Source organism: Lepisma saccharinum, chromosome 14 (assembly GCF_977018435.1).
Source record: "Lepisma saccharinum chromosome 14, izLepSacc3.1, whole genome shotgun sequence".
NCBI classification, from domain to species: Eukaryota; Metazoa; Arthropoda; class Insecta; order Zygentoma; family Lepismatidae; genus Lepisma; species Lepisma saccharinum.
In genome coordinates this window covers 76,488,272-76,776,629 of record NC_139242.1, presented here as the reverse complement: position 1 = coordinate 76,776,629, position 288,358 = coordinate 76,488,272, and the positions used below count along the sequence as shown (strand labels likewise).

Sequence of the window (288,358 nt, the reverse complement as noted above, 5' to 3'; positions counted from 1 at the left end):
TGAATGTATCTTATAGTTCCAAATTGTTAATAAACAAATGCACTTGTCATAAACTAGGAATTAACAATGAAAGCTGTTTATCTGATTGAATTTAGAACCGGTATTAATAATTTACATTTCTCACTACCAACGTAGTACAGGAGCAGCATTATACTGTGATAATTCTGCAGAATTCAAAAATTTTCCTTTGTCATCGTATCTGTCCATTTACACTGCAGAAGCTTTCGCAATACGACAGGCATTGCTTTATGTACAAGAGAAGAAGTTTAATTCAGTTACAATTGCATTGCAACCGATTCAGCCTCTGTGCTAAATTCTTTACAGTTTGCATCAGGATCATGTCATACGGAATGGTACATTATTAACATTAGAATACTCACACTGAAATTAACGAGATTGGGATATGATATCAACTTTATTTGGACACCTGGACATTCTTTAACAGAAGGGAACAATATAGCAGATACTTTGACAAAATATGCAGCGAATCAAACAATCCAACGGCCGCTTTCAATAAAGTTTCCATCCGTCATTTTGGAATCACACAATAAAAAAAAATACTATTTACTGACTGGCAAAGCTTGTGGAATAGCACTCAATGCGGTAAGGCCTACTATACAAGAAAGAATTCCGAAGGAATGCTGGTTTAAACAGATTCAACTCTCCTGAAGTTCCCTCACAACTATAATGCGCTGCAGGTTAAATCACACTATCGCCGCAGCTCACCTTTACGAGAAGAATTTAGTGACTTCACCAGTTTGTTTGTGCAATGAATATACTGCAACTCCGAACCACATTATATGTCAATGCAAACTTTATGAAACTTACAGAGAACCATTTTTACAGGAGTGGACATCAAGCGCCACTGACACTCCCTTGTTCTCTGATTTCACCTTCATCCTCGGTAATCTATATTCTTACAAAATGTCTTAATTAATCGAATATAATTCTGTAAAAGTGTAATGAAATTTGATAACTATTTATTATGAAAGGAATAATTGTGAGTAAATATTATGTGCATACATGTATATAATACCAATTAATAAATTGTTAACTGGTGCATGGATTTTGTCCACAACCAATAAATATTTTATATAGGTATATACCAACGTAGTAACATAGCTGTAGGATTTAGTGGGGTCCTAGTTTTGTTATCCAGTTGCTCGGCAAATTGTCCATGACTATTTTCATTATTTTTTCTCTTGCATCCTATGTGTTTTTAAGCGATGGATTTTTTGTATGCTGATGCAGAAGTTGTTAACAGCTTGTTTTGAGTTTTCTTTTAATTCTCGAAGCTCTTATTGGGTCAAATACAATGCACGAACACGGTGATGGAAAACTTGCATGTTAATACTCATGGATCCCACTGTACCTTACCTCCCCCATTGAGGTAACATAAAGGGAGAAAAGTACGTATTCTTACCACAGCACTGCACAACAAATTTAAAGACATTTTCTGTCCTTTAAATGAAATCATGTGATTTGGACTAAACAAAGGATACAGAATTGAAGTGTGAAAACCGTATGCTTCTATCACGCATCATTTTCATTGGACAGCCACCTGATGCATTGCTACAAGTGATAGGCATTACAATGTACTGTACCGTAAGAAAACACAGTAACAATACCTACGAACTTGACGTTGTGGAGCATGTACATACCTGTAGGGGTTTCCCTGATGATAGACCAAGAATAGTCAGCAAGCATACTGCCACTCTAACCACTTTTCAAACACAGCAATGTCCTGGTGGAACCTTTTCCCATGTTCATCACTGACTGCTCCCAGGTTTTTCGGGAAAAAGCTCACACGTGAGTCCAGAAAGTGTAATTTGAGGTACATGTGGCATCCCATGATATGGAATCAGTGCACCATGTCACGAACAGTGATTCATATTTGTGTGCTTTGACATTACCCAGGAAACTAGAATACACCAACTTGAATGCCTGCCATGCTGCATTTGCTGGGTCAGAAAGTGTAGAATCAAACGGCTCTAATCTGTGTGCCAACAAACACACCTTCCTTAACCTTTGCCTCACTTAAATGTGGGAATTTCGTCCAGAGGTACCTGAAAGCTTGGCCTTCTCGGCCTAGTGCTTTGACGAAGATTCTCATCAAACCAATCTTGATGTGTAATGGGGCAGAAATACATTTTGATTGATTGATTATATTAAAATAGCTTCTTCCTCGTTGCCGCATCCCACATTTTGGGGCTTGTCAATTGGATCCCGTGATAAGTTCTTCGCGTCTGTCGTGGCGGCCAGTGTTTACGAACATAATGATTATATATGTCCCGACTGTCCCAATCACAGAGGAAGCAACAGTATTTCGTGTAACCTTGTTGCATACGTCTTATCCTGTCATACCAATGTATAATTTCAAGCATTCATTCTTTGTAACACAGGACAAACACACTTTCGGCTATTGTACCATACGTTTCTTATGTAACTTTCAAATTCAAATTTTGTGTTTTTGGCTAAATTACACGTGATACACGGAAACAAATCGCAGATTCGTTTTTGTCATGCACAAATACATTACAATCACACATTTTCATCTAAAGGACAAATTTCGTGTTGTGCAGTGTTATCTTACCATTGAAACCAGAGATTGAAGTGATTACACTTTCCAAAAGCCTCGATAGGGCGTTGGTGAACATCAGCGCCACTCGTGGCAGTGCCGTGCATGTCTCGACAACTTGCCCCGTACTGCAAATAGAAAGCGGCCGAGTAGGGCCGAGGGAAGGGACGGAGATTGAAGCGGTCTCTCGCAGCCAGGAACGCTATTTCCGGGATTTTTGTGCTAGCGAATGCATGGGTATAATCCTCGCGTGCTTCTCTGTAATGGCGATCCGAGCAGGGTCTTAAGGGGGGCTGTCACGCGAGTTCCAATCTCGTCGAGATTTTTTTTTTTTTCAAACTGGGAGAGCTCCGGTCACGAAAGCGGCTTACTCGATTAGCGGCGCACGGATTTACAAGCGGGAAGCCAGGGAGAGAAGAGAACTTTGTTAACAGAGGAGAAGCCAGAAGTCCTGTTCGTTTTTGTTCGGCTTGATTTGGGCACATCAGCACAAAGACTGTTTCAAGTTGTCACATAAAGGATGATATCCGAGACCAGACGTGACTTACCAGGGTCTCGGTCTCGTCTCGATTTACTAGGGTTACTTTTTAAGTAAGGTCCGTTTTGCAATAAAAACGAAGTAAATGTGAGGTGAGGTGGAAGAGGTGGTAGTCGCTTGGTGCAAGGTCTGGACTGTATGGCGGATGATCGAATGCCTCCCAGCCAAAAGTTTCGATCAGATCTTGAGTGTGAACCGCAGCATGTGGCCTTGCATTGTCATGAATCAGTACGACACCGGCTGACAGCATTGCACGCCGTTTGTTCTGGATTCCTATACGAAATTTTCTTAGGGTCTCACAGTAGGAAGCTGAGTTAATTGTTGTTCCTTGCGGCAAAAAGTCCACTAACAAAACACCCTGCCTGTCCCAAAACACAGTTGCCATTCTCTTGCGCTTTGAAAGTGTCTGTTTTGCTTTCACTTTGACCGGCGATGATGTGCGTCGCCACTCCATCGATTGTTGTTTTAACTGAGAAGTCACGTGGGACACCCATGTCTCATCTCCTTTGACGATATGATTTAAAAAACTCATCACCTTCCTCGTTGTAGAGGGTCAAAAATGTTAAAGCACTTGGCAATCTTTTCTTTTTGTGTTCATCACTCAGCAGTTTAGGAACCCATCGACAGCACAATTTCTTGAACTGTAAGTTCTCAGACACAATTTTAAATAAAACTGACCTTGAAATTTGTGGGAATTCCGTCCTGTCTGCGTGAAAGTGGGTGTCAACTGCCTGCACCAACTCGTCAGTTATTACAGATGGCCGACCAGCGCGCGATTCGTCATGGACGTTTTCCCGACCTTCCTTGAACAATCTCACCCATTTTCGCACTTTACTGTCACTCATTGCAATGTCTCCGTAAACTTCACATATCTGGCGATGAATATCCGCAGGTTTCACGTTTCTTCCTGTTAAGAATCAGATGACTGACCGTATTTTACAGTTGGCGGGGCGCTCGATTTTCTTAAACATTTTAACGAAGCGTACAGACTGACGCCGTGAATGCAAATGGCGTCGGATGCTGCTCAACGAATGCCGGGAGCCTGCGCGCACTCATTCCCACGCGCAATTTCAAACAGTATTCACAAACAGACCTTGCGCCTAGCGACTACTAGAGTGCTCGTGAAATCTCCTGCATATGGCCTTGAACGGCTGAACAGCACCACCGAATCACAGACGTGCGGCGTTTCCTAGTTCCGTGACAAGGCGTTTCGCTCAACCACACTGTATCTTTTCCGTGTGAGATTTCGACATGGCACCGCTGCAGTGCGCTGTTATTGGCTCTCGCCATATGCAGGAGATTTGACGCGCACTCTAACTGGCTATCATCACAGGCGGCAGAGTTCTATGAGGAGGTTATTAAAAAACTCGTAGTTCTTTACGATAAATGTTTAAACTATAGTGGAACCACAAGCAAAAAAACCTGCGCAGAAGCACATCGCGCCGGCGGATGTGGGAAAGGGCAGGGGGAAGGAACATTCAGCTGGCTCACGTCAGCGTTGCCAGGGCTATTAATTTCTCGGGAGAAATCCTTAATAAACTATTGCTATGGAACCTCCAACGGGCAGCTCAAAAACACGTTTCCTGCTCATCTTACTTGAACATGGAGGGAGATGTGGAGTGGAACTCCACTCAGCCGTGAAAAGTGCTGTTTGAACTGTGGAATTATGTCAAACGCTACTCAATTGTACTAGGACCATTATTTTATTACTTTTACTACATTACTCTTTTTAGATGGCTGTATTTTATCCCACCCTAAACTCTATTTCTATTTTAGTTATTTTACGTCGCTTTTGTGCCTCTACGGGTAAGTACGACAATATGGATCAATGGAAAACTGATGAAATGGATGATGTGACACAAACACAGTGAAACGTCCTTGCCTTACGAGGTAGAAACACTGACTTCGTAGCGTGGGCAAATTATGTTATACATGTATGTGTTTGTGGGTGTGTGCGTGTGTGTATTTCTAGTAGATGGGGAGGATGGGTGGAACCCTAGCATAAGCGTTGCTATCTTGAATTATTGAGGAAGACATGCTGTATAATTCACCAAATATATTTCACATACGTGCATTTTCTCATTATGGTGCAAGACGCGTACCCACCCCTATCGATAGCTGTACACCGAACACCAGCAGAAGGCAAATTGATTTGTTTTTGTTAGCATTCGACTTGAAAGATTGTGGAAAATCGCCGACAACGAAAGGCGAACACAACTTTCTACCATTTCCTGTCATAAAAATTCCTCGCGATAATAGAGGCATCAAAAACCCCTTGTATCGGTGCTGAGAAAGGGCAAATTTGAGGGTGTTTTCCACGCACCCTCTAACCGGAAAATGAGGAAGAGATGAAAGATGTTGGTCGGTTCCCTCGGGCGGTTTACTTTCTTCTTTTTGAAACATGTCCACTCCTGAAATTGAGATCTTCGGAATATTTTCGCCAAACACAGGGTGCTGGGTTTAGCACCATTGTTACAAAAGTATCTGTGACGTTTTCACCGTAAACAATGAGCGCCACTCCCCTTGCCCCCCCCCCCCACCCCGTGAGCACGACTATGCCGCCCCTCAAGAACGTCGTTCATCCGCTACTATTAGATCATCGGATTTTGTAGCAGATCTTCTGGTTTCCCAAGGAACGATCTCCCGAATTTTTCAAATCTGACCTGGCAACACTGCCCCGAACACCGATAACGGCACGGAAGTTGCGTGAACGCTTTGGACGGAAGAGAGTCACAGAGCAATTCTAGAAGATTTCTGCATATTGCACAAGTTGAGCCTGGTGTATAATTAAACTTAAACCGGAAGTAAATATGTGTGTGTGTGTGTGTGTGTGTGTGTGTGTGTGTGTGTGTGTGTGTGTGTGTGTGTGTGTATGTGAGAGGGGTGTGTGTGGGTGTGTATGTGGGTGGGTGTGGGTGAGGGTGGCTTAGTTTTAGGCGTGGGCAAAAAAATATCAAGAGGGGCATATTTTTAACAAATTTATGGACAACAATCTGACAGAAGTGCCTTTTGTAAGTGTGGACAAATCAATCTGAGGGGGCTCATCATTTCACAGGAACTTCCCGAGGGCATTTTTACAATAATCTTGGATTAGACGGAGTACCACACTTGAGCAAAAAGCTCATATGGGCATGTTGAGCAAGTTTTAAGTGTAGCCAAATCTGCCTGAGGGGGTTCATCATTTATCGCGCCAATAGTATATACTTTTATACTACTGTCGTGGAAATTGAATTTTGTACAGAAGTTTAATTTAATAGGCCGCGGTGGCTCAGTCGGTAACGCGTCTGACAACCATGCTAAAGGTCCCGGGTTCGATCCCCGGGAAACGTTTCTAACGTTGGAAGCGGCCCCGGCGCACACCCAGCGTCGAATGAAATGGGTACCTGGGGGAAACCCTGGGGGGTAAAGGCGATCAGGGGCGTGATGCTGATCACATCACCCTCACTCACGACCGGATCAAGAACGTTTGGGGCGTTACCCCCACCCCCACCCCATACGCCTTCATGGCGTGGTGCTAAGCACGGGGAGCACTTTACTTTTTCTTTTAGCTTTACAGAAGTTTAAGGAGTTAGATTCGATTAACCGAGAAGATAATTTTGGTAAGAAACAGTTTCCATTAAACTAATTTCCCTTCCATTACACTTTCAATGATTTTTCATCTCTTTTGGAGCCTATGTATTACGTCGTTCGGAAAGTAAGTTCCATCATGCCATAAAATGAAAAATATAAATAGTAATATCATGATCTTTATAGGGGTGAAAATATATACATGGTACAACATTCACACATAATCGCTATAAGAATTCAAGCACGCATCACAGCGAGATACCAAGTTCGTTATACCCCTATCATAGAACGTTTCCGCCTGAATGGAGAACCACTGGGAAACAACTCCAACAACTCTTCCCCCTCCTCACTATACCGTTTCAAAAACTAATGCACTTCCCATTGTTTCCTTTTTGGCATTTTCGGAGAGCTGGTGAGGGACCCAACGGTTACACAATTTGCGAAATTTCAAATTTACTATTACAATTTCATACAGCACAGTTCTGGAGATTTGTGGAAACTCTAATGACAGCTCAGACAAAGTGAATCGTCTGTTCTCCCTAATCTGCTCTTCCACTAAACGAACCAAATTGGGATTCACAACAGACGGTCGACCACTTCGTTCTTCATCATGAACACTAACCCGTCCACCTCGAAACCGTCTCACCCATCTTCTTACTATTGAAGCACTCATTATTCCTTCTCCATACACCTCACAAATCTGACGGTGGATATCCGTAGCTGGAACATTACGTGCATCCAGAAAACGGATCACGGACCGCACCTCACACGTGGCGGGAGTTTGGATTGTCCGAAACACAACAACAACGCACTACGCACTACTCTCCTGACCAACTTGCCTCAGACTGACGTCTGGACTTCATCAAGGTTGTGGCTACACAAGGCGCATGCGCATTCACACTGCCCCGCTTGCAGCGCCACGGTATTCATCAGTGGAACTTACTTTCCGAACGACGTAATATTAAACTGCACATATGTCGCACGGATGTCATGTTTGAAGTGCCAATTTAATGATTTGTATGGATTTCTTAAGACCACAAAGGGTTTAGAAATATATGATTTATTCCTAAAGTTAAAAATATGAAAAGTAAAGTTCTCCCCTGTGCTTAGCACCACTCCACGAAGACGTATAGGGGGTGTGGGGGTAAAGCCTCACACTTTCTTTATCCGGTCGTGAGTGGGGGTGATGTGATCAGCATCACGCCCCTGACCTCCTTTACCCCCCAGCGTTTCCACCAGGTACCCATGTCATTCGACGCTGGGTGGGCGCCGGGGCCGCTTCCAACGTTAGAAAAGTTCCTGGATTTGAACCGGCCGGAGATTTAGATGATATTATTTTAATAATATAATTTTTGCAGAAGTAATATTGTAACATACTAAACTTTGTCAAAGTTTGTTTTTAGTTCCCTTTGGGTTCAGTAGGGTAATTGGGGATGGAATCGAACAAGGCATCTCTTGATTACAAGGTGAGAGCTTTACTGCTACGCTCCTGCTTCTCCAAATACTTTAATTGCTCGTTTCGTATTGGAAGTGCAGATTTTTTGGACTTTTTAGATTTTTCGGTGATGTGCCCAATTCACACGCTAAAGAGGGGCCAAGGTGGGCTACAGCTTCTAAAAAAAATGCTCTTCTCTAAGCTCCCAGTTTCTGGAACAAAATATTTTGATCATCTCAATATGTGATGACTCGTTATTACAGTACCACATGTAGAAACTTCTTAGAATTTTTGTGTACCCCAAACCTGTGTTTCCCTTTCAATTTTCTCCAGTGTCTTCCAATTTTCTCTGCTAATACAGAAGATGGCAGGGTGGAAGGATGCATTCACGTCCCCCTCACGAAATTTCTGGACAGGCCCTCTTCCCCTCGCATCTTTATGAAGAAAATACACACACACACCCAACCTACTCTACAGCAAGGCTTATAAATATAAACAGACTCCCCTGGGAAAAAGAATCACGTCAAACAGGTTGGCGTCGTCACGTGTCTTTCACATACGTATCGCTGAAAATGACGTCACATCAACCAGTCACGTGTTCCATCCGTTGCCTTGACAATAGCAAAGAGACGAATTACCCAAGCGCTGCTTACGGCTTCTGAGTAGCTTATCGAGTTCGTTAGTTCCATTTGAATGCACAGTCTTAAGACCAGGCCTTCCTTCATCTTCTTTGTTTTCTCTGTCAAATGCAGTGTACAAAACATATTTACACGGTCGGTAGTTTTGATTGGCCATTACAATATGGGAAACTAATGTGCAGGCAGTGGCGGGGATTAGGAAGGTGTGCACTTTTCCCCCGCACTGTAGCTTCTTATGCTAATCCTCTACCAAGAGAAAGTACTCTGTAATCCCCCCTCATTAGCTTATTGGCAGCAACATTTTAAATCAGGTCCTGGTCTTGGGTAAAAAGTAGAAAAAGGTGTGGACTATTCCTACCACAGATTACACAGTGCCTTTCAACGCCGAGGTGGCCGTGGAGCGGCGGCTAGCGCTGCGGGAAATAACAGCGCGTCTGCCCGCAAACTGGATGCAACATCCGCGTGACTGGAATCGCTAGCTATGTAATGAAATAATCTCGTACAATTACACGGACAGTTAAAATTCAAATGAGCACGTAATTTGTTACAAGAGGTGTTGAAATTTATGTCCTCCTGCATCCCCACATTTACAGCACTTTTATAGGAAATTTTCACTAAGACGTATCAGTTCCTCTTCCGAAATTGCTTCAATTTCTCTCCTGATATTTTCTTTGAATTCTTCTAACGTATGACTTCAGGTCTAAAAGTTTGGACGTCGTAGAAAATGTCTGTTTCTTGTGCAAGGCGTCGTCTAGTTTCTCCTCAGTAAGAACAGACCCTGTTTCCCTAAATTTGTTGACACTGCAGCGATCCTGGCGTGGAACAGGAATATCTCGGAATTCTGCTGCAAAACGCCTTGTAACTTCCCTACAAGAATTTGCAATGACGTAAGAGTCGTACATAAAAATTTGTTGTTTTAAATTATATGGATAGCGTGGCATTATTATGTTTGCAGAAAAGTACCAGTAATACGTAAACTAAAACACCTCTTAACACCTTAACACTTCACAAACACATTCACACTGGACACCATCTATCTGGATACTGAAGCACTGGCACGCCCAGTGCCAAGGTCAGCGTACAGCTGTGGGTCTAAATGCCGGCAGATGCGCTATTACTTCCCAGTGCGCTGGCCGCCGCTCCACGGCCAACTCGACCGTGAAAGGCACGGTTTAAATCTTCCCGTCAAGCAGCGATACAATTTTCACCCAGTCGCCAGCTAGAGCTTCTTCGATCGTGTTTACGCAAAGGAAGAGAATTGAACAATGAGACTGCAGCGATCCTTGTGTTTGGTTTTAGAAGCAGCGACTTCCGTTCTCAGGAGAGTACCGAATTAATTGCTTCATCTGGTCTTGCCCACATGTTTATCCACGAAAGCCACAAACACAGGAAGAGTCGATGCAGTAGTCGAGTTTGCTGGGAACTTACACCCAGAGTTTCATGTTGGCACAGGAGCATCCAATGATGATTAAGCCTCGGATTTTCATGAACCTAAAGATATAAATGAACATGTAAAAAATATGCAAATGTATATGTTCGCGCCCGCTTACCAATAGAAACACCTCCTCTATTTTGGGGTCTCAGTCTGTAGTCTTTCTAGAAATGATTGTGATGCTGTACACTAATACACATAATGAAAACTCAAAATATACATATTACAATGTATTTCCCTGCTTATAGCGTACATTATTTACAGGCAGCTGCGACATGGCTGCGATACGTCTCCCATAGCTTCGCTTCTCCCCGCTCACAGACTACTAACTCGTTTCATAGTAGGCACTCGAGTCCTGCGAGTCGTATGGCGGCCATCTTGGCTCCAAATGTAAAGCCAGTGAACAGTACTAAAATGCTTTATTCATTCCTGTCCTATTACTAAGTTTTCTGATGTTAAAACCCAGTGATGATTTTTGAAACGTGGCAGAAGTGGAGCACAAAGCACGCACAGAAAGTCTTGACTTTTGATGTGTGGTTTTTCATTACTTGAGGCATGATTAAGTAAACATTTGGTGACGGGTCTGGCAAATTCACATAAAAACTTTCGAATATTTGAAGAAATCACATTTTTAATGTTTTTATACAAAAATATAGCCTATATTCTTTACTCAATGAAAACTAGAGAAATGGTGCAAATGACGCATTTTATGCCCAAATATTTACTCTAAATGCAAAATATGTAAGTATATTTAAAAATATATAAAATGAACTTCAAGTATGTGCTTCATAACATCGTATTTTTTTACGCTTTTGCTTCGCTATGTAATTTCCATGGGCGCATCATTTATTTGAAGTTTCCCAGAAACAGAAAGCTTTTTCCTTTAATTTTTATACTTAACAAAAGAAAATTAAGTTCAGTTTGTTATTATTTCTATAGAATGACCAAAGTAGAAACTGTATTTGATTGAAAAAAAAATACTGCAAAATATAGGAAACTTTTTTTTTTCAAATCCTGCTATTTAATTCAAAGGTTAAAAATGGTTCCATAGTTTTCAAATTTCAAAAATGAGATTTTTATGTGAGCAGAGTAGACGCACAATAAATTTTATGCCGCGGCGGAGTGGTTAGCACAACCCGTTACTACGCCAGGCTTCGAATCCCGGCCTGTGCACCATAGGCGGAGTTTCGTCCGTCCACTTTTGGGGCTGACTGGAGCTGACAGTTAAAATGGGCTCTACTTTGAAAATCTTGCCCCTACTGATAAGATTGTTCGATATGCGTAATAACACTAATAATAATTCCTGCAGTTAAACGAAATTTGACTTCAAAATAAAATACGCTTCTCAATACGAGGGTGTTGTGTTCTTGATTGATCGATTCGCGCCGCTGATTGCGCCATCTGAGAGTGGATACACATAACACGGATGCTGTTAACTTGATTGCTTTGTCGAAACGTTAAGACCGAACTCAAGTAAATCTCTCTCGGCTCGTTTCTTTCATGACAATCTTGTTCGATGAGTTCTTGGCTTCAGGGGCGATAGGGTGTTCGCATATAGAAGGGAGAAACATCCATGCCTTGTATACTGTTGACAGGTCGAGTCGACGTTCCCTTGGTAGATAAAGTTTAGCATACTGCGGGAGCAAAAGTGGCAAAAAGTGGGGGGAAACTGTCCCCCTTGCTCCCCTTAATTACCGCCACTGTCTGATAATATATGTGTGGAACCACTGCAAAAATTGTGGCGCAAAAAAAAACACAAATGTCGATCTCAGAATAAATGAGAAATGGTGATACTCTTTGATTTGATTTATTTCACAATAAAATAAATACTACCAATTTCAAGAAAGATATACTTAATACTTCTAAAATTAAATCGCGAAGATGAGGATGTGTGATGATATGATGAAATTGATGAATGGACACTCACGAACACCTATGCCCAGGCCGGGATTCGAACCCAGGAAACCTGCTGTCGGAGCGCGCTGTGCTAACCACTCCGCCACAGAGGCCGGCAAATGGTGATAGTCGTAGGGTCATTCGATGAGAATTGTCACACCTACGAAACAATTGGCTGAAAAACCTACATTTTTTTAGGGTATTTGTATGGTTATATTTTTGACCCAGCTCTAATTTAGTCTTTTTCCATGGATCATTTTACAATTTCTGTAAATGAAAATCTGAAATTAGAGCCATTTCTTAAATGTATGCGTTTAGACATCTCTCATAAGAATTAATGGCGAGATTCTCCACATGATAAGCAAACGGAGATAATATAAAATATAGTTGCATTATCAAAAACATGTACATTATCAATCGTTTTGTTGAATAAAAATAAAAAAAAACAAATTTCAGTCATTACATGACATGTAAACAAGTCAAAAGTTGAAAAATTGTCGACAATTAGTTATTAAAAATAGAAAACCTTTCCCAAGTAGACTTATTCATATTCCTACCAGGCATATTCATTGTTCTTTATTTTCCCCTTTGGAATATACGAGTGCAAAAAGCTTAATTATAGCTCTTCCTACATTCGACAAAGTGACCATGTGGCCCATCGGCCATCATCAGAGTAGTTGCTCGGAATCCATGGTTTACATAAGGTTCAAAGGTAAAGGTTACTAATATGAATTACTTACAAGACTGCCATTGCTCATTTGATTGACGTCAGAAATAAATTTACAAATAGCCGAAAGTAGGCGATATATATTATTGGTAAAGTTTAGTATGCAGCCATGGTCTGAAACAGCCAAATTCAATTATATATATGTATATTGTTGTTGTCATAGTTAATTGTGTTATGGAGTTTAATATAGAGATGTTCGAACCCATGTGTTTAATTTGATATTATGCAAATTGTGTTAGTAATACACAATAATATTATTAAAAAAGCAAAGACCATGATAATAGGTTAGGGAATTTCTGATGGTAATATATGCAGTTGGGGTTTCATTTGAAACTAAGAAACTTTGGATGCATTTGTGTGTGGGCCCTAAGTTTACATCATCTATAGCACATTCTGAGCACGTATTGCCCATTGGGATGCTGCACTGCGTCTGTCCTGATCTCTCTCTCTCGTCTTCAGAAGGATGCTCCTCTGAGATTATCTTCCTCGCCAGAGACTCTTGCAATGCTTGTCGTCAGCGAACTGGAGCAACTGAATAGCACAATTTCGTGCTCTTCCACCCCTCGCCTCCACGCGAAGGAGAAATCGCTTCTTACCTCGCCCCCGTGGAGGGCGCAATATCTGCCTCTTGACCTCTTGTTCCAACAAAAGCCTCTACTCTTTGAAGCTGGGTGTGTCGACACGTTCCGTTTTCTTCTGCAGTATCCGTTATCTAGCCGTTAACTTCTAGCTTGTTTCAACTTGTGGATATGTAAAAGTTTATCAAATTTTGTTTCGTTCTATGCACAGAGAGGCTAATCGGGAATGTACCTACCGTTTAGAATGAGATCCTAACCACGATGTTCCCCATTGGGAACCGAATTCCGGTCCCTTGGTTAGTAGGATACAGCGTTACCCACTACGCTATGAGAAAGGCCATGGGACATGGGATTGCTGTCTCCTTTATTGTTATCGTCGTGATTTATCTATGTAAACTATTCTCTCTCTCTCTCTCTCTCTCTCTCTCTCTCTCTGTGTGTGTGTGTGTGTGTGTGTGTGTGTGTGTGCAGAGAGTAGTTCATAACAATGGGTTGTTTGAGTTGAGTTTTTAAGTCCACTTTATGCACAGAAAGGCTAATCGGGACTTGGCCTACAGTTTAAAGTGGGATCCGAACCACTATGTGCCTCCACCGGGTATCGAACCCGGGACCACTTGATTACAAGGCAACGACGCTACTGCTGCGCCATTGGGGAGGTCCCTTCATAACAATGCATCAGACAACAATTCAACAAAGGAACCACCACCAGAATCAGCGACTCATTGTAAGGATTTAAAAAAAATATTCTAGAAAAAAGCTTCATATACTAAATGCACTATTTGTTTGATATTATGACAGAAAATGCATTTTCTAAAATATTTTAATTTCAGATCTGTCTCTGTACTCTACATTGTAAACAAGTAGATGTGTTGAGAAATCCCTTCTAGAGGACATGGACAAACATAATGTTTCCTGGATACCTCGGAATAGAAAATTGTTCTACTCGTGACTTTTACAAAAAACCACCAATACGGCATGTTTTCCATCCTAAGGCAACTTAACAAGTCTGGAGAAATTTATAAATAGATCTAAGGCTTTGTGTAGCAATTCTTACCGGTGTGTGGCAGTAGCAGGATGTATTTTGTCAATTTCTCGCGCAGCACCTACCACAAAGATGGATTGGAGATGGATAAATTGCATGGCCAGCAAGGTCTCCTGACCTAACGCCATGTTATTTATCATACAGGGAACTGATAAATACACCGTCTATGGTCCTTCCCTATTACCGAGCTTAGAAATGCTCCCAAGAATTGAAAACCGGATTTACAGATGAAATTATGCAGGTCATCAAGGACATGGTAACCAAGACCTAGGCATAAATTGATTACATGTGGAATGTGTGCAGTAGAGTGGAGCGCCAAATAGTTCGAACGAACGTCGCCAGATAGCGTATGGCATTGAGAGCTTCTTCGCTCGAGCGATATAACGTATAACAGACCCATTAACACACGTTTAACCGTAATTTGTGTGTGGTAGGGCCCTTAAATATGGATCGTGATGTGATAGACGCAGTGAAATTGAAACTTAAGTGACCATAGTCATCATCTCCATGTTAAAATGTAGTTTAGGCTCTTTTACCAATACAGTGATGAAAATGAAACAGATGATTATGGGCTGAAACTACCAAGGCGGGTCTTTTACGTAGTGTTTCTTCGATTAAAATGATACTCGATTATACTCTAGTGTGCAATGGTCACACACACTTAACTATTGCGAATCTTCTTCTGAAGAAGGCCCTGTTAGAGGGTGGAAACGTCACGTTTATAGTGTCTTTTCTTAGAATGAATTTTACCTTGGTCTGCATTTTAGTGATGGCGTCGAAGTCGGGTCTAGGACATTTTGGTGCAACATATAACTTCATGTCCGACGGAGACCTTCGGCTGACGCCTTTCACCTCTTCGCTGCGGACGTCCTACGTAGTTGTCATTGAAGTAATCCAGGACTGGTTGAAGATCATGAAATACCAGTGCCAGTTTCCCTGGCACTGGTCTTCATTTCAATGTATAGTAATCCGGTGTTTAGTCCACAAACATCTGGTTCTTGTGTGTGTTCATTTACAAATTTCACAATTTCACCATTGACAGCGTTGACACGGGCCTTGCACTGCTTATTCAGAGAGCACTGCCAGTACACTTAATTATTTCTAACCTTTTCTTTTAAATACGAAAATCCATAATGGATTAGTTTCTTTCCACCGTGAGAACTATTCACTACAGAACACATTTTTGAAGTGATGAGGAAGTAACTAACATTCAGTATTTATAGTCACTGAAAAGTGAAAGTGAATGACAGAGGTCAGAGGTGAAAGGCTGTAAAAAGAAAGGCACCAAAATGTCCTAGCACCAAAATTACCTGGCACCAAAATGTCCGGCTCCCGTCCAAGTCACACAGAGCACCTGTATTTTTTTCGTGAAACTTGGAAAGGTCCTTAACTGTTGTTACACGCTACATGTCCATGTACCAATTCATAAAAACTTATGTAATCTTATAATCAGGATGCTAATGTGTAAAGAACCTGTACCTTTTAGTCGGCGCATTAACAGGAGGCAATTTTGAAGTATACCTTCCACTGCTGGAATCTCTAAGCGCAGGACATGAGAAAAAGGGGGTTGGGTGCTTATCAGATCGCTCAACCCAACGTCGGTGAACAACCTAACAACATCCACCCGGCCTCCTGACTGCACGGGCTCTTTTTTTTAATTAATTAGAAAGCGAGCGACTTGCTTTCTCATTACCTCAGCGGCGACGCAGCCTGCTGCCTAGGCAACACACCGTACGTATGGTGGGTTGCTTGTCCTCCAGGCGCTATGCTTGTTTCTCTACAATATTCTCATCAAGGCTACGTAGGAACGCACTTAATTTAAGGCTTTGCATTTTGAACATAATACGTCGCTCATCAGCCTCTTCAGGTTGATCGTGGCGATGAAGGATGAGTGGTAAATTCAACAAATATGACAAATAATGCCTCATCCAAAATTCAAATCAAGGACCCTTGAATTCCTAGCGCGCTATGAGAGCCACTACGCCACGGAGGTTAGCATTACCCTGATTTCACCATAATTCTATAAGTAGGAAATATATTTTCCTGCTGTACAAGATGAAAATATTTAAAAATTGTGCTCACCCCATTGTCGTATAGCAAGTTTCTTGCTTATTTTGGTTAATTTTCATGTCATACTTCTCTGCCCTTCCTTAGGTTGGTATCATTGATTAGATGTAAGCTGCTGTAGCTTAGTCGTTAGAGCGTCTGACTACCATGCGAGAGTCAGCATTGAGGTTGCATTTTCTGAGCGTTTGTTTATAAAGGCGTTTTTATATTGTCATCACATACGAAAGTCACCCTTATTTTATGCTCCACCAAATTTCTTGGAATCATGATGTTGCTGAACACATAATTGTTGTCTTCTGAAAGTATTGTTTACTTCTCCAGAAACTCTTCTGATACTCCAGTCCTTGCATAATTGTTACTTTATAGTTTTGAAACCCGAGATTTAAAAAGTAGTGCAAATAGAATTTTTGTTAAGATTGAACTGGTGATTCATAAATACAATATACAAAAAGATAGTAACACTTTTAGCCACTTAATTGATTCGTTTGGTTTATTTTACTTCTGCCACTGTTGGCTAATCGCGAAGATGAGGAAGAGTGAGGGATTATATGATAAAATTGATGAAGGGACCTCACAAAGAACAATCATGCCTTGGCCGCGATTCGAACCCGAGATCCTGGAGCCGTAGCATGCTGTGCTAACCACTCCGACACGAAGGTCGGTGCATGTGCGAGTGTGTCTGTCGCTTTGCAATCAATGGGTTTCGGGTTCGATCGCCGGTGGAGGTTCGGATTGCACTCTAAACTGTAGGCATAATCTGTAACCTGAGTAAAAAATGAACGAGTTTGGCAGATAAAGGATAAACAGTGAACAAATCGTTGTTCAAGCTATATATAAAGAACAACAACAACAAATAATCGTACTTTCCAAGATCCATGAATTATGAATAAAGTTCCCAACGGATTTCTGGAGACTATTTTTTCTGGCATGGCTTTACAGCCCCATCGGCTTGTTCCTTGCATACGCACTTGAATCTAGGGCAATTCCGAGAATAGCAGCGTCTCTCCCGTATGCACGTGGCTGCTGTTTTCTATTGCTCCAGGCAACTAATACGAATTACTCCCACATTCCTTACGTAAACAATACATCCAGGTCACGCCTGTGTGTTCCTGAAAGCGCGTCGGAACTTTGGGAGAAAAGACGGGTAACTGAAGTTGGCATCAGAAGAGAAAGGAGAGGTAGGGAGTTGTAACTGATGTTGACAGATGAGTCCCAATCACCTTAAAACTTCTTCAGAGTTTAGCGGACCACCAAGCCGGGTTCTTTTGTGAAGCTGTCTTCTTAAGTCCCCCCCAGCAGCTTCCTTCGTTTTCTTCTAAACGCCCGATTAAAAGTTGCCATAGCAACAAGATCTATAGGCACGCTCACTCGATTAACCGTCTCTATGGCAACGGGCGGAGAAATTTGTCGACGTGTTAGTCTCGCCTCTTACAATTGTGGGAGGGTCGCGGGTGACGATTGCAAGGTTTTGGAAGGGGGGCTTTTTTTGGGAGGGGGGCCTTGCCAAAGAGCGGAAGTAAAGGATTAGATCTCCTTCGTACGCATGACCTGGCAATATTGGGTTTCCGCTCAAGTGCTGGTTCTTGTACAGCGGGGCGCGGGGCGTGAGATTACCATAGACTTTGGCTGCGTCCGAAAGGTACGAAGTACAGCCTTGAAGTATGGTCTTGACGGAAGTGACGTCACGTACTGCGGTTCGAAAACGCCCTCGGAGTTCGCATCGTTGCAGACTTGGTCGGGCGATTTCCTCACTCGTTGTTCATTTGTTTGAAATCAAGGAGGTAGGAAGCCAGCAACACAAGTATAGGCCAGCGAGTTGAAGTTCTTCTAATGTGTAAAAATGTGTGTATAAGAACATTTGATGAGCGCCACGCTCCACCCACTTCTGCCTTCCATGATTGTCATAGATACCCATTGATTGAAGTATTGAAGTTACATAAAACAGAAATGACGAACAACAGTTACATGCTACGAGCACAATGACTACCACAAGCTACACTTTGGAGTCTAAATCTTCACTCTTAATAGTCTGTGATGATTTTTGCAGTCTGTTAGAATCTCACAAATGCTTCTCCATTTCAGCTTTTTGTCAAAGAGTTTGCTTTAAGTTCCCTTTACGTTCAGCTAGGCTAATCGGGACTGGGCCTACAGAACCCCTGACGAATCCTCCTCCACCCACATACGTTCAGTGGTATGCGCTCTTGTCCTGGTGCCGTAAGATATACCAGAACGCCAATTTCTCGCAATATCTGTTCCCCCGTTTCATGTGACAAACTTTATTATTTACATCCTTTTTAACAAAATTAATATAATTATAACAGCGAACTCTGGAAACCAGAACCAGTGCATTAACATCATGAGAAAGAGAAAACTGTGATTTACAACATTTAGAATTACAAGATTTAGATTGTAATTCAAAACCTAATGCAAAATTAGTACACGGAATACATAATACAAGGAATACAAATATATGACGTAAACGTTATATTAAATTAAACCAACCTCCTTGGTAGAGTGGTTAGCACAGCGCGTTACGACGATAGGCGTCCGGGTTCGAAACTCGACCTTGGCATGGGTGAGTATCCCTTCATGAATGCCATCATATCATCACTCACCTATACGATTAGATATTAGGTGGTAGAGCAGCCCAAGGCTGATCCTCGCTCTGTAGTACGAGGAGGGTTCAAGAAGTAATGCCCCACATTTTTTTCCTCGGCTAATATTTAATTGACTTTAATGATATTGCTACAGAATATTGTTGTATGTATCCTCTATACATGTTATTTTTCAACATAATCTCCCTTCACTGCTACGGCCTTACTCCACCTTGAAATAAGGGCTTGTATGCCATCCCTGTACCAGATTGCGGGCTGTTTCTTGAACCATGTTTTCGCAGCACGAACCAAACTCTCATTGTCCTCAAATTTCACACCGCGCAGTGCATCCTTCATTGGCCCGAAGAGATAGAAGTCGGAAGGAGAGAGATCAGGGCTGTAAGGAGGATGGGTGAGTACAGAGAACACCAATCTGTTGATTGCCTCGGTGGTTTTCAGGCTCGTGTGTGGCATGTCATTGTCATGCAAAAGCAACACATCCTTCACATTTCTGTCCGGTCTCACTCTCCTGTAGCATTTCTTCAGTTGCTCCAACGTGTTGATGTACCTGTTAGAATTTACTGTTTCACCTTGGGCCAAAACATCAACAAGAACGACCCCAAACATGTCCCAGAAGACTGTGATCATCATTTTACCGGCAGAGGCTGTTGTTTTGAACTTCTTGGTGATTGTGTGGTGCCACTCCATCGATTGCTTCTCTCTGGTTCGTAATGGTGTGCCCACAACCCGTTTGTGAATATCCACCACACTTTCGTACTCGGCCACCAAGAATTCAATTACCGCTCTCTGTTTGTAACGAGTGTCACACAGACCCGCCATCTTTACTCACCGCTACACTGCTACCGCCTATCGGTCGAACGTGAAACTCTGCACACAAACTAAGGAAGCATCACAGTCGGGCTGAGGAACAGGACACTTCGATATCTTGAACCAGTAGTGAGAGAAAAAATGTGGGGCATTACTTTTTGAGCGCTCCTCGTAAATAAAAATACTTTTCAATTCTATTCTATTCTAAGATCTGGCTAAACATAAAGAACATAAATTTGAAATTTGAAAATTAGCCAAAAGTGTCAGAAATGCGGAATAAAATATACCAATCATCATATTACTATACATTGTATGGTAAGCGTATTTATTTTTTTATGGTTAAATTAATTGAACCATTGAGAAATGTTCCACCAGGGGATGGAACACTTGATTACAAGGCGTCATCCTGCTGTCTAGCCAAGGGAGTCGATTTTCGATATGGTCAACGAAGTTTATCAAGTTCGAGTCCCGGGCCGTGCATGCGTGTTCTTTGTGATAGTACTTTCATCAATTTCATCCAGTCATCACTCATCCTTACCGTCGCGATTAGCTAAGTTGCAGAAATGCGACGTTTTAGGTTTTTGAACATGGAAAAATCATATAAACCATAGATCCACCATAGATGAACCTACAGTGCATATAAAAAAAGATGTGTCGAGTCACATTAGCCTGAATATAAAAACTATTGATGCAAAATTACTCTTCATCACGTAGTGGTTCTAGGATTAAAAAAAACGAACCAATTTCCGAAGCTGATTGTAAACATGCCCGTCGGTTCGGAAATTTCTCGTTATACATTACATTACCCTCGCGAATTTCCGCCAATCCTCGCTATTGATTCCCTGCCCTTCAGCTGAACTCTGACCTTTACCCACCCACTCCACCTGACCCACTTTTTTTATATATATAAAAGAGATTTTCCACTGTGTGCTTTCGGATAAGTACGCCCTATCACATGCCGCCGTCCAGGGAATAGCTTGAAACAAAAGCTCTTCGATTTCTCAATCTTTGTTTTCCTTCTTGTTATAACTTTCCCCATCCCTAGGTTCTTCCACTACTGTGCGGCAGAGTTGCCAAGTCATATTCTGCGATGTCCCTGCGGGTACGAAACTTTTTATTGAATTGGATATATGTCTCTCTCTCTCTCTCTCTCTCTCTCTGTCTTTCTTTTTCTGTCTGTTTGTCTGTCTCTCTATTTCTCTCTACCTCCTTCCTATCTCTTCTGCTTGCCTTGTATCTTTCTCCATCATCTCTCTCTCTCTCTCTCTTCCTCTATTTATTTCTTTATCTACCTTTCTTTCAACCCCTGTTCTCTATTAGTTCTTCTCTTCTCTCTTTATGTTTCTCAACATCATTCTTTCTCTATTTCCTTCTACATCTTTTTTTTCCTTTGGTTCTGTTTTCTCTGTTTCTCTTGCTATCACATTTGTCTCATTCTTTCTATTTATACTTCTTTCTCTCTCCCTTTATGCCTCAGTATGTGTGTGTGTGTGTGCATGGACGTCCAGAAGGGGGACCAAGGGGCCCACGCCCTCCCTTGGAAAATAAAAGTTAGCTATTTCATGTGAGCAATTTCATTTCAGTCGCAGCAATTGATCAATTATTTATCATAATGGTATTAAAGAAACATGATAGCTTCAAACCGAAGTAGTGTTTTTGAGAAAGCATTGCTATTATGGGGGAAATTGTGTCTCGTTTCTTGCATCTTTGAAAAATGCCTCCTTTCTCCATTCCATGAAAAAATCCTGCAGACGCCCATGTTGTGGGCATGTAATTACTCCTAACTATACCTAATGATCTTTAATATTTCCCACGTTTTATTCAGAACAATAATACTTCAGTGTCTGCATATAAATACACACACACACACACACACACACACACACACACACACACACACACACACACACACACACACATATTACTTGAATAAGTTCTATGCTTCTTTCAGGTACAAAACCCAATGCCCATTGCACAGTGGGATCCATGAGTATTACCGTGCAAATTGTCCATCACCATGTTCGTGCACTTTATTTGACACAATAAGAGCTTCAAGAATTAAAAGAAAACTCAAAACAAGCTGTTGACAACTTCTGCGTCAGCATACATAAAAATCTATCGCTTAAAAACACATATGATGTAAGAGAAAAATTAATGAAAATAGCCATGGACTTATTTGCAAGGTAATGCTCATGGATCCCACTGTACCTAACTGAAACTGACAGAAAACATAAAATACACTCATCAATTTCTCCTCGATACATTGCAGTTTATCCATCAGCTCTTCAATACGGTTTCTCAAACCAGCTTAATATCTTGCACAATGCCAGCAGGATTAACTTTTACCACAGGCCAAGTCTTCATATTTGACCTAAATTGGAAGTTGGCAAAACGTGGTCAGAATCGAAAATAAGGAACACGTATGCACAGTTGGCAACACTCCTGTTCAAACAGTGAAGCAGCGATCGTTGATTACACACCTAGATGGAGCCACGGTTGTTTCATTTGCAAATGAATACGAGCGTTACACTCCACTCCCCCGTTTGCGTCTGATATACGCGAGCGAATGCATCCTTCTCGGTGGAAACAAACAAAGCATTAATTGGATTAGAATTGGAGCGAGAAATGTTTCCTGGGTTTAATGTGTTGAAGATTTTATCGTGAATGTAGCCGTAGTAGATAAGGTGCGGGAGAGGGAGTCACGTTTCCCCTAGATCAAAGAGATTGTTTGCAGAAGATTGATCTCCCTTAACTTGTGGAATTCGCATTGCGGGAACAATGCATTTATGAAACTAAAAAGAAGTGTTTGATTGTGTCCACTTTCATGCACAGATAGGCTAATCGGGACGAGACTTAGAGTTTAAGGTGGGATCCGAACCACTAGATGCCTCTACCAGGTGTCGAACCCGGGATATCTTGATTACAAGTCGACCACAACGACATCCGGGAGGCCCTAGGCACTCATTGAATAAAGAAAAGGAAACAGAAAGATAATCATAAAATGTAAGTAAAGTAAAGTGCTCCCTTGTACTTTGCACCACGCCATGAAGGCGTACAGGGGGTGTGGAGTTAGGGCCCCACACTTTCATGAACACGGCCGAAGAAGGGGGTGGTGTGATCAGCACCACGTCCCTGGCCGCCTTTACCCCCCCCCCCAAGTTTCCTCCAGGTACCCACTTTATACGACACTTTGTGGGCGCCGAAGCAACCTGAACAGGGGGGAAAATCCCGGTTCTCCCCCGCCTGGGATTAATGTTGCCCACGAGACGAGACTTTGGCCTGTCTCGTCTCGTGGAAATGCTGTCTCGTCTCGAAAATATTTTTTTGTCTCGGGACACATGATCAATCTCGTCTCGTCTCGAATTCTTAAAAGCCTGTCCCGTCTCGTCCCGTGGGCAACACTAAAGTCCGCGCGTTCATTATATCCCCAGCGGTTAACAAAGGGAGCGGTACTCTTTGTTAAAAGAAACACCCAAGCTGGCGGTTTTCTTTTGAAGTAGAAGCAACAAACTGGAGTAGGAAAGCGATGTTGCCAAATTGAAGAGATAAATAGGAAAAGCAGAAGGAAATTGTAAGGAAAAAAGAAAAAGAAAGAGAAACAAGATTAAAGAATATGGAAAGAGAAAATAAATACAGATAATTAAAAAGGAAGTGTTTAAGGGTATTATCGAAAGGGGGGGGGATATCCAACTCTTACATATTGGGATTCTGAATTAAACGTGTTAAATACTCAAATTGAGTTTTATAAACCCACTCAAAAATACTATTTATATGCATATTCACATATTTTAATTTACTACATTTAACCAATCAATGTGCTAGCTTTAAGTTTTTTTGAAAATCGAACAATCAAAAAATATGGACAATGTAACATGGTATTTCATTCAAATAGACATCAACTATTACACATTCATCCAAACTATTTTCGGGGGTTTATGAACGATTTTAAGGGTGGTCTTGAGTGATGGGCACCCCTGTTTAGGGAATAAGGGCAGATCAAGTATAGTGTTCTGTAAAGCTAAGAGAAAGTTACTTTCGGTAGACACACTGTCGTAATTAAATACTTTGTGGGGATTACGGTATGGTTTGAGGGCGCGAATGATGTTTTTGGGGGGCACATGATATAATCTGGGGGGACGCATGACATGATATTTGGGGGGAATGCGCCATTGGCTTTGAGGGGGGTGGGCACCTGTGCTCTCCATGAAGGAAATAATATTCTGCAGTATTGTCTTCATACTTAGGATTTTCACTAGCAGCCGTGAGTGATAACTTGCATTATGCAAAGTCTAAGAAAAAAACTAAAAGCACAACACTATAACAAAACAACAAAACAGCACCATAACGCAACACAACTAGTTAAAAAGAATCAACCCCGCACGTGGTTATGGAGCAAAAATAATGAGAGGCGCCTTTCAACTACAAGAAATGTAAGTAAAGAAAATGTGGCAACAACGTCTGAGTGCACGCGCTTATCGGGAGCGGCTTGGCTATTGTTTGCTATTGTTGTCAGTGTTAAGTTTTATAAAAGGGTTGCCGATGGGGACATAATGAACGCGCGGACTTTACCTGGGATCGATCCGGGACTCTCGCATGGCAGTCAGACGCCCTAACGACTATATATCAAAGAATTTGATTTCATTGGTTTTCGTTATTTAGAATCGCTTTTCCGCCACTTTTGGCTAATCTCGACGTTGAGGATGAGTGATGATGAAGTTGATGAAGGGGCACTCACAAAGAACATCCATGCCCAGGCCGGGATTCAAACACGGGACCCCTGGCGTCGTATCACGATATGCTAACCACAAGGACTCCGGCTCAAAGAATTAAGGTTATACAATACACCGATACTGTTGTTGTTAGGACCACTAATGCTTTACACAAATAATTTCATTAGAAATATTTGTGATATATGGGGTGGCTTTTCCGTAAGTACTAAAATGTGAATCTTTCTTCCACGCAGCACATCCTGCCCTGCATTCTTGCTGACAAACGAAGCTCTGGCGTCTCGACTAACACTTTGTAGGGCTTGTGTTGTGTTATGTCCTGTCCATGTGTGTTTGTGACTGTCCTTTCATGAATTCCATGTTATCACCATCCATCCTTATAGTCGCGATTTGCCTAAAGTGTCAGAAAAGCAACATAATCAAATCAATCAACCATTCAATTAGCACTACTAAGCTAACTGTAAATTTCGAATTTCGATGTTCAGTGACATTCACGCAGGAGCCAATTTTCGAACGAATATTTATATCGCCCGTGACGTGAATGAATAGAAACATATCCAGTACCTAAGCTAACTGAATGGTACAATTGCAGCATCCTGCCCTACCGACATGCAGTACGAGGATGTGACAAGGGAACGATCGGATAGAAACACAATTTTTAATTCGAGACAAATTTATTTATCAATGATGAGAAACTTTGTATTGAAATATCCACTAAAGTAATTTGCTTTCGTAGGTGTTGAGGACCCTCCTCCTCCCCTCCCAAAACAAGCTCTACTAAAGTTGTGCATTGCGTAACTTACATTGAACTCGGATGCGAAATTATAAGTGGTCCTAATTTGGTACTGTTGAGGAAGAAATTTCAAACCTGAACTGAAATTCAAAAGTAACACATCTTTTGTGGTACCCTGTAGGGATAAGTTTTGATTCTCGGTCATCCTGAATGCTCCATCCTCCCAGAAGGATGTGGCACATCGAAGTGTCCACAGAGCATGCCCGTTCTCTTGGATTGAAGATATGGTGACGATTGCTAGCACAGATACAATGTTTGGAACCGGCCACGTGCACTGAAATTAGCGCCTCTCGGTTTTTCGCGGCGTTTTTGTGACGTGCCTGTACTTACAAGTATGGCAAACTATATACCGTTTTAAAGCTTAGGAAATAATCTACGACTTTCATTTGGACTATTTGGCCGAATACCGTCACTCGAAAGTTCTATTCAGCCCAGAATACAAAACGAGTCATAAAAAAAATTGAGTATTCTGCAACATTTACAGATTATCTATATAGCCATATATATATGGACAGTGGATGTTGGTGCACGATAACGCGTCTGCGCACTGTGCGATCCGTGTGCGCCAATTCTTGGCTCAACGCGGCGTACCTGTTCTCGATCATCCACCGTACTCCTCTGATCTGGCGCCTGCGGGCTTCTTTCTGTTTTCCCGCCTGAAGACCGTCGTGAAAGGACGTAGCAATCCAAGAACGTTTGACAGCGGTTCGATCGATTACTAAAGAGGCCTTTGCTGACAGTTTTTCTGAAGCGTTAAGAACGTTGCCAAGAGTGTGATGTGCCGGATGGTGATTATTTTGAAAGCCAATAAAGGTTACTTGTTTGTATCTCTTGTCTTGTTTGTTTTCTGATACCATTCATCGCAATTTTTAGACACAGGGTGTACCGTTGTGTTCAAAGAAGTGTTAGAAATCAAACAGAAAAAGATTTACTGAGAAACTCCTTTTCGTTCATCAGTTATAAACGAATCACTGAGAACGTACGATTTTTATCTCAGGAGGGGTGGAGACTTTTGTGAAAATGCTCCCTCAATGGGATCTAAACGTCAGACAACATTCAGCTTGCCCTAATTTGTTATTAGTTATCCTCTGTTTATGCCTTCATTGACTGGGCTATAAAGAACTCGACATTCCTTGACTGGAAACTCATCCTTTAATAAGAGAGAACTTAAAACATCTCTCATTAACAATTATCGTTAAACCGATAAAAATAAAAATAAGTTGTTTTTTTTTTAGTTTTGTGAGAATTTATGAGAAATGGTTGCTATGACGTCCACATGGCTACTAAGCCGGGACATAAAATAGAGCAATAGTCGGAGGACGGGCGTGATCAGGCATTTATTGTTACGGGTGCATTTGCGACAAAATACCGATATTCTTGTGCAATAATCACAGACATAAAATACCTATAGATATATAATTGTAGAATACAATGGAAAATAATGGGGAGAATAGTGATACCGGAATAATTACAGTGTATTTTTGTTATAATTCTGATTCAATCATTTTTTTTATATAGTTTGAATGGCAATGATAAATCTAAGGCCTGGTTATTCATTGAAAGCGTATTATACAAATCGCACATTCTACTTAATGGGCTGCTTTCATATTTCTCAGTTTTAGGAATTTTCGGAATCAGTAAGTTTCGCCCACGTAAATTACTTTTTCTGGTATTGAATTGTAGTTGACTGAGGAAATAACTATTGTCTAATATACCGTTTACAGTTTTATGTAAGTAAAAATCAGTATCGGCTCAGCCCTAAAAATAATTTATTCTGGCGCAATCCAGTGTTCAATGTGCCAATCATTTTGTCTGTATCCTTCTATTAAAGGCACCGGAGCATGTTGCTGATCGCATCATTTCCACAATTGTTCTTAACTCCACACCCTCTATGAGTCTTCGTGGCTATGCAATGTGCAGGGGAGTGCCCTACAGACAACACGGACAGACGTCAGCATTCAACTCAACGTCAGCTTCTCGTTTGTTTGCATTTTAGGCAACTTTCAGACCGAAGCGACAAGTGATATGTGACACAGGTCGTTTGGGAACGAGCCTCAAAAGACTGAGTTTGATTCGTGAATTTCAAGGGGATACGTGCGCGTGTCATCTCGGTATGAAATCTCCTTTCGGGAGCTTTCAGACCGCAGCGACACGACAAGCAACAAGCGTCTCTTAGTAAACGGACCTCAGAAATGAATGTAACCTTTAGAACCGAATCGACTGGACAGGCTGCACGAGTCACTTGTAGCCCGGACTGGACAGTTTCCTCAATACTGTGCAACTTGTTGCTTCGGTCTGTTGTTCGCGCATGCTCTGTGAATGTTTAACTTCAGACTGAAGGGGGCCTTGTCGCTTGTCGCCTGCTGCTTCGGTGTGAAATCTCCGTATCTATTGCTTCGGTCTGAAAGCACCGTTTAGTCTACTTTATGCACAGGCTAATCGGGACTGGATCTACAGTTTAAAGTGCGATCAGAAACACTATGTGTCTCCATCGCGTATCGAACCCGCTACCCTTTTAGTACAAGGCAACGGCGCTACATGTACTCACTCCATCGTCGAGGCCTCATCGTTTAAGTAAAACCACCATTTTTAATTTGCAAGAAAGCCGGTTTTGTTCCTGGCTATTTCTTAATGTCGGAATGTAAAGCATTATTTTACTTTGCTGATATTATTTCTGTAACGCCTTACTAACGCAATGGCCACGCTCTACGTTATTCTCACGTTACACTTCCTGCTGACTATGCAAGCGCTGCTGTTGTCTGCGATTCGTTCCAAATCCGATCGTGATTTATCCAGAGCAACCCACGCTCGGATCGGAATTCTAACGCCTTACAAAGGGATTTAATTGATTGGCGCCCGACGCCGTAGGATCTCTCACAAAACGGAAAAGCTTGTTCATTCGGTGTTCCATCACCCTTCAGGTCGAGGTCTGACCTTTCTCCCAGCCCCTCCACTCAACCGCCGATCGAGACGAGAGGGCATCAGCGTTCACTGGCGATTCACAACGAAAGAGCACGAATCGTATGCACTGAAGGTCGCGGTTTACTGTTAGGCTTTTGTCTTTAGGATGAGGAAACCACATTTCCTTCGTTCACTTCACATTCGCTATAAACAATCTGCCCGTAAATTTTCGCCACTCTCACATTTAACGCGTTAAAAATCTTGCCACCGGCTGCACTTCTACGGTGGGATTGTCAATTTTCACATCCATTGTAAACGTCCACATCAAAAGAGTAACTTTCATACAAGATTGCTAATCACAAATGTGTGTTCCACTCGATGTCAAGTAAACTAAAGTTAGCCTAACGGGCTAGCATCGCCTGCGCGGCCACTATGCGCAATCGATTTTTGTTTCGTACCTCTTATATACTACATATACAGTATATATTATATATAAAGGATTCATTTTTTAAAAAATGTATAAACTGATCGTAACTAATTTTGATGGAAGTTGTTTTTGAAATTTGAAATTCAAAAGCTCTTCAAAATTAGAATTTTCAACTGTTTTCACTAGGGATGTGACGAAGCTGAAAATTTACCGATGCCGATGTACTCACCGATAATTTTTGGAACCGATGCCGATATTTAACCGATTCCGATACATAAGATTATTAAACAGAAATGGGATGTTATTTTCAGCATGACAAAAATAAATTTGCTATGTACATTTCTATTGCATATCATATGTATATACATATATATTCTCAAGAGATGCGAATGTACATTTGCATCTACAAAATGTTATGTGAACCTTTAAGAAGAACATGGATTCTCAAGAGATTAAACATTAGTACACAAGCAGTTCTTTGAAATGCAAAATGAATTCCTGTTCTGCCAGATTCAACTTCAGAAACACGAGATTTGGAAGCACTTCAGGAAGTAACCTACTTCTTCTCTTATCGCAAATCTGTTCAGCAACACTGAACACTCAATCACTGAATACTGATTCAGTAGGTATGCAAGTATTTTCTCAGGACTTGCTTCAGGTTTGAATATTCATTTTTGAATTTCCAATACAACAGCAGATCTTGGTTCAGCAATGTACTGTTTTATTTCCGATTTATAGTTAGGTTGATCCTCTGAATGAGTTTGCAATAATTTTATTACAACAGCTCTACAATAATGACGAATCATAACAAAATTTTCAATAAATCTTACAAAACTAGAATATAAAACTTATTAGAAGGTAAAAACTCTAGTATAATCTGTACCGGTTTAAATATCGGATTTTTGCCGATTCCGATACCGATGCCGATGTGTCAATTTCGGTCGATTTTCGTACATCTGTAATCGGCTTCGGCACATCCCTAGTTTTCACTAAAATATGATATCCAGGGCACATCGTAACTCAATGATTTATCCAACACCCCCAAAAACCGTTCACAAAGGGCCTATTTATGATCATTTAGGTTTTAATGTACCCTTCCATCTCATGGATAGAAAATTCTGGATAAACCCCAGCTGAAACTACGCAAAGACGATGGCCAAAGCGAACAAGAAAAGAGAGACGCCAAAGTTGCAAGAAACACGGCATTGAGTGGCTGAAAAAATGTAAAAGAAAAGACCGTCTAAAGATTATTTGTTCTCCAAGTCCTCCCATTTGGAATCAACCAAGTACAAAATCCGCTTCCTCGTCCTCTGTTTAATGTAAGCGATGAGCAGAATTAATGTTTTCGCTTTCTTCTGCACAGAAAGGAGAACGCGACGCAGTAACTTTCTGCCCTCCATTTGAGCAACTGCGTTCCTTTCGGGTGCATTGGAAGCGACCCAAGTAGGTGGCGTGGCAGTCGCGTTACTTTCCATCGAATAGTTCTCGAGCTGGTCACGGTAGACTTTGACGCGTGGAATTCTGCAACGAAAGTAAAAAGAGGGCGCTGGAATCTGCGTCGCAGAAAGCGGCCATTCGGCGAGTGACGAATACTTCGAACGTACCTTCAGTCTTGTGTAGCGACAGCGGAAACGGGTCTCCCTTATCGCACAACACTTCTGCAACCTTACGTTCTGACGTCACTAGAGACTGCTTTTATTTTTAGGCTAAATGCCTAAGTTGTTAGGTTAGGCTAGCTAGGTTTAGTTCTCTTACCACAAATAATAAATTTTCAGTGTATTTATGCTAATAGAACCTAACATAACAACGTACGCATTACACGTCTGACGTCAGAACACAAGGTTGTAGAAATGTTGTGCGATAAGGGAGACTCCAGCGGAAAGCGCACATCGCGCTACGACGCCAGGGGTCCCGGCCTGGGCGTGGATGTTTATGAGTGTCCATTCATCAATTTAATCATATCATCCCTCATCCCCATCTTCGCAAATTAGCCAAAAGTGGCACAAAAAGCGAAGTAAAATAAAGCAAATCCAGCGGAAACAGTGCCCAGCTAACTGAACTGTTCTCACTTACCGCACCCTTCTGAAACACCTTTTTGGTCAAGCCCCGCCCTTCGCTTTCTGACGTGAGGTAAAATGCTTTTTTTCGTTGTTGGGTTTAGATATGTCAACACAAATAATACTTTTTTAGTCAAGTCCAGGTCAAACCCCGAAAAATTGCAGTGTATTGGAGGAACTAAGCGATGTGATTGGTCACTTTCGGGTTGCCTTTCCTACGCGTCACGCCAGGAGCTTGAAACAGCCAATCGAAAGAGCATGTTCTCGAAATTTGCCCACCCTCTTGTGCTATTGGAGGCTGGGAATAAGGCTGGCCGTACTTTAGTTCATCGTTCCTCCTCGTCGTCGCCATTATCTTGGGGAGGTAGAAAAGCGACGGAAAATAACCAGAATGCAAGAAGAAAGGCGAGATTCGATTAGCAAGAGCTTTTATTTATTTTCTTACAGAAAAGAATCCAATTGGGAATTGAATGTATGGCCTACGAAACAGTGCTAACTCCTCAGCTAATTGAGCCACGGTTGGAAATGTCGTTCTTCTACGGATAGGTGGCACCAAGATCATACTACTTTCATCTTTAATTCTTTGATTGATTGATTTATTTTGTTTATTTTCCTTCGCTTTTCTGCTACTTTGGCAAATCGCGAAGATGCGGAGTCATGATGTTATGAAACTTATGAAGGGACGCTTACAAATAACACCCATGCCCAGGCCAGGATTCGAACCCGGAAAGCTTTAATTCTCTAATACTGGAAGCACGTTTGAAATACGCATACACAGTTTTGAACACTGTACTGATTCATATTATGCAGGATTTATTGAGGATTTGACGCTCCATAGCGTCTGTTACCTGGAAGTCGATGAAGTGTTCAAATTCATTTTCACACTGAACTCTGCATGAGAGCTACCCAAGGGAAAGCCATTTTATGGGATTGCATCCCATGAAAGCAAGAGCGTAAAAGAAGGGAGCGTCGATGGGGCTGCAACCCCTCCCCCCCCAAATGCTCTAACGAAAAATTAGAGAGAAAAAAGATTTCCAATGTCTGTGATATACACTGCATTTCTCTCTATCCATTCACAATTAAAATTCATTAAGCGAATGTGGGGTGATAATCTTCCCCCTTGATGTACGGGGGACAGAAAATGCTTTGCCCTCAGTATGTCTTGCTTAGACATACTTCCAACTTCTTTGCACATCTCTGGGTTCATTATCACATTATTCCGCAAATTTAAAATTTCCACCATTCTGACTGAGCATCGCCACACATTACACGTCGTACTGACGAATGTAAACGTCCCCTACTTCCAGCGGTTATAGAGACAGCGATGCTAGCGCCACAGTAGTAATTTGAATTGCAAATCGTTTTCCTTCCTTCAAATCAAATGCACGCAGTGGCAGCAATTAGGAGGGGGCAGTTGCCCCCCCCCCCACACACACACACTTTTCGCCACTTTTGCCCCCGCACTATGCTAAACCTTATCTACAAAGGGAAATATACTGACTTTGCCCCCGTTTTGGCACCTCACCCCCCCCCCCCCGGATTCGGAACCCAATCGCCGCCACTGAGTGCATGTGTCCAAATTTCAGAATAAATAATAAGAGACAACAATGAAACACAATCCAACTTCATTTTCCCGTTAGGAAATGAACTTAAGAAGGAGGCATTTCGCGCAGAGCGCAAAAAGAAAATCCCTTCGCTTAAATTCGAATATTGGTCCCAAATTAACCAGAAAATGTTCAAGTTTAATGCATGTCAAACAGACCTCATAGCATTCCATTCTCCCTATTCTCTGAGATCTAACAATATCACTTGGAATTCATCGTTTCGTCTTCCTCGCATGCATTGGATCACATTTTTCAGACGTCCGAAGAATTCAAACGTTTTTATGGGCGATGCAATATTCCGTTTGCATATCTACAGAACGTCACGTGCCCTACAACCTTCTGTAGCGAGAATTGAACTTTTCGCATAGTTCAGTTTCCGTCCGCTGCATGAAGGAGGCGCTTCCATCTACAGCTTCCTTCCTCTGAGGCATTATCGATCGTTGCCATGGCAACGCGGGGAATCAGCTGAGAGCCAAAGTAGGTCAAACTATTTCCAATAATTCGTCGGGGATTGGGACGTAGAGCGCCCCCCGCCCCTTCCCCTTTCTCTCTCTGCGAGAGGTACTTGGGAAGGAATTCGAGAATTAAGCAGACACAGAACTTCCCAGTCGCCTGGCTTAAGCGACCTGATTGCTTTACTCTTCGGCGGAGAACAGTCGATGGCAGTTGTAAATCGCTCCACAGTGCATTTCCTGATGAGGGCTTTCAGCAAGTGTTTTTGTGCCGGAGGGGAAAAGCTGTGCACAGGCTACTGAACAACAACCCAAAGGCTTTCCAAACTTGTGCTCCTTTTCCCGTAAGCTTTTCTTGGTTCCTTCCGCTGCAAATTAAATTCGAACTTTTCAAACGAAATTTGATTGATCCGGCAGTAGAGACGAAAAACTTTTGTCAGCTGTTGTGCCCTGAAATAAAATCAAGGGGCGATCTCTACTTTTCGGAACGAAAACGGGCTTAAGATTTTTTTGTTGCCCAGCAGGGACCCCATAATATCTACGTGGGCCCTACGAAATTTTCAATAGTTTAATGCAATTTTACTGGGTGACATTTTGCTTTCAGTCTGAGACTGAATTTTCCACTGCGTTCTCATTTACAGATGATTTGAAACGTTGCTTACAATAGAAGAAAGAACAGCAGTCGTTTCGGTTTGTCTGCGATGAATGACGTATGCACAGATCCAAGAAGATTTCCATGGAGACGATTTGTTTTTGTTAGATACAGTCATGACAGTTCTGGGTTGTAACAACCCAATTGACTTCCAATGGGATGTGGCAAGCTTGAAGTGTCCATGACTGTACTGCATTGCCAAATTTAACAGCCACGACGGTTCAGCAACTTTTATGGAATGCCTCTGCTCTCCCCGGCCTCCTTAGTTTAACTGTTTTAACTGCTCATGGCAGCCAGGGGCGTGGCGAAGCACCCTCAGCAGGACGAGCAGCGCATTGGTGTAGCAACATATCGAGGAGCCTTGCGATTAGAATGCGAGGCTCTAATCCGTTCTTTACATTTGAAATGTCAATGTGAATCTATACAAAATCTTCAGACATGCATCAGCAAAAGTATTATCAAATTTAAATAATAATAATAATACAAATAAAAATTACTGATTAAAATTATATCTTAATAATTTCACTCACTATAAAAATGTATTTCTCAGCTTTTCCTGGAGTTGAGGCGATGTCATTCTCAATGGATAATGAAGAACCTGGCAACCTTGGCAAATGGATGGGTGATGTAGATACTGTGATCTGTAATTTATAGATTTTTAGTGAGTTATGCAACTATTCTAACGCATGGAGAACTGTAAGAACTATAGCACTGTGTAGAATATGAATTACTCTCCAAAATGCAATTTAGCTTGTTCCAGTGGCCTACGTGAAATGTAAACAATATTGCCAGCTACTACAAATGTGTGATTTTCAGCAAGTTGCTACATGTTCGACATAACACAAGCTCCTGCATGAAATGTTAAAAAGCCAAGGTAGTGAAAGTGCAGTGTTGCAAGTGCATTAAGTTATGCCATTTAAAATACGCACAGTTAAAAGAAATAGACATAGAGTATATGAAATTCACAGATGAAACATGGCTTTGTAAATATTGTTCCAAAGCGAGATGAAGTAGTCCACTAGAATCCACCATACCAGCAGAGGTGTCAAAAATTATTGATCTTTACAAAATAATCCAGGATCTAAAAGAATTTACGAATTTATATATATGAGGGGCATTCAAATGAAACCCGGTCACTAGTGTAATCAGTGTATTAAGTGAAAAATGTAGTTATACACATTACACGTACTCAAAAATGTAGATACACACAGTACACATACTCAAAAATAATCGCCAAAACTGTTTGCACATTTATCCCATTGCGACACAAGCTGGTCGATACCATCCTTGAAGAAGCTAGTAGGCTGCTCTCGGATCCAAGCCTGGACCCATTCACACACTTCATCGTCCGATGCGAATCGATGTCCGCGAATAGCTTGTTTGAGAGGTCCAAAAACATGGAAATCACACGGGGAAAGGTCTGGACTGTACGGTGGATGTTCCAGCGTTTCCCACCGAAACTGCTGCACTGTCGTCTTCACCGCATTGGCCATGTGTGGGCGGGCATTATCATGCAGGAGGTTAATGCCATTGGACAACATGCCTGGACGTTTGGACTTGATGGCTCGTCGAAGGTTCTGTAACGTGGCTTGATAACGCTGGGCATTGATGGTGGTTCCCCGTTCCAGGAACTCGACAAGCAGTGGGCCCTTGTGGTGGTATAAAATAATAATAATAATAATAATAAAAAAAAAAAAAGGACATCATGACCTTACCAGAACTGGTCTGCACGGCCTTTGCTTTCTTTGGAGGTGGTGAATTCGAATGTTTCCACTGCTTGCTCTGACGCTTGCTTTCCGGTTCAAAATGGTGACACCATGTTTCGTCACCTGTGACAATACGCGACAGAAAGCCGTATTCCTCCTCATGATAACGTTGCAGATGACTCAAATTGGGGCCCATTCTGTTTTTTCGCTGTTCGGCGGTCAGGTGATGGGGAACCCACTGCGCACAAATTTTGCGAAAGTTCAGGTGTTGATGCATGATGCTGTGCGCGGTGACCACGCTAATACCCAGTAACCGATGGATGTCGTCTACGGTGATTCTGCTGTTGTCCAAGACTAAAGCATTCACTTCTGCAATCATTTCCGGTGTGATGACACGATGAGCTTGTCCAGGACGAGCATCGTCTTCCAGTGACTCGCGCCCCTCAAGGTATCATTTGCGCCATTCCACAACACTTGAACGACTCAGACTGTACTCACCATACGCAGCCTTCATCTGTCGATACATTTCACGGCCTCCAACTCCTTCCGCCGCCAAAAAACGAATCACTCCTCGTTGTTCCTGCTTACTCGCCTGCATGTTCTGTACTGGACGATAACTTGTGTGACCACCTTCTCTTCGACATGATACCACACTGGCGCTATGCAACGTCAAATGGTGCGCACGCCAAAGTCTCTCGACCAATAGCTGGCACTACCATACCCGCAGTTACGTGGTGCCACCGTACATGTACGGCACATTTAGACGCACTGACCGGGTTTCATTTGAATGTCCCTCATATATTCTCCTCACAAAAAGTTTGGAATATTGTTATATTAGACAATATGTGGTAGACACGGCTTTGTAATGCAACAACACATGCTGTCTGTCTACTGGACATTCTCGTCTTTTCGCCGACATATGCCACAGTGCTATCACCTATTGCCTAATATAATAATATTCCAAACTCGTTGTGCCTAATATAACAATATTCCAAAATTTTTGTGAGGAGTGTTTACATTAAAACTGAACTTGAACCTGGTAAATCTCTGGACTTAGCTAATTTGACTTTTTAACATAGCCATTTTGATTTTGTTCATTAATTGTATTAGTTCATTTGCATTGGAGAACTTTGATAATAATTTTCTTGTATGCATCTCAAATGTTCTTGTAGTATTTGGACATATTTTGTTGTTGATTTGCTTTATTTTACTTCGCTTTTGTGCTACTTTTAGCTAATTGTGAAGATCGGGATGAGTGATATGATGAAATTGATGAATACACACTCACAAACATCCATGCCCAGGCTGGGACCCTTGGCGTCATAGTACAATCTGCTAATCACTCTGCCACGGGGGCCAGCTTGGACATATTTTGAAAGCAATTTCACCAAATGTACGAAATTTCGTGAATGTTCTGCTGTTGATAATGTTTCCCTAATGTCCTTGTACCGCCAAGTTATGAGAAGCAATTTTTTTCTTCTGAATATCCTAAAATCAGATGGATACCACCCCGTTTATTGAGAATACTAAATATTTGATATATTCATTGGAATTGTAACGTTTAACTGGAATTTGAAGGAATAAAAATAGATTATTTTAGTTTTATTGCCCACAAAAATTAGCCTTTTCCCTCTATTTAATATTTTTTTTTTTAAATAAGCCCATGAGACACAAGGCCCTGGGCAGTCCTCCACTTTGCCCATCCCTTACTACGCCTCAACAAGCGTCCCCAGTCCATGTGAAAGAACTCATGGTAAGTGACAAATTGACCATGACAGCTCTTCCCTAGATTAAAGGCTAACTAATCTGATGTAAAAAGAGATGAAAATATTTACTAGTTTGAGACTACATGGAAGTTCCTCTTCAGTCCCTGCTTTCACTGCTGATTTCAGTACAATCTTAACCGCACCTACATAAATAACTAAACCAATTTTCAATCTCTTATTTTGTTCTTCAAAGATCCTCTCTTCAAGGGCTGACAATTCCCCTCCCAGTCCCTCTCCCTACCTTTTAAAACACCTAACCAATAATTTTAAACAAATCATTGATTTGGTCAACATATAATATCTTACTATATACTAATCTTACTAACATTACTCACCCTTTAGCTATAACAATTTACAATATGTAAACGTCCTGTTTTGGAAACCAGAACAATCAGTGTACGTATAGCTATAAATCAAAATTAGTGTAATCTTAAACACCAATGTAAAGATATGAAAAATTTAAATCTTAAACTAAAACTTTAAATTAACACACAAACAGGGGAACGGAAATTCTGAGGAAATGGCTTTCTGGTTTATTGTTTAAAGGCACCAGGACATAAGCACATACCCCTGAATGTACTTTGGGTGGAGGCAGGCTTCATCAGGGGTGTCCCCCCCCCTTTTTTTTTGTATGTGGATGTAGCAAATTTTAACACCATGTTCTATATGAACAAGTTAACTTGCTATATATTACCAAATTTCAGTAATACATTATGAGAGAATAATTACAAAGATACAAAATGAAGGACCCACTTTGGAAAACCCTGAATTGAATCTCCTTAAGCCAGATGAAAATAGTTAACATTACATTGAAAATTTTTAGTTTTTAATGTTACAGAAGTTCAAATGAGTCTCGTGCAAATAAAACTGGATTTATTTGTGTATCACCAGAGAATACAAATGTTCTATGTCCAATTTGTCAGTTTCAGAAGTGTCCTTTAAACTGAATGTTTATAGCTACCGAATTTTGAAAAAAATGAGTCCTCAAAATAAGAATTTTAAGTGGGCATAGATGAAATAAATGAACAGAAAACAAATCTCAATTTGTTTACAATTTGCACATTTGGAGAAGCACCATGCCATAAAGGTGCATTTATTATTTGCAGTAATAGATTTTATAAAAATTCACAAATACTTCATTTTCAGCTATGTGCAGAATATTTTTATTTCGTGTATATCGTCCCAATTAGTCTGTGCATAAAGTGGACTTAGTCATGTTTATTGCATGTAAAAAAAAGTATTTTTAAATCAAATATAGTATTATTTTCACCATTTTAACACCAAAATGCCATTTAATATACCATTTTTGATCTGGAAATTGCCAGTTTTTGTATCCAATCTTTTTCCTTAATTTACACTTGAAATTGATGCTCGTGTAGGAAGTCTGCAGACATGCATAACCATGCCAACTGTTTTGTTAAGACTTGGGACCTGCAACAAATGCAGAAGACACCATTTGCAAGCAAGAGGGCAGGGGCTATGAAGTACTGTATTCGGATGTAGAGAAATGTCTAGAAGCTGGTAGTCAAGTGGTTCTGTAAAAAAAAAAAAAGGTAAAGTGCTCCCCTGTGCATAGCACCATGCCATGCAGGCGTATAGGGGGTGTGGGGGTAACGCCCCACACTTTCTTGATCCGGTCGTGAGTGGGGGTGATGTGATCAGCATCACGCCCCTGACCGCCTTTACCCCCCAGGGTTTCCCCCAGGTACCCATGTTATTCGACGCTGTGTGGGCGCCGGGGCCGCTTCCACCGTTAGAAAAGTTCCCGGATTTGAACCGGCCGGGGATCGAACCTGGGGCCTTGAGCATGGTAGTCCGACGCGTTACCGACTGAGCCACCGCGGTTCTGTGCTGTTGGTAATGTGACATGGTAATCTGTGGTAAGCAGGAAGTCTCCATGCAGAAATATGCCCAATATTTAGCCATTCATATACTTAGTTTTTGACGCACACACATCGTAATGTTAATTTTTCAAAATTCTGAAAGTTCTAAGGTGCATTTTTCTACCCTGTTTTGTCACTAAATTATGCAAAATAGACTAGTCAACACCAAATTTAATTTGTTAATTCTGCTGTAAATATTTGAGAAGCAAAATTTGGCTCCTTTATACCATTTTAAAACCAAAATTACATTTTATATGCTGCTTTTGATCAGATTTTTCACTGCTACAATAATGAAATTTCATTTTATTTACCACTTTTGAACCTCAAATTTATTTTTGGTACCAAAATTTTGCCTTTTTATTTACCAAAAATATGTGGCTACCAGTATTGAGTCTGGCCACCAAGATCCAATGGCAATGTAGACCCTTGAGGAGACAAAATCTTATGTTAACCATTTCATTATCTGGCTTTGAGTTCCAGGCTCTTTGTCCCATTCCTAACATGCAAGATCCCACGGTGGTAGTGCACAGACTGAGCTGGCCAGTTGAGAGTTTACAATCTTTTCTGGTGTTCCGACCTGCTTGAAGCAATGCCTCTGCCAACAAAGTGATTTTTAGAACATTGTGTACGAAGGGATATCCAGCTGGCCTTGATTTAAATGACAACCCACGTGTTTCTTCACTGGTACTTTACATCTGAGAGTTGTCCAAATTAACCCATGAACCCTGAATATCATTGTCAAAGAACTCCAAAATACTCCATCAGGAGGTACACTTCATGCATACAGCATACCAGCAACGATCTGGTTTTAACAGGCCTCTTAACAACTATGATAGACTACAGAGGTGGCAACTAAAATATGTTGCTTTTAGACCAGCTGAGACTGACAGCAAGGGCAGAAGTTACTAAAAAAAGCCCTAATCTGGTTGAAATAGGAAAACAAATTCATAGTAAAGTCCATTTTAGAAATGAAAAATCTAATTCATAAATTGCATTTTCATTTTTATTTTATACAAAAATATCTTAAAAAATTTGTACTGTACAAAATAAATTTACAACAATAGACTAAATCACAGCCTGGAAATGGCAACAACAATGCTAAAGGAAAGTGCATAGAGAGAAGGTAGAAACGAAGTAGCTGCTGCATGAACTTCATTTATTTTATCACAGTCTTTGCATTCTTTGTGAACACTGGGGTCATCTGCACCGAGTGATATGGTCACATTGGGCCTTTGCTCTAGAACCCTGTCTAGGGCTGCCTGCTGGGCTTCTGTTAGAATAGCTCTTTGGTCTTTGGACACAACGGCTGCTGCCAGGGGGGAAATTGAAGACAGTTGCTCCTCATCTAGGACCTGCAGAATAAAATTAAGTTAGTAATAGAACAGTTTCAATGCAGCACAGTTAAGAATTTTTAAAGACTAATTCCTCCTCAGGATCTGACTGGGAAGTTTTCGTGAGGAAATTTTAAATTTCACTGAATTGGCGCAAATAGGTTGCTAATATTTGTCTAATAACTAGAGCCACATATTTATGGTGAAAAAGATAAAGATTTCAGTACAAAAACTTTCACTTCAGTGTTAATTGTGAACAAAAAACCTAAATTTGATTTAAAAACTATACTTGTTACACAAAATTAACATTTCACTTCTAATAGTACATTTATATAGTTATCAAGAGTCAAGTTTATTCCTATGTAAAGGAGTCCATTTTTCAAGAATTAATCAATTGTCCGTGATCTGCATAACTCCTAGGATAATTTAGACCGAAGATGTTGCATTGGTAAATAAACCTTCAATTTCATGTTTTAAGTTTATTTCGCATTTTGCGGTTCATTTTGTGACAAAACATGATAGCAAAAAGGAACCTCACACTGATTCTGCATTATTATTTTTTTAGGGGAAGTTGCAGCCATAACTAACGAAATATATGGATATATATGCATACATCTTCTAAGGTCCTGGAGAATTCCTACAAAACTTCAATGCAACTTTGCAGTTACTGCTTTATTCAGTTCAGCCCAATGCTTAAATTTACGACAAATTCAAAAGGTTTTCATCCCTAAAGATGATAGAAGTTAGCTCTCAGAAGCTGAGAAACTGTTCCAGAACTGACCTGGTCCGTACTCAAGAGAATTTCATAATTTGTCGCCAGGAAAGCTTCAAGACTTACTTCAATGCAAAAGATTAGTACTTTCCAGGAACAAATTATTTTCCTTTTCTGTGCACATTAACAGACCATACTTATGAATACAATCATGTAATTACTTCATGAAAGAATTGGGACATTACAAAATGGGAGGAACAGTTTCATTGGTATGAATCTAGTTATCCAAGTTCACCAGTTCAGAAGAACTGGCAACTGAGGAAAAGCTTATCAGCTTTGAAATTTCCTATTGCATGCAAAATGCAAAATGTGGTTTTACAACTGTTTTTTCTCGCCAATGATAAACAGAATGGCATTAATGGTTTTTGAGAGATTCATGTTATGAATTCAAGAGGCAAAGATTGTTTCCTGAAATATTTACCTGAAGGAGTTCTGGAGGCATGCACTTGACTGCAGCAGGTGTCAATCCTGTCAAAGGGTTCTCCCCTCCTCTCCTCAGCCTTTTAAACCTATCAGATTCCAAACCTGGAAGGATAAAAAATCATTTAGACGTGGTTGAAATCCACTTACATAAATTATGTTAACATAACGAGACTTGCAGAAACTTAATTTAAAGCACTGTCCAATAAAGATCCAACCTGGGACTTTTTGATTACAAGGTGGCCCTTGGTCTTTGTCAGCTGACTGGCATTTTATTAATTTATCATTACATACAAAACCAGAATTTGCCACAGTTCTTAATTTTATGCTGGATATTTGGGTTCAAATTTCCTTATTTTCTTAAAAATGACTGGCTTGTTTGATATGAAAGATGCACTTTGGTAATATTTGGAGTCTCCAAATTCTTTGCCCTACCTCTAGGTAGGTAGGCCTCTGGTCACCATGAACCATACCTTTGTAAGGACCAGTAATTTATTTCATGTGTTATTTACTGAGGTTAGTATTATGGAGAAACATATGCAAGTGCATGTGTGGAATGCAATTGTCAACATTAAATTGATAGGACTATCAGATTGACAAGAGAGAATATACAAAGAGTTTTGATCCTACAGCAAGAGGTGCCTTGAAGAATATCAGTAGTACAGCAAATACTTATTTAGTTTTTGACGAAAAAACTAAATTTGAAAAAACACATTGTAGTGTTAATTTTTCATGTTTTTGAAAGGTGAGAGATGCATTTTGTGACCATGTTTTGTCACGAAATAATGCGAAATGAACTGCAAAAAGCGAAATTAACTCTTAAAACCCTAAATTTAGGGTTTATTCACAGACGCGACACCTTCTGAGGTCTGAATTATCCTGAGTGTTATGCAATTTCCAGAAAATTGAGTAATTCTGCATTTAATATTGGAGAAGCAAAAAAATGGACCCCTTTACACAAAAATAAACAATACTCTGATAACTACATAATGTTAATTCTGTGGAATAAGTAGTTTTTAAATCAAATTTAGGATTATATTCTCAATTTTAAAACCAAAATGTCTTTTTATACCACTTTTCATACAATTTTTCACCGCTATAACACATTTTATTTTATTTACCGCTTTTGAACCCAAAATTGACTGTTTTTGTACCGAAATTTTGCTTTTTTATTTACCAAAAATATGTGCCTCTATCTGTTATGCACGGAGGGAGAGGAGTTACTATTTACAGCTGCAACTCCGTTGTAAGTGCAGTTTAAGTGGGACATTGATCACGCACCTAAAAGGAGATAGCAAACTTCCAAATCTGGCATTTGGACAACACATAAGGCATCTAATCATCTTTTAAGCCAATTTTATTTTCTAATATTTTCAAAACTTACCATGTAAAATCAAAATACTGTGACAGTCTTAACCTGAAGATTCTTTGATACTAGATGCAAGTTATGAATTGAAAAGTAGCAAATTAGTCTGCTTTGAGTTAAAAATGTTAAGATAAAAAAAATCAGCATTTGATTCAACAATTCCACACATTTGTCTCATCTGTACTCAAACTTCCGCAAACCTTACTACACAAGAAAAGATTCAACTGGGAAGGTACTAACCTGCTACAATTGGTCCCAAAGTAAGAAAATCCTCTGCTATCCAATTTGTGGAGTCTCCATAGGCCTCTGGCTGAAGGGCAAACTTTGCCAAGTCCTCCAGACAGGCTGCATGGCAGCTCTCCAGGTGGCCTAGGACAGAGGATGCGTGGAGGAAGATAGACCCAGAATGAAGGATAGTTTTCCTTTCGGAAGAAGAGAGGCTGCAAACCAACTTTCCCACTGCGATAGCAACTTCTGCCGTAGGTTCCAATTCTGGATTGTCAGCTATTAATTTCTTCACAACCACGCCCATCTATAAGAATACAAAAGGAAGTTTGAAAATGCTTATGTTCACAATAGTCTCATTTCATGCTGAGAACCAAGCAACACTTACACCTTGTTTATTTTATGACTATTTTTTACTGTTATTGAATTTATGTTGTGACCGCCTACCTATTCTCGTGGCACTTCTGGCAACTGGAGAATCGCAGGGGACCAACTTCCTTACTGGGATTTTTATCTTTCAGGCTTAAACCACATACGCTAACTCATGCAAAATGTCAAACAAGTCTGGTGTAGTAAATTCAGATTTTTATTAATTTTTACATGCAAACATGCTTTAAATTTATTAGAAAACAATCCGAATTCACATGCATCGCAAAAACTTACAACCACAGCTTTTATTCCTCAATTTTATACAATGCGATTGCCATTTTTTTTTTTTTTTTTTACACATTGCTGGCAAAGTTGTAATTTGTACAGTGGGATCTATGAGTATTACAGTGCAAATTGTCCATGACTATTTTCATTAATATTTCTATTACATCCTATGAGTTTTTAAGCAATGGATTATGTATGCTGGTGCAGAAGTTGTCAACAGCTTGTTTTGAGTTTTCTTTTAATTCTTGAAGCTCTTATTGGGTCAAATAAAGTGCACGAACATGGTGATTGACAATTTGCACGGCAATACTCATGGATCCCGCTGTACAGCATGATTATTTTTATATACAACATTTTCGACTTGAAAACTTATGATCTGTCATAATGTTAATAATTTGCATTGCTAAATTTTATTTTTTAAATGCCTCAAGTTTCAGCAACATCTCACTACTGGTCAGCAAGATAGCCATTTACAGTTTTCGAATTTTATTTTGATAAGGACATTTTATCATTATTATTTTATAAGTTTAATAACAATGTCATATTTGACACAAATAAATAGAAATAGTGATATTGAACAATAATTTCAGCTCAATAATCTGAATCTGAACTAAAGATTAGTCTTTGTGAAAAGCATGTCAATAAAAATTGCATTGTGTTGGATCCAATGTACCGGCATTGGGCACAACCTATTTCCAGAAGTTTAGAAATATGCACAATCTAGCAAAAAGACTGATCTATCTATTTACATCCTCCAGCAAAATATTCCAAATTTGTCATTTCAACACATTTTGGGCTTAAAGTACAACAAAAATTAAACATTCCTGCATTTTAGGCTTAAAAAAATGTGCCACATTTTCACATTTATAACTCATTTCTACAAAATTTCATTGTTTGCAAAAAGTTCCAATGAGGATGGTGGTAGGGCCCACCAAAATAGAACAAACTAAAAACAGCGTGGAAAACTTTAGTATGAAGTTTCTCTCTAATTAGCTGCATGGAAGTGTGTACATGGAAGTTTTCCCATTTTTCACCTATGTGAATGTTTTGCGTAACCAAGCAAAGTGGCAGGTGCACACTTACAATCACAGGTTGCCTTAACATTGGTATGTCACATGAGAAGAGTTTTGAATTACTGAGCCAAGTCCTCAGATTTTGATTGAGATAGCACATACCTTCACATAGGAGCCATAACATTGGTATTTGTCGTGCAAGAAATAATGGAAAGCAACTTCCTCAAAAAAGCCTTTCTGACCTGTCACTCCACAACACATTTTGAAGCCACAACCCTATTGCAGTTTTCCTGCAGGTTCTGCAAAAACTTAATTTCTAACATAGACCTGTGTAAAATTTTGACCCTTCTAGCTGAAAGAAAGGTTTAGTTTATGTAAATGCCAATATATGGCACAGTGGAGGTTTTACGTCACCCACTTCACTGGTATTCTGAAGCACTTCACTCCCAGCTAGCACACTTTCAGCAACTTCTAACCGGACACTTGACGTGACTGTAGGTTCAACAAGTGATTGGATTTGGATGCATGTAGTGGTGACTGTTTAATTTACATTAGTTATTTTGCTTAACACTATTTTATTTACTTTTGTAGAAGTAACAGTAGTAGTATTTAATTTTACTTTAGCTCTGGTTAGAGTGATCATCAAATCAGACCAGGGTAGCTACGATTTTTTGCTTACGAAATTCCCTGACTTTTCCAGGTTTTCCAGACCAGAAATAAAATTTTTCCAGACATGTTTGTAGTCATGATTTTTGGTTTTGAACCTCGTGTTTTTCAATTAAATATGTAGGCACGTTAATTATTATGAATATGAATATACACAGTTATTAGCTGAAAATTTACCGAGTGATTAATATAATGCTATTCAATGAAAAAATAAATAACTATTGTACTTCCCAATTTTCACCACAGTCATTACAATTAAGGTGGTGTAAAAAAATCAATAAAAAATGTGGCATAGGTATATCAAAGCTTTACAATGTAACCTGTATACAACCTCAATTGGCCTATATCAATACAAATGAGAAACAAAAGAAAATTAGGTCATGTACCTTTAGAAAATATGCAATAAGTTTAATGATTATATTTTTTAATTTATTGAAAATAATAGACTACATATTACGGAAATTCAGAACTTGAATGGGGGCGGTGACCAACCATACACCTAAAAAAAAAATATATATGCGGGCCATACTTTGGAATCAAATATCTCCATTATTTGAGTTTTCCACATGCTGGAACCAATTTTATATTACGGAAAACATCGAAATCTGTCTTTTAAAAGGTAACAGTTCCGAATGTTTTATGATTTTTTTTTCCTAGCAGGAAGACTAATTATCATAGAATTTTGGCAAACATTGTGACACGAAATTTGAACCTTCCTTAAAATCATGAGCACTATTTGTATTCAAAAAAGTTATTTATGTTGAAAAAAAAACTTCAAAATGACCTTACTCAATCATATACGCTTCCCACGGACAAGGTATTCTCCGGTTGACAAGCTACAGTAAGTATCGTAAACTAGTGGGAATGAATGTAGAAATAAATCGGAACCTTAGTAGAGTGCATTCAGGGTCTTTATTTTAATTCTAAGACAACCAGACCTGACATTCCTAACCTAACCACAAAAGCATATATTCACAAAATCTTAAGTAATCGCTAAAACTCTGCAGTATGTGTTAACAGACATAAATCGAAATCAAACCATGTAAAAGTTGCATTTGTAGCATGATGAAATCGTAATATAACAAAAGGAACTTGGGCTCATTTTCACCACTTTTCAGCATAATTTCATTCTACACGCAAACAATACGTAAAATTACTATCGGCATAAAACCAACATTCCTAACCTAACAACGATGTGTGACCAGCGTGCGATTAATTCCTCTATTTCGCACCAATTTTTAAAAAATAAATTCGTTCTACATGCACAAAACACATGCATATTCGCATAATGACGTCACTCATAAAATCACTAATTTCTCGGGAGTAACACATCTCTGCAATGTAAAAACTACGACAACGAGCAAATGAACTAGTTGATCAGGTTGCTTCTGAACGGGTCGCAAATGAAGGACTCAAATTCACAGAACGGGTTCACGGGGGGAACGAAGTAGTGAGCAGTGGCGCAGGAACGGTAGGGGGGGGGGTACAGGGGTACATTGTACCTCCCCAAATTTTTGATGGGGGGTACTGTACCCCCTAAATCTGTAAATCGAGTTGTACCCCCTGTACCTCTCCTTTGGTAATTTGACAGCAGACGCAAGGTGCTACTGTTAAAAGAACATATTCAGTTCACCCAATAAAAAAATTTATATTGTTTATAACTTAGAAGCATTATCTTCCTTACCACAGAATTCAAACCATTATAAACTTATTCTACTACATTGCTCTTGCTACCAGTTAGTTCATTGACCTATGTTCTTGGAAACCTCTTTAAGGAGATGAAAATTGTTTAAAATGTGTGTGAAACGATGGAATCAGATTTGCTCTCAGAAAATCACGCTGCAGACGAATGCTAAATTGCGGAAGGGGGGCGGTACACTTTTCTAAAGAAGTGGTCAAGTCGATTCGAAGATAAGATACAAATCTTCATCGGAAGAGTATATGACTGACCCCATTTTCGTTTGCATATTTATAATGGAATTTTCCGAAACGAAGTACTTACACGAACGAGACGAGATGCGACAGACCAACTTGAACAATGTACTCCTGTATCTCACCCATATTTTTCATAACTTGGTAAGAGGGTGTTCGGAAAACTATTCTTAAACCTATATATTAAGATATTTTTTTGAAAATAGAGCCCCGATTAGCCTTTCTGAGCATCAAGTGAATCTAGATTAAGTTTTAAAAACTTCAGAGTGGAAACCGAAACAAAAATAAGCCCAAACAAAAACGAAAAGGGTCTCAACACACAGGAGACAAGATGACGCTGTGACAATTCTCGACTCATCCCATCGCGATATCATTCCTAGATGAAATTTTTTTTCTAGACATTTTAACAGGGTGCAATTGCTATTTTATTAGAGGGAGAATTATTTTTACCTTTGTATTAGGTATACTTATAATTGGACATTAATTGCTTAAAATCTAATTTTGATATCGAATACAACACAAACACAACGCTATTTTAAGTTAAACCCTAAAGTCAAACTGTAAGAAAATTACATTAGTCAGATGAATGCACGAGATAAATGAGACTCACTGCAGGTCCTATTGGTAGATTTTTGATTGGATTCACAAGGTCTTTCAGTGAGATGGGTATGTTTGAATGATTTATTTGGTTTATTTTACTTCGCATTTCTGCCTCTTTTGGCTAATCGCGAAGATGAGGATGAGTGATGGTATGATGAAATTGATGGACACTCACAAGTAACACCCATGCCCAGGCCCGGATTCGAACCCGGGACTTCTGCGTCATAGCACGGTATTCTAACCCCTCCGCCACGGAGAACGGCGAGGTGGGAATCTGTTTTGGATTTTCTTGGCAGATGCGAAAATCTTTGAGACGCGCACATGCTTTTGCTTACATTAAAGTTTACCTTTTCACAGCAATGAGAAATTGACATGTCACCCTAAAACACACGCATGTAGAATATCTGCATTCAATACTACTACATACGAAAAGAAAGCTTGGCCGGCTCTTCACATTGACCACCAAAGATTATATATAAAAAAAAAAAATTAAAAAATTGAGCGTATGGCTTTCCTTACTTTCTCTGAGATCTGAAGGATTTCGGTTTTGTATATGTAGTGACTAGTATTAATACTTTCAGTGCTTGAAGAGTGTCATTAGTTACAGCTAATTATGTAACAAATAAATGTTTTGTCAAATGTTTCACATATATTTCAAAGTTAGACATATTTCGAGTCGGGAACCATCGCAACTCAATTGTTTTTCCTTTTTTAATACAACGCCCTATATAGATATCTGAGAAAATACCAAATACATGGTTTCTAAGAGGCATTGGATGTGGTACACATCTGCCATAAATTGTTGAAAGATATTTTTATGCGTAGCTATGGGACTTTAAAATTAGAATGAACTGAACTGAAGTGGAACTCTATAAGTATGATATATTCAATAATGTGGTTTCTATATCCAGTGGGTGGGAGATGATTATTCCTGTGGGGTGGCTCAAGATCCTCCTCACCCCCTTTAATCTCAACATGCATTAAAATGAATAGACGTATCTTTCTTCGCAATTTTCACATTTCGAACTCCTAATTTTTTGTTCCGTTAAATCCAAATTAGGCCAGAATGAGGTCCAGAGCTTTATATGTTTCAGAAATGTTATCTGGTTTTAAAATCTGTTTTTTTAAAAAAAAATCTAAGAAAAACAAAGAAAAAATATTTATGCAAATTTCGCATTAAATAACAGGACATTCGTGTATGTTGTTCTAAAATAGAATATTTCACATTATACCTAAGTATCAAGGACGTATTTAGGGGGTCCTGATCCCCCTCCCCGAAAGACTTACCAAGTAGTAAAAGTAAATAATCAAAATATTGTTAGCATTTGTTATATAATCGATGGTTATTTCTGCTGAACTTACTGGAAGGCAAGGAATTTGGTTCATACGGCTTTGAAGGGTTCCAAAGGTTTATGCATACTGCTAATGATAATGTTCATAAAATATTAATCAGGAACTTTTCTTTTCGTTAATTGGATCTAACTCCTTTTTTGTTATTCAATAATATTCAATTATTTAATTTGCATATTTAATTAATATTTTAATTGAGATAAATACATACAATTATCCTAATTATTATTTATAATTTTATTATTATTATTATTGCGACACTTGGTTGGACTCCCGAAATGTATTTCTAGATCCGTGCCTGCTAGATATAGGTACCTGTGAAGTAGTATGTGTGAGATATATATATATATATAATGGGAGGCTGAATTTTGTACCCCCCCAAATGAAAAACGTTCCTGCGCCACTGGTAGAGAGTCCCTTTGTTTTTACTCGGCGTCCGCACCCATCCAGTGTGACGTCAACCACAGCCAGTTACGTGATATTTTGCTCTTCAAGCTTTATTGCAGATCCAAAACCAATGAACTGTCCGAACACCAACCTGCTCCGCTTCACGTATCAAAAGAGAACGGGTTCCGAACGGGTGTGTTTTTGAAGAAAGAAAATTTCCACACCACACACAGAGCTAAAGCAACATTTTTTGTGCAAGAAATTCTGAGGATGGCTGGTGCATAGGTTTCGTCTTAAGTAGCTTGTTCTCTAAGGAAAAATCTCACGCCTCTCCAAATTCCGGTCTTGAACAGGTTCACAAGAACGAGTCGCAAAATGATCGGATCCAAGAACCTAGATCCGAGAGTGAATAAATATAGAATTGAAATGCGAAAGAACCATAATTTTGTACGTAACAAACTAGAAGTCATAATGACGAGAGGAACAAGTTTCTGAACTGAATCTTTTGGGGGGACTGGAATCGCAAGAACCGAATTCGGAAGTGGAAATGAACCGTTCGTTCATTTTGTAACTGGTTCTCCTGCAACTCCAAAATGCGCGTAAATTCCAGAAAATATGCAAAATTCCCTGACTATTCCCTGACCAACCAAATTCCCTGACTTTTCCCTGTTTTCCAGGTTTTCCAGTCGCGTAGCAACCCTGCAGACAATTGGGGGGGGAGGGGAATAGACAAAAACATTATTAATAAATAATGCCCAATGTAATCAAGTTACAATTCGGATTATTTAAATTCACTGAACAAATCTGTGGAGAGTAAAGTGTTATTTGGAACAATTATAATATGATTGTTAAATGAGTGTTCATGTTACGTAAAAAATGCATTAATCTCATTATGGAAGTTATTGTAATTTATTCAGTGACAGTTTACATGTTTCATTTTTATTGTTCAAATGCAATTATTACGCTTGTTAATAAACTGTCCTAACTTATCCAGTGCATTTTCATGTTTTGATGAAAATAGTGCTGACTTAGTAACACAAACCTTTGGAATAAAAGTTACGCTGGTCAATAGCTATCGTTCATATCTACAAAATCCTTATGTTTATTATTCGATGAATTATTTATTTAGAGTAATATAAATCAATCTACCCTGGTTGGCAGAAAAGTATGCAAGTATGCTAAAATATAAATTAATTCCTGGAAAATAACACCACAAAGAAATATAAGAAATTATGTCCCTAATCATGACACTACTCATGTGGGACGTTTCATGAATCTCTCAAATTCATTGACATTAGTCATTTTGGATTACGGTGTGCTGCAGAATTTAATCCTAAATCTTAGTACAAGTAAGTACTTCCTAGACCCCCCCAACACACACCCACTTCTATAAAAGAAAATCAGCAGGTGGCACATCACATTTTGCACAAACTATGGGATACTTACTCCATTACTAAAGCAATGATAAAGCAGCTTTTTGCTATGAATTTTTAAAACTTTTAAAATAAAGTACAAACTCACCTTTTCTTCGTCATTCAACTCCTGAGAAAGAGCTGCCAAGATGTCCAATGAGGAAGGCAGACTCAGGTTAAGGCTTTTCAAGTACTCCATTGGCATTTTAGAAGCTAAATGACCAAGTTCCAATACTGTGGTGGTTATATTGTACTGAAACAAAAGTAAATGTTTAATTTTAACGAAGAACAAAACTAAAAAAACTTTACATAGAAAACACATGAAAGTATTTACGATTGGTTTTATTAGAATAATTAAATGTAAATGTGTTACTGGAGAAGCCAGCTTTTGCAATGCTCTACTATTTTGCTTGCCACATAGTTCCACCAAATACTGTATTACTGTTATAGACAGAAATCACCTTTGGACAAGACAAGTTGAAGGCACCAATTTAACTTTATGTTGGTTTGGTAGCTCAGCAGTGAATGTAAGAACATTAGGGGCCTTTGTTCAAAAGCCAAGTCTAGTCATAACTGGCTAATTCGCTAGCCTCTATAGCATTGAATTGTTGCAGAATCCTCAATATGGTGTCTGGAAAGTATAGGACTAACTACACTACGAAAAAATAATACAAGAAAATTTTACAATCTCCAGTGTTCAATTTTGTGTAATTTTGCATTGGGCAGTGTTTTGTCAGTCAAGTCTTCGAAACCCAAATTCATTGATATATAAATTAAATTTTAAATCCTTTTACATAGCTATAATCTAAACAATATACACATTGCCCCATTTAAAGATTTGAAGCACGATCAGTTACGCTGCCTTTATGGCATTTATCAAAAATCAAAGTATTTCATACAAAGTGTTAAAATCTAAACTGGCAAATACCCGTTTAATCAGAGTCCAGATCTTCTCCTTGAGGTTTTGGCTTAAATCTAAAGATCCCAAGGCTTCTATGCAGTTTGCGAGGTCATCCGAGGAAAGTGTCTCCAGGTCAAACTTTTCCAGGGCATCTGTGGCCGCAGAACCTGCAGCTCTGATACCATCACAGGTTTTCTGAAATATTTCAAAATTAAAATTAGTTACTGCCATTTTCATATTGATAGAGGCATGCATATTTAGTTTCAGACAAAAACACAAGAATGTGAAATAACATGTGTTTCTGAAAGGTGTGAGGTACATTTGCCACGAAATTTGAAAGGAACTGCAAAATGGAAAAATAAACTAACATGAAATTTAGAGTTTATTTACTGACGTGACACTATCTGAAGTCTGAATTATCCTGAGAGTTACGCAAATGGCTTAAATTTAATAAATTTTACTGTAAAAATTTACTCCTTGACACAGGAATAAACTTAATACTCTAATGTGCTATCAGAAGGGAAATATTGTGTAATAAGCTTTTAAATCAAATTTAAGGTTATATTCACCATTCTAACACTGAAATGTCATTTTATATATCACTTGATCCTAGTTTTTGTACTGAAAACTTGATCCTTTATTCACTATAAATGTGTGGCCCTATCTATTGCAGCTTTGATAATTCATGCCAACAGTTTGGAAATCCACTGGTGCTTACACCCCCTTATATGTAAAACCGTAAAAATCTACATTATCATCATCATCATTATTATAGCGTGTGGACTTTGTGTTGACTACACAGGTTAGCCACCTGGGTCTCATGCCATAAATGCTCTACTGACTGGGCAACCATATCCAAATTAAATGCATGTAAGTACACCATGAAAGCAATGTATCAAAGTTAAATATCTTATTTGTAAAACTTACCAGTAGATGTGGACGAGCAGGTAACTTCACGGTAGCCACAGCATCTCTAGAAGGTTTATGTAACATGTCGTCACCTTTAGGGGGAAAAAAAAAAATCAAATATGTTCCTACAATATACTTCATTACAAATGCCAGTACAGTAAAACTTAAAATTGAAGTTTTTCAGGGGTCCAAATTGAAACTTAAAACTGGAAAAACATAAAACCCAGGAAAATTTTATAGCATTACGCTCTATTGGGACCAATGATGAATGATTGTATAATGCAGGAAAATATAAAATTGAGGAATGTAAAATCGGGGTTACACTGTATATGAAATGTTTCAACAAGTTGAAGGATTAATTACAACATGGTAGAAGTGATTAGTGCTAATGTTTCAAAGATATTCATGGCACTATAATTTGGAAGAGCATATTACCTAGCAAATAACTACAAGTTTAAAGAATATTGTTTTAAAACGAGTACCAGGAAAAATATATTTGTAACAATTCTCCAATACTGAACTTTGAATAATGATGGCAATGTATGTGTGTTAAAGATGAAGTTTTTACATGCACACAGACGTGACCATTTCTAATACAGAGTGGTGCAAAAAAATAACCAAAATTAGTAACTTTCAGAAATTTGGTTACTTTTTTGCACCACCCTGTATATACTTCCTAAAAAACTACTATACTCTGTCCCAGGAATCTGTGGAGCATGGCTGCACATAATGCGAGAAGGGCAGAGCAAATCAGTGCATGCTGGTTCAAACTGCTCTCAGTTGAAGTAGTTATCTACTGCAGTAAGACCTGTATTTTTTTTACCCTCCATGCGGCAAAGCTTTTGTAAATACAGGGATCTAACTAATATTTTTTGTAAATGTTGTATGAAAGTATTTGACTGAGCAAACAAACTGAAACAGTTCTATTACAATTAATATATGAAGTCAAGTAAGAAGTTTACCTTCTGCATTCCTCAGCTTAACTACTTCCTCTGTTGGTTTGACAATAGCAACAGTTGAATGAACAGAATGGTTTGTTGTTCTATTGGAAGCTGCTTCGGTAACATGGATGGAACTTTCATTCAAATGGGTCACATTGCCCTCACTAGGACTCTTAGGTTGCACCGAAGTAGTAAAGTCTGTAGTACTGGTTTTCATCCCAGTTGTGTGGCTGCTAGATGTGGACACTGTAGCCACATGCTGAGTCTCGTTTTTCTCTACTTGTTTTCCACCTGCAATTTTGTCCTTCGCCAGCAAAGGATAGGGCATTCGTGCTGGAACCACCATGAGTTTGGAAGGTTGCGACAGGATGCGGCCTGTACGGTCTCCCTGTTCAGCTGCTGTGAAATTCTTCACATCCTTCAGCAACTCCCTTGCACCTTTCACTGCATCGACCTGCCTCTGCATGGATTCTAGGTATATCCTCATAAGGTGCTTGTACGAGAGGAAGTACTGCTCTTGCTCAGATTTTGGAAGTACTTCCATGCAAATCTGTTTAAAAAAGTTAGTTGCTTAAGTATGCACCAATCTAATCACTAATCGTTAGCAATACAAACCTTTTACCAATACAAAAGTAGCCAATAAAAAGTCAATGATAATGTTAGTGTAAATATTAACAATATGCATACCTTCTTGTCTACATTTCTAACAATTTAACTCCACAAAGAAAACTCACTGTGGGCATTATAGTTACAGATCAAAATTTCAAAAACATATTCAAATTAGGAACTAAGTGAGATTACATCTTGAAATCCTGTCTAAGGATTTCAGGTAACAAAAAAAGTCACTTGAGGCTGTGCATAATTGATAGACATGCAAATTTAGTTTTTGACGAAAACACGAAATAACATGCTGTAATGTTTTTTTGTCACGAAATAATGCGAAATGAACTGCAAAATGCGAAATTGACTCAAACACGAAATTTACTGTTTATATACAGACACTACACTTTCTGAAGTATCCTGTGAGTTATGCAATTCATAGAAAATTGATTAATTCTGCTGTAAATATTTGAGAAGCAAAAATGGACCCCTTTACACAGGAATATACTTAATACTCTGGTAACTACATAAATGTGCTATTAGAAGCGATAAGTTTATTTTGTGTAATAAGAGCAGTTTTTAAATCAAATTTAGGATTATATTCACAATTTTAAAACCAAAATGTCATTTTATATAGCACTTTTCATGTGATTATTCACCGCTATAACACCGAAATTTTATTTTATTTACTGCTTTTGAACCCGAAATAAGACTTTGTACAGAAATTTTGCTTTTTTTTACCAAAAATATGTGCCTCTAATAATTGAGGATTAGGTCTCTTCAATACATTCTTACTTATTAAACTTTAGATTAGGGATTTGACTAATCTGTACTCTTTATCGGTATCTGCTGATATCTGTAAAATTACCAATATATCTATAAATATGAGATAATTTATGCTGTTTTGTTGTAATTTTTATGGATAATCTCGATGTCCTACTTTTTAAAAAAGTAAATGTCTAAACATACAACCTCTTGCACTGCAAACAAACTTTATTAAGAATGTAAATGAACCATTCAGGTTCAAGGAGAATTTGGAATTTTATCTGATCTGTAGAATATCTTATCGGTAAATTTTACATCTGTGCTTTATCGGTATCGGCCCATCCCTACTTTAGATTAAAATGTAAATGGGATGATTCAACTGACCTGAACAGAAGAAACAGGAGAAGTGAATCCAGGCCATTCCCATGCTTTGCTCAGGTACAGTGTGTCTTCCACCAAAGTCTCCACAGCATCTACCCAGGACTCCACGGGGATCTGCAGCTTCTCTTCCTCGGGAACCACGAGCAACAGGTCTCCCAGCACTGCCAGGGTTCCTGCACTCCATGTAGATGGGTTTCTGAAGAGTAACGATGACAATGGTCTCCATCACTTCACAAATGCTACATTGCTTACATACAAGATATTTTCACAGGGAAAATAGGACTATTTGATAATGATTGTACACAACAGTAATTCATTCTGATGCCAACGTTAATTTTTTTCAAAATTTCAAATTAGTAATAGTAAAGTATTTCACAACAGCTGCACAATATACATCATCAGGAATTCAAGAAAAAACAATCTGACAAGGTAAAATCTATTGCACTACTACAACTGATTCAAGTTTAGTTTATCAATGTACAAAGGTAATATAGTGGTACCCCCTTTTTACATTCCCAGATTTTACACATTTTCTCGCATTATACATTCAATCATGATGGCCCAAACATACCAAAATGTTACGCAATTTTCCTCGATTTTACATTTTCCCACATCTTTAGTTTGCTCAGCTTGGTCTCCTGGGAAACTTCAAATATCGAGGTTTCACTGTAAATGCACGGATGTATCATTTACACAAACAAATTTTCTACTTTACAACATAATCTACAATTGATTCATTCTTGGATGTAAGATGTATGGACAGTATACAACACTAGTGACAACATTACTAGGGACTCCATGTGGAATGGTTCACATCTGGTCACTTGAGCACCTACAAATAGTTTTTCCACACTGTTACCTTGATATCTTCGTAGTTCAAAATAAGCCTAATTAGATTTTTATAATTTAGTTTACAAGCAGCAACAGAAGGCAGGAAAAACCATTGTGAACACTCAACTAGCTTACAGTTGGAATGGAAAGGGCTCATTAGAAGAAATGTCATGGGTATGGAGCAAGGTCTTTTACTGGCTGATCATTGAGGATGAATGTGACCAGTAAATTTTGTAAGGCACTCCAGCTGTTCCACTCATGTGCAACTTCACCTTTAGCCTCTCCGAACAGGAACTTTTAGATTGCAAGCTTTTCGAACTTGCTGCAATGCACAATAAATCTTAGCTTGAGAACTAATTATAGTAGAGAGGAAATTGTTCTTTTCCAGAATGGCAAGGCTTTTGAGAAAGGTGAAATTTATACATTGTACCTCCCAATAAGGAAAGAAAATTGAATTTTATGCAAGAATTCATTGTACAACAATGGAAAATCTAAATTTTTTACAATTGAATTTGTAAACAATAGTAACAAATAATATTGTTTTGTTATTCCAGTATGTCATACATATAAATGAACAAAAGACAGAACTTAATTATCTGTAGTGTTCAAGAAATGAGATGTTAATTGCTGCCATGTGGTGGTTTAGTTCGATTGAGTTGTGTTTAAAGTCCACTTTATGCACAGATAGGCTAATCGGGACTGAACTTACAGTTTAAAGGGGGATCTGAACCACCATGTGCCTCCCATCAAGTATTGAACCCAGGACTCCTTGATTACAAGGAGACAATGCTACTACTGCACCATCAGGGAGGCCTATGGTTTGTTTGAAACTAGCCATCTGCTAAAAGGTTAAATCAACTTGCCTTTCCTGTGCCAACCATTCATTTCATTACAAAACTTCACACTACAGACAAATGACCTTTTATAATGTTGTAATGGGTTTCCTGCCTAAGTTGAGTTTCAAAGTTCACAAAAAAGGTGAAATCAAAGATATGACAAATAGTCTATGCCTACCCAAAAGCAGCTTTCACTAATCCAAACCAGTTTTTCCTCCACACTTTGTCTCCACAAACAATTTTTGATCTCTGTTCTAGAGATTCCACATAAAACCTGAAGACTTTAGCTTCTGTCTTTGATAAAAGGTCATCACTTTGAAGGAAATACACCAAACTTCCCAGTGTGTCCAACTCTTGTAGGCCCAGTTTGCCACTCTCATTCTGGAAGAAATTTATGCATCAACATCTTTACAACATTCAGTTTCAAAATACAGTACATTAGTTTGTTTGAAATCATGCACACATTTTTAGAGCAACTTCTGTTATACACCAGCATGTGCAAGTCTACTCTTCATGCTAGTAACACCTTCTGCAACCTATGACGTGCCTAAATATTCTCCCTTACATTGGTTTGTCTATAGTTTATCCAATGTTTGCTATTCAATGTATAAAGAATTAAACTTGCTAGAATCTTGACAAGCATTTCCATTCTACTTAAACTAATTTTAGAGCAAATTTCTGGTTGATAACTAAGGGGGCTATGTTTCTTGAATGCATAAAAACATTAAACTGACTAAGCAGTTCAAAAAAGACAGTTTTGCAAATATAGTGGCATGAAGAAAAAACAGGCTAAAATAGGTTAAGATTGTAGTAGCTGTCCAAGAATCAATCCTCTCGGCTGATTCCTACAAACAGTGATGTCAAGTGTGAAAAGTCACTGAACCGAGATCAAACTGTTGTACAAAAAGCGATCGAGACCTGAACCTTGCACTGGGTATTTCCTTTGTCTACATGGATGTTCTTTAAACAATAAACAAGAAAAGTGAGTTCAGTATGGAGAAAAGTTTTTGTACCAGGTAAAAAAGAAAACAGCTATGCAATAATTTTCAATATGTATCGATGTACTGTGGGCCTCTGAGCAACTGAACTGATGAAAGGACTAAATTTTTATGCATTACAGACGATCTTTAGGGTTAATTATGGCATATTAATAAAAACTCATTTTTTCGAAATTATGAGGTATACTGGCAACATTGATCATGTCAGGCCAGTACCAGGTGTACGAGACATCTGGATATGCTATTCAATCAATGGGGAAAAAAAAAAAAAAAAAAAGTTAGTTTGCTGCATGATAAATTTCAAATCATCTGGGCATTGATTGAATAACACAGCCAGACGTCTGGCATACCTGGTACTGTTCTGAAATTGAGATGTACTAGAAATATTGCTCATTAAAAAAGTGCCATAATTAACCCCATAAATCATCTGTAATGCATAAAATGTAAAAAATTATCTTTTATCAATTTGAGAAATACCCAGAGAGACCATAGATAAACATCTAAAATTATTCCAAACCCATATTTTATCGGCGTTTTTACTTTGCACAAAAACTTTTTTTTTTCACCTAGTAACTTTTCCCTCCACACTGAATGTTCATGTAGAGAATCATTTTCTTGTTTACTTTTTCTATGTGGATATTTTTAAAACATTAAATATTCAGTGTAAGGTTTGTCTTTTTTCTTTTTTTTTGTACAAAAGTACATTCGTTCAAAATCTGTTGCATGACTTTTCGGGACACCCTGTGCAAGATGATCAAACTTACCAAGTATGCAGCTATGAGTTGCTTGTATTCTTTGTGCTTGTGATGAGTTGCTAGCAGGAGCTCTGGAAGGTCTAGTTTCCCAATTGTGCTTAAGATTCTGTGAAAACTATTTTCCTTCTGGATATCTTCTGAAGGGAAACTTGCCATGATGTATCCTGAAACAGAAGATTTTAAACTTTTAGAACAGGAATTTTTCCCATTCACGCTTCAACTGTCATGTACATAAAAAAACAGCTATGCGACAATTGGGGGTCCAGTGGGAGTTTTGTCGTCTCCAACTTAAAGTAATTGCCTTTCTTAATATGCAATTTTAATACTTATTGAGTGCAACGTCAGCAAAAACCTGCAGTTTAACCTCATGTGTTCAATCTCAATTTTGGGGATATATCGTACCAAAACTCCTTCATATGATATGGCTTAAGGTGAAATCATACAATTTGAGAGGAAATAAGAAATTGTGTCTTGATAAGAACTACAAAAATAACAATTATGTTCTGTATCTCAAACAGCTATAATTCGAATACTGTGAGATAGGTAGTGATAAAGTTGTTAAACCAATTTCAAATTCATATATAAGGATAATTATTTAAGAACTCCTAGTTGTATAGATGAAAACAATTTTATATTTTTTTATGCATTTTTAAAATTCTAGTAGTTTTAGGTTATGTTTTGCTAAATATTTTCAAATGCTCTTGTCTATATTGTGGTTTTGGATACATTGAAATATGTAACTTTGTAACCTGTAATACTGCTGTATTAAGGCTGTAAAGCTGTTCTCTGCAGTTTAAAAACACTTAAATAAATAAAATAAATGTTATCACAAAGTTGTTTTTCACAAAACTGGTAAAAAAAACAACTAAACTTCGATTTTTACATAATTTACAGGATATTTAAGACTGCACAAAAGTGTCTTGCACCATCTTAGAGACCATGAAAGACCAGAATGCCAGAAAAATATCAGCAGGCACAGGTAAGCAAATTTCAACAGATCCTTGGATATCAATGCCACTGGTATTATATCATTGCATTGCAATTATAAGTTTCGCGATAGTAAGTTTTTTCTCGTAAGTTGTTTTTTTTCTGGCGGTCACTGCCAATTCCTATAAAGCTACGTGCTATTATATTTCAGTTATACGATTTTCAGATATACAATTTTTCCAGTTACGTGTTTAGTACCAACAAGGAAAATACTTCAGTTATAAGTTTTAAACTCTGCTTACCAGAAAGAATGCTGCTCTTGGAGTTCAAGATTTCTGTGATAACATTTGCCACCCGTTCCCATACAGGTTGTCTTGTCAGCTGCAAACTTGGGACCAGACTACTTTGAATTCTATTTTTGTCCCTTCCATCGGAGAAAAGGGGAGGGGCTATGCACTCTAACAAGATTGGGCTGTGCTAAATAATCCTGCTTTTGTTCTTCGCATTGCCTTCCTCAAGTCTTATCTGCCTGAAGCAGATCAGAGATTGATATATTTCAAGCTGTCAGACAAGTCACTGGTGCCACATTTCCCAGCCTGTCTTAAACATTACAAACAAGCTGAAGGAAGGGAGGGGAAGTCAACAGCAGCCTGCAAAGGGGGGGGGGGGGGGAGTTCAGCTGGGTCTTATTAGTCATGTTTAAAGATAATAAGGTTGTTTAAGACTGACATTGCAGTACTTGATTATGTAAAACTAAATCGCAGATGAACGAATTACTGAACACAAGACTTATTTTTAAGTGTGAATATTTTTGAAGTAAAGCAGTGATCATACACTGTGCCCTTTTCTTTCTGCAAGCGCCATTTGAAATTAGCACTTTTTCCCCTTTTGTTACTATGGGATAAATTGAAGATCAAAGGCTATAACTGCTCAACCACTGCATCTTTTTTAAAAATTTAAATTCTAAATGTAAGAATGAACAAAAAACAACATTTTAAGTAACTTCCGATAATTAAGAGTCCAGGGGGGAAGTGAGGGCAAAATCCCAAAGTTAGAATTTCTGTAATTTTGCAAAATTTTTGAACGCCGTAATTTTAATCTTTTTTTAAAAAAAATTGCAGAGGAAGCATTACATATGCTCCTAGAGTGGTCTTTGTTGAGTTTCCCTCAGATTTTGGTCCATCCAGCATCCATAGAGCCGATGCTAGAAGCAAAATTCCGTAATTCCCCAAAATTTCCAAATGCCGTGATTTCAGTTTTATTATTTCTTTTTCAAAGTTGCGACACGTATACATATCCGCATACAGTGTTATTTTGCAGTGTTTCCCTCGAAATTCGGTTAACCCAAATTATTGAGAGGCACAATGTATAAATATTACCTTCGCTAAAAGCCAAGTGTTTAAGGAAACAAAATTTCCTTCTCTACGACAATTAGTTCTACAGCTAAGATTTTTTTTGTACTAGCAACAAGTTTGAAAGGCACAAAGGTGCCAGCTTCAATGGGAATACAGGCACGTGAGGCTCCGTCCACTAAAGGTTGGAAGTCCACTTTAAGCACCGAAGGCTACTCGCGACTGGACCTACAGTTTAAAGTGCCTCTGCCGGGTATCTAACTCAGAACCCCTTGATTACAGAACTATGACGTTACCATGACACCATCAGGGAGGCAAAAATAAATTTATGCGTAACCTGCCCCCTCGAAAATCCTGGGCATGCCACAGATTCTTAGTGTTCAAAATAATTAATCTTGTGTTACCCACCAGATAAGTGTTACAATTTTGTTTATCAGAAGGCAAGACAAGAACTAAAAATTGCATCCTTTATGTTGGATGAGTCATTGCTGCTGCTTTGGAAGAGCTAGACCTAACACTGGTGCCGGTAGCAGGCTCCCTCCAGACAGACTGGCACCAAGGCACATGTGGCGGAATAGAATGTTCTGCACATTTTCAAGATAAAGCACTTGAAGACAGAAAAGCTGGACTACCACTTTCATGTTTTTTTTTTTTAGTCTGCAGCTTGCTTATTCCTGAATCAAGTTACAGAAAGGGGGGAAGGATTATTGTATTGTAAGGGACACAGGAGCATTTCATATGCAGATAGCTGCAGTAAAAATCAGGCTGCTTCGTGAATACCCTTGCACATTGGTGTGCCCAAGAAAGGGGAGGGGGTTGGTCGGAATCTACTCCCCTCCCCATTGGCCCAGTATTCCTAAAAAAGAACGTTTTAGGAAGGAGAAGATTGCAAAATTAGGGCTGACTACTAAAGAGTATTTAAACCGCTCCCTTTCAAAAGTCATGGGCACGCCACTAGCCCTGCACAGCAGTTTCAGATTAATTAGCTCTTGTGAGAGGAGATTAGACTTTTTTCACTCTTTCCTAAACCAATATCTGACAACCAGGATTGGCAAATTATTCTTACTTTTCTCCCGGCAAACAAGAAAGGTAAGTTTTCCAAGCAAGTTCCCCCCCTGCTCCCTCTCCCCCTTCTACTAGGAATTAATACATAGGTAAGGAAATGTGAATAGCGATTGAGCCATGTTCTCAATTGTCGGCATAAGTTCTCGTGGGGTGAGGCACAACAAGACACCAGTCACACTTTTAGAATGTGTTAAAATGCTAGAGAAAGCAGCATTTAATCACTATCGTTTTGGCAATAGTTAGCTTGTTTACCGCTTCTAAGGCAAGAGTTCAAGGTCACATTGTGACTGAATAGGGTGTTACAAAAGCGAGGGAGATGTCTACTGGAATATGGGACAAGCTTCTGGCAAATTTTGTTATCGGCAGGGTTTGGAAAACTTATAAAGCAGGGAAACTATACTGCTTTTCCGGATTCTCTGGAGTAGCGAAACGCAGAGGGTAAAGCTTGTGGGCGGGGCCAGACTAGGTGGGGAAGGGTGCAGGATGACAGCAACGAAGTGCTGCGCTGTATAACTGCCGTAAAGCAAAACTCTTTCTGCTGTCAATTTCTTCTTTTATTCTTAACAATGGCCAGTGTATTGTTTTACACAAATAACAAATAATATTGCACGTTTATTTGTCTTTTGATGCTACGAAGAACAGAAAAGAACTAAAACAAATTTAAACATTTTCAAAAAACATGCAAATAACCACAAACTATGAAACATGTATCAAAATGTGTTTTAAACAAGTCTGAAAAACATGTTTCAAACACTTTGTTTTAAACATTTGTAAAAAAAAACAAAGCCATGTGTTTTAAACTTTTCCAACAAGTTGTTCTCAAACACATTCAACACTATGAGTCACTCTCCTGAATGCAGAGTTCCCGTAGACTTGCGAGCTGACATGTTTACTACGGAACTACTGGACTGCAAATAAGCCCCATCCCCATCATTCATTGGACGAGGCGCACACCCTTCAACATGCGCATAGAACGCGTTCGCGTTTTCTTACTCCAGAGAATCCGGGAAAGGAATATAGAGTTACAGTAAACACAAGATCGAGATAAACGTCCTAATGTTCAGCATAGTTTCTTGCAGGGAATTGACTGAATCGATCAAGCAGGTAAACCTTGCTTGTACCCCTTTCACCACCCAGCACCTTCGTGTCCATTTCTCTTGAATTTACAATAACGATTTAGAACAGATTAGTGCAATACAGCAAACTTTGATGAATATGTAGTACTCCTTTTCTTTCTTTATGTACTTAATTTTAGCATTTTAATTTCAATAATAGGTTTTTCTCAGTTATACATTTTTACCCTTCTGTCCCCCATAAAACATAACAGATTTCACTGTATCTGCCAATGCAGATATCGGCTTAGCCCTAATAAACGCCATTGATTTGTCAGAATTTTTGCTCTCATTAAACAATCAGTGGCTTGCTAACTTTTGTTTCAGGTGTACTACTGCAGACACCAATATATGGTGAAGTCTTCTGTGCACCATGCAGCAACATTGACCCCATAAGCTCCATGCTGGGGATCGCCAATAGTTAAGTCTGAAAATCTGTTGATTGAATCAATGACCAATGCAAACATACCTCCAACTGCTGCGATCTCCATAGGTTCCAGATATGAAAGTAAATCTGATTTGCCATCTCCCATCTTCATTAAGCTCTTCACTTTTAAATGCTTCAAGAGAGCTTTCTGTCCACAGTACTGCAATTCCTTTGGAAAAAACTGAATAAATAGTTTAGTTTTAGTTTTACAGCACATCATAGATCAGCAACAACTGAATATTATGGAACTTCTGATACATTCACCAAATTGATTAATCTAAAACTCATCACTAAAATTACGGATGGGACCGATTAATCTGTAGTCTATCTGTATCTGCCGATATAGGCATATCGGGGTATCTGTAAAATTACCGATTTTACAGATCCGATATATCAATAAATATCTGATAATTTAGTGCAAAATTTTGCCATTTCGTTGTAATTTTTATGGATTATCTCCATGCCCTACTTTCTAAAAAAAGTAAATGTCTAAATATGCAATTTCTTTTGCACTGCAGTCACCTTGAAACATTTATTAAGGAGGTCAATGAAACTTTCAGGTTCTTCAAGAACCATTTCTAATTTTTTATCGGATCGGTAGCATATCCGTTATCGGTGAATTTTATATTTGTACTTTATCGCTATCGGCCCATCCCTAAAATAAATAACTGCATACTCTGCAAATATCTACACACTAAGAAAAAAATACTTTAGATTTGGATTTCAACCTTTGGACTCTTTGGGGAGGATTGTAAGTTTAACCTGTTACCAACAGCTTGTAACGACCCTGCGAGGTCGCCACATTTAACAGCCCTGCGAAGTCGCAGTATTGTGTTTGTTGGGAAGGTATGGATGAATAATGCATGCTAAATGTTTAAAATGTGTTAACGGATCCACCTCTACGGTTATTACTTTCGCTTATTTTTATTTGACCCTACGTGGTCGCTGTATTCTGTGAATGTTAACGGGTCCACCTCTACGTGGAGGAACTTGGCTCATGGTTAGACCTTGCGTGGTCGTTGTTTTTGGTAAATGTTATCAAATATTGTGACAGGAGAATTAAAGGTTAAAAACCTGAAAAGTGGAATGTGAAATGAAAAAAAATTGTAAATTAGCTCAGCGAGAAGCACTCTTTGAAATCAGTAAGTACTAGGCAGAAAGGCCTGGAGTTCAAATTCTGAGTACAGTGTGAAGGTTTATGACATGAGATTGTTAGCCATTTTTATTGTCATTTATACTGTTCAATTTGTTGATGCAAGTGAGTGGTAAGGGTAAAGGTAAAGACACTTGAGTAAGTGTGCTAAAGGACATCTTTGTGATACGATTATAATAAACTGTTACATATATATGTATAAACCTGGTTTAGTCTTTCTTTGCACCTAGCAAGCCCTGCGATATTTCTGAGTCCTTGTACTACGACTGAATCAGTTAGCACATATGGGTAACTTTTGCCGACCCTCCAACTGCAGTGTTTAGCGTGTTGAACGCAGCCAGTACCAGTACTCCTGCGCCTTGGTGCTGAGCACTGCGTGGGTGGACGTTGCATAAAGTTTTGGCGTCTTAACGTGGGGCCCGAGAGATTGTAAAGACTGAAACCAGCAAGCCAGTGGGAGCCTTTTAGCTACAAGGACTAGAAAGGGCTCATAAGTGTCAGTGTTCTTCCAAAGAATTCACGAAGGTGAAGATATAGTGTCGGTAGTGGAAGAAACCATAGACGGTGTGCCAAAATGGAAAGGGATGCGTCAAGTATGAGCTTAAGAAGCAGAGGGAGGAAAACCGTAGATGAAGAAACTGGGTTCGGATGCTGTGAGGATACCGGAGGAGAGAGGGAGTCTTTCCAGTGTTGCCAATGTCTACAGAAGTTTCATTGGAAATGTGAGGGGCAAGAAGAGACCTCAGTCTCCACTGCAGAGTCCAGATGCAAGACTTGCTCATCGGTACCCTTGATGGTTTTAGGACAAGAACCAAGTGCTCCTAGTACGACCCCATCAGACCATTGGTTATTAGAATGGCTGATGAGAGATAAAGAAGAGAGAAAGAAAGAAAAAGCGGAGGAGGAGAAGCAGAGAAAGAAAGATATGGCTCAATTAGAGAAAGCTAGAAAGAAAGAGAAAGCAGAAGAAGAAGCTAAAAGAAAACTAGAGACACAAGAATTTAGGTCGCTAATAGAGTCTCTAGAAGAGAAGAGAGAAATGGAAAAACGTGAAGCAGAAGAGAAAAGAGAAATGGAAAAACGCGAAGCAGAAGAGAAAAGAGAAATGGAAAAACGAGAAGCAGAAGAGAAGAGAGAAAGAGAATTAGAGACTCTCCATGCCTTAGTTCAAGGTCAAGAAGAGAGGAGACAGCAAGAAGCTGAAAGAAGCAGAACAGAGATGCGAACACTGTTCTCCCAACATAAGACAGACCAGTTAGAAAGTCTTAGGGAGGAATTAGATAAAATTAGGATCTCTTGTCAGCTGGAAGTAGTGAAAGTAGTGGAAGAACAATTAGAACCTTTAGCTGTCTGGCGTGGTGAAATGGAGCAAGAGCAGGAACAAATGAAGAAAAATTTAGAGGTCTGTCTGCAATTGGTAGCTCAGTCTACGACGGAAAATGGAAGTGAAGAACCAGAGAGAGTTAAGCAGATAGAAGCATGTATAGAAACCATAAGTTCAGCAGTAAAGACTCTGAGTGAGCAGACCGTAGTTATGGAGAAGGCTGTCCAAGAACAGAAAGTAGCTGCAGAAACGATGGCTAAAGCAACCGGCGAAAAGGTGAACTCTCTTCGCGGAGAGACACAGAAATTGGAGGTATCTCTTCGGCAAGAAATACAGGAGCAGACTGGGTCTATGGTCAGAAGAGTAGGCGAACTGCAAGATAAAATTGAACGGTTGCAGCTACAACCGGGAGTGCCTTCTGATGTTCTCCCAGATTCCATTGAACGAAATAGAAGTCTGAATCCTGAAGCAGCCTCTTATGAACCTCCTAGAGTGGTGCAGAATCCTTTCTATATGGGAACCATTCAATCGGATAAGCGTAAGCGGCCTAGAGAAGCAGATAGTTCCGACGGGACATCTCCTCGGCGAAGAACCGAATTTAAGATGCCTAGAATGTCTGACATCGCACACATCCCCAAGTTCAAGGGTGATATCGAAGCTCAGTCAGCTGAGAAATATCTTCGTGAGCTCAATGTAAGCTTCGAGCTCATGCAAGTGCCTGACAATTACAGACTCGAATTGCTACCTAGAGTATTCACAGGTAAAGCTGAACATTGGCTGGCAGGTAACAGACAGTTTTGTTAGCTATGCTGATTTCTGCATTAAGTTTAAAGAAGAGTTTGCCTCCGAGAAGGCTAAGCAGAGACAATTAACAGCAGTAAGAAATAGAAGATATTCCCGTCCAGTACATGAAAATATGGAGAGCTTCGCTTGGAGCATTTACGCCGCCTATAGGAATCTAAGTGACAACTTCAGCGAGAGCGAGGTGCTGAATTTAATCATAGGTCAGTTACCTTATAGAACTCGAAATCTCTGCCTTGCGCACTCTCCCCGAACAGTTGACGAATTGACCAGTTTCCTCAAGGACTTTGAAATATATGATGATCCCGACTACTGGAGAAATAAAGAGGACTTCAAAGGTAAAGAACTTCCCCATAAGAATTTCAAAGTGCGAAGCATTGAGACCAAGGGTGACACTAAACCTGAAAACTCTTGGAGCACTCGGAATTTTAATAGATTTGGAGGTAACAGAGGACTGAACCGTAACCAGAATGGTCGATGGGAACCTTATCGACCAAGTCGAGGGCCAGATCGCAGATTTCCCAATTGGAGGAGGAACAATCAGGGACGCAGTAGTCCTAATTCTCCTAGGCGATCCTCACCTAGAGAATCGGGACCAAGGGGAAGACAGTCACCCTCCAGAGAAGTTATGACCTCTGAGCAGGAGGGAGCCCTAGAAACAACCCGGGACTTCTTGCATAATCAAAGGTCTCAATCCTGCCAAACAAACTAGATCCTTGTCTAGGTGCTTCGTTCCCATTTAGGCAAGGGGCCTCGGAGGAGCGACCTGATACAACTATCCATGAACTAAAGGTTAACTTTCAACTAACTGAAACAGAAGAAGTAAAATTACAGAGTGAACTGAAATCAGCAAGGGAATCGAGGATTAGATATAAATCACCAGCAGTGGCTGCAAAGTTAATAGATATACCAGTGACTTGTGTAATAGATACTGGGAGCGAATGCTCTATTTTAAGTTATGAAGTTTGGACTAAGTTAAAGGAACAAATTCCAGGTATTCAAGTGCAGAAGGTTCCAGAGATAAGATTGGTGGATTTTTCTGGGAGCCATAGGAAGCGTGTCTTTGGCAGCAGACGTGTGGAACTGGAGATTGAAGGTATGGTGTTCAGTACTGAAGTTTTTATATTGAGAGGGTTTGTTACAGATCTTCTTTTGGGCATGCCATTCTTGAAGCAGCACGAGGCCGAGATAAATTTCAGAAGAAACTCGGTAAAATTGTATTTTGGAAAAACTCCGGATCAAGATGTAGGGAATCCACTGGATGTTGAAATTGTGCGGTACATCCAAAAGGTCCATGAAAGAGACGAAGAGTGGATGTATAAACCGACAGACCTCAAGGAGAAGGTCGAAACTATAGACATTCTGAATGATTCCCAGAAACAGGAGTTGCTGCAAGTGCTGAATCAATATATAGCAGTGTTCTCAGAGAAGCCCGGTACCATGGAAAGTGCAGAATGTGAGATCCTTTTAAAAAGTACCGAACCAGTTCATCGCCCGCCATATCCAGTGCCGCTCTCGAAAAGGGCCGCTCTAGAAAAAGAACTCAGCTTGTGGAAAAGCTGGAACATTATTCAACCATCGGTATCACCATATCTAAATCCATTACTAGTGGTGGATAAGCCCGATGGTAGTGTAAGACCGTGCCTGGATTTTCGACTATTAAATGCTATTATGATTGTTCCTAAAAGCTCAGTGCCACCTATTGATGAGTCATTGCAGAGATTTAAACAAGCCCAGTATTTTTCGAGTTTAGATCTAGCTTCAGGCTATTTACAGATTCCTTTGAAACCAGAATGCCGAAAATACACTGCTTTTTCGTACAAAGGTCGCCAGTACGAATTCTTGAAGATGCCTTACGGCTTATCTAATGCTGTGTCTACCTTTGTGTCAGTTATGCATACAGTTTTTGGACCTGAAACTGAAAGTTATCTGACAGTGTACATAGACGATATTCTGATTTTTGATGTGGATTTCGATAGCCATATCCAACATATAGAAGAGGTGCTCCATAGGTTAGAAGAAGTTGGACTCAAGGTGAAACTTCGCAAATGTAACTTTGCTAAAGGTGAATTGGTTTATTTAGGCCATTTAATTTCGGGAGATAAGATTAAAATAGACCCGAAAAAGAACGAAGCCATCCTAAAGTTTCCACTACTTAAAACTAAGAAAGATGTCAGGAAATTTTTGGGGCTCGCAAATTGGAGACGGAAGTTCATAAAAGATTTTTCAATTAAGACAGAACCATTGCTTAAGTTACTCTCTAAGACCGCTAGATGGAACTCACAAATAGACAACTGGGATCAAAAGTTATTCATGGCAAGAGCTAGAGAACGCTCCAAAAGTGAGAAAAGGAAGTTTAAAGTAAAAGGAAATGCATTCCAGTTGCAAGAAGGTGACTTTGTTCTTGTCAGGAACCATAAGCTGAGTTCCAGAAGGAATAAGACAATCGCCAAGCTATTTGAGGTGTTTATTGGCCCCTATGTCGCTACGGATGTTCGAAGCAACACTGCCCTGCTGTTGAACCCGACGAACAAGAACCCAGTCGACAGAGTCAACTTCGACAACCTTCGTCTTTACAGATGTTCTCCGGAGCGAAGAAGAGAAGTAGTAGGGGAAGAAGAGGACCAAGTGACTTTAGTGTAGAAGAGACAGAGACTCTTACCTGGTTGATCTTTAATATTTCCAGTAAAATTTTTTTCAGAAATTGTAAGTTTTAAATTTCTACCAAAAATTTTTGGCCCGAGGAAGGGGCGTATGTAACGACCCTGCGAGGTCGCCACATTTAACAGCCCTGCGAAGTCGCAGTATTGTGTTTGTTGGGAAGGTATGGATGAATAATGCATGCTAAATGTTTAAAATGTGTTAACGGATCCACCTCTACGGTTATTACTTTCGCTTATTTTTATTTGACCCTACGTGGTCGCTGTATTCTGTGAATGTTAACGGGTCCACCTCTACGTGGAGGAACTTGGCTCATGGTTAGACCTTGCGTGGTCGTTGTTTTTGGTAAATGTTATCAAATATTGTGACAGGAGAATTAAAGGTTAAAAACCTGAAAAGTGGAATGTGAAATGAAAAAAAATTGTAAATTAGCTCAGCGAGAAGCACTCTTTGAAATCAGTAAGTACTAGGCAGAAAGGCCTGGAGTTCAAATTCTGAGTACAGTGTGAAGGTTTATGACATGAGATTGTTAGCCATTTTTATTGTCATTTATACTGTTCAATTTGTTGATGCAAGTGAGTGGTAAGGGTAAAGGTAAAGACACTTGAGTAAGTGTGCTAAAGGACATCTTTGTGATACGATTATAATAAACTGTTACATATATATGTATAAACCTGGTTTAGTCTTTCTTTGCACCTAGCAAGCCCTGCGATATTTCTGAGTCCTTGTACTACGACTGAATCAGTTAGCACATATGGGTAACTTTTGCCGACCCTCCAACTGCAGTGTTTAGCGTGTTGAACGCAGCCAGTACCAGTACTCCTGCGCCTTGGTGCTGAGCACTGCGTGGGTGGACGTTGCAAGCTCTAAAATTACTGGCTAAAAACCTTAAATGTGCAGATTTGGCAACCAACAACTTGCCTAGGTTCCAATCATATTTTCATATAGTGGGGAAATATTTGAATTACAGAGTATTTTACAAAGTAATTAAAACAAATTTCTTGTAAAACTAATTGTAAATATGCTGCGAGTTCAGATTTGATCACAATTTACTCCAAGCGAACCACTACCCTGTGCAATATTTTCAAACTAAAAAATATCCACTTACAATTTAAACAAGCTTAAATATTCTCCAGTGTCATTCCTCATAATTAGATGTAAGAGAGTTACTAACTTTTTCCACGAAATTTACATGTAGAGACTACCAAAGTGGATAGTGGCAGAGGCCACTGAAATAGAACCTCTACAAGCGAGTTCGTGGAAAAAGTAACTTACATCTATTATCAACAGTAGGGATGGGTCGATATGAAATTTTGGCCGATACCGATAAAGTACCGATATAAAATTTACCGATACCGATAACCGATCCAATATAAAATGAGAAAAGGTCCTTGAAGAACCTGAAAGGTTCACTGACCTCTTTAATAAATGTGTTTCAAGGTGACTGCAGTGCAAGATAAATTGCATATTTAGACATTTACTTTTTTTAGAAAGTAGGGCATGGAGATTATCCATAAAAATTACAACAAAATGGCAGAATTTTGCACTAAATTATGAGATAATAATCGATATATCGGATCGGTAAAATAATCTGTAATTTTACCGATAAACCAATACACCGATATGCCTATATCGGCCGATACCGATCGAGTACCGATTAATCGGTCCCATCCCTAATCAACAGTGTTATTCACCAAACAAAGTAATTCCTCATGTTTAAGTTTTTATTGTTTGTACATCATATCGTTGGTTGATAGTAACTTTAGAAGTGCACATAATTTATATGTTGAAAATTGAAGGTCCATTAACCTTTAGCGGGTGGATGGGAGATACCATATTTACTCCTGTATAATGCACATTTTTCTTTAGAAAATTTTTGCCACTGAAAACTGTAGTGTGCATTATGCACAGAATAATTCAGACAGCCACCATGAAATTATGAGTGTTTTCACTACGTCACTATCAAAAATATCAACAGGTGCAAATGCAAATTACCAGGTTTGATTTCTTTAGTATTAATTTTTTTTAAAAAAAACTAAAAGTGGCCATTTCCCATAATTTTTCAATTTGTAACTGAACATTTTGAAACAGAAAAACTGCACCATTCTAGCAGAAACAAAGTATGCACCTCCCTTCACATGTGATGTGTATCAGCAGTATTTGTCAGGTGAGAAGTAATAGAAAATATCTTAGAGTGCTGCAAATCCATAACTATTTGGATCTCTTCTGTAACCTTCATTCTGTAGAAGAAGTTAAAGCTTTGGGATGCTAAACACAGTGGAGGAAGATTGGAAGGTGGTGTGGGTTGGTGACTCCTGGTCTTGCTTTATGATCTACAACTAAGACAGCCATTTCTTGAACCTGCATTGCACTGCGCATTATATACGAGATATAATTGTTTGTTGCTTTCCCCCATCAAAACCAAGGTGCGCATTATACACGTAATTATGGTATTTCCGTTTAGGACTGATGGAGATTGAAGTTTCTTCCATCATGTGGCAGCATTTAATGGGTCATTTCTTGACAACTACAAAGAATATTTAAGGTTTTTTCATCCAATACAGAAGTATGACATACTCTAATCACAAAATATATCTATTGTTACTATTGAAATTGTTTCAGTATGCTGTCTGTACTGCCATTCTTATACATTACTTTTTCCACAAGAAGTATAACCCTGTTTTTCAATGAAACTTTGAATGGTTGTAGGAATACACCAGTGCTGCTTTTTTACATTCAGCTTCATCTATTGTGGAGACCTTTTTTTCTTCTTGAAATCAATTTTCTTATTCTAACTCATTATTGGAAGGCACAATGTGTAAATTTTACCTCCCCTAAAATCCCTGTCTAAGAAAAGACAACTTCTCATCTCTATGACAATTATTTCAAGCTACGATTTTTTGTACTTTGTGGAAAATTTGAAAAGTGCAACATTGAAAAGGTCCTGTCCACAGAGGCTTCATCTGCTAAAGATTAGCGACAAATATGGCACACAGTGATTGACAGAATTTTACATAAACTTATATGAATAACACTGAAGAAAAGCATAACTGTTTCCTACCTGTCCCTTTGCAATCCGCACTGTGTTGAAGATCCTCAAAGCAACAACTGAGTCTATGGGAGAAAAGGTCTCCAGGTCATTGCAGGAGAGCCCTGCAGCTGCAAATCCCAAGCTATTCTTTTGCTGCAATAAGTAGTTTGATGTCCATGGATCATCTTCAGCCAACACCTCGGACCTTTTGGTGGTTAGGAACACTGAAAGCTAAAGAAGAAAACAAGTGAAGATTCAAATCCTTAATATTTATGAAGTGGAACTGGGGGTGCAAATTACCGACATTTGAGAAACTGCCTGTGCACTATTGCATGCATTAACAAGGCATATTACCTTATGACCTGGCACATGCAGGAGATTTACTATAGAAATTTCAGGGAAAAATTCAGAACCAAAGCTGACTAGCTCAGCAGGCAGAGAAATTGCACAGTATGCTGGAAACCCAGGTTTCAGTTCTGGTTGAGCTGCTAATTTTTACTAAAATTTCTACATGGTACATTATGTTTTATGGCTATGTTAACTGAAGCTACTTGTCAAATTTATTTTGATCAATGCATGTTATCATTAACGAAATTCATGTCATGTTAGGTTATAAATTGACAGCAAAGTTTTTTTTTGTTTTTTTTAATATTTGTACAAGTCAAATTTGCATGTTGAAAAATTTTGATTGGTAAGCTGTGAAAGATGCAACTGAGCAATCAACCAAGTCTAAAACCTCAGACTAATCCAAAAAGCATACTTACCACCCTGCGAGGAAGGTTCTTCATCACTGACTCAAACTGGTTTTCCACTTCAGGGTTCATTGATTCTTGCAGTATCTGCAGTATTTTGGGCATGAGCCCAGACAGCTCCCTGGTTGACAGCAGTTCAAAGTACTGCGATGGGTTTCTGTTCAGAAGCATACTGCGGATTACAGAGTCACGATCTGCAAGGAAAAGTTCACAAAATAAGAATGAAGTAACTTTGTGCACTAGCAAGTACCAACCATGTATGCAAACAAAACAGGTTTTACAATAGCATCAATCTTAGCTGATTTTCTATTGTATCCAACTACCATGTTTGGTCTAAGCTATTTAGTGGCCAATATCTAACACGTACAGATAAAGTTTGCAGATACCAATAACTGATATTTTCCCAATCAGATATAAAATTCCAAACGGTTCTTGAAGAGCATAAATAGTTCACTATCCTCCTTAATAAATGTTTGTTTAGAGGTAACTGCGGTTCAAAAGAAGTTTCAGATATAGACATTTACTTTAAGAATTAGGGCATTGAGATTTATGTTCCCATGCTTGCACAACATTGACTTCTCTAGCAGAAACCAGATGGTGTTGCTGCCTACTATCTCTAAGGTGAGGTTAGGTCACTGGGTTAAGCTACACGAGAATGAACAAATGTAGACGTAGCACAGCAACGACTACCATGAAAACTAGGGAAAATAAGCTTTAAGACAAGGTAGCGTGGATTAACTACAAAATGGCAACAATCCATGGTTTCTGTCTCTTGCAGAGGACTTTCCTCTTTTCCAACTGGCACAGAAACTGTCAGGCATTCCTTTTTCTAAGTCTGACAGATCACATACTTGAAATTAACTTTTGAACTTACAAATAGGATCAATTTCTTTGTTATTGTTACATTCCATGAATATTTCTTTCCACTGATGTTCAGTTTAGGTATAAAAGGTGCAGCTTACTATTTTGAATGTCATTTGCTTGACAGGCCTGCAATTTTGAGGAACTTCTAGGATATTACTGAGGTACAAACTTTTCCACAATTTCCAGCTTTATGCTATTTTTGCAAGGCTTCTTTTCCCCTATAGTACACTAGGCACTTTACTACCTTATCGAGTGACCCAGTTGCAAGGCAAATGGAACTGGCCTGTAGGTCCTAGTTCTTTTTTCCCTTACCACTAATGCAATCAACTTTTGAAGCATCTTTAACGCAAGTTAAATGTAATATGACCCATGACAAACCATTAAAAAGTTACTGGTCCTGCACATCAGGATCGAGCAATGAGTATCTTTGGACTTAGATCATGGTGTTCACAGTACACCATTACTCATTTATAGACACACATTCTTGGTAAATAGAAAAGCAAAATTTCTATACAAAAACAGTCAATTTAGAGTTTAAAAGCGGTATATAAAGTGAATATATTGTGAATATAATCTTAAACTTGATTTAAAAACTGCAGTTACTACACAAAATAAACATATCCCTTCTAATAGCGCATTTATGTCATTACCAAAATACAGGAAAACCTCGTTAATACGAACTTCAACGGAGCAAAAAATGTCAACTTCGTATTAAACGACTTCGAGTTATCCAAACTTTTCAAGATGGCACCTGTTTTCAGGTGTAAATAAAGTAGAGTATAAATTACCCCCACAAAGAATGTTTTATACTTGGTGGTAGCTCAGAAAATAAGCTTTATATGTACTATATAATAACATTGTACGTTTTAAAGAAAGTAAAAAATGTTACACAAAATGAGAACACTGAGCTTAACGGGGACACAGATTCCAAGGAGACTTAACACCATTTATCCTGCCTAGTTATACAACTGGTTATGCACGGGATGAATGTTGTGGCAAAAAGTATTTTAAAAAACAGTATTTTCTTTTAATTGTGCAAAGTCGTTGCTCTTCCATGAAATTCTTACAATTTTAGTTAATAAGAAACCCGTTTGCAGAGACCTAAGGAAAGGAAAACAATCTCGTTTATTGCAAGAAGTGAACCTAAGAAGAATCTAACAAGAAAAAAATCTGGGCTGTCTAAAACACATCGTAAAAAAAGTCATTTGTTCTTTGCTTCAGTTAACTTCATATTCGCCCCCCCCCCTCCCCCTTTGCAGGGATCAGTTCAAACTCTTCAACTTGCATTGTAATCCACTCTGCGGTCTGGAGGTCAAACACTCGCTCCGCCAAAATTTTCCTCTTATTCCTACACTGAGCATTGAGTTGTTGTTTTTTTTGTTTTTTTTAACAGCAGCATGCTAATGGTTCTGACAAACACAATGAGACCGGCTGGAAGTTAGAGCAGCAGGTGGCAGAAGGGGAAATCATCGGCATTTTAAAGAGAAGGCAGTTGTCGAAGACCGAACTTTTATCAGCAGTGTGAAAAAAAATGATCCTTGAATTACCTTTTACCATGCAACACAATAATACGGGCAATATTTCCTATCCAGACAGCTGCATTCAAACAAGAAAGAGGGACCTGAATTCTGAAGGACCCCGTGTGCAATTAGCATGTCTACTCATTTACCAGTATGTATGCTGTAATGAAGACAACAGTATCCAAGTAAGCTACAAAGAACCCCTTCCACACACATGTAAATTTTATTTTGCACACTATTCACACAGTTGAAGTATGTGCCCCTATATGAACAGGAGTGTACAAGTTAAAAGCTAGTGGTTGGTCTTCAACTTTGCAAGCAGATAAGTAATTACCTGTTTCCCCTCGTGCTTTCTGCAGGAGCACAGCAGACCTTATTCTGCTGGTAGGTGGATTTGAGAAGAGCAAGTGGAAGAAAGTTTGGTCTGGGATGGATCCTGAGTGGAGTTCATAGATGCTTGATGTGGAGACAGCAGCCAGAAGGTTCCCACCAACGGATTCCAGGAAATCTTGATTGGCTGCCAGGCCATGGTTCAGGACAGATCGAGTCAAAATTCTTGCCTGTGGAAGAGAAGCAACATAATTAAATGAAGAAAGCATGAAAGTCACTTATAGTATTCAAGGACAAGACAACTAGACACTGCTCAGAGTTACCATTAATTGTCTTTTACAAGGTCTGCAAAAGTGCTGTGTGACACTTTTGCACTAATTATCCTAGAAATTATGCAAAATTTGAAGTTTCCATTTTGCATCAATAGTGTGGCAAAACATTTGCAATTACATAAGTATTTTAGTATTCTGATGCACTTCTTGCATATTTTCAAACAAAACTGATGCTTATAATTTGAATGCAATACTTGCACTAATATTATATAAATCAATATTTTGAACTTTTAATTACCATGTTCAAGTATCGTTCTTGGTAAGAATCTGTTAAAAGTGTGGGTATCTGTTCAAAGTGCTATTGGATTAGCCTTAATGAATACCCTATGCAATATTTAAGTATTTGTGTAAATAGGTAAGAGCATTGACATCTTGAAACTTTTAGCTGCTCTGCCCCACTTAAATTCCAATATTACTATTAAGCACACTAATTGAAACTACAGCTAGCAGTTACCTGCTCTGGTGTCAGATAATCAGAGGCCAAATCTCTCACTACAGCCGCACTAGTTATGTTGAGCATTTCCAGCTCGAGCTTGGCAAGAGTGAAAACAGACTTTCCCAGGTGGCTAATTTGTTCATCCCACAGCAAGACATTAAGACCTGGCAGGTCTCCTGACAACACATCTGTTGCTATCAAAGCCTGCGTGATCTGAAGAGAAGAAATAGTGTCAATATTAATTATAGGATAACTTATTATGAATTACATTGCAAATTATGTTGTACTGAGACTAGGAGGAAAAGTACATATAGAAACAAAATTGGTTCAAATGAATGTGGCAGTAAATTTTTTTTCCTAAGCTTGAGTCTTTCAGATTGTAACCTTGGAGGGGACACCGCAATTGGCAAATTTGTACTCAAAAATTTGTATATTCTAATCTACTTAGAATGGGCTCCTTTAGTTGCCAGCATATCTAGGCAGAACATATCTTGGTTTTTCAAGTCTAGAGAGACTACTGTATCAGATACTTCAGTTTAATGTTTAGAGCAACCACAAGCAAAATAACCTTTGACCAAAAAACCTTCCAAAATCTGTCCAACTCTGGCCATAAGGAAGCCTGCCTCACTCTGCCCCTCCCCTCCATGCAGGAGTATGATGCACAGGAGTCGTGGGTGTGCAGAGATTCTCTGAGTGTGGTTCCACTATATCCTTGACCAAAAAACAAGCAAAAATGAAATTTCATAAATGCAGGGGAGCAGGCCATAAGTATCACTAGAATTCATCTACTGTTGAAATACATATTCAACCACAAACACTAAGGTTTGCATTAACAGTAGCTTGAACAAGAATGGTCCAATGGCCTGCCATTCATGCTACACCTTCAGCTTTAAGATATAGTTTCCCAACTGGCACACCACATGCAGATTTTTGGATCTTTTGTCTAAAACTTTCTGGACAAGTGAAAAGTTCAGAAAGAAAGCAATACAATCTGGTACCATTTCAATCCTGCCAAACATATCTTGAATGAAGCTAAATTTATTTCACCTGCAGCTAAGGAGTTATTTTCTTACCTGTTTTGCAGCTGGGAAAGAAAACTTCATTCTGCGTGGAAGAAAATCTATTTCGTGGAAATCTGTAGAAGTAATATCAAATTTCTGATACTGTTTGGTAGACAGGAGTGGCAACAATGGGCGCAGCTCCTCCATATCTGATGTGTGGAGAGTTTTAGATCCATTGTAGAAGACATCAAATAACCTATGGGCCTGGAATGGGGAAAAAATTATGTAAGAACTTATATAAATGTTATACTATGCACATAAACAATTATGCTAGTTTATGTCAGTTTAATTGTTTCTTCCTTCACCTACACTCCCTTCAACCAAATTCAGACAATTCTAATGCCTGAAACCATTTTATATGGACCTACAGAAACACTTCTAACACTATTTGAACATTCCATTCACAGCTGCCCATCTGGAACAAGATAGTGGAAACCGCCACAAAGTAAGTGAACCTCCTAAAAATCAGTTTGCACTTAACCGAATACTTCACTTTAATATATTAGTTTGCTGCAGTCTTCCTTTCCCCTGCAGCATGAATACTCATTTCAGTTATCAATAATCCAATTTTTCAAGATTTCAGCCAAAATCACCATTCAAAATAAAAAAATACCCTGGGCTTAATTTTATCTTTAGGACCTAAACTTTCAGTTTGGTCACAAAAAAGTTCCTTCATATTTCCAATTTCTTACTGGTTTTTTTTTTTATCACAAATAGAAATTTATTTTGAAATTATGCATATCCATCTCCTGGAAAATCAGGATTGTGCAAGGTTGATAGTGGCACCGATCTTTCCCATTTTCACATTTAAATCTAGGTGATTATTCAAGAGCACAGTTTTTGAATTAAATATGGTATAAATACAGAGAAACTAGTACTCACTTTATCCAAAAACAGTTTCACGGGCAAAGTGAGTACCCTTTTTTCTTCTCTTGATTAGAAACAATACACTGAGGTACATGAAAAGTAACAAGGGATTAATCAGGCTAAAGCAATTTGAAATTAGATTCTGCAAAAATACAACACCATATATATTAAGGTGACAATTTTCAGGTTTCAAAACAAGCTTCAATTTTCAGCTGTTGCATGCTGTTACCTGCATGCGCGAGAAGTGAGTCCTGAACAGAATGTCCTTGCTCTCCTGAGGAAGACGTGGCAGAGATGCTATTTCATCCGGAGTTGCTCCAAGTAGAAGAAATCCAAGTCTGAAATGAAAATACAAAATTGTGCAATCTGGAAGTCCTACATAGTCAATGGTTAGAACTCTCAAATCATCTGATAGGTTGTAGATCCTGTGGAAGTTCTGGCATATTGACTGATTTGCTTTATTTTACTTCGCTTCTTGTGCTACTTTTGGCTAATTTGCGAAGATTGGGATGAGTGATTATATTGATGAATGGACACTCAAACAAATGCCCAGGCCAGGATTCGAAACCTGGAACCCTGGCATCATAGTACGATGTGCTAACCACTCTGCCATGGAGGCTGGCTTCTGGCATATTGAGAAACTAGCTTTGTGGTAAGTCAAAACTAACTTCCAAGCAAATGCCACTGCTTTTGGAACCATTTTAGATGAAAGAACATGGAATGACTATACGCTGTTTCAGTCTATCTGGGCAAGCGAACAAAAACAAGTAGTGATTCAAGATGGCTATACCAATGTACACATGATGGGGAACAGTATTGCATGGAAGCAGGGGGGGACTACAGTTACCAGCCTCCCAGCAGCGTGTACTGTGTAGCGATTTATTGCACGTGAATTCGCAAAAATCCTACAACTTCCAACTTTACGTTGAAAAAAATGCTCCGCTCAAAATACGAGATACATAATCGCTCATTATTTAATTCCCAAGATTTAAGACAGATGGCTCCACTAATTATTTGAGAGTTATCGAGTCTTAAATCACGCCAGCTGGATCTCCCGAAGGAACACGGAAGTGAAAGTGAGCAGACTTGTGTGTGTAGAGCGGCCAGTCGTGTATTGCGTTCGGTACCAGCAACAACTTTTTTTTTTCTCGCGCTCCACGTTGCAAAATGCTCCGGTAAAATGAAGTTTGAACTTTGACACGCTGACTTACTATTTGTAACGCACGATGAATTGGCGAGCTTGTTCGTGGAATATAGACCGAGAGCCTTTGTTATAAAATAGGCTACTATTTCTTAAATTTGGTACCAGTTGATAAATGGAAGCGTGGATTGAAAAAGGCCATTTGACAGTCAGCATTGGGAGTAATATTGGGAATCGATAAAACGGACTACATGTGATTCCAACCAAGACGTGCACGCATTTTCAGGGATTTGTCTGCCAATCAGTGAAGGAAGTCTTATCCTTTCCCAGGACTAAGAAAAGCGATCACGCACAAAACAAGGTAGGCAGAAGTGAATTTTTTGTAGTATTTTGTGGTGAATAGCAGTGCGACAAAAAAAATACGAACCTGATATTTTTTTCTTACGCGACGACGAACTATGTAAGTTTCGTACTGAGTGCGTCAAGTTGCAGAAATAAGCCTTGTTAATCAATTTGTAAATGTTCGTGAAATTGCAAATCTTAAAAAAAAAAAAAAAAACATAGTCGTAAAAACATTGGTTTACCACGTGGTTGTGATATGCGTCCCTCAATTTAAATGTGTGGACACAAAGAGTTTAAAATGACAAATTTAAATGTGCCTGCGTAAAACTGCTCCCTGCTTAATGTTCTGCAAAGCGTTTGCCTTTTTGAAGAAAGTTGGCATTTTTGCTAAATTCGTCGCAAAGTCATACTTGGAGTAATCGCAACGAAGACTTCGCCAACGTCATTTTTCCCTGCCCCACCTCCTTTTTGATCATTCTGGGATTGGGTTACTTTGCTGGCAAAAATTGTACGAGGCATAACAAATTATTTAATTTGAGAATGAGCATCTAGGGAGAGCTTCTCTTCTACGTTCAAAAAGGTTCTTTGTAAATTCTTTGCACATTTCTTTAATATGATTCTATTGTCACAATAATCGAAGGTTTATTGTAAAGGTGTAAGAACCATTTTTGATTAAGCCAATATAATTAAAAGGTGATTAAAACTTGTGCAGAAACGTGAGTTAAATATAAATTGTAGATTATTGGCGTAGACTTAACGCAGTGTCCTTTTGATATCATTGTTGTTGACTAATAGAATAAGACTTATTTCTAAAATGCAAGCGTTTTTTGATACACGCGATAAAAGAAAAATTATTGTTCAAAATGTATTGTAATTAATATGAGTTAACAATCGCACAAGTCGTCGTTTTACGTAAAATTGGGAATATTGCCCTATCAAATTAGGAGCTGGTTAATGACGTTATATACATGATCTTGTTGCTGTAACCGTAAAAACGGGGTTACGTCTAAATTGTTGTTGTTGTTGTTGTTGATCTTTTGGAATGCATGAATAAATTACGTTAATTGTTAAACTTTGACTTTTGCCTATTTGACATAATTCGCGTTCATTACCTTCCTAATTCACCCTTGGTCTTCGACAACATGCATGCACTATAAATGGAAGTGTTGGTAGTTAGTGTTTTTTGTGATTTATGGTAAAGGAGTAATTGATGCTAAGTAGCAAGATATTTGCTCTGGTGCGTTACGCATTTTTGGAAAAATTTGTAGCATTACTACTTTTGTTTTTCAGGACTGAGTTTTTTTTGCAAAACGTCATCGTGTTTGCCTTGTCTTTCCCAACCTTTATTTGAATTGCTGACAAGGATTGTGAAGTTCGGAGTAACTTTGAGGTGTTACGAACAACGTAACATTAACCTCCACCCACATGATTTTGTGACTTGTCCCAAGGTGCTTAAAATTTCAGATCCCGGCCTTTGAGGTAACGTTATAACAATAACGCCCCCAGTTTAACTAAAAATAAAAGCACCTTGTAAAATTGGACGTTACAACTGCTTCGCTCTACCCACTCAATTTCCCCCTTCTCTGCCGCTATACATGACCTTGCTCCAGAGAAAACTGGGACAGGGTATACCTCCTCTCAATATGTTCCTCCATAACTACAAACTAACCTAAACTTCTACTACTGGTATACAAGCAATATCAGTTTAACCACCCACAAATGGTAGTTAACATTTTCACCTCCAGTCTAACTTTGTATTAATAAACAGCATTATTTTTCCTCTATTTTGGTCCCTCATTCTACCAATTCTTTACTATTATTATTCATGTATTCCACAGAATTTATTATAACTAATTTGCACTTCATCTTACATAAAGGACAACCAAGCACAATCATGTTCATCCAGATTACCGTATTTACGTGTATAATGTGCACTCTGGTTTTTGATTGAGAAAAGCAACAAATAATTAGGTCTTTCATACCTAGTCGTCATACATTTGGTTACAAAGTTTAGACAGGGATGGCAACACTGGTTAGCAAGGTAACCCCGCAATGTTGGATCGAACAACAACCAGTATCATTGTGTGGGGCTGTGGTAGCGGAAAGGTAAATTTCACTGCAAGTCTAATGGAGTGGGGGTGTATACGAGAACAGTGTGACAGTAATCGCACTGCACAAAGTTGGCAAATCACCATCTGACATTTTCAACACCCTGAAAAAGCTGAATATTGGCAGGATGTTTGTGCATCGGGCCATCAACAGATAATGTGACACAGGGACAATTGAGAACCGCCCCTGGAAAGGTAGACCTCACAGTGTGGGGAGCCAGAAGCTTGACAAAATCCTGTCAGGAAATAAGCAAGTGATGGCTCAAGAGCTGAACATTTCGAAAATGTCGATGTCACTTGTGCTCCGAAGTGACCTAGGGCTCAGTGCTTATTGGCAAAGTAATGGTGACTTCTTCACTCCACAGCTTAAGGTTCAGAGGAAGCAGAAAAAAATACTCCTTCGCAGTTACGCAAATGGTGGCAACAGGAGGACCCTTTTCACGGACGAAAAAATCTTCACGATTGAAGTCTTACAATCATCAAAACTGCAGTGTTTATGCCTAGACATCCCAGGGACCTCATGAAAACATGCATTGGATCCTCAGAGGCAATAATCCTACCTCAGTGATTGTTTGGTGGGGGTTTCGTATGATGGCACAACTGACCTTCACTTCCGTAAACATGGTGTGAAAAATCTGCAAAAGTGTAGGAAGCAACAGTGTTGGAGCCACTTGTGAAATCGTTGACCCACACCATGTTCAAGAATGAGCAGTGGAGCTTCCAGCAGGACTCTGCACAGGCCCACAAGGCAAAGATCACACAGGAGTGGCTTCTGAGGAATGTGCCCGATTTCCTTGCTCTGGCTGATTGGCCCTCCAGTGGACCCAACCTCAGCCCATTAGACTATAGGTTAAGGTCACTTTTGGAGGGCATGGTCTGTAGAAAGAAGCATCCAAACCTTGCGAGTCAAGCTCTCTCGTGAAGGCAATGGCAGACTTTCCCCCAGAGACCATGCGTGCTGAGATCGATGACTGGCCTCAGACTTGGGGCAGTGTGAAGGCCAAGGGTAGCCATTTTGAACAGTGATTGGTGCTCTGTGTTGGCAAGACATGTACCTTTGTAACATCCAAATATTAATACATTAGCTTGCTCACTGTGCCTGTAGTTTATTAACTTTGTAACAGAATTTATGTTATGATTAGGTATGTGCAGTACAATTCAGGTTCAAGAAATGGTTTTTAGTTGTACGTCAAAGCTGTTGCTATGTGGATAAGAGGAGAATATCCTCTTGTTCATATGATGAATCACCAACCGATGCTTTAACTTCCATAACCAACTTGTTCATTCTGTAGTAGAAGCAAGATCAAAATTATGTTATGTATTTGCAGCACTCAAGTTATTTTCTATTATGGTATTTCTAGCCTGACAATACCGCTGACACACATTCTGTGCAATGGGAGGTGCACACATTCTGCCAGAACAGCACAATTTTTCTGTCTCAAAACATTGTTACGAAGTGAAAAATAGTGGAAAATGGCCATTTCACTATTGTTTTTAGTTTTTCTTGTACGTATGCAATGCTTGCATTGTAGAATTATTTTCCTGTAGTTTACGGTTATTACAAGCATAAGAACAGTTTTTCATTGTGACGTTTCAGAACACACGCTCCCTTCAGACATTTTCATTTTGACTAAATTTGACATCTTTAGTCAAAATGAAAAATGTCTGATAAGGGAGAGTTCTCCTGAAACGTCAAAACTCAAAACTGTTTTCTTATGCTTGTAATAACCATAAACTACAAGAAAATAATTCACTTTAATTGGTTTTATTTTTTAAATTATGTATTACGAAAGAAATCCAACCTGGTAATTTGTATTTGCACCTGTTGATAAATATGTATTATATGCAGTGACAATGAAAACATGTGTGGTTTCATGGTGGCTGTGAATTATTCTGTGTATAATATGCACCTCAACACTAATCCAGGGTCCCTCAATAAAATCTGCCTTCCCGCTATCAGGAATATGTACACCCACCCAACCTACTCCTCCCCTATGGCAAGAAACCAAGCACAGACCCCAAGCGTTCGCAAAGAAGCCTGCCTGCGGACACGAACAGTGCCAAAACCCCGATGAGCGGTAAAATAAGGAAGCACTACACCAACGTGAGAATGACAAAAAGTGAAAGGGCTGCGTCTACTAGCGCCGCCACTAGCACAAGCGGAAGAAGGAACCACACCACCTGCAGCAAGACTGTACATGCCTGACGAAGCCACCTGACGAGTGGCAAAATCAATCTCAAAAAAAAAAAAAAAACTTGTGGAAAAATGAATAGTAAACTTATCAGTTAAGCCCCCCTTTTTTATTTGGGGGGGATTGTAAAAACTGCACATTATACATCAGTAAATACAGTATATCCTTTTGTGTACATTCTCACTTCTCTGTAGGTTTCTTTTAGTAAATATTCAATAACAATTAGGTGGGAGAACAGAGAGGCTGAACCTCATTATGATAAAGACTAATTCATCTACAGAATTTGAGTTAAGTCAACTTTGACTAAGAGGTAACCAAACTGACCCTACAGTTTGAAGTGGGATCCAAACCACGATGTACCTCCAGAGGCATGAAGCCCAGGACCCCTTGATTACAAGCCAATGTACAGAATGTGTGTTCTAGGTATACAATACTCACAACAAAGCTACACAATGAAACAGGAGCCACTTACCCCTGAACATCTCCTGCATTCCAATGGGGCAACTTGTCTGGGAACTCCGACTTAATTGATAGATGCATCCACACTCTCTGGACACCTTCTGGCTTCTTGGCCCACTCTTCCTCATGTGGTGTATGCAGCTGCCAGTTCCGTAAATGGTAAACACTGTAGAGAAGTAATAGCCTGTTAGACAATTTGCTTTCTCCAAAGTTTCATATCTTGTTAATTTAGGAAAACATTACCTATTCTATATAAGCCGCCACAAATAAATCTGTGCTTGCAGAGGAGAGACAAACTTCAGCTCAGAAGTCACAAGTGGCACGCGCACGCGCGCACACACAATCTAAATTTACCTGAAGAAATAACTGCAAACTTGCCAGAGTGACATGCTGCATCCCAGAATGCCTTCGAGAGGTTATTGTGCTGCTAGAATACAGCTCTCTTAGTGGTTGGATGCATGCCACTTCAATAAGATATACATATAAAGGTAACAAAGAAAGTTTTGGTTTTCACCAGATATGATCAAATGCTGAAAAGTGACTTGAAATTGGCTTGCCAAGTCTAACAATAAATTCAGTAACAATGGCCTGTCTCGAATGTTCTGAAAGACTGGTAGAACTGCAGAATGAACCAAAGTAGTCAAGTGCAGTTTGCATCACACCTAAGTTTCAGAACTGTCTGCTATGGTGGCTGTGTAGTGAATGGAAGAAATCTTAATTGGTAGGAAATAAGGCAGATGCATCCGTGTTTTGCAGTTGCATTGATAGTGATGTTGCAATAGCTCTTGATGCACCATACTGTGAGCAGTCCAACAAACAGCACAATCTCTTGATTTAGTGGTGGTTTCGGTTTTGGAATAGGTTCGTGTGATGCTAACTAATGATGGCACTGGAGTATGCTAAATAACAGACTTTTCGCTGCATGTCAGTACTGTCCAGAAAAGGACCATTCTCCTGATATGACACAAAACCTGGCATTTGCTCATGTTGCCATGCAGTCAAGGCATGGGGAACCCATTCACCCATGTTACAGTATTCCAAGCTGATGAGAGTTTAATGGTTTCTGCACAGACATAGAATTCTTCTCTCAAGTTACCACAGTTGTTGGTCTTAAAGCACATGTTCATATTGAACTACTCTGACCATAACTTGCTGGTTCAACACACACACCCACCAACAACTGACTTTAGTCTTTGCTGTCTAACCTTGGAACTCAACATGTCAGAACCAACAGAAGTGACTTACCTTTATTAGTGATCATGTTATTGGTCAGAACCAACAGAAGTGACTTACCTTTATTAGTGATCATGTTATTGGTAACAGATCCTGTGCCTTCTGAATGCATGGCACCTCTGCTGCCTGACATTGATGTCAGCATTTGCTTTGATATGGGTGAATGTATTGTGTTTAATTTATATTCACTTCTGTGTAGTGTGGTACCTGGTAAACCAATACGAGTTTTTGTTCTAATTTTCAACATAAGTTACACTACAGCAGAATTTTTCTGAGTGATTCTTACGTGAAAAATTCCTGCAAAGGAATTGTGATTTTCAGAATTCCCAATGTCCCGGTTTCATATCTTGTTAATTTATAAAAACATTACCTATTCTATATAAGCCGCCACAAATAAATATGTGCTTGCAGAGGAGAGATTTGAAGACACCTTGGCTTGGAAACTACCTGGGGCTGAAAAATCTATGTAGTACATCTCCTGTGTAAGTTGAAGGAATCTTAGCATATTTTTCAATAAGGTCCTAACAACCACAATTCACTCCTGGCTTTTGAATTTTATTTTCAATATTTAGCATTGCTTTTTTGCCACTTTTGGGTAATCTCAATGAGGATGAAAAATTATGAAATTGATGAAGGGATACTCTCAAAGAATGTCAATGCCTAAGGTGGGATTTAAGCCGGGACCCCTGGCATCGTAGCATGGTGTGCTAACTACTCTGCCACATATGTCTGCCCACTCTTTAATACATATATTATTAATTAGGGAACTCAATACCACTTTGAACAAACAGTACTGACTCGCACCAACACAAACTTCCACAATCTACAGTAGTTCAGAATACAGAATCAGAACTTCACACTCCCGAATTTAGCCCCACACCCCTGAAGAATATTCAAGATTCCATACAGTGATAATACATGCAATACTTCACTGGAAGTATAACAATTCACCCGAGTGAAAAAAAAAAAAAAAAAAACTTACATGAAAATTCCGTAAAATTAATGCAAGAATAATTTAGCCACACTTACAATTTTTCTGCAGATTCCTCATTGAAATCGAAGAGGAAGGAGTTGGGTAAATAGACCAGCAGAGGGCTGCCAGCTTTCAAAGCCATCTGGAACTTCCTGTACTTCCACTGCTCTGTCATGTTTGGCCACCAAGCGATCACCGCCTTCCCCAGTTCAAACTGCACCTCATCAGACAGTGTCCTCCTTGCCAGCTGTAAGTGTGTTCGTTACAATACATGGGAATTGCAAGCAATACAGTAGCTATTATGGCTCCAATGCAAATTGATATTCGCTAGACCAAAATAATATTAAGAAATTTCAGAATAAGCCTCTCAAAATATTTCGATTTATAAATGAAGCAAGCTGAATAGACGTGAAGACCAGTGACAACTTTATTCTATCCAAGTGTGTGGAACTAGGATATGCATGTGAAAAGGAATCTATAGTGTACAATATAATAGTACTTAAAATTATTAAGGAGCCTGGGGTTGGACAACACAGAAGATGTAATTAAGGATTACAGTAGGCAACACCCAGGGAAAATATGGGATGAGGACATTGATAGTTTGGATAGTGCAATAGAATTTGGTCAGACAAAGACTTCATAAGTCATGCTATGAGGCACATAGGAGTGACAGTTATCAACTTTGCCTTTGTCATAGTAGAAGCAATGATCAATATGTCTGGTCACCTCACCCCTCCCCAGTTCTGAGACCAGGTGACCCTCAGCTTAATTATGCAGGAACATTTGACAAAACTTCCAGATCACCCACCCAAGGAATTAAACCCTGGATTTGCATGACAAGATTCCCTACCAAACTAACCACTGGGGACTAAATTAAGTCACAGGAGCAATTTGCAGTTTATATTTGCCTTACTTGTGTTGCGGTGGCTCAGTCGGTAACTTGTCTTGACTAGCATGCTAAAGGTCCCAGGTTCAATCCCCGGCCGGTTCATTTCCTGGAACTTTTCTAACGTTGGAAGTGGCCCTGGCACCCACCCAGCGTCGAATGACATTGGTACCTGGGGGAAACCCTGAGGGTTTAAGGCAGTCAGGGGCATGATGCTGATCACATCACCCCCACTCACGACCGGATCAAGAAAGTGTGGGGCGTTACCCCCACACCCCCTATACGCCTTCATAGCGTAGTGCTAAGCACAGGGGAGCACTTTACCTTTTTTACTTGTGTTGCTCTTAGGTTTTTGTTTAAATGCTATGATTATGGTGGTTAGTTGAAGGGACACTCAGAACAAGAAATTAGCTTCAACAATGTGTTGCCGAAAGAATCTCAGTAGCAAAAGGTTGTGGACTGGGAATAAGAAAAAATAGGCATTTACAGGCACTATAAAAATGTGTTAGGCTCAAGACAAACTAAGATGTTAAAGCCTATATCGTAATTAAAAGGATTGATTGATTGTCGTTTTAAGTCCACTTTATGCCCAGAAAGGGTAATCGGGACTGGACCTACAGTTTAAAGTGGAATCCGAACCACTGTGCCATGTGCCTCCACCACGTATCTAACGTAATTAAAAGGAATAAAGGCAATTAGGAAAACTGCACCCTACTAATGCAATTGATTCTAGTACATTTAACAAATTCTGAAATGAGTAAAGAAAAAGTTACAAAATTTAACATTCCAGATATCAATACTGTAAATTGCAAAGAGAATTACTTTGCAAGTCAAATTTTATGCAGAAAATATATTTACGAGGGCTTCCAATGTCACATTCAATAATCAACGGCTTCAGATTTTTGTGCATTAAAAAACCTGCACCAAGCCCTCAGATTACTGCATATAAAAATGGTCAGTGATAGAGTAGTCTGAATTGAGTTCTGGAAAATCTCCAGCTTGCAGATTAAGCTGAAAGTGCTGGCCATGGGGAATTCCAACTGGAGAGCAACTGCATAGCCTCCGCCCTGAAGGAGAATTACCCCAGAGCATCTCGGACCCAGTCCTCCCAGACAACATTTCTAGTACCCCACACTTCATTACAAGGTCTCATGGCTGAAGAGTCAGCGGCCCTTTCTCAGACCTTCCCGAGGTAGTGTTTGGTAACTACGTACCCTGTGCGTGAACCCCTGGTGCAAACTTATCACTGACCAAACAAATGCAGCATGAACTTTCATCACTGGGCATTTTATGTACCTTCATAGAATGGTTACATGTTACTGGTGACACTTTCACGAAGAACTTTCAACTATTTAGGATTTTCCAAAAATTAACAATAACAGCATACATTTGGTGTAACTTGTCAGTAAGATACCATTACAACATTTTCAAACTAATTTCTGGAACTGCTTACCATGATTTTATATTAAGGATGGGGCAGATAATCAGTACTCTATCTGCCAATATAGGCATATCTGTGTCTAAAATTGCAGATTTTACAGCTGGTATATATCTATAATTATCTTCTAATTTAGTGCAAAATTCTGCCATTTTGTTATAATTTATGGATAATCTTCATGGCTACCTTTACTTTTTAAAATGTAAATATGCAACTTTTGCACTGCAGTCACCTGGAAACATTAAGGAGGTCAATGAACTATTCGGTTCAAGGACCATTTGGAATTTATCTGTACTTTATTGGTATCACTCAAAATTTCACATTGTCCCATCACTATTTCATATACATGTTCCAAAATGACATTTCAGTCATTAATAACTCCTCAGCATAGCAATTTCTGGTGTTTTGTATTACAATTGTCAACTCAGTTTCTGTATATTCTGCTAGATGCATGTAGTCAATGCTGCAAAAGAATTCTGAAAAACTTTTGAAAACAAAAATTTCAGATTGATGTTAGCAGGAACCTCAATTTGAAAAGAGCATTAAGACTTGGTGCAACAAGTTTATCGAGTTTTGGACACAAAGTGGATGATCCAAGAAAAAAGTAAATTTGGAGAGCATCTAGAGTAAAACATTTCACCCAAGTACTTTAGGATTTCCCAAACCAATATAAGTTTTTGCAGCAACTTCTGCATCATAATGTGAAGCATTAGTGGATTGGTACAGTCCCAAGTAACTATCATTTGGGTGTGCGATATTTTATGAACATGCCAGCAATAACCGTTCAGTGTGGAGTGAAACTTTGGATCAATCCGTATGAACTCCACATGCTGCAACATCTCAGATTTGTTAACAAGCCAATGTAACTTAACTTCGATGTGGATATGATGGGTAGGATTCAAGAGGGGCCCAGTTACTTTGATTGCATTGCTTTGTTTGACGAGTTTGAAAGGTTCAGACAATGCATGGATATGGGTATCCCGAATATCAATATAGATATTCTACAAACCAGACAAAATCCCAAATGGTTCGTGAAGAACTTGAATGGTTCATTGACCTTAATGTGTATTTCGAAGTAACTGCAGTGCAAAAGAAGTTTCATATTTAGTGAAAAAGTATGGCATTGAAAATTATAACAAAATGGCAGAATTTTGCACTAAATAAGATATGTATATCTGATCCGTAAAATAATATAATTTTACTGATAAAGTGATATGCCTATATCTGCCGATACCAAGAGTACCAATTAAAAAAACCTACTACAAACACTGAATTTCCATTTCAACACTAGATATATTAATCATGGTTTTATATATACATATTACACAACCCAAAATTTCTTGTTTTGAACTAAATGTTGCAATATTAGATTTAATTGGTAGGATTATATAAGTTTAAAAAACATACATAGTGAGATCACTGTCTTGCATAGAGGTTACATATGTAAATTGGCACAGCTTATTGAGCTGAACCAAGGATACTCTCAGATTTTCACCAAAACCAATGCTTGAAAGTTTCCAAATTTTTACGAATAGCATTAAAGGGAAGAGTTAATTTTTGCACCAGTTGTGCATTTATTTTAGTTTAGTCTGAGTGGGCACTGTTACTGAAGAAACAGGGCATATGCAAGAGTGAATTTCTCTCCATGTTGCAAGTGGAAGCATTTTTTTATGTTTATTATTAAGCTAGATATGATATTTGAAAAATATGATAAGAATTTTCAGAATCCCATGTATTCCTTATGGGGAATACAAGTGAAGTTTCAACTTTTCCACCTATCAATTACATCTTCAAACTGTCCTTCTATTGATATACCTTTTCCTATGCCATCGGAAGTTTGATCTTCAAGAGATCAAAAATAATGCATTTATCCTTGCCTCCTATGGCCATCCTGGCAGAGTTTCTACTATAAAAAAGTAGCTGTGGAGGTAAGGGTAGGGGGACGATTCAGCCAATATAACATCTTGTGCAAAATGTGTGTGTATATGGCAACAGTTTGTCTGTCCGCTGGAGCCAGTGATTGCATCATAGTGGGGGTGCCCTAATTCATAGCCAAACTAGGGCACGGAAGAGCCAGATCTGGCTCTAATAAAAGAGCTAAGTTGGCAAGTGCTATGGAGGGAAGAGCCTCATTGAAACTATTCCTCATGCTCTTCAGAAATAGAAATTCAAATATTCCACTCCAATTTCATGCATCATTTACCAGAATTTTGCTTTACAGTATTCAAGAATTACACTGATTTTGCAAACCCTGCAAAAGATAAAAAATCAAAGGTATTACCTGGTATAGTAAATAAATTCCAATTGATACTAAAACCAATGGTATTTGCAAATAGAAATACATTGCCATATACTTGAACATAGTCTAAAAATTTTTAGATAAAAGCTGAAAATTTAATACTTTGAAGTTTTCAATTTGCAAAATTATTAAATTGACCACAATTACATATAGCAACCTTGAATGTTTCCAATAGAAACCACCCTCAGAATCTTTCATGTAAAAATGGTCAGTGATAGAGTAGTCTGAATTGAGTTCTGGAAAATCTCCAGCTTGCAGATTAAGCTGAAAGTGCTGGCCATGGGGAATTCCAACTGGAGAGCAACTGCATAGCCTCCGCCCTGAAGGAGAATTACCCCAGAGCATCTCAGACCCAGTCCTCCCAGACAACATTTCTAGTACCCCACACCTCATTACAAGGTCTCATGGCTGAAGAGTCAGCAGCCCTTTCTCAGACCTTCCCGAGGTAGTGTTGGGTAACTACGTACCCTGTGCGTGAACCCCTGGTGCAAACTTATCACTGACCAAACAAATGCAGCATGAACTTTCATCACTGGGCAGTTTCAAAATATTACTACAAAAAGTTACAAATCAAACTAGAATTTAAACAACAACAGTTAAATAACTGATTTAAACAATTTAGAATGAGTTTCCTTCATTTTAGATTCTTCTACTGTAATTTATTAATTGATTTAGCACACCTTTTCCATTTTAACTATAGCTGAGCCAATACCAATGGCATAATATCTACTGGAAAGTATGTCCAATTGTATTTACCAATACAAGCAGATTTGTTGAGGGTCCACAAAAATACCACATGACACTTTAATAGTAATTATCCTGAAAATTATGCAAAATTCAAACATTCACTTGAACCAATATAGTGTGAAAAATCTTATTTTGTGATCAGATATTTTATTCCAATGTAATTCTTGAAGCAAAACTCTGGTAAATTGAAGTTTATAAATCGACTGGAATACTCACCCACCAATATTAATATTTTGAACTTTTGTTGAATACTGAATTTTTTACTACCTGCTACTAACAGACACATTAAACAGTATTCTTAAGTGCATTGGCCAATAGAGGACTCTTGGACCTGTAAAATTGCCAATATTACCTTTCCTACATTCCTATACATAGCCTGTAATCATGAGTGTCTGGAGGTAGGGGGATCAAACTGGTCAATTTAAAATAAACACTCCACTTGGACAATTCAACATAGTTGTGTACTTTTCTACAAGTATGGGTAAAATTTGATCTAGTTTACAATATACAAATATTTCTTTTGCAAATTCTGAAATAACTTTGTAGCTTAAGATCTATTTCCACTTCTTATGGACAAATTTCATTCACGTGCGAACTTAAGTGGTTTGCTTCTAGATTCAACAATTCTGCAAGTGACATAGAACTTAAAGTAAGCACATACCAAAGTAAGAAATTCCTCACGTTTGTCTCCTGCATCTAAAGCTTCCACAACTTTCAAAGCAATTGGAGCATCATCTGGGTACGTTGCAACCATTTCAGCCAGTGCAGCTGGGCTGAGTGTTGACATCAAAGCAGCCTGGAAGGAAGAACAATCTCTGTAACTTGTGCTCTGCACTGGGTTTCAATCAGGGCTTTCAGATTTGTAGGTGCTGAAGTTCAGTTCATCAGTTTAAATGCACACAGTTTAAATGCACACAGTTTAATACAAATTTTGAGCACTCATCTTAGAATTAAGGATTTGGAACAGATGACCTGGAAACATCTGAACATTTCCAGTTTAAATAATCTCCATTTTTTATGTGGAGCTTATAACCTCACAATTCAATCTGAATTTTTTTTAAATTTAATATCTTTGAAATAGGAATTTCAAAATTTCATATTAACAAAAATGAAATAAATGCCAGATGTCCACATTTTCACCAGTATCTAGGGAAGACACTGAAAATCTGACTACATCAATTGTTTTTAACATGTGGTCGATGGACCAACACAGGGCGATTATGCCTACCAGGGGATCCAAAGAAACTATTGTAAAAAAAAATTAAATAGATTGTATACTTATTCTGAAGACTAGATTCAACATTAAATTCATTCCATGACTTTCTACAGAAAATCTTAACACTTACTAATTACTGTTTATAATAGGCAAATCATAATATAAAATTCTGTAATGTGATTTTGTCATTTGATTTGCTTTATTTTACTTTGCTTTTTGTGCCACTTTTGGCTAATTTGTGAAGATGGGGATGAGTGATATGATGAAATTGATGAATGGACACTCACAAATATCCATGCCCAGGTCAGGATTTGAACCTGGGACCCCTGGCAAAATTTCATAATGTAAAAACCACATGTTGTCAACAAGCCAAGCCAACAAATTTGCAATTACAGAATCTCAATTTTACACCTCTCCCACAAAAACATCTTCATATAAAGCAACACATTGTAAAATTTTCCCAGATTTTATATTTCCCCACATTCTAAAAGGGAATATAAAATGTATTTAGTTGTATTCAACTAACAATTGACTAAAAATATGGAACTTTCAGGATTTGATTGATTTGCTTTATTTTACTTTGCTTTGTGTGCCACTTTTGGCTAATTTGCCAATATTGGTATGAGTAATGAAATTTATGATTGGACACAAACATCCATGCCCAGCCTGGGATTTGAACCCAAGACCCCTTGCATCATAGCACAATGTGCTAACCACTCTGCTACAGGGCCCAGCTGGAACTTTCAGGAGTGACAATTTAGTGACAAGGTGAAGAATTGATAAAAAAAATCACTGGAACACTTACAGGAAAAAGGTAAATAAAAGCTGGTGGCAGTGACTGTACATCCGTTTCCACAAGCGAACTAAGGTTCTTCAGCACTATTGCCCTCCTTATGTTAACTTCCAACGTAGTAAATTCGTCCAGTAATCTCTTTGGTATAACTGTAAGTAAACAAGTTCATTAACTTCTGCTACATTACGAGTTATGATGCACATTAAATAAAATAAGTCCCATTTATCCAGGAAGAGACTGTAAAAGTCACTAACACTGATTGTCCTGCAAGTTTGTTAAATTCCTAAAGGGTGGGAAAAATTGACAACTGTCTCGGGAAATAAGCCAAATGATTGTTGAAATTTAATCAATCCCTGCAAATATTCACAGCTAACATATGATTGAAATCTTAAAATTTAGAATATTCAGAAACTCTGCACAAAAATTCTGACAGAAGTGAATTTTGTGATTGAATTTCAGTTTGGAATATTTCAATATTCCACAATTCTCTTTGCTTGCAAGTTAAGCAATATTTGTTAGGGATGGGACAGATTAAGCTATACTCTATCAGTATTGGCCAATATAGGCATATCTGTAAAATTACCGATGAATATAGTTTAGTACAACATTCTGCCATTTTGTTGTAATTTTTATGGATAAACATCTAATGTTCATGCACTACTTTTCAAAAAAAATAGTGTGAATTAAGGACCATTTGGAATATTATATTTGATCGGTAGGAGTATCTTATTGGTATCTAAATTTTATATCTGTATCTACCAAAATTTCATATCAGCCCATTCCTAATATTTTTAAAGTAAAATTGGACATTTGCAATAAAATGCTTTATTCTTTAGTCAAAAACTTAAGTGTTTGAAATGGTTACATGTCAGGAAAAATAGTGAAAAGATGACCTGAAACTACTGCATTTTTGCCTGTAGGTTGGCAACAATAATTAGAAAAACTGTCAGATGCACCTGAAGCAAGCATTGAATGTTTTCATTGGTGATGGCGAGAGCTTAAAATTTAACAATTTTTGCACTTGAGAAAACCAGAAGGCAGGGGGTTCGTTCAGACACCCATCGACTAAAATGCAGTTTGTAAAGCAAGTGCAAATTTTCAAATGAAATTAGAGAGAAGTCTTCTGCAGCAACTTTACTACAAATTTCAAGAGACTGGTAGTATTGGTAAAAGAAAAATAATGCTTCTCATAAGAGACAATATAGGATGTGAGATTTTACATGCACTGATAAGTCTTTACAATTATGTCAACTTTGAGGCAACAAATTGAGAAGTTTCAGGTCTGGATATATCTAGTTCTTTCCTGGACCCCTTATATCATCGGTCCGTTCAAAACACTGGCAAAGATAACTATTTAGATAATTGTTTCATTCAGCAAGATGATTCACACCCAGTATGAAACTACAAATCAAGAATTTTAAGACTAGGAGATTTAAAAATTAAAGGTTTAATAAGTTAAGACTGGCCAAAGTGAGGTTCTGTACTAAAGTGTCAACTCAAGTTTAGCTTTCTTTAATACAAGTACAGTAGCTTATGATAATGATACCTTAAAGTAGTCAATTTTCTTTCTGGAAATTTAATCACTTAGTAAATTCTGATGAAAATTTAAAAATGCATACATGAAACTAGTCAAATAAGAACTCACCAGTAATGTCAATATCTGGTGCATCAGAGCAAGTTTCTTTATCAACAGGACACTCAATGCTGTTTGATGCTCTCCTACTTCTGGACATTCCATCTGTGTGGCTGCTTTGAAGGGTGTCATCCTTTATCCCACTCAATACCACACCTGTAAAAAAATACCATTCAGAGTGATTTTATTAACAAATTCTTACTGTTCGGAAGATTCATTGACGAGGCAAAATAGACCACAGGTTTGGACATTTTAAAAGGATATGGAAGCATTTATATACCAAGTCTAGGTATTAACCTAAAAGCACCATTCCATCGAGTCCCACCAGGGGTGCCTTTGAGCATTGACATTCCTTTGAAAGTACAGTTTTAATATTAAAGCAACATTGCATGTCCTGCATGGCAAATAGCACAAAAATTTTACACAATTACCATGAAATGGGTCAAGAGATTGATATATTTGCATCTCCCATACATGAATCACAACCACAGATCCACTTTTGGAACCTGGACAAAACCAATAAATTATGCCTGCCTTGTGCTACATAATTGACAAAAATGTCTGGATCATTCTGTTGTGGCACCTGACATCACAGCATAAAACAGGAATGTGTCCAGAATGACTGCTGGAGGCTCAGTCTCAAATATGTCTGTCAGGAGACCAACCACTCCTGGGGCTATACACTGCACTGCAAGAATGAGGCAAACTTCCAGAAGCATTGCATGGGCCTCTAATTCACAATGTCAGTGGTGTTGAACTTACATTGCTGCCAGAGGCAATCTCACCCTGTTGAAATATGGTGTCAGCTGTGGTGTTGAGCATATATGACAGACTAGGGCTGTCACAGATATGCACTTTAGATCCTGTTTTGTTGCTTTGCATATGAAAATCTAATATCTGCTGAGTGTCCTGTATGTATCTTGTGCTTTATTGTGTGTGGATTTTATGTATCATGTATGGGAGCTTCTACCTGGGGGTAACATCCACAGCCTTCAAACTCTACCATCAACAATCACCACTCCTCCACCCACAACCTGGACTTCGGTCTTGCCCTTCACACCAACCACCATAATATTCCCTTCAATGACTGCTTCCAGGGTAGCAATCATCCACTACTCCCCCCAATCAACCAATGCCTCAGTACGTAAAAGATGGGAGAGGGCCTACGTATCAGCTATGAGTGCAACCACACACCCCTGGCCTGAACAGTAATGTCTCCCATACCCACCCCTCACCTTCCACAAAACCCTATGCCCCCCCCCCCACTTCACCACTCAGTTGCTCTAACCACTGAACCGGCCTGGCCTCGCCTGATTTTTCGCTGTCGCTGTTTTACCTGCATGGAATAGTCTCTGCCAGTGCTACCGCAAAGGGATCTGTTGCCGTTGAACACAGTAGACTTAGACATTGCCTGGTTCCTCCCAGCATCGAGATGTTAATGCATTTTTCGCTGAAAATTTCTACGTAGTACATTTCCTGTGTGGGCCTGATCTTCAGTAATTAACATCAATACGCTAGGAGGAACCAGACAACAGATCGCGTTGTGGTAGCACTGGCAGAGAAGATTCCATGCAGGTAAAACAGCGACAGCGAAAAATCATGCAAGGCCAGGCCGGTTCAGTGGTTAGAGAAATGGCACGGTTTATCAGAGACCCATGTTCGAGTCCTAGTCGAACCTGCACTTTTCGCTGAAAATTTCTACGTAGTACATCTGTATGTGCCTAAACTTCAATAATCATAACAACTTGTGGGAGCATTGGTTTGTGTTTGACTAGTCTTAAAACAGTTTAATTGTGAGGTACAGCAGAAGCAGGGGATTTTTCTTGGAAAACCTCTTTACACATGAGTAAGAATTAGTAAAATACTCTTCAGCAATGCACATGCACTGCTCCAAAGAATATGCCATGCTGAATCAAAAGAACAGTCATAGTAGCATCGTAAGTGAGCGAAGAGAATTCAGTGTAACCAGAGGCAGACTAGGATTCTCCAAAGAGTCCAATTTCATAACAAAATCTTTATTTTTCATGTAAATGTATAGCCAATACTTAGGCACATGTGGCATGCGTCTGTTGACAATATTTCGACCTGCTAGCATTGCCACATGTCCCAAAAATGGCACTTTTTCACTCAACCCATAAAATCGCCAATAAAACAATCCATCAAATGTTGCACATGACCAATATTTGTCGCAAATCAGAGATTGACATGGCATCAGTAATCAGACATCTAATTATGACCCTTCCATAATTTCGTATGTATTTTTATCGTTCAAAAGTTAATTTCTGGAAAAATTTTAAGGCTGCCTTCCGCCAGTTATTAATTTATCTAAATTTTCTGTATGGAGAAAACAGAATTTTAAGCATTAAAAAAAAACGTATCTCAATGGATGAGACTTTATAATGCAGAAAAGTCAGTATAAATATCTCTTGCAGTTTTCATGATATGCATTTTCAAAGCTTGGGTTGTGCAACACACTGTATAAGAAGCTGAGCATCGCGGTATTCAAAAAATCTCAAAATCATTCGAGTAAACAGGAAATGTGGTGTTGGGGGACAAAGAGTAAGAAATTATTACTGACTCTGGAATGTTCATAATGTTAATTTAAAAACAATCATTTGCTAACTTACGCTGTGCTGCAATTTGAACTTAGAATCATCAAAATTTCATACATATTACAGCATAAGATCACAGTCGCCAGGCTCAAATTTTTAGTCTCCAAAGTGACCTAGCGACCAGAATTTTTCGAGCCCTGCATATAACACTTATGTACGTAATAGTGTCATACATAAAAAAAAAATCTGTAGTTTGCGATCAGTTGCAGGTCTGCAAAATGTAAGGAAAAAGCATACATTTTCAATCATGAAAACATTGTGTGTGTGTACATATTTCCTGTTACTGATATTTCTGAATGGATGATATTCGGTGAAGAACTTATCCACAATTCATTGCACGAAAGTCTACCCACCACCATATTTCTGGTAAACTGATCATATCCTGTAGTGAAAACATGCTAGGCAAGTAGTGTGTGCATAGTTTTGGCAAAGTGGTTCTTTGTATGATTGTCATGATCATATGAGGAATTTACTCTGTACCTTTTCGAAGCCCTACAGCAACCACAAAAAGAGTAAAGTGGTTAAATGGATGTGGAGGGAAAGATTTACACAAGGCAGAATTACTAAACATTCTGTGCAGCAAGCATTTTGTAGATGAAAATGAACCTACACCTGAAAATTCAGATCCCATACCAGTTTGCTATTCAACAGAACAGGTAACTTAGGTAATATTCTTTCATTTTACTGTTATTTTACATTTAGTGTGTTTCTGATCTCTACATATTAGTTGCACAAATTCAGAAAAACTAAGTAATTTCTAATTGCAGTAAGCAATTTCTGTTATTCTAATTATGCATACCTGTTGCACCAAATAAATACTTAGATTTAATAAAGGTAAACTAACTGCTTGAATATTTTTTTTTTTTAGTTAGAATGCACTTTCATATGTATAATTAGTTTATTCATTCTTTGCCAGACTTCATGCATGTGTCACAGTTTCTTTTCTTCGCAAAGTGCAGTGCATGATTACCTTAACTTTAATATCATCGATATATCTTGAAAATGCTACTTAACCAATGTAAACAGAACCCTCAGAATATTGTCAAAATTAACATTCCTTGTAATAGGTCAGCAATAGAGTAGTCTGAATTGAGTTCTGGTTTTGCACCTTGCAGATTAAGCTGAAATAGCTGACCATGGGGAATTCCAACTGGTGAGCAACTGCATTATCTCCACTCTACAAAAAGGCTGCAGAGCTTCACAGATCCAGTCCACCCAGACAATATTTCTAGTTCCCCACACCCCATTAAAAGGTCACCTGGCTGAAGTGTTTGTGGTCCATTCTCAGACCTTCCCGGGGAGGTATGAGTAATGCTGTACCCTGTTTGTGATCCCCTGATGCAAGCTTATTGCTGACCAAAAGGCATAAAGAAAATGGTGACAATTTCATCATTGGGCTTACTTGCTTTAATAGTTGTTCTTGTATGTATGCATTGCTTGCATTGTATAATTATTTTCCTTTAGTTTACGGTTAACAGAAGGTGAACTGTTTTCTTATGCTTGTAATAACCGTAAACTACAGAAAAATAATTTTACTTGCTTTAGTTAGTCTGATTTTAAAAAGAAACTTAACAGTTAAAGAATTCTAAGCCAGAACCGTTCGACAATTATAGAACAATTTCACTCTTGAAATGTTGCCTCAACATAATTTTGCAAATTCTAAACCCTTAGAACCCTCACAATCTCTCTTCATTAATATGCCCTTTCTACCAGTGGCGAAGATTAGTACAAGCAACACAAGCACTATTAAAATATTACTTAATGTGCTTGCAAGCCACTCAAGTATCATATGGGAAAGGGTAGATGCTGGTGAAGGTATGGTCCACTAATACAAGCTCTGCTTTTCAGTTTCTCGGAAACTGCTGAGCAAAGCAGAAACTACTAGCAGAGGGCATATAAGTGTCAACACGATCTCTAATATGAATACTTGCTTTATTATAAACCCAGAATTGGTAACATTATAGTATAAGGGAAACTGATTTCTTCAAATTTGCAGGAGAAAGTTCTTATGGAAATAAGTTTCTGTAGCATTGTGGAAGTTCGTGAATCTAGTTTTGATCCATTTTAATGCGAAAACATCTGCAAAAATCTGTCCGACACTGTTTGTGCTGCTGCCATTTGCTTTCTGCACGAGAGTACAATGTTCCGTGTGTTAAGATGATGCAACCCCATAGTCAGTGTTTCAGCCTCGCAGTGTTTTCACTAGAACATGACTTATTGTATTTAATTTTATTTTTTAACTATGCTTTCCTAACCTAACTTAACCTTACGGAAAATGTTCTTTGGGACTAACGTCAATGGTTTGCGAGGTATTAGCCTAATTTCAAATCCAGGCACGAAAGTAGGTATTTTCCAGTGAACGAGGTTGCAACACTGCCTAAATCGACAAAACACTCACAACACACCCTGAACCAGTACACTATCACCAGTCAATGTGTTACAGAATCGAAATAACAAGTAACAGTAAGTACTCGTAAATGTAAGAAATAGACATTATCTTAGTTAGAAATTAGTTATTTCACCTTAGGAAATGTTCCGCATTCCAAAATAGTACGTTACAAACGTAAAAAATATGATTTATAGGTGTTTCCCTTATACTATAATAGTACCCCAGAATTATTTAAATAAATCATTCAGAGTGACTATTTTCTAACAGGTGGTGAAGCTGCTTTCGAGTTATTTTCATCAGATTTTAAACTCCATGTGCATGATCCACAACCTGGCCTGTCCTGCTACATGCATGTGTGTATTCTTAGTTGTTGATGTGTATGAAGCTTACATCTGTTTTTCTTTAATTATCCCAAAATCGTCCAAAATTCAAATTTGGTGATGTTATAGTGTAACCTTGTGTTAACAATATATTTCAGTTCCAAGGAAATCCCAGATATGCATCTTCAAAAGTTCAAGGTTCAAAGTCAAAGTGGATGACCTTGAAAAGATTTATTCTAAATATAGTCATGTGAAACCATTGGAAAGCTTATTTCACGTACTTTCAAGACTACAACCAGCTCTACATCAATTAGGGTAAGAGCAATTATCCCTGGAAGTCTGGCGCAGACTAAACATATACAATTTTTTGTATTTAAGGCCGCAAAACTCAATAACTACGCCACACAGGAAGCTACAATTTCCCAGGATTTCATATCTTCATGAAGACTACCAAATAGTAGTGTTTCAGAAAAATTCAAGATTGTCTGGTCAGAAATGACACTATTTTGTTGATTTGTTGTGTAATGACCCTATAGGGAAAACATTTCTTCACATTTACAGGAGAAACTACTGCTTTTCCGGAATCTCTGGAGAAGCAACACACAGAGGGGAAAGCTTGTGGGTGGGGCCAGACTATGTGGGGAAGGGTGCGGGATGAAAGCAATGAAGTGCTGCGCAGTGTAATGGCCGTAAAGCAAAATTCTTTCTTCTGCCAATTTCTTCTTTCATTTTGAACAATGGGTAGTGTATTGTTTTACACAAATAATATTGCACGTTTATTTGTCTTTTGATTCTACGAAGAACAAAAAAAATTAAAAATTTAAACATACATTTTCAAAAAACATTCGAATAACCACAAACAATGAAACATGTATAAAAATGTGTTTTAAACAAGTCTGAAAAACGTTTCAAACGCTGTTTTAAACATTTGTAAAAACAAAGCAATGTGTTTTAAACTTTTCAAACAAGTTGTTCTCGAAAACATTCAACACTGAGGCACTCTCCTGAATGCAGAGTTCCCCTAGACTTGCGAGCTAACATGTTTACTACAGAACTACTGGACCGCGAATGAGCCCCTTCCCATGGATGCCCCTCCCCTCCATGCATTCATTGGATCAGGTGCACACCCTTAAACATGCACACAGAATGCATTCGCGTTCTGTTACTCCAGAGAATCCAGGAAAGGAATATACAGAACTGTGTTTCTGTACTTTTGAAAGCTCATGGAAGTGTTTCTTCCTTTGTTCAACTTATTCGGCGGATAAATCTTGTATTTTTCGACATTAATGTTTCTCCAATGCACACACGCTCTTGCCTCCATTGCGTTAAGACTACGTGAACCAAATGTTCTGTGTGTTCTATGACCTAACCCCCAATCAGAGTTTCCAAACTTGCCAATGCTTTGCCAGAACGTGAAAATTTTAACTGTTTGCCTAAACTAACAACCTAACCTAGCATGCATGGTTCATGGGGCTATTTATGAATGGTTTGTGTATTTATGATTGGTTCGTGGGGTTTTCGAACCCGGTAAAAATACAAAATGAGTAACACGAAAGTAGGTATTTTTCGGTGAAGAAGGTTGCAACACTGCAAAACCACTGATCATCGACAATGCTAGTCAAGATTTCTCCGCCATATTGTGTGAGAGTAATGAACAATAATTACTATTAGTCTAAAATTAACACTATTTTCATGAAAGAAGCGAAAGCCCACCTTAAACAATGTTTCGCAATGCATAATTGGGTAAGACTACATCCTTTTCCTAAGGAATACGTGTCATATCGTTGGAAAGCTTATTGTATAAGGAATTCAACAACTTAAATCCCAAAGCAAGGAAAAATTACCTGGAGGAGGAAATCTATAAAAACCGATGTCTGGATATGCGTAATTGAACGTAGTGAGGAAATTTTTCGATGATGAAGCACATATTTAGGGGTGAAATGAGTGTTAATGGAACCTAACCTAACCTCGTAGGAATACCTTGTCCCCGCGCATGGTTTGTGGGGCTACCGTGAACAGAAGGTGTAAAAAGAAAAAGGTACTTACCCGAAGACATGCCAGCTTTCTGCAAGCACGGCTTTGAACGATGCACTAAATTATTACTGGGAATAAACTTATTTTACACTACAAGTTTTCAGAACATGTTCTTCATGCACCATACACACAATTCCGGGCTCTGCCCTGGGGTTAATTGACCTACCGCCCCCAACCGCTAACACAGCTTATGACAATATAAATAATACATTGTCATAACAACATTTGAAAATGGTTAGGCTAAGTTCAAAGTTCCACATTTGTGCAATATTTATAATAAGTTGGTCATAACAGTTATTTTTGACTGGCAATATGAAAAACAAATATCTTCAATCATATGTGTTCTTTCAGACAAGAAAGATATGATACATTCAAATTTATAATTAAATTTATTGAAATTGTGTACATTTGCATTGGCATCAAGGTTTATATACAAAGGTCAACTCTTTATAATTGTTCAATGTATAATATGATGTCATACTTGGTATTTTGTATCAACATTCAAAAAATGGTAATTGTAATCATTAGATAAGTATATTGTAATATACATAGTAAAATAGCTGTAACAGAGCAAAAAATATGTACATTTACAACACAAACATTCAAGTTGTTAAGCACTTATGGACAAAAATATAAAACAAAAACAATTGAAGATTGCACATACTAAAAGATCTGGCTTGAACTAGTTGCTCTGATACTAGTTGTCTGTGACTTGGTGGAGGGCTCAAGATGGAACAAAGATAAGTACAAATTTAGCATTATGGAATGGGGATATATTTGTACAATAATTGTTGCTTTTAAAGCATTAAACTTGGCAATGTGATAATAACTTGGATGCTTAAGTTATATAGAAGCCTTTTATGACTTGAATGAACTTTGATCATGATATAATCTTATAAAGATTCGAAAGTTATGGAATGACACTGATATGTATAAAAGATGCCATGTTGATTTTGAAGAAGTGAATCTGTTTTCATCTGGCTTAACGAGCATGCTTGTAAATGTTTCAGTTCCTCAAATGAGTGCTTGGAGGAAGGTTGCATAGAGTGACACTTATATGTTCTACGTTTGGATGTGGTTTGGTCAGATGATGAATCTTGAAAAAGGAAGCTCAGAATTGTGAATACAAAGACTTGCTTTATCCCGGAAGGAGATAACAAAGAGATATTTTCTTCTCAAGTATAGCATTGATATGTTATAAATGCTCTTGTAATTTTGTTGTTTCTAGTTTTCTTTTATCAATTTAATAATTATAAAGGTATTTATTATTGTTTGAACATAAACATTATTCATTAGTATATGCAAATTTAAATTTCCTTTTCAATATAGCACCATAGCTACTACCTATTGTGCTGATACTGAGTTTGAATTAAACTGACCAAAAATGGTTAAACTTAGATTATGAGGACTCAAATGGTACAATTATTGGATAGGAAGGAATAAGTTATTGAGTTGTGAATATTCTTGTTTCTGATATTAGTTTCAATACCTAACATTATGGAGAAGGAGATCACATTGGCTGACATTGTGATGATGCTCAAATCGCAGCAGGCAGAAATGAAAGAAGGTATCTCTGCAGTGCAAGGTAAAATGAAAGAAGGTATCTCTGCAGTGCAAGGTGAAATGAAAGAAAGTATCTCTGCAGTGCAAAGTGAAATGAAAGAAGGTATCTGTGCTGTGCAGAGTCAGATGAAAGAAAGCATTGAAGCCAGTAAAGCTCAAAGTAAGGAACTTAGAGAAATTAAGGTAGATATTTCACAGTTCCGTAAGGAGTGCTTAGATAGAACAGAAAAGTTAGAAAAGAAAGTTCAATTACTGGATCAAAGGATGAATGATGAGCTAGTTTATCTTGCTGCGGATATGGATAAAAAATTAGACTATACAGTTAGTAATTTATCCAAACAGTTTACTTCTCAACTGGACCAATGTCTTGAGGTTTGTGCTCAGTGTAGTGTATCACTTGGTACATTAAGTAATGATCTAATTAAGTTACGAAGTGAAACCAAGTATGCTAATTCAACTGAACCACAGGTTGATGTCAAATCTATTGGCATACAACATGATGAGGTTGATAAAGAAGTTATGTCTAGCAGTGCAAGGCATATTATTATCACTCGCGTTCCAGAGAATGATGCAATTAGGAGTGATGTTGATAGTGATAAGTCGGTGGATATTAGTACAAGGCACAAGTATTATAGAGATGATGAATTGCATAAGTTGCATGATGTAAATAATAAAGGCAATATCAACTCTTCTTTGGAATTAGGTGTTAAGAATGCACTTCTACAAATAGAAACCAATATCATGAGTGTAGTTAATAATGCATTAACACCATTATCAACCCATGATATAATAGCAGTTAAAAATACAGCTAAAGCACAGAGTGAATTTACACCTCGAATGAGTTCTCACACTGTAAATCAGAGACAACATACAGTTGGGAATAAAGATGAAGTTTGTCATGGTTCACCAAAAAGTAGTCTTGTTAGACATAATATAGGAGTGAATACTGAATCTGAGATGTATAATAGTACAGATTCAGATCATGATAGAGTAAGTATGCTTAGTGGTCCATACCGAAATACAAGATTAGCATCTAAGCGTCGAAAATTGAGGAAGAACAAATCAGTTGCTAATAATAATGTTGATGACAAAATTTCATATGCACAACATGATGCTGGTCATATGACTAATGTTAGTCATTCAGTAGATGTTCCATTGACTAATTGTAATAAGAGTCAAATTAAAGTTCTCATTAAACCACAGGACTTGAGGCATTTCCCTCATTTTGATGGGATATCTTTAGAGTTTGCACCATCGGAATTCTTAGAAAAAGTAGAGGAAAACCTAGATATTTATGACATCAAAGAAAGTCAATTCTTGAAGTACATACCAAAACTTCTAACTGATTGTGCTAGAACTTGGTACTTAGAAGTAAAGAATCAGTTTACCACTTATTCTGAATTTAAAAAGGCTTTTTTGGCACATTATCAGAATGACCGCTGGAAATCAGTAAAGTTGACTCAAACTTTGAATTCTCCTTTTACAAAAGAGAGTAATGTAAGCCTGTTACAATATGCGAATAAGAACTACAAAATTTTGAAGTCTACTCAGCCTCATGCTGAAGAACCTCATTTGATAGCACAATTAGCCTCATTATTACCACACAGGATTAGTGAACACATGGTGATCAATAACGTACGTACATTGCAGCAAACGTTGCAAGTAATTGAAAATTTTCAATCTTTAAGAAATAATCCTGCACGGTTCAATGACACGAACAGGAATAAATATAATCCAAAGAATAAGGCTAGAGTAGCATATGTTTCACGTGCTAAGGATCAAAATAGGAATTTGAATTTAAATGAAAGAAACAATAGAAATAATAGTATAAATAAGGATAGATATTCTAATAAATTCTATAGAAATTCTAGGACTTTTTCTAATAATAACGAACAAACATCTTCTGATGTTGGTAATGGAGTTCAACAGCAGCATGATAAACAATCATGTGATACAAGGGTGCAAAACACAGTATGCAGAGAGAGCAATAACAATGGTGATGGTTATGATAAAATAGAGTATTACCGATCAGATAGTGACGGTGGCCGTAGCAAAACTAGTGACGGTGGCCGTAGCAAAACTTATAGAAACTCTGCTCATACTCGGAGTTCAGCTTCTAATTGGAGACTCCAAAGCCAATAACAAAATTAAATTTAGGAATCAAATTAAATATTTAAGTAGGCATATACATGATACTTCTTTCTTTATTTTGTAATGTAAAATTAGTGATCTTGTGCAGAAGTTTCTTGCCCAAGTTAGACTAGTTGATGTTTCTTTAGCTTCTATATCTTACCTAGATGTAATAACTGCTTAACACATCAACTTATAAGGGTGGTTGGTTGGGAGTATCTTCTAGACTGTTGGTCTAGGGAGGTATATTTGGCCACAGTACTACTGTTCATCTTGATGGACAAAAATACAATATAATATTTTGAAGTACAAGTTTGTGATTTATTTTATGCACAATTTAGTTGCATGATCACTATATTTAAGTTTATTAGACTTAAATATAACTCCGCACGTTTGTGGGAAACTTGGCATTATTATGCACAACAAAAGCAAATTTTAAAACACTTTAATAGTTCATCTATATAACAAACTTGAATAGCTGGTGAAAGATGTTACCCAAGATGTTAGTTAAGCATTGGTAGTGTACCAAGAATGTAAGTGCATTTAAAATGCTTATATACGAGAATTATTTTATTTGCTATTAGGGAATTAAGTCAATAATTCCTGAAGATGAATTGTTTCCTCGTATATTTTATGAAGTTGACATGTAGCAGAGACATCCACTAGATGATCCAAGCTCGTCACTCATAATTCCATGCCACAGTTGCATGAAAGCATTGTGAAGTGTTCACGTAAAGGCAATAGTGAGTCCTATTGTGACACTAAATGTAGAAATATTTATTATATGAATATATATATTTATTTTTATGATGCACATGTATCTTTGGTGCTTTATCAAGTTTGGATTCTTCCAATAGTAATCAGGTAGTGCTGATAGGTTAGGTATTTATGATTTCAAATACACTTATCAAGCTAAGCCACACGATGATGCTATATATATATGATGATTGAAGGTTGACTATTTCCACATCTTAGGGGTATAAATTTATGAAGGAAAAATACATATTAAGACCAGTTACACTAGTTTTTTTCAGGGAATGTAATGTTCCATTTATGTTATAATATAAATGTACTTAATTAAATAAGTGATTACTCTGAGCCATGTGTCTTATATTGATAATCATCGTAAGTATCAAGTATCTTTTGTGATAACCATTCTTAACATGTTTTGGATTAAAACTATGTTAGATGTATTTTTGATGACTTCTGAAATCACACATGACTACGTTAAAAACGTTTTAGTCAATTAAGCCTCAGAGATATGTTATTTTATCAATGCACTTGATAGGATAAAATATTTATACAGACTAGGATGAAATTTTGTTGGTATGAGGTATATTTTAGTTGTTTTATTCTAAATGAATAACAACATTAATTTGTGATTTATTTTGACAGCTTATTAAAGGACTTTGACATGATCATATAATATATTTGCACTTGAAGATATTATAATAATGAGCTTTCACAAGGTAGTGTCAGTGTGATGTCATTCTGTATAAGTGTGATCTATATTAAGAGTAGACACAGATTGATTAATTATTTGACAATTTCAGATAGTATTTTCTCAATTGCAAACTCAAAGCTATTCTGATAATCGAAAATTGATTCATGGTTGTAAATTCTTTTTAATACACGCATGTATAGGTTTGACAGTGTTATGCATCTGAGATTATATATCCAATATTTATGTTCATACTTCATAAATGTATAATGCAATATTTTCAAACATATTACAAAACATGATAATGATATCTTAACTGATAACATATTGTTTATTTTGTTGGTTTGAAGGACAAAAGATACTGCTTTGTTTCACAAACATACCCATGTGGGTTGGTTGGTTGAGTACTTCTCTTAGACTGTTGCTTAAGAGAGGTACTGTGAGTCACAGTACTTTATGCATAATTTTTCATTTGTCAGATGTCAATGTCAAAATTTTTTCATTTTTCGTGCTTCTTTCCTTGAGTCTGAAACATTAGTTCAGGTATGAAGTATTCATCTGTAGAGTTTGCCTTAAGTTGATCTTCGTAATCCGACATTGGTCCTCATTCATATATCTTGATCCTTAGTTGTGATTAGCTGTGGAAAAATTCAATATAACAAATATTCTTTGTTATGTGTATTTTGGAGTGCAAAAAATGTATAATATAATGTGATAGCATGTGCATAATAGATTTTAATGCTAAGATTTAGCTGTGGCTTAAAAACATTTTATAGAGCCCTGAGATTCCAAGAGTTGAATTGTAGGCTCAAATAGAAATAAACTTGACAAGAAGCAAAGACGTTTTGATCTAAGCTTAAGTCAAGTAGTAGGTTCCTTTAAAATGCTAGAATGCATTATGGCTCCAAAATATGTTCACAAAGGGCAGAATAGAAAATTCGTGCCGTGACACTGTGAGTTCAGGAACAACAGTTATTTGAGATTTATAATTTTTGTGCGCACATCATAATTTATACATTTCTTGCATGAATTGATTTGTGATGTAAGAAATCTTAGTTTCGACACACTGTAAATCTGAGGATGTTTGCTTTTGATGCAGGGACTTAGATTTTTGTCGTGTTAGCTGATGTTACTAGACAAATGGATGAATTCCCAATGGGAAATTTAGTTGGATCATAGGTAACTTACTCTACATATAGAAAATTATAATTAATATATTTTTGGCTAAATAAAGATTAATATAGAAATTATGCTCTCAGATTAAGAATGAAGTTCTTAATGGTACTTCATTGGTTGATAATAAATAAAAATGTTATGTAGCTACATTGTTTTATGTAAAAATGGTTCATATGGAACTTCACTAGATAATAATTGTGGGTATGTAGAACTTGATTTTTTAAAATTTTGTTTTGCAACATTATTATGTACTAAAAACTCATTATGTGTAGTTGCACTGTATTGGTTCATGATGAACAAGTTCTGGTTGTATTGCTGGAAAACAAATATTCAGTTATACTCAGATGATTATAATGGTAAACATGAAAACAGTTTGTAAATATAGAGGCATTATATTAATTGTTATATGTTAAAATTCTCAGTAGTGCTCAGATCTGTTGTTGTGGGTTCGTCCCTTGTTGAGCGCCAGTATGACAATATAAATAATACATTGTCATAACAACATTTGAAAATGGTTAGGCTAAGTTCAAAGTTCCACATTTGTGCAATATTTATAATAAGTTGGTCATAACAGTTATTTTTGACTGGCAATATGAAAAACAAATATCTTCAATCATATGTGTTCTTTCAGACAAGAAAGATATGATACATTCAAATTTATAATTAAATTTATTGAAATTGTGTACATTTGCATTGGCATCAAGGTTTATATACAAAGGTCAACTCTTTATAATTGTTCAATGTATAATATGATGTCATACTTGGTATTTTGTATCAACATTCAAAAAATGGTAATTGTAATCATTAGATAAGTATATTGTAATATACATAGTAAAATAGCTGTAACAGAGCAAAAAATATGTACATTTACAACACAAACATTCAAGTTGTTAAGCACTTATGGACAAAAATATAAAACAAAAACAATTGAAGATTGCACATACTAAAAGATCTGGCTTGAACTAGTTGCTCTGATACTAGTTGTCTGTGACTTGGTGGAGGGCTCAAGATGGAACAAAGATAAGTACAAATTTAGCATTATGGAATGGGGATATATTTGTACAATAATTGTTGCTTTTAAAGCATTAAACTTGGCAATGTGATAATAACTTGGATGCTTAAGTTATATAGAAGCCTTTTATGACTTGAATGAACTTTGATCATGATATAATCTTATAAAGATTCGAAAGTTATGGAATGACACTGATATGTATAAAAGATGCCATGTTGATTTTGAAGAAGTGAATCTGTTTTCATCTGGCTTAACGAGCATGCTTGTAAATGTTTCAGTTCCTCAAATGAGTGCTTGGAGGAAGGTTGCATAGAGTGACACTTATATGTTCTACGTTTGGATGTGGTTTGGTCAGATGATGAATCTTGAAAAAGGAAGCTCAGAATTGTGAATACAAAGACTTGCTTTATCCCGGAAGGAGATAACAAAGAGATATTTTCTTCTCAAGTATAGCATTGATATGTTATAAATGCTCTTGTAATTTTGTTGTTTCTAGTTTTCTTTTATCAATTTAATAATTATAAAGGTATTTATTATTGTTTGAACATAAACATTATTCATTAGTATATGCAAATTTAAATTTCCTTTTCAATATAGCACCATAGCTACTACCTATTGTGCTGATACTGAGTTTGAATTAAACTGACCAAAAATGGTTAAAAGCTCAACCTCCGTTCCGGCTCCCTGGCTTTTTCAGCCTCGCAGTGTTTTCACTAGAACCACCTGTCGAGTTCGGAACAAGCTATTTTTCCCGAATGGGTGTCACTTATCGAACAACATTGTAGCAACAGTGTGTTCGGACGTCACAGGAGAGAGCTGTTTTTACAATTTTTGTTTGTATTTATGCTAATTGAACCTAACAGGCCTAACCTAACCACGTAGGCATTCCTCGTCTGACGTCAATATTCAAGGTTGCAAGAGTGTTGTGCGTAAAGGAAGAGCATTAACGAATTGCGAAAGAGAGATGGTTCCAAATTGCGAAAGAGAGATGGTTCCAAATTGCGAAAGAGAGATGGTTCCAAATTGCGAAAGAGAGATGGTTCCAAATTGCGAAAGAGAGATGGTTCCAAATTGCGAAAGAGAGATGGTTCCAAATTGCGAAAGAGAGATGGTTCCAAATTGCGAAAGAGAGATGGTTCCAAATTGCGAAAGAAAGATGGTTCCAAATTGCGAAAGAAAGATGGTTCCAAATTGCGAAAGAAAGATGGTTCCAAATTGCGAAAGAAAGATGGTTCCAAATTGCGAAAGAAAGATGGTTCCAAATTGCGAAAGAAAGATGGTTCCAAATTGCGAAAGAAAGATGGTTCCAAATTGCGAAAGAAAGATGGTTCCAAATTGCGAAAGAAAGATGGTTCCAAATTGCGAAAGAAAGATGGTTCCAAATTGCGAAAGAAAGATGGTTCCAAATTGCGAAAGAAAGATGGTTCCAAATTGCGAAAGAAAGATGGTTCCGAATTGCTGTGTATGGACAATGAACGTGGTAAATCGCAAGGTTATTTTACAAGTTCTACACGTAAATGCGACGTATTAGCATAATTTCAAATAGGGGCACGAAAGTAGATATTTTCCTGTGAACGAGGTTGCACCACTGCATAAATCGACAAAACACTCTCAGAACGCCCCCTAAACCAGTACAGTGTTGCCAGGTCTACTGATTTCGCAGGAGATTTCCTGATTTTCAGCACGATCTACTGATCTCCTGACAAGTTTCAGGAATTTGTGGAAATCTCCTGATTTTTTGCTTCCTTAAATATTTCTAATGAACAAATATTTTTAAAAATTGAAATTTGATTTAAAATTTACATATTCAGCTGATGGAATGCAAAGACCCATGAATATTCGGCAGAGAGAGAGAGATAGAGAGAGAGAGAGAGAGAGAGAGAGAGAGAGAGAGAGAGAGAGAGAGAGAGAGAGAGAGGTGTGGGGGGAGGATGGTCATACCAGGCTTGATGACACTGGGAAAGACCCCCGGCTTCTTGAGCCCTTTGTGCATTGGGAACTCCAAGGCGGGTGTCCTAACTTTCCCCATTGAGGTTTTTGTCAAAGGGGAGGAAACTGGTTACAACTAAATACCAATGTTGCCACCCAAGTATTCAGTTTTATGGTAGTGTTTATTGAAAATGCTAGATACAGGTTCAGGTTTTTAACTCTGATAAAAAAAGGGAGTCCACATTACGAATGCAGTCAAAGGTTATGGTTACAGAAGCTCTTAGCAAACTGTTGATTGATTGATTTGGTTTATTTTACTTCGCATTTCTGCCACTTTTGGCTGATCGCGAAGACAAGGATGAGTGATGATATTATGAAATTGATGAAGGGACAACCATGCCCAGGCCGAGATTCGATCCCGAGACGGAATCCCTGATGTCATAGCTCTCTGCTAACCACTCAGCCACGGAAGTCGGCTTAGTAGACTGCTGTTGCAGACTTATACGTCGCAGTTTTATTTTTCCTTAATCATCTCTTAGAAATAATAGTTCATGTTTTTATAGCGTTGTTTTTCTTAAGCTATTTCTGAGCGTAACTACTATTACAATTGGTCTTATGTCCCTTTATACTCAGTCAATACTGTGACGGTAGAAATTCTCTTTCCAGATTTTATACCAGGTAATCCTCGAATGCAAAAAGCTGATTTAATTAACATTTACATTGTCTGGAGTAACTGGGAAAAAAAGTTGAAGAAAAAATCTGCGACTTGTCTGATACTGGGCCCCGGGTTCGAATCCCGGACTGGGACTGGGATATTTCGGGGGTTCAGGCATGATAGCCCTTCTCCATTACCATGAATGCGAGTATGCTTTGAATGTGTTGTTAAAAAAAGTGTGATCTTTCTTATATCCTGTAACTTTGGCTAGTTTTAAAGAAAAGCAATCTAAGGTGTAATCAGGTAGAATATTTAAAAAATATATCCCCGAATGCGTAGTGGTTTAAGCTCTAGTCCTAGTTAATACAAAAATCACGAAATGTTTCCATAAACTTTTAAACGCCAAGTACATAAATCCACGCACAGTCACACCTTATTTTAGAATATTTGTGAGATGAACAGAAAATCGAGGTCGGATTTTTTCCAGTAATGTCACTGCCTTTTGCAATGTGTAGGGGCAGTGCCGGCGATTAGGTGGGGGCAATCCTTGCACCCCCTCAGTTTTGGCACACGATCATCGCCACTGGTTGGGGGAAACTGTACCTTTACCTTAGGTGAATTAAGGGGGTGGGGTTATCGTACTCCTTGAAGTGTAAATTCATAATAAAATTTTTATTTTAACATAGCAGTAATAAATTTATCTTTTGACTTCTAAAATTAATAATTAACGTTCAATAATGATAGTGGAAAGCTTTTCCCATTCTACACCCTCCCCCAGAACGTTGATAATCAGCTATTATTAGTTCTTCTGATTTTTTAAGCAAATCTCCTGATTTTTGAGGGGACGATCTCCCGATTTTTAAAAATCTGACCTGGCAACGCTGAACCAGTATGCTATCACGGCCATAATGTGTTACAGATTCGAAACAACAAGTAACAGTAAGTACTCGTAAATAGAGAAAATAAACATTATCTTAGTTAGAAATGCATTATTTCGCCTTAAGAAATGTTCCGCAACACGTTAGCAATATAAAGAAGTCCGAAATATATGATTCGTAGGCGTTTCACCCATACGATAATAGTACCAAACTATATTCGAAAACATGCCAAAAAAATAAATTCATGCGAGCGTCTCATTCATGAGCGCCACGCTCACACTTATACCAACAGTGTTACTCTGAAACACACACCAACGTAGGGTAAATTAACCATGCATCTTGTTGTCTATATTTGGATATAAATAATATCTTCCTATATACGTAAATCTTAAGCTATTCAAGAACGTTACGTACTTAACCTGTGGTATTTCGTCGATGAACCGGTCCACGTGTTTTCTGATGCAATGCTTCTGTGCGAGGCACGAAGACTTCATTGGGACTTATTTCTAAATACTTCAATTTGTCAACAAATCTTTAAAACTGAAATATTCTACAACAAAATAAAGTTCAAGCACTGCTTTCAAAATGAAATTGTACGTAAGATTCTATGAAACCATACATGTGTACTAACACAGCACAGATTACAAATACGTTAAACCGTAGTGATGGGTCGTTCAAGAGTAACGACTAGTGATGGGTCGTTCGTGAACGAGTCGTTCAAAAGTAACGACTCTCTCTTGTGAGCGGTGAACGACTCGTTCACCAGAATTGAACGACACGTTCAAAGAGTCGTATGTGTGCCACGACTCCTCCGCCCGCCAAGCAACTATTATTCCATTATTCCCTCTCCTTTCCACGAATTTTGCGAGGAAGGCGCATGCGCAAGTGTATACTCGCCTGGCGGCCGGAATTTTTGAAAGAAAGCAAGCCGATTCTGCGAGCAGCAAATGGGAACTGGAGAGGAGAGGGAGGGGGGGGGGTCCTCTCTGTTCCTTTTCCCGTAAAGCTGGCTGAAACGTGCCGTGTACGATGAGAGGGGAAGGAGCATGCTCGCGAGTCGACTCTTTCCTTCGTTCAAAGCGTCGTGGCACACCTTAGCGACTCTTTGAACGAAGGAAAGAGTCGACTCGCGAGTGTTGTTTGCAGAGAGAGAGCGCGCAACCTCAGCCCATGACGGGCAGCGAAGAACAGCCAACAAATTTGTCCTGTAGTTTCAAGTTCGGCCAAACCATTAGCGCTAAAATTACAAGAAATTAAATGTTAGTAAAAAATATTAGGGGAGTCTTGTAAAAATTTTGAGAAGGTGTTAGGCACAGACCTCTTGATTACAATATTCCGATTAGCCTTTATGTGCAGATAGGATAGTCGGGACTGGACCTACAGTTTAAAGGAGGATCCGAACCTCCACTTTGTATTGAACACGGTACCCTTTGATTACCGGCGACGTTATCACTACGCCATCGGGGAGACCCGATTAGCCTATTGGAGCATAAAAGTGGACTTTAAACATTGTCTGACAAAATCGTTTTCATATGACGTGAAATATTTCATTAACATTAACGTGTAAATATTTTACTAATGAAAACAGCATTAAAGAATAAATATAGAAGTTTAATCATAAATCTCATCGTACATGATACTGCAAAAAAGCTTTTATTGAATGACTGCAGAATTAGGAACAACTACGTAAGATGGACATGGGTCATGTTCACGAGTGATATAAACAGCTGTTGGCCATCTGCGGTGAGCCTACGTGTTAAGGTGTTTTACTAGTAGAAAGCAACATTAAAAAAAAATACATACGTATAATTTGGCCCGCTTTATAGAAATTCGATCATACATTATGATATTGGCAGAAACTTATATTGAATGACTGTAGAACAACAAAAAGCTATGGATATGGGATGGACATGGATAATGTTCAAGAGCGATATATATTTCTTAAACACAGCTGTTAGCCATCCGCGGAGAGCGAGCGGGTGGATCCTACTTTAAACTGTAGATCCAGTCTGCTGGCGAGACTGCCGCCGCCGCGCCTTGTGTAAGAGAGCTCGCGACTCGCGAGCGAACGATGAGTGAGCAGAAGAGTCGCTAAGGCGAGCGAGTCGTTAAGGTGCTCCACGACTCTTCGTGCCGTCTCGAGAGTCGTGAACGATGAGTGAGCAGAAGAGTCGCTAAGGCGAGCGAGTCGTTAAGGTGCTTAATGACTCTTCGTGCCGTCTCGAGAGTCGTGAACGAATGATGGGGAAAGAGTCGTGGGACTGTGCTGTGACTCTTCGTGCTGTTTCAAGAGTCGTGAACGAGCGATGATGTGTCGCAGCGCAGATCTGGAGTGCATTTTGTTGACTCGCCTTCTCACATTTGTTGCGATATTAAAACCAGTGATCGAATGAAAAAAAGGAAGAATATGTAAATGCACGTTATTACTAATAAAAGGTTGATATAATTATATAGCATTTCTGTGTATGCTATCGTACTGCATAATTTGCATTATCCGCAGCATGAAATGTAAACTGAAATGTAAACTGAAACAAGATACAAATATAGAAAATCTCACTCATGAGGCAGAGTAATGAAAACAAGTATGTGCAATAAATTTTGTTTGTGTGTGTGTGTGTTTACTGTTTACACATATATGTATATCCATACACATACAGAATCGTATTTGTATTTTTCTTATTTTATGCCGCTTTTCTTCAAATTTTAAGTAATCGCGACGATGAGGATGATGCGTGATGATACAGATGAAGGGACACTCGTAAAGAATATCCTTGACCAGACCGGGACTAGAACCCGGGAACTTCTGTGGCAAGATCAAATGTCGATTACTTCAGAATCTTGGCCATCTAGTCGGCTACACGCACACACATATACACAAAAATGCAATACAATTTATTAATCTTGAAGGACGTACGTTGTGTTCGTTTACTTAAATACAATCATCTGCTTCAACACCTCCTACCCCCTTCCCCCTCTTCAGGCATGTGTTTCGAGAAAAATAAGCTTGGCGACTCTTTTGAACGACTCATTTGAACGACTCTTCTCAGTGAGCGAGCGCTCATGAGTCGACTCGCACAAATGAACGGCTTGAACCCATCACTAGTAACGACTCTTGTGAGCGGTGAACGACTCGTTCACCAGAATTGAACGACACGTTCAAAGAGTCGTATGTGTGCCACGACTCCTCCGCCCGCCAAGCAACTATTATTCCATTATTCCCTCTCCTTTACACGAATTTTGCGAGGAAGGCGCATGCGCAAGTGTATACTCGCCTGGCGGCCGGAATTTTTTAAAGAAAGCAAGTCGATTCTGCGGGTAGCAAATGGGGAATAGAGAGGAGAGGGAGGGGGGGGTCCTCTCTGTTCCTTTTCCCTACCCCTAGTTGAGTAAACCTGGCTGAAACGTGCCGTGTACGATGAGAGGGGAAGGAGCATGCTCGCGAGTCGACTTTCCTTCGTTCAAAGAGTCGTGGCACACTTTAGCGACTCTTTGAACGAAGGAAAGAGTCGACTCGCGAGTGTTGTTTGCAGAGAGAGAGCGCGCGCAACCTCAGCCCATGACGGGCAGCGAAGAACAGCCAACAAATTTGTCCTGTAGTTTCAAGTTCGGCCAAACCATTAGCGCTAAAATTACAAGAAATTAAATGTTAGTAAAAAATATTAGGGGAGTCTTGTAAAGATTTTGGGAAGGTGTTAGGCACAGACCTCTTGATTACAATATTCCGATTAGCCTATTTTGAGTTGTTATTGTTTAAGTCCACTTTACAGTAGCGTACGCAGGATTTCATCAAGGGGGGTGTTATTTCGAAAACTTTCTACAAATTCACATTACCATTGTTTTATTATACTTTATTTCATTAATAATAATAATAATAATAAATTAATAATTATTATGATTAATTAATAAATTTAATTATTACTAATAATTATTACTAATGCAGCTGCTATTTATGAAAGAAATAGAACAAAATAATTGTCTAGTCAACGGTTATTTGTATATGATAAGTCAGACATTTTAAGTGTGAAGAAAATCCATAAAAACAAACAAATATATTAAATTTATTGAAATAATCGAAATATGAAACTCGTTCAAGGAGCCGCACTGGTCTAGTCTGACAACTTCGTGGGATATCCGGGTTCGATTCCCGGAATTGGTTGGAATTTATCCAGCCTTGTCTCCGCACCCAGCCTCATAGCAATGGGTACCTGAGAGCAACCCTGGGGGATGAAGGCTGCCGGAGCATGGTGCTGATCACATCACCTGCAAAATAGTTCGAGATCGAGAATCTTTGGGGCCCACCACACCACTACGTGTGCCTTCATGGCACGGTGCTATATGCACGGGGGAATTTACATTATCTTTATCTATGGAACTCGCCCAGGATGATGAAGCGCGAGAATACATGTTGCTAAATTCCACTGAGTATGTTTTCGTTGAAAAGTAAGTTTATAGACATTCCAACACATTTATCACTTGGTGATTCACAAAGCACTCCTTCAACATCATTTAATGATGTGGATGTAGACTCAGCATCAGCACCACTTGAGAGTTCACAAGGGGATGTGAAATCAGTACCGGGAAGAACGTTTGCAATAAAGTCGGCACAATGCGACGAAGCAAGGAATTTTCACAATTCTCGCGAGAGTCACTGAGCGACTTTTTGCAAAAAAAAATGCAAAATTGAACTTTGCGGCCGCTTAGATTGTGTTTGGAATGTTGTGTTTTTCTTCATGCTGCATGGGAATAATAATTCAAATTATTATTATTATTACTATTACTGTCGCAGATCTTTGACTGATAAATTAGCCATTTTTAATTTTTTCTACAGCATTTTCCATAATATTTCAAAAGCTCAAGGGGGGTTTTAAACCCGGTAACCCCCCTTGCGTATGCCACTGCCACTTTATGTGCAGATAGGATAGTCGGGACTGGACCTACAGTTTAAAGTGGGATCCGAACCTCCACTTTGTATTGAACACGGTACCCCTTGATTACCGGCGACGTTATCACTACGCCATCGGGGAGACCCGATTAGCCTATTGGAGCATAAAAGTGGACTTATAACAATTTTTGCCAAGCAAACCATTTTAATACATGACAGCGTTAACCACTATGCTATTAAAGTAAATCAGAAAAGGGAGGCAGTAATTTATAATTTGCAACACAAAATACTTAGTGTAAAGCGATTGTTACTTTTAATTATTTTCTAAAGCGCCGGCCTCCATGGTGGAGTGGTTAGTACACCTCATTACTCATCCTGATCTTCGCGATTACCCAAAAAAAGTGACAGAAAGGCGAAGTAAAATAAACCAAATCAATCAACCAATCATTTTCTAAAGCAAGATCAAAGACAATAAACACCTTTTGTTTTATGTTACTCCAAATCCAAAAATGACGTAATACAAGCAGCAAGCACAAGTTCAAATGATAAACCTTTAGTGAAAATAACAAACATGTATTAAAACAAAAATTATAACTTACAATTTTTTATATTCAGTTAAGAATTACCTAATAGAACAAACCACATGATAATGAATTAATTATAAGTGGACTCGTGAAATGAAGGTCTTTTTATATTTGAATACTACATTATGTTCGGTTTTTCTGATTTTTTAATAAAGAACCTGAGAGACAAACACACGCTCACACACGCAGTTGTACATAATTTCTTATAATCCGATCTATAATAGATATTCAATTTGTTATAACATTAATTTAATATATTTTGTGTAATACAAGGAACAAATTTGAAATTATGCGGGGAACGGTGGGGATTTCCCCTCTAACGATCATATCATGCAATTTCCCTCTCTTTCTCTCTGTATGCATGTGTACATACATATACTTATATATTATACACGTGAGATTAGAAGATTAAAATTTAAATCACATTGAAATGATAACGTTATTAGAGACGAATCACAAATTTACACCAATAGAAACACAGCATTATATACAAAATAAAAGTAAAACAAATGAAAAGCAAAGATAAATATGAAAATTCAGTGCGCAAAATCATTGCAAAACAAAAATGCAATCAATAAAATTAATATTGACAAAACTAACTCGAGTATTCTATAATGTATGCCGGCGTGGTTAGCACATCAAGGGTCTCGAGAAATATAGTTTAAGGGATGTAAGGGATGATCCTTCCACGTAGTACACCCAATTGTCAACCTCAGTTCCCTGGACTGCATTTTGCAAACTAACGATGCTCTGGCGTCTATACCTACGGCCAGTATAATTTTCGTAGGAATGTGTGTGTGTGTGTGTTGTCCTGTGTTTTGTCCTTATGTGTGCAGAGTGCCTTTACAGCCTCAGCTTTTAACCGGTCAGATTATTTTAATATTTTAGTTACTACAGGACATTACAGTTATGTTATTTTAGTTCTGGTAAGGGGCTGGATCCCGTATAAAGTGAAGGGTGCAAAATAGCCTAAGTGACGCACACAAAATTTTAAATTCATATTCAATCATAGCCTTTAGTATAAAACAGATGTGATGGGGAGGGCCGGCCCCCGTGGCGGAGTGGTTAGCACATCGCGGCACGAGGGCAGGGAATCCTGAGGCCGATATTCGGTGGAAACACATAGCGGCTCGGGATACCACTTTTGCCCAGGCTTTGCTCTTCTGCCACTTTGGCTAATCGCGAACATGAAAATCAGTGATGATATAATGAAATTGATGAAGTGACACTCAATTCCGAGATTCCTCTTAGCGCACTGTTCTAACCACTCCTCCACAGAGGCGACTGAAATTGTTGGAAGTGAATCAGTTTCACAAGTAGCAGGGCATTACAAAATCGCAATGAAAACAGGGCCAACCCTTCCAAAGTTGGCGAGATGATGAGAGACACTCTGTAAAATGTACTGTCCGAGAATCTCGTCTCATTGGAGTAACGATACCGATTTATGCTTTGAAATCGATAAGCGAACAAGACCTGACAGGTGTTTTTAACTTGAAATCAAATCACGAACAAGATATGCATTCTCATTCACGAGTTGAAACGATGTGCCAAGTCATCTTGTCTCACCACGATACTCGATCGAGTTGCTCTTCCGCTTCGTGCACATGTAAACCTTTTAATTTACACGTTCAATTTTATTTATCCAAGAAAACAAATCTGTTAACATGAGAATGAACAGAAGAAATAAGCTACTAGTTATTTTCCCATTAAGGAACAAACAAATTTTAAAATGCTATAATTTCTTATAAATTAGCATGCAGTAATTATATTTTATAATTTATTAATTCAGTTTTAATATTTTAACTGCCTAACACGCTTTGTTGTATTTTATGCATCTTTTATACCTAATTACTTAGTATTGACAGCGAGGATGAATGAATTTTACGTACAGATAAGCTAATCGGGACTGGATCTACAGTTTAAAGTGGGATCAACCAGGTATCGTTACAAGGCAACGACGGAGGATGGATGGTGATTAGAGTAATTGACAAGAGGTTAAATACAGATTACCACTCATCTCTGGGCTGGGGTTCGAACCCGGAACTTTCGGTGTCAATAGGCTTACTTTGAGGAGGGCGACACCACTTATCTGTCACTCCAAGATTATTTCAAGCTGGCCAACATAGAAACCAAGAACATGCACTATGGAGTATGTTTTATTTATGTTATTCAGCCATCCTTTCATTCCTTGTTAAATCCTGGTAAGGAAATCGCTTCCTGTCTCGGATTCGATCCTCTGTGGAGGCACCTTGCCCAGTGATTTAGACCCCCAGTTTAAAATGTAGCTTCAATCCCGAGCATAAAGTGAACTTTAAACCTTGTCTGACAAAATAGTTTTCTTATGACATTAACGTGTAAATATTTTACTAATGAAAACAGCATTAAAGAATAAATATAGAAGTTTAATCATAAATCTCATCGTACATGATACTGCAAAAAAGCTTTTATTGAATGACTGCAGAATTAGGAACAACTACGTAAGATGGACATGGGTCATGTTCACGATTGATATAAACAGCTGTTGGCCATCTGCGGTGAGCCTACGTGTTAAGGTGTTTCACTAGTAGAAAGCAACATTAAAAAAAAATACATACGTATAATTTGGCCCGCTTTATAGAAATTCGATCATACATTATGATATTGGCAGAAACTTATATTGAATGACTGTAGAACAACAAAAACATGGATATGGGATGGACATGGATAATGTTCAAGAGCGATATATATTTCTTAAACACAGCTGTTAGCCATCCGCGGAGAGCGAGCGGGTGGATCCTAATTTAAACTGTAGATCCAGTCTGCTGGCGAGACTGCCGCCGCTGCGCCTTGTGTAAGAGAGCTCGCGACTCGCGAGCGAACGATGAGTGAGGAGAAGAGTCGCTAAGGCGAGCGAGTCGTTAAGGTGCTTAATGACTCTTCGTGCCGACTCGCGAGTCGTGAACGATGAGGGAGGAGAAGAGTCGCTAAGGTGCTTAATGACTCTTCGTGCCGACTCGCGAGTCGTGAACGAATGATGGGGAAAGAGTCGTGGGACTGTGCTGCGACTCTTCGTGCTGTTTCAAGATTCGTGAACGAGCGATGCTCGTGGAAATGCAAGCATGTGTCGCAGCGCAGATCTGGAGTGCATTTTGTTGCGATATTAAAACCAGTGATCGAATGCAAAAAAAGGAAGAATATGTAAATGCACGTTATTACTAATAAAAGGTTGATATAATTATATAGCATTTCTGTGTATGCTATCGTACTGCATAATTTGCATTATCCGCAGCGTGAAATGTAAACTGAAACAAGATACAAATATAGAAAATCTCACTCATGAGGCAGAGTAATGAAAACAAGTATGTGTATAAAAAAAAGTATAAATTTTGTTTGTGTGTGTGTGTGTGTGTTTACTGTTTACACATATGTACATCCACACACATACAGAATCGTATTTGTATTTTTCTTATTTTATGCCGCTTTTATTCAAATTTTAAGTAATCGCGACGATGAGGATGATGCGTGATAATATAGATGAAGGGACACTCGTAAAGAATATCCTTGCCCAGACCGGGACTAGATCCCGGGAACTTCTGTGGCAAGATCAAATGTAGATTACTTCAGAATCTTGGCCATCTAGTCGGCTACACGCACACACATACACATACACAAAAATGCAATACAATTTATTAATCTTGAAGGACGTACGTTGTGTTCGTTTACTTAAATACAATCATCTGCTTCAACACCACCTACCCCCTTCCCCCTCTTCAGGCATGTATTTCGAGAAAAAGAAGCTTGGCGACTCTTTTGAACGACTCTTCTCAGTGAGCGAGCGCTCATGAGTCGACTCGCACAAATGAACGGCTTGAACCCAAGCTCTTTTCAGTTGTTACGGCGTGCGCTCTAGAAGCTGGCAGGGGAAGTGGAGAGCGGGGAAACGACCTATCCAGCGCAATGAGACAGGCCGGTTAGAGAGAGACTGCAGCGTTGCCAGAGTAGCGGGAAAGGCGAGTTGAAATCGAAAGAACCCTGAAATACAGACGTCCCATTGTTCGTGTATGGCCTGAGAATGCGTATTATCCCCATCTTGTGGTCAGTAGAATACCGATAAGTGTATGATAAAGGGTATACGTTGTAGGAATTCTTTCCAACTGTACCGAATGGTAGCTAGCATTGTCCATTACAATCACTCAGTGGCGTACGCAAGGGGGGGTTACCGGGTTTAAACCCCCCCTTGAGCTCTTTAAATATTATGGAAAATGCTGTAGAAAAAATTAAAAATGGCTAATTTATCACAGTCAAAGATCTGCGACAGTAATAATAATAATAATAATAATAATAATAATAATAATAATAATAATTTGGATTATTATTCCCATGCAGCATGAAGAAAAACACAACATTCCAAACACAATCTAAGCGGCCGCAAAGTTCAATTTTGCAATTTTCTTTTGCAAAAAGTCGCGCAGTGACTCTTGCGAGAATTGTGAAAATTCCTTGCTTCGTCCTTATTGCAAACGTTCTTCCCTGTACTGATTTCACATCCCCTTGTGAACTCTCAAGTGATGCTGAGTCTACATCCACATCATTAAATAATGTCGAAGAAGTCTTTTGTGAATCACCTAGAAGGGATAAATGTGTTGGAATGTCTAAAAACTTACTTTACAACGAAAACATAGACTCAGTGGAATTTAGCAACATGTATTCTCGCGCTTCATCATCACCCTGGGTGAGTTCCATAGGTAAAGGTAATGTAAATTCCCCGTGTATATAGCACCGTGCCATGAAGTCACACATAGTGGTGTGGTGGGCCCCAAAGATTCTTGATCTCGAACTATTTTGCAGGTGATGTGATCAGCACCATGCTCCGGCAGCCTTCATCCCCCAAAGTTGCTCTCAGATACCCATAGGCTGGGTGCGGAGACAAGGCTGGATAAATTCCAACCAATTCCGGGAATCGAACCCGGATATCCCACGAAGTTGTCAGACTAGACCAGCGCGGCTCCTTCAATGAGTTTCATATTTCGATTATTTCAATAAATTTAATATATTTGCTTGTTTTTATGGATTTTCTTCACACTTAAAATGTCTCACTTATATACAAATAACCGTTGACTAGACAATTATTTTGAAACAAAAGAATTGTAATTTTGTTCTATTTCTTTCATAAATAGCAGCTGCATTAGTAGTAATTAAACTAATTAATTAATTATAAGAATTATTAATTAATTTATTATTATTATTAATTAATTAAAGTATAATAAAACAATGGTAATGTGAATTTGTAGAAAGTTTTCGAGATAACACCCCCCTTGATAAAATCCTGCGTACGCTACTGCAATCACTGCGTCTTTGATATTCCTTTCGTCAAGCGTATCTAAAAACTGCAAAAACCACTGAAAACTAATTTACATGCCTGTAGACTAGAAAAGCAGTGTGACTGGAACCTACGTGACAAACAATAATGCGCCCACCTTTACCCACGGGCACTTTTAAACCCCCTGTACCCTCTTTATTTTGCCAGATTTTCGTTGGAGCGTAATTCTGATCTATGTACGTTTCATCTAAATGAAATACCTATATAGGGCAAAGGTTCCTTATTTTTTAGAAGATGCATTTTTCTCAAAAACGTTACTCTGGCTGTAACTCGTATATCGGCTCTCTACATCAGAAATCGTCTACCGTCATTGCTCTTTTTGTACTTGAACCCCATATACTTCAGTATCCTTCACAACGACGAAACTCCCCACTGAAAGCTTATTAATGTATGCAAATCAACGAAAACTTGTTCAGTGTTGGATATTCACCCTTTACATAATACCCGAGGATAATTCTTCTTGTTATATCTTTATCGCAACCGTCGATTGCCTTTGTGATACTGTTCCTTTTGATTCGTTTGCGCGGTGATTCAAGACTGTCTTTGCCTTCCCTAACAATATGCTGCACAGTTCGCGTCACAATGGAACAGCGAGAGTACAAATAAACGTAACATCACATGCCACATACACGTTTATCGAAGAAACAATGCAGTTAGGCAATACACGACGCGACAACAATTACTCCCACGTATGTTATTCCTACATTCCGCTCATAACAAACAGGAATCAACACTGGGGCAAAAGACCATCAGCAACGCGGTGAATTGGCAACACAGCAACGTGCAGAACGAAGTTAGCGCCTGCAGCTTCCTCCCGCAACTGCCCAACTCTCGGCTCCACCGCTAGGTGGTCTGTTCTCTGGTTGGTCAGCGGCATGTTCCCCGGTCCCCACTACCCCTGCCAGCTTCTAGATCGCACGACGTAAGAACTGAAAAGAGCTATAGTTAAACGTACTCAAAGGGTGATCAGTGCTGCCAACTCAACCAGAAATCACAATTTCCCTTTTGAGTGCGAAAAATTCCCCTCACGAAATTTAAATCTTTTGACCAGTGGCGACTATTAGGAGGATGGCCGCAGTTGCTCCCGTTTTATAGCCTCAATGTTAAGCCTTGCCTACCAAGTGAAAGTAAACTGTTCTTTCCCCCCCCCCCCACCTAGTTCTGGCACGCAATCGCCGCTACTGAACTTACTATTGTATCATCAGTAGTCAGGAGAGGGGCGGCTTAAGGCTTTGGTGCTACTCAAGACAGTTCTGTGTTCAAGGAGACTCAACAGCTTGGCGCCCCCTTAGGGCGGCGTCCCGGGTGGTCACTCGGCCCTGTCAGCAGTAGCAGAAACATTACCACTAATATACAATTTGGGATTTAAGATCTTCCCAATATTACGGTTGCCAAAATCACTGCCGTTTAAAGTGCCCAAGTGCCTGTCATAATTTGCCCCTCCCTAGTTCTCTTATGATTGTGTCAAATGCATTCAATACAAAACTTTTTAGTCCCTGCGAAATCAAGGTGCGCTGAAGGACAAAAATGTATTTAAAAAGGTCCTCCAAGCCGCGAATCTAATTTCGGATTGTCTACCACGCGCCTAAATAAGTAAAGAAAAACCGTCGAAAAACTGCGCGCCTATAACGCAGGGTTAATAGATATCAACTATTGACAATTTCATCTAACTGTAATACAAAAGTAGCATCTACTTTAATTTCAGAGTTATACGCTTTTCCAATCTGTGCCATTATTGGAAGTAATTTGACCAGCATGGCAATCGTCCTACCAACAGGACAACCGGGGCTAGCTTCGTGTCATTTTCGGAAACTCGTGACTACATTAAATGGTTTACGGAACTTAGATACCCGGTGGGGGAACTAAACTGTAGGTCCAGTCTCGATTAGCCTTACTGTGCATAAAGTGGACATAAAACACCAAATCAACCAAATCTTAATCACCTTTGAATGTTTTACTAATTAGCGTTGTCACTAATGACCCACGATTAAAATAATTTGCCCGTACTACAGATGTTTTGTGGTCCTCAGAATGTTCGTAAGGTTTTAAAACAATCCACATTCAACGCTTTTTTCCAGTTCTTAAAACTGGTTACACTAAGGTTAAAAGCGACGATTACAGGACATATATGAATGAGGAATCATCCATGCCCAGGTCGGCGCTCTAATCTTGAACGAAAGTCACACACACACACACACATATGACTTTAACAAATATAATTTATATATTATATACACACACACACTATAGAGTATACCATTTACAAAAGGTGAAAATCGTTATACTCATATTAAATCTTTATTATTCGATATTTAATAAACTTCAGTTGGAGGAGGCTAAGTGTGACGGGGCGCCCACCCCCTGCAGTCTTCACTGAAGCTACATGTTATACAGTCTCTTCGAAGACTTTCGTCGGGTAAATTATTCCCAACAAAATTATTTGGACTGGGAAGAACCAATGCCTTCCAATTTAATTTTTTAAATTATTACAATAGCACAATTAGTATAATTAGTGGCGGCGATTGGGTCCCAAAATTGGGGGGGGGGGAAGGTGCCAAAACTAGGGGGATCAAAGATAGTATATTTCCCTTTGTAGGTAAGATTTGGCATAGTGCGGGGGCAAAAATTGGGGCAACTGCCCCTCCTCGCCCCCCTTTTCTTAAAAAGAAGTTTAAAAAAAGTGTTCCCCTGTGCATAGCACCACGCCATGAAGGCGTATAGGGGGTGTGGGGGTAACGCCCCACACTTTCTTGATCCGGTCGTGAGTGGGGGTGATGTGATCAGCATCACGCCCCTGACCGCCTTGACCCCCCAGGGTTTCCCCCAGGTACCCATGTTATTCGACGCTGGGTGGGCGCCGGTGCCGCTTCCACCGTTAGAAAAGTTCCCGGATTTGAACCGGCCGGGGATCGAACCCGGGACCTTGAGCATGACTGAATAAATCGAAGGAGCTAACTTTTTAAAAAATGTCCATATCCCTCCCACCCGGCGCCGATCCTAAAAATATTAAATTCAATTGAAATCTCATTAAAAATCTCGAGCGTTGCTTGACAAAGAAATTGCTACTTCTATTTCGCCAAGTATCCCTTCCACCAGACACTATAATATCATTGATTATCGCAGCAGGCATGGCATTTCGCACGACAGTGCAAGAGCAGGTGGGGTGAAGTGGCAGAGAAGAGCTCTGATAGGTTGTTTCCAGTGGCGGCTGGCCAAGTGCAACAAGTGCAGATGTTTTCACCTAATTTTCAAATTAATATTGACATTTTTCATTTGCTTATTAAATTAAACTATTTCCCAGCAGAACGCACACGATAATACTCAAATAACACGCCGCTCGGCGCTACGCACGTATTGAGTTCGTCCCAACCCAAGAGCAAACACCGCTAGGTTGCGGAAGACTTAGCCGGTTGTCATGGCAACGGTGACGTCACCTAGCGTTGGCCTTGAACATGGTGTCGCCCTCTACGTGAATCAGTTCTCTCGTCGGAGAAAACATCGCATCCAGTGCTTGTGGCAAAATCTTCGCGTTCTCGCGAGATCTTGATCCGCGTGTGTGTTTCGCGTTTCCTATCGTGTGTTGTGTTCATGTGTTGAGCTGTGGTTTCTACAATGAACCCAGTAAATGACTTAGTGTGTAATTTGTTGCAGACACCATTTTCCAGATGGACGGATGAAGACAAAAAAGGCGTTTTAAATTGGGGGGGGGGGGGGCACTGGCACTTACTATTTGTTTTCATTGCCTATAAATATACTTCTTCACCTGTTATTTTAGGCACGAGCCGCTACTGGTTGTTTCACGATCACGCGATATGCCTTGCCAGGTGCAGTTTCAAAACATTGCCCGCGTGGCTGTAATGCCGCCTAGCGTCCTACAAGAGAAGTAGAAGATTGTAAATATTCGCAATCAAATCCTATGATGGAACTCTCTACTCGAACAGGAGATATATGGACGGGTTAAAGTTAGTGGTGTAAGTCACTTTTTTTAAAAAAAAAAAAATAGACAAACACAAACCAGATCAATGTTAACAGAAAACGTGAAGTAAATCAGATTCATTCAACTGTAAACAGATGACAATTTAAGGTATAGAGATAAAGGAAACCGCTGTTGTGTTGATCAGCAAAATGCTGTGAGTCACTTTTTTTTCCTTTTTAAGAAAGTGACTTACACCATTAACTTTAACCAGTCCATATGGGCGTCGCCAGAAAATTCTGTAGGGGAGGGAGAGGTTAGGCCTTCCATAAACTTTATCTAGAAATAATTATAAAATAACTATTGTAAACGAGTGATCCCATTTAATTCTGAATTTTTATATTAAGGAGACACTTCTACTCTATCCACCAAATGACATCTAGAACTAATGTTTTTCATTATATTTTTACATTTCAGACTACTAAAATGTATAGTTATTCGGTTGTTAACTTTTACATAGTTCTGATGGACGCATGACCTGGAGATAAAGAATTTGTATTTTATAAGCATGTTATTTATTGGATGTCATAGTATAGTAGCTATGTAAAATGTACGTTGAGTGGCTTCCAAACATTGAACCTACGTATTTAGATAGAAATTTCACAAGGCTACAAGTTCGTCAATGAAAAGGCTTTACAAGTTACGGGAAAATTTTAGTTATAAAGTTATGTTTGACCTTTGAAAGTGAAATATTTGTTCCTTTGAATAAAGGGTAGAATATGAAAACCCAGGCCCGTAGCTAGAGGGGGGCAACTGCCCCCCTCCCTGCGAAATATACAAAACGCATTCCTACCTGGTATTCTCACTAATCTTTACAATTATATCCTGTATTACTCTAGCAACATAACAAAGACACTTATTGATTTTGTGATTTAATGAGGTGTGTGGGATTCCGAATAATGTACTAGGATTGGGGGGGGGGAGCCCTTCCTGATTCAGACTTCGGGAAATTATTTTGTAAATTTCAGTATCTAGAACAGTTATGACATTTTGAGAAGTCTTATATTAAAGGTGCCTAATGTGTTTGGATGATTTTCTTTGATGTGTTGCTAAGAAGTTTGAACTACTTAATTTTTTGTTTCCCAAGTCTACCATTTAGTAATAGCTATTCATGCAGTAGAGAGAGGGAATGGATGTTTAATTTTTGTTACTTAGCTTTGGTTTTCTGCTACTTCTAGCTAATCGCGACAATGAGTGAGGACGTGAAATTAATGAAGAGGCACTCACAAAGAGTGCCACAACCAGGAGGGCAGGGGGCATTGTCCTCCCAACCTTGAACGGAAGTCCATTCTAGGGGGGGGGGGGCAAACATTTAAGTAAAAAACAAGACTAACAGAATCTAAGAACAGTAGGACAAATGGATACTCAAGATGGAATTAGTTTTGGAACTTGCAGGGGGGACACAGAAGGTCAATTGCCACCATAGATTTCAAATTTTCGTAAAATTTTCTTGCTCGCTTCGATCGCAAAGTCTGCTGTGTCAGAGCCATAGCTATGGGGCCAAAACGGTCTAAATTAAATAAAAAAATTGTTAAAGAAAATGCCATGGCGCCCTCTGAAATTATTTGCACCCTATTTTCTGTTTGAAAAAATTGGATCTAAAAATTTTCTTGATTGTTTTCGGTAATGTATTCTAAATTACTCGAGAGAGAAGTAACACCAAATATGTAGCTACTTCAGACTGTTGCTGCTAAAAAGTTGTCTCAAATGCACAAATAATTCTTTTGAGGAAAAGGAGAAAATTTGTATTATTTTTACTGTTGATTTGTTATGAGGCGGAATTGATTATGTAATGTATTTAATGTATTCTCATAAATATATATATATATATATATATATTTTAAAGAAACTTTGAATGCATACACAATTTAGCGTGAACATGTTGCATACTTATGTATTTTCTTATATTACGTCGTCCCATGTTGCATAAATAAAATATATGTATGTACATGAAAGTAATACATGTCATATGTACAAATAGAATTAGGTTTATCATGCATTTTGTGTCTCAAAAAATAAAGTGTGCTTGTTTTCCAGCATTAGCTGATGTGAAATTGAACGCGTTCCATCACAAATGCTTTAACGCCGACTTCTAACCCGTTTTTGCGTGATTTTTAATAACGTATTTTATGCTACGATTATTACTTCCACTACCACAATTATTATTTGCACGTTTGTCCTGGTACTGGCCCCTCCAGACAAAAGTTCGTGGTTGCGCCCACTGACGTACGCAGGATTTTTTCTGGAGGGTCTGGAATTGTACCTATAGGTGGATGCTTTCAGTGGCGCAGCTTATAGGGGTCCGTGGGAACATAGCGCACCTAAGAATTTGTCGTGTTATTATTATATTTATTATTGTTATACATTTTCGTATTAAAATCAATAAATAATATTTTTAGAATAGCGAGTATGGTGCGTATTAATATCAAAATATATGGAAGGGAGAATGAGATTTTTTAAACATAAGAATCTAATGTTTTTCAAAATTTGGCATCCCTGACTGCTTTGTAGGGGGGGGGGGACATACACAATAAGATATATCTTCTATTTACAACTTTCCACTCAAAAATGTCAACTGGGGATAATTTTATAGGGCTGTGAAAACCTGGTTCCTGAATCTTACAGTAGTTCTTCTCGATCTAGCACAGTTTTGCGTTGGTTATTCTGTATTATTATTAAATAAAAATAGCAAGCAGCTTTTTAGTAACCAAATGAAAAACTCAAATTTGCAAGGGAGTCGATGGACCGGTTCGAACCCCCACTCCCTCGCCCCATCGCGACGCCCATGGATATAGGAGATATTAAGTCATCCGATCAAGTGTCAAACTCGAAACAATGCACAAATCACATGCGACATTTCCCACACCAATTTCAGTCCACAAGACCCATTTTAATAGACTATTGAGTAAATTTGAATTTTTACTCAACTTCGATAAATCCAGAGCTGTAGCTAGAGGGGGCGATCGGATGTGGCTTTATTCTTTTAGTATCAAAATCCCCTTTGTCCACGACTCCACCCTGCGCTCCAACTCTTACCACATGCCATACCAAGTCTTGATTCTAATATTTGCTTTCGGCGATATCGAAATCTTGTTCAATCACGTAGTTTCATAAGTGATTCTACGATTACAGTTGAGAAATTCCAAAATGTGCTGCCCTAGACATCTGCACGAAAGGTAGAGCTAAATAAAAGCGGCAAGATACTCTAACCACATACCGCACGGGTTCGTACATACCTAGTAGTTGATTACGATAAGATTGCATTTGTTAGATCCGCAACATTAACAGTTTACCCTTACATTCAAGAAACTTAAATTCTTAATAACCCCGCCCCCCAAGGACGTATTTAAGGACGAGGGGTCCGGAACCCCCGAAAGACTTACCCAAGTATTAAAACAAAATATTGAAAATTTACTTTTTAGCATTTGTTGTATATACTATAAGCGATGGTTATTTCCTACGAACTTGAAAAGACAAGGATTATTATATTGGGACCGTACTGCTTTGAAGGACAGTGCCAAAGAGATTTATGCACACTACTAAAGATATGCATAAAATATTAATCAGAAACATCCTTTTTTAGAATTAAATAAATATTCAATTCTTTAACAAATTTCCTTTTCATACAAATTTGGCGATCTTAAGTACACGCAAACTAGAAAAATATATTTCATTTTATTATATCAAAGAATATATTCATTTTCTTATACCATCTTTTATTCATGTAATAAAAATTCAATATTAATAAATTCACATTTTAAATTAATATTTAATTTAATTGTTTCTGGGAAACTTGGATCGGACTACCCCGAATTATATTTCTAGATACGTGTCTGCCCCTACACCCCCCCCTCAAAAAAACAACAACTTTGGTCTAGGTGGTTAGATGCACCGGAAACCATGTCTCCCACTGCACCAACCCTCCTGCAGAGGCCTGGAATGCGATCTTCCGAGTATTAAAAGTTTTCACCGTGCGTGACTGTGCAAATGCCTCAGTCGGTCAATGGCACCAAAACCTACCTACCCGTACTTCGACAACACGCTACGAGACCATTCGACGAATCCACAGCAAGTGAAAGAAACCGCGGTGGACTCAACTTCAAAATCCTATTCTAATTTTGAGCAGATTTTCTATTGGTCTAGGTCATGGGGGAAATAACAGTTCTCCCCGAGACTAGGACGTATTTAGATGAGGGGTTCAGGTGGTCAGGATCCCTCCGAGAAAGAAATTATTAAAATTAATTAATCATAATATAATTGTTTTTCAGTTCTTATATAATCGATGGTTATTTCCGTTGAACTTATTGGAAGCCAAGGAATTTGAATCATACGGCTTTGAAAGACAATTCCAAACATTTATGCACACTACTAGAATGGACGTCCGCAGGATTTTTTTCCAGGGAGGGGCAAGCAAGATTTTTTTTTTTTAGGGGGCAAAGGACACATTTTCCTCCAAAATAATGATGCCCTCTCAAAAAACTGTCTGAAATATTGTTTCTTCAACGAATTTATAATAATTAACATAAATTACCGTGATTGAAATGAAACTGAAATATATATATAATTTGTAGGTACACATTCATTTTCCGTGGCCCCCCCTTCCGGACGCCCATGACTACTATTGATAACATCCATAAATTATTAATCAGCAACTTTACTTGTCAATTAGATCAAACTCCTTTTTTGTTATCCAATAAAGATTAAATTCTATCTACTATTTGACATTAATTTCCTTGCCAGTGCAGTTTTTATACAAATTTTGGCGATCTTTAACTACACGTAAGCTATATAATGAATACATGCTGTTACATAACTATTCATTTATCATATTTTCGCCTATTCATGTAATACAATATTAAGTTACGTACTTATTATTTTAATTTAATTATTCTAATTACATTATTATTGAGACTTTGTCGGACCCCACCCCCACCTTCAAACTTATTTCTAGATACGTACATGCCCCAAGATACTTGTCTAATAAATCTTCAATTAACTTGTGGGCATTATACCCATTCAAATACTTTTTAGCTTTTCAAGTTTTACAAGGCACATATTTTTTTTTCAATGTTTACACTGTTAAAGTTGCAAAATTTATGAGTGAAATTGTCACAAGTGTCAAGAAGTAGACCTCCGTGGTGGAGTGGTTAGCGCAGCGCGATATGAAACCAGGGGTCCAGGGTTCCTATCCTGGCTTGCATGTTTCATCCTCATCGTCGCGATTGACAAAGTGGCAGAAAAGAAACAAAAATCAAATCAAACCAGAGCAGAATTGGACATTCCCTTTGGTTAAGTGAGATCAACCCCCAAATGGAGACCTAAAACGGCATGCCTTGTTGATACAATTATAGGGGTATGGTATACCTCTGCCAGAAAAAATATGGAAAGCATCCCTACATGTCCCTATATTAAAACAGTAGCACCCCCACCCCCTTAACACCAAGGATTAGGCAAGTCAACATCTATCTCCGCTAACAGTTTCTACTTCGAGCACTGCTATGAACTCAAGCGGTGGCCTCTAGAAAAACAATCGTCCATCACGTTGCGATTGATTTGATGTATTTTAGTTGCTTTTCTGCCACCTTACACCGAGAGAGGTAAATCGCAACGAAGAGAATGAACCAGCCACTTTAAATACAACATACCACGAACACCCTTGCCAGATACTTCATACTTCAGAGTGCAAGTGCCCCATGAACCCCCTCTGCGGGCGTCTTTGCTTTGAGCATAGCATATTGTAGTGACATGACCTACCTTGCCCTTAATTTTCCCCTCCCAACACCTTTAGATTGATAAATTCTTTTAAGAGCAGAACAGAAGCCTTGATGTCAAGGCTACAGTCGCAACCTTGAACTCTAAAGAACCGCGTCACAATGTTTAAAGCGAACTGTTACGGAATCAGATCTGCAAACATACAAAAAATGCATCGCATGCATAAAACCTTAAACCAGGCAACAGCGTTCACAAGATTACCCACGCAACCTTGCTTTGTGCACCGTAAACTAGTAATTTTTGACCACTAATTATGCACACTTCAACGAATCTTCCGACTGCTACCTCTGCGAGTTTGCTTGGTAATTTCCTGGCGTTTACAAATAAGATGCAGGCATATTTTGCAATATACAGCATTTCTTCCAACGTTCCCACAGGTTGTGAAATGTTTTGACGTGACTTCCTTCCAGATTGTGATTTGCAAGAAAAGGATTCTAGTATTGCTCGCAAGAAATGCATGCAGTGGCATGGAATACATGTATCTTATAGCAAGTTATAGGGTTGGAGGAGAAAGGGGGAGACTAGTTTTAGAATAAGTTAAAATATCGTGAGCAAATTGACCCTGCCAACTAAATAAAAAAAATATTGAAATCGCTAAGTAAAAGAAGTACACTAGAAACTTCTTCATTACCAATCGATAGTTCTTGTGACATTACTAGTTATAAGTTTACAGGAGAAAACTACACAAAATCGCAGTAGTTATGTAAAAAGGGGAGCCTGCCATAAGTTTTATAACAACTGGTTTTGTAATTAAACGCGAACATGACAGCGATACACCAGAAATTGAAAATATTTTCGCAATGTCCATAGTCGCGTTATGCATTACAAATATTTTTATTACTCTTACTGTATCATAAATATAACATGTGCTCAGGTCCGTAGCCAGGATTTTATTTCCAGGGGACTCATCCCTTATCAGCACAGTCGTCACCAGAATATTTGTAGAGGGGCAGGCCACTGATAAAACTTTATTAGTGAAAATAATGGCAATAATATTATCACTGTTATAATTGTCATTTTACAATAATTATTATAAGTTATTAAAAATTAACCAATTTTAATTTCAATTTTATTGTTATAATTGTTTATATATATATATATATATATATATATATATATATATATATATATATATATATATAAAGAGACTTTGCTAGTCTATCCACCGAGTGAGTGAATATCCAACGCTGTTCATTATTTTTCTTACATTTTGTACATTTTGTGTACTGAAATTCATAGTTCTTGTATCTTTAGAAAGTTGGGGCCAAATTTTACTCATTAAGTTTATATTGTGTGACCTTTCACAAATAAAACTATACATTTAGAGAGCTGTGGATTCATTTATTCTTTCGATTAAATGGTAGAAAATAGAAGTATAACCTGGTTCCTCTTATGCACTAAACGTTTCTTGATCTAATGTTCTTTCCTGCTAAGTAAAATTAATTACCACTATATACTATTTAAATTAGATATTTGTAGGATTTCGGAGGGCTTCAGCCTCCTTAGCCCTCCCCCTGGCTACGTGCCTGCATGTGCTTCAGCTAGACTAAAGACTCATCCTGAACTGAATCCATCTGAATGTTTAAAATTACAGGTGCTGGTATGGAAAACCAGAGATTAGTTTGAAACACCTTCTCACGTAGCCTTTAAACAATGTCTGAGGGTTGGAGATTGCTGTAGTTTTACCATAGAGTAATGTAATAATAGGCTCGTAAGGCTCGTAAGCGTTGGAGCTCTTCTATTATTACCTTACTCTACGGTTTTACGACGCGGAGAAGGGACAAACTAGCTACGATTGCTCTTGAACAGAAGAACTTAGGATTGCACTACAGCTATTTAATGTTTTATGGAGATAAGACATGGACACATAGTATGAAACATTTCGATATCAGTCTACTCATGCTTCGTGCCACTGGAGTACGAAGAGGGGGCTGATGGGGCTACAGCCCCTCTCGAAGAAAGAACTGAAGAAACAAAAGTGGTAACAAGCCCCGCTTTAAAATGACATTACACTACAGTGTTTTTCTGAACAACCTGCAAGACGATGAAAATTCTTATTTAAGGAATATTTTTTAGTGTATCCCACCACCTTAGAGCGCAGCTGTGTTATATCCACCTCCGAAAATAATCCTGCCTACGCCAGTGCTAGGTGCAGTGGCAGATTAAAGTTAGTTTGGGAGGAGTTATTTTACTAGCTATAACCAGTTAGGTTGAATCTAAGTTTATTTAATTTTAAAAGTTTCGTCAAATTGGTTGGGGGTGGGGATTACTAGACGTCAAAAACAGACGAAAGCCATTAACCCTTCGAGGGAGCTATAGCTCAATTTTAGAGACTTCCTTTGAGATTTAGAAACTTTCTAGTTCAACACGAAACTTTGTTTGCATGTTTGACCTCTTGTTCTTTGGAAACTGATTCGCGCGATCACACAAATCCAGTTTATAGGCGCGAAAGAAAATTTGCAAGAACTGGTGAATTGTGAATGCTGATCTGCAAAGGAGCCTATAAAAAAATTCTCTACTATTACAAATACCTATGTATTAATTAATTTTTCCCAATACGTAGGCGCACGCATTTTCACGCTAATTTCTTTTATTCGCGCAAATCAGATTCCAGAGATCCAAATGATCAGTCAAGACTCGACTGGACCCTTGGCAGCTGTCAGGGAGTTTTTTCAAATTTTCCTTTCCATTCGAGATACACATTTGATATTCCAAAATATGAAAAATTAGATACGCTTAGAATTCCTTCTAGAGCATTGACGTGAATTTTCGTGTACCGAGATTACGTAAGTATTAAACTATTGAGAATATCTAGATAACAGTGAAAACAAACTACACGAAAATTCACGTCAATGCTCAAGAAGGGTTTCTAAGCCTATGTAATTTTTCATATTTTGGAATATCAAAGCTGTGTTTCGAATGGAAAGTAAAATTTGAAAATTCGTCCTGGCTGCTACCATAGGTTCAGTCGAGACAATTTTGGGCACTAACAACTACTTCTGTCAAAAGTAACAAGCTTTGCGTTCTTGCCTCTTGAAATAAGCTATGCTAATTTCCAGGAGACCAGTTAGACCCCCTCCCAACGCAAATTTCTAGAACATACAAATCCAGAGGGTTGATTCATCAATTTAGACAATTTGAAAAATTGAACCAGTTAATACTCTTTCGCAGGGTCACGCAAAATAGTTGTGCCAGTACTTTACTGTATTTTATAACTACAAAGTTTGAAATATGAGCTTGTGGAATTTATCATTATCGCGCCCTGTTACGAGAAGCTCGCGTACGCTACTGTTAGAGGCAACAGCTGAGCGAACCTGATACACCCAGACGACAAGGAATTGAGTACCTACAATCAATGAAAACGATTACCAACCAGGAAGGCCTGCATTTACCTGACATTCGCGCTCTAGTTTACTTTGGAAAGATGCCCTACTTTCGGAAATCGATACTTTCTTCACATAATGTCGATGTATGGAAACTAAAAAATGGAAAGTTATGCTCAAACTGGGAAGGAACGAATCGAGTTTATGGCACTAGCGTTAAAAATTTATATTTATAAAGCCACGTGATGTATTAGGAATTCAAACCTAACTTTCGCGCTGCACACGCTAGTGTATGCATACAATAACATTCTCTGTAGAAGTGCAATTAAGTAAAATATAAGGATGCATTCACAGCCGAAAATGCCAGATATACTTAAGCTTAGAAATTGAAAGTCCAGCACGCTAAAATGCAAAAATGACGTTTGATAAGGTCCGGATTTAGGAGAGTGTACATCAGCAAACTCTCCCTCCACCATTCCCACTGGGGAAGAATTGCCTTGCAAAGGGCCACAAAAGGAGGTTTGAAATTTAAAATAACTAATCTGACCTAATTTCCTAAAGGCTATGACAAATTACATACAGGAAAGGAGCCTGGCGTGGTCAGCACCTGGCTTGAATGGGGCAAGACACTCTTCAGTGTTGGTGCAACAGGGTCATGGTCTTAGAGCTTTTTTAAAAGTATTACATTTATGCAATGGTCGGCTGAAATTAATATAAGTTCAACAGGCAGTCACTAGTCAATCTTAGGAGCATTGAGAATTCCTGTTATAACTGCTCCATCCTACCAGAAATTTACAATTATGCAATTTAACCATATCATTTAGGTTGAAGCAATCTTTTACGGTTTCATTGGAATTGCAGATGTGAAAAATTTGCACGCGGAAAATTAAATATTTCCAGATTATTTTAAGACAAATTAAACAGTAATGGTTACACTGGGTGTTAAGTTATACAACCTCCATCATTCAACGCACAAGTTTAAAAAATTCATAGGGATATTTGAAATATAGTCCAGTAAAATTATTCACATTGTATTGCTTTTGTTACGGACAACACTCAGATTTGCTATGGGATTTTCGAAATGTCAATATTAATAAAAAGGTTTTCGCCACTTGTCAAATAGATATTGACGTATTGACCAACTGCACAATGCGATTGAAATAGTTAAAAATTTTATCAAATGAAATAGTTACGAAATAACCAGCATAGGTGCTTAAGTTTCCACTTTAAGTTTTGTTCTTGATCCTAATCAGTCAGATTCTGATTACTATAGCAGAATATGAACTTTCATGTACGTAACAAGTCCATTAAAATGTGGCAAGACTATGTGTACGAACCAGTTTTATTCCAAGTAATTTAAGTGACTTGGAATTCGAATCGCCAAGAAGACAACGTGTATACTTACAAGTAAAATCAATGAACAAAAATGACAGCCACTTACATTCTAGACCGGCTAACAGAAACCATGCAGTCACGAACCACGACCATATCCTCGACCTGCCCATCTTGACACCACCGGCAGCGGAAGAGAACTGGTGTACACGCTGACCAACTGGAGTGAAGAGACCGCTTCCAGCCAAGCACGGAATCGTGGGTCATCGTCTGCTGCAAGCGCGGAGCTTCAAACAACAGCCGCTAGAGGGGGGAAGGGGAGCTTGACTTTTATTCTTCCATTCATCTTTACAAAACAGGCATTCACAGTTCCTGCGCGTGTCATTTCTTTCTACCTCAATGCATCCGGTTCCGTCAGTTCAGGGTTTAGGGATGAATGGACAGTCACATCCAGGGAATGTGGCAATTAAACGAACAATCAATGCATTCTTAAATCTTGCATAACGATGAAGGCGTGGTTAAAGACCAAAACAATATAAACGTAACTTCTTCAACTTCAGATTACTCAGTCAAGTAATAATGTTCTTTTTTTTAATCCATTCATTACCGTACGGTACCTACCCGATAGCGCAGCGGCAGCCTTTATCGATTGTTGCAACGCTGTCGTCTTGTAATCAGAGTCCGGATTCAATCCCCGATGTGACAGTTCGGATAACACTTTAAAGCTGTAGGTCCAGTCTCTGTTAACTTATCTGATCATCGATACTGTCACTATTAACTTCAACGCATTGCACCGTGCCATGAAGGCACATTTAGGGGATGTGGGGATAGGGCCCCACATATTCTCGATCTCAGCCATTCTGGAGGTGGTGTGATCAGCACCACGCTAATGCATTGCTTTATGAATTTATTTGCTTTATTTTACATAGCTTTTCTGACACTTTTGGCTAATCACCAAGACGAGGATGAATAGCAATAAGATAAAATGGATGATGAGAGGACCATCACAAACATGTATGAACAACACAACACTAGCCCCAAAGAGGATTATACTGGCTGCGAGTCCAGACGCCAGAGCCTCGTTAGTCTGCAAAATGCAATCCAGGATGTATTACGTGCAAGAGAGGTTGACATTTAGGTGTCTTTACAAAGAGTCACCCCTAACTTCAACTTATTTCAATCTGTTATTTCACTCTCCACTATAGATAGCCTTTCAGTAACACACACACAGAGGACTGCAAATTATGGTAATCCTAGCCTGCCTCAATCTTCCAAATACCTTATGTTCTAATTTCACCTCGGCTAAAACTCAGACGGCTAAATGGGATACTCTGACCCCTCTCAGGTACGGGCTTGGTGAATAAAGCATTGAGAACTTAAGGGTGTTGTTGGTGAATCATGAAATAAATGAACAACTCTTCTCAAATTTTAAGATTGGCAACTGCATCTTCTGGGAGGTTACTTTGACCTTTCTTTCCTCAATCGTTTTTATCCAGGAGATGGTTTATTTCCAATACATACGAAAGCTTACATTACACTTAGTTACAATTTACAGTCCATGAATATCCTTAAATTTAAAAGAAATACAGAATCCCCTGTTCGTTAATATTCGATTCGATGAATCCAGAATTCTAATTTGCTGCATGTCTCTATGGGAAAAATCCAAATATGTATATGTGCAGGGAATAGTTACGTGTGTATGTGTGTCGCTAGGAGGAAGCCGTACCAGGGAAGAGAACCCTATCGTTTTTGCAACCGTAGACGAAGCTTACGGCCTACCATTCAGTAGCAGACAAAAACTTTCGTACGTGCCCCTTCCTACAGTATTGCGACCAAAATGTGTCACGAGTAGCGATGTTAATACAGGCAGGATTTAAGCAGAATAGAATCTACGGACTCTACTGAGTACTTGGGATCGAGAAACGTTAATAGGCAGAGCTTGCATTAAGATACACACCAATGATGACATTTTCCATTGAAAAACGAGAGACATTGCATTACATGTCTAGTCTTGCTTACTTGCCCAAATAAGTCTGCGTTGAATAAATTTAGAAGAAAGCCATAAAGTTCGAACCACTTATCCGTAAGAATGAGAACATATGGGTCGACAGTGACAAATACATGTCCAATAGGTAGGCGTCATTAACCTCGAAGGATTTCGGCCGATCCTAACCTGTCGTCCCATAACATTATAAATTTCGAAGTATAAATGTGCTGGGCGAAATAGAGGTATCTTTATTCCCAACTGTCATTATATGTTTATATCGTAGAGCCGACGCTGATGGAATGCGTGTAAACTAAGCCCCGCATTTACTTATATACCTTTCCAATCGATGCTCACTTGTTAACCATTACGTAATTTGCACAGCGCGACTTGCGACATTTCCAAAAACTAAATACTCATCAATGTCTATATTCACAATCTCAATATCAAATTTTAGCTAATTTCCACGTTGCAGCAAAACCAAATAAAATTGTATAAAGGGAACGATTCATCTCTGTTAATAAAGACTAAAGTCGAATCATTCCCCGTTGCAACTTGAACCTTATTGAATACATTAAACTTAAAATAACAGATTCGATCTTCCCATTGTTGTTAAACGAAATCTATGTCAATCTAAATCATAAACATTTTCTGCCGTGAAAGAACACAGATTTACATATCCAACATTAAAGATTCGGTCAGAAAATTAACATATGGATTATTACATTAGGCTGTGTTTACACTTATTGTTACAATAAAGGAAATATTAGTGGATTATAAGCCTAGTAATAATCTTTCTATTTATCAAAAACTATGAAATATAAAAGATTACAAATACGAAATATTAATAATCAAATAATAAGAACCAACTAATATAAAATAATCCAGAATAATTAACGGCACATGGATATGAGCCGTGAGGTTCATATCAAACTATTACTCGTTCAGAGAACGTCACTGCTACTCGAGACTACTTGGAATTTTGATTTTTTTTAGTTGTTGCTAAGGCTCGATATTTACAAGTGCTAGAATTGAAAATTTGTGTGTGATTAAACACACCGTTAATATTCTCTAGAAGAAAACCACTGAAATTAAATTAGTAAGTTGTGAGTATAGAGAGAGACAGACTCGATGAACGCTCGCAATATAAGAGTATTTGTCAGATTAGAAGAAAAAAAAGCTGGTCCAAATTGTAAAGTCAAGACGTTCCCAGATTGTAGATGTTATTATTAGAAACAAACAGATTTAATCAAGCATTAAAATGCTGACCAAGGCAAAATTTATTGTATAAAAACTATACACTAAAAACGTAACGTTTCCACCATCTAACAGGGTCTTCTTCAGACGAAGTTTGACAATTGATTTTTTTTTTAATTTAAAATTTTGGGTGCGTCAGCACTAAGGCTATTTTGCACCCGTCACATTATACGGGGCTCAGCCCCTTATCGTTACACAGAACAACTCTAACGTTGCAAAACTAAAATCATAAAATATTAAAATCTTCTGACTTTCGTTAAAAGCTGAGGCTGTAAAGGAGAACTCAGCACAAATAAGGACAAAACACAGGACAACATAAACAAAATTATACTGGCTATGGGGCCAGTCGCCAGAGCCTCGTTAGTCTGCAATCCAGGGTGTACTACGTGGAAGTGAGGTTGACTATTGGGTGCACTACGTGGAAGGAGCACCCCTTACACCCCTTTCACAATTGATTATAAGGAAAAATTAACAATTATTACCACCTGCACACTTTCATTTCCATCACATTTTTCTTTCCCTTCGAGTATAGAAGGTATAGAGAGAACGTGTGTGACGTCAGCAGAAGCCAAAATCGCCTTGTTGCGATGTGCCACCCGGCTGTTGCGTCTATTTGTTAACATTCAGCGAGAGGGAATTTCGTCGGGAAAATTAAGGCTGCTTGTTATGTTTCTTTATGTTTAAATCGTCAGAAACAATAACACGAAGTTCTTAGTAACTAGTTTTGACGAAGAAACATAAGAGATCTACACCTTTTTATGTACTGGGGCGTGTTCAATTACGATATGTAATGCTACGTTAGTACATCAGAAAGAGTTTAATGAAATAACAATACAATCAAAATATAAATTGCATTTTAACTCCTACACTCGTAAATGCATCACAAAACATTATTATCTAAAAATATGAGCTATGTACAAAGGTTTAACACGAAATAACACAATTTACGCCACATCAATAAGTAAGCCTAAGTCGAGATTATACCCAGTCAACACACTAACGTTGCCACAACGTTGTATGAATGTTGTATTTATGATGAATGTTGTATTTATGATGAATGTTGTATGTAGGGGAACAACGTTGTGATAACGTTGGATCAACGTTGCAAAAAACATTCCACTGAATACGGTTTAGTTTGGATGATCACCACCATGAGCGCCACAAGTATCAGATCGGAGTGTTTTGTTTAATTTGAATTTGTATGTGCACTGACCACCAAACCATATATTTCCTACAGCGTACACTAGATGGCAGTGCGGCTCAAATGCAAAACAAACATAACTTTTAGTAACACAAATAAGGATACTTTCGATTGTAATTAGTGAAAAAATGTGTTTTATTATCCTTCGAAAGATGTGTGAATATTGAAGTTGTCAGGAAGATCAGAAAATGAAATGTGTTACATACAAGTGAAACTCCCATGATAAATATTTTTATTCCAGACTATATAATCAGGAGCTAAGTGCTGCAAAAACCACGTCAGTGCGTCGAGAGAAAACCCCCTTGGAACATTCGCTGTGACTGTAATTTCAGTACGTTTGGAACGGACGACTGGAGGTAATTGCAGTCTATACAGTGGTTTGGTGTTCCCGAGGTACTTTGTTGAACGCCTTGCTGCGAAGGGATATCTAGCTCGAACGACACTTTTCAGGTGGCCGCAACTAGGTTGTAGCCCCAAACATTCACCGTTGGAGCTCTGGTCACAGTACCAGTCCTTTCTTTCTTTCGTTGGCTCTGGTTTCTGTCCTCGTTTCTCATTGGCTGTTTGGTTTTAAAATCTTGTTTGGTAAGTGTCTGTTCCGAGACTTTGACTCTGACTCTCTCCATCACGTGCAAAGTGCAGCTTCCACACTCACTCGCCGATTGCAAAGTAGTGCAAGGGAAGCGATGCATAAAGGGCTCCCCCAACAAGTTGGGGGTACTGTCCCTAGAGATGTCAGAGCCAGAGGCCGGAACAAGCTAGAAAACCCAAATTCCCGAAGCTCTTCCATGGATTCCCGAGATCGATCTAGGTCACCACTTGCCAACAAAAAGCAGAAACTTCCAGAGAGAACAGACTCCAGACAGAACAAGACCGGAGTAAACACACAGACACCAGAGCTGTACAATTTCCTTCTTTCGAACTACGACACCAAATACAAGACGCCAAAACATATCCTAAATCAAATCCTAAAATATGTGCCAAGAGCTTCCGTTAATGAAATAGTCTTCACCAGGAACGGAATACTTATAAAATCTACTGACCCACATTTCTCCACCATTATCAGAGACAAGGCCTCCTACCAAATTTTTGGTACAAATGCCAATATGAAGCCACTAACCTCTACACGTCCAAAGCAACCTCCTCCGCCTAAACGAGCACCAATGCTATCAGTGGTGATTCGGGGTGTTCCCCCTGAATACACCGACACAGAAATCGCTGAAGAAATTCAGGCAGAAGGTCACACCATCCACAAGTGCATGAGAATCCGAAATGACAACGGACCAACCTATATGGTTCGAATACTGACAGTAGATAAAGATACCGTGGACGAACTATTGCACAATGGAGCCTATATATATTGTCGAAAGCACAGAGTCGAACCTTCCAGGACGTCAACACCACTGCCAGTGCGTTGTGAACGTTGCCAAACATACAATCAGCACACTACAACCAACTGTCCAAATTCAGCCATCTGTGGATACTGTTCTGGGCCACATTCTACCAACACTTGTACAAACATCCAGAACCCGCCTAAATGCAACACATGCTCTGAAGGACATCCTACTTACAGCTATAAATGCCAAGCCAGACCTAACCCAGAACCAAATCACCCTGAGCTTGTTGTTCCCATCCGAACTATAGATAGCTCAACCAAACCGGCAAATTCACTAATGGACCCAATCACTGTGGAAGATCTGCTACGATTCTTTACTATTACAACTCAAAACATCCAGCCATTCCTACGCACACATATTCTGGACCAAGTCATACTCGCTGCAAAAACACTTTTCAAACTGCAGTTACACGCTACGTATACGGGTCCACATGTCCATTTCAATATCAACCCTCTTGAAAACACAAGTACATCCTAAAACAGTTTTCAGACTCTTCATAACGATCATGGGTTATTCTTTTCTCTTCTTAAATATTCGCTCTTTAACAAAACACAAAAGCTTATTTGAGACTATCTTGCAGGAAAAGAATATATCAGCTTTTGCCCTCAACGAAACATTCCTAACGCCAAAATTCAAACCCAAGATCAGCGGATATAATATGATTCGACATGATGGGCCAACGGAAGCTCAACGTGCAAATGGAGGGACCGCAATTGGCTTTCGAAAATCATATCCGCACAGAGAACACACATTACCACCGCATTTCAACCTGCCGGAATACAGCATAGCAACAATATATCTGAGACACAGAAGCATTACACTAGCAACCATCTATGTTCGGCCTGGACATCCTATACCATACAACTTTATCAATTACATTGAAAACAGCTACAAGCATTACATAATCATGGCCGACATAAATCTCCATAGTCGACCACAAGCCGAAAAGCGACAATTTCACCAAACTATAGACAGCTGCCAAAATTGCCATTTCCACCAACTTCCGAAACCATCTAGACCAATCAGCAGTACTTCTCCAGATGTTGTACTTACATCGACTTCCCTCCTTACAAATAGCAACGTGGATGTACTTGAACCCATTGGTAGCGATCACGCACCTATAATCTTTACAGTTGACGCACCTGCACCAACTCCTCACAAACCCTTTCTCATAACAAGGTACTCCTACGATCAAGCAGACTGGGAACAATATCGTAATGCAATCGAAAACGCCGTGCAAAACACAGATACGCCAACAAACGATAGGGATCTGGATGATGTAGTCCCATTACTCACTTCCGCCTTAACTGAAGCTGCGAAAAGTACCATCCCACTTCAAACCATCAATCTATATAAACCAAAATTACCGCCGAACTATCTAAAACTGATTTCAGCCTCCAGGCGTGCCTTCCGAGAGTATGTTGTAACAAGAAATCCTGAAGCGTTACGGCATCATAGACAACTCCTCCGCACGGTACAAAACTATATTATTGCATATAAAAGAAGGAATTGGATAAAAACGTGCAATACACTGGCTGATACATCACATCCATCAAAATACTGGCAGCAATTTAACAAACTCACAGGGAAAAGGTCAAGAACTACATATCCCATTATAGTCGATGGGAAATCCATAGACGACGACCAAGAGAAAGCAAACGCCTTTGCACACCACTTTCAAGGTATCTTCACACCACAAACTGAACCATTACACAAAACAACCCTATCACGTACAGTACAACGTGTCTCAAACCCAAATAACCGAGCTCTCAAACCTAACAATGACCATAGTATGGATGAAAATGAACCTCTAACCTCACCTATAACACCAGAAGACATAGCATGCGCCATATCTCGGAAAAGAAACACTGCTCCAGGCTTCGACTCGGTAACCTACCGACTCGTCAAAGAGGCTCCACGAACCTTTCTGCTAATCCTAGCCACCATATATACCTATATATTACGAACAGGTTACTTCCCGACAGAATGGAAAGTTTCCAAAATGCTGCTGTTCGCCAAACCCGGGAAACCTGTTCGCGAAGTATCCTCTTACAGACCAATACAGCTCACATCGACCCTCAGCAAAATCCTTGAAAAAGTACTTGTACGCAGATTGCACCAACACCTTTCATCCAAGAAGCTCCTACCTGCACATCAAGCAGGCTTCCGACCATCCATCAGCCTCAACGACCAACTTCTGAGATTGATAACAACTATAACAAACCACTATAACAAGTCCTTGCCATCGTGTCTTCTTTTATTCGATCTCGAAAAGGCGTTTGACAAAGTATGGCATTCGGGATTAATATATAAACTCCACAAATTCCAACTTCCTCAATGCTACATTCGCCTTATCCATTCGTTCCTGGCAGGCCGCATGGCATACATCTCTCTGAACTCGGCAACATCCTATCCCATCTTCTTGCACACAGGAGTCCCGCAGGGGTCTGTTTTGTCACCGCTGTTATATTTAATGTATGTAACAGATATGCCGACCATGGATACCAGCACACACGTATTCCAATTTGCAGATGACACTGCTTTCCTAACTCTTGGGAAAACAGTTCAATCCATTAATAAAACACTCCAAAAGGCCGTAGACTCCTTTATTCGCTGGTGCAACCAATGGAAACTATCAATAAACTCTTCAAAAACTCAGGCAGTAGTTTTCCTACCTCCCCACTGTCGCTCCAAAGTACACCGAAACCCCAAACTCTTGAAGATTAAAATAGAGGGGAGACGCATCTTACCTTCAAATCACGTAACATACCTTGGGGTTACCATAGATGAAAAACTGACCTGGCGTCCACACTTAGAAAGGATAAAGAAGAAGGTAAAGAACCGCCTAAACTTGTTATGGAAACTGGTGGGTACATCTTGGGGATTACACCCGACAACAGTCCTAACCACCTACAAAATGTTCTTGCGCCCAGCCATCACTCACGGGCATATTGCTTGGATTGACGCTTCTGCCTCCTTCTACGACCAACTGGAAATCTTTGAACGGCACGCATTTAGATTGGCTTTCCGGATTAAATTACCTTATCCCACAGCACTACTGTATGACAGAATTTCCTTCCCGACCATTTTGTATCACGTCGAGAGCCTTCGCCAACGATACATAACCAAAGCCATGATATCCGAAAACCCAGTATTCTGGAATACCATTCATCTTGATATCCGACATGATGCAGCACCTACACATATTTATACGCCATTACAACACCTGCTCACCATGTATTCATGTTATCTAGATGATCTAGACCCACAGAAACACGAATACGATATATATCATCCATCGCAGTTATCACGCCATATTTATCCCACCACTACAGCCTAAACAGTACCAACAATACTCCGACTCCAAATATCGAAATCCATATTTACAATCTTCTAAACCACGCCCAAAAGTAAGTTAACACATACGAATCACCAATCTTGATAAGAAAAAGATTCCGCAATATACAAAAGCACTTAGACCATCCAAAATGATGAAAGACACATAACTTACAATGAAATCACTTACCGAAGTGAGGGCATAACCCTCTCAACGGGTTAACACTAGCAAAAAAAAAAAAAAAAAAAAAGCTGCAAAAAGAAACTGATTACCAGGTGTAGTTAGAGATTGGTCAATTCATCACAATCTCCAGACTAACAATTGCCTATTTTGGTGGAGCAGGAAAAGTTTTTATAATATGTAAAGAGAAACTGTGACGTTACAAACATGAGTTTTTCCTGTTACGCATATGTATTATATACAAAAATGGTTTGGCAAGATTGCTAATAGCTTACCATGTGAAATAACCATACTTTAAATATGCATTGTTACATTCATAAATTACACAGGCAGCAAGGTAATGTTGCAAAAAAGTTGTGGCAACGTTAACCCCTGACATACCTAACGTTGCTACATAATATTCAGTATATGTTGTGACAACGTTGTCAACCAACGTTGCAGCAACGTTGAAAAAAATGACCCTTAAACGTTGACACAACGTTTTCACAACGTTGTATCAACATACATTCAACGTTGTAACAACGTTAGGTATGTTAGGGGCTAACGTTGCCACAACGTTGTGGCAACATTACCTTGTTGACTGGGTACGTAGGTAGATTTCGGATCGAAACATCAGACGATACGCGACACTCGATAGGCGACAAAAGACAGGAGCGCGTTCATTCAATGGAAGCATTCAGACCGAAGCGACAGGCGACAAACGATAAGTGTCTCTTGGCAACCGACTCTCAGAAATGAATGCAATTTTTTTAAACAGAAGCGACACGACAAACTGCACGTGTCGCTCGCGTGTCACTCGGACTGGGTCATTTTCCCAATACCATACATAGTGTCGCTTCGGTTTGTTGCTCGGGCATCTGCGACACTTTTGCAACATTTGCTTTGGTGAGAATTCACACCGAAGCGACAGGCGAGCCATTCAATAGCAAACGTTTCACACCGTAGCGACATGATAAGCTGCACAATCAGAAATAAATGAGACCTTCCGAACAGAAGCGACGCTCCAAGCTGCACGTGTCGCTCGGACTGGGCCGTTTTATTAATACAGTCCATCGTGTCGCATGCACAGTTCATTTTTTTTTTTTTTTTTTTTTTTTGCATCGGACTGAAGGTGCTCGTGTCGCTTGTGGCCTCAAATAATGGAGTTTTCAGATCTAATATACACGCGACTCGTGTCGCGTCGGAACGAGCAAACCAACGTTTACACCTGCCTTAGCGGCAAGACAGACCGCACAAGCCTGCATTGGTGAAATCTTCAAGCGACATATCGTGTCGCTTGTAGCTTGCCACTCCGGTGTGAATTCTCAGGTGCTCGCGCGACACATGCCGCTTGGGAACGAGCCTATCAACATCAACGTTTCACACGACCATAGAGGCACTCTGAATCAATGTGATTTGTTCATTTACCTATGCAGGTAAAATGGGAAGGGGCTGGTCATTTTACCCAACCTAGGCAGGCAAAGTGGCCTTTTCGTACTTTTTTTTAAAAAAAGTAACGTGTACATTTCTAAACAACGAGAATTAAAAATAATAAAATAGAAATTGGAAGTAAAGTTATTATACTTACTATTGGCCTATATTTCTATAACTTTGCTGATTAAAAAGGTATAAGAATGCATCAAAGCTTAGAGTGGCCAATTTACCCTTCCTTCCCCTATATATATATGGGGGATGAGATTGTAAAAACTGGTTGATAGATTTGGAAACCTGCCCCCACTCCAAAATAAGTTCGGACGTCCCTGACCTGGGGGGGGGGGGGAAGCTGTGGTACTACTAATTGAGGAAAATGAGGGAAAACACAACAGCAGGCAAATTGTGCATTGTTACTTTCATTATATTTTATCCTACATTCTGTGTTGTTTTAATGGAATTCTGTTGATTCAAAGCAGATGATATTCACTATTTATGGGCGTTTTCATTTCAATTCATTATCATCACATTGTGGAAAACAGACTGAATGAAAATGGTGATTGACAATTTGTTTCTTTTGCCATTGGAAGTACCTGTATTTCTTTTACATAGGTGTTCCCACAGTTATGGACCACCAGGGATATGCTCAGAAAAAGAATTCAGTAGGGGTTTTGACACTCAAATACAGTGGAACCTCAATTTTACGTTTTTGAGGGGACCAAGCTAAAAAAAATATTAAAATGTGGGAAAATGTAAAATTGAGGAAAATTTTGCAACATTTTATTACATTGGGACCATCAAGATTGAATGTATAACGTAGGAAAATGTAACATCGGGGTTCCAATGTATACGGCCACTATAATTATAATTTTGCGAAGATGGGAGAGCCCATTGACGAAAATTACCCTTGTAGTCCTGCATCGTGGCCAGGCAGTCTAAGATGCAAGCTTTGGGTCCCGGCTACGGGATTCATGCACAGGTTCAAGTCTCCCAGGGGAAATGTAACAATTTTTCCCCCAAGATTTTGGTCTGTGTATGGGGCAGGTTGCCACCCACCAGGGCTGGTTGGATGATGTTCCACCGGTACCATTCACCCTCTGTACCCCCTGGAGAATGTGAAATATTTTGCATGGTTTATGAAGATTTTGTTGTTCATGAACGTTTTCAGTTGATTTTAGCTCTCGGAAATGTGTTATTGTGAAGTAAAGAAGTATGTTTCTTACCTTAGCATGTTACTTTACCATGTAGCAGAACAGCTCGAAGGCTTCACGCAAATGAATATAGCACCCAAAACGACTTTCCACAACAGCAGCTATAATTTTACGTAGTTAGGTTAGGATTGTTAGGTTTGGTACTGATAGATATTTTCAACATGTTCTCTCGCTATTTCAGTGTGCATACAAACAGTTTTTACTAACAAAAAGCAGCGAAAATACTCTGAAATTGCAAGATTTAACTTACATGGGCCATTCTTTGGGATCAAATATCTCCGTAATTTGAGCTTTCCTTAAGCTAGAACCACTTTTACAGTACGTAAAACATTGAAATCTGTCGATTAAAAGAAAATTCGATGTAATTCTCGAGGGGGTACAGTGGGTAAACGGCCCCGTTCTACCTCTGGTGGGAGTGACACCGACAGTCTGTAAGTAGCTATGCACTGGCCCTCACGGGCTGTTTCACCAAGAGGAGTTGTTGTTATTATTATTTCTTTATCTGAACCTTGATGAGGCAGTTTCACCGTGGCTTTAAATAGTTGATATAGAGTTTATTGAAGAGGCATACAGTTGAATTAGATGTAAATTGACCACAATCCTCCTTTTAATCCCTGAGGTTACACAGGATGGTTTTGTACTAGGGGTGCAAGGAGGGTTTCCTGTGTTTTACTGACTGTTTCATTCAAATTTTTCAAACCCACATTGCACAAAACAAAATTAATGAATGTGGTGATGGACACATTTTGTGCATGTATTTTCAAACTTGACTGTATGTACATGTATCTGTTACCTGTAATAACAGCAATAAATAAGGCAATCGGAAAGTTGGTATAATTCCACTAAGAATGCTTTAAAAGTTAGCAAGAGAGAAAGCACTCTTCATTACTTCCACAGTCAGTAATGTACAGTACAGTAGGTTACACAGCATTTCCGGTAAAATGGAGAAACAATCCACTGAAGATACTCAATAGAGGGCACCACCATCTGCAGTGGGAAGTATGGAAGGTTGCCTATTGTATTAACCAAAACAGCTCATGCAAAACCAAGCAGTGCAGCACATGTAGACATAGATATTTTTTTTAAGTTTCTTGTTAGCCAATAGAAGAACAATTCTCTGCCAGTCTATTTTATGTCAATGATATGTGTACCATAATGAAACCAGTAGTTATGAATAATCTGCTCTGTGAGCAAAAATAAAAAAAATAATATGAACTATGACTGGAAAAGAATAAACATTTCATTTTGAGAGAATAATGTCTGTTACAAACATACAACTACTTTATATAATGCAATGTAGAGCCATCATAAGCGGAGAGAAAATTTTATAGTCTCTTGCTCAAACCGTGATTGATATAGTACTCTTATAGCAGAAGAAATGTTCCACTCATACAAAGAAATGGTACTTGCATTAAATTTCATTACATATTCTTTACCATTACATGTTCCACATTCATACATTATTATAACATGAGTTGAACAAGGAAAAATATTAAAAATAACAATGCAATGGATTCCTTATGCAGTCTTTATTCACAAAATTTTGGCACAAATATTTTTTGGTAAAATTGCATAATTTCATTTTATTCCTATGTGTATTTGCATCAGTTCGGAAATTATAAATTATAAAAAAAGATTCCTTTCCTTTCCTCCTTTTATTACATTGCATATTCTACATGGGAAAGTCAATAATTATCTAATGTAATTTTCTGTAGAGCATATTTGACCATCATTCATTTTGTTTTCTTGTTGTTGCAGGGTTAATATCGCCACTCCATTCTCTCTTTGCACTAAAGAACAGCAAACCATTTGTTGTGGTCTGAAGGAATACCAGGCACCTAATGCTTGCATCGAAATATGGGAAAAGTGCTATACCACAGTGAAGTGTGTGTGAATGGACTGAGAAGTTCAAAAATGGTCGGACCAGTGTCAACCATGGAGGAGGAGAGGATGTCAATCCCCATCCACTACTGACCACAACATTCATCAAGTCATGATTCTGACACATTGACAAGAGACTATTGATGAAGTGACAAGTCATCTGCAAATTTTTCTCCCATATTCTGTTGGAAGTTTTTGGTGAATTTTGGCCCCTTCTACACCTTCAGACCACAAAAAACGGAGCTTGCTGTTCTTCTTTTCAAATGGAGAGCAGAGCAGCCATGTTTACCCTGTAAACAAGAAAAGAAAATGAACGATGAAGGTTAGATATACACTAAAGCAAGACAAATGTAATCTCTATTGACATGAATGTGCAGAAAGCAGTACAGCCAACCTAAAGAAAATTACAGCAAAAGTGAGGAAATTTTCACTCTCCTTTGATTAGGTACACCCAAGTGCAAATATAATAGTAAGCAAATTGTTCATCACCATGTTTATTATTAATTCTGTTTTCCACATAGTGGGGTTCCAGAATTGAAACAAAAAGTATGAATAAGCAGAGAACAAGCTCTGCTACAGCACAATTTTACTCCCTAAAAACATGTACAATGTAAAAGGAAAAAAGAACAAAAATAGAGACGGATGAATTGCTTATTGTTATCTTTGTTGCTGATTGTACAATATACTTTCGGCTCACGGTGAAGGAAGTTGGTTAAACTTGTATATAACTATAAGTTACAGATGCATTCACAATCACTCTTGCAAGTGCTGAATTTGACAGAAGAATTTATGAGCTACATGTGCAAAATACTGAACAAAATGTGGCATGATCTGATCATAAAATACATACAAAAAACTGTACAAAAAAAGTCAATGACAAAAACATAAGCATATGATGGAGAGATCCTTGTTAAGCAAGTAAATTGCATTGCATAATAATATTGGATTTTAATATTAATACTATTATTAATAAAACAGGTATCATTATGATTATTACATAAATAGGTACTATGTATGGAGATGTATCAACAGAACATACTTTTTATAAAATATCCATTCAAATCAGGCAAACGACAAGCCATAAATGTGTCCATTGATCATCACAGTTTTCTTTGAAGAAAAAAATATGTAATACATTAGACATACATTAAAATATGAAATATATTTTTCCTCTAGCTTTTGATAAAGTTCCAGGCCTACAAAGAAGATGTGAGAAGAAAGTGTACATTTTCAGTCATATGAAAAAATACTTATCTTTAAAGTTATACCAGACAAATGGAAAGTGATGTACATTTTCAGTCTTTTTTGTTTGAAAGAGCTACAATACTACTTTATTGAAATAAAATAAATCAATTTTAGAAATGTTCCGAGACTGTTCTTCTTTTTTAATTGGGAAGTTGTTTTTTTTTTGTTTTTTTCCCCCTACAACAAAAACATCTCCAGGATTATGGGTTAGAAGAAATGCAATTATTGCGTTCAACAACAACTTGGATGGAAATATTAATGGGCAAAAATTGAGAAAAAAAGTGCATTTTTGACGCTTTTCGAAATTGGTATAGCTAAAAAAATCCATCTTTGATTTTTTTCCAAATTGTAAGAAATAATCTTTTATCATTGTCCGTAACAAATGTGGGAATCAAGAGTAGGCAATATTTTGTTGTTTGTTATGAATTTCCACACAACAGTGAACACGTTAATGCATCAGCACTGACTATCCTGGGGTGTGTAAAGTATCGGAGTGCTCTGTGAGCACTGCTCACTTGATCGCTGAGCGAACTTGAACCTTGCTTGCCTCAGGTTTGAGCCACAGAATATAGCATTTCTGTATTACGATCTCGTGAGGCAAAGGGAAGAAGAGGAAAACTGTATGAGGATAGCGGGGTGGCAAGCCACGAGTGGCGTGGCTGGCGACCAATGAGGAAATATTTATGAATTATGATGAACGGCTTGCAATATAGCGTAATTAGAGAGGAAGTTCAAGTAACAGAAGGTGATGTAATATTCCAGTTTTTGTAATTGTATTAAAATGAAACTGTTGTTTATTCCAAATAATAAATATTAAATATACATCGTAGTTTTGGAAAGTTGTGCAAGGGTGTGAAAATGAAAATTTCGACAGTTTTGTTCACATCAACTATTCTATTTCCATAATTAACAGCTTTTCAAACATCGAAATCTTGTCCACTCAACACAGCCAAATTGACCACAGATTATTCAAAGGCACTGATATTTTGATCAATGAGCGAACACCATCAAGTAAATGATCTGTCTGCTCAATGAGCGAAAATCTTGCTCAGCGAGCGTCGCTCAGATACTTGACGGGCCCCTGATAGTGGCTATTAACAAGGGCAAAATATTTACCCACAAATGTTTGAAACAAACATATACTGGCAATAAAGTATTATGATAAATAAATGAAATAAAATGTGTTTGACCTAACTTTCATGAAAATTATGCCAATTATGTCTATCACTTTTTGTTTCTCTTTGGCAGATAAGCATTTTTTTCATGACCTTCCTCCATCTTTGCAGACTTGTAACTTTATCAAAAGCCTCAGTAAAAATTTGGTTTGACTTAGTTTATTTGTATTGCTTTTGGCTAGTCACAACAATGAAAATTACTGGTGGTTATGATGAAATGGATGAAAGGACAATCACAAACATATATGGATGATAAAGTACTGCAATGAGAGGATTTCGTTCGAATGGCAAATAGTTCACATGGACGATGCTAGATACTGTACGGAATTGAGAGCTTCTTTCATTTCAGGAGGCAAAATGAATGGTATACACTCAAAGCCCAGTAGTACACATATAACCGTAATTTGACCATGGTAGTGGGTGCTCAAACATGGATCGTGAAGTGAAAGATGCAGTGGAATTGAAACTTGAGTGAACATAGTCATTACCTCCATGTTAAAATGTAGTCTTGTGTATTTTACCAATACAGTAACACATGAAAAAAAAAAAAAGAAATATATGATTGTGGGCTGAAACTGCCAGGATGGATATTTTACATATACCGTGTGTGTCTACGATTATTGTAACGTTAAAATGATATCCCACTATAAATGCTAGAGAATGGGAGCCCAGAACGAGTATGAGTGAGTGAAAGTGGTCCTATGCAGTACTCTAACAGACGTCACAACTCAAGCACCTCAGAGGTTTACACTGACTGTGGTTTCAGGTGCCAGAGCCGCCTCAGCTTGCAACAGCTGCTCAGGGTGTACTATGTGTAAGTAAGGTTGACATTTGGGTGTATTTCAAAATAGTAACACCTTACACCCACTACAGAAAAAAAATAAATGTCATATTTTAATATATGTCTGATCATTCTATTACATACATTTTTTTCAAAGATATTTATGATGATCATGGGCCACCACCTGCCTGATTTGAGATAGACTGACCCTGAGTTAATTTCTTTGGCATACTACTATTTTGTGACTTTGAAACACACAAATTACTATTTCTCCAAAAACTCAAACCTACTTTCACACTAACTTCTCACTATTCTTATCTTCAACTTGTGATAATACTAAACAAACAGAACTTAAAAGTAAGATCAAAGTGGCAAAACAAATATTTGAAGTCACATAACTCAAAAGTTATTGTTGAAACATCAAGCAGGGTTAAGTTATGCCACAACCACTTCCTACCACTTGTAGCCATGGTAGAAGCTTGACTTTTCCTGATAAAACATCCCTGTTACTTTCTTTGCTGCTGTGTTATTTGTTTTGTGAAAGCCACTTTTACATACAATTGTAGCTCATATAGGGTGGCCACTCAAGGACCATGATAAAATTCAAGTATAATTCCCGGTTTTCAAGGTGAAATTTCCAAAAATTCAAGTATACAAGCAGGTTTTTTTTCTCTATTTCAACCTTACATATTACATTCTCTCACCACATACACTCACAAATATATTAAAAATATAAAGGGTTTGTGTGATTCCAATTGAATTCAATTAAATGTATACAGGCTGTTGCAAAATACCTGTTACAATGCTTGGGAGGTGATTCGACAAGTAAACACACACAAAAAAAAAAAAAAAGCCATGTGAAAAAATGTCGAATGTCTTTCGAGTGACAGGTGTGTGAAAATCGCCGCACACCATGTTTAAAGCACAATAAATCAAGAAGGAAGAAAGATATCAATGTCGGATTAAAAGAATACAAAGAAAGTCGTGCCTGACGAATACAATGGTGCAGCAATTGAGGCCCAGTGTAAATTGCACAAGGGGACTCTCAAAGAAAGTGGGCAATCCCCTGATGTAAAATACAGGAAATTTACTACTATTATCTACATAATGTTGAGATCGGAATGTAGCCAGTAAAAAATGATGATGTATGTCCACATGTCCGACTACTGCTGGGACACCGTCCCACATTCGGGAAATAGGAAATTCATGCGAACATGATGCTATGCCGTCAGATTACGCTGCAATGACAAGTGGTGATATTATGTTATTTGGTGATTTCAACCTATCCATCAATTGGGAAAGCCCAAATACGGGAACTATAAGCTGCCAAAATGATCAGTGGTTTATTGATACGTTCATTCACAGAATTGGGTTAAACCACTTCAATATGCATAAAACACATGGTGACAGCAACCTTGACTATGTACTGGCAACCTTGCCTGATATGCAGGTAACTCCAGGAAAAAATCTTCTAACCTCCGATCATGACTCACTCGATGTCACAACGCACCTGCCTACCATGAAGAAAGACAAGGAATCTGTCAAGCGAAACCTACCTCCCCACCACCTATGGCGAAAAGCTCCATTGAATATCATCCAGCATGCACTCAATGCCTACCCTTGGTTTTTGTTGATGGAAGAGGAAGTGAACGAAGCCGTCGAGAACTTTGCAGAAAGTAGTAGTATTTCCTGTATTTTGCATAAGGGGATTCCCCACTATCTTTGAGAGTCCCCTTGCACAATTTACACTGGGCCTCAATTGCTGCACCATTGTATTCATCAGGCATGACTTCCTTTGTATTCTTTTAATCCGATATTGATATCTTTCTTCCTTCTTGAGTTATTGTGTTCTAAACTTGGTGTGCAGCAATTTTCGCATGCCTTTCACTCGAAAATGGTGCTGATTTCAACATTTTTTCCTTGTTTTTACTTGTTGAATCACCTCCCAAGTGTTGTAACAGGTATTTTGCAACACCCTGTATACAGGAATAACAACATTTTTGGTAAATGGTTTGTCTCTTTGGGGCTTGAGTACCAAATGTTTCAACCCATTTTCTTCTTCTAACGGTTCCAACATTTGCAGACACAAACACCATAGTTATAATGAACACTACTGTTATAGTATAACCTTAACACAAACCCTGTTCCACTACTGTCCACATACTTTTGGTTCACTCTGTATATATTTAAAATATTTAATTTTGCGGTGCGGAGTTTACATTGAACATTTCACATACTCAGACTCAAAATACATCTACATGCAGTGGTGGCAATTAGAGGGGGGCAGTTCCCCCCTACTTTTTATCACTTTTGCCCCACACTATGCTAAACCTTAGCTAAGAGGGATGGTAAACTGCCTTTGCCCCCTCCCCATTTTGGCACCTTACCCCCCTAGTTTTGGAACCCAATCACCGCCACTGTCTACATGTGTAAGTCACAAACGTTACGGGATATACATATCTATGAAATTGAATAAGAATTTCAAACTCAAATTTAACTAAAAAAGTCTTGTAATAATCTTCCGACTGTCAGATAAATTGTTCTGCAAAAGACACTGACAAAGTAAACAAATTGAGAGAATTATGTTTTATTTTCCACGCAACTTTCTTTTCCTTCTTCGATAAAAATAATTGCTAAACTGTGAAAAACTTTCCTCATGGTATTTATAAATATGTTCTATATTCAATGGGATTTCGATTAATAAAAGTTGCAATTTTTCATGTCTACGGTGAAAAATCTGCACAGAATTCCTGGAACCAAAAAATCACTCAGAATTCCCAGTGAGTAGACACTCTGTCATACGAATATTTGTGTACTAGACATTTTTTGATTGTTCTGATGCATACTATCAGTCTTAAAAGTATCCACACCACAAAATGAAATATATGCACCAGAAGCATTATTAATTTTAACGAATCTCCTGTCACTGTTCATCCATCACTTCTTGAAGACAGGGCACCTCACCAACTTCAAATTTATTTTGCTTCGCATCTGATTCATTTACACAATTATGCTTCCTGGCGTAACCTAGCCTGCGGTATTTCTTATTACATATTTCACAAAAGTACGGCTTGTCGTTCTCGTGCATTTGCATGTGTCTTTTCAAGTTGGACATCTGATTAAATGGCTTCTTGCAAGTGTTACAGTGATAAAATTTCACACCACTGTGTATCTTCCGATGACGTTGCAAGTGTCCTGACTGGGAGAAAGTTTTGCTACACATGCTGCACTTATAAGGTTTGGTTCTGCTATGGCTCAGAATGTGTCTTGATAGATCAGACATTTTCTTGAATTCTTTCCCGCAAGTATCACATTTAAAGTAAGTGTCAGGGAAGTGTACAAGCATGTGCTCTCTCATCTTACCTACACTTTTGCACTGTCTGTTGCATATGTCGCAGGTGTAAGCGTCTTCTGAACAGTGCAATTTCTGATGCAAATTACGCACAGATGCTGACAGAAAAGGCATCTTGCATACTTCACATAGGTATGGTTTCCCTGATGTGTGGGCTTTCTTGTGCTCCATAAGCTTCTCTTCAGAACTCAGTTTTTTGGAACACACATCACACTGGAAGATCTTGTCGACATGCACGTTCTTGATGTGCCTCATGAGATTATCTTTGTAGGAGAAATTCTTCTTACAATGTGAACACGTGAAGAGCTGCCTCTCATTGTGAATCCTTATATGTTGTTTCAGATTTTTCTTCTCAGAAAATGCTTTATTGCAGTGGGAGCACTTGAACATTTTGTTCACAGAGTGCACCTTGTAGTGAAGCACAAGAGTTTCTTGGTCCGAGAAGTCCTTCTTGCACACGTTACACTGAAAAACCTTTTCTTGCAGATGGAGTTTGCTATGTTTCACGTAATCTGTTACGCTTTTTATTGGCTTGCAACATTCCTTGCATTTCGACTCGAGAAGCTTGAAGCAGGAATGATTCTTGATGTGCGTCTCCAAGTTTGATTTCTGACTACATTTCTTATTGCACAGATAACACGTATACGGTTTTATGTTTAAGTGGCCCTGCAGATGTCTCTCAAGATTGCTCTTCTGCTTGAACACACGCCTGCATATCATGCACGCGAAAGACTCAAATTGCATGTGAACCTTCATGTGTCGCACAAGAACAGCCTTCTTGGTGAACTTAGCGTTGCATGTATCACAAGTAAACACATTCACGGAATCGTGGGTCTTGCAGTGCTGGATAAACTTTCCCTTGTCATTCCAAGCTGAACCACACATGAAACACTCATAATTCTTCTTCCTTTCGAACAATTCTGTGCTTTCAATGTGAACTCTTCTGTGGTTTATCAAAAAAAAAGTATCTACAAATGTTTGGCCACATATGTAACATTCTGCAGAATCCTTGCTTTCAATGGTGCTTGCAAAGCACTGCTGGCAGTTTGAATGGATATTCAGATGCCTCTCAGCACTATGAAGCAACATATGCCTGATGAACACGCGTTCCTTTGCAAACTGATCTCCACAAATTCTACAGACATGGGTTGGCCTTGGCCCATAGTTCATGCAATCTGAAATAGCAAATAATAACATTTGTAACATGTTTTATAATGAAATCTTCAACACAATAATAAATAAATTCCTATCAAGATTGATTTTTGTAAAAATATACAGTTGTTATGAAGGTTAGGGACACACAAATTCGAACTTAAAAATGCTACAGGGGCATTCCATGAGAAGTAGTCCTACTCCATGTAAAAAACAAAATGAATCAATCTGGAAATTATTATTGTTTTTAATTGAATTAAAGTTTAAATATTAGTGAATGCACATAATTTGCATATTTCACCAACAAAAATTATTTAGCATGTGTAGCCTTTATGATTCACAGACAAATGAAGTCAAATTTTGTTACATTTTTAAAGAATGACACATGTGACAAATTTTCATTAATGCTTTTCATGCATTCAGGCTGTCATCATACCCAAGTTCTTTTTATTTTTTTTATTTGTTAGCAGACACCAGAAAATACTTCATAATTCTATAAAATCAGTTCATTATGAATATTAGGTATTACAATCAAATGTCTAGAACCTTACATTTTATGAGTTTGAGTTTTATTTTAAGTCCACTTTTATGCACAGATAGGCTAATTGGGACTGGACCTACAGTTTAAAGTGGGATCCGAACCACTATGTGCCTCCACTGGGTATCGAACCTGGGACTCTTTATTAAAAGACAACAACACTACTACTACTACGTGATCGGGGAGGCCCTTACATTTTATGTATAAATGTCACACATGTAATGCTGGAATGTCCCTACAACATAATATTAAAAAAAAAATAGGAAAAATATTTTTTTTGGAAAGGTATGCAAGTTGGTTACTGCCACGTCCAATTATTTTCTTGATGATCAGCGACAATTTTTAACCTACATCATAAAATATACTACTTGAACATTATACAACTTGAATCAATTATATCTATCCATCCGAGTAATGAAAGCGCTTAAACTCTAAAGTATTCAAGTAGGAAATTTTATGATTTAAATTAAAATGTGTCTCTCATGGTCACAAGAGTAAAGTAGAGATTAATGATTATTAAATCAGTGGTTACTTATATCAGTGCTTGATTATTTTTATAGCTATCAATTGTAGTTATCACTGTTAGAAAACGCAGGAGGGGTGAATTGAAAAAAAAAATGAGAATGTTCTACTCGCCAGCTCAAAAATAATAATAAAAAAAGTCATATGGCTTTTCTGCAACATACCGGATGTTTCAATAAATTTGATATCATTTCGTAATCTAATAAAGTTACCAATTCTCGTGCAAATGATCTAAAAATTTAACAGTATGTGTAGAAACAGCTCAAAAGTCAATATGTAACGTGGTATGTTTTTGTCTTTACACGTATAGAAATGTCATTCACATTAAAAAAAAAAATGCATTTGGTGAGTTAAAGTATGCTCGAACGCAGTCGAACAAGGCTTGATGCGAGATGGCTCAAACCAATGAACACGTGAGAGGGAACAGGATTGCATGGAGGAGGGGGGAGACTGCACTTACCAGCCTTTGCAGCAGCGTGTACTGCTTCACTCTGCCCACTTGCTGTGTGCCGTGTCACAGGAGGTGGGTGTGCATCTTGAACACTCGTGAACAATTATTTGTGACATCCACGTACCTTTGAATTTCTTATTCAAATTTTTATGCATAAATCTCATTGAGTTTAGCATTACACCTGTGCAGTTTCCTTTACCTTGAATATGTAGTTTCTGAGATATTTACATCTGTAATTATATCAATTTTTTTAAACACATTGTATATATGTGTGAGAGTAATCACATATTACTCTTGGGAGATTTCTTACTTCTACTAAATTTAGCAATTGCACCCTGTGGGGGTTTGGGCTATGGGATGCATGGAGCTTCAAGTCTCCTAGGGGAAGCGTAACAACTTTACTTCTGAGGTTTCGGACTGTGTATGGGACCATTGTGAGGAAATTGGGAAGCTACAAATGAGTAGGGTAACCTGGTCATGAAAACCTACAACAACTACTGGGGGTTCGTCGTGCTCACCACACGTCAGCCTTATTCATTTGAAATCTGTTAGGACATACTTACCAGCAGAAATGCTACTACAAGTTTCGACATCTGTACTATTTTCGCTATTGGCATCCAACAATGACAATCTGTTTGCAATGGATCTGAAAAGAAAGAACATAAAAAATAACTTCAAAGTAATTATGCTACTCATGTCGTTAGAAATATATCTTCAAAGACTATGCTGATTGACAATTATTACTACACCGAGGGGGATGAAATGGCAAGCCTCAAGGCCACACGCACTGTTGCCATGTCAGGTTGATGCTCTTTCCCTCACATTACAATATTTTACAATTTATGTTCTTATTTTATACTTTACAGTTTATATACTTTTCTTTAGATGTGACAGAAATTCTTAACAAATGAATAAAACCTTTAAAATACTGAGCACAATAGTTTAGCATGTTCATAGAAAACATATATTTGAACACCATACATACAGTAGCCTGCACGTTTTCAGCTTGAGTATCTTCCAACTTTGTTTTTTTAAAATGATATCTCAACTGGAAATTGGAAAAAAGGTGTCTTCTAGCAAGGAAAGAATCTTTCAGAAGTACACCCAGGGCTCCAAATTCTTGTTTATTTATTTCATGTCTTGCACCTTTTTGAAAAGAACTTTTGTAAAAATACAAGTTTTATGATCAATATTTAGACGTGTTGCCTGCATATGTGGACAATATTCAAAGGTTGTCAAGGTTGCCAAGTAAGATTATACATACATAAAATGCTATTTATTTCATTTCACCCATAAAAACTACAATTCTGAAATCCACTGAACATGATTCCTATAGGTCACAAGCCACACAATAATATGGTACTTTTAACAAAGCTTCAACTCATGGACCCTGCAATAATCTCATTCAAAACTGGAATTTTGGCACAAAAAAAGATTAATTAATTAATTACTAGAACTTTTTCATGTAACAAACTGGAAATTGAAAAAAAAATGAAAATATCCCAATGGATGAAGCTTCATAATGCAGAAATCAAAGTGTAAATATGTTTGACAGTTTTTATGTTGTAGGTAAACAAAGTTAGAGTTGGGTGACTTTTGACACACACTGTAAATGTACTATCACAATTACACCAAAGTAAAGGACATCTCGAAATAGGGGAAACTGTCCCCCTCAATTTCAAATTTTACAATCACAAGTAGGGCTTGGACATTAATGACCTAAGAATTATAAAAATTGCCATATATATGCTAAAACAATAATTATAAAGCACATTATAAAACAAACAAAAAGGAAGGAAGAAAGAAGAAAACAAAGACACACACTATCTCTAAAAAATGCCTAATAACCAAAAATATATATTGTAATAATTTCATGTTATTGTTTGTAATAGTTCGAGGCATGCATATGTCATTTGTGATGAAAACACGAAATGTGAAATAACACACTGTAATGTTATTTTTCATGTTTTTGAAAGGTGAGAGCTGCATTTTTTTACCATGTTTTGTCACGAAATGAACTGCAAAGTGCAAAACAAACTCTTAAACATGAAAATCAGAGTTTATTTACCGATGTGGCACCTTTTGGAGTCTGAATTATCCTGTGGGCTGTGCAAATCACGAAAAATTGATCTAATACTAAATTGATCTGCTGCAAATATTTGAGAAGCAAAAATGGACTCCTTTACACAGGAATAAACTAATTACTCTGATAAATACATAAATATTCTATTAGAAGGTAAATGTTTCTTTTGTGTAATAAATGTAGTTTCAAAATCAAATTTATGTCTTTACTCACCATTTTAACACTGACATGCCATCTTTTATACCACTTTTGATGAAATTTGGCCAGTTTTTGTACCCAAATCTTGATGTTTTATTCACCATAAATATGTAGCTCTGGTAATACTAATAGTAATTTTAATTGTACTCTCTCCTAAAATGAATATTCCACTTCCCTTTAAAACTAACTAACTAACTCTCTAGCCTTCTTAAACCCGAATGTTCATGGCTGCAGCAACACAGAACTTCCATCTGTCCCTATCCTGAGCAAGATCTATATACTCTTTTCCATCCCTACCGATTTCCTTTAGGTCCATCTCAATGATGCTCTTTAATTTTGCCTTAGAATACGCTGTTAGGAAGGTAAAGGTAAAAGAAACTAACGAAGGACTAAAATTAAACAGTGTGACTCAGTTCTTACCATATGCAGATGATGTAGACTTACTGGGGGATGATATAAATACAATTAAGAATAATGCTAAAATATTTTTCAAAGCAGCTAAAGAGATAGGTTTGGAAGTTAGCAAAGAGAAAACTAAATATATGCTTACAGGCCGAAACCAAGTGTTAGGTAATAATCAAAATCTAATTATTGATAACAACTCGTTTCAACCAGTTTTCAAATTCAAGTACTTACGAGTAATACTAACAAATCAAAATGATATTAAAGAGAAAATAAAAAGCAGGCTCAATTCAGGAAATGCATGTTACTTTTATCATCATAAACTTTTGTCTTCTCGTTTAATATCTAAGAAACTAAAAGTTAAAATATACAAAACAGTAATTTTGCCTGTAATATTATATGGATGAGAAACTTGGTCCCTTACATTGAAAGAGGAACATAAATTGAGAGTATTTGAAAATAAGATCCTTAGGAAAATATTTGGACCTAAAAGGGATGAGGAGACAGGTGAGTGGAGAAAGTTACATAATTTAGAACTACATAATTTGTATTCATGTCCAGATATTAGTAGAATGATTAAATCTAGAAGATTTAGGTGGGCAGGCCATGTGGCACGAATGGGAGAGGAAAGAGGAGTTTACAGGATTCTTGTTGGGAAACCTGATGCTAAGAGATCTGTACGAAGGCCAAGATGAAGATGGAGGGATAACGGTGAGATGGACCACTTCCCTTGACAAAAAGTTATTTTTGCACCTCCCTCAAAACACTTGATAGCCTTGACCAAAGCAAAGTTAATCTACACCAAAAGTGTGATTTCATCAGACTTCCTAAGTTTGAAGGCAATTACAACCAGAGGGTTCATTTCTAAAGCAAATGCCTTAAGGCTATGAGGGACAGTTTCACACCAGGCGGACACTTATTTCAATAACGTCAAAATGTGAACTGCTACCTGGTGATAGAGGCAAAAGAGAGCATGAATTTTCTCCCAATGTTAGAAGTGAAAGCAGTTTTTTAAGTTGATTATTAAGTCAGATAGAATCTGTGAAAAATATGATGAATAAGTTTTTACAGGAGCCGATATATTCCTTATGGAAAGGCAACTTCAAGTTACGTCAAATCAAATGGACATTTAGACTTTTCCAACTGGTGACAAAATCTTGAGCAAGCTCTCTACCCCAAGTGCTTTTTATTACTCTTTTCACTTATTTTCGAAAGTTAGCGTGGGTTGTGGGAACTCTCAGGGACACTACCCCTATTTTTGACCACCCCCTTCACACAGTTACGTGAATTTATTATCATGCGACTTTCATGGCCGAGGGACAGAATGCAGCAGCCAGTCTAGAAAGCTGGAAGGTCTAACAATAGAGCTAGGTCTCTTCAACAAAATTAGCAGCTGGACGTCAGTGTTGCCAGGCATATCAAAATTTCACCGATAGAAGTAAGTAAATGTATCACTTTGTCTTTTCCTCTTTCAGCTTTCCAAATCTAGAGATTTTCTTCCATCTTAGATGGCTCCACACCCTCCATTCTAGGGGGGGTCGAATTGTCGAGTCGTACCATATTTTCATACATTCTTACGTCAAGCCTTTTCTCGGTCCATCTGTGCGACCATATATTTTCACTTGAATGCTATTTACAAGCCTGTCGCCATTTCGAAAACATACCTTGCATGTGAACTTCAGAATTAAGTTCCAAAGAAAACATTTTACCAACATAAATTTCGATCCTAGGCATGTTTCTGCCCACTTTCATACAAGAGTGAAATGTATAACGTTGTAAATTTGCGAGGTCACACTCTCACCTTGTCCATAGTGCATAAAGGAGAAAGTGCAAGCTCCTGATTTGTCAGGGGAGCATAATAGTTGTAAAATAGTGTTTCCAGGAGTGTGAAGAGTCCTGGGACAGACAGTCTAAGTTGAAACAGTGAAGAAGTAAGGAGGTAAAGTGGTCGCTCACGAGAAGTTCTTTCTGTACGTGTATGTGTGCAGTGCTGATTGTTGCGGCCCAAGCATGTGAACGGGCAAGTGCTAAAACACAGTCTGGTACGATTAATTCGGTGGCGCCAAGTTCAACGTTAAGGTGCCTGCGGAACAAATAGACAGTGATCGAACTTGATGAACTGAACCGGAAAAACCAAGGAACCCACCAGTGGTTCTAGCTGTTAAACGGCAGGTGACTGGAGGACTTCAATTATTTCATCCACCCCCCCCCCCCTTTCCCCTCCATTTCTCACAAGACCATTTCGGAAGACTGGGCCCCAATGATGAACTCAAGAGTGTGCTGTGTATTTTATTTTCTCTAATGTGCATCGGCAGACAAAGTAATGTGCAAAACAGTAGTGTAGCACGCGTACTGCATGCACTTATGTAATTGGCCAAATATTTTAATTCTTCACTTCTAATTTTGCTCATGACAGTGTATGTAAATTTATAAATATGTTTATAGTTCTTTATTCTTGTATCAGGTTTTGTTTCAGATATTTATTCTTGTTTCTTTATTCTTGTATCAGATAGCCAAACTATATGAATGAAAATTATGAAGGTAATCATTGTGTTTGCATCTCGATTTACCTGCTCATATTAAATTTCATTTACATATGTGTGTGTTACAAGGAGCCAGTTGAGGTTGTATAGCTAGCCTAGGATAAAACAAGTAAATACTGAAAATTCATTTCTTTTGTTTGTTGCCCAACTGGTTTCCGGAGGCACTTTTGCCTCCATGGTGGCTACCAAGTTCTACCGGTAGGCAGTCATTACAGTACACATCTTTTTTTACACAATCGGAAGTTTGACATTCCCAAGAGAACAAATAAAATAATACTACCATAAGTGTAATGTATTTCTCCAGTGCACAACTACTCTCTGCAGCAGTGTTGCCTGATGCACATAAAAGAGCTAAATTTCACCTTTGACTTTCAAGGAGCTAGATTTTCGAAGGCTTGATAAAGTGCCTCCTATGGTAATGTTAGGTGTCTATGGGGTGGGGGGAGAGGTGCTGTTATTTCTGTTGACTTCAAACGGGGGAGAGGTGCTGTTATTCCTGTTAACTTCAAGGGGGGGAGAGGTGCTGTTATTCCTGTTAACTTCAAAGGGGGAGAGGTGCTGTTATTCCTGTTAACTCAAAGGGGGATAGGTGCTGTTATTCCTGTTAACTTCAAAGGGGGAGAGGTGCTGTTATTCCTGTTAACTTCAAAGGGGGAGAGGTGCTGTTATTCCTGTTAACTTCAAAGGGGGAGAGGTGCTGTTATTCCTGTTAACTTCAAAGGGGGCGAGGTGTTGTTATTCCTGTTAACTTCAAAGGGGGGAGGTGCTGTTATTCCTGTTAACTTCAAAGGGGGAGAGGTGCTGTTATTCCTGTTAACTTCAAAGGGGAGAGGTGCTGTTATTCATGTTAACTTCAAAGGGGGGAGAGGTGCTGTTATTCCTATTAACTTCAAAGGGGGAGAGGTGCTGTTATTCCTGTTAACTTCAAAGGAGGAGAGGTGCTGTTATTCCTGTTAACTTCAAAGGGGGAGAGGTGCTGTTATTCCTTTTAACTTCAAAGGGGGAGAGGTGCTGTTATTCCTTTTAACTTCAAAGGGGGAGAGGTGCTGTTATTCCTGTTAGCTTCAAAGGGGGAGAGGTGCTGTTATTCCTGTTAACTTCAAAAAGGGGGAGAGGTGCTGTTATTTCTGTTAACTTCAAAGGTGGGAGAGGTGGTTATTCCTGTTAACACCAAAGGGGCGAGAGGTGCTGTTATTCCTGTTAACTTCAAAGGGGGAGAGGTGCTGTTATTCCTGTTAACTTCAAAGGGGGAGAGGTGCTATTATTCCTGTTAACTTCAAAGGGGGAGAGGTGCTGTTATTCCTGTTAACTTCAAAGAGGGAGAGGTGCTGTTATTCCTGTTAACTTCAAAGTGATGACAGTTTATTCTTAGTCTTGACTGTCTAAATCTGGTGGCATCACCCATCTCAATAATCCACCGATGGTCGCATAAAATCGAAAATAAAGTATTTCTGGATAACAATATTATGTCATCTACATGTCAGCCATGGTACTATAAAAAGTAGCTGGGGAGGGAAGAGGGTGTCGGGTGATGCAGCCAATATAACAACATCACGTACAAAATGTATATTTATGGCAAAAATTGGTCTATGTGAGCCGGAGCCAGTGATGGCACCATTGTGAGCCCCCCAGTTCACAGTCAAATGAGTGCACGAAAGAGGCAGATCTGGCTCTAAAAGAGCTAAGTTGGCAACAGTCCTTGCAGAAACCCTCCCCCATGCCTTTAAAAGAAATTGATACTTAGGATGGACTCTGAAAGTCACATGTCCAACATTTCCAGAAATCCTGATATTAAACTGAAATGTAATGAAACAAACATTTACCCTCTTGTAGCTGGTTCCAAAGTATTGGGGATTTTATATATGTACTCCTCACACTGTCCCTCGTTACTCTCTCCATTATCTGTCCTAGGAAGTTGAAGTATTGTCATGAATTTAGGTATTTGAGGTTCCAAACCTGAAAACGAAGAGGTAAAAACATGAAATAAAAAATGAACGCAATTGGTAATCAAGGTAAAAACAAAATAAAAATATGTTAAAAAACTACATACTTCAATGAGAAGAGAATCGAAAGTACATGCTGAGACAAGTCCATTGCTGTCAAATAACATGTTGCCTACCTCTGTGCCAGAGTGGTTAGAACAGCATGGTACGATGCCAGAGGTTCTGGGTTCGAATTCCAACCTGGGCATGGGTGTTCTCTGTGAGTGACTCTTCACAAATATCATCACATCATCAATCTTCCTCATCATCGCCATAGCCAAAAGTGTCTAAGAAGCGACACAAATCAAATCAAATAACATGTGATTGATTGATTTAGTTTATTTTACTTCGCGTGTTGTGCCTCTTGGCTAATTTGCGAAGATGGGGATGAGTGATGAAATGATGAATGGACATTCACAAACAACCAAGCCCGACCAGGATTCGAACCTGGGACCCTTGGCGTCGCAGCGCGATGTGCTAACCACTCGGCCACAGGGTCGGGCCAAATAACATGTGAACTGAGTTTATGTAACAATGTTTAAATGTTTGCTTAGGGACTTCTACATATTTGTGATATCATCAAAAAACACTGATTGTTAACTGAAAGTTATTATAATGGATGAATTAAATGATAGTATTGTGGTAGTAACAGGCACGTAGCTAGAACCGACCTCCAGGGGGGGGGGGCTCACGAGATATCGGGGGGGGGGGGCAAGTCCATTTTTCAAAAGTTTAATAGTATTAAATGAAGGTAAATTATCTGTGTCGAGGGTCATTAAGTTAATTTAAAATATAACATTTAGAAATATCATGTACAAATACTAGTTTTTTTATATCTCTTGAAGTTCTAATGACTGCTACTGACACCATCCCTTAATACAAACTCCATACTAGTTTTGATAATACAGATATTTATATCATACATTTTAAAATGTACAATATTCACTTCAATCATAGTGCCTACCCTACATTCCACACCCGGCCAAAGCATTAAAACTTGGGATCTGTTCACATTTGACGCAGATGCAGAAGGAATGTGGATAATGACATCAAAGTCACAGATTTCTGTCAAACAAGAGGCTGCAACAGGGGCAGGGAAGGTACAGATAAAGGAGGCTCCCTATGAAAGAACTTTCTAAAGTCTAGAGAATCTTCTACACTTTCCGCTGCTTAGACTTCTGCTCATAAACAAGATGAACGAAGTTGTGAACAAAATAATATATTCTATCTACATTTTCACTGTTCACCTCAAACAAATTGGAATACAAAATAGTTTTACCTAATGTCAAGGGAGCTCGCGGAAGTGCCAGGGGGGGACTGGTGACCTTGTCAGGGGGGGCTCAGCCCCCCCTGGCCCCTGCCTGGGTAGTAACCTCAGGCTTTAAAAAAAAAAAAAAGAATGGTGCCCTGACAATAGTTTTTGTGGTAACAGTTCCATATATCGAAAACACGTTAAAATTGGATATTTTGTGTTTCGCATGGTTCGTACTTACAAATTGTATATTGCGGAACATAGTTCAAGGTGCCATTATGCTTTTTACATGAAAACAAACACAATTTCTCACATACAGAGTGATTTTTTGATTCCTTTTTTCGCTTCCTTAACACACAATGCGGCCACATCTTGACTCACATTATGGTTATGCAGTGTTTCCAACCCTCTTCACCGAAAAATACCTACTATCGTGTTTGTCACCAGTGGAAATTGTACATTATGCATGGGTATCTGACGGATAACCCCACAAACCATTCACGGATAGCCTCACAAACCATTATGTACAGTAAGTGACGGATAGCCCCACGAACCATTTCCAATAAGGTTAGGTTAGGTTTGGTTTGGTTAGGAAAGCAGTGAAAAAAAGGGGTTGGAAACACTGACAGGGGCTTAAGTCATCAAACGTATGTAGCATGCAGTTCACGTAGCGAAAGCAAAGGCAATTGTGCGTTGGTGAGATATTTCTCTTGAAAAATACCTGATTTCCCAGTCAAATATATTCCACGATGAAAGAAAATACCTCCACGAACGTTGGAAAGCTTGCAGAGACTCATTTCCGAAAGTAGTTTCGTCTGTAAAAATGAAGAAATGTGTTTCCGATATACGGAACTGTTACCATTTTTGTTAATAGTACTAATTAATTTCAGAATTATGACACTCAAGTTCTGTAGCAAGAGGATAAGAATAAACATGGATTGCCTTTGAGTTTTTGCCTAAACTCCACCTTATGCACAGACAAGCTAATTAGGACTGGATGTATAGTTTAAACTGGGATCTCAGCAACTATGTGCCTCAACTGGATATCAAAATTAGGACCCCTTGACTACAAGGCAATGATGGTGCCACCAATGTAATGTAAGGTCCTTGTGTTTCTGGGAATATGGAACTTTTATTGTGAAGTGAAAGGGTTAGGTTGTGACATGACTGCACAATGGTGCTGAGTAAAGACATACTGAACATTTTTTTCTTCTCACTCACCGCTATTAACCTGAAGCCAGTAATCATGTAGTGAATTCTGGTAAACTGATTTTTCTAAGGAAGTCAGAGTCCTGTAGACATCAGGTGCAAAGAAAATTGTCAACTCGTCGAAGATGTCATCCATTTTGGATCAGTAACCTCCTTCACTGCAAAAGAAGAAAAGAAAGTGACATTACACTCGAGGATTTTCAAGGAATGTTGCAATCAAGTTAAACCAGGCCTTTTGGGTGTATGAAGTAGGATAGCCCATTTAATGGAATTGAAACGATATTTGTTAATGTAATTCTCTTCTATGTCAATGCACTTATCCCAGCATTTCACTAGTGCCTGTAAAACATTTGCATAGAAAGACAGAGCCAAGATCAGATATCTTGCTCCACATTGTTACAATTGCTGGAATTCTAAAAGTTACTTAAGGATTATTAAAAGTGTAAATTAATCAGAATAATGTTTGTACTGAAAGAGAGAATAATGATGTTAATATCTTCTTCTGGCATAGTTTCTGTAGTGACATGGGCAGCGTGAGGTTATTCATCATCCTGCAGGTGAAGAATTCTGTTTTTGATCAACTTTTTTTTCACCTTAGATCAAGATTTACGTCAGCTGAAAGTTCAAGACATGCCATCCATCATGTTTAGGCACTTCTTGTGGGCTTGTAACCATAAGAGCAGGCATTATGTCACTCATGGACATAAGCCATTTTACACTGAGTACTCACTGAATTGCGACCACCTACTAACACTTTGTTGGTCCACATTTGGCTCAGCGGACGGCCTGGGCACGACGTGGCATGGATTCCACGGGGTGCTGATAAGTCTCCACGGGGATCTGACACCATATGTTCTTGATGGTATAACGAGCCAACTGATATCGATCCAGGATGCATTGTTCGAAGAGCTCGTTCCACAACATCCCACAGATGCTCTATGGGATTAAGATCAGGGGAGTTAGGGAGCCAATTCATATGCTGCATCTCTGTGGAATGTTGCTCCAACCAAGCAAGTACAGTCCCGACTCAGTGTCACTGTGCACTGTCGTCCTGGAAAATGCTGTCCCCATGTGGGTAGAAGTGTTGCATTGTGGAGTGTAAGTGGTCCCCTAAGACCTCCCGAAAAACAACGGATGTTACATGGCGGTCCATACACACCAATGGTCCCAGTCCATGCCAAAAGAAGCAACCCCACACCATACAACCCCCACCCCCACCTGCCTGTACAGCACTCGCCATGCAGGAAGGGTTCATAGGCTCGTGCTGTTGGCTCTGCAAATGCCCGTCCCAGTGGAGTAGTAAAAACCACGATTCATCGGACCAACACAGTAAAAAAAAAAAATGTTTTGTAAGTATAACCATAAACTTTGGTTTAATTATGTGATTATTGTCGTTCATCTATTGAATAATTCAAATTCGGAAACAACCGGATTCACACCATCTGAACTTTTTATGCATGTTGATTATCACGATGAAATAATAGACAAAATAAGTTGGCCAGATGACTTGAAACATTTACCCTGGAAGACAAAGTGTATAATGGCTGAAGCAAATATAAAACAGAAAAACCAAAAGATTAAATTTTTTGCCAAAACTTTGGATGCATATGTTTTATATAAAAAAAAATTATAGCTTTGATATTATATTACTTCCCTACTAAAAATATTCCTAAACTTTGATTTTTGTTCTAAATTGAATATCAATTTTGGCCTTAAATTTCAGCCATATTCATTAGAGATGGTGAAAAAAGGCACAGAACATAAAATAACGCTTGAAAGGTACTGAAAACAATGTTGTTTACCACGGCTTTATATAATTTTTCTTAGCTGAGTTATCATAATTATCGCAACTATCTGCGAAGGCCAAAAATACCTGGAAGTCATGAAACAAAAAATGGCCACCATTTTAAAACAGTCAAGGGTACTACTTTACTATACCGGAGACACCTATCAATGATTTATTTTGCAATTTTTTACATTGCTAACGTACTATTCTGCATTGCGGAACATTTCTTCAGGTGAAATAATGAATTTCTAACGAAAATAATGTATATTTCTTACATTAACGAGTACTTACTGTTGTTCCTTATTTCCCACAAACCATCCACGGGTAGCCCCAAAAACCATTGACGTAAGACCAAAAATTCACAATAGCCCCACGAACCATCACGGGGATGAGGTATGCCTACTAGGTTAGGTTAGGCCTGTTTGGTTCCATTAGCACTCCTTTCGTTCAATTAAGCATATACCGACAACATCGGTTTTTCTCGATGAAAGAAAATACACGGAATTCTTTTAATTTTAACCTTCCACTTCTTTCTTCAAGATTCCGTGTTGAATTACAAATTCCACGGCATCTTCCACACCTGGCAACAACTTCATGACGCATCCTCGACACGTCATCTTGTATCAGCAGCAATAGCGCGTATTGTGCTCTCGTGCAGAAAGAAAATGGCGGCAGCAGCAATATCACGTCGGAAATAGATTTTCGTAGAAAACCACATGCATTCGCATTAAAATGGATCAAAACTACATTCCCGAACATCAACAACGCTACAGAAAATGATATGCGTAAGTACTTTCTCCTGTAAATTTGAAGAAATCAGTCTCTGGTATAGTAAAGTGTTACCCAGTCAAGTTTTAGAAAAACAATGTCTACTCTAAACTACCCCTGCATAGGAGTCAGAACAACAAAAATATTGAAAATTTTAAAAATGGTGAAGCAACCAATACTTAAACCTGTTATATTTTTAACTACGAAAAATAGGTATGAATGAAGAATATAGAGAATGTCTCTAATTACGTTAATATTTGGTATACTAAATAAATTTGGCAGCCTTCTAATCTCGAATCTGTTGTTAAAATGGCACGGACGCGTGTAAAAATTCACGGGTAGCTCCACAGACCATTCACGGATAGCCCAACGGACCGGCAAGGTTAGGTTAGGTTAGGCAAGCATAGTTAAAATTTTGTTCGTAAAACAATTCGAAAAAGCTTAAGAGCAGGTAAGAATGGCAAGACAGTTATTTTCTGTTAGGACTATCCTTCTCCTCTCCAACTAAACCTAACTCATCACAATACTCCACACAGTTTCCGAGATATGACATGTTTTGTGGTAACCTGTTTTGTCACCTGGTGGGATCGAATATGCGACATTCAAACCACAAAACCGGCATACCCGACAAAATCTATGGACTATACTTGTTTCATTTCATTTCATGCCTACTTTGTTTTCTATAATGTGTACATCACACATGCTCTACCAAGTGTGAAGTACATGCAACTTGAAACAAAAATCACATTGTTTACATACATAATTATGTGCTAATTATCTCGTTTTAATACACACAGTACCGAAACAACACATACAACATGTTTGTAACAACCACAAACCATAGAACCTATATGTAATCTGTGCCATGGAACCTTACTATTCGCTATGGTAAAACTCTGCATACCAACAACACAAATGACGAGAAAACAGAGGGGAGAACTGCATGAATGATTTTTTTTGTGTGTGTGCTTGGGTACATACATATGGCCATATGGCCTAACTATTCTATGATATGGCCAATTTGCACCCGAGGAAAATTTCCCTTAAAATCCTTATCTGAAACAAAGTAATAAAAAAGTGTAAAAAAGTCCTTGAGAACGATGAAAAGTGCAAGGTACCGTGCAAGGTTGCATACAGCTTTCCATTATGGCAACTATGTATTGGTGTTTTTAGGGCGTCTGACCCGTCTGACCACAGATCATATATCCCCTAAGCGTCTGACTTTCATGCGAGAAACCCGGGAATTTTTCCACCTTTTCAAGTGGCTCCGGCGCCCACCCAGCGCTGTATAAAGTAGGTACCTGGAGAAAACTCTGAGGGGTAAAGGTGGCCAGGGGCTTGGTGCTGATCACATCACCCCTATCTTCAGCCGTGATCAAGAAAGTGTGGGGCCCTAACCCCACACCCCCTCATGGCGTGGTGCATAGCATAGGGGAGCACTTTACCTTTCTTTTATCTATTGGTGTTTTGTCGTCTTACAAATCATCCTGTACCGAGGAGAGTTCAGACTTGTAAAAAATAAATAAATACATCTTTTTTTTACGGTTGGCTACATTTATTGTTTGTATAAGTTATATGTGTCATTCTGCAAGTCGAATTGAAGTGTCTTGCCAAAAAATATGATTATATTGCACGTAATAGTTTGTTTATCGTTGCCTTCTGCCGCGGTACAAATTTAGAAAAACTGCACTGCTGGTGCGTTTGTTATGACAAAACAGTTCGAGTCTCGTTGCATGTTTCGTAGTGTTAAATGTACAATACATGATAAAGTTTCAGGAAAAGCCGAAAGTAGTATAAACAGCCTTTTCCCCCCGTGTTGTCCCAAGTACCTAGCTGGAAATGGTTAAACAATAAATAAAATGAAAAAGGTTATTTCACGCACTGTTGCTCATTGCATGTCAAATAATTGACGAGAGAGGAGGGATGGTATTTACAAGGAAAATATATAATAGGTACAGTAATTACATTTATATGTATAACTAATTATTTTAATGCCCATGCTCCTTTGTCTTAAACAGGCGGCACAAGATCTGATTGTTTAATTCCAAACTAATCATGGCACAAATGCATTTTTGGTACTAGTTCACTATGGGGGTGACACCTATAAATTATATATTTCGCACTTTTTACATTGCTAAGGTACTATTTTGGAATGCGGAACATTTTCTAAGGTGAAATAATGCATTTCTAACTAAGATAATGTATATTTCTTACATTTTCGAGTACTTACTGTTACTTGATATTTCGATTCTGTAACACACATTATGGCGACAGTGTACTGGTTCATCGCGCTTTGTGAGAGTGTTTTGTCGATTTATGAAGTGTTGCAACCTTGTTCACCGGAAAATACCTACTTTCGTGCCCGGATTTGAAATTATGCTAATACCTCGCAAAACATTGACGTTAGCCCCAAAAACCATTTTCCATAAGGTTAGGTTAGGTTAGGCAAGCATAGTTTAAAAAAAAATAAAAAAAATACTAGACACGTCATGTTCTAGTGAAAACACGGCGAGTTTAAAACACTGACTATGGGGTTTACGCCATCTAACACACGGAACATTGTGCTCGTGCAGAAAGCAAATGGTGGCAGCATTGTCGGACAGAGATTTTACATCCTTTTCCTAAGGAATACGTGTCATATATCGTTGGAAAGGTTATTGTATAAGGAATTCAACAACGTAAATCCCAAAGCGAGGAAAAATTACCTGGAGGAGGAAATCGATAAAAACCGATGTTGTCCGGATATGCGTAATTGAACGTACTGAGGAAATTTTTCGATGATGAAGCACATATTTAGGGGTGAAATGAGTGCTAATGGCACCTAACCTATCCTCGTAGGCATACCTTGTCCCCATGAATGGTTCGTGGGGCTACCCATGCATGGTTTTTGGAGCTAACTTGAATGTTTTTTGAAGCTACCATGAACGGTTTGTGGGACTACCCATGCATGGTTTTAGGGGCTAACATAAATGGTTTGTGGGGTGTCATCAATGGTTCCTTGGGCTACCCGTGAATGGTTAGTGGGGCTATCGTGAGCAGAAAGTGTAAAAAGAAAAAGGTACTTTACCCGAAGAGATGCCGGCTGTCTGCAAGCACGGTTTTGAACGATGCACTAAATTATTACAGGGGATAAACGTATTTTACACTATTTACAAGTTTTTGGAACCTGTTCTTCTTCACGCACCATACACTCGCACAACGCACTGCGAACGCAAAGAAGCAATCACCACGCAGAATGCAAACGAGCAAAGCACACGCATTCACAATGCGGACACAAAGATGAGCCTGCAGTGTTGTTAACTCCCATCGGTTACCACCGAAAGGCAATAAGGACGTAAAGTAGAGTCTAGCCAAGAATTTCGCAGAAAACAACATGTATTCACATTAAAATGGATCAAAACTACACTCACAAACTTCCACAACGCTACAGAAAATGATTTCCGTAAGCACTTTCTCCTGTAAATTTGAAGAGATCCGTCACCCCCGTAGTGAACTGTTGCTGCAATTTTTATATGGTTCGATTTTTGTTAACACTTAAGAGCCTTAGTGATTACTTGCGGCGTTTTTTTTTTGTTCTTGGAGAATGATTTTTCTTCAGTGTACACCTATGTGAGAATAGTTTTTCTTGTATGTACGCATTGCTTGCATTATAGAATTATTTTCCTGTAGTTTACGGTTATTACAAGCATAAGAAAACAGTTTTTCTTTGTGACATTTCAGGAGAACACACGCTCCTTTCATCAGACTTTTATTTTCATTTTGACTAAAGATACAGTTATAACAATGGTTAGTAATTTTTTAAACAAAAAGAATCTGTTATATAATGGATGTTGTCAATGTTACATTGTTGTAATATAGCAACTTAACTGTGAAAAAAAAGCAGTCTGTTTTATTTTTTATTTCAGATTTTTTTTTTTAAATTATGAATCCCAAATATCATCAGGTAATTCAAATTCATCATTGTTTTCACAAAGTCTCTTGAAGTTTTCTGTTACATTAAATTTTAAAGATGGTGGCTTACTCCATTTGTGAAAAAGAAAACTCCATACTGGATCTGTGTTACCATTTTCATTATTTAATTTATTCCAGTGTTCTTCTGCAATGAACGAAGCTTCCCAGACATTCAACTCTGTGTTTCCCGTTAATCTTTTTAAAACCCTTCTCTTTTTAATCAAATGCTTCTCTTCGATGATATGAGTTGACAAACCTGTTCTTGGGTTTAGATTTATAATGTCCAAATCGTGTTCGTGCCATCTTATTGCTATTTTCCTTGCTGTTTGTCCCACATAATCTTTTGAACATGAACAACTTATATTATATATTCCTGTGATTTCCACATCTGGTAGAGAATTTCTCATTTTGAATTCATTAAATGTACATTCCAAACTTCTTGGTGATTTAAAAACAATTTTGAAATTAAAACTTCTAAAATTTTTTGCAATTTTATGTGAGAATCCCTTGTGGAATGGAATGCACACAAATTTCTTTTCAACAGATTTTTCATCTTTGTCTGTATTTCTCTTTTCCTTTAGTTTTCTTGCGACTTGTTTTTGATTTGGTTTATTCTTTAGTGTGAAAGCCATTTTCTTTTGATATATTAAAGAGCCTTTCTTCTTCATTTTTGATATCCTCATTATTAGAACATAGTCTTTGTGCTCTCAGGAAAAAAATTAAAAATATGTTATCCATTGTTATACGCGAATGTTCTGATTTGGCATGGATGTATTTTTCCCCCGCTAATTTTTTCCTATGGACTGATGTTTGAATTGTTGAGTCAGTTGTCTTAATTTGCAGATCAAGGAAAGAAATTACATTGTTATTCATGGGTTCGCAAGTGAATTTTATGTGACGATGTGATTCATTTAACAATTTAAATACGTCCATGATGGTGTTCTCATTTTTAGCAATAATTAGCACATCATCTACATATCTGATGTAGAGTTTGATATCCGCACCTATCGCATTAACAATTGGAGATTCTATGTAATGAAGGAAAATGCTGGAGATGATTCCGGATACTGGGTTTCCCATTGATAGACCATTACTTTGCTGATAGATTTTGCCATCAAATATAAAGTAATTGTAATTTGCACATACAGTAAACCATCGAACCATTTCCCATGATTCTACTGGGTTAACCTTCATCTCAATAAGCCACCTGTGTAATGCATCTGTGGAAGCTTCGTTCATTGCAGAAGAACACTGGAATAAATTAAATAATGAAAATGGTAACATAGATCCAGGATGGAGTTTTCTTTTTCACAAATGGAGTAAGCCACCATCTTTAAAATTTAATGTAACAGAAAACATCAAGAGACTTTGTGAAAACAATGACGACTTTGAATTACCTGATGATATTTGGGATTTTTTTTTGTCTGGAATAAAAATAAAACAGACTGCTTTTTTCACAGTTAAGTTGCTATATTACAACAATGTAACAGATTCTTTTTGTTTAAAAATTACTAACCATTGTTATAACTGTATCTTTAGTCAAAATGAAAATAAATGTCTGATGAAAGGAGCGTGTGTTCTCCTGAAATGTCACAAAGAAAAACTGTTTTCTTATGCTTGTAATAACCGTAAACTACAGGAAAATAATAATAAACCTATGTGAGAATTTGTTCATTTACTGTCGTCTTGATTAAAAGTTTAGTATCCCCGAAACGTATGAAATTCGTCTTTTTCACATTGGTACTTATGTATTCTGCCTTCCTAAGAATTCTTGAAGGTGCCATTTAGTTTTTTCACGCAAATAATCTCAATTTTCGACATATCGAGTAATTCTTGTTTGTTCGTTTTCGCTTGCGTTACACGCAATATGGCGGAGAAATCTTGACTAGCGTTATCGATGATCAGTGGTTATGCAGTGCTGCAACCTTCTTCATCGAAAAATACCTACTTTCATGTTACTGATTTTGTATTTTTTTCCCAGGTTCGAAAACCCCACAAACCATTCATAAATAACCCCACAAACCATGCATGGATAGCCCCATGAACCATTCATAAATAGCCCCACGATCCATGCACGACAAGGTTAGGTTACGTTAGGCAAACATACTTAAAATTGTCATTTTCAAAATTGTCATGTTCTTGGAAAAGAACGGTGTGGTTGGAAACACTGACCTCGGATTACATCATCGAACACACACAACATTTGATTCACGTAGTGGAAGAACATAGAGGCAACAGCTTTTGTGCATTGGATAGACATTAATCTTCAAAAATACATGATTTAGGCTAAATAAATTAAGTGATTTCAAAAGTGTACGGAAAGTCAGTTCGGTAAGTACTTTCTCCTGTAAAATTGAAGAAATACGTTTCGGGCATACTAAAATTTTACCGGGTTCTTAGCATTGGAGTAACACCCCTAAATGCGTCCAACACCTGAGCATGTAATATTTGGTCTCAAGCATGAAACCCCCTTTGAGCCTCATGTAAAAGTGTTGGTTTTTCTTGGTTTGAGATGACCACCATAAACCAAGAACGGTTACACATTGCAAAGCGTGGATGCTCATGCAAGCTACTTTTCAAATTATAATTTCTTCGATAAATTTTACTTAGTACAGCTTTTAGATGTTCTAATTAGGTTTCTTTCAGCTTCAAACTTGCCTCCACAGTTGTTTCCTATATTCTGAAATCATTCAACATTCGAACAATTACGAAGCAGATATTAAAAAGTTTTACATTGGCAGACTAACAAGTATAACTTTGTTTTTCACATTTATTGTTAGACAGTTAATTTCAATGAGGAACTCAGGGCCTCCCCAATGGAGCAGTGGTAGCGTCGTCACCTTGTAATCAAGGGGTCCTGGGTTTGATACCTGGCAAAGGCACAAGTGGTTCGGATCCCACTTTAAACTGTAGGTCCAGTCCCGATTAGCCTTACTGTGCATACAGTGGACTTTAAGCACCAACTCAATGAGGAACTTGCATGTGAGTAGGCTAGACAGTAAGGGTAAAATCCCCTCTCTCTCTTGAAACATTACCAACAAGTAAGTTGCATGTGAGTAGATTTGGTTATAAGCAATCCTCTATAGCAATATTGATGAGAAAGTTGCACATAAGTAAATTAGGCAGTTAGGTTCAAACCCTCTATCTACAAAATATATCAATGAGGAAATTGAATTTGAGTAGGTAAGGCAGTTGAGTTGAAAACTTCTGTCTGTAAAAATTAACAATAAGAAATATTTCTCTTGTAGTTTACGGTTATTACAAGCATAAAAAACACAGTTTTTTTTGTTGTGACATTTCAGGAGAACACACACTCCTTTCATCAGACATTTATTTTTATTTATTTGTATTTAAAAATAAATGTGATGAAAGGAGCGTGTGTTCTCCTGAAATGTCACAACAAAAAACTGTGTTTTTTATACTTGTAACAACCATAAACTACAAGAGATATAATTCTACAATGCAAGCAATGCGTACATACAAGAAAAACTATCAACAAGAAAGTTAGATGTGTGTAGTTTAGGCAGTTAGGATCAAGTCCCTCTAAGAAATAACTTCTCTCTTCTGGTGCAGGATCATAAAACCCCAACTGTCAGTACCAGGATCAAAATTTCACATGCTGACTCAAAATTTCAAGAAATTATATCTTGATTTTTGAGATCCAGAAATGTTTGAATGGTCAGTTAAAAATGCTTAAATCTCCAAGTTTACTGCATTAAAATCACTTCAGGAAGAAGTATGTACACTCCTGAAAAGATTCTCTCGGGTTATCGACCAGGTGAGTTGCAGAAAAGATTATTTTCCGCAACTCACCTGGTCGACAGCCCACGAGAATCTTTATATATTCGTCACCAGAAAAGCTTAAAGACTTACTTTATGTACACTCATGTTCACATAAATTGGCAGTGCATAGGTTTGAACAGTTGCAATATGTGTCACAGGTGTGTACATAATTTGAATTTTTTTGGTGTTACGAAATTCTTAACATTTTCTATCCTGAAAATTTTCTGATTTGTCAGGAAATAGTGAGTATATTCTATCGTAAACAGATTTTCCTTCATTTTCCACCCTACACATACCTGCTGACAGTGATTTATCCCCCCCCTGTAATTTTTTTCATAGAGGCCCAATTTATGATCATTTTGGCAACAAATCTGCCTTTGTACTACACCCCCTCCACATTCTTTGAATAAACCATTGTTGTCTGCTTAAATCTAACTGTGATAAGCTATATTTATAGGTGTATTTTTCTATACTTTCCTTTTGATGTTATTTGCCCTTTTGATGTTATTTGCTAAACTTAATGTTGAAGTATCTTTTGATTTTTATAATTTTGTTAGTGCCGGCCCCTGTGGCGAATTGGTTAGCACATCACGCTACGACGCCAGGGGTCCCGGATTCGAATCCTGGCCTAGGCATGCATGTTTGTAAATGTCCATTCATCAATTTCATCATTTCATCACTCATCCCCATCTTCGCAAATTAGCCAAGAGGCACAAAATGCAAAGTAAAATAAACTAAATCAATCAATCAATCAACCAATTGATGTCTGAAAATTTTTTATTAAGTGTCTAGTCCAGTTGTGTTTTTATTGAGAAATGGTCTCAAGTACATTAGCATGCTAATTATAGCTTTTCTGAATGTTGCAGGCACAAAGCAGGATGAAGGTTTTTCCAAATATGGAAACTACATGAATAGATTTTCCCTTCAACTTGTTGCTCAAAAATGGCATGAAGACATTCAAGTGGATTAGAACAAAGGGATTGGAGCACTAAACCATTGTGTGAGGTATTGACTCAATTTGAAATTGTAAACCATTTTTCGAGATATGCAAGCACTGGTTTTTATTGGCTACATACATTTATACCAAGCAGAAACCAATAATGGTAATGAGAGAAAAGTTTTATAATGTGCAGTTTTCATTTATATGCTCCTTGTTTGTTTCAGGAAATAAGTTACAAATTAGTTCAACTGAAGATGTTTCTGTGATGTGTCAGTGGCAACAGATCAACATGGAATTATCAGCCTCCATTAAAGATGACAATACATTCGAGTCTGATGAAGGTTTTATGGAAAGTCAATTACTGTGCAGTGATCGTGAATTGAACTCTTGCACAAATAAAGAAGAAATTTTGATTCCAGCAACTTGCAATTCTGGGTACACGCAATCTGCCGAAAATGAATCTGACACATTTACCATTAAAGAAGAGGTTTTCAATTCACCCTTGCAAAATGTTGACACAAATCTAACAGGCTATCTGACAGATTGCTCCTTCATGTGCTACATATGTGGATCAACTTGCAAACGGAAATGTGACATAGAAAGACACATCCAGGTTCATTTGAACATTAAGCCACATCTGTGCACAGTGTGCAACAAGACATTCTCAAGGTTGCATCATTACAAACGACATATGAGAATCCACAGCGGAGAGACTCCATTCACTTGTGGTGTATGTAATAAGCAGTTCACCCAGAAGGAGAATCTCATTACCCACATGCACCTTCACACTGGAGAGAAACCTCACCAATGCAACAAATGTTTTCAGAAATTCGTGCAAGCAAATCAACTGACTTACCACTACATGACATCACATAATGAACCCAAACCTCATAAGTGCAACACATGTAGCAAAACGTTTGTCTATCGACGTGACTTGGAAGTTCACGGCAGGGTCCATACTGGAGAGAAGAACTTTGAATGTGAATTGTGCGACCTGAGATTAGCTAGCAAGAGAAACATTAAGCGCCACATGTTGCATCATCTAAAGGAATGCCCAGTTCCAGTCAGATGCAGTTTATGTACCCTTAATTTCTCCGAAATCCGTACATTTTGGGTTCACATAAAGGAACATTTGTGTGATGCAAAGTGGGTCACTTTATTGAACTCAAATCCACATCTATACAAATGCAACCTGTGTGAAAAGTCTGGCTTAAATAGAAACATGTGCTTGAGGCATTTGGCAAAACATAGCACAGAAAATGCACCTCTTCACAAAAATAAGTCCGGAGAAATGTAAGTATCTGGCCCTTTATTTTTCTTTTAGAATGCAGGACTAGAAAGTTCTTTTCTGTACATATTAGCCATAATTTCTTTATAAGACATAAGAAAGTTACTAAAGATATATCCGCAAAACTTGCTTGTAAATGTTCTATTAATTTCGGTAGCCTCTGCCACCATCCACTTCGTAGTAAAGCATCGAGTTCCCCAGTATATGGTGGCAGAGGCCACCAAAATTAATAGAATATTTACAAGTAAGTTTCGTGGATATATCTTTAATAACTCGCTTACGTCTTATATTATCAACTGTGCTGTTTATTCCCCTTAACATAATTTCTTTGGTGTGAATTTTGCATGCATTGTATAATTGCTGTAGTTTTAAAAAAAACAATATATACATTTTTTTACTGCATGTTTTTCAGGAGCCATAAGCTCCTCTTTTCAGGCTTTTATTTCAAAAATTGAAAGTGTAGGTGAAACTGTATAAAAAATACAATGTATCCCATAATATTCCAGACTAGTGTGAGAAAACCGGAACTGCACACACAATGACACTGTTGGGTGTATATTATTCAAAATACATTCCTTGTGCTTCAATACACTGAATGCAATACTCATACAGCTTTTCGAAACACTCCTGGAAGTCTTTGACAGGAATAGTGTTGAGATACTTGGTCAAAGCTCTTTGAATGTCTGCAACAGCATCTTAACTGGGTCCCTTTCAGCTGCAATTTCAGTTTCTGGAGTAGTCAGGAGGAGACAGATCAGGAGAATAGGAGGGGATGATCAATCAGAACAATCCTCTTGGATGCCAAAAACTGATGGACAACCACAGACCGGTGACTTGGTGCATTGTCAATCAAAAGGGACCATGTACTCTTTTGTTGGCATACTCGTCGAATTCGTGCCCACAAATGCTTCAAAACCTCAAGGTAGAGCTCCCCTGTGACTGGCCATCCATTGGGAACAAATTTTCTATGGATGTTACCCATGGGATTGAAGAATGTGGTGAGCATCGGCTTGATAACTATGGACGGGACTTCTGCAGGCGAACTTCCTTGGGTTCTGGGCATCCTTGGCTGTTCCACACCGAACTCTTGTGCTTTGTTAACGACTCATATTGGAAACATCATGTTTTGTCACCAGTCACAATAGTTTTCAGGAAATTGAAATCCCTGTGCTCAGCCCTAATCAGGTCTCGGCAATGTTGAACCCTTTGGTTTTTCTGATCATTTCCAACATGGTGATCTAGGGTTGTGTCGCTTGTGTTACTGTAACTTTTAAGAGGGAGAGGAAACATTAGGGTAACTGGAGTAGGGGTGTTTTTACAAATCATGCAATATGTAAATACACTATGACATCAGTCCGGAAAATTATGGGATGCATTGTGTATAATAATCCAGCTGGAAAAATAACTTACAAAGAGTTTATGGCTTGGAAAATTGAGTTTGGGATGAGACTTGGTGTTGGTGTAGTGGTAGGGTATCATATAGTTATTGATATGCCAGCCATTTCCTAAAAAAAGAGCTTCAAAATTTCAAAGCTTTTCAAGGATGCATCATGATGCTAAGATATTGTTCATATGCCAAGTGTCCTGGTGGTAATGTATCAGTTTCACACACTGAAGATTCTGGGTTAGATTCACGTCCAATTGCCTCTACTTTTTAAATAACTCTAGCAACTATTTATTACATTTTATAGCTATAGCCTCTCCTCATTGGTTAAAGAATGTATTTTCGTCATAATGATTTGGATTCTTGTTGAATATTTTTTACCTGAAAATCCTGACAATGAAATATGTGGAGTAATTTTATATCTCATTGAAATTTCACACCTCTGGAGCATTTAGAACTGACCACTAGCAAACTTTACAACCAATCCCTAGAACTGATAAAATTATAGTTAAACTTCCCCCACAGTAAATTAGAGCTGAACTTCCCTCACATTTCCATAGCTTCTTCACAAAAAAAACTAAATATGCTGACCAAGGCAGTAATTTATTTTATTAAAAACATAATGTACATTTGTACTTGATACAGAGTCTGAAGAAGACCTTGCTAGAAGGTTGAAACGTTAACGTTTAGTTTATGTTTTTAATAAAATAAATTACTGCCTTGGTCAGCATATTTAGTTTTTCATATTTGGAAACAAGGCTTAATGGTGTTATAAAAAACCCACTGAAAATGGTGTTTGTTATATAATCCTATTGAGTCTATGTGTAGCCCATAAATTAGGTGGACAATGGTCTCAAGGGACTTCATGGTGTGGTTGGTCAGTGCACCACTCCAACACTTCACTTGCAACACTGGCACATGCTAATTCATGACAGGAAGAAACGTCACTGATGTGATAAAATTTTATGTTGCGTTGCTAGCATACATGCAACAAAATGGGCTGTTGGTACTGAGACAAGTTGTACATACCATAAGTAGGTCACTGTAAACACTATAAACACTCAAATTCATATTGGCACAAGGTTTAAACTATACTTTAATATAAACTCTGGATGTTCAGAGACTCCTCAATATATTATTTTTAGTGCAAACACTGATCTGAGCAGTTGAAGTCTTGTATGTTTAGGCATGGAAAATTGTGATGTTGTTCATTGTATGTACGTACCAGTTATCAATGATCAGAATGCTACATTTTAAAAGTAGCTCCGCTACAGCTATAGCTACTCTTCCAAAAAGTAGTTGGCTACGCTACTTTTGTTCGCTACTCGCTACTTTTGCATAAAAAGACTTTAAATAACCATATGGATTTTCCAAAGAAGTCCCTAGTATGATAGTTGTACTTACTGGAAAATAGATTGTTATTTATTATCATGATTCCCTTCATTCGGTAATTTTGATAGCAGTTACTTCAGTTACTTATTTTTACTATATTGTTTGAGAATAACGTACCTGTGTAAGCGGCACATTAATTCAATAGTTTTTCTTGTATGTATGCATTGCTTGCATTGTAGAATTATTTTCTTGTAGTTTACGGTTATTACAAGCATAGGAAAACAGTTTTTCGTTGTGATGTTTCAGGAGAACACACGCTCCCTTCATCAGACATTTATTTTTATTTTGACTAAAGATATAGTTATAGCAATGGTTAGCAATTTTTTAAACAAAAATAATCCGTTATATAATGGATGTTGTCAATGTTACATTGTCAACACAAAAAACTGTTGTCTTATGCTTGTAATAACCGTAAACTACAAGAAAATAACATTAATTCAAATTTGATATATGAGTATTGCAATTAGGATGATACCCAAATTAATGATTTGATTACAAGTATACACAAATAAAATTTGGTAGGATTATTTACATTTGTATATCAACATATTTTCCTTGAGAATAAATATTTAGTTGACTCATGTAGTGGTTCGGCACCAGTCTCGATTAGCTTATCTGTGCATAAAAAAAGTGTAACGCCAGTAAGCCTTGTTTCCATGATAACCAAAAACTCAATATGCTGACCAAGGCAGAATTTATTTTATTTTAAAACATAAACTAAACATTACGTTTAAACCATCTAGCAAGGTCTTCTTCAGACTCTCTACCAAATATGAATGAAATAAGGTACAAAACAGGAAGATATATATACACACAAAAATCACTCCCCTCCAGACACAAGATGAATGCCTTGTGCTGCTGGCTGTTAGTTTGAGAGTCCTGAATGTGCTTCGTATTGATGTTATCTTGGTCACGAAAAATGCCTATTTTAAAGCTTCTTAGAAAAAAATAAACAAGGAATGAGCACAACTCTTACACAAAAGTAAGAGCCTAAATATTAAACTATATTTGGAAATATTGCTCCGAAGCACCAATAAAAGCTGTTTACTAACGTAACCAGATCATCGTAACTAACACAACCTAAGTAGACAGCCCCTACAACATTGTTACGTTAGTCACATTTGCTTGATTGATTGAGTTGGTGTTTTAAGTCCACTTTATGCACAGTAAGGCTAATCGGGACTGGCCCTACAGTTTAAAGGGATCCAAACCACTATGTGCCTCCAGCGGTTATCGAATCTGGGACACCTTAATTACAAAGCAATGATGTTACCACTACACCACTGGGGAGGCCCTAGTGTCATAAGTATACAGTAAACAAAATGTTAAAATCTAGCTCACAGTTGCTACCAAAGCTGGGACATTAGAAGATTTATTTCATAATCTGGGACATTAGAAGATTTATTTCATAATATCCCAAGTCTTAGTGCCATTCAACAAGCCTGCTAAGTAAGTGCAGTGGGACGCATGAAGGTATTCTTGTATCAGAAAACAGGGAACCAAATACCAATCACTAGAACTATAACAATTGCCACAGAACAGTTAGAAGTGGACAATGCAAGTAGTGAGGGTTCTATTGCCAGGAATCTGATGAATACTTTAAGTCCCAGTGTGCCGGAGGCCGAGTGGTTAGCACATTGTGCTGAGATGCCAAGGGTCCCGGGTTCGAATCCCGCTCAGGCTTGGTTGTTTGTTTGATATAGTCCAGAATAATACAAAAGTCTCAGTTATGAGCAGGGCTGGCTCATGCTTTAAGTGGCCTCTGCCAAGAGACCAGATTCTTTATGAGGAGTCTGATCTTTTGAAAGAAATCAGTCCTCCAATCATGGTCAATAGTAGAGGACATTTTACATTGAATGAAGTTCTCACAATGATTTGCTGAAATTCTAGAATCTGATATTTTGTCATTCAGTTGTTCAGTATACTACATTAGATTTATAGAATAGGAACCTTTGTTTTTCTCACATTTAAGTTTTTTTGTTTCACTGTGTGTGGCAAAAAATGTTATGTTAGTCACATTGAAAAACTAACAATTTACAAAATGACTAAGCATTATATTTTACTTATGATACACCTCACACCAAGCACTATGTTCACTACTTGCCATGAGCTGTCTAGGCATCTGCACTTTTCATATTCATACTTTGCATATGCCCTAATATACTGATCAGGTACCTTAGTTTGTTACGTTAGTCACTTTGAATGATCCTATGTATTCATTTTTTGTATAATTGAGTATTTTTTCTGCCTTCTGTTGCAGGTCTTCACATGACGAACTAACATCAAGAATGAATGGTATGACAAATATTTACAGTGATTTGAAAGGCAAAACATCAGTAGGTAAAGTGCAAGAGTCATTCACAACATTTTTTCAACTTAAATTGGGTTCAATAAATCAGACACAAAAACCTGATACAGTACCATCTGTATGTTCAATTGAAGATCAATGTCCATCAAATTCACCAACTTTTATTACACTCCACTCGCATTGTACAGATATAGAATCATCGTCACTGTTTAAAGAAGGGCTCTTGGATTCAAGTTCCTCAGGAAGTCAGTTGCAAATGACTAATCCCGAATCATGTCGCTTCCCAGTTAAAGACGAAGAATGTTTGGATCCACTAAGTATTGTCCGTAGTGAGTTACAATACCCTGATCTCAACTCAGATTCCATTTCAGTGAAAGATGAATTGATAGACTCTTTTTCAGTGAAAGATGAATTGATAGATTCAGCATTAGAGGACGTTACTGACCCATTTTTGTGGAACTCCAGCAACTCATTAACGGGTTACAAGAATGGATCAAGAAACAGAAGAAAAAGTGGCCACAAAAATCATATCAAAGTCAATTTAAACACTAAATCACGTACGTGCACATTGTGCAACAAGACATTCTCAAGGTTGCATCATTACAAACGACATATGAGAATCCACAGTGGAGAGACTCCATTTACTTGTGGAATATGTAATAAGCCATTCACCCAGAAGGAGAATCTCATTACCCACATGCACCTTCACACTGGAGAGAAACCTCACCAATGCAACATATGTTTTCAGAAATTCGTGCAAGCAAATCAATTGACTTACCACTACATGACATCACATAATGAACCCAAACCCCATAAGTGCAACACATGTAGCAAAACGTTTGTCTATCGACGTGACTTGGAAGTTCACGGCAGAGTCCATACAGGAGAGAAGAACTTTGAATGTGAATTGTGTGACTTGAGATTAGCCAGCAAGAGAAACATTAAGCGCCACATGTTGCAGCATCTAAAGGAATATCCAGTTCCAGTCAGATGCAGTTTATGTACCCAAACTTTACCTGAAATCCATACATTTTGGGTTCATATAAAGGAACATTTGTGTGATTCAAAGTGGGTTACTTTATTGAACTCAAGTCCACAACTGTACAAGTGCAACCTGTGTGAAAAGTCTGGCTTAAATAGAAACATGTGCTTGAGGCATTTGGCAAAACATAGCACAGAAAATGCACCTCTTCACAAAAATAGGTCCAAAGAAATGTAAGTATCTCTCTTAGATTATGTAAACTTGAAATGTAACACTAGAAAGTTCTTTCCTATACACATTAGCAATCATTTTTTGGAATGAACTTTGCATAACTTTTTTGTATAATTGCAATTAATTACACAAATACAAGGGGTGTACTATAATGATTTACACTTTATTTTTTTTCAGGTCCCATGGTCCACCATTTGGGAAGTGAGGACTGACATATTGAAGCTACGAGTCTAGTCTACCGATTGCAGGCAGCAGTGCCCAAAAAGGATTCCCGGTGTTCACACAGCAGCACGTTCCGTACATCATTGTCAGCGGACTATTGGACAACATGGAAAGCGACTATAATGGCTAGCGTTGAACAAGTTGGTTTCTATGGAGAGAGGGTGTGACCACAGCAGAGATTTACATCCTGCAGAGATTCGCTGCAGGATGTTTCTGGACAGGCCTGTGGTCACCTCCATTTCAGAATACGTGATGCACCTGTTCTCAAGAATGACTTGCTCAACACGTGTAATGTTTGCTGGTGCTGTCACAGTCACTTTCCTTCCAGAACTTGTCCCTTTTTCTGTTTACGTGCATCCTGTTTTCCAGCCTTCCACCCAATTGTAAACAGTTTTCCGTGAAGGTGCATGTTTACCACACACTGCCACAAATCGTCTGTAAATCTCTGCTGTGGTCATACCCTCTCTCCATAGAAACCAACTTGTACAACTTTAGCTATTATAGTCGCTTTCCATGTTGTCCAATAGCCCGCTAACAATGATGTACGGAACGTGCTGCTGTGCGAACACTGGGAATCCTTTTTGGGCACTGCTGCCTGCAATCGGTAGACTAGACTCGTAGCTTCAATATGTCAGTCCTCACTTCTCGAATGGTGGACCATGGGACCTGGAAAAAAATAAAGTGTAAATCATTATAGTACACCTCTAGTATATATTTTTTTTACTGTGTGTTTTTCAGGAGGCCACATGCTCCTCTTTTCAGGCTTTTATTTCAAAAACTGAAATTGTAGGTGAAACACTATAAAATACACTGCTCACAAAAAGTTTGGAATGTCATGAATATGATGAGGAAATAGGTTTGGTTTTGAGTTGGTGTTTTAAGTCCACTTTATGCACAGTATGGCTAATCGGGACTGGACCTACGGTTTAAAGTGGGATCCGAACCATTGAGTCATGTGCTTCCACTAGGTATCGAAACCGGGACATGAAGAAATAGGGATGTACAATATTTATTGTACCACACAATCATACATGTGTTAGGATGTTCATTGTTAGAAACGCAAAGCAGGAGCAGGCATCCACTAGCTTAACCAAAACAAGTGTGCTTGTGTCCAGTGGGAAATGACTAATTAGGTTACTGTGCAAGTGTCTCAACTCACTTGCTTACAGTGCCTTAGTAACATGTATGACCTCCCCGTGCATTGTGCAGTTCCCTGACACATGAGGCATCCCTGCTATGAGTGCATCGATTGCATCTGGTCAGTGTGAATGAAGTTCTGCAGTGTTTATAGAGGCTGTGGACGACTACAAATTGCAGTTTTCAACATATTCCACACGTGTGCAATGCAGTTCCTATCTGATGATGTAGGAGGCCAGTCCATGCGGTGAATATCGGCTATGTGCAAGAAGTTTGATACCGGTGCTCCATAATTTGGGCATGCATTATCATTCATTTTGCACTGATTTCCTCATTCAAACTATCAAGCTCTGTCTCTGTACTTCTTCTTCACTGTTTTCTCATATTACAAGGTCATCAATGAAGAACACAGCCTTCATCTCTTCCTCTCCTATCTTCTCCCCACCTCTTTGTTAATTACATCCATTGTAATTATGAAGAGCAGTGGGGAAAGAGCATTCCCTGTTTTAGTGCATTATTAATAGCGTCAATATCGTAAAAAAATTGACATTGATATTCAATATCTGATATGTCGAGATTATTGATATCGATATTTTTATGATATCGATGCTTCGATATTTTAAAAATATCAGCTATACATCGATATATTGCATAGTCCTACTTCTGAGATGTTTATTTCAAGCGTCAACTTCACGTTACAATTACTTGAAAAATACTTGACATATTACAATGTAACACACGCAGTCCTTAATGATTTTTTCACTACTTTCAATTGCACTAAAAATAACATGTGGTTTCCATTTTTTTAAAAAAACGTAAGTTTGTGTTGAAAATCGTACTTCCTTATATAGTTGAATGTATTGTGTCCACTTATTTCATGGAGATATTTCCAGTGTTAATTTTAGGTGACACACCCTGTGTATATATATATATATATATTTATATTGCATCCAGCCCCCGCCCTTAACATGAAAGAATTAGCAAGTACATACATTAAATAATGAAAATGTATTTGTTGTATAATTGACACTTATTTATTTCCTTTGAACTTACTAGAAGGCAAGTATTATATTGGGATCATATGACGGACAGTACCAAAGATGATTTGTGCATACTGCTACTAATGATAATATGCATAAAATATTAATCAGGAACTGTACTTTTCGTTATTTGGATCTAACATCCTTTTTTGTTATTCCATAAATATTGAATTCTTTATCTATTTGACATTAATATCCTTCCTTTGTTTTTATACAGATTTTTGGTTATCTTGAACACACGCAAGCTGGATAATGAATACATGCTGTTATATCTCTATTCTTATTCAGTGTTTTTTTACCTATTGATGCAATAATAACAATACAATATTAATTAAAAACTTTATTAATATTGTAATTATAATTTAATTATTTTAATTTAAACCCTATTACAATGAGTGCCCACTTACCCAGCCTCCATAGGACCGGACCCTTGGTCGGTTAGGGCCTCCCGATGGTGCAGTGGTAGCGTCGCCGCCTTGTAATCAAGGGGTCCTGGGTTCGATACCCGGTGGAGGCACAAGTGGTTCGGATCCCACTTTAAACTGTAGGTCCAGGCCCGATTAGCCTTGCTGTGCATAAAGTGGACTTAAAACACCAACTCTACATATCAACCTTGGTCAGTTAAACTGAATTATGTAATGGAATACAGAAAATATCACTTCAGATGAGCAGGAAAAAAGCACAGAAAACTACTGTGTATGCATTACTGTACAGGCACATTTTTAAAACTAATTTATTGTAGACTACATCTTTAAAAATACACACAGTACTACACATATTTAAAGAAGGCTGTACTGTATTCTACGGTATAACAGTATAAGAAATCAATATTTTTTCCATCCGTTCGCTTTTAAAAGTGAAATTCTGCCATTTCAACAAACAATAACAACATCCGCACAACAATACGTCCACTGCTTAACCAAAAATAGAGAATTTAAAAAAAAACAAAAAAAACTGGAAGCTAGAAACAAACCCATCCGGACAGGTTCAGTATGGCACTTCCTCAGTCAAGGGGGTGCCCACTGTATTATTATTTCTGAGACATTGGTTCATACTCCCTCTGAAATACATTTCTAGATACGTGCCTGCTTACACTGCTTTGCTAATTACCACTTTCGGTTTCTTTCTATCTGATTTCATTTTAGTTTCCAAATCCCTTTTCTTCTTCAAACACTTTTGAAGTAAAGTTTCAGATATTGTTACACTAAGCAGAACGATAGCACATGAATTAAGATTCTACACTGAGACTGACTAAAACACTTGACTGTTCTCTTCTCTACCACTCCAAAATTATCCACCTTGTACAAGTTACAGTTATAGTAACACAATTCACAACAAGAAGTCAAACCTATATCTTTGAATTTCTTCCCTTTCTTTTATTGTATGTATTTTGCATGAAAGAATCAAAAGGAAAATGCAACAAAACGTAAATTTCACTGATTCAGGGGTTGAATTTACAAATATGTAATGCATTTAATAAATATTTATTTAGGTATTCCAACTGAACTGTCAACACTGTGCGGTATGTGCTCTCTGGAAGGAGAGTGAGAGGTCAGTTTGACATTTTCCAGATGGCAGTGGCCCTACAGACCACACAGCCTCCTTCTTTGACACATTGGCTATAGTTGATAGAAAGGTCCATTGTACTATGATTCTTGTAGCTACAAATATTATTCCATTCTGTTAATGTTGAAGTATTGCCATTCTAATGTTGCTATTAAAATGCATATTTATACTTGACTTCCTTAGTCCTTGCTGCTACAGTTTGGAGTGAGCTTTGGCACTTATAATCGCCAGTCAGGATGCCTTGGTTCTGCATGTTTAACTTACATTTTTTCAGTGACGTGCACTCAGGAGTAGCTAGTCTAGCAGAGATAGATTAATCAATCTTGCATCTCTAATTATTTTCAAATCACAATATTTATTGTCTTGTTAAAGCCACAGTTCATATGCAACACTTTCTTTTTCACGTGCTTCTCGGCCCTCAATGTGATCCGCGGACAAAACTGGCCTAGCTTGCTCTTCTTCTGCCTTAGCAGTTCCAGGTAGAAACGGGTTTCCGAAGGAAAAGGGAAGATTTCTGCCTCTACTTCCCTTGTCCCCTCGCCCCCTCTGCAATGGTTGAAAGCCCGTGCTTTTATGTCTCCCAGTCTATCTCCTATAGGAACAGATAGGGGATTGGTTTCCCTTCGATTCCTTTGTAAATCCTCTAAGGAACTAAAGGGAAATTTTTTTGCAGTACTTATGTTCTCTGTATTTACACAATCTTTTACACGTTGTACAATATGTATGTATAATATGGGATGTAGTTTTATTGTTTATGAAATGGGAATGTGTTATATGCAGACAATAATGTTATGCTTTCTTTCTATTTTTTTTTTGTTTTGTTTTGTTTTTCAAATATGGAATATATAATGATTAAATTACAAATATTTGCTCAGGCTCTCTCTTGCTCTCATTTTAGTAGTGTTTTTTTTTTTTTTTTAATTTACTAATTTCTTGGCCTCCAACGGATGTATTTATTTGGGCAAGAGAACGCACATTCATATTGTTGTTGGTTTGGTTAATTTTACTTCACTTTTCTGCCACATTTGGTTATCGCGAAAATGAGGATGATGTGATGATATTAATGAAGGGACCTCGAACAATCCACGCCGGGATTCGAACCCGTGATGAGTGTGCATTCTTGATCCTGTGTTGTACTCTGCAGTGAATAATGAAATAATTTGAAATGAAAAATGTATCTCAGAACTCAAGCAGCCAAATGAATATTATTGAAGAAACTACAAAAAAGTGTGTTTTGTTACATGTTTTGTTTCTGTGAATAAAGTGGACTTAAAACACCAAATCAACCAACCGTGGGGAAGTGGTTATCACAGCATGCTAGGACATCAGGAGTTCCAGGTTCGACTTGGGTGTTCTTTGTTTGGTTTTTCTTAAAATGTAATAAAACCTGTTAAAATTTTATAACATTTTGCTATGTTGAAACCATGAGGATTTAATGTATAATGTGGCGAACATAAAATTTAGGTTCTACTGTATCGTATAGTTCTACTGCATAATTTAAAAATATGACATAAACTACAATTGCTAGCACCTGTCAGCTCATCATGTACAGCACAGCCATACAATAACCTTTCCATTGCCTAAACTTTCAATACTACTTATACCCTTTTTCAGGGTTGTAAAACATTTACTTTTACAGAAAATGTCCAACTAAATGCTTGGTAGGGATTGCAGAAAAAAAGTAAAATCCAATTTCACTATATCTACTTGTATTTTTTTATAATTGAGTAATTTGTTTTTTTATCTTTTGTTACAGGTCTTCACATGAGGAACTAACGTCAAGAATGATGAATGGTATGGCAAATATTTACAGTGATTTGAAAGACAAAACATCAGTATGTAAAGTACAAGACTCATTCACAGCAATTTTTCATCTTAAATTGGGTTCAATAAATCAGACACAAAAACCTGATACAGTACCATCTGTATCTTCAATTGAAGATCAATTTCCATCAAATTCACCAACTTGTATTACACTCCACTCGCATTGTACAGATATAGAATCATCGTCACTGTTTAAAGAAGGGCTCTTGGATTCAAGTTCCTCAGGAAGTCAGTTGCAAATGACTAATCCCGAACCATGTTGTTTTCCAGTTAAAGACGAAGAATGTTTGGATCCACTAAGTATTGTCCGTAGTGAGTTACAATACCCTGATCTCAACTCAGATTCCATTTCAGTGAAAGATGAATTGATAGACTCTTTTTCAGTGAAAGATGAATTGATAGATTCAGCATTAGAGGATGTTACTGACCCATTTTTGTGGAACTCCAGCAACTCATTAACGGGTTACAAGAATGGATCAAGAAACAGAAGAAAAAGTGGCCACAAAAATCATATCAAAGTCAATTTAAACACTAAATCACGTACGTGCACATTGTGCAACAAGACATTCTCAAGGTTGCATCATTACAAACGACATATGAGAATCCACAGTGGAGAGACTCCATTTATTTGTGGAATATGTAATAAGCCATTCACCCAGAAGGAGAATCTCATTACCCACATGCACCTTCACACTGGAGAGAAACCTCACCAATGCAACATATGTTTTCAGAAATTCGTGCAAGCAAATCAACTGACTTACCACTACATGACATCACATAATGAACACAAACCCCATAAGTGCAACTCATGTAGCAAAACGTTTGTCTATCGACGTGACTTGGAAGTTCACGGCAGAGTCCATACAGGAGACAAGAACTTTGAATGTGAATTGTGTGACTTGAGATTAGCCAGCAAGAGAAACATTAAGCGCCACATGTTGCATCATCTAAAGGAATATTCAGTTCCAGTCAGATGCAGCTTATGTACCCAAACGTTCCCTGAAATCCATGCATTTTGGGTTCACATAAAGGAACATTTGTGTGATTCAAAGTGGGTTACTTTATTGAACTCAAATCCACACCTGTACAAGTGCAACCTGTGTGAAAAGTCTGGCTTAAATAGAAACATGTGCTTGAGGCATTTGGCAAAACATAGCACAGAAAATGCACCTCTTCACAAAAATAGGTCTAAAGAAATGTAAGTATTTCTCTTAGATTATGTAAACTTGTAATTATTATAGAATGTAACACTAGAAAGTTCTTTCCTATACACATTAGCAATCATTTTTTGGAATGAACTTTGCATAACTTTTTTGTATACTTGCAATTAATTACACAAATACAAGGGGTGTACTATAATGATTTACACTTTATTTTTTTCCAGGTCCCATGGTCCACCATTCGGGAAGTGAGGACTGTCATATGAAGCTATGAGTCTAGTCTACCGATTGCAGGCAGCAGTGCCCAAAAAGGATTCCCGGTGTTCACACAGCAGCACGTTCCGTACATCATTGTCAGCGGACTATTGGACAACATGGAAAGCGACTATAATAGCTAAAGTTGTACAAGTTGGTTTCTATGGAGAGAGGGTATGACCACAGCAGAGATTTACATCCTGCAGAGATTCGCTGCAGGATGTTTCTGGACAGGCCTGTGGTCACCTCCATTTCAGAAAACGTGATGCACCTGTTCTCAAGAATGACTTGCTCAACCCGTGTAATGTTTGCTGGTGCTGTCACAGTCACTTTCCTTCCAGAACTTGTCCCTTTTTCTGTTGACGTGCGTCCTGTTTTCCATTCTTCCACCCAATTGTAAACAGTTTTCCGTGAAGGTGCATGTTTACCACACACTGCCACCAATCGTCTGTAAATCTCTGCTGTGGTCACACCCTCTCTCCATAGAAACCAACTTGTACAACTTTAGCTATTATAGTCGCTTTCCATGTTGTCCAATAGTTCACTGACAATGATGTACGGAACGTGCTGCTGTGTGAACACCGGGAATCCTTTTTGGGCACTGCTGCCTGCAATCGGTAGACTAGACTCGTAGCTTCATATGCCAGTCCTCACTTCCCGAATGGTGGATCATGGGACCTGAAAAAAAATAAAGTGTAAATCATTATAGTGCACCTCTAGTATATATTTTTTTTACTGTGTGTTTTTCAGGAGGCCACATGCTCCTCTTTTCAGGCTTGTATTTCAAAGTGGCTCAGTCGGTAACGCGTCTGACTACCATGCTCAAGGTCCCGGGTTCGATCCCCGGCCGGTTCAAATCCGGGAACATTTCTAACGGTGAAAACGGCCCCGGCGCCCACCCAGCGTCGAATAACATGGGTACCTGGGGGAAACCCTGGGGGGTAAAGGCGGTCAGGGGCGTGATGCTGATCACATCACCCCCACTCACGACCGGATCAAGAAAGTGTGGGACGTTACTCCCACACCCCCTATACGCCTTCATGGCGTGGTGCTATGCACAGGGGAACACTTTACCTTTACTTTTTTTTTTTTTTTACCTGAAATTGTAGGTGAAACACTATAAAATACACTGCTCACAAAAAGTTTGGAATGTCATGAATATGATGAGGAAATAGGTTTGGTTTTGAGTTGGTGTTTTAAGTCGACTTTATGCACAGTATGGCTAATCGGGACTGGACCTACAGTTTAAAGTGGGATCCGAACCATTGAGTCATGTGCTTCCACTAGGTATCGAAATGGGACATGAAGAATATTTATTGTACCACACAATCATACATGTGTTAGGATGTTCATTGTTAGAAACGCAAAGCAGGAGCAGGAATCCACTAGCTTAACCAAAACAAGTGTGCTTGTGTCCAGTGGGAAATGACTAATTAGGTTACTGTGCAAGTGTCTCAACTCACTTGCTTACAGTCCCTTAGTAACATGTATGACCTCCCCGTGCATTGTGCAGTTCCCTGACACATGAGGCATTCCTGCTATGAGTGCATCGATTGCATCTGGTCAGTGTGAATGAAGTTCTGCAGTGTTTATAGAGGCTGTGGACGACTACAAATTGCAGTTTTCAACATATTCCACACGTGTGCAATGCAGTTCCTATCTGATGATGTAGGAGGCCAGTCCATGCGGTGAATATCGGCTATGTGAAAGAAGTTTGATACCGGTGCTCCATAATTTGGGCATGCATTATCATTCATTTTGCACTGATTTCCTCATTCAAACTATCAAGCTCTGTCTCTGTACTTCTTCTTCACTGTTTTCTCATATTACAAGGTCATCAATGAAGAACACAGCCTTCATCTCTTCCTCTCCTATCTTCTTCCCCACCTCTTTGTTAATTACATCCATTGTAATCATAAAGAGCAGTGGGGAAAGAGCATTCCCTGTTTTAGTGCATTATTAATAGCGCCAATATCGTAAAAAAATTGACATTGATATTCAATATCTGATATGTCGAGATTATTGATATCGATATTTTTATGATATCGATGCTCCGATATTTTAAAAATACCGGCTATACATCGATATATCGCACAGAACTACTTCCGAGATGTTTGTTTCAAGCGTCAACTTAACGTTACAATTACTTGAGAAATACTTGACGTATTACAATGTAACACACACAGTCCTTAATGATTTTTTCACTACTTTTAAAAAACGTAAGTTTGTGTTGAAAATCATACTTCCTTACATAGTTGAATGTATTGTGTCCGCTTATTTCATGAGCCTCTCTCATATCATTATATCTGCGAAATAAGTTTTTCAATATTTTTTGTTGTTCACGAGATATTTCCGGTGTTAATTTTAGGTGACTCACCCTCTTTCTCTCTCTCTCTCTCTCTCTCTCTCTCTCTCTCTCTCTCTCTCCCTCTGCGTGTGTGTGTGTGTGAGAGAGAGAGAGAGAGGGGGGGGGGCGCCTCTTCTCTTAGTAACGCCGATCTTTCTCCTTCAACTTGAAAATGCGAGTTAGATCGCGAAATATAGAATAATTTCTCTTCGTGTGGTAAGTGTTTACTGTCTCCTTCATCATTAGTATTTATCCGCCCTTCTGGCACCTTTTCTGATCCTATTTTATATATATACCTAAAAGTACCACCTGAAATAGCGAAGAAACCAGAAACAGTAGCGATGTGAAGTTTGCAGGAAACCATAATATCAAATGGGGCTCGTAAATCGGACGTATGGGGTGGGTCGAAAAATATCCACAAATGGGGCATCTGGAGCAAAGTCATATATTTTTAAATGGAACGATATACAATAACATGCATAATATAAAAGAGCACACGCAGAGAAACACAACGCCGTTGGTCTCATGCATCTACTGCACATAGGAACGAAGATATGGCCATGTGAAAATATGTAAACAAACTAACAAGTGGCCCACTTGACCGTCAGTACCACGGCATGTACAAGTATGAGATGTCGGAAGCCATTGGACAAGATGAAGACAGAACGTGTTAAAGGAAGAAAAAATACAGTAGACATCGTCAGCAACATGTATTTGACAGTGTTACAGCATAATGAAAATGACCATGACAGTATGTCGAAGAACCACTGCGTAAGAAGCAAAAACCTGTCAAAGTGTGTGTTCAAAGTGGTGGCCGTCAGCTGCGATACAGGCAACGAGGTGCCCACGCAAAGATCGTTGCACAGGATGTAGCATCTCGTAGGGAATGTCCCTACAGGCTGCAGTAATGCGGTGTTGCATATCCTCTGGAGTTGTTGGCACATCCCCGTAGACAATGTCCTTCAGCTTTCCCCACAGGAAAAAGTCTAACGGTGTCAAATCTGGGGAACGAGCCGGCCATTTGACAGGCCCTCCACGTCCAATCCAACGATTTAGAAATGTATTTTCCACACATGCTGTAGTGCGTCTTGCATTGTGAGCTGGGCACCCGTCATGTTGGTACCACATTTCCCTCCTTGTCTGAAGTGGTATGTCCTCCAATAGTACAGGCAGTTCATGTTGTAAAAACTGTATGTATCGGTCAGATGTTCACCCACTATACCACACCACACATTCACACTCCATGGGCGCTGGCGTTCCACTTGGCGAAGCCAATGTGGATTTGTCACCGACCAATAGTGCATGTTCCTTAGGTTGACATTTCCATGATTGGTAAAAGTTGCCTCGTCAGTGAAAAGGATACGTGACAAATCGGGTGTGTCGTGTCGTAACATCCATGTGCAAAACCGAACACGGTCCACAAAATCATTCCCGTGAAGTTCCTGATGGAGGGAGATATGATATGGGTGAAACTTGTGTGTGTGTGTGTGTGCAGAATGCACAATACACTTCGCTGACTCATCCCAGCATCCCTGGCAATTTCACGGGAGCTAACGTGCGGATTCACAGCAACAGCGGTGAGAACATTTGTTGCACCTGCCTCACCTGTAGTTGGCTTGTTCCGCACACGTGCTCGTGGTGTTACACTTCCGGTGTCTCTTAATTTAATAAATAACTTACCAAACAGACGTCGAGATGGCTGTCGTCTGTCCGGATATCTCTCTTTGCGTACACACGATAGGCTTCTGAGGCATTCTTTCGGCATTCCCCATAAATCAGGATCATGTCCGCTTTTTCTATGTTTGTGAACACCATAATCTTCGGTCTTATCACTACGACTGCTTGCTATGAACTAACACGATCTCGTGGACCTGCTATCAAAACTTGCTCTGCGTAAAGGCAGTTCTGTCAGGCACCTGAGAAATCTTACATGCCGTGGTACTGACGGTCAAGTGGCCACTTGTTAGTTTGTTTACATATTTTCACATGGCCATATCTTCGTTCCTATGTGCAGTAGATGCATGAGACCAACGGCATTGTGTTTCTCTGCATGTGCTCTTTTATATTATGCGTGTTATTGTATATCGTTTCATTAAAAAATATATGACTTTGCTCCAGATGCCCCATTTGTGGATATTTTTCGACCCACCCCATACCTCCAATTTACGAGCCCCATTTGATATTATTGTTTCTTCAAACCTCACATCGCTACTGTTTCTGGTTTCTTCGCTATTTCAGGTGGTACTTTTAGGTGCCTCACGCGGTGTATGTATATATATATATATATATATATGTATGTATGTGTATATATATATATATATATATATATATATATATATATATATATATATATATATATATATATATATATATATATATATAAATATATCTTGCATCCAGCCCCCACCCTTAACATGAAAGAATTAGCAAGTACATAAATTAAATAATTAAAATGTATTTGTTGTATAATTGACTCTTATTTATTTCCTTTGAACTTACTAGAAGGCACGGATTATATTGGGATCATATGAAGGACAGTACCAAAGATGATTTGTGCATACTGTTACTAATGATAATATGCATAAAATCAGTGGTCGGAAGTAGTGCGCTACTTGTAGCGTCGCTACTGTAGCTAGCTACAAAATTTGTAGCGGTAGCTGTAGTGGCACTACATTTTTTAAATTGTAGTTGTAGCGGTAGCGAAGCTACAAAATTCCTGTAGTTTTAGCGAAAATTTCGCTACAGCTACATTTTTCTCAGCATTTTGAGGTAACTTTTTAATGTGGCAACGGCGTCAAAAATAAATGACAATATTGCTTACTTTTGCAAGAGACTCAAAAAGACAAAGTCCATTACATGCAAATACAGATAATCTAGATTATAAATATATTTATATCGCAGATTATAAATAGCTGCGTAATTTATTTCATTAGTATCTGAATAATTCTAATATCCAGATAACTAACTGGCCTATATGAATACATTCAGGCTAATAGCCATTTATTTTAGCTGCATCGCTATTTTGGGGAGAATCATGCCTCATTTGATACACCGCCAGGAAAAAATGCCACGTTTGTGCCACCCCTGGAACAAATCCTGTGGATATCGATGGCATAACAGACATCAAAATATCGATAATTACTGTGTAAAACACAACTTACAGTGCAAAAACGGGCGATCCATTTTCTACTAATCTGACAAAGCAATAGTGCCAGCAATCAATGGTTCAGTACGTTAACAGCATTGATCATCGTCAGTGTATAGGATCACACCGGCAGGAAATTATTGTTACAAGAACGATTGTTTCTGGAATTACAATTATTTTGGTCATGATATTTGTTCGCAAATTTGAAAATTACAATATGTTTAGAACACTTGGGTTTACACATCAGTTTCCTCAATATATTTTATCATATTGTAAAAAAAAAAAACGTACAAGTTATTGACTTTCCTGCAGAAATGACATTTTTTTGTTAAAATACACAGTTTTCAAATTTATGTATTTTTCCTACTTTTGCGTCCCTTTCCTGTAACTTTTTCTAATCATGGCAATGAGGATGCATTGTTTATTTAGTTATTTTCTTATCTAAGGCCGTTTTCTGCCACTTTTGGCTAATTGTGAGAATGGGGAAGAATGATGAGTGAGGAATGGAGGAGCAGGAGGATCCCATCTTCCCAACTAGGAGTCTTTCCTAGTGTTTGTTTTGAGTCCACTTTATGCACAAATCAGCTGATCGAGACTGATACGAACCACCATGTGCCCTCCGCCAGGTATCGAACCTGGGGCAATTTGAATACAAGGTGACAATTACGATTTCCACTGTGTCTTCGGGGAAGCATTTTCGACAGAAAGACTTACGTAAAGCATTGTTCCACCTGTTTCTCATTTATACCATTAGAAGCATCCCCCAGCTATCCTCAAGGTTCGAGCAAATATCCGCCATCCCCCAAATAACATTCTGTTTAAGTTAAGAAGATTAAATTGCTAAATATCACATTTTTATCTTATTCCCATTTTGTGCAACACGTTCTAGTTAATTTCGATACATGTGATAAAAGTAAAAAAAATAAGTAAAGTGCTCCCCTGTGCATAGCACCACGCCATGAAGGCGTATAGGGGGTGTGGTGGTAACGCCCCACACTTTCTTGATCCGGTCGTGAGTGGGGGTGATGTGATCAGCATCACGCCCCTGACCGCCTTTACCCCCCAGGGTTTCCCCCAGGTACCCATGTTATTCGACGCTGGGTGGGCGCCGGGGCCGATTCCAAACCTTAGAAAAGTTCCCGGATTTGAACCGGCCGGGGATCGAACCCGGGACCTTGAGCATGGTAGTCAGACGCGTTACCGACTGAGCCACCGCGGCCACCGATACATGTGATATTCTTCCAATTAATTTTAAAAAGAAGTCTGTCACATAAATATTTTTCAAATGACAATCAGAACATCACGGATACGTGTAAGACCTAGTTTTTTGAATTGATATGCCACTTACAAAGGTACTTTATTCTCAAACACTTTATTAAAATTATGTAACTGAAGTAACACTGCTATAAAAATTATAGAATGAAGGGAATCATGGTAATAAATCTATTTTTCAGTACGTACAACTATCATACTAGGGCTTCTTTTGAATAGCCATATAGTTGTTTAAGTTTTTAATACAGAAGTAGCGCAAAAGTAGCGAAGTAGCGAGTAGCGAACAGGAGTAGCGTAGCGAGCTACTTTTTGGTAAATGTAGCTGTAGCGAAGCTACATTTTGGAAGAGTAGCTGTAGTTGTAGCGAAGCAACATTTATAAAATGTAGCGTTCTGATCACTGCATAAAATATTAATCAGGAACTGTACTTTTTGTTAACTGGATCTAACATCCTTTTTTGTTATTCAATAAATATTGACTTCTTTATCTATTTGACATTAATATCCTTTCTTTGTTTTTATACAAATTTTTGGTTATCTTGAACACACGCAAGCTGGATAATGAATACATGCTGTTATATCTCTATTCTTATTCCATTTTTTTTACCTACTGATGCAATAATAACAATACAATAATTATTGAAAACTTTATTAACATTGTAATTATAATTTAATTATTTTAATTTAAACCCTATTACAATGAGTGCCCACTCAACCAGCCTCCACGGGACCGGACCCTTGGTCGGTTAGGGCCTCCTGATGGTGCAGTGGTAGCGTCACCGCCTTGTAATCAAGGGGTCCCGGGTTCGATACCCGGTGGAGGCACAAGTGGTTCGGATCCCACTTTAAACTGTAGGTCCAGTCCCGATTAGCCTTGCTGTGCATAAAGTGGACTTAAAACACTAACTCAACATATCAACCTTGGTCAGTTAAAGTGAATTATGTAATGGAATACAGAAAACATCACTTCAGATGAGCAGGAAAAAAAGCACAGAAAACTACTGTGTATGCATTACTGTACAGTATTTACACATTTTTAAAACTAATTTATTGTAAACTACATCTTTAAAAATACACACAGTACTACACATGTTTAAAGAAGGCTGTACTATATTCTTCGGTATAAAAGTATAAGAAATCAATATTTTTTCCATCCGTTCGCTTTTAAATGTGAAATTGTGCCATTTCAACAAACAATAACAACATCCGTATAACAATACGTCCACTGCTTAACTGAAAATAGAAAATAAAAAAAAATAAAAAAACTGGAAGCTAGAAACAAACCCATCCGGACAGGTTCAGTATGAGGCACTTCCTCAGCTAAGAGGGTGCCCACTCTATTATTATTTCTGAGACATTGGTTCATACCCCCTCTGAAATACATTTCTATGATTTCATTTTAGTTTCCAAATCCCTTTTCTTCTTCAACCACTTTTGCATGAAAGTTTCAGATATTGTTACACTAAGCAGAACGACAGCACATGAATTAAGATTCTACACTGAGACTGACCTAAATCAAATCAACCAACCATGGGGGAGTGGTTATCACAGCGTGTTAGGACACCAGGAGTTCCGCTTCGAACTCCGACTTGGGCATGGGTGTTCTTTGTGTTTGACCTTTCATTAATTTATCGTATCATCTTCGCAATTAACCAAATGTGAGAAAAAAGCGACGCTAAGTAACAAAAATCAAGTCAAATCATTGATTGATTGCTTGATTTGGTTAATTTTACTTCGCTTTTCCGCCACTTTTGGCCAATCTCGAAGATGATACAATATACTTGAAGAAGGGACCAGTAGTGACTCGTGCCTAAAATAACAGGTGAAGAAGTACATTTATAGGCAATGAAAAACAAATAGTAAGTGTCAGTGGGCCCCCCACAATTTAAAACGTCTTTTTTGTATTCATCCGTCCATCTGGAAAATGGTGTCTGCAACAAATTACACACTAAGTCATTTACTGGGTTCATTGTACAAACCACAGCTCAACACATGAACACAACACACGATAGGAAATGCGAAACACACATGCGGAACAAGATCTCACAAGAACGCAACGATTTTGCCTCAACCACTGAATGCAATGTTTTCTGTCGACGAGAGAACTGCTGCACCTAGATGGCGACACTCATTCAATTCCAATGCTAGGTGACGTCACCGTTGCCATGACAACCGGCTAAAGTCTTCTGCAACCTGGCAGCTTCTGCTCTTGGTTTGTTTATGCTACGACGAACTCTTCACGTGCGTAGCCCCGAGCGGAGTATTATTTAAGTACTATTGTGTGTGTTCTGCTGGGAAATAGTTTAATTTAACAAGCAAATGAAAAATGTCAATATTAATTTGAAAATTAGGTGAAAACATCTGCACTTGTTGCACTTGGCCAGCCGCCACTCGAAGGGACACACTCAAAGAATACCCATGGTCAAGCCGAGATTCGAACCCAGGATCTCTGGCTTAGTAGTCAAATCAAATCTTTTTTTATTTTCAAATGTGGTGGGGCTTACGTGTACTTCTTTTAGTACTCATTCATCATTTTGCAATCTTTTCCTGTTATTGACGTTCTATTTTTAGAAATACTGAGCGGTAAAGGGGGAGGGGTATCAGTCTCACCAACCCCCCCTTGAGCACGCCACTGATTGCTACCCCAAGTGTCGACGTCACCACACATCACTGCATTTTTTACTTCATAATTATCTTTCATTGTATTTAGATGAGAGGCAGTGAGTGGTGTGACCAATGGGGGTGGGGTCATAACCCACCCTTTTGCTCAGTATTCCTAAAACGTATACACAACCTGTCCTTTCCAAAATCCTGTTTTGTTTTGTTTGGCCTTTTACTAATAAAGTATAACCTAAACACACATGCATTATTAGAAGAAGATGCAAGAATTTTATGCACTGCATCAATACTTGAAATGGTAACTCAGTAATATGTTACTAACATTTTATTTCCTAAATAATATTATTGATGAAAGTTAAATACCACATTCACAATCTTGCATATTCAAAAACAATATGGAAACAGAAGCAAAGAAGAATTAAAAGCAGCCTGTGAATATTTATTATCTCACTTGATGAAGACTGTTTGAAATAGATGAAATGTTGTGTTAGAACCAAATATGTGACAGAAATACCAACAAATATTAGTATAGAATATACTCCATTCATAATTGTATTGGCATAATGGCTTGCCCGATGGCGTAGTTGTAACGTATGTTACCTTGCAAACAATGGGTCTCACATTCAATACCCGGTGGAGGCACATAGTGGTTTGGATCCCACTTGAACTGCGGCTTCAGTTTCGATTAGCCTATCTGTGTGTAAAGGTGGACTTAGACCAAAACTTAAACTCAAATTCGTATTGGTGCAAGGTGTAAATTATGCTTAACCTGGTGCTACTCGCAGTCGGATCTATCATGCCGTTACTCGTGGGTGAGCTTCACCCCACGTATTTTCATATTTGTAATTATTTTGATTGCTAAATTTGACTCACATCAGGAACTTTATGCAATGTATGTGTATTTTGTTCAAGAATGATACATATTTAAATGCTTCACTTACTTTCTTTAAGAAGCAAATAAAATCTATTGTAACTCATTACCAATTGAAAATACAGTTAATCGCGGTTGAGCACTGTGTTCCCTTCTTCTTGCACCTTTGACACAACTAAAAGAGAGATGATCGCTCAGAGAGCGTAAGCGGAGACTCATATTTTGGATTGTGGTATCTTATTGAAAGGGATACTCACAAAGGAAGGTAGGCGAGAGCTTGGCTCTCACACTTCCATGAAGCTCGAATTACAAGCATTTGAAAACAAAAGTGAATGTAGTGCTCACCCATGAGTAATGGCAGGTTAAATATTAAGTGTGGATGTTCAGTGACTCCTAAATTTTTTATTTTTTTTCCCAAGTGCAACACTAATCTGAGCAGTTGCAGTATTGTATGTTTAGGCATGGAAAATTGTGATGTTTATTGTATGTACCAGATGTAAATATTTTGCATTTTATATCAGTTGATGATATATTGATAAAGTGGAACCACTTATACCCTTTTTCAGGGTTGTAAAACATTTACTTTTACAGAAAATGTCCAACTAAATGCTTGGTAGGGATTGCAGAAAAAAAGTAAAATCCAATTTCACTATATCTACTTGTATTTTTTTATAATTGAGTAATTTGTTTTTTTATCTTTTGTTACAGGTCTTCACATGAGGAACTAACGTCAAGAATGATGAATGGTATGGCAAATATTTACAGTGATTTGAAAGACAAAACATCAGTATGTAAAGTACAAGACTCATTCACAGCAATTTTTCATCTTAAATTGGGTTCAATAAATCAGACACAAAAACCTGATACAGTACCATCTGTATCTTCAATTGAAGATCAATTTCCATCAAATTCACCAACTTGTATTACACTCCACTCGCATTGTACAGATATAGAATCATCGTCACTGTTTAAAGAAGGGCTCTTGGATTCAAGTTCCTCAGGAAGTCAGTTGCAAATGACTAATCCCGAACCATGTTGTTTTCCAGTTAAAGACGAAGAATGTTTGGATCCACTAAGTATTGTCCGTAGTGAGTTACAATACCCTGATCTCAACTCAGATTCCATTTCAGTGAAAGATGAATTGATAGACTCTTTTTCAGTGAAAGATGAATTGATAGTTTCAGCATTAGAGGACGTTACTGAACCAGTTTTGTGGAACTCCAGCAACTCATTAACGGGTTACGTGAATGGATCAAGAAACAGAAGGAAAAGAGGCCCTAAAAATCACATCAAAGTCAATTTAAACACTAAATCACGTACGTGCACATTGTGCAACAAGACATTCTCAAGGTTGCATCATTACAAACGACATATGAGAATCCACAGTGGAGAGACTCCATTTATTTGTGGAATATGTAATAAGCCATTCACCCAGAAGGAGAATCTCATTACCCACATGCACCTTCACACTGGAGAGAAACCTCACCAATGCAACATATGTTTTCAGAAATTCGTGCAAGCAAATCAACTGACTTACCACTACATGACATCACATAATGAACCCAAACCCCATAAGTGCAACACATGTAGCAAAACGTTTGTCTATCGACGTGACTTGGAAGTTCACGGCAGAGTCCATACAGGAGAGAAGAACTTTGAATGTGAATTGTGTGACTTGAGATTAGCCAGCAAGAGAAACATTAAGCGCCACATGTTGCAGCATCTAAAGAAATACACAGTTCCAGTCAGATGCAGGTTATGTACCGAAAATTTCTCCGAAATCCATACATTTTGGGTTCATATAAAGGAACATTTGTGTGATTCAAAGTGGGTTACTTTATTGAACTCAAGTCCACAACTGTACAAGTGCAACCTGTGTGAAAAGTCTGGCTTAACTAGAAACTTGTGCTTGAGGCATTTGGCAAATCATAGCATTCAAGATGTACCTCATCACAAAAATTTTAATAAACATGCACACTTGCTCATAGTACCAAAACCTTTTCATGGCAAAAGGAACTAAATTAACTCGTCACTAGAATGTTACATAAAGAAACTATTCTGCATAGATGAGCCACATGTAACAGGTCCTTTTTGTGTCCACTTACTTTGGAAATTCACAGCAGGGTCCATACACAGGAGAAAATTTTTGTGTGAATTCTGTGACTTGAAATTAGCCAGCAAGAGAAATGTTAAGCGACATATCATGTGGTATACAAAAGTTGATGAGATTCCAGTTCAGTGTAGTTTATGTGATTATTATTTTCATGAACTTGAGACATTTTGGAAGCATATTAAAGAACATTTTTCTAATCCAAATTACATAATTCTACAAACAACAAGCCCAAAATGTTACAAATGCAATGTGTGTAAAAAGACTGGTTTGACTAATCATGTATGTATGAGACATTTGGCAAGGCATAGCAGAGAAAAAACATTAAGAGACTGTGGAATTGTCTTCAGCAAATTTTCTTGCATATCTATATATGAGGGTTGGCTCATAAGTCATGGCAACTATTTTTTTTGTGACAATGCCGGACCGGCACAAAAATTCGAAATATACAAATGGAAGGCTATTATAGTGTGTGGGACTTTGGAATGTATGAACAATGAAGTTCATGTGACCATGTGTAGGATAGGAAAGTGAGGAAACACCCAGTGTCATGCTACATGTGTTTATTACCTCACTGAAATGCTGCTGCCTGCCTTGCATTAGTTCCATCAGTTCCATGTGGCATTCCCTGACATCCCTTCTCCCCTCAAAGAACTGTTATTTTAATGTATGAATGCTGTTCATGCTGGTTCATGTCCATTCTGCACCATGGTTGACTAACCACTGAATTAGCACTGCCCCCTGTGTATAACTGTTTGTCACACTGCCACCCAGTCATGTGGGTTAAATGTTCTCTTTGACATATGGTCACATTGTGGTATCATCATCTATACTTGAGAAAAAGTAGTTGCCCTCGTAGCAGTATGTTTACCTGTTCTCATTAGTTCATGTAGGCTGTGTTAAATAGGTATACCAAGTATTGTCACTGCATAGGGGCACTGAACAGGGTAATGTCATCAGACTTCTCTGTAGACTTAGTTTTCCTGAAGAAAATATGGCAAGAGAATTATTTTGTTCCATTTTCTTGTTCATAATTGCATTCAGAATGTTTTGTCAGCAGTTGAACACCGTCCTCCCTTAGAAATTTGTTTGTGCACCTATATCACAATCAGGGTTGGCCTCAGATGAGTGTGTGGCCTGGAGCATACGAGGGTGTGCTGAAAAGTAATGCCTATTTTTTTCTAATAAAAAAATGTTGAATTTATTTGAATGAAAGAAATGCAGGCAACTTCCTAGAACTTTATTGTTAATATCTACACAATTACTTTTTCACATAATCGTTCTGGCGATCAACACACGTCTGCCAACGAGAGACCAGTTTCTTAATGCAGTCACTGTAGAATTATTGTTGATCTTAACGACAGAGCTACAGCCTCACTTCTGTTTGCACTGCATCATCAGAATCAAAGTGAACTCTCCAGTGTTCCTTAAGCTATGACAATATTGAAACAATTGTTGGCCAATGTTCAGTGTCTTCTGCTTCATCTCAGGAGTGAGATTCCGAGGCACCCACCGCGAACAAAATTTTTGGTATTCCAGATTTGCGATTATCGCCTGCACTTGCTTCTGTGATATGCTACACTTGAATGCAAGCTCTACCTGGGTTATGTGATGGTTCTCTCCAATGAGTTCACCAACATGATTTCGATGACCTTAATCAGTTGCAGTATGCAGCCTTCCACTCCGTGCTTTGTCACTTACGTTGAGAGTTCCTCAGCTGAGGTTTTTATTATGAGCACGTACAGTACTGACGTTTACACATTCATCCCCATAAAAAGCCTTCATTCTCCAATGAATGTAAATTTGGGGCACCGACATGCTGCAATTTTCCCCGCTATAGCTCAGCACCCGATAACGATAGAAGTTGCAATCTTGCAATGGAGAAGCGGGAAAGTCTGATGAGTACAATGCATGGTTGCTCAAAACCCAAAATGCATTTTCACCATAAAAAAAAATAGGAGGCATTAATTTTCAGCACAGCCTCATACAATATACGCTGAGCCTACAACCAAAATTTTTCAGAGGCATGAAAAAATAATTTCTGCTTATTAGTCTGAGGTACAAATGTCCTATATAATCACAATATAAACATTATTACAATTAATATATATATATATATATATATATATATATATATATATATATATATATATATATATATATATATATATAGTATTTCAGAAGAGGAATAAGCAGAGTATGTTCAAGAGTTATGGGAGGTGAATAAAATTATTGTTTCTTTCCATTTCCGATGTGCCACTGCTGTAACATTCAATATAAGTAAGTTTCACTGACATTATCAAGATCCACATTATGAGACAGAGCGAAACTGCTAGGTAAACAAATACAACCAACATTGGAGTGGGGGTGATTTAAATCTACTGATCACTCAAGGAGATGAATAACACTCATCAAAATACATATTATGGGATAGAGCCAACATGATTGTGAGCCTGCTGGGTAAACAGACCTAACATTGGGGTGGGGAGATTTAAATGCAATGATCGGTTGCTCAAATAAAAGTCCCCTCTTGTAGTTTAATTCTCTGACAGTGGATATACACTTTTCCTGCATATTAATGATTATCAATGACTCAAGAATTGTTGACAAGGTGAAAAAAAAAACAACCTGAAAATTACAGTGTGCTGTAAATATTTTATCTTGGGCAACTACAGTTATCACGTATGTCTCTGTCAGAATGCAAGTGGGTAATTTTGGACATTTTGAAGTAGGAGAAACCAGATTAGTTGCTATACAACCATATACAATTATTTGTATCTGGTGTAGGGCTCCCTGCAGCACATGGCTTCGGGCAAGTGCCAGAGTTGCCCTTCCCTAGGGCTGGCTCTGGTCGCAGCAGAAGGTGTTCAAACCATATGTAGTATTAAGTGCAAATCTGTGCCATTGAGTGCAGTATTACAATCCTACCATCTGCTATTATGGACAACAAACACAGCTAAAACAACTTCTATTGTGAGCAAACAGGGAATCCGGTAAAGTCAATCATTACACACCCTACATGTTTTGATGTCTGCAGTTGTGGTGCAGGAAGGAGTGATTTAATGTATACAACCTGTATTAGTTGTTAGCCAGAAAATTTGGAATATTACATTTGAATATACATATGTATATATTGTTTGAAGGGTTTAATTTTAATTTAACAGAAATCATGTTGAGGGTTGCAAGGGGGTTGTTCGTCTGTTTTTTTGATTTGGGTGAGTCTTATCAGTGTTTTGTCTCACATTGTTCAACTTGTTCATTCTCTTCTTGTCACATTTCTCCATTAATGCAAAGTCTAGCAAAGCAGTACATAAAATATTTTTACAAAGTTGCATATTTTCTTACACAGTATTGTAAATAAGTTTTCATATTGATATAATGTGTTTTACTTTTATGTGAAATAATGAAATAGATTAAAATTTGAAAAGATCTATCAAACAAACTTCCTGAATTATTTCCACTGTTTAAACCATATACATGTTTTCTGTTCATGTAGAAAAAAATGATACTTTGTTACAGTCGTTATCATTAGAATAAAGTTTATATATAAACATCTTAACTTCTCCAGTTAAGATACAAACTGCACTTGCTTCAGGCAGTTATATATTTGTCTTAAGCCGTCCCAGAACTTTCAAAATAGAAAGATCCTATTAGTATCTACACTTCTGCAATGTTGAGAATATAAAAAGAAGATATGTAAAAATATATATTAATCATTAAGAAATGGCAAGAAGCATTGTTGAAAATGGTGGCACGTCAAGGAATGTAATTGGAGGCAAGTTTCACCCTTAACTCAACAAGTTACTCTGGGTTTCCAAATACAGTGCAACCTCGATTTTATGTTTTTTAAGGGATCAAGCTGAAAAAAACAACTTAAAATGTATAAAAATGTATATAGAGAAAAATTTAATAACATTTTGCTACATTTGAACCATCAAGATTGAATGTACGTAGGTATAATGCAGGATGTAAAATCGGGGTTTCACTTTAGTTGTGGAACCACTCTGACAGTGCTTAATTTGGGTGAAAATTTTACTTACACTTGTGTGCAAAACATAAAGTGCGTACAAGTTTATTATCAGTTAATTTTAATTCAATATATATTATGTTTTTCTGCCACGTTTAGCCAATTGTGACTAACAATTGGTAAATAACACTGCTGCAAAACACTTGAATATACGATTGATTGAGTTTGTGTTTTAAGTCTACTTTGAGCACAGTAAGGCTAATAGGGACTGGATCCACAGTTTAAAGTGGGATCCAAACCACTATGTGCCTCCACCAGGTACCGAACCTGGGACCCTTGATTACAAGGTGAAGATGCCACTTTGCCATTAGGGAGGCCCACTTGAATATATGAGAAACTGCTGTTATAATGAAATATGTGTGTGTGCATAATGTGCATGATAAATATGAATGATTCTTTACAATTTTTTGAGTTGCTAGTTTTGAAATGTATCAAACAGCAACACCATTCCACAGCTTCCTAGTAGATTCGTTTGGAGAAGTTCATACTAGGTCCATAATATAGGGTAAGTCAAAATGATGGACCCGATTACAGAAATTTATTCTGTGAAATCTAATAAACATATGTTAATGTGAGACATGCGCTTCAAAAGGTTAACTTTCAAAGTTTAGTTTCCATGCAGTGTTTCCATTTTCTACTGCTAGGAGTCAGCAGCGAGCAGGAAAATGGCGTTGACTGGAGAACAGAGATCTTTCGGTGTGCTTGATTATCATGTGAACAAGTCTGTGATTAGTGTGCAACGGCATTTCCATACCAAATATCGGAGAGAACCACCTACGGGGAAGGCCATTCGTAAGTGGTATGAACATTTCAGATTCGAGCTGCATCTGTAAACGAAAATCGACTGGGGAAGAGACAGTGGAACGAGTCCACAGAAGTCCACCTACCAGGCAGCGAGAGAACTTCCAACTTCCACAGAAAACTGTCTGGCGAGTTCTGCGGAAATGTTTACAAATGAAACCCTACCGCTTGCAACTAGTTCAAGCCTTAAAAGACACTGATTATGCTTTGCGTGCATCCTTCTGTGCTGATTTCCTTGCATTAATGGAAACGGATGGGTTCTCTGAGAGGTTAATTTACAGTGATGAAGCAACTTTTCACCTTTCAGGGAAAGTGAATAGACACAACATAAGGATTTGGGGAACTGGTAACCCCCATGAATTTGTGGAACACAAACACGATTCTCCAAAAGTGAATGTCTTTTGTGCCATTTCCCATGAAAAGATTTATGGGCCCTTTTTCTTCCATGAACGTACTGTGACAGGACTCGTTTTCCTTGATATCCTGCAACTATGGCTCCTTCCACAGCTTGCAGAGGATATCGCAGATTTCATTCTCCAATTGAATGGTGCCCCTGTGCATTACCATAGTAGCGTTCGGGACCATATGAGTGGGGCATTGGAACAACATTGGATAGGCCGTGCATCTCCATAGGATCAACCTCTCCTTCATTGGCCACCTCGTTCCCCCGACTTGACCCCATATGATTTCTTCATGTGGGGTTTTGTCAAGGATCATGTTTACGTACCACCACTTCCAACAACATTGGATGACCTGCGTGCCCGCATCACAGCAGCCATTGCTGATATTGACCGCAACATGCTACACAAGGTTTGGCAGGAGATAGACTATCGGCTTGATTTATGCTGTATTTTGCGAGGTGCTCACATAGAACACTTGTGATTTGTTTGGAAAAAAAAAACTTTGACAGTTTACCTTTCTTAGCACATGTCTCACAATAACATATGTTCATTATATTTCACAGAATAAATGTCTGAAATGGGGTCCATCATTTTGACTTACCCTGTACATCATCATAACACAACAATTGCTCTCCCGATCCTAGTATGAGTTCTGGTGGTAACACTACATTTGGCAGCATGTCTTGTTAACACTAGGCCTTTCACAAAATCTTTCATGGTGGAAGAGACAAGCACACTGACTTTAGGGAAGTTGCCACTTGTCTGTTCTTCCACATGAAGTAATCCATTCACCAGACATCACATGTGGATGAGGTTTGGGTAAAAATACTTTCAAGGCAGTTGAGGCTTTCACTATGTATGCAGCATACATCACAAGCACTTTTCTCGCAGGCAAACTTTTGAGGCCATAGCATTTTCAATCCATCTTTGACAAACTGTGGACTGGTTCATTTATTCTAGCACTTTTAAAGGTGAATGAGGGCCAAGTTTTGCTACCACCAGATTGGCAATGAAGCATCACAATACAGCAAGTCACATGTGGGGAAACACCAATTTCATCCTGGATACCTCTGATTGATGTAGTACACATCCAAATATTTCTTACAGATGGTGGATTCATCTGTCACAGTAATTTTCCAAGAACAACGGAAGTTGTGGGAAATATATACAATAAATAAGAATTGAGGACTAAAAGTGGTAAATGTTGTAAGTGCCAAAAGCAAAAGTGTTGAGAAATTGCATCGTTCAACACATCAGCCCGCAAGAACGCTCACACTAGTGACATCTTTACATGCCCTTTGAACTACTTACAGGGCTATCAGCCACTTTTCACGTTTACCACATTATAAAGCATGGCACATTTCACAGTTTAACGTGGAAAACGGTGTTTGAATTATTTTGGTACTACGTCGTTTACCAATTTTAGTCTTCAATTGTTGTGGTAAACCAGGTCAAATTTTCAGAATATTCCACTGCAGAGGAGATCCAAGGGGACATCACCTGGAATGTGGATTTGTTGTTCCTTAGGGATGCATGTTTCATTGTACAACTTCTTGTAGCTACTGCATTCGAATTCTTTGTTGATATCGCACAGTAGAAATGTACTTACAGCAAATTCAGTTTGTCGGAACAGGAGTTGAAGTCCCCTGTTACGCAAAAGTATCAGTCAACAACCTAATTACTGCCTTTGTACTGTTCAACATGTTCGTAGCTGTCCTTTTAGTGCCAATTCCTACTGTAAAATTTTTACTGCTCTGCTTTCATGATTTTGTTTCTCTTTCTTCCTTTTCTCTGTTAGCATCTTCCTTCAGTTTTTTGCCATGGGCTTCTTGGCATTTTCATGAAGTTAAAAAAAGTAATCCTGCCAATGACTGGTATAGACCCATTATGAGATTCCAATAATTGGCATCATCCCTCAAACAACATGTATGCTAGGGTTACGAACTTTACATTTTAATGCATAGCTCCACTAAGTATGCTGATAATCAGAATACATAGACCAATGCTTTAGGTAGCATATATATTTCAGAAATAATTATAAAATGAAACAATGCTTTTAACTTACTTTTAAGACAAAGTGCTAAAATTCAAGGGCATGCAAACTTCACTCTCTGGGAGCTAGCCACTGAACAAATGCTGACTGTTGGTGGGAACCACTCAACATAGTCTTAGTGACTACTAGAGGTACCACATAAAGTGTTCCCAAATTCTTAATATTGTTTCATGAATAAAAGAGTGCCAATACCCTACATTGCAAAGATTGGAAATTTCTGAAACTATAATCCATGCATTTCTGGCTTCCAAATGTGGCTTCTTCTATGTAAAGGTCTGTTTGAATATTTTAAGTTGATGAAATTACCTTTCTTTTTAATGATAGAAATTTATTCCTTTCACACAGTTCATTGTGTTAGCTGTGCAGCATGTGATGCAGCCATTGTGTGTGGAGGATTAGTTGTGTTTCGTTATTCCAAGCACTGGTGTACTCAGGTGGAGGGGTGGAAAGCAGAAAGAACTCTGGAAACACCAAAGTAGTTAATGCAAACTTACCTTAAAATAACTTCTGATTGCCATTTTTGTCTTTGAACAACTTTTAAAACCAGAGTTAAAAATGGTAATCCTACCTAGAAAGCAGCTACTTTTACAACTCCAGCCCCCTTAAAAATCCTGTATTTGCTAGTGGTTTGGAGTGAGTGAGTGTCCGTGTGTGTGTGTGTCATTGTAAATTCAAGAAAGAACAGCATCACCTGGAGCATGCATTTTTGAAGTCACGAGAGACTGCTGTACTGAATAAATCATTTCATATACATATTATGATGAATATGTATAAAAAAAGGCAAATTGTTTCAAGAAGTGTTTGGCCTAGTTTTTAGTTTTAAACATGTACTGTAATTGAGTTCTGTTTTCTGCACCACTGAACCTAAGAGTAACGGGTTCATATATAATGTCATGACATGTTAGCTGTCAAAACAATAAAAGAAAAAACATGCATGGCAGTTTCAAATTTCCTAGGTGCAGATGTACTCATAATGATGATGACAGTTTTATCAAAACACATAACAATGCATTTGTACGAGGGGCAGTCATAAAGTTAATTTTATCACCAATAGCAAAAAGACATAATGCAAGAATTCTCTATGCATGAAATTGCTATGCGATTCCATTTTCAGAGGCCCTAAACTTAAACTGGCTTAGTAATCCTTGATGCCACTACAGGGACAAATTCAACATGGTGGGTGCCACCCGTGCAGAAAGAAGAGCTTCGTGCTGTTGTTAGTTTCATTCACTTGAAGCCAAGAATATTCATGCCGAGGTGGCAGAGGTGCACAGAGCCAATGCGCCAGCATATGATATATTGGTAAAGGGGGTTAGATGCTTCAAATGTGGACAAACAAGTCACAAAGACGAACCACGAACTGAATGGTTCTCTCTCACTGAGTAACTAAGCATTATGGTACAAGTGGAGGCACTAATGCTAGAATTCTGACATATCATCATTATTGATGCAATTGTGTAGGATGTCCATATTAGTAATGGGTTTGTTTGTTTCATTATCCACAATACACTGCATATGCCGAAAGCCATGGATTCTGAGATTGCTCACACCCATGCAGAAACACCAGACAGGACTTGGTGAGGGAAATGCTGACACTGTGCCAGGCCAACACAACAATTTCTTTGAATGCCTTATCATCGTGATGCTGTGATCAAGGCAATGAGTAAATAATGGGAACACATACATTCACCACCACCAAAAAATGCAGCCATCTTCTGGGAAAGTGATTCTCAATGTTTCCAGGAATTTGTATGGCATGCTAAAGGTCAAACCATCAACAGCAGTTATTATCGGGGCCTCCTCACTAAATTGCAAGATGTTATCAAAGAGAAGCACCAGCATCCTAAAGAAAAGGGCCGGCCTTTGAGACAATGCATCCTCATTAGACAGTGACATTTGCTAGCACTTTGAGCTATGAACCTCTGCCTCACCCACTTTACTTGCTCAACCTGGCACCCAGCAACTTCTTCCTCTCCTGAAGAATGCACTTCATCATCAGCATTTCCGGTGTGGTGAAAATGAGATTTCTGAATTGAGCACTTACTCGACATCCGAATTGCAAAATTCTGCAATCGGAGGGTCTGGCAAATGCTCTATTGCTGGCAGAAGTGTGCTTTTTATCATGTTCTATAAACTTATTTTCCTAAATAAATATAAATATTTGACTCTATAATGCTTTCGAGTAAATAACGGGCATCTTGTAACTATGGTTTAAAAGCAACTTTGAACATGAAGCTACTGAATGTATTTTCTAAATTACTACAAAGTACTTCTGTCCAAGCACAATCTTTACACAATGTAAATTAACCAGGGTTCCCACGTGGAGTCAAAATGTATTTTCCCCAAGTTTTCCAAAATCTTCAATTTATTTTTCAGAGTAGTCAATACACAGTGAAATACTGTTGTAAATATATTTTACATAGCCCACATTCCCCCTCACCTTATTTTATTATTATTATTAGCTTTCATTTAATTTTTATTATTTAGAACTGCTTTTGGCTAATCATGACGATGATGATGAGTGATATGAAATTGATGAAGGCACAGACACTCACAAAGAAAACCCATACCCAGGTCAGGATTCAAACATGGGACCTCTGGCTATTATTATTATTATTATTACAGATGGGGCAGATTAATTGTTACTCTTGGTATTAGTAATACTAGTGATAATTTTACCAATCTGATATATTTATAAGAAGTCTGTAATTACATAATATTCTGCCACTTTGTTATTATTCTTATCATACAATTCGTATGTAATAGTTTTGTAAAGTAAATATCTAAATAATACACAATTCTAAACCCTAGACCACTAACTCATCGTAATTTTTATGAGCGCAATTGTCAGAACTTGCAGTTTTGAAGAAAGCATGTTTTCCTGTACACTGCCCTTACTTTTACTTTTCTAATTTTCTTAGAAAGTCTATGCTGAGATGGGTTGCAATTGTCACGTGTTGTTGGGAGTGGCATCAGAAATTTTGTGAGGGGTTAGTGACTATGTATATTTTACTTGTGCGATCTAAGGGGTTTTGTTAGTGCTGCAGGCTCAGGCACCAGGCTAACGAGGTTTTAGTGCCCAGACTCACAGCCAGTATAATCCTCTGTAGTAGTTTTGTTTTGTGTAGAGTTCATGTGTGTTTGTGATTGTCCTAGTCGCAGTCAGTCACATGTGTAAGAAAAGCAACGTTAAATAAACAAAATCAGTCAATGATTGGGGAGGTCCAAGTGCCGATACAATGAAGATACTTATAAAAACCAATGACAGTAGGAGGTAATGAATAATGTCTTTTAATTGTAATTTAAATTTAAAATCAAATTGATAATTTTAAAAATACTTTACATTTCGAATATTAGAGAGTATTTTCATTATTGACAAGAGAAAGTTTAATTTGCAATTTTTTTTTTAAAGCAACTTTCAGATGTAATATTTTGGACCCCAAATTTTGTATTTCCAAGACAGTTAAGTAAGAACGATTCTAAACAAAAATATAAAGGTAAATGAGAAACTAACAAAATTACGAACGGTTTTGTAGATACATAAAAAATAAAGTATCATCATAAAATTTACAAAGGGTAAGTGAACACATTTCTCCCAGTAAGGGTAGTGTTGTTCTAGTTAAAGAGAAAACTCATTGTATCACTTTGAATGACATATGCATGTGAATATAATTAAGGACTAAGGTTGCAGATATTTGTAGGAGTTCAACACCTTTTCAAACTGTATTACAGCACACAAGTTAACATTTCAAACATATCATATATAATAAATATTGATAATGGTTCCAAATATTTAATGATATTTTGCAAGTTTAAAGGAGTATTTGGAAGTACTTTAGAATTCTGGAAACTGTTGTGGGAGTAAGTTTCAAGGTTAGACAAGCTAAAAAAACACAAAAGTTTCACTAAGTAGTATTTACTAGAGAATTTATGATTTCAAAAGTAGCCTATTCAAACATTTTGCATTGAGCAGCCACTCTTGGTGTCCTGTTTTCTAAGACACACAGTTTTAATGGATTTCATGGGTTACTTGAAGGGGGTTTTGTGCTTGGGACCAGATGCATTACATGATCGGTTGTTAGAAGCATTAGGGATATTATAATGCTACGAGCACTAAACCTGACCCACCTAGCATTTAGGGATCTACAGGGCCGGATTAACCTATGTGCAACTGGGGCAATTGCCCCAGGGCCCCCACCAAAAGGAAGCTGTGAAGGGCCTCCAACAAAAAAATCTTTTAACCAGCTGGCTATGCTTGTGAAAAATTACATAAGAAGTTGTATTTTAAAAATAAAAAAAACTTCAATATTGTCGTATGTCTACACTCTTCTGGATCCAATTGTTGCACAGCTCTCAGTCGATCTGTTTGTAGATATCTGAAGCTCAGTATACTTTATACCATAGATTGATTTGGATGTGGTGTGGAAATAAGGCACACTTATTCAAACAATCAATTCTCAGATACGATTAAGATAATAAATAATCCTACGAAGTACATAACTTTCTTTTGTTAATAACATCGTTTTAGAACTGTGAGTTTTTCTACGGAAAAAATTTGTGGAGATACTAGCGCTCTCTCTCAGTGCATAAGTGAACTACGGGTCATCTAACTTTAAGCAGCGCAGCGCTTTTGTGAACCATGCTAACATAAGCTAACCAACGGCGGAATGAGTTGATTGACTGAATCCTCTTGACTATCAAAATGAACCTGAAATCCACCTCTCACCTAGTGAACATTTCAGAGTGGAAAGTTTTCTACCAGTGATTGATCAAATCACCTCATCACTCGCAGACAGGATTTTTCCCTATGAAACCGTTGCAAAGAGGTTCAGTATTCTAAATGAACTTGCAGTGGCAACTCCATCACAAATTACATCTGCAGCTCGCGAGCATCTATGAGGAGGATCTGGAACCCTCGCTAGAGAATGAACTGATACAGTTTACACACCTAGTAAGCAGTAGCAATGTCAAACATCAGGAAGACATCCCAATGGAACTGTCTATGTATACTAATGGCTAAAAATATGGAAACAGCACATTATAAATTAGTAATAACAGAATGTAAACAAGCCAAAAGTCAAGTGGAATATCATCTTGTCCCTTTACAGTAAATACCACTGCATATACATCCTTTAGTGCAACACAAACTAAAAGTATCTGTATAGGCCCACTGCAGTTCAGTTCATGGCTGGTGCAGGATAAATTTTAATCTCATTTTTCTTCCTTTCATGGAAAAACACGACAAGACTTTCTCAGTCTAAAAAGGAAGGATGGTAGTTAAAAATATCCAAAAATGAAAAGTCGATTTGGGGGTGTTTTAAGCTGTTCAAACTTGAAATTTGAGCATTTGAACAGTGTATTCAAATCTCACTAAGTTTGAACTTTTGATCATCTCATAATATGCTACTGTCTTTCCTCTTTACAATGAGCCCCTAAATATTAGTTCCCAAAATATATGCAATTGAAAATTGTGTGAAAAATGACTTTTTGAACAACCCTCATATAACACATAATCATCATATTTCACCAAAATCCTTTCACAAGTCTTGCTTTTGGAGCAAAAGAAAGCTATGTACCAAATATCATCAAAATTTGTGACTATGAGGGTGAAGTCCTGCCTGATTTGACATGGAATGACCCACCCATATTAGATTCATGAAGTAAAATAAAACTGAAAAGCATACTTTCTCTATTTTTTTTATTTTTAAAATCATGCTGCATGTCAATAAAAGTAATTTCTATTCTATATAAATAAAACCTACCTTCTAGTTATGGAAGTACTGGGGTAGAATTCAATATTTATAGTTTCAGGAAATCCTGAACATTTCCAGACATCAATGGAAAATGGCAAATATCTAAAATGCTGACAAAATTAAGAAAGTAATCCTAAAGTATCCAGCCAAAACATTCTCAGTAATTATAGAAATAATTACTGTTGTAGAGGAGAAGGTTTAAATATGGGTTTTGGAGTTATCAGCTCTGCCGGGTGCTTCAGTCTGGCAGAGGCTATGGGAAATGGTTATCTGTCAAGGACAAAGGTTTCAGCGCCAATTCGCAAGAGAATGTGGTGGTTAGTTTCGGCCTTGGATGCTGTTATAGAATTGCGACCTCCGAAAACTTTTTGCAGGTATGTTTTAACTCAGCGTTTTCTGAATTCTCATCTGCTTTGTATAGGTTATGATATTAGCGGTACATAAAACAAATGTGGGCTTTTATAATGCCATGATTTGTTTGTGAAATATGTACCACAGAGAGCGAAAATAAATTGAAGAAGAAAAATAGTGTGATGGTCTAAATATGGGCTATGACATGAGGTCTAATGTTGAGATCACATTTTCAACAAATATTTGGATGTTTTTCTTAATTTCGATTTTTCCCATTCCGCGTGATTTTTAATAGCTTTTGTGAAATTGCCACTAGTAGCAAATATTTAGACCACAATTTTCAAATACATCATTTTACCATTTTTTGGAAATAGCTTTTTCTTTTAAAAAAAATGGAGACCTTCTATACTTTAGCATGCTATTACATTTTTAAGTATATATTTCATAGATATGCATTTTAAAGGCAGGTGCTTGATATATTAATTTTTTTCCTCCAGAAATGACAATATAAAAAGGGGGGCCCATATTTAGACCTTTTCCTCTACTGTGTAGAATAATTTGGTGGATAACAAGAGCAAGTAAAGTGTTAAGGAAGACATATGAATGTACTTATTTATATGTTGACAAGTTTTCTTGACTTCCTCAGAAATTTTGTGACCTGTGCTGCAGCCAACTCTGAGAACTGGCTAACATGATACTAGTCATGATCTTGAAACTGAAACTGCAAAACCACTGAGTGTGTGAATAAAGCTTGTACAACCATCAACATGAGCCGTTGTAGCTCAGTCGTTATGGCATCTAACTGCCATGCGAGACACCTGGGTTTGATCCCCAGCGGGGGAGAACCGGGATTCTTTCCACCTGTTCAAGCTGCTCCGGCTAAAACCCAGCATCGTATAAAGTGGGTACCTGGAGGAAACTCTGGAGGGGGTAAAGGCAGGCAGGGGCATGGTGCTGATCACACCACCCCCACCTTCGGCCGTGATCAAAAAAGTGTCGGGCTCCAACTGCACACTTCCTATATACCGTCATGGCGTGGTGCAAGGCACAGGGAATCACTTTTTTTTTCTTTTTACAGACATCAACTTCAATTGCAGTTGAAATGAGAACTTTCCCGAAAATGTACGATGATGAAAATTTATACAATTACTACATCTACTCAAACTCTTTAATTTTGTCATAGAATTTCATACAAAGGTATAATTATTTACAAGATATATGGAATAATTGATTTGTATAACATATTAACTTTAACATAAAAAAACTGATTTTACACCTTCCCCAATATCAATTCAGAATGTGAGGCTCACATAACTGTTCTCCTCTTAGTACCATAAGCTGTATCAAAACAATACAAACACTTACAATTGACAACATCCAAAAATATCAGGATGATTAACACTTCTTAGTTTTCATGTGACATAAAAGCTTCTCATTAGTTTTAAACTTTTTACCACACACGTTACACTTATATAAATCCTGAGGTCTATGTAAATCCATGTGTCTTCTTATGTTCCTCTTTGATGCGAACCGTTTTCCACAATTTTCACATACAAAAGCTTTCTCTAAGGTATGTACTCTCTGATGGCGCTGCAAGTCAATATTCAATGCAAAACTCGCCTCGCACAATTTACAAGAAAGAGGCCGTTTGGCAGCATGTGCAGTGTTGCAATGATACCTGAAACTGCAGAACTGTACAAAATGTTTAGAACATTTATCACATGTATACTTGGCAAGGGACAAATGAGAACGTATATGTTTTTCAAGATTTGACTTTTGTGAAAATAGCTTCTGGCAAATATCACATTCGTACATATCAGTGTTAGTATGTGTAACACGATGTCTTTTCAAGTGAGTTTCCCGCAAGAATTTCTTCCCACATATATCACATTTGTGCGGGCGTATATCTAAATGATAACCAATGTGTCTACGAAGTTCATGGTTGCTTCGGAAGCAACTTCTACCGCATATATGGCACATCAGCTCGTTTTTTAGATAAAAATTATTTTTACATTTGGATTCTTGTTCGTCAATTTCGTCATCATCTGCATAACAGTTTACACAAGACTCACATTCTTGCCTTTCACTTTTAAGCAGCTTACTTGCATTATCACAGCTCTCGCTTTCATCTGATGCACCCATACTTCCATTTGGCTCATCTGGGATCAAACAACCACACACGTAACATTCAGAAGTGTCCTTACAATTCAAGCACAGCTTGCATGCTTGCTTGTCCCCTTCACATTCTTCCTTACATGTGCATTTCAACTCGTGAACATCAAAATGACATATTAACTCTTCTTCATCAAAAAAATTTTCACCACAAAATTTACACTGAAGTATTTCACAAACTACATGCAAGTTCATGTCTTTATTCAATTCGTTCCTTGAAGCAAATACACTGCCACATACATAACATCGCAATCCATTTGTTCTATCACAGACAGCATCAAAACAAAAACTTGAGCAGTTAATATGAGGTCCTATATGTCTCATAGCATCATGATTCTGTATTATGTGCCTCCAAAATCTTCTTTCATGCCTTGTTTTATAAGCACATATTTGGCATGTATATAAGTTGCAGTCTGGAATTGTAACATAAAATATGTTACTATAATACATTAGCTGAAGGAAATTACTGCAAGTTGTTCATTACTTACCCCATTATTATTTACTTTATCAATCAACATTTAAGCTCAACTTTTATTTAAGCACAATGCAAGTATGTTTCAGAAGTTGAGACCTGCCTACTTGATTTCATGCAGTCAGTACAAGTACAGATTTCCAGTACAAGGTGAGGAATTGAATTTACAAATCACACATATACAGTAATAAAAACATACCAAAAAACTGAAATAAGGAAATATATATATTGATGAAGGACCAGGCTCCAAGAAAGATCCGAGCCTCGAGAGTCGCTCACTCTTTGGGACATTACCCCCGAACAGTCACCCCAGGCCAGGAAGAGGAATAGCAACGAATTCCACTATTTCAGCTGAATAACGCCGCATCGCTGGGTTGCAATCATCAGGAAGAAGCAGCGAGCAGAGATTGACGCAAGGCAATGTCAGCAACTTCCGGCACCAAATCAAGATCGATAAAACCCCATTTCAGGAGACAACCGAGAGAGAACTAAGAGATCACCACCCTCAACAACACACTGAGCAGGAGGTTCCCACCAGAGCTGACCAAGGTGCCGTTCAGTAGATGCCACAGTCGCCAGTAAGCTGAAGAAGAGCCCTTCGGAGCATCCGAGAATCTGGCCAGCCCCTTGGGACCAGCCTGCTCTACGATTGTCCACGATCATCGACGAAGTTCAGACACTACCGTCGCTTCTCTTGCAATACGATACTCATTATTCCAAACAATATTTTTTAGTTTCTGTTTCACTTCATGAGAGAAATGAAGTGAAACCGAAACTAAAAAATATTGTTTGGAATAATGAGTATTGTATTGCAAGTTTTGATGTTGAAAATTGATATCCTAGTGTCCCAATAGAAGGTGCCACAGATGGCTTATTGAGATGAAGGTTAACCCAGTAGAATCATGGTAAATGGTTTGATCGTTTACTGTATGTGCAAATTACAATTACTTTATATTTGATGGCAAAATCTATCAGCAAAGTAATGGTCTATCAATGGGAAACCCAGTATCTGGAATCATCTCCAGCATTTTCCTTCATTACATAGAATCTCCAATTGTTAATGAGATAGGTGCGGATATCATACTCTACATCAGATATGTAATTGATGTGCTAATTATTGCTAAAAATGAGAACACCAACATGGACGTATTTAAGTTGTTAAATGAATCCCATCGTCGCATAAAATTCACTTGCGAACCCATGAATAACAATGTAATTTCTTTCCTTGATCTGCAAATTAAGACAACTGACACAACAATTCAAACATCAGTCCATAGGAAAAATTAGCAGGGGAAAAATACATCCATGCCAATTCAGAACATTCACGTATAACAATGGATAATATATTTTTAATTTTTTTTCCTGAGAGCACAAAGACTATGTTCTAATAATAAGGATATCAAAAATGAAGAAGAAAGGCTTTTTAATATAGCAAAAGAAAATGGTTTTCACACTAACAGAATAAACCAAATCAAAAACAAGTCGCAAGAGAACTAAAGGAAAAGAGAAATACAGACAAAGATGAAAAATCTGTTGAAAAGAAATTTGTGTGCATTCAATTCCACATGGGATTTTCACATAAAATTGCCAAATTTTTAGAAGATTTAATTTCAAAACTGTTTCTAGATCACCAAGAAGTTTGGAATGTACATTTAATGAATTCAAAATGAGAAACTCTCTCATGTTCAAAAGATTATGTGGAACAAACAGCAAGGAAAATGGCAATAAGATGGCACGAACACGATTTGGACATTATAAATCTAAACCCAAGAACAGGTTTGTCAACTCATATCATCGAAGAGAAGCATTTGATTAAAAAGAGAAGGGTTTTAAAAAGATTAACGGGAAACACAGAGTTGAATGTCTGGGAAGCTTCGTTCATTGCAGAAGAACACTGGAATAAATAATGAAAATGGTAACATAGATCCAGGATGGAGTTTTCTTTTTCACAAATGGAGTAAGCCACCATCTTTAAAATTTAATGTAACAGAAAACATCAAGAGACTTTGTGAAAACAATGACGACTTTGAATTACCTGATGATATTTGGGATTTTTTTTTATCTGGAATAAAAATAAAACAGACTGCTTTTTTCACAGTTAAGTTGCTATATTACAACAATGTAACATTGAGAACATCCATTATATAACGGATTCTTTTTGTTTAAAAAATTGCTAACCATTGTTTTAACTATATCTTTAGTCAAAATGAAAATAAATGTCTGATGAAGGGAGCGTGTGTTCTCCTGAAATGTCACAACGAAAAACTGTTTTCTTATGCTTGTAATAACCGTAAACTACAGGAAAATACAACTACAGTCCACAGATAATTTTCGTTAGTGAAATGTACAAGTGCCTTCACGGTATGGTGCAATGAACAGAGCATAGCTTAACCTTTGTCATTTTAATTCTGTTGACCCTGCAGTGTTATTGCATGTCCATGAGGACTGGCTGAAATGTCTTACGTTGTGTGTGGCACAGAACGGGCAACACATAGAGCACATCTTGTAAGATGCCAAATTTGAACTTCAACTGTGAAAATATCCTCACCAAATAAAAATTAGGGGAAAAATAACAGCATATTCTTATTTCTGATAAAACACACATGTAAAATGATATGCTACATGACCCGCTTCCCATTTGAAAATCTGGATGTAATTCCAAGGTGACTGTTTTCAAGATGGCCACCATGATACACACTAACCCCATCTGGTGTGGCCCCACCCCAATTACCCATATCTGAAATATCATCACCCTCCATCAAGTCGTTTTCAAATTAAAAGGGTGGTGCCGGACTTTTGCCACACCCTGTATTTATTGCTTGGCAATTTACAGTGTGTAGTGTTTTTTTTTTTTTTTTTTTAAAAAAAAAGCCAAATTAAGCACTACAAGATTAAAAGCAAGATTATTATAACTTGCAAACTTGTTTCATTTGCCTATTATTCTTTGGAGAGATTAATTTCAGTTGTTGAAAAATAGTAACCCTTGGAACCTCAATTTTTACTCCCATTTAATGTCCTAATAAAGCAGAATGTTACAAAATTGCCTCTCATTTTACATTATAAGTTCTTTTGCCAGGTTTCTCTGCAAAATGTACAACTGAGGTTCCATTCCTAATGTATTTTCTGCAAGTTGAATAAAACTCAGCCAAGTATGAAACAAGGAATGTTCACCATGCCATAGTTTACGTCTTTGTCTTATTCTTACAGCTTTTTAAACAACACAGTATGCAAACGCATGTGTCTACTCAAACTTTTCATAGATATATAATGCTTGTCGCAAACATCACACACGAAATCTTTGTCTTTTGTAATATGAACTCTCTTGTGACGCTCAAGATCGATTTTCAATGCGAAAGCAGAATCACAAATGGGGCAGTGAAAAGGCTTCTTCGAAAGATGCACAGCTCGAAAGTGGTACAAAAGACTGCACTGCTGGGAATATCGCTTCAAACACTTGACACACTTGTACTGCGGACTGGACAAATGCGTCATTATGTGTGTCTCCATGTTTAATTTCTGTGTAAACAGCTTTTGGCAAAAATCACACTCAAACATATCCTCCTGTGTGTGTATCTTCTGGTGCAGAAACTGCTTTCCACACTGCTTACATCTGTGTGGTCTATCCATGTGATATTCAATATGCTTTTTAAGCTCATGTTTACTTTGGAACCCTACTTGGTTGCATACATGGAATTCAAGTTGTTCCTTCACGATATATTTTTCACTCTCACCATCTTTTTCGCAATCTATGCAAATCTCACACTTGTATTTGTTCATTTCGGTCATTTCCCTTGCATCCGTTCCACAATTTTTGCCTCCATCCAAACTTAAAAGCTTCCATTCGTGAATGATCAAATAACCACACACACAACATTCAAAAAAAATCATAACTTTCCCAGCACATACTACAAACTTGCTGATTATAATCACACTCTTCTTTACACTTTTCACATATGCTGCTGTGCATGCTAGAATGTCACAACAAACCATCTTTCACTGAAATACTCTTTGCAAAACCGACACTGAAATATTTCCAGCGCAAGATGCAACATTGTATCTTTCTTCAACTCCTTTCTTGATGTGAAAATAGCATCGCAAACATAGTAATGAAAATCACTTCCCCCTGTTGCATATTGCATCCAAACAATGGACTGAGCAATTCATGTGTGCTCCTACGTGTCTCATCGCATCATGATTGTGTATGTGCCTCTTGAAGATGCTTTCAGTCGTACCCTGATAGTTACAAATTTTACATGAATATAAACTTCCATAATCTGGAAATGCAAACAAAAACTTGCATTACAATAATTTACAAAATGATTCATGCAATTTAGAGCAAAATTCAACTACAGATCAGGCCATTTTGCCTCGGTTTTTTGAAAAGCCCAACCAGAGTTTACTTTTTACGATAAAAAAAAGCAAAACAAAAAAACTAGATAAAACTGTGTTTTATTGGTTTCTTTCAGGCTATTCTTAAAAATATATATTTTTTAAAAATGAAATACCACTTTTAGCTGGTAGCAGAGTGGATAAAAATTATGATTTTTTTGATTTTTTTTTAAAAAAAATTTCTATTTAGTTTGGATTTTTTTAAAAAAAAAACATGCTTAAAATTGCTTGTATGATTTTTGACTCCATACATATAGATATGTTTTTTTAATAGAAAGGCTTTTTCTAGTAAATGGACCTATAAAATATTTGAACAATTTTATTAAAGTAAATGAAAAATTATATATTTTTCTGTCTGGTAACTGTATATGTGAACCTACTATGGAAATGTTTGTTGAATGTGTTAATGAAACCATAATAATTTCAGTAACTTTTCTTCCAGTGAAAATAAAACATTCTCGATATACTGTATAATTGTAGCTTAAAATATTTTTCAAGTTTTCATAGCTGAATTTGGCAATTTTTTAATAATAATAGTTCGTGAAATATCAGCTGCCATGTTTATTTAAAGTTTATTGATGACACTATTTACAGTTTAACATGATAAATATTTTGTTTATTATTCTACACAAAATGATTGCTATTTTTGCCTTCAATATGAATTTTAAATCAAGAGAAATTTAACTTTGTTTACGGTTTACATATTACATTTCAATTTGTATGAGCTTCATCCTATCAGTGCATATACGTATTTTGTTTTCTTTCCTTTTTCTTTCTTAGAGCCTAAAAACACTATTAAATGTTTAAGAGATTGATGTACTTTCCCCAAAAGTGATTCTGATATCTACATTATTGTTAACGCCCCTAGTTAAGTTAATCACACTGATGAGATTAATGTTGATTACCGTATTTACTCATGTATAATGTGCACTTTTTCCCAAAATGTTTGCCCCCAAAAAGTGTGGTGCGTATTATGCATGGAATAATTTTTCCATGTTTACGGAACCCTATCATGTTATATATCGTTGTAAAGCTTGAATTCTGTAGTTTCTGAATATGGCAACAGTATTCCATTCAAGATAGTGACGCTAATGTGCAATGCAGTTGAAATAAGGTCATCACAAAATGAAGGAATGTTCCGAATATTGTGGTACTTTGGATGAAAGAAAAGATAAGGAGAAAGAAAATAATAATTAAAATGTATTACTGGCCAAATAATATGACATATATGAAGTGTGTAAATGCGTTAATGAAAGAAATCTTGTTACGCTAACTGCTAGTTTGAGGGTCCTGAATGGGCCTCTTACAAATGTTACATTAGTCATGGAAAAAGCATATATTTTGAAGTGTTTCTTTTTTAGAAAAAGTAGAGAGAAAATGAGTAAAACCATGCATAAAAGTTTAAAGGCTATTTTTTCCACGATTTTTCACTTTGTAATGTAATGTTCTGCAACACAAGAAATGCAGTGCTGTTCTGGCAGAATTCGAGTGTGCACCTCCCAACAGATGGGATTTGTATCAGTGGTATTTGTTGGGCAAGAAATAACAGAAAATAACTTCCTGAGCACTGCAAATCTATAATGTAATTTTGATCTCCCTTTCTGCTATTACAGAATAAATATAATTGTTAAAGAGTGAAAGCTTTGGGATGACAAACACAGTGGATAGAGAGGGGGAGGTGGCTTGAGTTGGAGACTTGCTGTTTACACAAGAGGATATTCTCCTTTTGATGCACATAGCAACAGCTTTACGACCTACAACTAAGACAGCCATTTCTTGAACCTGGATTATTGCGCATTATACACAAGATAAAATTTTAGTCAATTTTCTCCATCAGAAACCAGGGTGCGCATTATACAAGCGTAAATACGGTATATGAAAAAAGTACATGATGGGACACAGACAATCTGTTACCAAGGATTTGAACCCAGGATCTTTGTCATCATAGCACTCTTAAGTTAACAAGAAGCTTTTTGCAGTTAGACTTTTGATTTTATCAATTAGGTTTGCTATCCACTTCACCAGGAAACCTGTGATAAATGAATCTTAGCGGATGGGGCCTCGAGCACCTGGAGAGCCTCTGTGGACAAGACCTTTTCAAGCGTGCTCTTTATAAACTTGCTGCGACGTAAAAAAAAAAATCATAGCTCAAGAACTAATTGTCGTAGAGAGATAAAATTGGTTTTGTTTTCTTTCTTAAACACATGGTTTTTAGGAGAGATATAATTTATACATTGTGCCTTGCTACAAGGTGTGTTAAACGAAGAGGAAGAAAATTGAATTGATTTAAAAAAATTGGTACCCACAATAGAATTAACTGAATGGAATAAATGTAGTATATAGAAGTGGCACATTCCTACAACATGAAATGTTTAATTGAAAACAGACTGATACTTCTTGGAGAAAAAATAATAATGTACAAGAGTGGCAGTGTTGCCAACTTACAGAAACAACTTCCAGTTCCGCTTCTAGTGCCAGGTCTATGAACGCTGGATGGATCAAATTTAGGGAGAAGCACGACAAAAGACCATGCTTTGAGGATATATAATGCCAGTACCCCAACTTTGAAAAAAAAGAGGAAATTACACAACATTTCCAAACATAGTCATTTTGAAAAACTTCGAACATTGGGCCTTTCCATCTGGACCCCACCTGGACCAGTAATTGTTGTATGATGTTAAAGTGTTCTTTTGTCCTAATTATTACATGTAAAAGTGAAATATATCAGTATAAAGTATGGTTGAGGAGTCACAGCACATTTTATAAAATCTATTCCATAATACCAAGAGGGAAACAAAGGACTTTCTCAAATGCCGCTTGTTAATAGTGGTAACACTGGATATATTGTTTTGTAATTCGAGTATGTCATACCTTCATATTTATACTAATGAAAACAACAACAAAAAAAAACAACTCAAATCATGTGTAGTTTTCATGAAATGAAACATTAATCGCTGCCTGCTAAAGATTAAAGTGGGATTTAACTACTAATTATACTTCCACAGGGAACTGAACACAGAAATTCTTCGATTACTAGGCAGCAACTTTAGCACCCACACTTTGGGAAGAATCTTCATTCACGTAACAGTAAATCAACAGTGAGATTAAAGAAACGTTTCTATATGGAAACTTACAAAGGAAATAACAACTGAAATCTTGTGAAAGCTACTGAAGTGAGAAATTGCTTCTACTCACATAAAAGCACAAACATTTTGAAAGTTATGAAACAATAACAGAAGTAACTATAAAAAAAATAACAAAACAATAGTTGCACAACAAAATATGAACACAAAAAGATGTGAATTATTTTTAAATATAGCACCATAACAATCAAGTACAACCATCCAAATGCATGGAAATTAATAGTTATCACTGTGAGCCATGGAGTTTCATGTGAGCAAACAAACTTTTCACAGATACCATTTTATCACATACGTGGCACATAGCGGACACATCCTTCAGATGCATTTTTAAATGAACTTCAAGAGCATAGCTCGAGGAAAATGGTTTGTCACAGATTTTGCATACAAAAGATTCACTAGCATGCACAGAAATCTTGTGCTTCTGAAGTTCAGATTCTTGAACAAAAGCTTCATGACACTCTTCGCATCTGTACTTGAAGTTGTGACTCCGAATGTGGATCTCAAATGTAAATTTCTGCGAAAATTGCTGATTGCATATGGCACAGTTGAAGGACCTGTTACTTGAGTGGACCTGAAGATGCTTGTTTAGGTGGCTCAACTTAGTAAACTCTCCATTGCAAACAATGCACAAATACTGTTCCATGTTAACGTGACTTTTGGCATGTGTTTCGAGCTCCGTTTTGGTTTCGTACAACATACCACAGACATCACAGAAGTAACTCTGTACCATCCTTGGACTGCGATTGCTTTTTCTGACATCTGCTGATAAAAGACACTGCTCTGTATTTTCATCCGTGTAACACTCCCTACACATTGTACATTCAAAATCCTTTTCCAGAACATCATAGTCTGTCATTTCATACCATCCACAAATCTTACAAGTCAAATTTATCCTTACAACCTCAATATCTGAATCATCACTAATAATATTACTGTATCCATCATCGTGATAAATACTTAGATGAGCCTGATAACTATCTTCATCGGCAAAAGATACATCACAAATGGAACACCGTATGATTTCCACTGCGGTATGCAACCTCTGATCGTGCAATAACTCTTCCCGTGTTTGAAACACCTCTCCACACACAAAACATCTAAGTGTATCTGCTTCGATAAAGACACGATCTTGACAAATACCACAGTCGATGTGAGCTCCAATGTGCCTCATTGCATCGTGCATCATTACATGTCTCCAGAATGCCCTTGCCTCTTTTCGGTAGCACCCACATATCCGACATACGTATGATCCACTACGATCTGAAAGGCATAAAAGAGACAGTATTACTTTATTAGGCTCACAGTCTGCAGATTAGTACAAATGTTCAGTGTGTGTTCCGGCGTTTGAAAAATACGTACAGAGTTGTTCGTAGGGCAACAAGAGCAGTTGAAAATCTTCTCTCCTATATTCTTTCAGGATATTCTGTTTTACAAATAAGCAGAAGTCAAATCAGCAATAGCTCCTTACACCAGAGTCCTTAATTCCATTATGTTCAGAATGATGGGAATCAAAAAAAGGTAAAGTGCACCATGCCATGAGGACACATAGGAGAATGTAGAAGTATGGCATAATGCATTCACAATGTGGGCCATTTTGAAGGTGATGTGATCAGCACCACACTCTGACTGCCATTACTTTCCAACCAGGAAACTATTTATTAGAGACTGGGTGAGCCTCAGACCCAATTAATCAATATAATTCCCACCTTGGATCACTCAGCAAATTGAACTTGGGTCTCTAGCGTGGAAGTCAGACACCTGACCAACTGGGCAGAGGTCTGCAAATACGATGTATTGAACGCCCATGGCCCGCCTGCTGTAAATATCATTAACTGCCCACCCACACCTGCCCAAGTAGTGGTCTTGAACCAGTGAGACCCGACATTATGAAGGGAAAGCTTTTCATCATCCAAATCAACTTCTGAAGGACATTTTCTTGGACACCAATTTCCAATTTGGAGCAAAAAAGTAAAATTAAGCTTTTGTTTTCATTCAATATTCATTCTACTATAAATATGTCTTCATGGCAAAATAACACACACACACATGCATTCATAGAAATGAGAAGTCAGACAAATAAATTGTGCTGCAGCAAAGGCAACAACAATTTAAGAATACACCAATTCCTTCATAGGTCATGGATAGAGACATGGGTGTGCATACTCAGATGTTAAGGGAGGTGCTAAGTACAAGAGGATGAGTCATCATAGTAATTCCAGAAATAAAGTGCCATGTTCTACTAATTGAAGGCCTTGGTGGTAAAACACAGTAAGTGACATTTTGATCATTATTGAGTTACGGAGTAAAGGCACGCACACACAGCCATGGAAATACGGACGTAAATCTGCTGCTTATTTACGGAAGTACGTTACATCAGATTGCAGAGACATATACCTGGTGGAGGCACATAGTGGTTCGGATCCCACTTTAAACTGTAGGTCCAGTCCCCATTAGCCTTACTGTGGATAAAGTGGACTTAAAACACCAAATCAATCAATCAATCATCCGTACACCCTTCCTTCGGAGCCCACTTCTTCCAAGCACAAGCTCAGGTAGTCCAGTACTACCTGCTTTCTACAAAGGCGATCCCCACGGACCGACCTTTTAACGGTGGTATCTCACAGATTACCATTGTTCACAATAGCTGGGTCTTGGCCAAGGGAAGAGTAGGGTAATTATCTCCGCAGGTTCCTTCCAGTCCCAACCTGCTTTTTCATCCCCGCTGCCTTTACGCACACAGATACGCAGAAAAGATAAAGTCTCCTAAACTTTTGGGGCGTAGGAAAATTAGTAAACTTGATAAAAGATAAAAACGGTGATTTTTTGACTGATCCAAATGATATTTTAAATAGATGGAAGAACTACTTTAATGACCTCTTAAATGTTCATGGAGGAGATAAAGCAGAAGTAAATGAAGTTCACACAGCAGAACCTAACTTGACTGAAGTTAAAGATGCTATTATAAGGCTAAAGAATAACAAAGCACCTGGCATTGATTTAATACCAGCTGAGTTAATTAAATATGGTGGAAATTCGTTAATATGTCAAATTCATAAATTAATTTGTTTAATGTGGAATAAAGAAGAAATCCCTCAACAGTGGAAAGAATCCATAATTGTTCCTGTGTTTTAAAAAAGGTGATAAAATGAACTGCAATAATTACCGTGGAATTTCTCTACTCTCAACAACATATAAAATATTATCTAACATTCTTTTAACAAGACTAACCCCATATGCTAATGAAATTACAGGTGATTATCAATGTGGATTTAAACTTAACAGATCAACAACATTTCAAATTTTTCACATCAGACAGACACTTGAGAAAAAGTGGGAATACAATGTCCATCAGCTATTCATTGATTTTAAAGAGATAAATTGCAAAAGAGATATATTATATAATATATTAGTAGAGTTTGGAATACCTAAGAAGTTTGTTAATATGATAAAAGTTTGCACCAGTGAAACAGAAAGTAAAATTTGTGTGGATATTAATGTGTCTGACAAATTTGCAATTCATGATGGGTTAAAACAAGGAGATGCAGATACAGAGGACTAAAATTAAACTGTGTGACTCAACTGTTAGCATATGCAGATGATGTAGACTTATTAGAGGATGATATAAATACAATTAAGAATAATGCTAAAATATTTTTCAAAGCAGCTAAAGAGATAGGTTTGGAAGTTAACAAAGAGAAAACTAAATATATGTTTACAGGTCAAAACCAAGTGTTAGGTAATAATCACAATGGAGGCTGGCTCCATACACCTCAAAAAGTAGATGATAAATTTCAGCTGATTTCCTGTCCACCCCCCCCCCCCCCCCGGGAAGAAACACACTACAGACTGTGTTTCACATACAACAGGTTTCTCGAATTAATTATACATTATAAACGCACAACATGATGTGGTTTGAATCGCTACACGTGGCATCTGTGCCTTGCCAAAGAATTAACAAACTCAACATGAATGTAAACCATTGTGACTGCAGCAGTACACGGAACTTATTTTGTGGATATCCTTTATATTAATGAAACTGCATTGTAATGAGATGTATGGAACTGCTCTGCTCCCCAAGTTTTGCTATGATTAATTTTGCAACCTCAGGCTGTGTATGTATCGACTTAGAATGTGGTGCCCAGTTGAAACTAACAAAATTCAAACATGATATGATTTAAAAATAAAAGTAACTCACCTTTCTTGCTTTGATTATCTAAATCCGAACTGCATCCAGTTCTGAAAGACAAAAAGTTCTGCATTAACAAACAAACAAACAAAAAATTTGTGAAAGTGGCACCAAATAAAGTATTCAAAATGTTTATTTTTATGGTTAACATTTATATTTGCATGTCTTGCAAGGAAACATACTGAGATGGCAATGGTTATGTTTTGTGCAGTCTGTTACACAGTAGGCAACAAGGCCAATTTAGCTGCTCAGCGTAAAAAGTTGTTTAAAATATTGAGTAATATTATGTAAGTATTGCACTGCAATTATATGAATACAATTCGCCAGAGTTTTACTTCAAAAATACTGAAGAATTACATCACACTATCAAACTTGCTATCGTTTCATCACAAAATCATTTTTTTTAAACATAACCCTAGTGCAAAATAAATGAAAAATTTGAATTTTGCACAATTTTCAGAATAATTAGACTCCACAAAAGTGTCATGCTGCATTTTCTGCAGAACCTGTGAGAAAGTTAAACTCCAAAAAAGTATTGGCAGGCAGTGGCGGCTCAAGGGGAAGAGCCGCCGTGGCATGGCACTACCCTCAGAAGAAATGCATACCTAACCCAAGTATTGTTAAAATAATACATTGATAGTTTACATACAAGGAAATTCGAATCCTGCAATCGGTCAAGCTGACGTGACGACCGCCCCAACCACAGACTAGATATGAACTGCCCCAACCTCCTCACTGCATCGCCAGCTGTTTCGTACCCTCGGCAAGGCAGCGGTCCGCGCCACCCAAGAGCTGGCCTAACGTGCAGAGGGTTGGAGACGTCTCAGCGAGTAACATTTCCACCATGAGCCATGAAGAAGGTGGCAGGGGGTGGTGTTAGCCAATGGGGTTAGCCCATAAGACACCAGCCGTGCCCTTTTCCACTTGGCACAGCGAGGGAACTTTCTCAGTGTTGACACAGTTGCCATCTTCAGAGATAAGTCGCTAAATATGACGGATTTGTAAGACCCGTTGGGGAAGTAATTCGTGAAAAAGGTACTATCTACTTTTCTGCCAACTTTTGGAGAAATGAACCTAGTATTTTTCCAAAGTTAAATGAACATTTTGATAATAGATAGATGCGCCTAGAGGGCCATACAGACTTTTTAAAAATATAAAAGTAAAAAAATCGTATGGTGATGCGAGTTTCCTTTGGCATTTCGACAATTTCTTTTTACATCAAATGTCTAGAATATTTTCAACATCCAGTTGGAATACGTGTGCATGGGGGAGGAGGAGGTGAGAAGATTTGTTTTCCCTTCCTCTTGTAATTGTGTTCTTAGTGAAGTGTCCTGTAGTGTATAAAGATAGGTTAGAGAGTGAAGATGAATCATATTAGTGTGTTATTACTTAAACCCACAATGTTTTCCACATCTTGACCAGTGGGGCAACCTCAAGGAGGGGGCGGGGGCATTATGTTTTTTTTTTGATACCAATACATGTGCAGCAGCTGTCAAAATTACATATTTTTAGTAAATTTCTATCTTGCAAAGAGTTACAAATCTACATGAGGTTCTTGAATCGAACCTGTATTAAATGACAAATCGTAAGATAATACCATATTTACTCTTGTATAATGTGCACTTTTTTACAAATTTTTTTGTCCCCAAAAAACTGTGGTGCATATTATGCACAGAATAATTCGGACAGCCAACATGAAACCACACATATTTTCACTACTTCACTGCATATAACACATATATATCAAGAGGCACAAATATAAATTCCGAGGTTGGATTTCTTTAGTATAATCATTTTTTTAAAAAAAACACTGAAAGTGAAATGGCCATTTCCTATGATTTTTTCACTTTGGAACGGAAATTTTTACGACACTGATAAAAGCAGCGCAAGCACCTCCTGTCACATGGTATCTGTATCAGCTGTATTTGTTGGGCAAGAAATAATAGAAAATAACTTCCCGAACAATGCAAATCCATAACATAATTTTGATCTCTATTTCTTCTACTACAGAATAAACAAGGTGGTTGCAGAAGTGAAAACTTTGGGATGCTAAACTCAGTGGAGGGAGACGGGGAAGGTGGCATGAGTTGGTGACTCATTGTGTACACAAGATGATATTCTCCTATTGGTACACATAGCAACAGGTATTGAATAGGTATGATGTCACTCACTCTTGATCGGCATAGCAACAGCTTTACAACATACAACTAAGAAAGCCAACCTGAATTATACTGCACATTACATATGAGATGTAATTGTTTGTTGCTTTCCCCTGTCAAAAACCAGGGTGTTAATTTTACATGCATGTGCATTATGCACGCGTAAATATGGTGTATACATCTTTACGCTAGGAGAAATTAGGCACCGTCGACATCATCAGTATTTCACAGGGAACAGATACCGGTGCGGCAGCACTGGCAAAGACAATTCCACACTGGTAAAACAGAGACAGCAAAAAATCAGGTGAAGAGAGGGCTGCCTCGGTAGAGCAATGGCACAGTATGCCAGAGACCCATGTTCGAGTCCTCGTCGAGCCTGCATTTCTTGCTAAAATTTCAACATAGTACATCTCCCGTGTGTGCCGAATCGTTAGGAAAGTTTGAAATTGTTGTGCCAAGCATATGGAAAGGGAGAAACAAACGTGGAAAAGAAAAGAAGTTGGTTATATCTAAAAAAAAAAATTGTGGTTTGAATAGCAAAAAAATGGAAAGTATGAGTGTTTTATGTAAGAAACACACAGAAAGCAGTATAAAGGTACATTCCTCAGATATTCTAGGTAATGCAAATCTATCCAGAACTTTTAATTAAATACACTCCTCACAAAAAGTTTGGAATATTGTTATGTTAGGCAATAGCTGATAGGCATGGTGGAATATATCGGCAAAAAGGCGAGAACATCCACCAGACAGATATCATGTGTTGTTGCATTCCAAGGCCGTGTCTGTCACCTATTGTCTAACGTAACAATATTCCAATTTTTTTTATTCCAATATTCCTGAAAAATTGGATCGAGGCCTGTAGAATTTCCATCTCTTTCTCTTCACTACAGAATTGAAATAAACAGAATAACATATTTCTTTACCATATGCTCTGATTCTTTGGCTGTCTTGCTTGAATGGCTTCATTTTGCACCACCCATGAATAAAAATTCTTGAATGTTAGACTTGAGCAGAGTTTTTAATAGCTATTAACCATCACCAGTAAACAGCACAATGTGCACTGTGCAGCTTATGTTGACAGTGTTGCTACATGATGCACAGCAGAAGAATGTTCCACCATGCATTGAACGTTTGCTGTAGTATACACCCAAAACAAAAGTTTTGATGTGTACTACATGGCTCAGCCACGGTTGCTGAGAGCTAAAACTCCAGAGACCTAGGTTCAAGTCCTGTTCGAGCCATAATTTTTTGCTGGAATTTCTACATTTGTGTGTGCCAAATTGCAAGGTTGTTAAACAAATTCAAGGGTAATTTGATTGCGTTCAGACTGTTAAAGAAGATGAGTGACTTATTCGGAATCTTCATTGAATATTTGTCATGTAATATGAGAACAGTAGAGTATCTGTGAAAATTTCAAATTTGTCCATTCTAAAACTATAATTCTGCATCCCAGCAGAAATTTTGATTTCTGATCTCTTCATTCTACATGTTCCGGTTGTACATTATGAATTTGCAATGACTATTCACTGCATTTTCCTGTAGAATGAACTTCCAGTTGTCACATGTTGAGTACTCTAGCCTTTGGGACAAGTGGTCTTGCGTTTGATTCCCAGTGCAAGCTAGAAAATTTCCCAGCATCACGTAAAAAAAAACAAAGTAAAGTGCTCCTCTGTGCATAGCAGCATGCCATGAAGGCATATAGGGGGTGTGGGGGTAACGCCCCACACTTTCTTGATCCGGTTGTGAGTGGGGGTGATGTGATCAGCATCATGCCCCTGACCGCCTTTACCTCCCAGGGTTTCGCCCAGGTACCCATGTTATTCGACGCTGGGTGGGCACCGGGGCCGCTTCCATCGTTAGAAAAGTTCCCAGATTTGAACCGGCAGGGGATCGAACCCACGACCTTTAGCATGGTAGTCAGATGCATTACCGACTGAGCCACCACGGCCACTTCCAGCACCACTAGAACAAAATTTTCTAAAGTAAAGTTCCCCGAGCACATAGCACCGTGCCATGAAGACACAATTTAAGGGATGGGGGGGGGACATTCTCAATTTTGGCCATTTTGGAGGTGATGTGATCAGCACCACACTCCACCCCCCGGTACCCATTCATTTGAGGCTGGGTGAGCCCCAGAACCGCTTTAAGCAGGGACAAGGCTGGAAAAATGTTAACCTTAGATAACCCACCCTGGGAATTGAATCTGTCTCTCCCATGTGGCAGTTAGATGTCCTACGAACTAGACAACCGCAGCTCTTTAATATTTTCTACAGAATATGCAATATAAATGTTTTGTGCCAAGCATATGGAAAGGAAGAAGCACGAGTAGAAAAGGAAACATGTGGTTTAAAACAAAAAAAAAAAAAAAGTGGTTTGAACAGCCAAATAATGGAAAGTGGAAGAAATACGAAATTCTACAGGCCTTGATCCAATGTTTCAGGTTAATATTTAATTGAAAGTTCTGGATGTATTGCAACATAAGTATAAATGCATTACCTAGAATATCTGAGGAATGAACCTTAATACTGCTTCCTGTTTTCTTCTTGTTACATCTTATCTGCACGATGCTTTGTTAAACATGGATAAAGTATTGTGTGTATAGTTTCATACCTACACAATACTTGAACCTTATTTACCACGCCCAATCACAAATTTGACACCTTATAACAAAAAAAAATGTGGGAACATTACATAATAGGCTTCACAATGCAATGATGCACAATGCAGGCAAACAGCAATTTGGAAATATGTAACTTTTATGCCATCGTTTCTCAACCTATGGCGCACGACCCACAGCTGGGTCCCGAGGAGACATCTAGTGGGTTGCGAAGTCAGGCTCAAAAAATAATGTATTGTCTCTTGAAAACCTATTACATTTAAATTACTAAGATATATTCATAATTCGGAAAAGAGAAACGGTAGTATATAAACATGGAGAAACTAGTACTCACTTTATCTTCTTTGTTCTATTAATTTCAGTGGCCACTGCCACCATCCTCGTTGGAACTCGCTGTACTGTTGATTGGTGTGCATCTTTTGTTCGTAGTTCTCAGGATACCGCTAGGTGCACTATTGTTAACTGTACGTTAAGTACCGTTTGTGTTTGTTTAGTTTATCAGCTATTTTGGCATTGGGTTTGTGTGTGCTCTACTTTGATGCCATATGGGAGAAGGGCTTTGGATATGCGGTTGGATGTGGTGGGATGGTAGGGGAAGGCAAACCATTTATATTGGTTGTACATACATGCTCTCTCTAGCCATCCCCCCAAACAAAAAGCAAACGTGTGACTGAACTTTTATCGAAGACCCTTTTCCTACTGTTGCAGAGAAGAGGATCTATGAGAGGAGATAGCCACCATCACTGAAATAGCTCTGAAACATGGCTACATAGAAGCACAACTTTCCACTTGGTGCAGTAAAGCGGAAATACAGGTCAGGCACCCTAACCAGCCACAATCAACCCACCCACAATAAACCTCCAACAACCAATATAAATGGTTTGCGTTCCCCTACCATCCCACCACATCCAACCGCATATCCAAAGCCCTTCTCCCATAAGGCATCAAAGTAGCGCACAAACCCAATGCCACAATAGCTGATAAACTAAACAAACACAAACGGTACTTCCTCTCCCCCTTGATAACCCAGGTTTATACGATGCAGAGTGCGAGTGCAAGGCACATTACATTGGCAGATCCATCAGATCTGTCAATGAAAGAATCCAACAGTACCTATCGGATGCAAAAAAAAGCCCAACCCACTACTGGTCTTGCCAAATCACATCACATCAAATACCATAGGCATAAAATTCAAAAGGTACAAGTCAAACACACTGCCCACACACTCATAGACACCAAACTCAAGGAAACGCATGCCATAATGCGTTTCCCGGACGAGCTGAACATTGATAGCGGACAGGCACACCACACTTGGATTCTCCTACTACAACAGTTAACACCGGGAAATAGCAGCAGACAACACGGGCGCAGACGTACAGTTAACAACAGCGCACCTAGCGGCAGCCTGAGAACTACAAACAAAAGACGCACACCAAGCAACAGTACAGCGAGTTCCAATGAGGATGGTGGCAGTGGCCACTGAAATTAATACAACAAAGAAGAAAAAAAGTTTCGTAGGTAAAGTGAGTACTAGTTTCTCCATATTTAAGATATATTGTTTTAATAATTTAAATTCAGCCCGTGTTGCATGAAATCTAAACTCTACATTTATGTTATCTTTGTGCACATTAGGCACATTAGTTCGTTGTTTTTTTTTCTCAATTTTAGCATGTGTGTTTAATTAGATGTTAGACTAGAGTAAATCAGTATTTCAAATTACATATTTACTTTTCTAGAATGAAGTATATGTAATTTGTTTAAGCAAGCGAAAAAGAAGACATTTCAAAGTACTTGATGGTAGCAAAAATACCATTATAAACTGGGTGCACACCCCTAGAAGTAACTCTGCAGGGCCCAATGCTTATGGGTCCCATGAAGTGTAATATCCTTCAAGGAGGGTCCCAGACTGAAAAAGGTTCAGCACCACTGTTCTACTCATTTTCAATTATGTTTGTAGTTATGATGAGACTATGAACTTTATTCAATGAATTTCTGGATTATGTTCTGTCCACCCTAAACGATATTGGTATCACGCCAGGTAAGAACCTCCTGACCTCTGACCACGACAGTTTGGATGTTTCTATTCTCATTCCCCACCTCCTAGAAGAGGTCATCGTTCCTCCATCCAGAACAAATGCTACCTCTGGAACCGAGCACCGTGGGAGGAGATAAGACTTTCCCTCGACTCCTTCCCCTGGGGCTTTTTGGAAGGCAGCTGACCTATTTACAGGTGTCATACAAGCTGCAGTGACGGCCCACGTGCCTACAGGGAAAATATCTTCTCGTAGATTTCAGTGTTGGTTCGACTCCGAAGTGCGGGATGTGCTGGCCAACAAGAAACGAGCATGGCAACTTTGGAAGGGCTTCCCGAGTGAACACACGCACAATACCTTTGCTGCTCTGCGACGACACTCAAAGTATCTCCTTCGAAAAAAATATAAGGAACATACAGACAATATCACTGTAACAATCCCGGAAAACCCAAAAAACTTTTTTCATCTAATAAACTCGAGGAAAAATAACAGTAGGATTCCAGCTGAAATTACACATGATAGTGAAAGTGCGATAGGCGACCGAAGGGCAGAACTCTTCAACGCTTATTTTCATGGTAACTTCTGCCCCCCATCTTCCCTTGCAGCATTGCCAAACGTAAGACCAGTTTGTTCCTCCTCTCTAACAACGCTTGTCACTACACCCGATGAGGTGAAGAATCTATTGTCGTCTCTTTCAGCTCACCGTGCCCTAGGACCAGACGATATCAACACCATGTTCCTCAGGAAAACTGTGCAATCCCTGTGCTATCCCCTTTCCATTCTCTTGAACAGATGTTTTTCGGAAGGCATCTTTCCTCACGCTTGGAAACAAGCTAACATCGCACCGATTCACAAAAGTGGTAACAAAAATGTTGTTTCATCTTACAGACCAATCTCCTTACTCTCTCCTCTGTCCATCATCTGTGAAAAAGTAATCAAAGACAGACTGTACAAATTTGTTTCTCCATACTTAAGCTCTAAGCAACATGGTTTTCTTCCTGGTAGCTCCTGTCTTACAAAACTGTCTGTTTTACTCTCACATGCTATGAAATGCATTTCAAATAATTCACAATTAGATGTAATATACTTTGATCTGGCCAAAGCCTTTGATACTGTTAGTCATCGTCTTCTGATGCACAAATTATGCAATAGATTCAACATTCATGGCAAATTTCTCACCCTTCTCACAGATTACCTTAGCGATTGCCAACAACGTGTCGTTCTTCCAGGAACTGTTTCTAACTTTCTTCCTGTCCTCTCTGGTGTTCCACAGGGTAGTGTTCTAGGACCTCTCTTGTTCATATTATTCGTCGATGACCTTGCCGACCATCTCACAGCTCCCTCTAGCAATTACCTTCTTTTCGCAGATGACTGTAAAATTTTCAGAGAAATCTCCACTTCCGACGATACTCATCTTCTTCAGAATGACATAGCAACATTTACTTCCTGGTGCCTGACATGGGACCTTACATTACATCCTGACAAGTGTACTAATCTCACTATCTCTCTCAAGAAGAATCTGTTAAAGTCACTTACTCCATCGCTGGCAATAACATCAAAGCAGTATCCTCTCACAAAGACCTAGGCATTGTTTTCGACCAAAAGCTCACATTTGAGGAACATATTTTATTCACCAGAAAAAAGGCCATGCGTCTCTTAGGTTTACTCTACCGTTTCACTGAAATTAGTGACATCTCAGCCCTCACCTTGTACTTCAAATCATTCATCTCCCCAATAATAGAATACTGCTCTCCCGTCTGGTCCATGGCATGTCCCACTCACCTCTCCAGAATCGATTCAGTCTTTCACTTCTTCCTAGCTATAGTCCGTCACAGGGTTCCCTCATTACGCAATTTTTCATCTCTGCATCTCCTGTCTTTTCTAAACTTACAAACTGCTTATCAGCGACGTTTGCAGAATGATTTCAGTTATTTATACAAAATTGTGAATGGCAAAATCTGCTGCAACACACTTCTTGAGGAATTACACTTTCGAGTACCAATGCATGCAACACAATATTATTTTATACAAAAAAACCTAGACTAGAAATTCAAAAAAGATCTCTCTTTTACAGACTTGCAGCACAATATAATGATCTTCCCTCAAATATTGATATATTTTCCTCAGAGTTTGCCTTTCCGGTCTTCCATCAGAAGAAAAGCCTGTAATTAATATCACATAGTGCCATCTTTTACTTATTTTTTTGTTCATTTGCTATTCACTTTTATGTTGTTTTGTTACTCTTAATTATTTTTTATTTTTATGCTTATTATAATTATTGCTTTCTCATTGTTGACAATTTCAGTGTAAAATGGCCACCTGTGATGTATCTGAAATTTTCTCAATAAATAAATAAATAAACCATTACAAAAATTCATCATAGTCCATCTACAATTCCTTTAAATTAATTAATATGTTCATTACCTGTTATGTTCCTTCTCCTCTCCAGTACAACCATCTTCATTTTCTGAATGATCACCTTTTGATCTTATGTGGACATGCTGCATGAAATTTGGCATTGTAGGACACAATCCTGTTTAAGAAGTAGAGAGAAAAAAAAATAACATTGTAAACCTTATACGATAATATCAATGTAAGGCTATGTGTCCAAATATGGTCAACTTGGCTCTGGCAGGCTTCGTACTTTTCCCTCTAAAAATGAAAAACTTAGCTACATTTGAAAAACTCAATATTCTGAACAAGGCAGAAATTTATTTTAAAACATAAGAAGACCTTGTTAGAAGGTTGAAACGTTACGTTTAGTTTATGTTTTATAATATAATAAATTTCTGCCTTGGTCAGCATATTGAGTTTTTCATATCATGGAAACAAGGCTTAATGGTGTTATAATTAGCTACATTTAAATTGAATCAGCCGGTACCCGATTATGATGGACAACATCAAAAACTTTAGAAAGGTCTAGTAATACTAGTAACAATGAAAAACTGTTTTTATGCTTGTAATAACCATAGACTACAAGAGAAATAATACTAGTATAGTTAGTTTATCGTTCATCAAACGTAGAATATTGTCTGTGACATATAATAATGCCGTGGTTGTACTATGCGAAGCACAGAAACCTGATTGAGAATAGGTAAGATTTTATATTTTGCAAGGTAATCTTTTAATTGTAGAGAAACTATCTCATCTGTGACTTTGAAAATTGATAGAACGTTAATTGGTCTTAAATTACTTAGAGAGGTTAATGTCTGCTTTTTGAGGAGTGGAATAACTCGAGCTTCTTTCCATTGGCTGCTGTTCAGAGAAAAATTTATAATATGTGTGAATGCCGGAGTTATGAAGGGAAGAGTCAGTTTAACCATTTTGCATGTAATACTTTATTGTCTCTCCTGCAACATTTAATCAGATCCTGTATACTGCATTTTCAACCTCAGATTTTTCCAAGAAATATTTACACTCCTTTGCAATAATGGCGTTGTCTCAAGGAACACTGCTGTAAACATTTGCAAAATGTTGATTAATTTCAGAAGGACTGCTCAGGTGTAGTGGAAATTCAGTTTCCTACAGATTTCGATTGTTTTCAGGCTATTCCACATATTCTTGGAATTTTTCTTATTGTTATTTACAAGAAAAGAAAAATAAGCCTTTTTCTCTTGCTGCATAACAGAGGTGGTAAAATTTCTCAATATTTTATATTCGTCCCAATGTAAAGTTAATTTGCTTCGCTTATATTTATGCAGTGCAACATCCCTCAGTTTCATGAACAGCTTAAGGTTACCCGTTAGCCACAGCGCTGGCTCTTTCGTCACTTCAGTTGTTCGTAAGGGGGCATGAAGGTTGACGAGATTTTTCTCAAGAAATTATATTTTTTGAATAGATGTTTCCAAGTTTTAACGTTTCGACCCAATTGATATTTTCAGCAACCAGACTAAAATTTTCAATTTTCATATTCAAATTTCTTAAAATCGCAGTACGTAACGTACCTGGCTTTATCCCTTGGTTTTGCACAATTCAGTGACATGCTCATCAAGCCATGGTCTGAGGTTTCGATTGGGTTCGAGATTTCGAAAGAAGAAACAATGTTGGGATTGTCAACAATTATTAAATAAAACAATGTTTCAAAAGATTCGGTTACTAATGGGTTTATCAGGCAATTGTGGGGCTTAAGTTCCTTTCGTCTTATTGCAATTTCATCATGGTACAAAATGCATTTCTTACCTGGTTCGATTTCGATTTATGTCTGTTAACACATACTGCAGAGTTTTAGCGATTACTTAAGATTTTGTTCAATATATGCTTTTGTGGTAGGTTAGGCAGGTCAGATTTGGTTCTCTTGACATTTAAATAAAGTCGCTAAATGCATTCGGTAAAAATTTACTATCCTTCGGACACCTCTAATTTTTTCGTTTTGTCAATTTTTGACATTCGTACTTACGTATCTGTTTCGCGGAACATTCCTGAAGGTGTATCAATGTTGTTTTTATGAAATTAATTGCATTTTTTCACATTACCAGTACGTCTTTCTGATAGGCCTTTTCGCTTGCCTGAGACGAACTAACCTAACCACGTGCCAATGGTTCGCAATTATTTCCAATTTCTAGATCCTGATACTAACACGACACCAAATTTTAACTATGTTTCCTAACCTAACAGAACTAACCTATCCACGTGCCAATGGTTCGTGGGGCTAGCTATTCTCCATCGGAGAATTAATTTTCAACGAACAACATGAATTTCAGCTATGAAACATTCCCATATCACACAAAACACCCTCCCGATGTTCAACAATGCTACAGGAACTTATTACGGTAAGTAGTTTCTTCTGTAAAAATAAATAAATGTGACCGAAGGATAGTAAACAAGTACCATGCATTCTACTAAGATTCCGATTGACTTCTACATTCATTCCCACTAGTCTACGATACTTACTGTTGATTGTCAACGGAGAATACCTTGTCCATGCCTTTAAGGAAGGTTCAAATTTCGTGTGACAATGATTTCCAAAATTCTACGATAATTATTCTTTCTGCTAGGAGAGTTTGAAGGAATCATAAAACAATCGGAACTGTTACCAATTGTGTTAAACTATATGATTTAATAATATCTTCAAGAAACAGGGTCTCCGCTTTTTGTGTGCTGACCAGAGGTGGTCACGTTTATCATCATGCACAACATTCCATCACAACATTAGCTACTACTGAGGTGTGAAGCAATGGCGCAAGTTAAAATAAAGCACTTACCATGTTCAAGTTTAACCCAGAAATCTTTCATCATATTCCTGTATACTGTTTTCTCATAATCCAATAATTGCTTATACACTTTTGGTGCAAAGAATATTTTCAAAGCATCACTGTAGTCTTCCATGTATATGTAACTTGCTACCCTGCAACAAGAGGAAGGGTGCATATAATAAAACACAGAACTCACATAATGATTACTCATCTAATGTCGTGGAAGAGATTTTTACTTATAAAAATTCTTACATGATTGTAAACACCAATTATAAAATTCATAAAGACCTCCATCCTGGATTTTAAAGCCATTACCTAGAAATTAAATTTCTACATTGTTTTAGTCACACACATCACAGGAGGGAGGAAATTATAAATCTAGTTCACTGCAATTGGATATGATGAATTCAGACAAAAATCCATCTTAGAATCTTACTGTTGTTATTTTCTATCCGAAAAATTTTGCAAAAAAGGTTTTTGGTGGTCTGAACACACCCACTGCTTATGTTTATAACAGATTTTTACTACACATCCAAAAACACTCCCATCAATGGTTGCGCGGATCACTCTTGAGCTCCACTGAAATGTGAGATCCAATAATAAGTCACAATGGATAAATTTTAAATAACGGCTGAATGAACAGTTCCTGAGCTGTTCCAGGAAGGTACACTGGGAGCCAAGGTCAAGAGTGTTGCCAAACTGCAGTAGCATGTGAAAAATACACGAGTGGATCACTGTAATCTGCATGATCACTGGTGTGTTAACAGGGTATAATTAATGGAAGTAGCACACACTTGAATTTATCATGACAACATAAAATGTAAAATATTTAGTAACAGTTTAGTATATCGGAGACACATTTCTTCAATTTTACAGAAGAAACTACTTACGGAAATAAGTTTCTCCAAGGTTTACAACATTCAAGATATTTTCTTTCATCGTGGAATATATTTGACCGGGAAATCATGTATTTTTCAAGAGAAATATCTCAGTGACGCACAATTGCCATTGCTTTCATTGAGAACTGGATGCTGTGTACGTTTGATGGCATAAGCCCCTGTCAGTGTTTCCAACCCCCCTCTTTTTAACTATGCTTGCCTAACCTAACCAAACCTAACCTTATCAGAAATGGTTTGTGGGGCTATCCGTCAGCTACCATGTGTAATGGTTCGTGGAGCTATCCGTGAATGGTACATGGGGCTATCCATCAGCTACCTGTGTATAATGTCCAATTTGCACACATGACTAACACAATAGTAGATATTTTTAGGTGAAAAAGGTTGGAAACACTGCATACTCACAACATGAGTCAAGATGTGCCCACCATATTATGTGTTACGGAAGTGAAGAAAGGAATAAAAAAAATCACTCTGTATGTGGAAAATTGTTTCTTTTCGTTTAAAAACCATAATGGCACCTTGAAGTATGTTCCGCAATACACAATTGGTAAGTACGAACCATTCGAAACACAAAATATTAGATTTTAATGTGTCTCTGATATACTAAACTGTTACCAAATATTTAAAACAGTCAGTAAATGTACTTGAAAGTAAAGATTGCAACATTTTTTAGAACACAAAGATCGGTTACATAAAAAAATCTTGATAGTTCTGTTACATGTTAATTATGTTGAATCTCAGAAGGGATTATTCTGTCTTTTGAGGGATAAGAACAGCATATGGACCATCCCATGCATTCAACTTTTTGATTATGCCATTACGCAAAATGGGGAAAAAATGGGTTAAACCTCCAACAGTTAATCCTTAGTCGACACATCTGGGTCCTAGGGACCTGACGGGAATTTATAAAGCCTTGCATTACAAAGTGGTTGGAAGCAACGACGGTGACTGGCACAGTAGTCTCCTAGCCCTTTGTTCGGTAACATTATAGTATAGGTGAGATGGATTTCTTCAAATTTACAGGAGAAAGAGAAACTACTTACGGAAATCATTTTCTGTAGGGTTGTGGAAGTTCGTGAATGTAGTTTTGATCCATTTTAATGCGAATACATGTTGTTTTCTGCGAAAATCTCTGTCCGACACTCTGTTTCTGCTGTCGCCATTTGCTTTCTGCACGAGAGCACAATGCTCCGTGTGTTAAGATGACATAACCCCATAGTCAGTGTTTCAAACTCGCCAAGTTTTCACTAGAACATGACATGTCGAGTATTTTTTTTTTAACTATGCTTGCCTAACCTAACCTAACGGAAAATGGTTTTTGGGGCTAACATCAATGGTTTGCGACGTATTAGCATAATTTCAAATCCAGGCACGAAAGTATGTATTTTCCAGTGAACAAGGTTGCAACACTGCATAAATCGACAAAACACTTGCACAATGCGCCCTGAACCAGTATGCTATCGCCCACCATAATGTGTTACAGAATCAAAATAACAAGTAACAGTAAGTACTCGTAAATGTAAGAAATAGACATTATCTTAGTTAGAAATGCATTATTTCACCTTAGGAAATGTTCCGCATTCCAAAATAGTACGTTAGCAATGCAAAAAAGTGTGAAATATATGATTTATAGGTGTCTCACCCATACTATAATAGTACCCTTTGTTCTCTTCGAGCCAGTGGAATGACGTTGTGAGGGTATTAAATGTGTCGATACTTTTTACGTTAATGTGATTTTTACATCGACACAGCTAAATCAAAGATTGTTAACAAAAAACACATCCTAGGAATCTTGAATGATCCCCTAACAGATATTGACAAATATCAATGGTGATGATAGTAAATATGAGGTTAGTGAATATTAATGAGATACAGGGCAAAGTGTGACGAGCCGGAATTAAATGGTGAACGAGCTAACGTAACAAAAGCATAGAGGAAGATGGTAATGAAGGTGAACCTTACAATGTAAAAGATGATGTAGAAGAAGCTGAATATGGCAGTAAGACAGACAAATCTAATATATTTTATCGTAGAAACCTGTATGCGTTGCCTAAAGAAAAATCATCTAGAGAAATATACTATACCAACTTTCTCACTGTGAGGTTTTTGGTCAAATTATAGTGGTGTTATTTTTCTTATTTCTATGTTTTATATTTAATATAATTAGTATTTAATTACTGGCACATTAAGGCATCTCACACATGAAGATTGGAGAGGATGACACAGATAGTTCTTCGTACACACTGATTTCAATATATGAATATTTTGTCATGATATAAATATATTTATCAAAATATAACTCTTTGTTACAGTGTGAATATATTTTTTTATCACATGAACATACTGTTGTTTCAACTACCAATGAACACATTTCAAGGCGGCATGAACAAATATTGTGAAATTCCAACTTTTTATGTATATAAAAAATAAAATATTAAAGCTGGGTCACAGGGACCTAGGTGTGTTGATTAAGGGTTAAAATAAAAACTCAAAATCATTCTCCTAGTCTCCTTTTGCACTAAAATATAGCGACTAAATAATCCGTCTTGTAAAATATCTTCGGAAATTAAACCCTTGTCTTGCTAGGATATAAACTAAACTAAATTTAATGAATGAATGAAGTAATTTAAAAAGAACAGAGAACACAAAATACCTCAAATGAATTTAGAAAGAGTCAAATATGTTGTCAGTTTCCACGAGTGTAAAAACTTTCACAATAAAGCAATCATAACATGTCAAAAACATTTGGACACTTCCATAGTTCATCATGAATTTCAAATTTCACAGAAAAAACGCGGCTACCATTATCAAAGTTTGGTTGTTTGATGCTCCAATGTTTTTACGACCATGGTTCCTTTGACGCAGAGCAAACATCAACAATCGTTTTATGTTGTTGTTGTTATTCTATAGCGTGAATTATTCTATGTACTTTAAATTACGTGTTATGCTCTTCGTGCTCCTAGTTAGAAGTGGTTCACTACGAAGATATATGTATAATTTATGTATATACTTTCCATGAACATATTTACCGTACGGTACGGGACAATTGTAACTTCATTTTAATTGCTTGCAAGAGTTGCAGGGTCAAGAAATTTAGCAATAGGCTATTTATTTTTACAATGTATATCGATAGACTTGTTTTCCACTCCTTACCCAAGGTTAGATGCATTTTCATCTTTACTAAGAAGAATAGATATATTGTATATAGCAATCCAATCTTGTAAATTTACCTTTTGCGGTAAACGAAGCGTGCGGGCGTAAATATCGTAGGTTAGTTTTTCACTGTTCTATCTGGCAACTGTGAGAATTGGAGGAGCCGGCAACGAGGGAAACAATAACAAAGATTTTCTCAACATGGTACAAATTAATTTACTTGTTAATAATAATTTCATTAATGCACGGTATTTCACGTACCTTTTTAGGTTATGTAGCCTATAATTTAATCTCTTAGACTTGAGTGATTGATGAACATAGCTCAATAGACTCTTTAATTAATTTGTATAAGGTTCATGTTTTTTTGGTTTTTTTTAATTTTAGTTGTTTAGATTATCCGCTGCAAAAATCAATTCCTGTATGTACACATTATGTAACGAAATCGAAAGTGCTTGTGCATGGACAGTGATTTAAGTCAATTATTGTTTGTGATTGGGGTAACAGTTTCATACATCGGAGACACATTTCTTCATTTTTACAGAAGAAACTACTTACGGAAATGAGTTTCTCTAACGTTTCCAACGTTAGTCGAGGTATTTTCTTTCATCGTGGAATATATTTGACCGGGAAATCACGTATTTTTCAATAGAAATATCTCACCGACGCACAATTGCCATTGCTTTCCTACGTGAACCGGATGCTCCATACGTTTGATGACGTAACCCCCTGTCAGTGTTTCCAACCCCCTTTTTTTAACTATACTTGGCTAACCTAACCTACCCTTATCGAAATGGTTCGTAGGGCTATCCGTCAGCTACCCATGCATAATGTGCAATTGGTAAATGTTTACTATCGTTCGGACACCTATAACTTCTGAGATTCGTCAATTTTTGACATTTGTACTTACCTATCTGCTTCGTGGATCATTTCTTAATGTATATCCACGTTTTTTGGATCATTTTTTTTAAAAAAAGTTTTTTTGTAACTGAAGAACGCACATTTCCGGAAATGGTTTGTGGGGCTATGTGTCAATGGTTCGTGGGGCTATGCGAGAATGGTGTGTGGGGCTACGCATATTTTTTTCGAACCAATTTTTAACTATTGTATCCTATTGTGACCCTACCTAACCTAACCTTACCGGAAATGGTTCGTGGGGCTATGCGTCAATGGTTGAATTTCCGCTATGAAACATTCCCACATCACACAAAACACCTTCCAGATGTTGGACAATACTACAGGAACTTATTACGGTAAGTAGTTTCTGTAATAGTAGGATAAGCCGGAGACACATAATACTCGGTTGTTTTCAAATAAAAATCATTGCTATTTACCTCATATGCATAGCGGAAGATTTTTCAAGCTGGCCATAACTTTTTTCCATGAAAAACACGTTACTTTTAACATGATAATCATTTATTGGTCGTTGCTAATTCGGCGGGCAAATCTTGACTCACGTTGTCTATCGTCAGCTGATATGCAGTATCGTCAGCTGATGTGCAGTGTTTCCAAACTTATGAACCGATAAATGCCGCACAAACTATTCACAAAAGGTTTTTAAGCGAAAATTGAGGCTAGACTCTACTTTACGTCCTTATCTGCATGGTGATTGCTTCTTTGCGTTCGCAGTGCGCGATCGTGGTGCGGCACCCGGCATCTCTTCGGGTAAGTACCTTTTTCTTTTTAGTTTCTGTTCACGATAGCCCCACTATCCATTCACGGGGTCGACGTATGCCTACGAGGTTAGGTTAGGCCTGTTAGGTTAGGTTCCATTAGCACTCATTTCACCCCTAAATATGTGCTTCATCATCTAAAAAATACCTCAGTATGTTCAATTGCGCATATCCGGACAACATCGGTTTTTCTCGATTTACTCCTTCAGAAAATTTTTGCTCGCTTTGGGATTTACGTTGTTGAATTCCTTATAAAATAAGCTTACCAACAATATATGACACGTATTCCTTAGGAAAAGGACGTAAACTAGAATCTTACCTTTTATTGAAAAAAAAACCGCTCACACGTCATCTTGTCAAACTTCCGCGTGGTTGCTACACTGTGAGGGGGTTACATAACCAAACGCACGGAACATTTGATTCACGTAGTCGACGGTAATGGCGGCACGAGCTATCGCACAACGGAGATGCATGATTGACGAAAAATACCTTATTTACAGGCAAAATACGTAGCACGATTATAAAAAAAAATATTTCCGGTTTCAGAAAGCCCTCAAGAACACAATTCCGTAAGTACTTTCTCGTCTCCTCCTGTAAATTTTAAGAAATCCGTCTCCGACTTATACTACTGTTACCGTAGTTTCTTCTGTAGAAATTAAGAAATCTATCCGAAGGATAGTAAACTAGTACCCTCGTTTATTTTGAAATAAAATTCATTTCTACTTACCTCATATGCATAGCGAAACATTTTTCAACTTGGGATTACTTTTTTTTCAATGGAAAAAGCGTAATTTTTAACATTATAAGTATTTATTGGTCGTTGCTAATTGGCGGCCAAATTTTTACTCACGTTGTCTATCGCCAGCTGATATGCAGTGTTTCCAAACTTATGAACCGATAAATGCCGCACAAACTATTCACAAAAGGTTTTGAAGCGAAAATTGATCCATAAACCATTCATGGAAGGTTAGGTTAGGCAAACATAGAAAATTGAATTGAAAAAAAAAAAAACACTCACACGTCATCTTGTAAAACTACCACATGGTTGTTACACTAACACTTATTAACCGAAAAATGATTGTTTGTAATCCACAAACCATTCACGGAAGGTTAGGTTAGCTTCAGTTAGGTTAGGTAAACAGAAAATTAAATTGGAAAAAAAAATCCCGCTCACACGTCATCTTGTAAAACTACTGCGTGGTTGCTACACTGACAGGGGGTTACATAATCGAATGCACGGAACATTTGATTCACGTAGTCGACGGTAATGGTGGCACGAGCTATCGTGCAACGGAGATACATGAATGTCGAAAAATACCTTATTTACAGGCCGAATAACTTGCACAATTCGAAAAAACAATTTTCCCAGCTTCAGAAAGTCTATAAGAACTAAATTCCGTAAGTACTTTATCGTCTTTTCTCCTGTAAATTTCAAGAAATGTGTTTCCGCTATATCTAATCGTTACCAGTATTTTTCAGTGAAGAAGGTTGGAAACACTGCATACCTACAACATGAGTCAAGTTTTGCCTGCCATATTGTGTGTTACAGAAGCAAAGAAAGGAATAAAAAAAAAATTGTGTTTGTTTTCATTTAAAAAGCATAATGGCACCTTGAACTATGTTCCGCAATACACAATTGGTAAGTACAAACCATGCGAAACACAAAATATGCGATTTTAATGTGTCTCCAATCTATGAAACTGGTACCGTGATTAGTTCACTGCAGAAATTGATACAGCAAATAGCAGGCAATATGAATATTTTTGCTCTAAAATTGCTATGTGCAAAAAAGTAATAATTATATGTGTGACATTTTGTCTACAATTAACATTTACAAAAGTATACTTCTTGCTCTAATTTCTGCTTAACCCTACAACATTAACCGGCCCAAGTTCCTTATGTTTTATTATGATCATCATGCTACGAATGCACTTTTTACATGGTTCGATTTTGATGTACGTCTGTTAACACATACTGCGGAGTTTTAGCGATTACTTAAGGTTTTGTTCAATATATGCTTTCGTGGTTAGGTTAGGCAAGTTAGGTTTGGTTCCCTTAGCATTAAAATAAAGTCCCTAAATGCATTCTACTAAAATTTCCGATTTACTTCTACATTCATTCCCACGCTTCTACGATATTTACTGTTGCTTGTAGACGGAGAATATCTTTTCATGAGAAGTGTGTAAGATAATTTTCAAGTTGTTTTTTTCAACATAAATAACTTTTTTCGAGTCCAAACAGTGCTCATTACTTTAAGGAAGGTTCAAATTTCGTGTGACAATGATTTCCAAAATTCTACGATCATTAGCCTTTGTGCTATGAGAAATCATGAAACAATCTGAACCGTTACCGTCACGCCTGGAACGAACTCCTCTGTAAAAACATGACACCAGGATCCAGAGAGAGCCAGTAGGAAGACAGCGTCCCAGCTAAGCCCCATCAAAGTCATATATATAACCAACTCTACGCTGGTATGCATTTTTACATTCCCTGAAGAAGAGAGCAATGTATGCACTCGAAACGTTGGAAGCTAACACAGATTTAACCTGGCTGGTAACCCAAGAACACCTGTTGAAATGCTACCACGGTGCCATCGGGGAGGCCAACTCTTGCAGAATGAGAAGGTAACTTGCACAAGGAAAGTACTCTCAATAAATACTTGACCGATTTCCCTGCATTATAGTGAACGTACGTTGATGAATACCATGCAATTTAGCCCGACCCTGTGGCCAAGTGGTTAGCACATCGCGCTGCGACGCCAAGGGTCCCGGGTTCGAATCCCGGTCGGGCTTGGTTGTTTGTGAATGTCCATTCATCAATTTCATCATTTCATCACTCATCCCCATCTTCGCAAATTAGCCAAGAGGCACAAAACGCGAAGTAAAATAAACTAAATCAATCAATCGATCAAAAACCATGCAATTTAAAACATTCTCTGTATTTAATACGGAATAACTGGAAAACAATTCAAAATATCTTAAAATGGATTTCAACTTTCTATTTGCAGTAAAATTTCACATGACTTTGATATGTCACATGCTTGTATTCCCATTTGAAAAGAAATTAAGTTGAATCCAAGATTTGTTGTGGGATGTGTCACATGCGTCAGCGATACAGTGTTTGGTCTCCTAGATACTGCATACGGTTCCATTCATGTACAGTGAAATTTGTACAAATTAATGGGTGATTCCACACTTTTGAATCACCCTATAAGTATTTTGATTAGTTTCGTGGCACTGCAAGCCTATTTTCCAACACAGATATCTATACAACAGAAAAGCATTCCTTGTTGCACCATTCTTCAAAACAGTGTGTTAAGAAATATAGTGCTTGTTCACATAATATATGTGTGATTTTATTGTTTATACTGGTCTTCATGATAATATACAACTGACATTGTTCCACAATTTGTCACTTAAACTGATTTTCAACTCTGATTTACAAGCAGAGTTATTTAGAGGTTGGATTTCATTACCTTGTTGCCTTCTTGTAGGTCCCTACAGTCCTAGGTAACAAGTGAGCCAGGACAAATAGAAAACCACGGAGCAACTGGAGGGTGCTGTTCACACTGCAGTTGGCATCATTGCACCACAAGTGCTACAATAATTTCATTGCAGTTTGTGACCAGTCACCCTATGTGCAGAGAATGATGATGAATGAGAGTTAATTTGTTTTGAGCAATCCAGTATATTACCTAATATTTTGAAGGTTTTATAATGTAATAAACCATTTCTTTACCATTACCTTTTTATATTTTGTCTTCTTACTTTTGATCTTGTTATAACATAATTTAAGTATTTTTTCCCTCCTTGTTATTAATCCCGGTTTATCTTTTTCAATTATGTAGGTTAGAACATGATCAACATGGCTGAAGAATATGATGAATTGGCTCTCTTTTTCTCGTTGGATATTTTTAACAGCCTGTTTGAGTATGAAAAGACAGTTTACAGAAACCTCATGAAAGATTATTGGGTTCAACGTGATCATGGTAAGTAATAGCCTGTTGCATTGTTATTATGTGTTCTGTATTTAATATCATCAATCTAAGCAGAATTAGATGCCAGATAGAGTTGTCACTGAACTCAGGTATATTAGAGGGCCTCCCTGATGGTGTAATGGTAACGTTGTCATCTTATAATCAAGGTGTTCCAGGTTCGATACCCAATGGAGGTACATAGTGGTTCGGATCCCACTTTAAACTCTAGGTCCAGTCCCGATTAGCCTTACTGTGCACATAATGGACTTTAAAACACCATCTCAATCAATCAGGGGTGTAGGGTCAGTCAAATCTCTCACAGAACGACTATGGGAAATAAAATCCAATTCGAATGTCAGGCCTAAGAAACGGGAATCACCAGTCCTCTACATATTTCATAGATTATCTTAGTAAGATTCATGGCTTTCTTAGCCTGAAAAAAAAGGGGGGGCTGGTGTCCGAGTTATTTTTAGTTTTGTCTACCCCTGATGTAGTAGTTCATGATACATGTCACAGTGTTATATTTTTTAACCATTGTGCCATAGATTAATTTGTTATTCTTTTCAGGTCTTTCTCCACAACCACCAAAGTTCATGAACAAAGTGCCTGTGTCACAAGACAATGATGAGGGCAAGGGACAGAAGGAAGAGTTCATGTACAAAACATCAAAAGGGAAGGAGAGCCCAGTTAAAGACATGAGGTAAGCACTGATTGACAACCATTGGTAAATATAGGAGAAATATTCTTCGGGGGTGGATAAAGAATGCAGGAGGGCCAAGCTTTGTTGGTGTTCACAAGTAAAACAGAGATGCTGTGTGGGCTATCAGATATGCTGGAAACTGTTACGGGTTAAAATAGGACCAAATAAGTGTGGAGGTGTTGTGCTCAGCACCATAATCCAGCAGCCTTTACCAGGGGCGGCCCCAGAAAATTTTGACCGGGTGGGCATGATCCATATTTTGATAAATTAGGGTGGGCAGATACAAAGTATAGATGAATTTCACAAACATGTGCATTCTCTCTCTCTCCTGCCCCTCCCCCTTCTTCTCTGACTTTGTTTGTATTCCTTTCTGCATTTTTTTTATGGTGTAAATTTTATTATTTATCCTTTACATACCTTATTCCTATGCTTGTGTTCCCCCTTCTCTTTCTCACACACGCATGCGTGTACACAGAATCATTTCATAAATTATTCTAATCAAATTTCTCATCTGAATTCTCTTTAATCACTCCACTCTAGAAAAAGGTGGCAAAGGGACTAGATACAGTCATCTATTGAAAAAAACACTGGGCAGGTCTTATTTCGAAGGGGAGGTGGGGCTCATCTTTTATCAGAAGCTGCCATCTAAAATTGAAAAAGTTGGGAGGGTAGAAGTCGTGAAGATGAATGTCTAACTATATTACAACTTATTACTAGACCTTGGATTTTTAGGTTCTTGAAATTTTAAATTGGTTGTAAATACGAGGCGCATCCAGAAAGTAAGTTTCCCTATTTTTTTTTAAAAAAAACAACACAGTTTCAGGAAACCATTTATTGGCAACAGGTACAGCAAAGGTTCAGCTATTTTTCAACATAGCAACCACCAGAATTGAGACACTTGTCGTATCGTGGTATCAACTTTTGTATCCCACTGTCGTAGAACTCTGCCACCTGTGACTGAAACCAGCGTGTGGCAAACGTCTTCAGCTCTTCGTCGTTGCCAAAACGCTCACCGGAGGACAGGAATTTCTTGAGGTGCAAGAAAACGTGAAAATCGCTGGGAGCCAGATCAGGACTGTAAGGTGGATGATCAAACAACTCCCAGCCAAATTCCGTCAAAACAGCTGCTGTGCGCCGAGCCGGATGTGGACGAGCATTGTCATGGAGGAGCACAACACCTGCAGTAAGCATGCCACGCCTCTTGTTTTGAATGGCACGTCGCAATTTCCTTAGTGTTTCACAGTAATGGTCAGCGTTCACCGTTTCACCTCTGGGGAGGAAGTCAATGAGCAAAATGCCCTTCCTGTCCCAAAACACGGTGCACATCACTTTCTGTACCGACAGCATCTGTTTGAATTTCTTCTTGACTGGAGATCCACTATGCCGCCAATGCATTGACTGCTGCTTGGTTTCCGGGGTGAAGTGCGAAATCTACGTCTCATCGCCCATGACGATCCTGTCGAGGAAATCATCGCCGTCATCATGGTACCGTTGCAGGAATGTCAGTGCTGCTCCTGAACGTTTCATTGTGTGTTCGGGTGTCAGGTTTTTCGGCACCCACCTGGCACACAATTTTTTGAACAGCAGGGACTGCGTGACAATCTCATGCAACACGGATCGCGATATCTGCAGAAAAAGGCTACTCAACTCCGTAATCGTGAAGCGACGGTTCTCTACGATGCGCTGCCGCACCAGCTCAACCAGATCATCAGTGATGAGGGACGGATGCCCACTGCGCTCTTCATCATGGACACTTGGACAACCTTCCGAAAACTGCCGACACCAGCGACGCACCATCTGCTTACTCATAATGTTCGGCCCATAGACCTCACAGAGCTGACGATGAATGTCAATTGGCGCAATGCTTTGTGCATTCAGGAACTTTATCACCGACCGAACCTCGCATGCGGCGGGAGAAGGAATACGAGCTTCTATTTCGGACAACTGCTGCCTCGCTACTGGCATGCGGCGGGAGAAGGAATACGAGCTTCCACTTCGGACCACTGCTGCCTCGCTACTGGCGCCGGGCGGGATCTGTCCGCCTGGCATGTGATTGATATGTCTTAGCTCTGCTGCTTATGCACAATTTACACGGCTCATTATGTTTACTTTCACGGGGAAAAAAATAGGGAAACTTACTTTCTGGATGCGCCTCGTATCTCAAATTAGGTTCTGTTAATCTTGAAATTTTCCAAAAAAGCTTAGAATGGTTCAAAGTTCATGAAAACTGATTAGGTACACCCAACGGCAAAAGAAACAGTAGGCGAATTGTCCACCACCATTTTCATTCGGTCTGTATTACACAATGTGATGGCAAGGAATTGAAATAAAGACGTCAATAAGCAGAGAACAATGCCTGCTTCGAACCAACATAGTTTCATTCCTTAAAACAACACAGGATGTAGAATAAAATAGTAATGAAAATAGCGGTGGACAATTTGCGTACCATTACCTTTTCCGTTGACTGTACAATCGTTAGAAACAAAATTTCAAAAGAACCTTAAGAAGTGTTAATAGGTATGTGGTAATTTTCTAACCAAATTTTCATTTGTATACATTGTTTTGAAAATTTTCCACAAATGGTAATACAGTACTATACTTGTTCTGTTAGTAAAAGTTACTTGTTGATATGAAGAATGAATTAGGTATGTATTATTTTGCTGCACAATACCAGAGTGACTACTCACCGGGAATTCAGTGAATTCGTGAATTCCGGGAAATGTTTTTTCGCAAGGAGTGAATGCCACAAAGCATCGAACTGATGCGAAAGTGAGCATGAAGTCTTTGGATCATGGAGGAAACAGTGGCAGCAGACGTTTTGCTTTGTTTAGAGCTTTGAAAAACCATAGCTTGGAGGGAGGGAAATCGACAGAAGGTATGTTTCAAATACTTTAGTCATTGAATTTTATCGTCAAAACAGAGAAAATACCTCTGTGTGGTTTAAAAATCCTTTAAAACCTTAAAAAATATATATAAACACCTAAAAAAAGTTTGATTTAGGCATATAAACCTAAAATAGGTTCTAACAAGCAAAATAGGTTATTTTAGGCACTAAAAAACTTCCATCAGTTGTTGCGTATTTTAATCAAACACTGAAATAACTTGGTAAGTAAAATTAATTTCCACTACATACTATTTAAATTAGATATTTCTAGGATTTCAGGAGTAGGCTTCAGTCCCCTTAGCCCTCCCCCTGGCTATGTGCCTATCTTGACCCCTCAAAGATCTGCTCATGGTTTTCTCCTCTCTATCATTTCTTCTGTCTTTCCTGTGTCAGTTTTGGTTGATATCTCCGTGCTTCTCTCTCATTTAGGTCCCCCTTCCTTTCATTGCATCTGCCTGACCATGCTTTAAACTGCTGTGTACTTCACTTTGTGTAGTGAATATATTGTCTTATCCCTTCAAGTTAAGAAGGAGTTTTCCACATAGCCTACTACTTCATTAGGTGAACGTACAAATAACTACAGGTTGTACTGTTAAAAGTTATGAAACTTATGGAAGAAATTATTTACAAATGCAAAAGGCAGCGAAAGTTATTAGGTTACAAGAAGAATTTATATTTGTGGCTAGGTGGCTTCCCTCCATGTAGCAAAAATATTGGAAACATAATTATAGCATACCCGGTGGAGGCACAGTCACATGGATGTCCGTAGGATTTTTTCCAGGGGGGGCAAGGAAGGTATTTTTTTCCAGGCGGGGGCAAACAAGGCACATTTCCCCCAAAAATAGTGTTGTTCCCTAAAAAAACATTGCTTAAATTTGAATTTATGGTGTTCATGCAATAATTAACGCATATTATTGTGGCTAAAATGAAATTATATGTGTGAAATACATAATTTTTGGTTGACTTTCATTTTCCAGGGGGGGGGGGCCACGGCCCCCCCCTGCCCCCCCTTCCGGACGCCCATGGGCACAGAGTGATCTGGATTCTACTTTAAACTGTAGGTCCAGTCCCCATTACTTAAAACAAAAAATCAAAAAACTCAAATGTCATTTTAGCATTTTAGATTCGGAAAGCAAAATTCGACTTTTACAGTTGCACAAGTTGCAACTGTCTTCTATTATTTGACACTATTGATGTCCTTTACAAAACGAAATACCTGCTTCTTCTTTTGATACAAGACGCATGGTATGTGTACATTATACATTCAAGAATGATAACAGAAGGTATGTAAACATCGACAACAGTGAAGATTTTTTTTCTTTGTTTTCTCCATAATTCAAATGAATGATCTTCAATATGCAGGTTTAATATTGCGAGTTTTTAACTGGAAAGCGTGCTGCTTCCTGGATCAGGGTTAATGAATGGTCATTTTACTAGGCTCACGGGAGTTTCATAAATTGGTAAGTCCGTATGAATCTTTGCATTTAATTAATGTCAAATTGTGAAATTTTTTAAATACCCAAGGAATGCACAATTTTTGTTCGTTCTGCATTAAACTTTCTCAGCATAAAAACGAGAATTTTTACACAAGGTATTACTGAAAAATTGTAAAAATAAAGGAATTAGCACAAAATGAATACTGAAAAATCAATGCAATTACAGAAGCGATCACTTACTGAAGTAAATCTTCATGTGGTCAATGCAGTGAAAATAGATGCTCGAGAGGGTTCAATAGAAATATGCTTAGCACTTGGGAAAACAAATACTTTTACTTACTGTATTGTGCAAATTACTTTAGACCAAAAAATTCATCACATTTGATCATGATAGCTACGTAGCAATTCTTCTCTTGCTCATAGCGCTTTAAAACTATTGGAAAAAGTTACATTTATTTACAATTATCACATCACCATAAGGGTCGACTTTAAGGGGGGGGGGGCACTTTCTGCCTTCCAAATTCTTCAAGAAGTAGGCTATGTACATTTATATTTAAAAATATATTGTTCTCTATCTTGCCCCTTTCCCCAAATGTTTATATGAAGTTGCTACCCTCTGATTATTATCATACTATCGAAAGAAAACATCCATTACCCAAAATGCTAGAATAAGGAAGCCTCGAAGTTCTTTTTCATTCCATATGGAAGTTACGTGTTTGATTGTTTTAAGATATTTGTTCCATTCTGTATGATTTTGCACTCTCTGCCTCGGAATATGTGCACTTTGGCTATAGCCAGATATTGCACTACTTCTAGCCACAGAAGGATTAACTAGATCATATTTCGAGTTTTATAAGAGATAAATTTAACAGGTATTATTTGTCAACATATTTTCTACCAATTTTCCTTTTCTTACTCAGTAAAGTAACGTAAATCCAAAAACAGTGAATGAGCAAAACTTCTAAGATAAAATGTGCACGGAGTCAAGACAATAAATTACTTTTCTTATTGAAGCATTCATATTTTCCTGAACAATTACGTCTTGAATTTGTTTGGGTGGGCACTGGCCTTTACCCTCCAGGTGGCCATGTAGTGGAACTGTTGATGTTATGGGGGAATTGTTAGATTTTTGTAATCTAAATCACATTAATTAATCCACTTGCCTGTCTGTGCTCAACAAACAGTACAGTTAGAGTCACATATTTATGGTGAATAAAATATCAAGATTTTGATACAAAAGCTGGACACATTTCAGGATCAAAAGCAGTATATACAGTGACGAATCAGTGTTAAAATGGTGAATAACATCACTGAATTTGATTTACAAATTACACTTGTAATACAAAATTAACTTTCCCTTCTAAAAGCATATTTATGTAGTTACCAGAGCATTAAGTTTATACCTGTGTAAAATAGTCCATTTTTGCTTGTCAAATATTTACAGCAAATTAAGCAATATTCCATCATTTACATAACTCGCAGGATAATTCAGACTTCGAAAAATGTCACGTTGGTAAATAAACTAAATTTTGTGTTTAAAAGTTTATTTCACACTTTGCTGCTCATTTCTCATCATTTCATGATAAAACATGGTAGGAAAATGAACCTCACATCTTACAGAAACATGAAAAATGAACATTACAGTGTGTTATTTCATATTTCGTGTTTCTGTCTAAAACTAAATATCCATTCCTCTCTGTAAGTATAGTACGCACTTAATCTAATTTACCAAGTTTGACACTTGACTTGATATTAGGGCATTTGGTACACTTTTGCATAAGATGCACATTTGTTTTAATTCTGTTGAGATGTGTTCAAATATTGAACAAAACCTCCAAAGTATTGTATGTAGATATATTTGTCTCCATGTGCCAGTTGCAACAAGCTCTTTATAAAGTTTAACTTCTAACAGACAGCTGCATGTATGACTGGGTGTAAACTATTTAGGTTGGCTGATACCATGTAAGATCAATTAACATGTCATTTCTCCAAAGAACTACAGATGGTATTTCAGCTCTCTTTTCTGTTCACTTATGTACATATTAAGGGATGACATGTGTTCTGTGGCTTGTCAGCTACTTGAGAAACACTACATCAGCAGAATTGAGCGAGTTGTTATATTTTCTATGTTCAGACTGTGTCCGGAAGTTTGTACTGTATTTGCATTTGGTAGTGAAAAACTAAAAGATTGGAAACAGGAGAAACTTGCCTGAAACAAATAACATTGATTTTTCGCAGTCATTGCATCCTTCCCTTTCCACCCATCCTGTATTCAGACACCACCTGACACCTATCCAATCAACCACCAATAACTCAGTCATTGTTATGTAAAGCTTATTTTTCTCTGATCGTTTTCTGTTTTATTCAACTTTCAATTGTGTGTGCTTGTTTTATTGTTATTATTAGAGGCACATATTTTTGGTAAATAAGAAAGCAAAATTTCGGTACAAAAACTGAGTCAATTTCGGGTTCAAAAGCGGTAAATAAAATAAAATATCGGTGTTATAGCGGTGAAAAATTGGATTAAAAGTGGTATATAAAAATACATTTTGGTTTTAAAATTGTGAATATAATCCTAAATTTGATTTAAAAACTACACTTATTCCACAGAATTAACATTTCACTTCTAATAGCACATTTATGTAGTTATCTGAGTAGTAAGTTTATTTCTGTGTAAAGGAGTCAATTTTTGCTTCTCCAATATTAACAGCACAATTAACCAATTTTCCGGGAATTGCATAACTCTCAGGATAATTCAGACCTCGGAAGGTGTTTATTCGGTGAATAAACCCTGAATTTCGTGTTTAAAGAGTTAATTTCGCTTTTTGCAGTTCATTTCGCATTATTTCGTGACAAAACATTGTCACAAAATGCATCTCACACCTTTCAAAAACATGAAAAATTAACACTACAATGTTTTTTTTTTAAATTTCGTTTTTTTGTCAAAAACGAAATATGCATGCCCCTAGTTATTATGTACTATGATCGTTGCACTGACTCTGAAATGTAGTTTTAGTGAACAGTTGTTGTGGTCATTACAAGTTATTGTAAGAAATATTTATTTTCCTGTAGTTTACGGTTATTACAAGAATAAGAAAACAGTTTTTCTTTGTGATGTTTCAGAACACACGCTCCTTTCATCAGACATTTATTTTCATTTTGACTAAAGATACAATTATAACAATGGTTAGTAATTTTTAAACATTGTTGTAATATAGCAACTTAACTGTAAAAAAAGCAGTCTGTTTTATTTTTATTTCCGGTTTTTTTTTTTTTTTTAAATTATGAATCCCAAATATCATCAGGTAATTCAAATTCATCATTGTTTTCACGAAGTTTCTTGATGTTTTCTGTTACATTACATTTTAAAGATGGTGGCTTACTCCATTTGTGAAAAAGAAAACTACATACTGGATCTATGTTACCATTTTCATTATTTAATTTATTCCAGTGTTCTTCTGCAATGAACGAAGCTTCCCAGAATAACCGTGAACTACAGGAAAATAATTCTATAATGCAAGCAATGCGTACATACAAGAAAAACTATTGTAAGAAAGTTATAGTTTACTTTACACCATAAAAATAATATTGTATAATCTGGTGTCATTTTCTAAAGGTTTTGTATAAAAACTTGTTGAGTTCTAAATGTTAATTCAGTACTGTTTTGTATGTTGAGTAGTGATTTTTTTAGGGCTGAGTCAGTGCTAGTACCAAAGTAACCAATTCGAGTAGTTCTATTATTGGAAAGTATCAGCAGTTCCCATTTAATCACTGACACCTTTCAATACTTTTCCAGAGCCCAAGACACCACAAAAATGCCATGCAAAACTTTCACGGGCTTAAATATCCTGAAAATTATGCAAATGGAGCAGCATTGTGGGCAGAAATGGCTTTTATGATGAAACAATTACCTTATGTGAAATGATAATTGAAATTTCATTGTACTGTAGTGTCATCGGTTTTGGTGGGAATTGGCAAAGAGGATCAGCTCAACCCTATTTTTTTTTGTTTTGATGAGAGTATTGCAAAATGTTCATGAACAAAACAAGTAAAATTGAGCACAATCTACTTTCAGGGACGAAGATTCCATACTTTCAATCCATGGTGAAGCAGATCTCAGCTCTAGTCCAAGTAAGTCCAAGTTCATTAACAGTCGCATACCAGTGAGGGAAGGCAGGAGGTGTCAATGACTGACCAAAGAGCATTTTTTTTGTTTATTGTGTAGTTTTTTCTTGGAATAATTTATTTTCTGACATTTATTGTGGAAGGTAACTTTTGGTAGTACAGAACTTAGTGTTCATAATTTGATTGTTGAGTAAGGAATTAATTGTTGGACTCTATGCAGACTACAATAGCAGAGAACACTTGCAGTCAATGTGTCCTGGGTTTGATACCTAGTGGAGGTTTTAGGTGACACTGTAAACTATAGATCCAATTTCGATTAGTCTGTCTGTGCATAAAATTGACTTAAAAATCAAATCACTTCTTTGGCCAACGCTATAACTTTTTGGTAAATTGAGATGCAGGAATTTCTGTTTGGATAATATCCAGATGAACAGCTAATGGGTTGAGAGATATTCACATATTCTGTTTAATAGATAACAAAATATCCAGATATCCATAGTATGGGTAGCCAATTATCCAGATGAAGAATGGGTACATATACGGTTGACAAGGACCAAGAAAATATGCTTGAATGTGTGAAGTGACAGATATACCTATACTGCAGGACATAAAAATGTGAGCTTCAAGGTCAACCTTCTCTCCACTCGACACAAACAGGTGCCACTTTTTTTATGTCAGTGATTTGGTAAAGTTGGCTGTTAATATTACAATGAGTGACACCAATAGTGCTGATGACAATGAAAATATCCCTCTTGCCCCACAGCAATAAAATATTGCAATCCAAGGGAGAGAGCATCAGCCCAACATGGCAACCATTCTCTGTCAACACAAAACCATGAGGCTCACATTTTTGTGTCTCTATAGTTCTTTCTGAAGCAAATGTTATGCATCATGTAAGATTCATAAAAACTTCATAGGTCTAAACTCCTATGCGCAAGCCATAACTTAAATGTTATTGAGATGGATTTATGCACCCATATTTACAACTATCAACAATTTTTGCATGATCAAGTAAGTAGGACATCTGACTATCATTTGGGGACTCAGGTTCGATTCCCATGGTGGCTCATCTCATGTGGGAATTTTTCTGACACTGCCTCTGCATAAAGCAGTTCTGGGGTTCACCCATCCAGTAACAGTGATGAAGATATTGAATGTGTGGGACCCTACTTCCGCATTCCCCATGGCATAGTGCATTGAGCATGAGTAACCTAACCTATTTAAAATAAATACGGAGAAACTAGTACTCACTTTTATCCGCGAAGCTGTTTTTTCTTTTTCTTCGATTAATTTCAGTGGCCACTACCACCATCCTCGTTGGAACTTGCTGTACTGTTGCTTGGTGTGTGTCTTTTGTTTGTAGTTCTCTGGCTGCCACTAGGTGCGCTGTTGTTAACTGTGCGTCTGGGTTTGTGTCGTCTGCTATTTCCGGGCGATAACTGTTGTAGTAGGGGAATGCAAGTGTGGTGCGCTTGCCCGCCATCGATGTTTAGCTCGTGCAGTGCGTTTCCTTGATTTTGGTGTCTACGAGTGTGTGGGCAGTGTGTTTGACTTGAACCTTTTGAATTTTATGGCTATTGTATTTGATGAGTACTAGTTTATCCGTATTTATATACTACCGCGTCTCTCTTTTCCCAATTACGAATGAACTAACCTATTACTTTCATCAGATGTAGTTTCGTCAAGTACACAGAAATTTCATCATCATCATATTAACGTTTCTAGTCTGTGACTGAGTTGGCAAGCCTCTCCTCTGACTCCTCTTCTTCCACTATGTTCCAGTCCTGCTCTCTTCTTCTTGCACTCACCACTACCCAATCTTTCCATCAACATCTTTGTCTTCTCTCCAATCCTTGTACCTCGATGGCATAGTAATACCGTCACTGTAATGAAGTGGTCGTGGGTTCAATTTCCGGTGGAGGCACATAGTAGTTCGGATCCCACTTTAAACAGTAGGTCCAGTCCCGATTAGCCTATCTGTGCATAAAAGTGGACTTAAAACAAAAACTGAAACCCAATCCTTGTACAGTGAATGGACAGTCTTTCTATTGTGTACTATTCACAACACTAAGAGAAATTATAAGGGATAAAGAAGTAGAAGAATACTGAAGGTTGTTCAGGATATATCCGAAGGTACTTACCTCATGAAATGCCATGTCTCCACCACGGGTTGCGTTCTATCATACCACAAGCATTGTGGACTATCGCCCTACATAGGAGCTTCCATTATAGCAAACTACATTGGAGAATGGGCATGTGAATCCTATGCAAATGCTTGGGAAGGTGCATTCAGCAATGTGGCACAGGAGGTGATGGTGCACGTGGCCCTTACGAATGCACCACAGCCCAAGACAGTTATGGATGGTCATGCAGCCTCCTGGCCATCTCACGTTGGGTTGGTGGAACAGGTGATACTTTCACTGTTATCAGTCCAAGGTCAATGTGATTTTTGCATTTTTCTGATTGATTGATTTACTGTGAAATGCATTTGGTATCTATCCTCTTACAGGCTATGCTTTCACCTTTTGTGGGTGAATGTTTACCAACGGGCCCCTGTTGTGTGCATCGGGACACTATCACTTTCACAGTGGTTTTTCCAAGTCAAACTATTCTCCTGACACTGTTTTACTATGTGCATGGAAAAGGGTCATGGCATACCAATCCCTCAAATGGCACTGGCATCGCAAAGTCGCTCAGATATATCCTGAACAACCTTCTATATTACTATTGTTTAGGGATGGGACCGATTAATCGGTACTCTATCGGTATCGGCCGATATAGGCATATCGGTTTATCGGTAAAATTACCGATTATTTTATCGATCCGATATATCAATAAATATCTGATAATTTAGTGCAAAATTCTGCCATTTTGTTGTAATTTTTATAGATGATCTCCATGCCCTACTTTCTAAAAAAGTAAATGTCTAAATGTACAACTTCTCTTTCACTACAGTCATCTTGAAACACACATTTATTAAGTAGGTCAATGAACATTTCAGGTTCTTCAAGGACCATTTCTAATTTTATATCGGATCGGTAGAATATCGGTATCGGTAAAAATTTCATATCGATCCGTCCCTACTTTTGTTATAAGTATTTAGTGTTGATTATCTTATGTTGTTCTAGTTTCTGTATATATTGAAACAGTAAAGTCCTGTTTTGATAGGCTCAAGAAACAGAACAACCCCAGGTCCACAGAGATACATATGCAGGGTGTGCGGTGATCAGCTGGGGAAAGAGCGTATATTTCGACGCCACGTTTTGATCCACAGTTCACTGCGACATCTTAACCCCCACTCAGGCTGTGATGTATGTATGATGCCCACTTTGCGACGATCGAGATCAAGAAAAACATTACGGTGCCACGTCTGCGGGAAGAAGTTTGGTCGCAAACACGACCGACAGCAGCACTTGCTAAGGAATCACATAAGCATCCAGAGAGTCCAGTGTGAGATCTGCTCGGAATACTTCGATGGTTTCGATGAGCTTAACATGCATCGAGATGCTCACTTGAGTGAAAGCAGAAAGAAGGTTTGCAGCACATGCAAAACTGAGTTCATCAGAGTGACCATTGAAGCTACTAATGGTGACCTTGAACTGACCCATGGGGAGTTCAAGTGCGAGAGATGTAGTTTGAATGTAGACAGTTATATGAATGGCCACTGAAGCATCTTTTGAAGAAAATGCTGTTTGCAAGAATTTCAAGAAAGGTGTTGAAAAGGCAAGATTTTCAAAAATCTGTAATCAAAATTATATCATATATTTTTTATTTTATAAAAGCTGGAGTCTTGATAATCTATGAGATGTGCATCATACTGAAAAAAAATGGGAATATAGTGTAACATTAATACATATTTATATTCATTGTAACTTTGCATTCTTAAAATTGCTAAGTATTTGAATTTCAAGAAAGTGGCATTGACATGGCACCATTTTACCAAAAAAAAAGAAAAGATATTAACATGCAGTTTTTTTTTGCACACAATGTGCTGGTGAGAATCATTTATGAAAGACAAAACATATATATATTTGAGTGTACCTAAGACTAACTTGTTAAAATAGCAAACCAGTAGAAGAAATGCAAGTGTTACAAAACTTGTCAGATATCACCAGTAATTTTTTTAGGATAAAGTAGAGCAGTACGTAAAATGCAATACATATGAACTCAAAGCACATGGCAATGTATTTTTGTGTTATTCATACATTGTATATAATTCATTAAGGTGTACTCATTGTTTAAAGGCAATGGGATTCAAATGTATGTCGTTTTGTAAAATTTTCATTTATATATGTGCCATGACTGACTGCTCAAAGTGTGTATATGTAGAAATCTTATTTTTCATTTAGGATGAAAGTGGATAAAAGGAAGGAGGGCCACAAGGTCTAAATACAAAGTAAAAGAGGAAAGACTCACCAGACACAGGAAAAATTCAAATTTTCGCAGCCACAAACCTCATCTTCAGGTGTAGAGACGAAGTAAGCGTGCTGTGAAAATTGCATTTTTTCTGTGTCTGCTGAGTTTTTCTTCTGTCCTCTCTTACTTGGTCACATGAAAGGAAGTCAGTAAATAGGTCACAAATAGATATAGAAAAATTATTTCTCAACATAATCCCCCATTGATACCAGTTCCTCAATTCACCCAGCAAAATTGCTCTCTCAGCCAAAATCACACCTCACTCAATATCTTCCTAATCTGGACAACAAACGTGAGCACATTTTTCAGAAAATCAGTTGATCATGCATTATACAGTAGGTTAAAACATGAGAACACTGTATTGCAGTTCAAAAAACTGTCTGTTGTTACTTGTCAACTGGTATCATCTCCATTCCACTCATGCTGGACCCTGTGGCCGAGTGGTTAGCACATCGCGCTCAGATGCCAAGGGTCCCGGGTTCAATCCCGCTCGGGCTTGGTTGTTTGTGAATGTCCACTCATCAATTTCATCACCCATCCCCATCTTCGCAAATTAGCCAAGAGGCACAAAATGCGAAGTAAAATAAACTAAATCAACCAACCAACCAAATCCATTCCACTCATATTTGCAGTCTAAACAGAGTACCAAATAGATCTTCATCTCTGATTTTCTGTACCTTCAGAGAATTTTATTGATCCATAACAAACGCTCCTCCCACACCCCCTAACAAAGAAGCACAATAGTATGTTACTATTTGCTTGTACACTCCAAATGTATGGTTGCCATTTTCAATATAGCTTCACATGAAAAGGAAATATGAATTTGAATTGCACTGCCATACACCAACACATTTCAAAACTGTCATTCTCATCACAGTTTATGCTCTATTTGCTGACCTTCCATCTTGTGTGTATTGAATAGTCTCAAATTCTCTTACAATTGGAGAGAAATAGGTTATTTGATCCATGGTAGCTTTTATTACTATTATTAATATTTTTAATACAAATTGGAATGTTCAGCAAAACATTTAAAAATTAATTCATCCCAATGAACTAAATTTGTGCTGAAGTATTCCTAGTATCATTATTCTATTGTGATTGTAATAAAAATTGATTTATTTTTATTTTTTTGGATTGTCTTGGATTTTTTTTTTCCAAAATATCTCTCGGTGAAATTAAGTATTAGTTACACCAAAATTTCATTTTTATGTTTTGTTTGTAAGTTTTTCATTTATGTTTTGTAAGTTTTTCATTTATGTTTTGTAAGTTGTTTTTTTCTCTAGGCATAGTGGTAGTGTCGTCGCCTTGTAATCAAGGGGTCCCAGGTTCAATACCCGGTGGAGGCGCATAGTTGTTTGGATCCTATTTTAAACTGTAGGTCCAGTCCTGATTAGCCTTACTGTGCATAAAGTGGGCTTAAAACACCAACTCAATCACTCACTCAATCATTTAGTGTGGAGTGGTACATGACTAAGTTATGGAGTTTTCACAATTTCATGCTCAAAAAAATGAAATTTTCATATTTCTTTTTCTTTAAATGGCATCAATCCATATTCTATGAATCTGATGATTTTGTTTCAGGGAAGATCTAGGATTAGAAACCAATAAAAATTATTAATATTGTATTTGTATTTTAGAATACACAACATCTGATTTTGAGTGCAACAGACAAAATATGTGAAAGTAGATTTTTTTCTTACCATTTCCTTGTCATGTTCTTATACCACTCTACCAATCAACCTTAGTTCATTTATTCCAGTGCTCAATTGTGTATATGAATATTGTGGTTTTATTTTCCATGTTAATGATCAATACTGTATTTTGCAAATTATGGGAGAAACTCTCCACATATTGAAATATCCCTTTTTGCAATCCCCGCACTCTCTTGATTTCGAGATTAAAATGTCCCCAAAATAAATAAACATGCAATTTAACCATTCCATTGGTCAAAAGCCATGTTAACAATTTTTAAATTTTTAGTAGGGATGGGAGATTATTCGGTACTTTATTGATATTGGCTGATATACGCATACCGGTAAAGTTACCGATAATTTTAGAAATCCGATACATGTACAATTTAATGCAATATTGTGCCATTTTGTTACCATTTTTATGGATTTATATCCATAGAATTTCCATTCTGTACTTTTTTTTAAGAATAAGTGTGTAAATATGCAGCTTATTTTGCATTGCAAAACCTTGGTTCATCTGGTAACATACATTTATTAACGAGGTGAATGAACCAGTAGTAATACTATATCGAATCGGGAGAATATCTGTATCGATACTTTAATGGTCTGTCGATCCCTAGTTTTTAGTGCAGCAGTAACTAGCTACATAAGGCAGTTATGTCGTTCTCTCTCTCTCTTACTGGGTGTTGATACCGGAACTATCACTTTGAATTAAAAGCCATAGCAGCTGGTGTTGTTTGCGAGTCTTGGCAGCTTGTGGGAGTCTGTAAACACTGCCCAAAGCTCGTGGTGGGAGGGGCCTGTTAAACTACCCAACATGGTGTCTTAATAGCATAAAATTATAGCATAAAATTGTAGAATTTTCATTATTTTTCCACCAGTATTGTGTAGAACATTTGTCATTATATGACAGCTTATTATGATCATGTGTGAAATTATGAATATTTTAAAATTGGTATGGAAAGACAAATCAGTAATCTATATTGATTGATAGACACACATTGTTGTGTTGTTTCAAAAAATAACCTGGAACTTGGTGCAAAATTCTTAAATTTTGCCATTATCCTGGTTCTGAAAAGTAATTCACTAAACATACAGTTCTTTTACTACGAAACCTTGCTACGTTAATTGAGAAGGATCAGGTTTTCCATAATATATTTATAATTGGTTAATGGTAAAGCCAAAGAGTTGCTATTGCAAAATAATCTAACACGGTTATTTTTAGTGTTTTTTTTTTTATTTTATCTGCGATATTTCGTACTTGTTTCTCAGAATTTTTTCAAGCTACATGTACAACAACACAACCTCACATGGCTAGTCACTGTTAAACTATCCAACACTGTGTCTTAATATCATAAAATTGTCATTATTTTTGTGTAGAGTGTAGAGTGACTAGCCATGTGAGGTTGTGTTGTTGTATGTGTAGCTTGAAAATGTTCTGGGAAACCAGTACGAAATATCGCAGATGAAATCAAATAAAAACCACTACAAAAAACTGTTAGATTATTTTGCATGTACAAAAAGTGGTTATGCGAACCTTCAAGAAGAACAAAACAGAGTTGATATTGGCCCATCCTATTTTAAATTAAAATTGGCAGATCGGGAATAGTTTGAATTAAATATTTCTGTATGAACATTTACAAATATTCGAAACAAGTTTAAATTATTGGTTATTGGTTTAAAATGTCATTGGCTTAGCCCTCTTTTGTAATTTTTTGTGCAGGATGTAGAAATTACAGTATAAAAAGTATAAGTATCAAAGATGACTTGTTGACATGGTTGCTTTTGTATTTTTATTGGGTAAGACTGCAGAATATGGGCTGCTGCGGTTGTTAGTAATGTTTTGTAGTTAGTAATCACGAAAAGTAAGTTTGAAGGTGCGGAAATTTTTTTTTCCTTGAAAAAAAAAAACGAGAAATATGTATCCTGGTTGGCCACTCTTGGAAGCAAAAAGTGACATGGTGGCGCATTCCTGCACAAATCTAGTGAAAGCAAAAAATGCCTACGTTTTTAGTTAGCTAGGTTTAGTTCTATTAGCCTGAATAATAATTTCTCATTGTATTTATGCTAATGAAACCTAACCTAACCTTGTAGGCATTCCTCGTGGAAATAATGAAAGTAACTGTGCGTAAACAATATGGACAAGAACGAATAGAGAAATGCATTGCTTTTAGTAGCAGGAAAAACATTTTTCATTGTATTTTTGCTATTGGAACCCAACCTAACAGGCCTAACCGAACCTTGTAAGCATTCCTTGTCTGAAATAATGAAAGAAAGTTGTGTGTGTGGGTGGAATCCGGAGCGACAAATCAACTCAAATTCAGTGAAACGAAGGGTCTCACTTATCGCACAACACTTGAGCAACCTTGTGTTCTGACGTCACGGGAAAAAGCATTTTTATTGTAGGACTAGCTTGGTTTAGTTCTTTTAGCCCAAAGAATAATTTTTCATTGTATTTATGCTAATGGAACCTAACCTAACCTCATAGGCATTCATCGCCTGACGTCGGAACACAAGGTAGCAAAACTCTTGTATGGAGAGGAAGACCCCGAAACAAATGACAGGAACTGTGCGTAAACAATATGGACGCGAACGAATGGAGAAATGCATTGCTTTTAGTAGCAGGAAAAACCTTTTTTACATGCAATAATATAATAGTAATCGGAAAGTAACACCGGAAAATGGAAGTAGAACTTTCAGGGGATATCAATTTTGTTCGTCTATTTAGAGGAAAAAAGCAGCCCATGTTCTGCAGTGAGACCTTTTTATTGTTATGGGGAAAACCACATGAACCATTGCTATGGTATATTTACTTCAAATAAATATCGTGAGAATATAGTGTTTATTAAGCATAGCATAGCATAACATAGCATCATTCACAATTGCTTTACGTTTGTCATGTGCCTGAAATTTTTGGTGTGCCATTAAGGAATACTGTGTGTGTGTATGAGTCCATGCATGTGCCATAGAATGCAAATCTCCTTTATGTGGGATTTTAATTCATTCCATTTATAAATTTTGTGTCTGAGAGTATTATATTTACATCTTGATTAGTCATATACCTTTTGTGTGTGTGTGTGTGTGTTTCAATCAATCATATTGCACACAAATAAGCATTAGTGAAAGCAATATTGAGTAAGATATAATGTTTATTTACTTATGCTCGTAGGGTAATAATAATAATTTTTGTACAAGTTTGATTAGTATAAATATATAGAGCATGTACTTCTGTGGATGCATGTGCTTATAGTTTATTATTATTATTACTGAATAAAGTAAAAATATTTATTAGCAATATTCTCCTTGATGTTATACTGCTTTTCAGCTCTGCTATTATTTAAATAAATTGCAAATAAAACATGTTTGTTTTGAAAGTTTTCCACGCAAAATCAGTGTTGACATGTTTTTATTTGCAATTTGATTGAATCGTGGGGATTAGAAAAATGTTTTCTGAATAATCATATTTGTGTAGAGTTATTAAAAAATCTTGCCTTTATGTAGGAATATGTAAGAGGCCTAATTGTTACATTTCAAATCACAGTGTGTATGTGAATGTGACACATTCAAAGGAAAGACTACATTGTGTTGCACACATTAGACTGATTTTTTGTCATTGTGTATGACAAGTTATTAGATTCATATCTATTTCCATGTATTTTTTGATATGTAATTGTAAATATTTATTTTTAGACCCTGTTTTAAAATGTAGAATAATATCTCTTGATCTCCCACCTGTTACCTGTTTAATCAATGAACCACAGACTCCTCACCAAGCAGTTTGAAGGGTGGGGGTGGATTGCTGAAGACAGCTAATATGAGTAGGTAAATGGAGTGAAATATGTAACTGTATTGCCTAGTTTCTTAACTCTTTCGCTGCGGTCGTTGCTTTTATGCACAGCACGAAAGGTGTCTTGCTCCGCGGAAGTCGCATTATTGCGAGTTCATACTTCCACTCGCTGCGGTTGTCGCATTTCCGAAGTACGTCGCTTTTAGTAGCCTTCTGACATCTGTTGATAGTATTTTGAACTATTTGAACTTGTAGTTTTGTTTTTATCCGTGTGATGTATCTAATTACGCTTCCATTTAGAATTCTTTGACATACGAGCGTTGAGTGCTCTGACACGTCAGTTTCAAATGCATGTTCGGATGTAAACATGGCTTCGTCAAGTCGTCAACACTTGTCTGATAATGATGTTACTCAACTGTTATTTGCCGACTCAGAATCAGAAGGTGAATTAAGTTGTGACGATAATAACGACAGTTTTTATGAGACTTTAAGTGGTGACAGTGATTGTGTAGTGTCTGATGAAGAATTTGTACCGCCTTCCGTTACATCATGGAGCAGAGTGCAAAACAGCATTGATCTAGGTGCGGGAATTTCAAAATTTTTCAAAGTATCATACCACCAGGGACTACAGAATGGTTTGCCAGTGCAAGGAATGACTTTTGTAAGTTCTCTATAACATATTTTGCAATGTAATTTTGTAAAATTATTCTTTCTAAAAAAATGTTGTTTTTTTTTGAAAATTTCAAAATTTTTCAAAATATCATACCACCAGAATGGTTTTCCTGTGCAAGGAATGACTTTTGTAAGTTCTCTATAACATATTTTGCAATGTAATTGTGTAAAATTATTGTTTCTAAAAAATTATTTGTAAAATTATTGTTTCTAAAAAAATGTTATTTTTTTTCAAAATTTCAAACTTTTTCAAAATATCATACCACCAGGGACTACAGAATGGTTTTCCAGTGAAAGGAATGACTTTTGTAAGTTCTCTCTCATATATAATGCAATGTAATTGTGAAAACTATTTTTTTATAAAAAAAATATATTTTCAAATTTAATTATGCATCCAAGGGATATTGTGTGCAAGAGAATTCCGCAGCGAAAGAGTTAAGGAAAGTCAAGTCTAAATTGTGGGAGTTCTGACCTCGGTAACACTTTACTATAGGGGTGACGGATTTCTTACTTTTTACAGGAGAAAGTACTTATGCAAATCAGTTTCTGTAGCGTTGTGGAAGTTTGTGAATATAGTTTTGATCCATTTTAATGCGAATGCATGTTGTTTTCTGCGAAAATCTCTGTCCGACATGCTGTTTCTGCTGCCGCCATTTACTTTCTGCATGAGAGCACAATGTTCCGTGTGTTAGATGACGTAAACCTCGTAGTCAGTGTTTCAAACTTGCCGTGTTTTCACTATAACATGACGTGTCGAGAATTCTTTTTAACTATGCTTGCCTAACCTAACCTAACCTTACGAAAAATGGTTTGTGGGGCTAACATGAATGGTTTGTGAGGCTAAAGTCAATGGTTTGCTAGGTATTAGCATAATTTCAAATCCGGGTATAGCAGAAAATACCGATAATGAGAGAAGAAGTAAAAATATATTCTTTAAATCACTAAAAATGGATCCAAATAACAAAAATTATTGAACATCAAATAAAAAAGAGTTAAATATTATCTTCCCAAAAGTAGGTATTTTCCGGTGAACAAGGTTGCAACACTGCATAAATCGACAAAGCACTCACAACGTGTGATGAACCAGTACGCTATCGCCATAATGTGTGTTACAGAATCGAAATAACGAGTAACAGTAAGTACTCGTAAATGTAAGAAATAGACATTATTTTCATTAGAAATTCATTATTTCACCTAAAGAAATGTTCTGCAATGCAGAATAGTACGTTAGCAATGTAAAAAAAGTGTGAAATAAATGATTTATAGGTGTCACCCCTATAGTAAAGTAGTACCCTGACATCCATAGTAACTTCAACAAGAAACTTGATTTGAAGAGTGATTACATAGTTGCCTTTGTTGGATATCTGGCATCTGTTTTATCAGTTCATCCACATTGTAAAAATTTAGAAAAGGTACGTAAAATAACAAAAGTCGAATTTGAGGAGTGATCTATCCTTGTGGAATATTGGAACCAGTTTCATTGGTGTACTTTCTTGGCGTATTCTTACCTTACAATTCATCAAAGACACAATTTGTGGGAATTTCCCAAAAATGGTTGTTTTATTCTGGAAGTGCCACATCACCATACCCAGTACTACAACTGACATTGGCCAGGTTTCAAAATATCAATAAGAAATTAGCAGTTTCCACTTCTTATATAGTACACAATACATACTGCCATATGTAGATTTATGTTTGTATGTTTAAATGTTTTGAGTTCTTTGTGGGCATCCTGTATGCAAAATATACGGAATTTAGAAAGCAAAATGTCCATGTAGAAATTGCATCAGAAAACACATTTGGAACAGGTAACAGGTTAATGTATAATACTTTATATTGTGCCTTAACTGTAATAATCACACACACTTCATATGTACAGGGTAAATATTTGCCTTCTCAGTCTAGTCTTAGCAATGTCTATAGTTTTATATAGGTTAAGAACTGTCTTCTTCTTATGTGTCAGTTATACAGAGTGATTAAAAACTCTTGATATTTTATTGTAAATGGTAAAACTCATGTAGCAGTAGTGTTGCCAGGTGCAGTTTAATCTTTAGATTAAGTATCTGTGAAAAATATTATGATGTATTCAGTACGTAGATAGAATATATGGTCATTAAATGGAATATATGTCATTAAAGTGGCACCTGCCTACTGCAGAAATGTATAGAGAACATTGAAACAAAGAACTTTTCTCAGTACAGTCTTTGTCATTTGGACATTGTTTCGGAGCTATGGATATTGAAAAAAAAAATGTTTTGCTGCCTGTATGCTTGCAACCGACATAATCTTTAATCGCATCTGTGACATTTCTTCCTGTCATGAAACTTTTGCTCGCTGCATTTTACAACACAAATGTGGTTGGTAGTTTGTTGTTTTACGCAGAATATGTGTTCCTTACAACATTGGTTTCACTACAGGAAGAAACGTTGCAGATGTGTTCAAATGTTATGCTGGGTTGCAAGTGCACAGGCGGAAAAATGATGCACCGATGACAAAAATGGCAATTAGAAAAGTCCTTTATATGTTTCTATGGTTCACATGCGCCATTTTGAAGACATCTTGCAAAAGCATATGTTGCATAAAAGGTACTTATTGTGTTTTCATAACTCCATGCTTATGAACTGTAGTTCCTATTGGAACAACCTTCAAAACTTTCAATTGTATCAGAATTTTATTATTATCACATTTAAGTCTTGCCTTATACCATACCACATGGTGTATAGAAATATAAAACTTTAATGTTTTATGATCTATCAAGATATCTTCAGATATGTATTGTTTAGTATATTTCTACACAAAAAAGACACTATTGAGGATATCTGTAAATTAATGCATCGATCTCAGATAGAATACAAATATATGTACCATTCATGTATTGCATCGGTGGACCTTTTGTAACATGGTTAATGCATGGAAGAGATATTATAAAGTATTAATAATGATGTATCTGTTGATTGATATTATTTTCTATAAAATGCTAGAGTTATCTTTTGCACCAGTGTCATTCTGCAGCAATATATAAAAGCAGCACTAAGCTAAATACTATAAGACTTAAGTATGCTCTTATTTCATTTCCTCATATTGACGTAATGAATGCTGCCTGTACCAACTCAAGTTTGTGTACATATCTGGATGAGTATTAATGCTTGATGTGGCACAGATGTTTCAAAGTCACACAACCATAATTTTCATGAATATTAACTTTAAATAGTTACACTTTTTTCCCCGTCTTGAAACCTTGTTATTTGGCATATCTTGTACTACTATACTGTAAATTTATTCCATACAGGAAGCTCCAGAAAATAATGGACCAATTCAGAGAGAAATTTTTCCAGACTACCAAATTCACAGGATATTCAGTATTGGCCAAATTATTGGACTCATTGTAAAAAAGGAAGCATATTTCCTTGTTTTGAAAGTGTTCTAACTAAATATATTTGACGATCGTTATAACTTTTTATGGGATCAAACTGTTCGTCTGCTTCGATATAATCTTGTTTCGTACAATCCTTTTACTGTGTCCCAAGAATAGATGCCAGCACGATTCTTTGCACATTCGCAAAAAGCCTGGAACAATACGTACATTGTTTACTGTGTTATTTGTGCTATTTTTTGGTTATAACAAAGGAAATAATATTAATTCTGGTTGTTGTAAGGGTGTTCTTTATTTGTATCTTTGGAGTAACACGTAATTTCATAAACCACGTGGTTTGAAGTTTAGAAAAAAAGAGTAAAAAGGAATTGTACGCAAACAATGATTAAAATGGGCTGAAAAAGAGCCAAAGATGGTCATACGAAGTACTGACAGTACTTACAGTGTGTATAACAATGCAATGTGTATCACAAAACCTTAAATCTGTCAAATTTCTCTACATAAAGTGAGTTAATCTGTGTTCCATTCTTTCAACTAATGAGTCCAATAATATGGACATTTTCCCACGGGATTATAATTCAAAATTTCATTGTTGATGACATGCCAATCTGTGGTTTGCGACCAGTATTGATCATGGGAATAGTAATTATGTGGGATGAATGGAAAAAAATGCCATTTTCGGGACACACAATAGTTGATAACAGAATTTTGTCACAAATACAGACACGTGTGCAGGGACGGCGACAGGGGTGGGCACGGGTGGGCAAGCGCCCACCCAAAAATTCCTGTGCCCACCCGATTGCCCACCCAATCAAATTCAATAAGTACATATACTTGGGGATATATGAATGATTCAATAAATGAGTGAATTCTGGTGTTCATAACATGTATATTTTACTTGTGAATATTATCCATGCTGAAGTGTTCATATATTATCAACCCATAGAAAGCCAATTTTGTCATTAAAAAGTGAAAGTAATTACTAGGGTTATTGAAACAAAAACTGTGATCAAATGAATGCTTCCATGATTAAAAGCCGCTAGTATGATTAGGAGGCTCAAAATTATGCAGGGTATGATCAAAATTAGATCAGAATTAGGGTGAACTTGAGGGCTGCAGCTCCGGGCCTCCATGTACGTATATAAATCCCTGCCTGGGTATGGTTAATAAATCTCCAAATAAACAAATAAAAACCTCATCTTAGCGTTACACTCTTCAGCAACACAATAAATTATTTCGACTTTTTAATTATTATTATAATAGAATAATTTAATCAAGAAGACTTAGATGGCAGGCCATGTGACGTGAATGGCAGAGGAAAGAATAGTTTACAGGATTTTTGTTGGGAAACCTGATGGTAAGAGAACAGTAGGAAGGCCAAGACGAGGATGGAGGGATAACGTTGAGATGGACCTGAAAGAAATCGGTAAGGATGGGAAAGATTAGATTGATCTTGCCCCGGATAGGGACAGATGGAAGGCTTGTGTTGCTGCAGCCATAAACCTTCGGGTTTAAGTATGATAGAGAATATAATAAAAAGCAATGTAAAGTGCTCCCCTGTGCTCTGCACCACGCCATGAAGGCATATAGGGGGTGTGGAGTTAGGGCCCCGTACTTTCTTGATCTCGGCCGAATCTGGAGGTGATGTGATCAGAGTATAATATAGTTTTAATTAGCTCTGCATTGAAATTCCAGAAGTGTCCCTTTTTTTATTTCATTACAATTTTTATATACCTGTCATTTTCATATATCAATATGGTATGCGAAATATCAACTTTATATTCGTTCTACTAATAAGTAGGAATCACAATAATCACTACAATACCTAAGTAAATAAATTTTAATAAACCATTTATGTGTGGAAAGAGCTACAGAATTATTCAATTGCTAATGAGTGGCTTATCCTATTTAGAAATCCTCGTTCCACACATAAATTTTGCCATATGAATCAGCCGAAAATGTCAACAGAATCTGTAGATGCAGCTGAAGTAAAGAAAAATAAAGTTATGTCACGAAGTATCCAGAAGACGATTTTGTTAAGTTGGTTTTTAAGCCCACTTTTATGCTCAGATAGGCTAATCGGGACTAAACCTACAGTTTAACGTGTAGTCCGAACCAGTGTGCATTGTGCTTCCACCAGAGGAGAGGGAGTCGAACACAGGACCTCTCTATTATAACGACAGCGTTATGCCATTGGGAAGAAAATATATACAGAAAGAACTCGCACCAAACGTGTCATTTTATCACCACTTTCTAAGAGGTATGAACTAATGAAACTCCATTTTTGGAAGAGTAAGTTCTGGTTGATTTGTTTTATTTTGTCATTTTTCTGCTAATTTTGATAATGACGACGGTAAGGTTCAATGGTGATTAGATGAATGTAACGAAGGGGCGAAAACAAACACATGCTGACACTCAAAATACAAACCCTCATAAATTATTACTTTGACAGTGGTTCCAGGCGCCAGGGACTCGTTGCCCTGAAAGAATAAAGTTTCCAAGGTATGTTGCACAGGATAGAGGTTGACATTCAAGTGTGTTCGAAATGGTCATTACATACAACCCAAGACATCTATGAAAAATAGATGAATTATTACTGGCACGGTGATCAACTTCTATGAATTCCCTGTGTCCTAAATAATTTTGTTACCTCAAAAAATATGTTCATTTAACCATACGTGTATTGCTTCTCCCGCATTAGTAACATGACAGTTCAGAAAACGAAAAGCAACTTAGCTAATAATCTCTTCAATTCTGAACAGATTTTTCAATCTTACTTGTTTATAACTTATGAGTGATATTGTCAAAATAGCCTTTCATAAGCCTAGGAATACTTTATGGACAATGAACAAAGAATTGGTTTTCCGTGTGTGTTTTAAATCATTCCTAATAAGACGTTCATTTTAATCCAAACATTCAGTGGCGGCGATTAGGATGTCCGGGAAGTGTGGGGATGCAGTTCCCCCACCACATTTGGCCACTTTTTGCCCCCGCACTATGACCTCTTTATGCTATCAAGAAAACGTTATATTGTCCTTGCCCCTCAAATGTTGGCACCCAATCGCCGCTACTACAAACATTCAGATAGATTTGTCAGTTGTATAAACCTTGTATGCTAAGAAAAGTGACCCCCAAGGAGTAAGAAAACTCTTTCAGTCAAAAACTCGTACGATGAAAATACTATGCTCAGGAACATGCATTTAAATTACGAGAAACTTCACGATTGTCTACCATCGCACTTTCTATCATTGTCGCCGAATACATAAAATGAAGTATGTGCCTTGTATTTGCAACACAAGCTTAAACCTAATTCACATTTATTTCACTGTATTAACATGCATGGAAGAATGTGGTTAGAATGTATGGTTGCGCTTGGGTAAACACTTCCTTGAAATGATTGTGTCCATCAGAGACAAAGGAAATGGAACAAGATGCGAAAATAGATAAGAAAATAATAAAGAGGATAACAAGAAAAGAAAAGAAAAGGAAAAAGAAGTAAGAGGAAAATCGGAAGTGTAAGAGAGAGAGGGGGATACATACGTCTTACATACATATATATATATATATACTATATATGGTCTTACATTTATACCGCCCACCCTAATTTATCAATATGGAGCTTCTGCCCACCCGGTCGAAAATTTCTGGCGCCGCCCCTGCACGTGTGCTTAAGAGTTGGCTCTACTTTTCCGTGAAAAATTATAAGACAACTTTGTCTTGAAATAACTCTTCTGAAAGGATTGTTCGTTGCACCCTGCTTTGAGTTTACTATCCACCATTTCAGTTGTACTGGTATTACAGGCATTTACTTACTCACTGGCAAAATCAAAGTATGTGTTGCCAGGTGCAACAAAATTTTCTATCAAAAGTAAAAATTCAGAACAAAATTATGATTCTTCCATGTGGTTGTATGGTCAGTACTTGGGTACATGTTGCCCATGTGTGCTAACAAAATCGTTAACTCCTAGCGTTGATAAAATTATATGCATTGGACATGACCAATATTCAGTCGCAAATAACAGCTTAACATGGCATCAGTCATGAAACTTCAAATTATGACCTTATCTCTTATCCCCCAAAATTAGTATTGTGGGAAAAAAAACAATTTGTCCAACATGCCCCATTAATTTCTGAAACTTCTGTATAGAATAAGTTTTGCCCCATTAATTTCTGAAACTTCCTGTATAGAATAAGTTGGGAATTTGGCATATTTTTTAAAAATATTAAAGGGCAAGGCTTCAACATGAAAAAATGAATGGTGTAAATATCACTTACAGCTTTAAAGTTTGTTTTCGATGCAAGTTAGGGTTGTACGACTTTGGAACACTACACTTTATTTTGTATTCTGGTCTTGTGTATTTCGAGACCAAACTATACATAATTTTCCTGTTTAGCTCCACTGTACATTAAATATTTGTTTGTCTTTTTTATATAATTATTTTTTTCCCAGTATGTGTATTTGCATTAACATAAGTTAATATACAGTGAAACTCTAATTTTACGGTTTCCTGCATTTTTTTCATATCGTTCCCTTCAAAAACATAAAATTGAAGTTCCGCTGTACTTATATGTCACTTCTCATTTAGTTAAATGACACAGACATCACAAAACTAGTCAAACGAAACTTATATTTTACTCACCATAAAAATTACAGAAAGAGCTTGATATGTCGGATTGGACGATATTTTTCAGGAGTCTAGGTATGGTTTGAATTTTGCAAAAAATAATTTATTTTTTAAGGCAGAGTTAATATTCTCATTATCACATGTGAATGTACAAATAATTTTGAGCAAAATTCGTAATAGTAGCAATGGTAGCGTCGTCGCCTTGTAATCAAGGGGTCCCGGGTTCGATTCCCGGTGGAGGCACATAGTGGTTCGGATCCCACTTTAAACTGTAGGTCCAGTCCCGATTAGCCTTACTGTGCATAAA

General features: G+C 37.8%; 5 protein-coding genes across 12 annotated transcripts; 2 read left to right on the top strand and 3 right to left on the bottom strand.

Moving 5' to 3' along the window:
- Positions 1 to 39,889: 39,889 nt before the first annotated feature.
- On the bottom strand, positions 39,890 to 140,022 carry LOC145999053 (uncharacterized). The gene is made up of 23 exons (XM_083135996.1): positions 139,882 to 140,022; positions 96,421 to 96,564; positions 94,788 to 94,924; positions 93,428 to 93,562; positions 87,453 to 87,643; positions 85,204 to 85,356; positions 79,178 to 79,286; positions 78,094 to 78,285; positions 77,039 to 77,233; positions 76,257 to 76,482; positions 73,551 to 73,732; positions 72,817 to 73,017; positions 63,859 to 63,997; positions 58,943 to 59,097; positions 57,359 to 57,561; positions 55,517 to 55,709; positions 53,789 to 54,317; positions 52,845 to 52,918; positions 51,945 to 52,112; positions 51,126 to 51,269; positions 43,018 to 43,309; positions 41,413 to 41,516; positions 39,890 to 40,240 (listed from the first exon to the last, which is right to left on the bottom strand). The coding sequence occupies exons 1-23, from the start codon at positions 139,943 to 139,945 to the stop codon at positions 39,959 to 39,961; spliced, it is 4,212 nt and encodes a 1,403-aa protein (XP_082992122.1). The 5' UTR covers positions 139,946 to 140,022; the 3' UTR covers positions 39,890 to 39,958.
- An 18,784-nt stretch (positions 140,023 to 158,806) lies between these two features.
- On the bottom strand, positions 158,807 to 176,509 carry LOC145999051 (uncharacterized). 5 transcript variants are annotated; one of them, XM_083135989.1, is made up of 5 exons: positions 176,371 to 176,509; positions 172,528 to 172,673; positions 169,896 to 170,028; positions 163,410 to 163,492; positions 158,807 to 161,358 (listed from the first exon to the last, which is right to left on the bottom strand). In XM_083135989.1, exons 2-5 carry the CDS (start codon positions 172,649 to 172,651, stop codon positions 159,755 to 159,757), a joined length of 1,944 nt encoding a protein of 647 aa, XP_082992115.1. In that variant the 5' UTR covers positions 172,652 to 172,673; positions 176,371 to 176,509; the 3' UTR covers positions 158,807 to 159,754. The 5 variants fall into 5 exon arrangements, with proteins under 5 accessions (XP_082992115.1, XP_082992118.1, XP_082992114.1 ...); XM_083135992.1 differs by lacking the exon at positions 176,371 to 176,509 and adding an exon at positions 176,188 to 176,246; XM_083135988.1 differs by lacking the exon at positions 176,371 to 176,509 and adding an exon at positions 175,947 to 176,150.
- Positions 176,510 to 176,783: 274 nt separating this feature from the next.
- On the top strand, positions 176,784 to 212,995 carry LOC145999048 (uncharacterized). Its single transcript, XM_083135985.1, has 5 exons — positions 176,784 to 177,021; positions 183,670 to 185,036; positions 190,068 to 191,330; positions 197,050 to 198,315; positions 209,494 to 212,995. Exons 2-5 carry the CDS (start codon positions 183,904 to 183,906, stop codon positions 210,803 to 210,805), a joined length of 4,974 nt encoding a protein of 1,657 aa, XP_082992111.1. The 5' UTR covers positions 176,784 to 177,021; positions 183,670 to 183,903; the 3' UTR covers positions 210,806 to 212,995.
- A 12,449-nt stretch (positions 212,996 to 225,444) lies between these two features.
- Positions 225,445 to 254,565, bottom strand: LOC145999052 (uncharacterized). Of its 3 annotated transcripts, XR_014443359.1 has the most exons (6): positions 254,197 to 254,565; positions 250,654 to 250,796; positions 247,877 to 247,985; positions 238,653 to 238,693; positions 233,760 to 235,717; positions 231,125 to 231,199 (listed from the first exon to the last, which is right to left on the bottom strand). XR_014443359.1 is itself a non-coding variant. In XM_083135994.1 (5 exons), the coding sequence occupies exons 2-5, from the start codon at positions 250,775 to 250,777 to the stop codon at positions 225,677 to 225,679; spliced, it is 1,464 nt and encodes a 487-aa protein (XP_082992120.1). In that variant the 5' UTR covers positions 250,778 to 250,796; positions 254,197 to 254,565; the 3' UTR covers positions 225,445 to 225,676. The 3 variants fall into 3 exon arrangements, 2 of the variants coding, with proteins under 2 accessions (XP_082992120.1, XP_082992121.1); XM_083135994.1 differs by lacking the exons at positions 231,125 to 231,199; positions 233,760 to 235,717 and adding an exon at positions 225,445 to 226,866; XM_083135995.1 differs by lacking the exon at positions 231,125 to 231,199 and having other exon boundaries at positions 233,075 to 235,717.
- A 77-nt stretch (positions 254,566 to 254,642) lies between these two features.
- Positions 254,643 to 276,861, top strand: LOC145999047 (uncharacterized). 2 transcript variants are annotated; one of them, XM_083135984.1, is made up of 5 exons: positions 254,643 to 254,701; positions 260,214 to 260,354; positions 260,910 to 261,042; positions 269,438 to 269,493; positions 272,656 to 276,861. In XM_083135984.1, the coding sequence occupies exons 2-5, from the start codon at positions 260,222 to 260,224 to the stop codon at positions 273,153 to 273,155; spliced, it is 822 nt and encodes a 273-aa protein (XP_082992110.1). In that variant the 5' UTR covers positions 254,643 to 254,701; positions 260,214 to 260,221; the 3' UTR covers positions 273,156 to 276,861. The 2 variants fall into 2 exon arrangements, with proteins under 2 accessions (XP_082992110.1, XP_082992109.1); XM_083135983.1 differs by lacking the exon at positions 254,643 to 254,701 and adding an exon at positions 254,820 to 254,900.
- Positions 276,862 to 288,358: the final 11,497 nt, after the last annotated feature.

What these genes read in the sequence shown, in the direction of transcription:
- LOC145999053 (XM_083135996.1), bottom strand. Translation starts at nt 139,945, where the DNA reads ATGGGCAGGTCGAGGATATGGTCGTGGTTCGTGACTGCATGGTTTCTG. An exon ending in GGAGATCGCAGCAGTTGGAG is followed by an intron (nt 59,098 to 63,858) that starts GTATGTTTGCAT and finishes CTTCTGTTTCAG; the next exon opens with GATACATCATGGCAAGTTTC. An exon ending in TTAGTGAAAGCTGCTTTTGG is followed by an intron (nt 55,710 to 57,358) that starts GTAGGCATAGAC and finishes GTTACTCTTCAG; the next exon opens with AAACCCATCTACATGGAGTG.
- LOC145999047 (XM_083135984.1), top strand. Translation starts at nt 260,222, where the DNA reads ATGATCAACATGGCTGAAGAATATGATGAATTGGCTCTCTTTTTCTCG. An exon ending in TTGGGTTCAACGTGATCATG is followed by an intron (nt 260,355 to 260,909) that starts GTAAGTAATAGC and finishes TATTCTTTTCAG; the next exon opens with GTCTTTCTCCACAACCACCA. An exon ending in AGCCCAGTTAAAGACATGAG is followed by an intron (nt 261,043 to 269,437) that starts GTAAGCACTGAT and finishes ATCTACTTTCAG; the next exon opens with GGACGAAGATTCCATACTTT.
- LOC145999052 (XM_083135994.1), bottom strand. Translation starts at nt 250,777, where the DNA reads ATGGAAGACTACAGTGATGCTTTGAAAATATTCTTTGCACCAAAAGTG. An exon ending in CTGGGTTAAACTTGAACATG is followed by an intron (nt 247,986 to 250,653) that starts GTAAGTGCTTTA and finishes CTTCTTAAACAG; the next exon opens with GATTGTGTCCTACAATGCCA. An exon ending in GAGGAGAAGGAACATAACAG is followed by an intron (nt 238,694 to 247,876) that starts GTAATGAACATA and finishes TTTGTCTTTCAG; the next exon opens with AACTGGATGCAGTTCGGATT.
- LOC145999051 (XM_083135989.1), bottom strand. Translation starts at nt 172,651, where the DNA reads ATGGATGACATCTTCGACGAGTTGACAATTTTCTTTGCACCTGATGTC. An exon ending in CTGGCTTCAGGTTAATAGCG is followed by an intron (nt 170,029 to 172,527) that starts GTGAGTGAGAAG and finishes CTTCGTTTTCAG; the next exon opens with GTTTGGAACCTCAAATACCT. An exon ending in TTGGAACCAGCTACAAGAGG is followed by an intron (nt 163,493 to 169,895) that starts GTAAATGTTTGT and finishes CTTTCTTTTCAG; the next exon opens with ATCCATTGCAAACAGATTGT.
- LOC145999048 (XM_083135985.1), top strand. Translation starts at nt 183,904, where the DNA reads ATGGTAATGAGAGAAAAGTTTTATAATGTGCAGTTTTCATTTATATGC. An exon ending in AAAAATAAGTCCGGAGAAAT is followed by an intron (nt 185,037 to 190,067) that starts GTAAGTATCTGG and finishes CTTCTGTTGCAG; the next exon opens with GTCTTCACATGACGAACTAA. An exon ending in AAAAATAGGTCCAAAGAAAT is followed by an intron (nt 191,331 to 197,049) that starts GTAAGTATCTCT and finishes CTTTTGTTACAG; the next exon opens with GTCTTCACATGAGGAACTAA.